Here is a 288358-nt window from a genome sequence, read left to right on the forward strand (position 1 = left end):
CCTTTCTCTGTTCCCCTCTTTCTGTCCCCCTCTCTGTCCCCTTCTCTCTTTATTCCGCTCTCTCTGCCCCCTCTCAGTAACACTTTCTCAGTTCCCCTCTCTGTCCCTTCCCTTTTCCCCTCTCTCTGTCCATCTTTTCTCTCACCTCTCTCTCTCTTCCCCTCTCTCTGTCCCTCTCTCTGTACCCCTCTCTAAGTTCCCCTCTCTATGTCCCCTCTCTTTGTCCACCTGTGTCTGTCCCCCTCTCTTTATCCCCCTCTCTCTGTCCCCAAACTCTCTGTTCCCCTCTCTCTGCTATCCACACTTTGTCCCCCATTCTCTCTTTCCCCACCTCTCTTTTCCTTCCCTCTGTCCCCACGTCTCTCTTTCCCCCTAAGCCTGTCCTCCTCTCTCTGTCACCCCATTCTCTGTCCCCCTCTCTGTTCCCCTCTCTTTGTCCCCCCTCTGTACCCCTCTCTAAGTTCCCCTCTCTCTGTCCCCTTTCTTTGTCCACCTGTGTCTGTCCCCCCCATTATCCCTTCTCTCTGTCCCCAAACTCTCTGTTCCCCTCTCTCTGTCCCCTCTCTTTGTCCCCCTCTCCCTGACCCCCTCTCTCTGTCACCCTCTCTCTGACCCCCACTGTCTATCCCCTCTCAGTGTCCCCTCTCTCTCTGTCCACCCTTCTCGGTCCCCAATCTCTATGGCCCCCTCTCTCTGTTCCCCTCTCTCTGTCCCCCTCTCTGTTCCCCTCTTTATGTCACCCACTCTTGCCCCCACTCTCTCTTTCCCCACCTCTCTGTCCCCCCCTCTGTCCCCACGTCTCTCTCTCCGCCAAAGTCTGCCTTGCTCTCTCTGTCCACCCTCCCTGTCCCCTATCTTCTGTCCCCCTGGCTTTGTCCCCCTCTCTGTACCCCCTCTCTCTGTCCCCCTCTCTCTGTCCCTCCTCTCTCTCTGTCCCCCTCTCTCCATCTCCGTATCTCTGTTCCGCTCTCTCTGCCCCACTCTCTCTGTCCGCCCTCTCTCTGTCCCCTTCTCTCTGTTCCCCTCACTCTATCCCCGTATCTCTGTCCCGCTCTCTCTGCTTCCCTCTCTCTGCCCCCCTCTCTTTGTACCCCCTCTCTCTGTCCCCCTCTCCATGTCCCCCTCTCTCTGAACTCCCTCTCTCTGACCTTATCTCTCTGTCCCCCTCCCTCTGTCCCCGCTTTCTCTATCCCCCTCTCTCTAACCCCCTCTCTGTCCCCTTCTCTCTGTTCCCTTCACTCTATTCCCGTATCTCTGTCCCGCTCTCTCTGCTCCCCTCTCTCTGTCCCCCTCTCTCTGTACCCTCTCTCTCTGTCCTCCTCTCTCTGACACCCTCTCTCTGACCCCTCTCTCTCTCTACCCCCTCTCTCTGTCCCCCTCTCCATGTCCCCGCTTTCTCTGTCCCCCTCTCTCTGACACCCCTCTCTCTCTCCCCCTCTCTCTCTCCCACTCTCTCTGTCCCCTTCTCTCTGTTCCCTTCTCTCTGTTCCCTTCTCGCTGTTCCCTTCTCACTGTACCCCTCTCTCCGCCCCCTCTCTGTTCCCCTCTCTCTGTCCCTCTCTCTCTGTCCCTTCTCTCCCTGTTCCCCTCTCTATGACCCCCCCGTGCCCCCCTCTTTCCTCTCTCTTTATCCCCCTCTCTGTACCCCTCTCTAAGTTCCCCTCTCTCTGTCCCCTCTCTTTGTCCCCCTCTCTCCGTCCATCCTCTCTCTGTCCCACTCTCTCTGTCACCCCTATCTCCATCCCCCTCTCTCTGTCCCCATTTCTCTGTCCCCCTTCTGTCTGTCCCCCTCTCTCTGACCCTCCTCTCTCTGTCCCCCTATCTCTCTGTTCCCCTCTCTCTGTTCCCCTCTCTCTTTCACCCATACTCTTGTCCCCCACTCAATCTGACCACTCACTCTGTCCCACCCTCACTCTGTCCACCCTCCCTGTCCCCCTGTCTTCTGTCCCCCTCTCTCTGTCCCTCCTCTATCTCTGTCCCCCTCTCTCTATCTCCGTATCTCTGTCCCGCACTCACTGTTCTCCTCTCTCTGTCTCCTCCTCTCTGTTCCCCTCTCTCTGTCCCCCTCTCTTTGTCCCCTTCTCAATGTCCCCCTCTCTCTGTTCCCCTCTCTCTGACCCCCCACTCTCTGTTCCCCCCTCTCTGTCCCCATCTCTCTCTGTCCCTCCGTTCTCTGTCCCCACGTTGTCTGGCCCCTCTCTCTGTCCCCCGCTCTCTGTCCCCCTCTCTCTGTCCCCCTCTCTCTGTTCCTCACTCTCTGTTCCCGTAACTCTATCCCCCTCTCCACGTCGGCCATCTCTCTGTCCCCTTCTCTCCGTTCCCCTCACTTTATCCCCCTCTCTCTATCTCCTTCTCTCTATCCCCACTCTCTGTCCCCGTCTCTCTGTCCCCCTCTCTCTGTCCCGCTCTCTCTGTCCCCCAGTCTCTGTTCCTCCTCCCTCTGCCCCCTCCCTCTATCTGCCTCTCTCTGTCCCCCTCTCTCTGTCCCCCCTCTCTTTGTCCCCCACTCTCTCTGTCCCCCCTACTGTCCCCACGTCTCTGTCCCCCTAAGTCTCTTGTCATGTCTCTGTCACCCCCCTCTCTGTCCCCCCCTCTCTGCCCCTCTCAATGACCCACCCTCGCTCTGTCCACCATCCCTGTCCTCCTATCTTCTGTCCATCCTCGCTCTGTCCCGCCGTCTGTCCTCCCTCTCTCTCTGTCCCCCTCTCTGTACCCCCTCTCTCTGTCCCCCACTCTCTGTCCCTCCTCTCTCTCTGTCCCCCTCTCTCCATCTCCGTATCTCTGTTCCGCTCTCTCTGCCCCACTCTCTCTGTCCGCCCTCTCTCTGTCCCCTTCTCTCTGTTCCCCTCACTCTATCCCCGTATCTCTGTCCCGCTCTCTCTGCTTCCCTCTCTCTGTCCCCCCCTCTCTTTGTACCCCCTCTCTCTGTCCCCCTCTCCATGTCCCCCTCTCTCTGTCCTCCCTCTCTCTGACCTTATCTCTCTGTCCCCCTCCCTCTGTCCCCGCTTTCTCTATCCCCCTCTCTCTAACCCCCTCTCTTTGTTCCCTTCTCTCTGTTCCCCTCACTCTATTCCCGTATCTCTGTCCCGCTCTCTCTGCTGCCCTCTCTCTGTCCCCCTCTCTCTGTACCACTTCTCTCTGTCCCCCTCTCTCTGACCCCCTCTCTCTGACCCCCCTCTCTCTCTACCCCCTCTCTCTGTCCCCCTCTCCGTGTCCCCCTCTCTCTCCCCCCCTCTCTCTGACTTTATCTCTCTGTCCCCGCTTCCTCTGTCCCCGCTTTCTCTGTCCCACACTCTCTGACCCCCCTCTCTCTCCCCCCCTCTCTCTCCCCCTCTCTCTCTCCCACTCTCTCTGTCCCCTCTCTCTGTCCCCTTCGCTCTGTTCCCTTCTTTCCGTTCCCTTCTCGCTGTTCCCTTCTCACTGTACCCCTCTCTCCGCCCCCCTCTTTCCCTCTCTCTTTATCCCCCTCTCTGTACCCCTCTCTAAGTACCCCTCTCTCTGTCCCCTCTCTTTGTCCCCCTCTCTCCGTCCATCCTCTCTCTGTCCCACTCTCTCTGTCACCCCTATCTCCATCCCCTTCTCTCTGTCCCCATTTCTCCGTCCCCCTTCTGTCTGTCCCCCTCTCTCTGACCCTCCTCTCTCTGTCCCCCTATCTCTCTGTTCCCCTCTCTCTGTTCCCCTCTCTCTTTTACCCATACTCTGTCCCCCACTCAATCTGACCACTCACTCTGTCCCACCCTCACTCTGTCCACCCTCCCTGTCCCCCTGTCTTCTGTCCCCCTCTCTCTGTCCCTCCTCTATCTCTGTCCCCCTCTCTCTATCTCCGTATCTCTGTCCCGCACTCACTGTTCTCCTCTCTATGTCTCCTTATCTCTGTTCCCCTCTCTCTGTCCCACTCTCTTTGTCCCCCTCTCAATGTCCCCCTCTCTCTGTTCCCCTCTCTCTGACCCCCCACTCTCTGTTCCCCCCTCTCTGTCCCCATCTCTCTCTGTCCCTCCGTTCTCTATCCCCACGTTCTCTGGCCCCTCTCTCTGTAACCGCTCTCTGTCCCCTTCTCTGTTCCTCACTCTCTGTTCCCGTAACTCTATCCCCCTCTCCACGTCGGCCCTCTCTCTGTCCCCTTCTCTCCGTTCCCCTCACTTTATCCCCCTCTCTCTATCCCCAATCTCTGTCCCCGTCTCTCTGTCCCCCTCTCTCTGTCCCGCTCTCTCTGTCCCCCGTCTCTGTTCCTCCTCCCTCTGCCCCCTCCCTCTATCTGCCTCTCTCTGTCCCCCTCTCTCTGTCCCCTCTCTCTTTGTCCCCCACTCTCTCTGTCCCCCCCACTGTCCCCACGTCTCTGTCCCCCTAAGTCTCTTGTCATGTCTCTGTCACCCCCCTCTCTGTCCCCCCCTCTCTGCCCCTCTCAATGACCCACCCTCGCTCTGTCCACCATCCCTGTCCTCCTATCTTCTGTCCATCCTCGCTCTGTCCCCCCGTCTGTCCGCCCTCTCTCTCTGTCCCCCTCTCTGTACCCCCTCTCTCTGTCCCCCTCTCTCTGTCCCTCCTCTCTCTCTGTCCCCCTCTCTCCATCTCCGTATCTCTGTTCCGCTCTCTCTGCCCCACTCTCTCTGTCCGCCCTCTCTCTGTCCCCTTCTCTCTGTTCCCCTCACTCTATCCCCGTATCTCTGTCCCGCTCTCTCTGCTTCCCTCTCTCTGTCCCCCCTCTCTTTGACCCCTCTCTCTTTCCTCCCTCTCTCTGACCTTATCTCTCTGTCCCCCTCCCTCTGTCCCCGCTTTCTCTATCCCCCTCTCTCTAACCCCCTCTCTCTGTCCCCTTCTCTCTGTTCCCCTCACTCTATTCCCGTATCTCTGTCCCGCTCTCTCTGCTCCCCTCTCTCTGTCCCCCTCTCTCTGTACCCCCTCTCTCTGTCCCCCTTTCTCTGACACCCTCTCTCTGACCCCCCTCTCTCTCTACCCCCTCTCCATGTCCCCCTCTCTCTCTCCCCCTCTCTCTGACCTTATCTCTCTGTCCCCGCTTCCTCTGTCCCCGCTTTCTCTGTCCCCCTCTCTCTGACCCCCCTCTCTCTCTCCCCCTCTCTCTCTCCCCCTCTCTCTGTCCCCTCTCTCTGTCCCCTTCTCTCTGTTCCCTTCTCTCTGTTCCCTTCTCGCTGTTCCCTTCTCACTGTACCCCTCTCTCCGCCCCCTCTCTGTTCCCGTCTCTCTGTCCCTCTCTCTCTGTCCCTTCTCTCCCTGTTCCCCTCTCTCTGACCCCCCCGTGCCCCCCTCTTTCCCTCTCTCTTTATCCCCCTCTCTGTACCCCTCTCTAAGTACCCCTCTCTCTGTCCCACTCTCTCTGTCACTCCTATCTCCATCCCCTTCTCTCTGTCCCCATTTCTCCGTCCCCCTTCTGTCTGTCCCCCTCTCTCTGACCCTCCTCTCTCTGTCCCCCTATCTCTCTGTTCCCCTCTCTCTGTTCCCCTCTCTCTTTTACCCATACTCTGTCCCCCACTCAATCTGACCACTCACTCTGTCCCACCCTCACTCTGTCCACCCTCCCTGTCCCCCTGTCTTCTGTCCCCCTCTCTCTGTCCCTCCTCTATCTCTGTCCCCCTCTCTCTATCTCCGTATCTCTGTCCCGCACTCACTGTTCTCCTCTCTCTGTCTCCTTCTCTCTGTTCCCCTCTCTCTGTCCCCCTCTCTTTGTCCCTCTCTCAATGTCCCCCTCTCTCTGTTCCCCTCTCTCTGACCCCCCACTCTCTGTTCCCCCCTCTCTGTCCCCATCTCTCTCTGTCTCTCCATTCTCTGTCCCCACGTTCTCTGGCCCCTCTCTCTGTCCCCCGCTCTCTGTCCCCCTCTCTCTGTCCCCCTCTCTCTGTTCCTCGCTCTCTGTTCCCGTAACTCTATCCCCCTCTCCACGTCGGCCCTCTCTCTGTCCCCTTCTCTCCGTTCCCCTCACTTTATCCCCCTCTCTCTATCCCCTTCTCTCTATCCCCACTCTCTGTCCCCGTCTCTCTGTCCCCCTCCCTCTATCTGCCTTTCTCTGTCCCCCTCTCTCTGTCCCCCCTCTCTTTGTCCCCCACTATCTCTGTCCCCCCCACTGTCCCCACGTCTCTGTCCCCCTAAGTCTCTTGTCATGTCTCTGTCACCCCCCTCTCTGTCCCCCCTCTCTGCCCCTATCAATGACCCACCCTGGCTCTGTCCACCATCCCTGTCCTCCTATCTTCTGTCCAGCCTCGCTTTGTCCCCCCGTCTGTCCGCCCTCTCTCTCTGTCCCCCTCTCTTTGTCCCCCTCCCTCTGCCCCCTCCCTCTGCCCCATCCCTCTGTCTGCCCCCTCTCTGTTTCCCTCACTCTATCCCCTTCTCTTTGTCCCCCTCTCTATGTCTCCTTCTCTCTCTCCCCTTCTCTCTATCCCCTTCTGTCTTCTCCCTTCTCTCTGTTCCCTCTCTCTCTGTCCCCCTCTCTCTGTCCCCCTCTCTCTGCCCCCTTCTCACTGTCACCTTCTCTCTGTTCCCTTCTCTCGTTCCCCTCTCTCTGTCCCCCTCTCTCTGTTCCCCTCTCTCTGTCCCCCTCTCTCTGCCTCCCTCGTTGTCCCCCCTCTCTTTCTTCCCCTCTCTCTGTCCCTCTCTCTGTAACCCTCTTTTTTCCCCCCGTCCATGTCCCCCTCTCTTTATCCCTTCTCTCTATTCCCAAACTCTCTGTTCCCCTCTCTCTGCCTCCTCCCTTTGTCTCTCTCGCTCTGTCCATCCTCTCTCTGTCCCCCGCTCCCTGTCCCCTTCTCTCTGTTCCCATCTCTCTGTTCCCTTCTCGCTGTTCCCCTCACTCTGTCCCCTCTCTCTATTCCCCTCTCTCTGTCCTCCTCTCTCTCCCCCTCTCGTTATTCCGCCCTCTCTGTCCCCGTCTCAGTAACACTTTCTCAGTTCTCCTCTCTGTCCCCTCTCTTTGTACCCCTCTCTCTGTCCATCCTTTCTCTGTCTCCCCTCTCTGTGTTCGCCTCTCTCTGTCCCCCTCTCTCTGTCCATCCTTTCTCTGTCTCCCCTCTCTGTGTTCGCCTCTCTCTGTCCCCTCCTCTTTGTCCATTCTTTCTCTGTTCCACTCACTCTACCCCCCCTCTGTCCCCTCTCTCTCTGTCTCCCTCTCTGTCCCCCTCTCAAAGTTCCCCTCTCTCTGTCCCTTCTCTTTGTCCCTCTGTGTTTGTCCCCCCTCATTATCTCTTCTCTCTGTCCTCACACTCTGTTCCCCTCTCTCTGTCCCGCCTCTCTCTCTGTCCCCCTCACTCTGTCCGCCCTCTGTCTGTCCCCTTCTCTCTGTTCCCCTCACTTTATCACCGTATCTCTGCCCCGCTCTCTCTGTTCACCTCTTTTTGTGCCCCCCTCTCTGTCACCCTCTCTCTGTTCCCCTCTCGCTGCCCCCTCTCTCTGTCCCCTTCTCTCTGTCACCTTCTCTCTGTCACCTTCTCTCTGTTCCCTTCTCTCTGCCCATCTCATAGCTCCCCTTTCTTTATTCCCCTCTCTCTGTCCCTCTCTCTGTAACCCTCTCTCAGTTTCCCTCTCTCTGTCCCCTCATTTTGTCACCTTCTCTCTGTACTCCCCTCTTTATCCCTTCTCTCTGTCCCCATACTCTCTGTTCCCCTCTCTCTGTCTCCTCTCTTTATCTCTCTCGCTCTGTCCATCCTCTCTCTGTTCCCTTCTCTCTGTTCCATTCTCTCTGTCCCCCTCTCTGTCTGTCCCCCTCTCTGTCCCCAGGTCCCTGTCCCCCTAAGTCTGTTCTCCTCTCTCTGTCACCCCCCTCTCTGTCCCACCCTCGCTCTGTCCACCCTCCTGGTCCCCTTATCTTCTGTCCACCCTCGCTCTGTCCCCCTCTCTCTGTCCCCCTCTCTCTGACCCTCCTCTCTCTGTCCCCCTCCCTCTCTCAACCACTCTCTGCCCGCCCTCTCTCTGTCCCACTCCCTCTGCCCCCCCTGCTCTCTGTACCCATCTCTCTGACCCCCCTCTCTGTCCCAATCCCTCTGTCCCCCTCTCTCTGTCAACCTCTCTCTGCCCCCTCTCTCTGTCCCCCCTCACTCCGGCCCCCCTCACTCTGTCCCCCCTCACTCTGTCCCCCCTCTCCACGTCCACACTCTCTCTGTCTCCCTTTCTCTGCTCCCCTCTGTCTGTCCCCTTCTCTCCGTTCCCCTCACTCTATCCCCTACTCACTGTCCCCATCTCTCTATCCCCTTCTCTCGGTTCCCTTCCCTCTGCTCCCTTCTGTCTGTTCCCTTCTCTCTGTTCCCTTCTCTCTGTCCCCGTCTCTATCTACCCCTCTCTCTGTCCCGCTCTCTCTCTCTGTTCCCCTCTCTCTCTGTCTCCCCTCTATCTGTCTCCCCTCTCTTTGTCTCCCCTCTCTCTGTCGCCCTCTCTCTGTCGCCCTCTCTCTGACCCTCTTTCTGTCCCCCTCTCTGTCCCCTTCTCTCTTTATTCCGCTCTCTCTGCCCCCTCTCAGTAACATTTTCTCAGTTCCCCTCTCTGTCCCTTCCCTTTTCCCCCTCTCTCTGTCCATCCTTTCTCTGTCCCCTCTCTCTCTCTCTTCCCCTCTCTCTATCCCCCTCACTGTACCCCTCTCTAAGTTCACCTCTCTCTGTCCCCTCTCTTTGTCCACCTGTGTCTGTCCCCCTCTCTTTATCCCCCTCTCTCTGTCCCCAAACTCTCTGTTCCCCTCTCTCTGCTATCCACACTTTGTCCCCCATTCTCTCTTTCCCCACCTCTCTTTTCCTTCCCTCTGTCTCCACGTCTCTCTTTCCCCCTAAGTCTGTCCTCCTCTCTCTGTCACCCCCTTCTCTGTCCCCCTCTCTGTTCCCCTCTCTTTGTCCCCCTCTCTGTACCCCTCTCTAAGTTCCCCTCTCTCTGTCCCCTTTCTTTGTCCACCTGTGTCTGTCCCCCCCCCCCATTATCCCTACTCTCTGTCCCCAAACTCTCTGTTCCCCTCTCTCTGTCCCCTCTCTTTGTCCCACTCTCTCTGACCCCCTCTCTCTGTCACCCTCTCTCTGACCCCCACTGTCTATCCCCTCTCAGTGTCCCTACTCTCTCTGTCCCCCTTTCTCGGTCCCCCCTCTCTCTGGCCCCCTCTCTCTGTTCCCCTCTGTCTGTCCCCCTCTCTGTTCCCCTCTTTCTGTCACCCACTCTTGCTTCCACTCTCTCTTTCCCCACCTCTCTGCCCCCTCCCCTCTGCTCCCACGTCTCTCTCTCTCCGCCAAAGTCTGCCTTGCTCTCTCTGGCACTCCCCTCTCTGTCCCCCCTCCCTCTGCCCACTCACTCTGTCCCACCCTCTCTCTGTCCAACCTACCTGTCCCCCTGTCTTCTGTCCCCCTGGCTCTGCCGCCCTCTCTGTACCCCCTCTCTCTGTCCCCCTCTCTCTGTCCCTCCTCTCTCTCTGTCCCTCTCTCTCCATCTCCGTATCTCTGTTCCGCTCTCTCTGTCCCACTCTCTTTGTCCGCCCTCTCTCTGTCCCCTTCTCTCTGTTCCCCTCACTCTATCCCCGTATCTCTGTCCCACTCTCTCTGCTCCCCTCTCTCTGTCCCCCCTCTCTTTGTACCCCCTCTCTCTGTCCCCCTCTCCATGTCCCCCTCTCTCTGTCCTCCCTCTCTCTGACCTTATCTCTCTGTCCCCCTCCCTCGGTCCCCGCTTTCTCTATCCCCCTCTCTCTGACACCCTCTCTCTGTCCCCTTCTCTCTGTTCCCCTCACTCTATTCCCGTATCTCTGTCCCGCTCTCTGCTCCCCTCTCTCTGTACCCCCTCTCTCTGTCCCCCTCTCCATGTCCCCCTCTCCATGTCCCCCTCTCTCTGTCCCCCTCTCTCTGCCCCACTCTCTCTGAACCCTCTCTCTCTACGCCCCTCTCTGTCCCCCTCTCCATGTCCCCCTCTCTCTGTCCCCCTCTCTCTGACACCCTCTCTCTGTCCCCTTCTCTCTGTTCCCCTCCCTCTATTCCCGTATCTCTGTCCCGCTCTCTGCTCCCCTCTCTCTGTACCCCCTCTCTCTGTCCCCCTCTCCATGTCCCCCTCTCCATGTCCCCCTCTCTCTGTCCCCCTCTCTCTGCCCCCCTCTCTCTGACCCCTCTCTCTCTACCCCCCTCTCTGTCCCCCTCTCCATGTCCCCCTCTCTCTGTCCCCCTCTCTCTGACCTTATCTCTCTGTCCCCGCTTCCTCTGTCCCGGCTTTCTCTCTCCCCCTCTCTCTCTCCCCCTCTCTCTGTCCCCTCTCTCTGTCCCCTTCTCTCTGTTCCCTTCTCTCTGTTCCCTTCTCACTGTTCCCTTCTCACTGTACCCCTCTCTCTGCCCCCTCTCTGTTCCCCTCTCTCTGTCCCTCTTTCTCTGTCCCTTCTCTCCCTGTTCCCCTCTCTCTGACCCCCCTCTGCCCCCCCTCTTTCACTCTCTCTTTATCCCCCTCTCTAAGTTCCCCTCTCTCTGTAACCTCACTTTGACCCCCTCTCTGTCCATCATCTCTCTGTCCCCCTCTCTCTGTCACCCCTCTCTCCATCCCCTTCTCTCTGTCCCCATTTCTCTGTCCCCTTCTGTCTGTCCCCCTCTCTCTGACCCCCCTCTCTCTGTCCCCCTATCTCTCTGTTCCCCTCTCTCTGTTCCCCTCTCTCTGTCACCCATACTCTGTCCCCCACTCAATCTGACCACTCACTCTGTCCCACCCTCGCTCTGTCCACACTTTCTGTCCCCCTGTCTTCTGTCCCCCTCTCTCTGTCCCTCCTCTATCTCTGTCCCCCTCTCTCTATCTCCGTATCTCTGTCCCGCACTCACTGTTCACCTCTCTCTGTCTCCTTCTCTCTGTTCCCCTCTCTCTGTCCCCCTCTCTTTTTATTCCCCTCTCAATGTCCCCCTCTCTCTGTTCCCCTCTCTCTGACCCCCCACTCTCTGTCCCCCCCCCTCTCTGTCCCCCTCTCTCTGTCCCTCACTCTCTGTTTCCGTAACTCTATCCCCCTCTCCATGTCGGCCCTCTCTCTGTCCCCTTCTCTTCCTTCCCCTCACTCTATCCCCCTCTCTCTATCCCCTTCTCTCTACCCCCACTCTCTGTCCCCGTCACTCTGTTCCCCTCTCTCTGTCCCCCTCTCTCTGTCCCCCAGTCTCTGTTCCTCCTCCCTCTGCCCCCTCCCTCTATCTGCCTCTCTCTGTCCCCCTCTCTCTGTCCCCCCTCTCTTTGTCCCCCACTCTCTCTGTCCCCCCCCACTGTCCCCACGTCTCTGTCCCCCTAAGTCTCTTGTCATGTCTCTGTCACCCCCCTCTCTGTCCACCATCCCGGTCCTCCTTTCTTCTGTCCATCCTCGCTCTGTCCCCCCGTCTGTCCGCCCTCTCTCTGTCCCCCTCTCTTTGCCCCCCTCCCTCTTTCCCCCAATCTCTGACCCCCTCTCTCTGAACCCCTCCCTCTGCCCCCTCCCTCTGCCCCATCCCTCTGTCTTCCCCCTCTCTGTTTCCCTCACTCTATCCCCCTCTCTTTGTCCCCCTCTCTATGTCCCCTTCTCTCTCTCCCCTTTTCTCTATCCCCTTCTGTCTGCTCCCTTCTCTCTGTTCCCTCTCTCTCTGTTCCCCTCTCTCTGTCCCCCTCTCTCTGCCCCCTTCTCACTGTCACCTTCTCTCTGTTCCCTTCTCTCGTTCCCCTCTCTCTGTCCCCCTCTCTCTGTTCCCCTCTCTCTGTCCTCCTCTCTCTGCCTCCCTCGTTGTCCCCCCTCTCTTTATTCCCCTCTCTCTGTCCCTCTCTCTGTAACCCTCTTTTTGTCCCCCGTCCATGTCCCCCTCTCTTTATCCCTTCTCTCTATTGCCAAACTCTCTGTTCCCCTCTGTCTGCCTCCTCCCTTTGTCTCTCTCGCTCTGTCCATCCTCTCTCTGTTCCCATCTCTCTGTTCCCTTCTCGCTGTTCCCCTCACTCTGTCCCCTCTCTCTATCCCCCTCTCTCTGTCCTCCTTTTTGTCCCCCTCTCGTTATTCCGCTCTCTCTGTCCCCGTCTCAGTAACACTTTCTTAGTTCTCCTCTCTGTCCCCTCTCTTTGTCCATTCTTTCTCTGTTCCACTCACTCTACCCCTCTCTGTCCCCTCTCTCTTTCTCCCTCTCTGTACCCCTCTCAAAGTTCCCCTCTCTCTGTCCCCTCTCTTTGTCCCTCTGTGTTTGTCCCCCCCCATTATCTCTTCTCTCTGTCCTCACACTCTGTTCCCCTCTCTCTGTCCCCCTCTCTCTCTGTCCTCCCTCTCTCAGTCCCCTCTCTTTGTCCCCCTTTCTCTGCCCCCTCTCTCTGTCCCCCCTCTCTGTGTCCCCCCTCTCTCTGTCCCCCTTTCTCGGGCCCCTTCTCTCTGTTCCCTTCTCTCTGTTCCCTTCTCGCTGTTCCCCACTCTGTTCCCCTCTCTCTGTCACCTCTCTCTGTCCCCCTTTCTCTGTTCCCCTCACTCTGTTCCCCTCTCTGTTCCCCTCTCTCTGTCACCCACTCTTTCCCCCACTCTCTTTGTCCCCACCTCTCTGTCCTCCCCTCTGTCCTCACTTCTCTCTGTCCGCCTAAGTCTGCATTCCTCTCTCTGTCACGCCCCTCTCTGTCCCCCCTCCCTCTGCCAACTCACTCTGTCCCACCATCGCTCTGACCCACCCTCCGTGTCCCCCTGTCTTCTGTCCCCCTCACTCTCTCCCCCATCTCTCTGTCCCACTCTCGACGTCCCCGACTCTCTCTCTCCACCTTTCTCTGTCCCCTTCTCTCTGTTCCCCTCATTCTATACCCTTCTCTCTATCCCCTTCTCTCTGCTCACTTCTCACTGTTCCCCTCACTCTGTCCCCGCTTTCTCTGCCCCCTCTCTCTGTATCCCTCTATCTCTTTCCCCCTCTCTCTACCCACCTCCCTCTGTTCCTGTCTCTCTGACCAACTGTCTCTGTCCCACTCTCTCTGTCCCCCACCTCTCTGTCCCCCCTCTGTCCTCACGTCTCTCAGTCCCCCTAAGTCTGTCTTTCTCTCTCTGTCACCCCCTCTCGGTGACCCCCTCTCTGCCCCCCTCTCTGTTCCACCCTCGTACTGTCCACCCACCCTGTCCCCCAGCCTTCTGTCCCCCCTGGCTCTGTACACCCTATCTATCAGCCCTCTCTCTGTTCCCCTCTCTCTGTCACCAATACTCTGTCCCCCACTCAATCTGACCACTCACTCTGTCCCACCCTCGCTCTGTCCACCCTCCCTGTCCCCCTGTCTTCTGTCCCCCTCTCTCTGTCCCTCCTCTATCTCTGTCCCCCTCTCTCTATCTCCGTATCTCTGTCCCGCACTCACTGTTCACCTCTCTCTGTCTCCTTCTCTCTGTTCCCCTCTCTCTGTCCCCCTCTCTTTTTATCCCTCTCTCAATGTCCTCCTCTCTCTTTCCCTTGTTACCCTGTTCCCCTCTGTCTGTGCCCCCACCCCCTCTTTCCTTATCCCCCTCTCTCTGTCTCCCTCTCTGTGCCCCTCTCTCTGTCCCCTCTCTTTGCCCCCTGTGTCTGCCCCCCTCTCTTTATCCTTTCTCTGTCCCCAAACTCTCTGTTCCCCTCTCTCTGTCCCCTTTCTCAGTCCCCCTCTCTCTGTCCATCCTCTCTCTGCCCCTCTCTCTGTCCCCCCTCTCTCTGTCCCTCTCTCTCTGTCCCTTGTCTCCCTGTTCCCCTCTCTCTGACCCCCTTTCCCCTCTCTCTTTATCCACCTCTCTCTGTCCCCTTCTCTCTGTCCCCTTCACTCTGTTCCCTTCTCCCTGATCCCCTCTCTCTGTCCCACCTCTCTCTCTGTCTCCCCCCCCCTCTCTGTCCTTCTCTCTCTACCCCTTCTCTTTGTACCCTTCTCTCTGTCCCCCTCTCTCTCTCTGTCCCCCCTCTCTCTGTCCACCCTCTCTCAGTCCTCCCTCTCTCTCTTCCCGGTCTCTCTGTCACCGTCTCTAGTCCCTCCTCTCTCTGTCCCCACGTCTCTGTCCACCTAAGTCTGTTCTCGTCCCTCTGTCACACCCCTCTCTGTCCCCCCCGCCTCTCTGCCCCTCTCTCTGTCCCACCCTCGCTCTGTCCACACTCCGGTACCCCTATATTCTGTCCACCCTCTCTCTGTCCCCCCTGTCTGTCTGCCCTCTCTTTGTCCCCCTCTCTCTGTCCCCTCCCTCTGTCGCCCACTCTCTGAACCCCCTTCACTCTGACCCCCTCCCTCTGTCCCCCTCTCTCTGTCCCCCTCACTCTGTCACCCCTCACTCTGTCCCCCCTCTCCACGTCCACACTCTCTGTCCCCCTTTCTCTGTCCCCCTCTTTCTGTCACCCCACCTCTCTGTTCCCCCCCCCTGTCCACACGTCTCTGTCCCGCTAAGTCTGTTCTCATCCCTCTGTCACACCCCTCTCTGTCACCCCTCTCTCTGTCCCACACTCGCTCTGTCCACTCAACCGGTACCCCTATCTTCTGTCCCCCTCTCTCTGTCCGCCATCTCTCTGACCCCCTCTCTCTGTTTCCCTCACTCCATCCCCGTTTCTCTGTCCCGCTCTCTCTGTTCCCTTCTCTGTGTTCCCCTCTCTTGTCCCCCTCTCTCTGTCCCCCCTCTCTCTTTCCCCTTCTCTCTGTCCCCCCTCTCTCTGTCCCCCCTCTCCCTGTCCACCTTCTCTCACTTCCCAGTCTCTCTGTCACCATCTCTCTCTCCCCCTCTCTCTGCCCCCCTTCTCTACGTCCCCCTCCCTCCGTCATAATTTCTCTGTCCCCTACCTCAGTCCCCCTCCCTCTGTCTCCCTCCCTCTGTCCCCCTCATTCTGTCCACCCTCTCTCTGTCCCACTCTCCACGTCCCCTTTCTCTCGCTCTCCCCCCTCTCTGTTTCCCTCTGCCTGTCTCCTTCTCACTGTTCTCCCCATTCTATTCCATTCTCTTGGTCCCCAAATCTCTATCCCCTTCTCTCTATCCCCTTCTCTCTGTACCCTTCTCTCTGTTCCCCTTCTCTCTATCCACTTCTCTCTGTCCACTTCTCTCTGTACCCTTCTCTCCGTCCCCTTCTCTCTATCCCCTTCTCTTTGAACCCTTCTCTCTGCTCACTTCTCTCTGCTCCCCTCTCTTTGTCCCTGCTTTCTCTGCCCCCGTCTCTCTGTCCCCCTCTCTCTGTCCCCCTCTCTCTGACCCCCTCTCTCTGTGCCCCTCTCTCTGTGCCCCTCCCTCTGTCTCCTTCTCTCTGTTTCCTTCTCTCTGTTCCCCTCTTTCTGTTCCCCTCTCTCTGCCCCTTCTCTTTGTACCCTTCTCTCTGTCCCCCTCTCTCTCTCTGTCCCCCCGCTCTCTGTCCACCCTTTCTCTGTCCACCCTCTCTCTGTCCTCCCTCTTTCTTCCCGGTCTCTCTGTCACCGTCTCTCAGTCCCTCCTCTCTCTGTCCCCCTTCTCTGTGTCCCCATCCCTCAGTACCACTTTCTTAGTCCCCCTCTCTGTCCCCCCCTCTCTATCCCCATCTCTCTGTCCCCCTCCTATCTATTCCCCCTCTCTCCCCCCCCTGTTTCCCTCTGTCTGTCCCCTTCTCTCTGTCCCCCTCTTATCTATTCCCCCTCTCTCTCCCCACCCCCGTTTCCCTCTCTCTGTCCCCTTCTCTCTGTCCCCCTCTTATCTATTCCCCCTCTCTCTCTCCCCCCCCCCCTGTTTCCCTCTCTCTGTCCCCTCTCTCTGTCCCCCCCCTCTCTCTGTCCACCCTCTCTCTGTCCACCATCTCTCTGTCCTCCCTTTCTCTTCCCGGTCTCTCTGTCCCCCCCTCTCAGTCCCACTCTCTCTGTCCCACTCCTATCTATTCCCCCTCTCTCTCCCCCCCTCTGTTTCCCTCTGTCCGTCCCCTTCTCTCTGTTCCCCTCTATCTGCCCTCCACTTTCTGTCTCCCACTCTCTGTCTCCCTCCCTCTGTCCACCTCATTCTGCCTGTCTCCTTCTCACTGTTCTCCCCATTCTATTCCCTTCTCTTGGTCCCCAAATCTCTATCCCCTTCTCTCTATCCCCTTCTGTACCCTTCTCTCTGTCCCACTCTCCAAGTCCCCCTTCTCTCGCTCTCCCCCTCACTCTGTTTCCCTCTGCCTGTCCCCATCTCTCTGTCCCCTTCTCTCTATCCCCTTCTCTCTGTACCCTTCTCTCTCTTCCCCTTCTCTCTATCTGCTTCTCACTGTCCCCTTCTCACTGTCCCCTTCTCTCGGTACCCTTCTCTCTGTCCCCTTCTGTCTATCCACTTCTCTCTGCTCACTTCTCTCTGTTCCCCTCTCTCTGTCCCCTTCTCTCTGCTCTCTTCTCTCTGACCGCCTCTATCTGACCTGCTCTCTCTGACCCGCTGTCTCTGACCCACCTCTCTGTCCCCCCTCCCTCTGACAACCTTTCTCTGTCCGCCTCTCTCTGTCACCCTCACTCTGTCCCATATCTCTCTGTCAGCACTCTCTATGTTCCCTCTCTCTCTCTCCGCCTCTCTCTGTCCCCCTCCCTCTGTCCCCCTCATTCTGTCCACCCTCTCTCTGACCCACTCTCCACGTCCCCCTTCTCTCGCTCTCCCCTCAATCTGTTTCCCTCTGCCTGTCCCCTTCTCTCTGTTCCCCTCATTCTATCCCCTTCTCTCTGTCCCCTTCCCTCTGTCCCCTTCTCTCTATCCCCTTCTCTCTGTACCCTTCTCTCTGTTCCCCTTCTCTCTATCCCCTTCTCTCTGTTCCCCTTCCCTCTATCCTCTTCTCTCTGTCCCCTTCTCTCTGTTCCACTCTCTCTGTCCCCACTTTCTCTGACCCCCTCTCTCTGACAACCTCTCTCTCTGTCCCCCTCCCTCTGTCCCTTGTTACCCTGTTCCCCTCTCTCTGTGCCCCCATCCCCTCTTTCTTTATCCTCCTCTCTCTCTGTCTCCCTCTCTGTGCCCCTCTCCCTGTCCCCTCTCTTTGCCCCCTGTGTCTGCCCCCATCTCTTTATCCTTTCTCTCTGTCCCCAAACTCTCTGTTCCCTCTCTCTGTCCCCTCTCTTAGTCCCCCTCTCTGTCCATCCTCTCTCTGCCCCTCTCTCTGTCCCCCCTCTCTCTGTCCCCTCTCTCTCTGTTCCCCTTCTCTCTGTCCACCTCTCTCTGTCCCCTTCTCTCTGAACCCTTCTCCCTGTCCCCTTCTCTCTGCTCACTTCTCTCAGTTCCCCTCTCTCTGTCCCGCTATCTCTGTCCCCCTCTCTCTGTCCCCCTCTCTGTCCTCCTCACTCACTCCCCCATCTCTCTGTCCCACTCTCTCCCCCTCTTTCTTTATCCCCCTCTCTCTGTCTCCCTCTCTGTGCCCCTCTCTCTGTCCCCTCTCTTTGCCCCCTGTGTCTGCCCTCCTCTCTTTATCCTTTCTCTGTCCCCAAACTCTCTGTTGCCCTCTCCCTGTCCCCTTTCTTAGTCCCCCTCTCTCTGTCCACCCTCTCTCTGCCCCTCTCTCTGACCCCCTCTCTCTGTTCCCCTCTCTCTGTCCCTCTCTCTCTGTCCCTTGTCTCCCTGTTCCCCTCTCTCTGACCCCCTTTCCCCTCTCTCTTTATCCACCTCTCTCTGTCCCCTTCTCTCTGTCCCCTTCACTCTGTTCCCTTCTCCCTGATCCCCTCTCTCTGTCCCACCTCTCTCTCTCTGTCTCCCCTCTCTCTCTGTCCTTCTCTCTCTACCCCTTCTCTTTGTACCCTTCTCTCTGTCCCCCCCTCTCTCTCTGTTCCCCCTCTCTCTGTCCACCCTCTCTCTGTCCTCCCTCTCTCTCTTCCCGGTCTCTCTGTCACCGTCTCTCAGTCCCTCCTCTCTCTGTCCCCCTTCTCTGTGTCCCCATCCCTCAGTCCCACTTTCTTAGTCCCCCTCTCTGTCCCCCCCTCTCTGTCCCCCTCCTATCTATTCCCCCTCTCTCTCCCCCCCTCTGTTTCCCTCTGTCCGTCCCCTTCTCTCTGTTCCCCTCTATCTGCCCTCCACTTTCTGTCCCCCACTCTCTGTCTCCCTCCCTCTGTCCACCTCATTCTGCCTGTCTCCTTCTCACTGTTCTCCCATTCTATTCCCTTCTCTTGGTCCCCAAATCTCTATCCCCTTCTCTCTATCCCCTTCTCTCTGTACCCTTCTCTCTGTCCCACTCTCCAAGTCCCCCTTCTCTCGCTCTCCCCCTCACTCTGTTTCCCTCTGCCTGTCCCCTTCTCTCTGTTCCCCTCCTTCAATCCCCTTCTCTCTGTCCCCATCTCTCTGTCCCCTTCTCTCTATCCCCTTCTCTCTGTACCCTTCTCTCTCTTCCCCTTCTCTCTATCCCCTTCTCACTGTCCCCTTCTCACTGTCCCCTTCTCTCGGTACCCTTCTCTCTGTCCCCTTCTGTCTATCCACTTCTCTCTGCTCACTTCTCTCTGTTCCCCTCTCTCTGTCCCCTTCTCTCTGCTCACTTCTCTCTCACCGCCTCTCTCTGACCCCCTCTCTCTGACCCGCTGTCTCTGACCCACCTCTCTGTCCCCCCTCTCTCTGACAACCTTTCTCTGTCCCCCTCTCTCTGTACTCTGCTTTTCATCATTTCACTAACTGCATGTAGATGTATCTATGCTCTGCAAATGTTCACGCCTGTTTTAAGAAGCAAGATAAACAGTTCCTGGTTCCTGCTTTTGTTATCACACAGACCAAGTTTGTAAATGCTGGGAACATGCACTGGTCGAGACTGTTTGCTCTCCCACATCCGTTTTCTCCCCAGCAGGTGGTAAGACGATGGTCTGAATCGCTTTCTTCTTTTCTCTGTCACTCCGGGATGATGTGAGCTGTGACATCTGTTCTCTGAGCTGGCGGTAACGTGATAAAACTTATGCACATCAGGTGCAACGTGCCTGAGCGACGGGACTCGCTGCAGTAACATCCCATGTTGATTCAGACAGCAGAGCCCTCGCTATGACTTCGAGAAGGACAAAGACACAGATGACTGGAAGAGATTCTCTCTTTCCCTGCAGTTCTTCACATTTCTAACTGTCTCAGATGGCGTTATTTGCACAAGGTTCCCTAAAGATTATTAAGTACTGTGCATGCGCGATCTCTCTTTTGTGCAGCTTTCCAGAATTTCCATAACTCCGACTACCTCTAACCCCCTCCCGCGCTCCACAACCCCGTGTTTGATAGTGGGCTGAAAAGCGTGTTCATGTTTCTCTCCCACAACACTAATTGCCAATTGAAGATGAGTTCGTCCAGCTGCTAATGATGGGAGCCCGCTCGCAAAGGAAGTGGCTCGCACAGCCTCCAGGGAACCGGAAGTCAGAATGGCAAGGAGCTGCTATTAAAACTCAGTGCGGCCTTCCCTCCGAAACAACAGAAAAACCCTATTTTTTAAACAAGGAAACTCACCTGATTTATGGATCATGCTTCTGTTGCGGTTCTGGCTTGTTGGTCTTGGGTGTGATATCGCCTCGGGTGGGTGATGTGCGTGTGAGAAGTCACACTTGAGCACTGGAGTTTTGCATATGGTTCTATTTTTGACGCAGAATGTATAATTTTGATGAGCTCGGGTTCAGAACAAGGCACCGAAGCTTAAAGACACACAACAGCAACTTCTTGGAGGTCGTTACCAGACTGAGAAATGGATTCCCTAACTTCAAATGATGCTGATCCTGTTAATGTGGATTTTGCCGAGTGCACGTCCTGTGCAGAGTAACCTGAAAGCCTTAATCTGTCCAAAATTTTGTTTTACTTATGCTGTGATCTGCAAGTCCTTGATTAGTATGATCTGCCTTTACCAATCGCAGACAAAAATTTTCACTGTACTGAGGTTCATGTGATCATCAATCAGTCAAATAAAGTCAATCAATCGACCGCCACAGACATTTCCTTATTGTTTGGGGGCTGCATAGCCTCACTTTGTACTGTGACATATTTTGTGATTCTGAGTGAAATCACAGTTAAACCAACAGAATATGGCAAGTTAATCACAGGTTATATTGACACAGCCGGGACACATCTGTGCCACAGTGTGTCACACAATAATAGTGAAGACCTTTTGAAATCATTCTCTGAGGAACAAGCCACACGCCAGACGAAAAGCTGAAGACTGTGTGAGACTGCTGTGGTCAGCGCTAACAGAGCGGCCCAGTGGGGCGTATTGGGCTCATAACCATGAAATTAATGGATTGAAAACATCCTTTACTCGTTTGAATTCCATGTTTCAGTGTGTGTACTGCCCCTCCAGTGTTTCTCTATAATTGATCTCCATTCTACGCATTACCTGTTGTTTCACTTTCCGCTTCCTTTCATTCAATGTATCAGAAATGAATATTTCATACCGATACACACGGGAAATTTACACAAATGAGGAAACACACTTGTGAAGTTCTGGAACATCTTTTCCTGTTCTCTGTCGGTGTGCTCTGATCTGATTCGCAAAATCTCTTGCCAGAGCTGGGAATAAAGTGATGAAGGTGAGACACATCAGTTGTCGAGTGCTCTATGCGCATGACGCCCTGCAGTTATTCCCCACGCCGTTTCATACAGCAGTGTTGTTCCTGTGAAATGAAAAGCTGTGACTTACAATTGGATCAATTTGTTGGAGACAGAATTGCGATACAGGCACAGCTCCGCATTATTAGGACATACTTCACCAACTATGAATAACCACAGGGATATACAAGCGTCAGAGAGTCGCTGTGGACTCGATGGGCTGACCAGCTTCTATCGACGCGTGAGTGACGCCACGCATTGATGCTGTCCCTCTTCCTGTCTCTGGGACAGAGTGGCTGATGGTGAAACAAAGTCTCATTGTTAACCCTATCTTCTGCGGTAAACTGACTGCAGACCCGCAGCTCAGGGCCGTGGGGATGGCTCTCAGTAAGTGAGACTTTCACTCGGATTGCCTTTATCTAGGAATGTTGGGGCTCAGATGTTCACTGCTGCCCGATTGCAGCAAAGAAGCCGATGTTAGTGTTCCAAAAGCCTTTCTGCAGGATTGCTGTGTGAAGATGGATTTTGAACAGCAAACAGGCTGCACAAAAATGCCCTCACATGACTTTACCTGGGGGTGGAGAGTCCGGAGTACATTTGTGTCTTACCCACCAGCTCAACAACTTTAACGTTGGCTCAGATAAATGATATTTGCAGGAAGCTCCCAATCAAACTTGCTGATTCGCAGCACTTGACGGAACTGGCCGTGCCGATGACAGCGAGCTTTAGAGTGTAACCACACTTGCCTCTCCTCACACTGCTTGCCGGTGGAGGGAAATAGCTGAATACTCTGCCGATGGAGACAACTTAGTCCAAGCAGAAGGGATAAACAGTACTGTTCTGTGAACAAGGAGACAAAATGACAAGGCAATATTCTGAAAACACTTTGATGCTTAAAAATCTGAGAACAAATTGGGATGTAGTTGGACCTGAACGAATCTCAACTGGTTTGGTGTGGCAATGTAAGAGTGTCGAGGCCATGATCTTCGCTGAGCAGCTTGTGTTAATACTGGCATGGGAGAATGTCTTACTTCAAGTTGCCATCGAACCTTGGTTGTTTGACTTCACTTTTGCTCGGTCGTCCTATCAACTGTCTGATAAAAAGATGTAAATCATTAAGTTGCACCCTTTGAAATAACTTTGAGTTTTGGGGTCAGAAGTGTCATTGTAGTGGGCATGGCACAGTACCACATTTGGTGGAAGTCAAACAAGTGTTAGAGGATTTACACCCACAGAATCCCACTCTGAGTAAATCCAACATCTGGATATTCGCATAGTTCTGGGTGTGAAACTTTAGGAAGTGGGGACGTGAAATGATTGAAAACAGCGCTGAACAGGTTGATGAGAATGGTGTGGTATACGAGGAATATCAATAATAAAGGTCATTTGGAAAGTAGGGGCAGGACTCCTTGGAGAGCAGAAGGCCAAAAGCTGGCCTTGTTCAACCTTTCCAAGACATGAGTAGGTTAGACAGAGGGAATAAGGAAGGGGGAATGCTCCCTACGCTTGAAAGGATCGAGAACGATTCGGCAGATATTAAAGATATTAGTAAAAGAAGAAAATGTACATGAGGTGAAATGTTTTCACATCGGGAGTGGTTAGGGTCTGACATTGACAAAGACGCAGTTTCAATCGAGTTCTTGAAAAACTATTTCAATGTTCATGTTGAAAGCAAAAATGTGTAGAGTAACAGGGAGAAGGCAAGAGAATGATACGAAAAGAGAAGCACATTTACCTCTGTAGAAAGCCAGCACAGTTGAGGTGTTTTGTGACACATTTGTGATTCTGACTGGAATCACGGTTCGACCAACAGGATGTAGGGAGTTAAACAACGGTGATATTGGCAAAGCATGACACAACAGAAGGTTATCCAGCACGTACATAGCACAGGGAGGATGGCACTGTCTGAAAATCCTGCAGGATGTCCTGCGGATCAGACACAGGAAACTTCACTTTTCGAACCGAATCAGCCCGATGAAGGGGAGCCAAGGAGCCGGAGGCGCCTGCTTCAGAACTCAATTACTAAAGAAGCTTAGGCTCGAGTCCCCCCACTGAAATTTCTGTGGCTGTGGCGTGTTGAAATAAAAAGAAGGACTGGGAGTTTGCTTTATGGAGACGGGGCACAGTGTGCATCTTGTCATGATCGTGTTCGCTTCCCACACGGTAAATCGCGGGCTCAAGCTGCTTTACGTTCCTCGCAAGTTGAGGTATTAACAAATTGGGTACGATTCCTGGAGAGTTAACTGTGGTGTGGGAGAGTCCAGATTGTCTCAAAGTGTCTGTGCTGTCATGGTAGTCCTCGCTTCCAGCAGGAAAAACCGAAAGCAGCTCTACTGCTGCTTTATGTTCCGGGCAAGTTGAGCTTGTACTGGAACCGAATGCAGACTGTTATTTCATCGCTGTTGTGAAACAAAGTCCTGCGGTGACTCGACTCGCACTAATTTGGTTTTCTGGCGAATGGAAAAATCGTTCCGATGAATTTCGGTGTCATATGTTATTGACTTTCTCCCATTTCCTTCATTTCCGTCCTGGAAGGGACAATCGAGACTGTGATCGAATCGAGACTGTGAGTGGTGAAATTCACTTTTAATGGCCCATTCTTATTGGGTTCTTTCTTTCTCTCTTTACAGCATTGTCTGGGAAATGGTGGGGCACTAAGTCTGCAGTATGTTTGAAAGAGTAGTTTGGAATTGCCCAGTTGTTAGTTGCGAGATTACTTTATGACTCATGCCCTCGGACTGTATCACATTTAGCATTCATGCATCTCTGTGTCTGAAAATGCATGAGGTATGCCAATTTTGTTTGGGTTCCGTGTTAAATGCTTTCTGTTTTGCGATTCGCTCAATACATTTCGATTTAACGGGGTTTCTGAGGTAACTTCCCGCAGCAAAAATCCTCAGCTGAGGATCTGGGAAAATTTCACAGAGTATGGTCAGTCGGAGCTAAAGTAAGGAAGTCGTTCGTTTCTACAGTGTTTCACAATACTACCTTTCCCGTGAGCAGTCGAACAGACTAAATGATTGTGCCACAGACTGCGATGGCAAACTCCGCTAAAAAGTAATCCTTTAAAGCCGGTGGAAGCAACACGACGTTATTGGGGTACACCGTGGAAAAAATACATCGGTGGACCTCGTCCATGCTCACCCCATAGCCAAAATTAAACAAGTCCCGTTCCCCAGCATTTGGCCCCAATCCCTCTAAACGCATCCTATCAGAAACTCACCCGATTACCTTTGCAATTTTCTGAGTGTAATAGCCTCCTCCACTTCCTCTGGTAGATCATTCCAAACACGCACAACCTTCTTTGTGAGAAATGTGCATGTTTGGAATGATCTTTGTCACTATCAGCCCACTCACCTTAAAGCTATGCTGTCGAGTTTTCAACTCACACCAACTTGGGTAAAACACGTAAATACTCAGTTTACCACCCTTCCAAAAGGTCATGTCGCAGCTGTTACGCTGCAGGGAAAGTCGTCCCAGCCTATTCCACCTCGCCCTACGGTACAAACATTGACGACATCTTTGTCTATATTTTGTCATCGATTTAAAGTGTCTTTTTTTTACGTTTTCAAGATGTCAATTGCGCTGGACAACAACGAGATATTGGAAACAGAAAGGTGAAACGTAGAACGGATTCAACTTTCAGTGCTGGACGCCACTGAGCCGCCGCACAGGCGGCAGCGGCTGGTTTCTGTAGTGTAGTGGTCATCACGTTCGCCTCACACGCGAAACGTCCCCAGTTCGAAACTGGGCAGAAACTGCTTTGTTCTTCAACTGCAGCCTTTGACATGGACAAGAGCTGAGCTTTCTTGAATGCTTTCCCATCTGCAAACCTGCCTTAGAATTTGCTTGAACAAATCTGCTCTCGTAGTGAAATGCAATTAATTACAGTGCAAAGCGTTGTTAAGTTTTTCTCCAACATGGTTCTGATCATGTGCCATTCTGTTGGAGAGTGTAGTTACCGCCTTCTGATCCTTCCACGAAGAGCAGTGCCGCATTTGCCTTCCTTGCGCAGGCGGCTCGGTTCAAAGACAGGAAAGAAGCTGATGCTCTGGTGTCACAGCGCACCACGAATTCCTGAACTTGTCTGTCTGTCAAATGTACCCCAAGGTCGTCTCAGAAAGACCTCATTTGGAAGCTGTCAATCGTTATTCGAATTCCGAGAATTGGCACCAGATATCCTGAATCATGTTTTGGAGCAATTCGCACGTTAGTGGCTCATTCAATCAGCAACAGCAATGAAAGAAATTACACTCTCAGAGGAACCTTTCGACTTGCGCATTCATAGAGTCGCTAGTATTAAGGTCCGCCCCGAGACCTAAGTCATGTTGGAACTGAAACGGAGGAATCGACAGAGAGGCGACAGAATGACATCGCATCCATTTGGTTTTCTTTAAATCACTGACGAGCAGGAAAATGTCAACGGGGAGGGCGAGTGGAGAAGTGAGGCAGTTGCAGCTCTGGTGAAATTCCTTCATTGTGATACACTCAGCAGCCAGAGACGTGAAGGTGACTCAGGCGTGAGAGCTCTTCACATCGAGAACAAAAAGCACTCAAGGGCAGTTAGCACCTCTTCTGGAGTGGGGGGGGGGGGGGGGGGGATTTGCGTGAGGTAATTACCTTGTGACTTATGTTACTATGTTCAGAAACTGGCTTTTATATTGAGGTGAACAGAAACTGCATTTCTAAAAAGCACCATGGAATTTAGCAAAATTTATTGAGTCGCTTCTCGTCGATTCCCACACAGGTTTCCAACTCAGTTTTTTATCCATGTGGCTCATGTGCAGGAGTGAACATCTCAGCAGCAAATTGCACGGTTAAGGTAAAAGGCAAGGAAAGTGGCATCTCGAACTGGCTCCGAGGTCAGAGCATCCTCACAATGTGATCTGTCGTTCTCGGATTGTAATGCTACCTTCGGTTTTAGGGTGGAGAACATTCTTTGGGACTCTTATTCTGAAAAAAAAACAGACACAGTGACTGAAACTATGCTGCACGGTATGATGTGGAACACGGCCTGCTCAGGTTTGTGCATTTTCCCTGCAGTCCAGTGTGTTTCGTGTTCCGTGTAAACGTGAAAGGTGTCCTGTTTCGAGCAATGTGTGAAATCATTTAGCAAAGCAAGAATGGAAATTCCAGTAATGTCAAGCAGCTCATGGTTATTTGACCAAATCATAAGCGAACCCATATTCTCACGCACTCACAGATACATTTGTAGCTGAAAAGAGTCAGAGAAGATAGACTCAGCTTACCATTGATTTTTGTCTGGATTGATGGGCTATCAATATCTGTTGCGAAATTGACATTGCAGACGGACACATCCCAGCCGCTGTGCGATTCGGAGAGGGTTCATGGAACTCTTTTCATGTGACTTTGCATCTGTCGTTATGCACGAGCACAATTGGAAATGCAAGAAAATGGGGCGTGAGGCCGTCTGGTAGTGTGGCCGTGTGGTCTAAAGTCTGGATTTAAGTTCCCGTCTCGAAAGGGGCGTGGGTTCGAATCCCACCAATAACGTCCCTGCGGGTCAACTTCAACGCTGCAGCGTGTTAAAATGCTGTTTCGGTCCTCACTGCATTGATGCTGAAAACAAAATAAAAATGGGTTTGCTTCCCGGGGAATTAGCTGTGGTGCGGTATAGTGCTAAATATTTCAAAGTGTCTCTGCTGTCATGATCGTGTTCGCCTCCCGCGCGGAAAATCGCAAGCAGCTCTGCTGTTCCAGGCAAGTTTATAATTTACTGGAACGGAATGGAGACTGTTATTTCATCACTGTTGTGAAACAAAGTCCTGCGGTGACTCCACTCGTCGTTATTTGGTTTTCTGGCTAATGGGAAAATCGTTCCAATGAATTTCGATGTGATATGTTTCCGTCGTGGAGACATCGGAAGGGAAAGGTAATCCAATCGAGACTGTGATTGGTGAAATTCAGTTTTTGTGGCCCATTCTTATTATCTTCTTTCTTTCTCTCTTTTCAGCATTGTCTGGGAAGTGGTGGTGCACTAAGGGTGCAGTATGTTTGAAAGAGTCGTTTGGAATTGCCCTGTTGTTAGTTGTGAGATTACTTTATGACTCATGCCCTCGAACTGTATCACATTTAGCATTCATGCATCTCTGCATCTGAAAATGCATTAGGTTTGTCAGTTTTGTTTGTGTTCCGTGTTAAATGCTTTCTATTTTGTGATTCGCTCAATACATTAAGAGGTAACAGGGTTTCTGAGGTAACTTCAAGCAGCAATAATCTGGGAAAATTTCACGGATTATGGTCAGTCGGAGCAAATTTAAGAAAGTCGTTCGTTTCTGCAGTATTTCACAAAACTACCTTTCCCGTGAGCAGTCGAACAGACTAAATGATTGTGCCACAAACTGCGATGGTAAGTTCCGCTAAAAAGTAATCCCTGAAAACCGGTGTAAGCAACACAACGTAATTGGGGTACACCGCGTCGAAACAGATACTTTGGGGTATCTCGTCTATGCTCACCACATAGCCAAAATTAAACAAGTCCCGTTCCCCAGCATTTGGCCCCAATCCCTCTAAACGCATCCTATCCAGAAACTCACCCGATTACCTTTGCAATTTTCAGAGTGTAATAGCCTCCTCCACTTCCTCTGGTAGATCATTCCAAACACGCACAACCTTCTTTGTGGGAAATGTGCCTCAGGCCCTTTGTCACTTTCAGCCCACTCACCTTAAAGCTATGCTGTCGAGTTTTCAACTCACCCCAACTTGTGTAAATCACGTAAATACTCAGTTTACAACCCTTCCATAAGATCATGTCGCAGCCGTTTACGCTGCAGGGAAAGTCGTCCCAGCCTATTCCACCTCGCCATACGGTCCAAACATTTGACATCTTTGTCTATGTTTTGTCATCAATTTCACGTGTCTTTTTTTTAAGTTTTCAACGTGAAACGTAGAATGGCTTCAATTTTCAGTGCTGGATGCCACTGCGCCGCCGCACAGGCGGCAGCGGCTGGTTTCTGTAGTGTAGTGGTCATCACGTTCGCCTCACACGCAGAAGGTCCCCAGTTCGAAACTGGGCAGAAACTGCTTTGTTCTTCAACTGCAGCCTTTTACATGGACAAGAGCTGAGCTTTTTTGCTTGCTTTCCCATCTGCAAACCTGCCTTAGAATTTGCTTGAACAAATCTGCTCTCATAGTGAAATGCAATGCAATTCCATTTAATGACTGTGCAAAGCATTGTAAATTTTTTCTGCAACCTGGTTCTGATCATATGCCATTCCGTTTGAGAGTGTCTTTACCGCCTTCTGATCCTTCCACGAAGAGCAGTGCCGCATTTGCATTCCTTGCGCAGGCGGCTCGGTTCAAAGACAGGGAAGAAGCAGATGCTCTGGTGTCACAGCGCACCACGGATTCCTGAACTTGTCTGTCTGTCAAATGTACCCCAAAGTCGTCTCTGAAAGACCTCATTTGGAAGCTGTCTGTCGTTATTCAACGCGCGAGAATTGGCACCAGATGTCCTGACTCATGTTTTGGAGCAATTCGCACGTTAGTGGCTCATTCAATCAGCAACAGCAATGAAAGAAATTACACTCTCAGAGGAACCTCTGGACCTGTGCTTTCATAGCGTGGCTCATATTAAAGTGCGCCCCGTGATCTAAGCCATGTTGGAACTGAAACGGAGGAATCGACAGAGAGGCTACAGAATGACATCGCATCCATTTGGTTTTCTTTAAATCACTGACGAGCAGGAAAATGTAAACGGGGAGGGCGAGTGGGGAAGTGAGGCAGTTGCAGCTCTAGTGAAATTCCTTCTTTGTGGTTCACTCATCAGCCAGAGACGTGAAGGTGACTCAGGCGTGAGAGCTCTTCACATCGAGAACAAAAAGCACTCAAGTGCAGTTAGCACCTCTTTGACATCTTCATGTGTGGGGGTTAAGTAATCACCTTTTGACTTCTGTTAATATACTCGGAAACTGCCTTTTAGATTGAGGTGAACAGAAACTGCATCTCTAATAAGCACCATGGAATTTAGTAAACTTTCTGACTCACTTTCCATTGATTCCCACACTGGTTTCCACCTAAACTGGCAGCCGTCAGGCTCATGTCCAGGTGGAGACATCTCTGCAGCAAGTTGCACGGTTAAGGTTTAAGGCAAGGCAAGTGTCAACTCGAACTGGCACCGAGGTTTGAGCATCATCACAATGTCATCTGTCCTTCTCGGATTGTACTGCTACCTCCACTTTTCCATTCGATAACATTCCTTGGGACGTTTAATCTGCAAAACAGACGTCGTAACCATAAGTATGCTGCTCGGTCTGATGTGCAATAAGGCCTGCTCAGCTTTGTCCATTTTCCCTGTAGTCCGGTGTGTTTCATGTTCCGTTCAAACGTGAAAGTTGTTCTGTTTCGAGCAATGTGCGAAATCATTTACCAAAGCAAGAATCGAAATTGCAGTAATGTCACACAGCTCTTGGTTTTTTTGTTGAATCAGAATCGAATTTCCATTCTCTCATACAGACATTACATTTACGGCTCAAACAAGTCTCAGAAGGTAGGATCAGCTTCCCATTGGTTTTTATGTGAATGAAGGGTTATAATTATCTGCTGCAAATTTGATATTGTAGCTGGGCAGATCCCAGCAGTAGTGCGAGCAGAGCAGGGATCGTGGAACTCTTTCCCTGTGACTTTGATTCTGTTGTTTTGCAGGCACGCCATTGAAAGTGTAAGAAAATGTGCGACTCTGGTGGCTGGTCTTCTGGCCGCGTGGTCGAAGGTGCTGTGTTATACATAAATCTCTAATGAGGTTTGTGTTCGAATCCCACTCTTTGTGTGCGTTGCCGGTTTTACTGCAGCGTGTTAATGTTCAGTGTTTAAATTCCAACACGACTAGCTTACTTTGCTTATTGGAAATGTATCTCTGATTTGGGGGAATGCACCCTCTCCAATGTGCCAGTGTCCATGCTGTAGTGATCACATTCGCCTCCCACACGAAAAGCCCGGGCCTCAAGCGGTTCCACTGCTGCATCATGTTCCGGCCAAGTTGTGTTGTTCTCTGTCTCCACTGAAAACGAACGGAGATTGGGATTTCATCGCTGGTGTGAAACCTAACCCTGCAGTGACTTTACTTCTCATTATTTGGTGTTCTAGTGAATGGAAAAATCATTCCAGTTAATTGCAATGTTATATGGTCTTAAATTTCTCTCATTTCCTTCACATCGGTCCTGGAGACGTGGGCAGCAGGCACTGCCACATTGTTGATCGGATGAGCAAACTAATCTTATCGAGACTGTGTTTGGGAATCTTCACTTTTCATGGCTCATTCATGTTCGGTTCTTTGTTTTCCCTCATTTCAGAGTTTTTCGGGAGGTGGCGGTACACTAAATTTCCAATATATGTTGGAAACACAGTTTGAAATTATTCTGCTGAAGGATCTGGGAGCCGTTTATGACTGATTGCCCTCGGACTGTCCCGAGAACAGCATTCATGCTTCGAAATCTCTGGAAATGCATTTTAAACAAACTCCCACTTAGCTGCTTTTGTCCCCTATCCCACTAAACCCTTCCTATCCAGAAACCCATCCGGTTGCCTTTGAAATCTTCTGAGTGTACTAGTATCCTCCACTTCCTCTGGTAGCTGATTCCATACACGCACAACCTTCTGCGTAGGAAAGGTGCCTCAAATCCCTTTTATATTTTACCCGTCCCACCTCAAAACTATGCTCTCCAGTTTTCAACTCGCCCCATATTGCGGAAAACAAAAAACCTTAAATATTCTGTTGACAAACCTTCCTTAAGGTCATGCTCGACGATGAAGGGAAAGTTGTCCCAACATGTTCAGACTCGTCCTGCATTCCAAAATGTGCACCCTGGACAGCATCCTTGCCTATATTTTGTGAGCAATTTCACGTGAATTTCTTAATTTTTTAATGATGCCAATTACGCTGGGGAATGACCAGCTCCTGGAAACAGAAAGGTGAGACGTTGAACGGCTATACATTTTAGTGCTGGCCGACGCTGGACACCAGCTGCTCGCGGAGATGCTTCCTGTAGTGCAGTGGCTGTTGGAGTCACCTCACTTCAAAACTCCCCACTTCAAAATCCGGCACGAATAGCCTCATTCCCGGTGGCAGCCTTTCAGACTGACGTGAGCAGAGCTTTCTAACTTGCTGTTCACATCAGCAAACCTGGCTTTGAATTTTCTCGCTCATACATGCTCGAGTGGTGAAAAGGAATGCAATCCCGTTTCATTACTGTGTGAAACATTGTTCCGGTTTTCTCCAACCTGGTTCTGAATATGCACAGAAGTGTACCGCACTGATTCTGTTTCAGAGTGGAGTGACTGTGCTCTGATCCTTCCACTAAAAGCAATACCACATTTGTTTTTCTTGGGCAGGCGGTCTGGTTCAAAGGCAAGGAGCAAAGGTTCCCAGCAAAAATCCTCAACTGAGGACCTGGGCATGTTTCATGGGGAATGGTCAGTGGGGGCAAGATTATGGAAGTCCTCGGTTCTGCAGTGTTTCTAAACCCTAAATTCAAGTGCGATTGGATTTTAGTATTCTGAGGCATAATTTAAATAGATTGGTAAAATAGGAATTGTTTACAAATATCAACCAACTCAGGTTTGTTTCACAGCCAAACGTTACATCTTTCCAATTTTCCAGTACACGCTGAGACTGCTAGCTGGTCATCACAGGCATTTGTCAGCTCTTAGTTCTGAACAGCATTCACTCTCATTTAAAGGTGGAGGGCACGCCTTCAACTTCATAACAATGTCCTTATCACAAAATCCTGCAGCTTCTAATCTTGGGGACAGGGGTTGGATTGCCGCCGTTACCACATTAAATGTAAAGATTTTCACACAGGAAGCGCCGTTCATGAGGGGGGAGTTTCTGTAAGCTGTGTCCCAGGGCTGTGCAGGGAGCTGCAGCGATCACTTTTTGTTGACAGAGGGGGTCTGGAGAGAAAATTGTGTTTGTCCCTATCTTACAGAATCATCAATGGGTTGGGTTGCAATTCAATCTTGCCATGGATTTTCCGGTTTAAATGGAGGTAGGGTGGTATTCCCATAGTCTGATCTGGAACAACCAAAGCTCCATCCCTGGATGGTCTCAAATCACCAGCCTTTATCTTACAGCCCGCTGCTGACCATTTGAGCCACACAGCCTGTCACCAACCAGGCGTGCCGATTTCCTTAAAGCAAGAATGTTAGCGGGGATCTGAAGGGCAGTGGAACAGCTGGAGCTCTCACTGTTTTCAGAGTCTGTCACCAATTTTCCTGCTTTCATTACCGAGAGTGTCAGAGAGCTTGAGTGGTCTGCAAACACCCAGAGGGAAAGGAACCATCACAAACTGGAAAATACCCAGGCCCATCGATGTGACTGCCTGAGCTATTTCACTATGACTCTGGTACGGGGATAATTCAAGACCATGGCTTGACAGAAACTGGAGATTAAATGGCGGCACGGTGGCACAGTGGCACAGTGTTAGCACTGCTGCTTCACAGCGCCAGAGACCCGCGTTCCATTCCCGCCTCAGGCGACTGACTGTGTGGAGTTTGCACGTTCTCCCCGTGTCTGCGTGGGTTTCCTCCGGGTGCTCCGGATTCCTCCCACCATCCAAAGATGTGCAGGGTCAGGTGAATTGGCCATGCTAAATTTCCCGTAGTGTTAGGTAAGTGGGTTTCGCTTCAGCGGGTCGGTGTGGACTTGTTGGGCCGAAGGGCCTGTTTCCACACTGTAATCTAATCTAAATACAGCGGTTTAGGCTGCTCAGTCCAACTGTATACCATTAAGATACAGTGGGTACTGAATTCCTTCCATATAACCACTTCATCAAATCCTCCCTGTCAATCTATCCAAAATCTTAATTTTTGTATCTCATCGTCCATTTCACCAGCTAATGTGAACATCTTGTTTTCATCTTCCTTATCTACACCAATTATAAGCCAATAAGCTCTGTCGCATCTCTCTTCAACTCCAGTTGCTCCATCGCATCATAAATCACTCCTGAAACGTTCTGGTAAATGAATGAGCCCATCCCCTCTCTGGACCCTCCCATCCTTCACATTGTGTTATCATCTCTGTTTTGAATATACTGATCAACCTCTGACCAGAAGGAGGGATAATGTGAGTTTCTGAAATTATAGAGAGGGTGCTAGAGGAACCTAATAGGATTGGCACCTTTTGGGAGAGAGAAATAATGTTCATGCTTAGAGACAATTTCTTACTTTATTTTGATTATTCTTTTCTCTCTGCCCTAATAGTGATGGATTTTGGACGTTTCTTTCTCTGTGGATTGCAAAGAAGGATATACACACAAAAACATCAAACAAAGGGAATTATTTGTCTGTCTGATTTCTCACCTGGTTGACACTGCCTTTATTAAAGTTCTTTGAATATTTGAAGCAGATTCACAGACAGGCAACACCAAACAAATATTTCATCAAAATCTGACGTGATCAATCGATTCATCAGAAACTGAAAATAATTGGCGTTTGAGTGTTCCATCCTCAGTCATTTCCAATCATTGTATATAATTTCTCCATCATATCCTCTCTGACGATCTGTACCAAAGTCTTAAGTGATTGTTGGTGTGTCCCTTACCTGGGGGGAGGTGTGTTCCAGGAAAAGGAAGTTGGGAGCTGACTGGATGAACTGGGGTTGTGGAGGAGATGAGGTTTGAGTGACAGACCCTGGGAGTATTTGAACCTAGCTCAGTCAGCCATTACCCTCAAGCCATGCGGGCTGACCGGGGGAGTATCTATCTGTTACTGTTTCTGTCGGCCTGTGACAGAGTGTGGGCTGGGGGTCACTTTTTCCCTTTTTGCCTTTTCTATCTCTATCTCTCGCGCTCTCTTTCTCTTCTCTCTCCCCTTTCTCTCCCTCTCTCGTTTCCTCTCTCTCACTCTCATTCTCTTGCTCTCTCTTCTCCACCTCTATTCTCTCCCTCCCCCTCTTCTCCCCCTCTCTCCTAACCCTCTCTCTCCTCCCCCCTCTCTCCTCCTCCCTCTCTCTCCTTCCCCTCTCTCTTCTCTCTCCCATCTATCTTCTCTCACCTATCTCTCTTCTGTCTCCCCTCTTTCTCTTCTCTCTCTCTCCCCCGCTCTCTCTTCATCTCTCTCTCCCTCTCTCGTTAGGGTGGCACGGTGGCTCAGTGGTTACCACTGCTGCCTCACAGTGCCAGGGACCCGGTTCGAATCCTCTCCCAGGTGACTACCTGTGTGGAGTGTGTACATTCTCCCCAGTATCTGCGTGGGTTTCATCACACAGTCCAAAGGTGTGCTGGTCAGGGTGGATTGGTCATGGTGGAGTTACCCATAGTGTTAGGTGAACTTGTCAGATGGAGAAAGATCATGTCAGATAACTCTTCTACCCACGTTCTCACTCCCTCTCTTTCCGTCTTCCCCTGCATCCTCTCACTCGCCCCACTCCTAACCCAACCCTTTTTTCCTTTCCGCTGTCTCCTCCCTCGCATTCCCATATATCCTCACAAGCTTTCCTCCCTCTCTCTTATCGCATCCTCTCCAAATCCCTCTCCTCACTCTCGTCACCCCCCTCTCACTCCTACACCCCTCTCTCTTCCTCCCTTCTCTCCTCCCCCTCTCCTCACCTCCTCCTGCTTCGCTGCTCCCCTTCCCCACTCCACTCCAAACCCTCTCCACCGGCTCTCCTCCCCTCTCCTCCGCATCTCTCTCCTCTGTCTCCTCCTCCTCCTCCCCCCCACTCTCTCCTTCCCCAAATCTCCCTAGTCTCTGCCCCATCCCCTCCCCTCCTTCCCCTTACTGCCACCTCTCAACACTCTCCAGTCACCCATCTCCTCCCCCCCTCTCTCGTCCCCCACCTTCACCCCTCCCTTCCCCACTCCTCGCCACTCTCCTTCCGCCCTCTCTCCATCCACGGTCTCTCCTTCCACCCTCTCTGTTCATCATTCTCTCCTCTCCCCTCTCCCCTCTCCACTCTCTCCTCACAACTCTCACCTCTCCCCGTTACAATCGCCTCTCTCCCCTCTCCCCTCTCCCCTCGACACTCTCCCTTCACCACTCTCTCCCCTCCACTCTCCCCTACCCTGCCTCCTTACCCCTCTCTCATTCGCTCTCTGTCCTCTCCCCACTAACCTCTCCATTCTCTCCTGTCCCCTTTCCTCTCCCCTCTCTCCTCTCCAGTCTACCCTCTCTCCTTTCCCTCTCCCTTCTCCACTCTCTCCTCACCACTCTCTTCCCTCCCCTCTCCCCCTCATCTCTCCTCAAGCCTCTGTCCTCTCTCCTCTCTCCCCTCTTCCCCTCTCATCTCCCCTCTCCCCTCGACACTCTCTCTTCACCACTCTCTCCCCTCCACTCTCCCCTAACCTACCTCCTTACCCCTCTCTCATCTGCTCTCTCTCCTCTCCCCACTAATCTCTCCATTCTCTCGTGTCCCCTTTCCTCTCCCCCTCTCTTCTCCAGTCTACCCTCTCTCCTCTCCCCCTCCCTTCTCCACTCTCTCCTCACCACTCCCTTCCCACCCCTCTCCCCCTCATCTCAGTTCACGCCTCTGTCCTCTCCCCTCTCTCCTCTCTCCCCTCTTCCCCTCTCATCTCCCCTCTCTCCACTCCCTTCTCCCCTTCCCCTCTCCTCGCTCCTATCTCCTCTCTGCTCTCCACTCTCGCACTCTCCGCTATCCTCTCCCCTCTCCCCTCTCTTCTCTCTCCTGTACCCACTCCCCTCCCTCCTCAACTCTCTCACCTCTCCCCCTCCCCTCTCCCCTCCGTCCTCTCCTCTCTCCCCTCTCCCCACACTCCTCACCACTCTCTTCTTTCCACTTTCCTCTCTCTGCTCTCGCCTCTCACCTCTCCTCGCCCCTCTTCCCCTCCCCTCTCTCCTCTCCCACTCACCTCTCTCCTCTACCCGCTCCCCCTCTCCTTCTCCACTCTGCCCTCTCACCCCTCTCTCCTCTCCCCTTTATTCTCGCCTTTCATTCCTCACCACGCTCTCGTGTCCCCTCTCCACTCTGTTTTCTGCTGTTTCTTCTCCCATATCCGCCTCTGCTCTCCCCTCTCTCCTCACCCCCTCCCCTCTCCACTCTCACCTCTCTCCTCTCCCCTCTCGCCTCTCCTCTCACCCCTCACCACTCTCTCCCCTACCATTTCCCCTCTCCTCTCTCCTCACCCTTCTCCTCTCTCCTCACCCCCTCTCCTCTCCCCTCTCTCCTATCCATTCTCCCCCTCTCCTCTCTCCACTCTGCCCTCCCTTCTTCCCCCTCCCCCTCTCCTCCCTCCTCTCACCTCTCCCCCTCCGCTCTCTCGTCTCTCCCGCTCTCTGCTCACTTCTCCCCTCGCTCCTCTCTGCTCTCTGCTGTCCCTTCTCTCCTCACCACCCTCTCCTCTCCCCGCTCCCCCTCTCCTCTCTCCGGTCTCTTCTCCCCTCTCCTCTCTCTCCTGTCCCCGTTCTCCTCTCGGCCCTCCCCCTCCCCTCTCCCCACTCGCCCTCCTCTCTCCTCTCTTCTCTCTCTTCTCCCCTTTCCCCTCTAACCTCTCCCCCTCATCCTCCCCGCAATCCTCACCACTCTCTCCTCACCCTTCTCCCCTCTCTGCTCTCTCTCCTCTCCTCTCCATTCTCCCCTCTTTCCTTATCCCCACTTCCCTCCCCCACTCACCTCTCTCCTCTCTCGTCTCCCCTCTACCCTCTCCCCTCTCCCCCTCCTCTCTCCTCTCTCCTCTCCCCTCACCCCTCTCCCCTCTCTCCCCTCCCCTTTCCACCTCTACTCTCACTCCTCACCATGCTCTCCTCTCCTCTATCCGCTCTCTGCTCTCTGCTCCTACCTCTCTTTACTCCCCTTGCCTCTCTGCACTCTCCTCTCCTCCCCCCTCCTCATCCCCTCCCCACTCACCCCTCTGCACTTCCCTCTCTCCTCTTCCCTCTCCCCTCTACCCTCTATCCTCTACACTCACTGCTCACCATCTTCTGCTCTCCACCTCCCCCACCCCTCTCTCCTCATCTCCTCTCCCGTCCCCACTCTCCTCTGTCCTCTCTTCTCTCCCCCTCTTCTCTCCACTCTACCCCCTCCACACACTCCTTAACACTCTGTCCTATCCCCTCTCCCCTCTCTGCTCTCTGCTCTCCTCACCAGTCTCTTCTCTCACCTCTCCCCCTCCCTTCTCTCCTCTCTCCTCTCCCCCTCCCCTCTCTCCTCTCTCCTCTCCCCTCTCTCCTCTGTCCTCGCTCCTCTCTCCTCTGCCCCTCTCCAATCTCATCTCACACCCTCTCCCCACACTCCTCACCACTCTCTCCTTTCCACTCTACTCTCTCCGCTCTCCTCTCCCCTCTCCTCTCCACTCTCCACTCTCACCCGCTCCTCTGTCCTCTCTCCTCTCTCCTTTCCCCTCACCCCTCTCCCCTCTCTCCTTTCCCCTCACCCCTCTCTCCTCTCCCCTCTCTCCCCTTCCCTTTCCATTCTCCTCTCACTCCTCACCATGCTTGCCTCTCCCCCTCACCTCTCCGCTCTTGCCTCTTTTCTCTCCACTCGCCTCTCTCCTCTCTCCTCTCCCCTCTCCCCTCTCTCCTCATTCTCTCCTCACTCTCCTCTCTCCTCTCTCCTTTCCCCTCACCCCTCTCTCCTCTCTCCTTTCCCCTCACCCCTCTCCCCTCTCTCCCCTTCCCCTTCCCGTTCCATTCTCCTCTCACTCCTCACCATGCTTGCCTCTCCCCCTCTCCTCTCTGCTCTTGCCTCTTTCCTCTCCACTCGCCTCTCTCCTCTCTCCTCTCCCCTCTCCCTTCTCCCTTCTCTCCTCATCCCCTCCTCACTCTCCTCTCTCCTCTCCCCTCTTCCTCTCCCCTCTGCCCTCTCCTCTCTCTCCTCTTTCCTTATCTCCTCTCCTCTCTCCCCTCTCCTTGCTCTTCTCTCCTCTCCACTCTCCCCGCTCCTCTCTCTCCTCTCCCCTCTACTCTCTCCCATTACTCCTCACCACACTCTCCTCTCCCCTCTCCCCTCTCTGCTCTCTACTCTCTCATCACCACTCTCTCCTCTCCCCACCCCTCTCCTCTCTACTCTCTCCTCTCACCGCTCTCCTCCCCACTCTTCCCCTCTCCTCTCTCCTCTCCCCATCCCCTCTACCTTCTCTCTTCTACCCTCTACACTCTCTCCTCACTCCTCACTCGTCACCACTCTCTCCTCTCCCCTCTCCCTACTCTGCTCTCTGCTATCCCCTCTCTCCTCACTACTCTCTCCCCTCCCATCTCCCCAACACTCTCTCCTCTCTACTCTCCACTCTCCCCTCTCTCCTCATCCCCTCTACCCTCCCCACTCTACTTTCACCTCTCTCCTCTCCCCTCTCCACACTCTCCTCTCCCCTCGCCCCTCTCCTCTCACTCCTCACAACTCCCCCCTCCCCTTTCCCCTCTGCTCTCTCCTCACTTCCCCTCCTCTCCCCTCTCTTCTCTTCGCTCTCCCCTCTCCACTCTCATCTGCCCTCTCCCCTCTCCCCTCTCCCATCTCTCCTCTCCCCTCTCTACTTCCTCCTCTCCCCTCTCAACTTCCACTCCCCTGCCCCCTCTCTCCTCATCCCCTCTTGCCTCTCTCCATCTCCTCTCCCCTCTCTCCTCAATGCACTCTCCTCATCCCCTCTGCCCACTCCCCTCTAACGACTCTCCTCTCACCTCTCCCCTTCTCATCTCTCCTCTCTCCTCGTTCCTCTCACCTCTCCCCTCTCCCCTCTTTTCTCTCCCCTCTCCTTATTCCCTCGCCCCTCTCCCCTCTCCTCTCTGCTCTCTGCTCCCTCCTCTCCCCTCACCACTCCCCTCTCCCCACTCCCCTCTCCACTCTCTACTCTCTCCCTCTCACCTCTTTCCTCTCACCTCTCCCCTCTCTCCTCTTTTCGCTCCCCTCTCTCCTTATCTCCTCTCTCCTCTTCCCCGCCCCTCTCTCCTCACCACTTTCTCCTCATTCCCTCTCCACACTCCCCACTCCCCTCATTTCTATCTCCTCTCCAATCTCTCCTCACCCCTCTCCCCTCTGTCCTCTCTCCTCTCCCCTCTCCCCTCTCTCCTCTCTTCTTTCACCTCTGCACTCTTCCCTCTCTGTTCTCCCCACTCCACTCTCAGCTCCCCCTTTCCTCTCCCCTCCCCAATCTCTCCTCACCCCTGTGCCCTCTTCTCTCTCCCCCTCTCATCTCTCCTCTCACCTCTCCCACTCCCCTCTCCTCTCATCTCTCCACTCCCTTCTCTCCTCTCCCCTCTCTCCTCTACCCTCTCTTCTCACTCCTCACCACTCTCTCGTCTCTCCTCTCCCCTCTCTGCTCTCTGCTCTCTCCCCTCTCCTCTCCTCTCTCACTTCTCCCCTCTTGCCTCTCCCATCTCACCCTACCCACTCACCTCGCCCCACTCCTCTTACTCCTCACTACTCTCTCCGCTCCCCTGTCCCCTCGCCCCTCTCTCCTCTCACCTCTCCTTCTCTCCTCTCCCCCTCCTCTCTCTGCTTTTACTCTCTCCATTCTACCCTCTCCTCGCTCTTCTCTCCTCTCTGCTCTCCACTTTCCCCTCCCCTCTCTCGTCTCCCATCTCCCCCCTCCCCTCTCACTTCTTTCCTCTCCCTTCACCCCTCTCTCCTCATCTTCACTCCCTTCTCCACCCTCTCTCCTCTCTCCTCTCCTCTCACTTCTCACCAGTCTCTCCTCTCCCCTTTCCCCTCTCCCCTCTTTTCTCTCCCCGTCCCCTCTCTCCTTATCCCCTCTCCCCTCTCCTCTCTCCTCTCTGCTCTCTCCTCTCTCCTCTCACCTCACCGCTCTCTCTTCACCACTCTCTCCTCATCCCCTGTCCTCACGCCCCTCTCACCTCCCTGCTCTACCATCGCCCCTCTCCCCTCTTCCCCTCTTTCCTCTCCTCTCTCCCCCTCTTCTCATCCCCTCTCTCCTTTCCTCTCTCTCCCTCTCCTCTCCTTTCCACTCTCCCCGCTCCCCTCTCTCCTCTACCCCCCTCACTCCTGACCACTCTCTGCTCTCGCCCTCCCCTCATCCCCTCTCCTCTCCCATGTCTCCTCACTCCTCTCTCCGCTCCCCACTCCCCTCCCCCCTCCCTCCTCTCCCCCTCCTAACTCACGTCTCTCCTCTCCCCTCTCTCCTTTCCTCTGCCCTCTCCCCTCTTCCCTTTCACCACTTCCCAGTCCTCTAACTCCTCACCACTCTCTCCTCTCCCCCTCCCCTCACCCCCTCTCCTCTCCCGTGTCCCATCTCTCCTCTATCCGCTGCCCACTCCCCTTCCCCGTCCCCTTCTTCCTCTCCCCTCTCCCAACTCCCCTCTCTCCTCACTCCTCTCCCCTCTCCTCTCTCTTCTCACCTCTCCCCTCACCCCCTCTCCTCTCCCGTGTCCCCTCCCTCCTCTCTCCTCTCTCTGCTCCCCAGTCCCCTCTCCCCCTCCCCTCCCTCCTCTCCCCTCTTCCATTTCACCTCTCCCCTCTCACTTCTCTCCTCTCTGTTCTCCCCTCTCTCCTCATCTCCTCTCCCCTTTCCCCGCTCCCCTCTTTTCTCTCCCCATCCCCTCTCTCATTTTCCACTCTCCCCTCTCCCCTCTCTCCTCTCCCCTCTCTCCTCTACCCTCTCCTCTCACTCCTCACCACTCTCTCGTCTCTCCTCTCCCCTCTCTGCTCTCTGCTCTCTCCCTTCTCCTCTCCTCTCTCACCACTCCCCTCTCTCCTCTCCCATCTCACCCTACTCACTCACCTCGGCCCACTCCTCTCACTCCTCACTACTCACTCCGCTCCCCTGTCCCCTCGTCCCCTCTCCTCTCAACTCTCCCTCTCTCCTCTCCCCCTCCTATCGCTGCTTATACTCTCTCCCTTCTACCCGCTCCTCTCTCTTCTCTCCTGTCTGCTCTCCCCTCTCCCCTCTCTCCTCTCCCATCTCCCCTCTCCCCTCTCACTTGTTTCCTCTCCCTTCACCCCTCTCTCCTCATCTCCTCTCCCCTCTCCACCCTCTCTCCTCTCTCCTCTCCTCTCACTCCTCACCAGTCTTTCCTCTCCCCTTTCCCCTCTCCCTTATTTTCTCTCCCCGTCCCCTCTCTCCTTATCCCCTCTCCCCTCTCCCCTCTCCTCTCTGCTCTCCTCTCTCCTCTCATCTCACCGTTCTCTCTTCACCACTCTCTCCTCGTCCTCTGTCCTCACGCCCCTCTCACCTCCTTCCTCTACCCTCTACCCTCTCTCCTCATCCCCTCTCCCCTGTCCTCTCTCTCCCACTCCTCTCTCCTTTCCCCTCTCCCCGCTCCCCTCTCTCCTCTACCCCCCTCTCACTCCTCACCACTCTCTCCTCTCGCCCTCCCCTCACCCCCTCTCCTCTCCCGTGTCTCCTCTCTCCTCTCTCCGCTCCCCACTCCCCTCTCCCTCCCTCCTCTCCCCTCTCCCAACTCACCTCTCTCCTCTGCCCTCTCTCCTCTGCCCTCTCTCCTCTCCCCTCTCCCCTCTCCCCCTCTCTCCGCTCTCCTCTCTCCTTTCCCCTCTCCCTCTCCCTCTCTCCTCTACTCTCCCCTTTCACTCCTCACCCTCTCTCCTCTCCCGTGTCTCCTCTCTCCTCTCTCTGCTCCCCACTCCCCTTTCCACTACGCCTCCCTCCTCTCCCCTCTCTCACCTCTCTCATCTATCCTTTCCCCTCTCCCCTCTACCCTCTCTCCACTCCTCTCTCTCCTCTCCCCTTCACCCGCGCCTCTCACTCCTCACAACTCCGCCCTCCCTGCTCCTGTCTGCTCTGTCCTCACTCCCCCTCCTCTCACCCTCGTCTCTTCGCTTTCCCCTCTCCCCGCTCATTTCCCCTCTGCCCCCTCCTCTCCCCTCTCCGCACTCTCCTCTCGCCTCTCCCCTCACTCCTCACCACTCCTTCCTCTCCCCATCTGCGCTCTGCTCTCGTCTCTATCCTCACAACTGTCTTCTCGCTCCTCTCCCCTCTCCCCGCTACTCTCACTCATAACCACTCACTCCTCTCCCCTCTCCACGGTCTCCCTCCCCTCTCCCCACTCTCCTCTCTCCTCTCCCCTCTCCCATCACACTTTGCCCCACTCCTCTCACTCCTCTCTCCTCCCTTCTCTCCCCTCTTCGCTTTTTCCTCTCTCCCCTCTCCTCTCTCCTCTCTCCTCTCCCCTCTCGCCACTCTCCTCTCCCCTCTCCCCTCTCCCCTCTTTCCTCTCTCCCCTCTCCTCTTTCCTCTCACCTCTCCCCTTCCCCGCTCTCCTCTCTCCTTCCCCTCTCCACTCCCCCGTCTCCCCTCCCTCCTCTACTCTCTGCTCTCACTCCTTACCAATCTCTCCTTTCCCATTTCCCCTCTCCCCTCTCGCCGCTATCCTCTCCCCTCAACCCCTCCCCTCTCTCCCCTCTCCAATATGCCCTTTCTCCTTTCCCCTTCCCTCTCCCCTCACCCCTCTCTCCTCCCCCTCTCCCCTCTCTCCTCTCTCTTCTCTCAGCTGCGCACTGCACTCGCCCGTCTCTTCTCTCCCTCTCTCCTCTCTCCTCTCCCTTCTCAACTCGTTCTCTCCCCTCTCCCCTCTCCCTTCATCCCCCTCCCCTCGACCCATCTCCTCTCCCCTCTCTCCTCACCACTCTCTCCTAATCCCCTCTCCCAATTCACTTCTCTCCACTCTCCTCTCCCCTCTCCCCACTTTCATCTCCCCTCTCCCCCTCTACTCTCTGCTCTCGCCTCTCTACTCTCCCCTCTCCTCTCCCCTCTCCACTCACCCCCTCTCCTCTCCCATCTCCCCCTCCCCCTCACTTCGCCCCACTCCTCACACTCCTCACCACACTCCCCTCTCTCCTCGCACCTCTCCCCCTCTCCACTCCCCTCCCTTCTCTCCTTATCCCCTGCCCCCTCTCCCACTCTCCTCACTCCTCTCTGCTCTCTCCTCTCCCCTCTACCCTCTCCGCTCTCCCGTCTCCTGCCTCCTCTCTCCTCCCTCCTCACCCCTCTCCTGCTCCCCTCTCACCTGTCCCCTCTCCCCTCTTTCCGCTCCCTTATCCCCTTCTCTTCATATCCTCTCCCTTCTCCTCTCTCCTCTCTCGTCTCCTCTCATTCCTCACCACTCTCTCCTCTCCCCTCTTTTCTCTCTCCTCTCTCCTTATCCCCTCTCCCCTCTCTCCCGCTCCTCTCTGCTCTCTGCTCTCTTCAGTCTCCTCTCCCCTCTCGCATATCCCCACTCCCCTCTCACCCTGTACTCTCTCATCTCCCCTCTCCCCTCTCCGCTCTTTCCTCACCACTCTCCTCATCCCCTCTCCCCAATCCCCTCTCTTCTCTCACCTCCCTCCTCTCCCCTTTCCCCTCTCCCCTCTCCCACTCTCCCCTCTCCCCTCTTTTCTCTTCTCTCTCCCCTCTCTCCCCTCTCCGCTGCGCACTCTACTCGCCCATCTCTCCTCTCCCCTCTCAACTGCCCCTCCCCTCTCTCTTCATCCACTTTCCCCGTCTCCTCTCTGCTCTCTGCTCTCCTCTCTCCTCTCCCGTCTCCGCTCTCATCTCTCTCCTTACTACTCTCTCCGCATCCCCTCTCCCCACCCCACTGTCTCCTCTCTCCTCCCCTCTCCCCTATTTCTTCTTCCCTCTCCAATCTCTCCTCATCCTCTCTGCCCTCTCATCTGTCCCCTGCTGCTCTCTCCTCTCCTCTCCTCTCAAATCTCCCCCTCTCTCCTCTCTCCTCATCCCCTCTACCCTCTCTCCCACACCCCTCTCTCCTCTCACTCTCCCCTCCCCTCTCCCCTCATCCCCTCTCCCCTCTCCCCATCTTCTCTCCCCTCTCTCCTCCCCAGTTTCTCCTCATCCCCTCTCCCCACTCCCCTCTCTCCTCATCCCCATTCCCTTCTCCTCTCTCCGCACCCGACTCCCCTCTCTTGTCTCTCCTCTCCCCTCTCAACTGCCTCCTCTCCCCTCTCCCCACTCCCCTCTCTCCTCTCTCCTCTCCCCCTCACATCTCCTCTTTCTCCTCTCTGCGTCTCCTCTCCCCTCTCCCATCTTTCCTCTCCCCTTCCCTTCTCTCCTCATTCCCATTTCTCCTCTCCTCTCTCCCCCTCTCCTCTCTCCTCTCGCCTCGCCCCCTCCCCTCTCTCCTCTCTCCTTTCCCCTCTCCCCATTCCCTCTCCCCTCTCTCTTCTACCCTCCCCTCTCCCTCCTCATCATTCTCTCCTCTCCCCTCTCTGCTTTCTGCTCTCTCCTCTCTCCTTTCCTCTCTCTTCTCTCCCCTCTCGCCTCTCCCCTATTCCCGCTCCCCTCTCCCCCCTCCCTCCTCTTCTCTCTCACATCTCCTCTCTCTCCTCTCCCCTCTCCCCTCTTCCCTCTGCCAACTCCCCGCTCTCCTCTCCCCTCTCCACCTCCCCTCTCTCCCCTCCCCTCACCCATGTCTCCCTTTCCTACCCAACTCCTTCTACCCTCTCCTCCCATCTCTCCTCCCGCTCTCGCCCCCGTTACCAGCTCTCTCCTACACCCTCTCTCCTACAGCCCTCTCTCCACTCCTACTTTCCTCTGCACTGTCTCTTTCCCCCAATCCCCTTATCCCCACCTCCTCCCCACCTTCACCCTCTCTTCTCTCCCTCTCTCCCCTACCCTCCCCCTCCCCACTCTCCCTCCCCTCTCTCCGTCCCCTCTTCCCTCCCCTCTCTCCATCCCCTCTCTCCTCCCAATCTCTCCCTCCCTCCCCCTCTCGCCTTCCCTCCCCATTCTCCTCCTCCCTCTCTCCTCCCCTCTCCTCCATGTCGTCCCCTTCTCTTCCCCGTCTCCTCTCCCTTCTCCCCTCCTCTCATTCATTCCTCCCCCTCTTCTCCCTCCTCTCTCTGCACCCACCCTCTCATTCCCCTCTATCATCCCCCTCCCTCATTCACCCCTCTCCGTCCCACCTCCTTCTCCTCTCTCCTCCTACTCTCTCCTCTCCTTCTCTCCTCTCATTCCACCTCCCCACCTCCCTGCTCCTCCTTCTCCCGCCTTCTCTTCCCCTTCTCTCTTCTCCCCCTCTCTTCTCCACTTCTCTCCCGCCCTCCCCTCCCCTATTTCACACCTCTCTTCTCCTCCCTTCTCCTCACCCTCTCCTCCCCCTCTCTCCTCGCCCCCTCTCCTCCCCCTCCACAATCCCTCCTCCCATTCACTCCTCCCTAACTCCTCAACCACTCCCTCCTCCCCCTTTCTCCTCGCTCCCACTCCTCCCCCCCTCCACCCCTCCTCCCATTCACTCCTCCCCTAACTCCTCACCCACCCTCTCCTCCCATCTCTCATCCCACCTCCTCCCTTTCTCTTCTCTCCTTCCACCTCCCGACCTCTGCTCTCTTCCCTCTCGCGCCTTATCTTTCACCATCTCCCTCCCCCCCTTCCCCAACCTTTCCTCCCTCTCTTCTCCACCCCCTTCTCCCCTCATTCCTACCCCCTCTGTTTTCCCCTCGTATTTCCGATCTTTCCCTCTCCTCTCTCCCTCCAATCACCTTTTTTCCTCATCCTCTCTCCTCCCCTCTCCTTCTCCACCCTCCTTCCCCTTCCTCATCCCCTTCCCCTTCTTCCCACTCCTTCTTCCCACCTTCCCCTCTCCTTTCCCCCTCTTTCTCCCCTCTACTTTCCCGCTCTCCTTCCCAATCTCCTTCAATTACCTCCTCCTCCCTTCTCCACTTCGCTCCCTCCTCATATCCTCTTATCCCCCCTCTCCATCTCCCCGCTCCTCCCCATTCTCCACCCCCCCCGCTTCCTGACTTCTTCACCCTCTTTCCCACCCCACCTCCCGCCGTCCTTCCTCTACTTCCACCACCTCTCTTTCCCCCTCCTTAGACCCTCTTCTTCCCCCACCTTTGCCCTGTCCTTCCTCCCCCACTTTGTCACCCTCTTCCACCCCTCCTCCCCATCTCTTCCCACCTTCTCCTCCTCTCACACTGCTCCCACTCTCCTTCCCCCTCCTTCCATACCCTTCATTGCCCCTGTTTGCTCACCCCTCGCTCCCCTGCCCCTCCTCCCTTATTCCTGCCCCCTTCCCCTCCCCTATTCTGCCCCCTCCCCCTTACCCCACCCTTTCCTCCTTGCTCTACATCTCACTCCTCCTTCACTTTCCCCTCCTTCCCACCCCACCTTCCCACCTTTCGCCCTCCTTCCCACCCCTCCTTCAGCACCCCTCTTTCCCAACCTCCCACCGTCCTTCCCCCACCCCTCCTTCCCCCTCTCCTTCCCCCTCTCCTTGCCCCATCCGCTCCAAACCTTCTCCTTTCCCCTCCTTATCCCCACTCCTTCCCCCACCTCCTCTGTTCTTCCGCCTTCTCCTTCCACCCCTCTTCTTCCTTCCCAAGTCATCTACTACCTGCCGCATTCTCCTTCCCTCTCTCCTTCCCCCTCCCCTTCCCCCTTGCTCCTTACCCCTCTCTCCTTCCCCCCTCTACTTCCCCTCTCTCATTCTCCATCCCTCCTTCCCCCTCCTCCTCCCTCTCTCCTCACCCCCTTCGCCTTCTACCTACCCCTGTTGGTCCCCTTTCCTTCCCACTCTCCTTCCTGCGCCCTCCTCCCCACCACTATCTCCTTCCCTCTCCCCATTCCCTATCCTCGCTACGCTCTCCTCCCACCCCTTCTCCCCACTACGTCCTCCCTCCTCTCTCCTCCCTCCTCCCTCCTCTCTCCTCCCTTCTCCCCACACCTTTCTCATCCTCATCCCCCTCCACTTCCCTCTCTCCTTCCCCCACCCCCATCTCCTACCACCTCTCCATCCCCCCACTCTCCTCCCCTGCCTTCCCCACCTCTCCTTCTCCCCCATTTCCCCCTCTCCTTACAGACCCTCTCCTTCCCCTTTCCCTTTCTTCCCCTCTTTCCATCACACCCCTTACATGCCCGTGTCTCCATGCAACCCTCTCCTTCCCCGTTCCCCTCGCCTTCCCCCTCCTTTTGCCCCTCATTCCCTCCCTGTCCTTGTCAACCGTTGTCCTTTTCCCATCTAATCCCCTCCTCCCTCCTCTGTCCTCCCTCCTCTCTCACCCTACTTTCCCTCCAATTCCCCCTCCTTCCCCTCCCCTTGCCCCCTCTCCTTATCCCCTCTCCTGTGCCCTCTTTGTACTTTCAGGGTTACATTGTATTTTAATCGAAAACTACATGCATTCATGTAGACCTCTGAGCTCAAAAACTGCATGAATTTATGTACAACCCCTTTGTCTCACTTTTTAGATTAGAATCGATCTAAACGCCATGGCATAGGCAGAGAACATAGGGGGCCAACACCTTCAACATACTGTGTAGCTATCACCATTGTTAATAGCTAACCCGAGAATGCGACTTAAAAAAAAAGGGTTTGTGATTTATCCATGAAAGAAGTGAAACTATCACTGTATTCTAACAGATGATAGACTTAACAATCAATTTTTCAATGTATAATTTCAGTTACATCACACTGTAAATTTTTGCTACAAATTCTGTGTTAGGATTGAGCCCTCGACTATCACCTGATGAAGGAGCGTCGCTCCAAAAGCTAGTGTTCTTCCAATTAAACCTGTTGCACCATAACTTGGTGTTGTGTGACTTTTAATCTTGTACACCCCAGTCGAACACTGGCACCTCCAAATCTGGACATAAGGGAGGCGATCACATTGAACGATGAGGCAAAGTGGTCAAAAACAGCAGAAGATTGGGAAAGCTTTAAAGGTCAAAAGAAAGCCACAAAAAGAGCGATAAAGAACCGTAAGAAAGAACAGGAGAGAAAAGATGCATCACAGAATTTAAAGACAGATAGAAGAAGTTTCTATGAAAACTTTAAATGAAAAAGAATGGCTAAGGTAAATCTTGGTCCTTCAGAGGATGAGAAGGTGCATTTAGTTATGGGATGTGATGAAATGGCTGAGGCACTGAACGGGTATTTTGTATCGGTCTTCACAGTGGAGGGCACTAATAACATGCCAGTGATTGACAAAGAGATGGAGTCGGTGAGGACCTGGAAACAAACATTATTACGGAACGCTAGTGTTGGGCAAGCTCATGGAGCGAAAAAAAGTCAAGTCTCCTGGTCCTGGTGTAATGCATCCCAGGGTGCTAAAAGAGACAGCGGGGAAAAGAACAGGTGCACTGACAGTAATTTTCCAAATTTTCTGGACTATGGGGAAATTCCAGCAGATTGGAATACAGTAAATGTGGCGCCACTGTTTAAAAAGGAAGGTAGACTAGAGATGGGGAATTATAGATCAGTTAGTGTAACATCTGTCGTGGGGAAAATGCTTCAGTCTCTTACCAAGGAAGAAAGAGAAAGGCATTGCTGGATTCCCAAGTGAATACCTTCCCACACATGGAATAGTTGAATGACTTCTCCTCCATGTGAACAGACTAATGTTAAATAAAGACCATTTAATTTAAGGCCTTTACAGATCTTAAAGATTTTTTTCCCACAGTTAGGGGAAAGGTCTCTTGTCAGTGTAAAGCCACTGGTGTGACATGAAGCTGGATGACAAAATGAATCTCTTCCCACACATTGAGAAGGTGAACGATCTCTCCCCGGAATGTCTGTGTCGAGGAGTCTCCAGCTGGTCTGGGAATTTGCAATTCTTCTCCCCATCCAGACATTTCCATGGTGCTGAGCTCCTCACATATCTCCAAGTTGCATTCTGTGGTGAATCCTTTCCCATAAACACAACATATTTATGGCTTCTCTGTCTGTGAATTGTTTTAGATTGTTAACTGGATAATGTTAAATAATTTCTGCAGTCAGTTCACTGGAACATTCACACTTTTATGTGTGTGTGTGCGTGTGTGTGTGTGTCTGTCTGTGTTGGTGCTTGACCACACACAATGTTGTTGGAAACCTTTGCGCACTGACATACCAGATAAACATGTTCCCTTTATGTCCAAATGAATTTAGTGACTCTGTTGGATCTTTATATTATGTTTGATTTGTCTCCATACAGTGTAAATTCTCAGATCAAACAAATCCAATTTCAGAAAGACATCCTTTTTCTATTCCACACCGCCTCCCAAACAAATGATCCAAACATCTCGAAAGATGCAAAAAGGACAATCAAATATAAAAAGGAACCTGAGACATTGTGTATCCTGAGGTGCAAACCTATTGCAGAATGTACCTCGCCAACTGGTGGAGAGCACAGCCCCCTACACAGAATGATATTACACAAGAGATGATAGCCATTGCTGCTCCTGGACATCAATGGTGACGAAAGGCAATGGTGAAGGTTGGTGAGAATCAAAGTGCTGTTGTGTCCCAGATGTTGACAAGCTCAGATTACTTACAGTGTGGACACAGGCCCTTCGGCCCAACAAGTCCACACCGACCCATCGAAGCACAACCCACTCAGACACATTCCCCTACACCCAACACTATGGGCAATTTAGCTTGGCCAATTCACCGATCCTGCACATTTTTAGATTGTGGGAGGAAACTGGAGCACCCAGAGGAAACACACGCAGACACGGGGAGAATGTGCAAACTCCACACAGAGAGAGTCACCTGAGGCGGGAATTGAATGTGGGTCTCTGGCGCTGTGAGGTAGCAGTGCTAACCACTGTGCCACCGTGCCGCTTCTTGCATTGTTGAAGCAGCATTCAACCAGGCAGGTGAGAGGATTCTGTATCACACCTGACTTACATCTTGTAAGGTGGGGAGTCAGGAAGTGAGTTGAGCACTGCAAGACTTTTTGCCTCTGCCCTGATCCTGCACCAACAGTTGTATGGTCAGTCCTGTTCAGTTTCTCATCAATATTACACCCCGGAGTGCGGCTCATGGAGGATTCAACAATGATATTGCTGTTGAATGTCAACAAGGGATACTCAGATTTTCTCTTGTTGAAGATGGACTTTGCCAGGCACGGATGTGATACAGGTGTTACTTGCCACTTGTGCAGATTTTAGATGCTGTCCAGGTCTTGCTACCTGTGAGTATGTGATTTTTGAGAACATTTTTAGCTTAGGTTGAGGTTCAGGTTGTAAGATTGTTCTTAATTTGAACAAGCCTACCAGCTCAGAAAGCAAACTTATAACCTGAACATATGGATATGCGCTACATCAGTATTTAAGCAGTAGAAAATGATGCTGAATGTTGTCCAATCGTCAACCAACACCCCGACTTCTGAAGGGAAAGTGATTGGCAAAGCAGCTGAAGATGGTTGGGCCAAAGACTCGACCCTGAGGAACTCCCCTCTAACTAAGAAGGCCTGGATTCTCAAGCCCCCACCTGCTTCACAAGTGGGACATGACACGTCTGAACAGGTTGGTTAAAAATGTCACCTGCAGAAAAATCCAGAGATTCAGGTAGACTGCTGTTTGTTTCAAAGATCACCTGAGGGCGAAGCTGTTATAAAGCTACCGCCGAGGACACTGCAGCACCCGGGTAATGGGTTCTGAAGAAGGTGCACACAGTAGTGGAATGGTTCACTCTGTATCTGCGTCCACATCTCCTGCAAGACCCTGCTGACCTCCTCCAGAACTGTCTGATTGACTCTCAGATTTTCAGCATCTGCATGAGTCACCCTTAGGACCCGCCCGGCACTGTGACGTAATGGATAGTCTGCGCATGCGTCCACATCCCCGGCCAAGATAGCGGCTATTCACCTCGGAACTGTGATACATTTAACTGCAAGTTACTTTTCAAGGTGCTCGCTTCTCGCTGAAATGGTTTATAAACGCTCTCCAGCTCCTGCAGCCTTACCGAGTGGAAAAGCGCGTCTCTCCCCAATTCCTTCGGAGATAAAGTCGGTACTGCCAATGTGATGCCCTCGCCTGTCGCGTGTATAGTGGGCTTTGAGTACCGCGGGGCATGTTGGGTAGCTACACCCGCCATTGAATTCAGTGATTAGAGAACATTGATTCTGTTCATAAATAACTTTTTTTTCTCTGTATTACAACCTTTTGTTTTTAAAATAATCTTTGGAAGAACAAAATTGGCGGTTAGAAAAAATATCTTAAAGTGGGATGCATTCTATCAAATCTCTCAATTGTCTCTACAACATAACCTTGTCATGAAAGTACGGGATCTCTCAAAGCATTTTGTAAATTCCCGTCCTGAGTTGATGGTGGTGGATTTTGGAAACTCCTTTAACAGGTGGACGTTTAGCACTCAAACCAAGAAATATATTTGTTTATTCTGAATGTGTCTCAACATGTGTCTTTTGTCATGTCATTTTGCAGAGAAATGGAAGTAATGAAAACTGAAGTTTTTCTCTGATTCCAGTTCTGTGCTATCTTCTCAGCTACAAGGTCCAGCCTAAGCGTTTACATTGAAGGACAATGAAATTGGTTCAGTGGTGAATATTATCGAGCATTCAACTATAATTCAATACTGAATTTGCTTTGCTGTGGTTCATTGGTCAGGCCGTGGTGTGATCCCTTTACTGGGGATCAGAATCCATGTCCATCCAATGCTCTGTTTCATCCCTGTCCTGCATGACAACCTCTTTCCCATTGTCCAACATGTGTCACCTTTAATAATGTGGATTTTAACCAGATGTGATAGTTTATTGTTATTCCTTCCAGTCATGTTCAAATGAGGGTTTCATCACATCATGTCCCTAAGCTATGTGTTGTTAATTTATTCCACTCGTATATGTGGCCTCCCTCACAAACATCACTCAGACTTCCCTATGATCCTGCTTGCTTTTATTCTTCATGCTCCTTCTTACACACTGTATTCCCTTCCCTGTTCTTACCACCCCATCTCCCTTTCCCTGTCCTGACCAATCCACCTCCCCCACAATCCCTTTCATTTCTCTTTCATCCCTGAGAGGCGCAAGTCTTTTCACGGTCGAGATCCTTCTTTGGTACATAATTTTTAAAGAGTTACATGGAACAATGCAGCACAGGAACGGGCCAACGAAGTTGTGTTGAACATGCCGCCCAAAAACCTTTTGTACAGTCAACCTGAAACCAAACTGTGTTAGCCTGACAGCAAGTTGGGAACATGCTGGACTGTATTATAAAGGATACGACAATAAATGATAACTGGACGCTTAGGAACAATGGGAAAAATATGGTTTTGTAGAAGCACAATATTTTCAAAACTGTTGTATTAAAATTTTGGTATGAGCATAAGTGGCAGAATTGATAGGGGTGTGGGAGGCTGTTGGTGGTCGGGGATATTTAAAATTCCAGAAGCATTTTGACAAGTTTCAACAGGCGCTAAAGTATAGCGAGGGAGAGAAAAGAGCCCCTGAAACGTCACTGAGGCCGTTTATGTGGAATCACAGTTGATGGGGGAGATCTGGAAAAAGAAGTGTTAGGATTTACTGTGGGGAATCAGGAGAAAACAGCACAAGGAGCGCACTGTCAGCCCAAAGCCGCACCCACCCCCTTCACATGGCCACCTTCTGCCCCAAGTGTAACAGAGTCTGTGGAAGGGCACATTGGTCTGTACAGACACCAACAGACTCCCCATGAGCACGGGAGATAGTCAGCCTCGTCTGTGACCCATCACCAATGCGATGATGAGAGAGGAAAGTTGAATTCCCTCACTGTTATCCCAATGCCTTTGTTACAAATTCAAATAATGCCCTGTTAATCCAGTGTCTCACAATGTAATGCTGTAAAGGAGCCTTAATGCCCCACCTTCTTGTTCACCCTGTGACCATGTCTCCCTGCATGTGATTAGATAGAATTCACAAGTCACACGTGCATATACCTTATTGCAAATACTTCTTTCATCCAAATTTAGAAACAGTAATTTACTTTTTATCACAATTTCCGGTTACAAACATATTTGCTGATGTGCAATTTTAATTAAACTCACTTCCTTCCTGTTTCTTTCTGTTTCTCCTCAGCCACGTCCCGATGTTTCAATATTTTAACCTTTCCCCATAGAATTGGGATTTCCTTTCAGCTGAGCTCTGTACTCCTCATGTGTGTCAGTTTAAAGCACTCTGCATAATCCTGGTCATATGATTGACCAGGGCACTGGTTCCACCACTGTACCATCCCAATAAAATAGCTGACTTCTCCCTGAGAACTGGTAGCAGTTCCCACTGCATCAGACCCACTTCTTCTGACACCATTGTTTGATTCTGTAAACCTGCTGCACTCTGGTTATATCAATCAGTATCTCTCCTCTGTCAACGCCTCTCACTCCTGCAGCTGGTCTGAGATTCTGAGCCAACAGAATTCTCCACTCCAGAGAGACGCAGCAGCACAGGCCAGGGATGGAGACTGGGATTTTCCACGTCTCTGTTGGACTCAGTGCTACTCGACATGAGTCATCCTCACTGTCTCAGTCTAATTTCCCATTCAGTCTGTTTCTCTGTCTCCTGTAGGTAATCAGGATACTCCGGACTTAGCCGAATTCCTAATTCTCGTCCATTACCACATTGAAGACAATTGGTCAGCCAGAGAGAGATGGAGAGTGAGATCTGGAGCCTTCAGTAAATCCTGCAGCCGGGAAGATCACTCACAGTAAACAGCACAGGGAGGAGTTAGTGGCCTTCTCTATTCAGACCCGGAAGACAGGACATAGATACAGAGCTTGGCAAGGAAGCTACATTCTAGGCTTCATTCCCACCATCTTGTGAGAGTCCTGCTCTCACCTCTGCTGTACTGGTACTCACTGAGTCAGCACAGAGATCCCAGGCATCAATCCTGCCCCATGCTATATTAGTGATCTCTGTAATATCCTCCAGTCCCAATAATCTTCTCTCTGTGTGCATTAGAGGAGATTCCAAACAATGCTCTCTCTGGTTTTCCAATCCCTAACACCCTAATCCCTACATTTTTCCAGTAGAAAGTAAACTACTTCATCCCTGTAAACCCTGACAGTGCTGCTTACCCCTGTAAACTCCTCCTACCAACACCACCCTCCATGTCAATGTATTTTTCTTTAACCTCTTCGTCTTTCCCTATCTGTGCAAACTTCTCCAGCTCCTACAATCCTTCCTTAGCTGTGAAAAAATGTAATCTCCTTATCCTTCTCCAATTCTTCGAACTTAATCGATGTAAACTTCACCCTCAATCCCGCCACCCCCCACCCCCACCAACCCTTCCGACAATGGAACCTCTTTCAGTTTGAGCAATCGTCCCCATCTGTGTAACTGTCTCCAACCCAGCAACCTGGCATTGTCCATTGTTTTCCTATCTCCGTCGCCTCCAGAGCCTAGAAGTCCACTTACATCTTTAAACGTCTTCAGTCAGTACAATCTTCCATATCTCTGTTAGTATATAAAATGCTCTTCTCCCTGAAACGCCCTGAAACTCCCAGACAACTATAGACCAGTGAGCCTGACGTCAGTGGTGGGCACGTTGTTGGAGGGAATTCTGAGGGACAGGATGTGCATGTATTTGGAAAGGCGAGGACTGATTCGGGATAGTCAACATGGCTTTGTGCGTGGGAAATCATGTCTCACAAACTTGATTGAGTTTTTTGAGAAAGTAACAAAGAGGATTGATGAGGGCAGAGCAGTAGATGTGATCTATATGGACTTCAGTAAGGCGTTCGACAAGGTTCCCCGTGGTAGATTAATGAGCAAGGTTAGATCTCATGGAATACAGGGAGAACTAGTTACTGGATACAGAACTTGCTCAAAGGTAGAAGACAGAGGATGGTGGTGGAGGGTTGTTTTTCAGACTGGTTGCCTGTGACCAGTGGGGTGCTCCAAGGATCGGTGCTGGGTCCTCTACGTTTTGTCATTTTCATAAATGATTTGGATGCAAGCATCAGAAGTACAGTTAGTAAATTTGTAGATGACATCAAAATTGGAGGCGTAGTGGACGGCGACGAAGGTTACCTCAGATTACAATAGAATCTTGACCAGATGGGCCAATGGGCTGAGAAGTGGCAGATGAGTTTAATTCAGATAAACGCGAGGTGCTGCATTTTGGGAAAACAAATCTTAGCAGGAATCATACACTTCATGGTAAGGTCCTAGGCAGAGTTACTGAACAAAGAGACCTTAGGGTGCAGGTTCATTGCACCTTGAAAGTGGAGTCGCAGGTAGATAGGATAGGGAAGAAGGCGTTTGGTATGCATTTGTTTATTGGTCAGAGTATTGAGTACAGAAGATGGGAGGTCATGTTGTGTACAGGACATTGGTTAGACCAATGTTGGAATATTGCATGCAATTCTGGTCTCCTTCCTATCGGAAAAATGTTGTGAAACTTGGGAGTATTCAGAAAAGATTTACAAGGATGTTTCCAGGGTTGGAGTATTTGAGCTATAGGGAGAGGCTGAACAGGATGGGGCTGTATTCCGTGGAGCGTCGGAGGCTGAGGTGTGTACAAAATTATGAGGGGCATGGACAGGGTAAATAGATAATCTTTTCCCTGGAGTCGGGAAGTCCAGAACTAGAAGGTATGGATTTAGGGTGAGAGGGGAAAGATATAAAAAAGACCTAAGGGGCAACTTTTTCACGCAGAGGGTGGTACGTGTATGGAGTAAGTTGCCAGAGGAAGTGGTGGAGGCTGGTACAATTGCAACATTGAAGAGGCATTTGAATGGATAAATGAATTGGAGGCGTTTGGAGGGATATGGGCCAGGTGCTGGCAGGTCGGACGAGATTGGGTTGGGGTATCTGTTCATCATGGACGGGTTGGACCGAAGGGTCTGTTTCCAGTCTGTACATCTCTATGACTCTATCTCTATGACCCTCTGTCTGTGCCTATCAGTCTTCCTGCCGCTAACCTATATCCATCCCTATCCTTCTCTCCAGAATCTAACCCAGCTCCCTCTCTCTCTGTAAATTCTTCCAATCCCCAAACCTCTTTGTCCCACTGACGTTCTTGAGCAGATGTCTCTGTTTAACTCGAACATCCTCGAGCCCCTGTAAACCTCCCTATCCCTGTAACTTCTCTCCATCTGTTCAACTCTCCACTACTGAGGAATGACTCCCTGCATTCGCCATAAATGAGATGGAATGACAGTGCACAGATATGATTGACCTGTCATTCCTGAGATATGGCTGCAGAATGGCCTTCAGTATTCATGGAAGTGAATACTGAAGGGTTTTGTGGGATTGAGGCAGGCTAGCCAAAAGCCAACAAGTTGTGAAGAAAGGATGAGGTGAACGCAGTAACGAGACATTCATGTGGAAGTGAAGATCAAAATTTGGAGTCTTATTTGAGTGGAGCTGAGAATAAGCAAGGAGCAGCAGCTCTTAGCAGGAAGTCTTTTATAAGAACCAGACAGTGATGGTAATGTCATTATGGTTACAGTCAGGATACTGAATGTACTTGTAGCAAGGGCAGTACAGTAACTGTGTGTGACAGTGGTCTCCATCCCGACTGGATAACTAATGAGTATCAGAGCCGGGATGGAATCCTGGATTGTATACGAAATGTTTTTCTATAACATCACATCAAGGAGCCATCAACAAAATTGTCTTTTATAGATCAAATGCTGTGTAATAATAAATATCGAGTAATCCCATTATATAGGTATTTTGTGAGCTGAGCCCCATAATGTTATGCAGGACATACTGAGTTTGAGTTCCGACCATGAGATGGAGGAGCGGAATTAGGCCATTTGGCCCATTGTGTATGCTCTGTCCTTCAGTCAGATCATGGCTGATCTGATGATCCTCTACTCTATTTACCTGCCTTTTCCACAAAACCCTTGTTTCCCTGATTCATTAAACTCTGACCAAGTCTGTTGTAAATATTCTTAATGACCGAACCTCGACAGCCCCCTGCAGTCAGGAATTCCCACAAAGTCACTCCCTCTGAATGAATACATTCCTCCTCATCTCCATCTTAAATGGGTGAGCCCTTGTTGGGATTTTATGCTCTTTGGTTACAGATTCTCACACCATTGAAACAAAAGGAAGTGACAGAGATCATTATTGCAGATGACATGAAAATTGGTGGAGTCGGGATTAATAATCAAGGTGATCCAAGGTTGCAGGAGGTTACAGATCAGTTGGAAAGATGTGCAGAGAAATGACAAATAGAGTTTAAGCTGGACAAGTCTGAGGTCATGTCAAATTCAAGAAGAAAGTTAGCATCCTGAGGGACATTGATGTACGGAAGGATCTTGGTGCAAGTCAGTAACTCCCTGAAAATGGCAACACAAGTGTTTTAGATGGGAAAGAAAGGAAATGGAACACTGGCCTTCTTCGGTCACAACATTGGATACAGTGGTTTGCATCTGATGTTGTAATTTTATAAAATGTTAGTTTGGTCACATTTGGAGTACTGTGTGCAGTTCTCATCTCCACACAATAGGAGGAATGGGGAGGCTTTGGAGAGGGTGCAAAAGGGGTTTATCAGCACGTTGCCTGTGTTAGGTTTTTGAAGGGAGTGTTCGGTGTAAGAGGAAATTTAACAAAGCTAGATTGTTTTGTGAGAGTATCAGAGGTTGACAGGCGACCAGGCGCAGGAAATTAACATTAGGACAGGGACAGATCATGTGGTTCGTCGGAAAGTCTTTTCCAGTGTGTAAGTTTCAAATAGCAGAGCACATAGATTTAAGGTGAGAAAGAGAAAGTTTAAACGAGATGTGTGATGCATGTTTTTCTAACGTAGAGAGTGGAAATTACTGAGGGAGGTCGGACAAGCAGAAATATGGGCAAAGCATTGAAGTGGCATTTAGACAGAAATATGAACAGGCAGAGAATAGAGGGATATGGGCCATGTGCAGGTAGATGGGACTAATTTAGAATAGCATCCTGGACAGCGCAGCCATGGTGGGCCGAAGGGCCTATTACTGTGCTGTACTGTTCTGTTTTCTAACTTCCTAGCATCTAAACTGTCAAAGCCTCCCAGAATCTTGAATGTTTCATTCAACTTCGCTCTCATGTTTTCTGAACGTCAATGGGTTCAGCCTCAGTCTACTTCATCTCTTCCCATTAGAAAATCCCTCCATTTTCAGGATCAGCCGAGTGACCCTTCTCTGGCCTGCCTCCAATGTGACAATGTCGTTCCTTAGGGCTCACAGACTGCTCATAATATTCTAGGTGTGGTCTGATTGTACCTTACCCTAGATCTCCCTTTTTTAGACGCCATTTCCTTTGTAATAAATACCAGCATTTGATTTGTCTCCTCTATTACCTGATGATCCTGTAAGCTACATTTTTCAGATTGATAAGCAAGAACTCCCACAACCCTTTCTGCTGTCAGTCGGAAACCAAATAGTGTTAGCCTGACAGTAAGTCAGAAACATGCTGAAATGTGTGAGAAAGGATATGTCAATAAACAATAACTGGACCCTTAGAAACACATTTTCCGACAAGAGAATTTGTTATTGAGCCTCATCTCCACACAATAGGAGGAATGGGGAGGCTTTGGAGAGGGTGCAAAAGGGGTTTATCAGCTCGTTGCCTGTGTTAGGTTTTTGAATGGAGTGTTAGGTGTAAGAGGAAATTTAACAAAGTTAGATTGTTTTGTGAGAGTATCAGAGGTTGACAGGCGACCAGGTGCAGGAAATTAACATTAGGACAGGGACAGATCATGTGGTTCGTCGGAAAGTCTTTTCCAGTGTGTAAATTTCAAATAGCAGAGCACATAGATTTAAGGTGAGAAAGATTTTATTTGTTGGTGTGGAAAATAATGGCAGAGTAGATAAGGGTGTCGGAGATGTGTGTTGGTACGGAGGTTATGGATTAATTGTATTTTCAGATGCCTTTGCACAAGTTTCAAGAAGGGCTAATGAGTAACCTGGTAGAGAATAGGACCCGTTAAAGCTCAATGAAGTCACCTATGTATGGAACCAGAGGAGATGGGTGAGGTATTAGCCAAAATAGTGTTGTCATAACTTACTGTGGAGAAAGACACAGAAGCTCAGGAACTTGGGGAAATAAATAGTGATGTCCTGGCAAGAATGCTCAACAGAGAAGAGAAAGCGCTGGAATCTTAAAACAAATAAAGGCCGATCAATCCTCAGTAGCTCATTAGATCGATCCTAGAACATTGTGGGAAGCTAGGGAAGCGATGGCAGTGTCCCTAACATAGATAATTACATTATCAACAGACACGGTGAGGTGTCGGAAGACTAGAAGGCGGCTAACGCTGTTCCATCACTTCACGCGGCAGGGAAAAGCCAGGAAGTGACAGCCCAGTGATGGGTAAGTTGTTGGAGGTGCTTCTGAGAGAAAGGAGTTAAGTATATTCGGAAGGGCAAGGGCTGACTAGGGATAGTCTGCATAGCTTTGTGAGTGGAAAGTGGTTCACAAACCGGATTGACTCTGAAACAAGTGGAGACAGTGAGGTCTGCAGATGCTGGAGATTAGACTTGACAGCGTATTGCTGGAAAAGAACAGCAGATCAGGCAGCATCCGAGGAGCAGGAAAATCGACATTTCAGGCCAGAGCCCTTCATCAGGAATGAGGAGGTTGCCAAGAGATAGATGAAGGCACAGCAGTCAATGTTGTCCACATGGACTTCAGCAAAGCATTTGATAAGGTTCTAAGGGATGTAGAACATCTAGTCAAGAGGAAGAAGGAAGCTGACTTAAGGTTGGGGAAGCAAGAATCAAATAGAACTCTAGAGGGTTACATGGGGCAGCACGGTGTCGCCGTGGTTAACACTGCTGCCTCATAGCACCTGGGACCTGATTTTAATTCCAGCCCCCGGTGACTGTATGTGGAGTTTGCATGTTCTCCCATCGTCTGCGTGTGTTTCCTCCCGGTGCTCCACTATCCACTGACACCCCAAAGATGTGCACATTAGGTGACTCAGACATGCTAAATTACCCAGAGTGTTCAAGGATGTGTAGGTTTGGCACTTGAGTCAGTGAATATGTAGAGTAATATGGTGGGGAATGGGTCTGGTTATGATATTCTTTGGAGGGTTGGTATGGAGGTGTTGGGCCAAATGGCCTGTTTCCACACTGTAGGGATTCTCTGAAGGTACCAGGAAGAAACTGAAGAATGGACTTAGGACACCTCGAAGGGGGCATGAAAAAGCTTTGTTGGGAAGGATTAAGGAAAACTGTAAGGCATTCTCCACTTACATGTGGACCAAGAGCATGGCCAGAGTGAGGGTAGGGCTGATTTGGGTTAGTGGAGGGAACTTGTGTCTGGAATCACAGGAGGTAGGGGAGGTGGTTAATAAATACTATGCCTCAGTATTTACGACTGAGATGGACATTGTCATTTGTGAGGACAGCATGAAAAGGGCTGATACATCTTTACAGGTTGATGTTAAGAAGGAGGATGTGCTGAGAATTTTGTAAAACATAAGAATAGATAAATCTGCTGCACCCGAAGCGATATGTCCAAAGTTACTACAGGAAGTGAGGGAAGAGATTGCTGCGCCTTTGGCGATGACCTTTGCACCCTCACTGTCCACTGGAGTCATACCAGATGATTGGAGGCAGGAAAATGTTATTTACTTGTTCAGGAAAGGGAATAGGGAGAATCTTTGGAATTACAGACCTGTCAGTCTTATGTCTATGGTGTGCAGATTATTGAGGAGGACTCTGAGAGACATGATTTATGATTCATTAAAGATAGTCTGCCTGACTTTGTAAGGGGCAGGTCATTCCTTACAAATCTTATTGAATCCTTCGAGAACGTGACACAACACGTTTATGGCTCATTCAGAAATTACGGAGGCATGGGATACAAGGAAACCTGTCTGTCTGGATACAGAATTCGTGCCTCACAGAAGACAGAAGCTGATGAAGGATGGAAAGCATTCATCCTGGAGCTCGGTGACCAGTGGTGTTTTGCAGGGGTTAGTTCCGGGAACTCTGCTGTTTGTGATTTTTATAAATGAATTGGATGTGTGAGTGGAAGAGTGGGTTAGTAAGTTTGCCATTGTCACGAATGTTGGTGGAGTGGTGGATAGTGTGGAGGGCTGTTGTAGGTTGCAACAGGACATTGACAGGATGCAGAGCTGGGCTGAGAAGTGGCATATGGAGTTCAACCTGGAAGAGTGTGAATTGATTCATTTCGGAAAGTCGAACTTAATTTTCTATTACAGGGTTAAAGGCGGTAGACTTGGCAATGTGGAGGGATAGAGGGATCTTGGGTTCCATGCCCATAGATCCCTCAAAGTTGCCACCCAAGCTGATAGAGTTGTTAAGAAGGAATCTGTTGTGTTGACTTTCATCAGCTGGGGGATTGAGTTTTAAAGCCGTGAGGTTATGCTGCAGCTCTATAGAGCCCTGGTTAGACCCTATTTGGAATATTGTGTTCAGTTCAGGTTCCCTCATTACAGGAAGGATGTGGAAGCTTTAGAGAGGGTAAAGAGGAGATTTACCAGGATGCTGCCTGGACTGAAGAGCATGTCTTATGAAGAAATGTTGAGGGAGCTAAGGCTTTTCTCATTGGTATGAAGAAGGGAGAGGGGTCACATGGTCGAGGTGAACAAGATAGTGTGAGGCATAGACAGTGAATAGTGCGAGATTTCTTTTTTGCATGGCATAAATGGCTATTATGAGGGGGAATAATTTAAAGTGATTGGAGGATGGTTAAGGGGAGATCTCAGAGGTAGGTTTTTTACACAGAGAGTGACGGGTGGGTGGAATGCACTGCCAGCAGTGGTAGTAAAATTAGATACATTAGGTACTTATAGTAGACTCTTGGATAGGCACATGGATGATAGTAAAATGAAGGGTACGTAGTTAGTTTGATCTTATAGTCGCATAAAAGGTTAGCATGACATCATAGCCGAAGGGTCTTGTGCTGTACTGTTCTGACTTCTATCTTCCATGTGGTAAACTGGATAATAAGCTCAGATCAATGCAAAAGGATATGGCATTCAGGAGGAGCTAGTCAACTGGATACAAAATTGGCTTGATGGTAAGAGACAGCGGGTGATGGGAGACATGTTGTTTTTCTAACTGGATGCATGTTTGGATAAATGGTTTGGAAGGGAATATTGGTTTCCTGATAAGTACGTTTTTTGAGTGACACTGAAATTGGTGGTAAAGTGGACAGTGAATAAGGTTATCTGTGATACAACAGGATGGACACCACTGCTGCGAAATTGAGCTGGAGAATAGCAGATGAAATTAATTAGATAAAGGTGAAGTGTTCCATTTTGGTGAAACAAAACCGGGTGGGACTTGTACAGTTAACGTTCGGGCCCTGAAAATATTGTCAATCAGAGACCCGGGGATGCAGGTACACAGTTCTTTGAAAGTGGTGTCACAGGTAGACAGGCTGGTGAAGCAGGAGTTTGGGATGGTTACCTTCATTGGGCAGAGCATTGAGAGTAGGAGTTGGGATGTCAGGTTTGGCTGTACAAGACATTGGTGAGATCACCATAAAAGAATTATTGATCAATCGGATGAACTCATCTGGTTCGCTTACCTGCTTTAGGGAAGGATATCTGACATTCTAACCTAGTCTGGCCGACATGTGACTCCAGACCAACAGCAATATGGCTGAGTCTGAGCTATCCTCTGGGCGATTATCTGTGGGGACAAAGAATGCTGTTCCAATCAGTGACACCCACATCCCATGAATGAATAAATAAAAATACATATGTCCCTCCCTACCTCTGCATCAGCTCCAGCTGCAGCAATTCGTCCTGGCTTTGTTACACAGTTCAGGCCCTGACCACTCTCTGTAACACTCTCACCACCTCCAGCACCTTCAGCTGCCCTTGTTCCTATCGTGTCAATAAACCCTGACAATGATTCCCCTTCCCACTGCCCTCCTCCTGCTCGCAGACCCTTTGCAATCCCCTTAAAACGTACTCGTAAAACACACTCTCACTTCAGGTTTTTAAGAACGTTCGGTGATCTTCTAAGCCTGATAACTAATTTGATCCATTTTGTCCTAAGTGAGGGCGGGGTGGGAAATTATTTCTGAGGTTTTGTCTGTTTGAACGGAATATCCTTTTGTTGAGTGATTTAAACTGTTCCTTCAAATGTTTTCCATGTTCATTTACAGGCATATGTTTCAGTCTGTTTAGCCTGTTTACCGTTGTCAGTTCTCCTCTCAAACTCATGTAATCGGTGATTTTTCTTTCTAGTTGTGGCTTGTCCTTTCTGTGATTCACTTGAAAACTCTCTATTTCTTTAAACTGCACTTAATCACAATTTCCCAGAGGATCTCTCCAGGTGACATTACTCATTCACTAAGTTTCATCGCACAATGGTCAATCAGAGATAGTTACATTCCCAGCCAGCTGCACAATGTGTTATTAAAAGAAACTGAAAACATTCTCTGAACTCCTCTTCCAATATTACTCTTGGGTCAGTGTGACAATCCCAGATTATGCGAATATTGAAAAATCCCAAAATTATCACAATGTCTTTGTTAAAAATTCCAACGAATTCCTGCTTAATGCAGTGGTGAGCAATGAAATGCTGTTCGGTGATCTAAAACTGTTCTGCTGCTTGTGTCCTTGGCAAGTAGTAGCCAGAAGTTACATTCAGACTGACTCTACTTCATGACCTGAGGCCAAATACATCCTCTGTGATACCTTTGTTATCCATTATTGTTAGCGTTGCCCATTTTGCCTGAATTTCTGAACGATTGAAAATTTATGTTATACCTTTTGTTCGCTCTGTAACCAGGTCTCCCTGGTGCCTAAAGCTCTTCCATCTGTGTCACAAATCCATCTACCTTATTGCAGAGACTTTGTCCATTCAAAACAAAACATGATTTACTCTTTCCCACAATCTCCTATCACAAACCGATTTGCTGATGTACAGTTTTACTTAAACTCTATCCCTTCCTGTTCCTTTATGCTTGTCTTTCAGCCACATCCCCATGCTGTTCCGATGCATCACCTTTTCCCTTTGGATTTGGAAAGCTCCTTTCACCTGAACCCAGTCCCTGCATCCTCTCTGTAAGTCGAAACTCCTGTCCATAAACCTACCGACATGTGTGGCCAGGACACTGGTCCCAGCACAGTTCCATTGGGGCCCAGTGCAATGGGATTGTTTTTATTCACTCGGGGGATGTGGGTGTTTTTGGCTGCCCAGCCCTAGCTGCCCTTGAACTGCATAGCTTGCTCGGTCATTTCAGAGGGTAATTAAGAGGCACACACTTCGCTGTGGTTATGTCGTGCAGACCACGTGAGAATGGCAGATGTCCTTCTCGAAAGGACAGGTGTTTGGATTTTTTGTACATCAGCAGTGGTTTCATATTATTTATGGATTATTAATTATTATGTTTAAAATTATTGATTTCAAATTCCACCATTTCAGATGGTGGGATTCAAACCAGCCTCCCTGAATATTAGCTGAGGGCTTGAATCTATGCTCTACCAATAATATCACTTGGCCATCACTTCACCTGCTTGTCCCCGAGCACTGGTACCAGTGCATCATGAAACAGAACCCCTTCTTCCCACACAATTGTTTGAGCCTGATACCTTCCAGCACTCTGGTGATATCACTCAGTATCTCTCCATGTGGTATACCTCATTGTGAGAGTCTAATTGCTGCCTGTGTCAGTGCCTCTCACTCTTGCAGCTACACAGATTCTGAGCCAACAGAATTCTCCACTCCAGCGAGATAAGGCATCACAGGCCAGGGATGGAAACTGGGATATTCCAAATTTCTGTGGGACTCAGTGCCATTCGAAGTGTGTAGCCCTCACTGCATCAGTTTAATTTCCCATTCTGTCTATTTCTCTGTCTTCTGTAGGTTCTCAGGAAGTTCCTGACTCAGTATACTTCCCAGCTTCTGGGTCTCTTGTCCATCACCTCATTGAAGATGGTTGATCAGCCAGTGAGAAAAAAGGGAGGGAGATCTGAAGCCTTCAATAAATCCTGCAGTGAGGTAAGATCTCTCACAGTGCACAGAGCCGAGAGCAATGAGAGGGATCCAAACATCGGCTAACAAGACATGACATAGAACCAATGCTGGTGGGGGAGTACAGTACAGACACACCCCAGTCTCAATCATCACCCCTACTGTTAGTTTTGTTGTACTAAGACAGCATCAGGAATGTCACAGTTATCAATCCAGGCCTGTGCTGTCTTAGTGAGCATCAGCAGCACAGTGGGGAAAGCAGGCCTCCCATGAGAGTGTGGGAATGCTGCCTCGGATCTCCAACACTATATCTATGGCATGTCTCGTGGTCCGATGTCTTCAATAATTTGTAACTCATATAACCATTCCTGTCCCTGTGACCTCCTCCATTCGCGATAGTCCCTCCACATGTTTGAAATCTACTGCATTCCAGACTACCATCCCTATCTCTGTAACTTGCTTCAGTCTCTGCAACATGCCTCATTTCAGTAGTCCCCTCCTCCAATGACAGAACCAAACAGAACTGAATCAGAACCTTTGGTTTGATCCAACTAGTCCATGCTGTCCAGTTTCCCTGAAAGAGTTGCTTTTGCCTGCATTTGACCTATATCCCTTCAAACCTTCTCCTCTCCATTTTCGTGCCCAAGTTTATTTCACGTGTTTTAATGTACTTTTCTCTGCAATTTCCCCGGCAGTTCGTTCAATATGTACACCATATTCTGTGTGGGAAATGTTCTCCTCCCGTCCCTTTTAAGTCTTTCCTATCCACCTCACATTTATGCCCTTTACTTGTGGACTCCCCTACCCTGGGGGAAAGATCTTGGCAATTTACCTTTTGTATACCTCATGGTTTTATAAACCTTTGTCAGATCACCCCTCAGCCACCTACACCCAAAGGAAATATGAAGGATAATGATACAAATATCTCTGCTGTGGTAACTGCCACTACTTTGCCACAATGTGCTGGGATACACCTGTTCAGGACCTGGGTTTTTATCTACCTTTTGTGTTTTAAGACCTCTAGTACCAGCTCGTCTGTAATGGGAAACTCTTTACAAGACATCACTGTTTCTTTTCCTTTATTTCCTGGTCTTTATCTACAATATGCTTTGACATGAAATATTCGTTTTGGATCTGACCCATCTCCTGTGGTTTCACACAGGAGGGGCCCTATTGTCTCTGTTTTGTACTTGTATGCTGTAGGATCTCTTTGGACTCTCCTTAACCTTTTCTGAGAATCTATCTCTTTTCCCGTGGTTTCACTTTGCAGCTTATCCTGCCTCTCCTTGTAAGTCTAACCCTCCAGGATCAGTAACATCTTGATCATTCTTTGCTCCATTTACAGTTTCGGAACATGTTTCCTAAAGCAGGAGGATCAGAATAATACGCAGTACTCCAACTGGGGACCCATCAATGTCTTGCAGAGCCGTATCATGATGTACCAGCTCAGGTACTCAATGCTCTGACCCATGAGGGCAAGTGTGCCAAATGCCGCATTCCCCACCTTATCCCACTGTGATGCCACTTCCAAGAAACAGTGTAACTGAACCCCTTGGTCTCTCTCTGTTTGACAACACTGCCCAGGGCCCTACCATGAACTGTGTTAGTCCTCCCTGGTTTGTCTTAACAAAGTTCAACACCTTAATTAAACACCATCTTTTATTCCTTGTCCCGCTGTCCCTGTTATTCAAGAGCCCCTTTGATAACTGTATTCCCTGCCCATTATAACACAGATATTATTATCCACAAACCTACTAACAATGACTCCGATATTCTGTCTGTCTTCTTGGTCACCTCATCAACAAATTCAATTCATTTGTGAGACACGACTTTGTATGCACGAAGCTGTCCTGACTATCCGTAATCAATCCTTACTTTCTGAAATGCATTTAACTGCTGTCCCGTGGAATCACTTCCAACAACATTTGCACCACTGACACCAAGCTAATTGGTCTTTAGGTCACTGCCTTTCCATTGTAGCCTTTCCTAAATACTGGCACAACATTAGCCACCCTCCAGACTCCCAGCTTATCACCTGTGGCTGTCAGTGATAGAAATATCTCTGTGAGGAATTCCTTAATTTCGTCCCTAACTTCTTCCAATATCCAGGGGAAAACTTGATTAGTTCCCAGATATTGTCTTGTTTTTATGGATTTTAAATCCTCCAGCACCTCCTGCTCTGTAATGCGGACTCTTTTGAAGATATCACTGTTTATTCCACTGACTTCCCTAGCCTTTGTCCTCAGTAAGTTGTAGTGTGAATTTTTTATTTAAGATGTCACCCATCTCCTGTGATTCCACACATTGATGGCGCCATTAATCTTTAAAGGGCCACATTTTGTCCCGAGTTAATTTTTTTTTATGAATATTCTTGTGGAACATCTATGGATTTTCCTCAACCATGTTTGCCAAAGCTTTCTTGGGTCCCCTTTGGGCTCTCCTGATTTGCCTCTTAAGTGTTACTACACCCGCAATGTTCTTCAAGAGATTCACTTAATCCAGATGTCTATACAATGACGTGCCCACTTTTTTCTTAACCATAACCTCAATATTCCCAGTCATCCAGTGTTTCCTACTTGTGATCAGCATTGTCCTTCACACTAACAGGACAATGTGCCCTGAACTCTCATTTTCTCTATTTTGAAAGCTTCCCACATGTCTGAGGTCCCTTTACATAGCCTCCAAATATCAACTTTTAAAATCTCTTGACGAATACCTTCTGAATTGGGGTAAGGCCAATTTTGACCTTTATCTTGTGGACCAGGCCTACCAATTATCCATAGCTATTTTCAAACTAATATAATTGTGGTCACTTTTCCAAAATGCTCCCCAACTATCACCTCAAGCACTTTTCCCTACCTTGCTTCTCAAAGGGACGTCAGGTTTCACCTCTTTCTCCAGTTGGGTCATTTACATACTGACTGAGCCAGTTTTCTTGATCATACTGAACAAATCCCTCTCATCCAAGCTCAGTACATTTTGTCAGTCTCAGTCTCGGTTTAGTAAGTTAAAATCCCTGACCGTTACAGCCCTATCATTCTTACAAGTATCTGAGATGTCCGGAAAAATTTGCTCCTCAATTTCCTGCTGACTTTATGGGGGCCTGTAGTACAGTTATATCAAACTGATGACCCATTCTTATTTCTCAGTTCCACACGTATATCTTCACTGGGCGATCGCCAGGAATATCTTCTCTAAGTCCTGCAGTTATGTTTTCACAAATCTAAACCTCCACTACCCCACCTCAATTGCCTCTCCTTTTATCCTTCCTGTAGAATCTGTACACTGGAACATTGAGCTGCCAGTCCTGTCCCTCCCTCAGCTGTGATACTGTAATACCTATGGTATTCCAGTCCCATGTTCCCATGCATGCGTTGGGTTCATATGCTTTCCCTGTCAGGCCTTTTCCATGCAGCTTAGTTCATCAGTTTCCCATCATTGCCTGCTATGCTGGTGCCTGCCTGGTCGATTGAAATGACTGTCTTGAAATTCTGTCCCAGCGTCAACCTTCAGACTGTTGCCTGAGACCATCGCCCTCACTGTGAACAACACCCTCACCTTTTATGTCATCTGCAAAACTGATGATACCTTCTGCTTTCACATTCGAGTTATTAATGTACATAATAAACAGCAATGGTCCCTGCACAGATCCCTATGGTGCACCCACTGGTGAAAGGCTTCTCATCACAAAAACAATCCTCCAATTTTAGATCCAATTTTCCAACTTGCCTCCGATCCCATGGGCTCTTCCCTTTTGAACCAGCCTTCCATGTGGGACCTTGTCAAAGGCCTTAATGAACTCCATGGAACCCACATAATCTGCATGGCCCTTATCAATATTTTCAGACACCATTTCAAAAAGCTCATCTGAATTCATCGGACAGAATCTTCCTCGACCAAATTCGTGATGACTTTCCCTAATCGATTCCTGCCTTTCCAAATGTTGATACATCTTGTCCCTCAGAATTTTTCCCAATTATTTCCCTCCCCCTGCAGTCAGACTATCTGCTCTGTAATTGGACAGGCATATGGACGTACATGGAATAGTGTAGGTGGGATGGGCTTCAAATTAGTATGACAGCGCGGCGCAACATCGACGGCCGAAGGGCCTGTACTGCGTTGTAATGTTCTGTGTTCTATGTAATTACCTGGCCTATCCCTGCTGCCCTTGTTGAACAAAGGAACCACATTCCCTATCTTCCAGTCATTCGGCACTTCACCTGTGGTCAGCAGAGTATTACATATATCTGCCTGGAGCCCAGCAACCTCCTCCCGTGCCTCCCAAAGCAGCCTGGGATATATTTCATTGGACACTGAGGATTTCCCCACCTTTACACCAGCGAAAGCATTTAATACCTTCTCCTTATTGATCTTAACATGTTCGAGAACCTCACCATCCCGACTGAAATGCCCGGGAACAATGTCTTTCTCCTGTGTGAATACAGGTGGGAAGTATTCATTGAAGACCTCACCTACTTCCTCTGGCTCCATGCACAGATTGTCCCTTTGGTTTCTAACAGGCCCCACCCTTTCCCCAGTAATCCTCTTACTCTCACTGTACTGGTAAAATACCTTGTGGCTTTTCCTTAACATTATTCAAGGATATTTTGTGACCATTGTTTGTCCCTCATTTTTCAGGACCCCCTTGCACTCTCTATACTTGTGAATGGCTTCACCTGTTTTTATTACACTGTATTCTCTTTAAAAAACTGACGATACCACTTGATCAGTATTCGCTGGATTTGCTGCCTTTGCCATTCCATCCTCATGAACACACCGGCCCTGAATTTTCACTGTATCACTTTAAAATACTCCCATTTTGCAAATATAGACCCAAACGCAGATGGTTCTTCCCAGCCCATGTTTGTCACATCCTGTCCAATGGTCTTGATACTGATAGGAGAGTCAGATGTGAGGGGGACTGACAGGAGACTTTGTGGCTGCAGAAGAGACCCCAGGATGGTGTGCTGCCTCCTGTGTGCCAAGGGCAAGGATGTCTCTGAACAATTGCAGAACATTCGGAACGGAGAGGGTGAACAGCCAGAGACCATTGTGCACATTTGTACGATTGTCCAAGATTGACAATGGGATGGGGTCCTGTGAAATTAGTACAGGGATTTCAGTAAGAATTTAAAAAGCAGGACCTCAAGGCTAGTCATATCTGGATTACTCCCAGTGCCACGTGCCAGTGAGGATAGACATAGGAAGTTAGGCCGGATGGATGTGTGGCTGAGCAGCTGGTGGAGGGGGCAGGGTTTCCGGTTCTTGGATCATTGGGATCTCCTCTGGGGTCGAGGTGACCTGCAAAAGAAGGGTGGGTTGGACTTGATCCAGAAGGGCACCAGTAACCCTGGGGCGAGATTTGCTAGTGTTACCCTGGAAGGATCTAAACTAGTTTGGCAGGGATTTGGGACTCTGAATAAGAAAGGGGCCGTTGACCATTCAGGGGAAGATACATCAGCCACCAACACCAAGTTTCATATTCAGGATATCCAGGGGTACAGTAAAGGAACAGATAAGATTTCTGGTTTAACGAGCATTTATTTCAACACATGAGACCTGACTGGTAAGGCAGATGAGCTCAGAGCATGGAATGGCTCTGTGGACTGGGATATTATAGCCATAACAGAAACATGGCTGAGAGAAGGGTATGACTAGCTGCTCAGTGTTCCAGGATACAGAAGCTACAGGCGGGATAGAAGGACAAGTAAGTGAAGAGGGTGTGCTGTCCTTTTGATAAGGGAGGACATAACAACAGAAGATACTCTTCGAGAGGATACTCTTAAGGGGTTATCAAATGAGGCCACATGTTTGGAAGTTATCAACAAAAAGGGGATGGTCAAACTGTTGGGACTGTGTTGTGACCCTCAAACAGCCAGCGGGTATTGGAGGAGCAGATGTGTTGAGAGATGGGCGATAACAGTAGGAATAATAGAGTATTATTGTTTGGAGATTTTAATTTTCCCTGGATTGACTGGGCCACCCAGAGAGTAAAAGGCGCGTACGGAGTAAAATTTGACACATATGCCCAAGAGCATTTCCTAAATGAAGATCTAGACGGCCTAACTCTACTCAGGCGGGTGCAACACTGGACCTCCCCTCCGAAAATGAGGTCAGGCAAGTGACTAAAGTCTCAGTCGGACAGCACTTTGGGTCCAGTGACCACAACTGTCTGAGAATTCACGTAGGTATGTAAAAACATCGAACAGGTCCACAGATTAAGATGCTAAACTGGAGCAGGGCCAGTTTTCGTGCCATTAGGCAGGATCTAGCAGAGGTCGTTTGGGTGAAGCTAAAAATCACACAGCACCTGTTTATACTCCAACTAGATTTGGAAGCGCTATTGATCATTCCAAAAGATGAAATACTTCATCTAAATTTGTTTAATATTACATTCCATGACACTGCTATCCTGTTGCTATAAATTCTGTGCCTTATGACTGTGCTCCACAACCACCGATGAAGAAGCAACGCTCTGAAATCTAGCGCTTCCAAACAAACCTGCTGGACGTGGTGTTGTGTGACTTTTAATTTTGCGCACCCCAGTCCAACATCTGCATCTCCAAATCATGAATACCATCGATTGGGTGAGCCTGTTTGAATAAAAAGGAACGACTGGCAAATGGGAGGCTTTGAATAGTGTGATCTCAAGAGTCCAGAGTCTCTGTTAGGGTGAAGGGAAAAGCTGGCAGTTTCAGGGATCCCTGGCTGATGAGGGATATTGAGGCTCTACTCGGGAAAAAGAAGATGCAATACATTGGCTTTAAGGTTTCTGTATCTACCGCTTCCAGTCCTAAAGATACGATCAATCTTTGGAGACCCCACAATTCTCTCAGGTCCCTGTCGCACTCCCGATCTGTAGTACTCACTCCAATGCCGGTGGCTCTCCCGATCCAGTTTCGACAAGACCCACCGTCTGTGTAACATCCTCCTGTCATTAGCACACACTCTGTCAATGTAATCTCCTCTAGTCTCTCCATCCATCTACTTTTCTCCATAACCTTCTCCAGCTCTGACATCCCAATCTGTGTAAACGTCACCCTCCCCGACAATCCTTCCCTTGACCAAACTGTAGGAGCTTACTCATGTTCCCTTTTTTCTGTGAAACTGTCCCCAACCAAAATTGCTGTCCTTATCTCTCAGAAAATCTGTCAGACTCCACACCCTCCAATGCAAAAAAAAACTCCAGAACCTTAGCCTTCCCATGTCTATAAAAATCTTTGGTCTGACTACTCTGCATATGTCTGTTTGTTCTTTCAATTTGTACGACCCACTTTATCTCTGTGATCTGCTCCGAAAGCATTCCTTGTCTGTGTAAACCACTCCATCCTCACGATATCCTTATGCCTGTAAACTGCTCCATCACTCCCAACCTCCCCATCTCCATGAACATCTGTAGGCCCTACAGCTCTCTGCATTTTTGTAACCTGCTGTGACTCTACGTTCCTCCTTCCTGGTGAAACCACGTCCAATCCCCAGAACCCTCTGAGCCTGCATCATCTGCACCTGATCAGACCATTGCTGTCTCTGTTACCTCTGACATTCCTAGCAACCCTCCCTATTTGTGTCTCTTCCTCCAGATCTTATCCTCTCTAGCTTTCTGAAACATCTGCGTGCCATTGTACCCAGCCCTATATAGAACACAGAACATAGAACAGTAGAGCACATGACAGGCCCTTTGGCCCTCAACGATGTGCCGACCTTTTATCCTACTCTGTGATCAAACTATAATCTACAGACCCTACATTTTACTATCATCCATGTGCCTATCAAAGAGATAAGTAAATATCCCTAAAATAACTGACTCTACTACCATCACTGCAGTGCATTGCATGCACCCACCACTCTCTGTGTAAAGAACCTACTCTGACAACGCCCCTGAACCTTCCTCCAATCACCTTTAAATTATGATCCCTTCTGATAACCATCTTCACAATGGGGTAATTCTCCGGCTATCCACTCTATCTCAGACTCTCATCATCCCGTGCACCTCTACCAAGTGACTTATCATCCTCAATGAGAAAAACCCTAGCTCCCTCAGCCTTTCTTCATAAGGCCTGCCCTCCAGTCCAGGCAGCATCCTGATAAATCTCCTCTGCACTCTCTCTGAAGCTTCCACATCTTTACGATAATAAGGCAACCAGAACTGAACATGATATTCCAAGTGTGGTCTAACCAGGGATCTATACAGCTACAGCATAACTTCGTGACTCTTAAACTCAATCTCCCTGCTAATGAAAGCCAACACACATACACCTTCTCAAAACCCCAATCAACTTGGTTGGCAACTTTGAGGGATCCATGGATTGAATCCCAAGATCCCGCTGTTCCTCGACACTCACCAAGAATCCTGCTTTTAACCTTGTCAAGGTTTTCTGTGAAGTCCTTCCAATCTTAAACCCTCCCAATTTTGGTAACTTCCTCCAGTGCCTACAACACTCCAGAGCTGTGAAATCTCTTCACGTCCCTACAATTCTCCTTAGCTCTGTAACCTCCTTTATTAGCATCAACACTCAAAATTCCTGAAGCCTCCTTTTACCACTGCAATATTCCTGATATCTGCATTACCCTCCTGTCCTGGTATCCCTCCCTGTCCACATAACCTCCACCATCCTCCAGTGCCCTTCTGGGTAACTTTGCAGAGGAAGGAAGAGTTGTAGAGTCCAGGCCATGTTACGGAGGTAGGAAGGGCTGCCGAACCTGGTGGTACAATCTTGTTGACCTAAGTTTGGAGATTTTTATCAGAATGGCTGAACACAGCTTCAGGTTCCCAGGCTGGGAGATGTGAGTTCAGTTGTGAATCTATTTGCCCATTCTGTCTGTGTGCCTGACACTGACCTGGTGCTGCTCATGTGCCCTCCAGATCTGCATGACTGACCAGAGCTTATCTCAACAAAGCCTTCGATTGGAATGATTCTTTTCCATTATATTTCAGCGGCAGTTTCACGAGACTCAAGAATTGGAGAGTTTTGATTTTGAGAGAATGAAACCTTTATCATTGCAAAATGGGAAGACTTCAAAAATTAGATAACGAGAGTTCAGAGACAGTAAACAATATTCCTGTTAGGGTGAAGGAAAGGCTTATAGTTCCAGGAAATGTTGGATTACTAGAGAAATTGATGTTTTGGTTAGGAAAAAGAAGGAAGCATATGTCAAGTACATATAGGAGAAATCCAGTGAATCCTTAGAGTATAAAGGCAGTAAGAGTATACTTAAGAGCGAAAAGCAGACAGGGGATAGCGTTGGCAAATAGGGTTAAGGAGAATCCAAAGGGATTTTTTGCATACACATAAATGACAAAAGGGTAGAAACTTTATCCGTTCTAAACAAAAGCATAATTTAAGCTTTCCCACAATTTCCTGTCACAACCCTATTCACTGATGTACAGTTTCAGTTAATCACTGTCCCATTCTGTTCCTTTCTGCTTGTCTTCAGCCACATCCTCATGGTGTTCCGATACGTCACCTTTTCTATTGGGATTTGGAAAGCTCCTTTCACCTGAACCCTGTTCATGCATCCTCTCTGTCAGTTTTAAGCCCTGTCCATAAACCTACGGACATGATAGGACGGGACACTGCTCCCAGCATGGTTCCAGTGGATTATTTTTTTTAAGTCAGGTATGGGCTGTGGGTGTCTCTGGCTGACCAGCCTTTCTTGCCCAGTCCTTGCTGCCCTTGAGCTGAGTAGCTTGCTCGGCCATTTCAGAGGGTCATTGAGAGGCAGACACCTTGCTGTGGGTACGTCGTGCAGACCACGTAAAGATTGGCAGATGTCCTTCTCGAAAGTACAAGTATTTGGATGTTTTGTACATCAGCAATGGTTTCATACTTATTTGTGGATTCTTCATTACTATTTATAAATTGTTGGTTTCTAATTTCTCCATTTCTGATGGTGGGATTCAAACCTGCCTCCCCTGAGCATTAGATGAGGCATGGGATACATTCGCTAGCAATAATACCACTAGGCAATCACTTCGCCTAATCACTGGTTGCTCATCCCTGAACATTGGTACCAGTGCATCATGAAGGTAAACCCGTTCTTCCGACCCAATTGTATGACCCTGACATCTTTCAGCACTCTGGCGGTATCACTCAGTATCTCTCCATGTGTTATCCCTCACCGTGTGAGTCTAATTCCTGCCTTTGTCAGTCTCTCTCTCTCTATTTTTTTTCTCTCTTTTTTTTTCTCTCTCTCTTTTGTCTCTATCTCTCTCTCACACACACACACTTTCAGCTATTCCAGATTCCGACCTAACAGAATTCTCCACCCCGGTGAGACAAGGCAGCAAGGAACAGGAATGGAGACTGGGATTTTCCAGATCTCTGATACTCAGGAACATTCTCCATCTGTAACCCTCACTGCATCAGTCTAATTTCTCATTCTGTCTATCTCTCTGTCTCCTGTAGGTACTCAGGAAGTTCCTGACTCAATAGACTTCCCAGCTGCTGGGTGTCTCATCCATCACTAAATTGAAGATGATTGGTCAGCCAGAGAGACAAAGAGCAGGGAGATCTGGAGCCTTCTATAAATCCTGCAGCGAAGTAAGACCATTCGCAGTGCACAAAGCAGAGAGCAATAAGAGGGCTCCAAACATCGGCTAACAAGACATGACATAGTGTTGGAGGGGGTGCAGAGTACAGACTTACTACCAAGTACTGAGACTCACTACTCTGCAACACTGTATCTATGGCATGTCTTGTGGGCCAGTTTATTCAGTAATTTGTAATTGCTATAATAAGTCTTATCTCTGTAACCTCCTCTCTTCCTTATAGTCCCTCCATATAATTGAAATTTACTGCTTTCCAGACTGCATCCCGATGTCTGTAACTTGCTTCAATGTCTGCAACATGCATGATCTCAGTAGTCTCCTCCTCCAATAATTTGAGACAGTCATGCAGCACAGAAATGCTTCCTTTGATCCAACTAGTCTTTGCTGACCAGAGTCCCTGAACGTTTCCTGCATTGACCTAAATCCCTTCAAACCTTCTCCCTTCCATATACTTGCCCAAATGGTTTTTACATGTTGTCATTGTGCTTTTCTTTTACCATTCCTCCTGGAAGCTCATTCCATACCTGCATCATCCTCTTCGTGAAATATATTCAACTCCAATTCCTTTTATGTCTTTCCTCTCTCCCCTCATATTTATGCCCTCTAGAACATAGAACATGATAGTGCAGTAATGGCCCTTCTGCCCTCGATAATGCGCCAACCTGTGGAACCAATCTGAAGCCCATCTAACCAACACGATTCCAATTCTGTCCAATGACCATTTAAATACCCTTAAAGTTGGCGAGTCCACTGCTGTCGCAGGCAGCGCGTTCCACGCCCCTACCACTCTGAGTGAAGAAACTACCTCTGGCATTTGTCCTATATCTATCACCCATCAATTTAAAACTATCTCCCCTCGTGTTAGGCATCGCCATCCGAAGGAAAAGTTCTCACTGTCCAACCCATCTAACCCTCTGATTATCTTATTCGTCTCAGTAGTAGGCCTGAAAACATCTTCTCTTGAACAAAAACAGCTTCAAGTTCCTCAGACATTTTCGTAAGACACTCCCTCCATACCAGATGACATCCTAGTAAATCTTCTCTGAATCCTTTGCAAAGCTTGCATATCTTTGCTGTAATGTGGTGACCTAAACTGTACCCAACGCTCCAAATGATGTAGCACCAGAGTTTTGTCCAGCTGCAGCATGATCTCATGGTTCCGAAATTAAATTCTTCTACCAGTAAAAGCTCATACACTGAATGCGTTCTTAACAACCCTATCAGCCTGGGTGGCAACTTTCAACGATATATGTACATGTACACAGAGATCTCTATGTTCATCTACACTACCAAGAATCTTACCACTAGACTAGTACTCTGTGTTCTTGTTACTCCTTCCAAAATGAATGACTTCACACTTTTCCACATTAAAATACATTTGTGAACTATAGGTCCAGCTCTGCAGCTGATCTATGCCTCTCTGTAACCGATAGCATCCTTCGTCACTCTCCACAACTTTACCGACCTTAGTGACATCCGCAAATTTACTAACCCATTATTCAATGCCCTTATCCAGGTCATTTGTATAAATGACAAGCAACACTAGACCCAAAACTGATTCTGGCGTAACCAACTAGTAACTGAACTCCAGGATGAGTATTTCCCATGAAACACTATTTTGTCTTCTTTCCGCGAGCTAATGTCTGATCCAAAGTGCAATCCCATGCCTCCGTATTGTTTGCAATAGCCTACCGTGGGGAACCGTAACACACGCCTTACTGTAATCCATATACACCACGCCAACTGGTTTACCCTCATCCACCCTCTTAAAGAACTCAATAAGGTTTTTGAGGCACGGCCTGCTCTTCACAAGGCCGTGTTGACTATCCCTAATCAACTTATTCGTCTCCAGATGATTATAAATCCTATCCCTTACAAGCCTTTCCAACGCTTTACCCAGAATTGAACTAAGGCTCACAGCTCTCGAATGAGCAGGGTTTTCTCTACTCCCCTCCTTGGACAAGGGGACAACATTTGCTATCCTCCAGCCTTCTAGTACTATCTCTAGACAATGATGGCATAATGATCAAAGCCAAAGGCTCGGCAATCTCCTTCCTGGCTTCCTAGAGAATCCGAGGATAAATCCCATCCGCCCCAGACGACTTACCTATTTTCACACTTTGCAGAATTGCGAACACATCCTCATTCTGCAGTTCAATCCCATTTTGTTATGGACTCCACTGCTCTGGTGTAAAGACGTGGGTTAATCAACTTACCTGTATCCCTCATGGCTTTATAAGCCTTTGTAAGGTCATCCCTCAGCCACCGACGCCCAATGGAAATACGAAGGACAATGATATAAATATTTCTGCTCGTGTCCCTGCCACTACTTTGCCACAATGTTCTGGGATACACTTGTTCAGGACCTGGGGGTTTCTTAATCTTTGTGTTTGAAGACCTCCAGCACCACCTCTTCTGTAATAGGGACTCTTTACAAGCCATCACTGTTTCTTTCGATTTGTGTACTAGTCTTTGTCTATAATATGTTCTGACATGAAATATTCATTTAGGCTCTCGCACATCTCCTGTGGTTCCACACTTGCATGGCCTCGCTGATCTTTGAGGAGCCCTAGTGACTGTCGAGTTGTTTTTTTTTTGTCCTTGTGTGCTGTGGAAAATTCTTTGCATTCTCCTTAACATTGCCTGCCAAATCTATCTTATCCCCCCATGTTGTTTTCCAGCTTAACCACCCTCCCCATTTCTGTCAAACCCTCCAGTATCAGTGACATCTTCGTCAATCTTTGCTCCATTGACAGTTTCAGGAAGTGCTTCCTAAATCAGAATGATCAGAATTCTATGCAGTATTCCAAATGTGTGTTGATTATCCCTAATAAATCCTTGCCTTTGCAAATGCATGTAACTGCTGTCCAGCAGAATCGCTTCCAACAACATATGCATCACTGACGTCAAGCTTATTGGTGTTGATGTCCCTGGCTTTCCCTCGCAGCCATTCCTAAACACTGGCACAACATTAGCCATCCTCCAGGCTTCCAACTCATCCCTGCTGGTTATCAGTGATAGGAAAATCTCTTTATGGGACCCCACAATTTCTTCCTGAGCTTCCCACAATATCCTGGGATATCCCTGATTATTTCCCAGGGCTTTGTATACCTTTTATTCATTTTAAAACCACCAGTACCTCCCGTTCTGTTACGTGGAGTCTTTTGAAGACATTATTGTTTATTTTCCTCAGTTGCCCAGTCTTTCTCCACAATAAGTTGAAACGTGAAATTTTCGTTTCGGATCTCAGCCATCTCCTCTGGTTCCACACTTGGATGACCCCATTGATCTTTAAGGAATCATATTCCGTCCGTATTTAATTATCTGTTGTTAATATACTTGCATTTTCCTCAGCCTGATCTGCCAGAGCTTTCTGTGGTCCCCTTTTTTGGTTCCTGATTTCCCACATAAGTGTCCTATTCCACCCATAATATTCTTGCAGGGATTCCGTTAATCCAGCTGGCTACATGTGACATGTGCCTCCTTTTTCTTGACCAGAACCTCAATACCTCCAGTCATCCAGTGTTTCCTACTTGTGTCAGCATTATCCTTCACCATAACAGGAATATGCTGACCCTGAACTCTCATTTTATTTCTCCTTTGAAAGCTTCGCATCTGTCTGACGTCCCTTTACTTGCAAATAACCTCCACAATCAATTGTTAAAAGCTCTTGACTCATACCTTCTGGATTCAGGCAAGGCCAGTTTTGATCATTAACTTGTGGACCAGCCATGTTCTTTTCCATCGCTATTTTCAAACTGATAGAATTGTGGTGTCTTTGCCAAAGAGTTTTCCCACGAACACCCCCTGTCCCTTTCCCTCCCTTGTTTCCCAAGGGGAAGTCAGGTTTTACCCCTTCCTGTTGTCCGACCATTTACATTCTGACTGGGACAGTTTTCTTGAACATGCCTAACAAATCCCTCCCACTCACGTTCTACATAGTCTGGCAGTCCCAGTGTAGGTTTAGAAAGTTAATATCTCTGAACATTACAACCCCATCCTTCTTTCAGATATCTGCGATCTCCCAACATATTTGCTGCTCCATTTCCCGTTGACTGTTGAGGGCCTGTAATGCAACCATATCAAAGTGATGACCATTCTCAATTATTATTTCCACCATTACAGTATCATTGGGTGATCCCCAGGAATATCCTCTCAAAGTGCTGCAGTGATGTATCACTGATCAAAAACTCCACTCCCCCTCCTGTCTCACCTCCTGTGTTCTCCATCCTTTAGAATCTGTACCTTGGAACATTGAGCTGTCAGTCCTGTCCCTCCCTCAGCTGTGTTTCTGTCATACCTGTGGTGTCTCGGTCCCATGTTCTTGCCCATCTGCCTTACCTTTTAGGCCTGTTACGTTGAAATAAAGTAGTTTAATTGATCAGTTTTCCCTCATTGCCTGCTGTGCTAGTGTCTGCTTTGCTGATTGAAATTACTCTCTTGAAATTCTGTCACAGCCTCAACTTTCAGACTGTAGCTTGAGACCATCCCTCCTCTTTCATATCATTTGCAAACCTACTAATGATACTTTCTGCTTTCACATCCAAGTGATTAATGCCCATAAGGAACAGAAATGGCTCCTGCACAGATCCCTGTGGTACACCCGCTGGGCAAAAGCTTTCAATCGCAAAAACAACCCTCCAACAATTTGGATCCAATTTGCCAACTTGCCTTTGATGCCATGGGTTATTCCCTTTTGGGCCAGCCTTCCATGTGGGACCTTGTCAATGCTCTTACTGAACTCCATGGAACCCACATCATCTGCACTGGCCTCATCAGTATCTTCAATCGTAATTTCAAAGAAAACTCAGCTGAGTTCATCAGCCATTATCTTCCTCTACCAAATCCATGCTGACTAACACTAATCGATCCCTGCCTTTCCAGTTATTGATCCATCCTTCCCCTCAGAATTGTTCCCAATTCCCCCCCCCCCCCCACGCTCTGTATCTGCTCTGTAATTACCTGGCCTATCCCTGCTGTCCTTCCTGAACAAAGGAACCACATTAGCTATCCTCCAGGCTTTCGGCACTTCACCTGTGGCCAGCAAAGTATTAAATATATCCAGCAGGGCCCCAGAAATCTCCTCCCTTACCTCCCATAGCAGCCTGGGGTGCATTTCATTGGGCACTGGGGAGTTCTTCACGTTTTATGCCTGTGAAAACATTTAATTTCACCTCCGTATTGATCTTACCATGTTCTCGAACATTATCCTCCCAACTGAAATCCCCGGCTACAATGCCTTTCTCCTGTGTGAATACAGATGGGAAGTATTCATTGAAATCCTCACCTACTTCCTCTGGCTCCATGCACAGATTATCCCTTTGGTTTCTAACAGGCCTCACCCTTTCCTCAGTTGCCCTCTTATTCTAACTATACTGATAAAGTACATTGTGACTTTTCCTTAATAGTATCTGACAAGCATATTTCATGGCCATTGTGTGTCCCCCGTTTCTATGGATCCCCTTGCACTGTCTATCTTTGTGAATTGCTTCACCTGAGTTTATTGTACTGTATTTTCTTTATCAAACTCACGATATTACTTGATCAGCATTTGCTGGACTTGCTGTCTTTACTATTCCCACGTCAGGAACTCACTGGCCTTGAACTCTCACTGTATCACTTTAACATACTCCCACTTTCCAAATATAAACCCAAGTACAGATAGTCCTCCCAGTATACACGAATTCAACGGGGACAACACTAATATCAAAGGACAAGCCAAACAGAGAACAGCCAGGGAATTCCTAGAGGCATAGCACTCATCCACAGATTCAATCAATAAGCATCGATCTGGACCCAATATACCGGCCACTGCAACTGACAGCTGGAACTGACAACCGGAAGCGGCATATTCAAACCACTACAATTGCCAGAGGAAAGATCACAGAAGCGCTTCCGGAGGCTCTCAAGCACTGAGGATGTCACCTAGATAGGGGACGAAACGTCTGTAACACAAATTCCCAGCTCATTCATATATCCATCCAAATGCCTCTTAAATGTTGCAATTGTACCAATCTCCACCACTTCCTCTGGCAGTTCATTCCATACACGTACCACCCTATGTGTGAAAACGTTGCCCCTTAGGTCTCTTTTATATCTTTCCCCTCTCACCCTAAACCCATACTTTCTAGTTCTGGACTTCCCGACCCTAGGGAAAATACTTTGTCTGTTTATTCTGTCCTTGCCCTTCATAATTTTGTAAACCTATATAAGGTCACCCCTCAGCCTCCGACACTCCAGGGAAACCAGCCCAAGTCTTTTCAATCTCTCCCTTTAGCTCAAATCCTCAAACCCTGGCAACATCCCTGTAAATCTTTTCTGAACTCTTTCAGGTTTCACAACATATTTCTGATAGGAAGGAAACCAGAATTGAATTCAATATTCCAAAAGCCTATCCAATGTCCTGTACAGCCACAACATGACCTCCCAACACCTGTACTCAGTACTCTGACCAATAAAAGAAAGCATACCAAATGCATTCTTCATTATCCTATCTACCTGTGGCTCCACTTTCAAGGAGCTATGAACCTGCACTCCAAAGTCTCTTTGTTCAGCAACACTCCCTCGGGCCTTACCAGGACGTGATCAGGTGTACCCTGGAACTCTGTCAGAAGCTAGGGACGTGATTGCTGTGCTCCGTCCTGAAATATTTGTATCAGCGATAGTCACAGGTGAGATACAGAAGACTGGAGGTTGGCTAACGTGGTGCCACTATTTAAGCAAGATGGTAAGGAAAAGCCAAGGACCTACAGACCGGTTCGCCTGACGTCAGTGGTGGGCACGTTAAAGGAGGGAATCATGAGGGACAGGATTTGCATGTATTTGGAAAAGGGGTTTCGAATTCGGGTTAATCAGCATTGCTTTGTAAGTGGGAAATCCTGTCTCAAGAAATTGATTGCAGTTTTTGAAGAAGTACCAAAAAGGATTGATGAGGGCAGAGCTGTCGATGTGAGCGATATGAACTTCAATACGGTGTTTGAAAAGTTTCCACATGGGAGATTGGTGCGCAAGGTTAAATCTCATGAAATACAGGGAAAACCAGTCATTTGGATACAGAATTGGCTCAAGTATAGAAGACAAAGGGTGGTGGTGGTGATGGGTTGTTTTTCAGACTGGAGGCATGTGACCAGTGGAGTGCCACAAGGATCGGTGCTGGATCCACTACTTTTGTTATTTATATAAATGATATGGATGTGAAAATAGGATGTGTAGTTAGTAAGATTGCAGATGACGCCAAAATTGGAGGTATTGTGGATAGCGAAGAATGTTACCTCAGATTACAACGGGATTTGGATCAGATGGGTCAATGGGCTGTGGTGTGGCAAATGGAGTTTAATTTAGATAAATGTGAGGTGATGTATTTTGGGAAAGCAACTCTCAGCAGGACTTACGTGCTTAATGGTATGTTCCTGGGGAGTGTTGCTCAACAAAGAAATTTTGGAATGCAGGTTCATAACTCCTTGAAAGTGGAGTTGCAGGTAGATAGGAGGGTGAAGGAATGTGTTTGGTATGCTTGTGTTTACTGATCAGATCATTGAGTAGAGGAGTTGGGAGGTCATGTTTTGGCTGTACAAGACATTGGATAAGCCACTTGTGGAATATTGCATGCAGTTCCTGTCTCCTTCTGATCGGAAGGATGTTGTGTAAATTGAAAGGTTTCAGAAAAGATTTACAGGGATGTTGCCAAGATTGGAGGATTTGAGCTACATGTCGAGTTGAATGGGCTGGGGCTATTTGAGGCTGAGGGGAGACCATATAGAGGTTTATAAGAGAGGTATGGATAGGTTTAACAGACACGGTCTTTTCCCTGAGATTGTGGAGTCCAGAACCGGACAGCCTAGGTTCAGGGTGAGAAGGGAAAGATATGAAAGGAACTGAAGGGACAACTTTTACAGGCAGAGGGTTATCTGTGTACGGAATGAATTGCTTGAGGAAGTGATAGAGGCTGGTACAATTACTGCATTTAAAAGGCATCTGGATGGGTATACTAACAGGAAGGATTGAGAGGGATTTGGGCCAAGTGCTAGCAAATAAGACGAGATTATGATAGGATGTGTGGGTGGCGTGGATGAGTTGGACCGAATGCTCTGTTTCTGTGCTGTACATCTTCTATGACTGTAAATGTTTTCCACTGTCCATTTACACCCACACACATCACTGTTTCCCCTGTTAACCTTGTTCAATTCTCCTCTCAAACACATGTAAATGGATTTGGTTGTGATTGTCAGGTGTGCTTTATGGTCAATTTAAAAATCCATCATCTCGCTGAATTCCACTACACTACAATTTCCCAGAGGATATCGCATTGTGATGATACTCCTTCACTCAACAGCCTCACACAACGGTCGATCTGAGATAGTCATGTCCCTGGCCATTTGCACAATATGTTATTCAAAGAAACACTGACAAAAACATTCCAATGATTGAAGTCTCCCACAATTATCACAGTGTCTTTGCATTTCATTGGAATTCATTGGAATGTGTAACAGTGTTGAGCAATGCAATGCTGTCAGGCATCCTAAAAAACATTCTCCTGCTTGTGTTTTTGACACGTGTTGCCCAGAATTTGCATTCAGCCTGATTCAGCTGCATAATCTGAGACCAAATGCTTTCTCTGCAATGCCTTTGTTACCCATTACTGTCAGGGTTACACATCCTGCACTCTCATTCTGCCTGAGACCTCGAAAGGATTTGCAGAATTGAATATTTATATTCCACCTTTTGTTTCTCCAAATATTTTGGTGACCAAATCTTATTTATCTCTGTAACACAAGTCCATCTACCTTACTGAAGATACTTTGTCCATTCCAAAGAAAGAACATTGTTATTGATTTTTTTCCCAGAATTTCCTGTCACAGCCTAATTCACTGATGTCCAGTTTTAGTTAAACTCTGCCCTATCCTGTTCCTTTCTGGTTGTCTTCAGCCACATTCCATGCTGTACCGATGCTTCACCCCTTTTCTATTTGGATTTGGAAAGCTCCTTCCACCTGAACCCTGTCCCTGCATCCTTTATGTCAGTTTAAGGCCATGTCCATAAACCTATCGACATGATTGGCTCGGACACTGCTCCCAGCAGCGTTATTTTTAATTCACTCGTGGGATGTTGCTCTCTATGGCTGGCCAGCGTGTATTTCCCACCCCGAGCTGCCCTTGAGCTAAGTGGCTGGCTGGATCACTTCATGGGACAGTTGAGAGTCAACCTCCTTGCTCTGTGTCTGGAGTCACATGTAGGCCAGACCTGCTGTCGATAACAGATTTCCTTCCTTCAATGATATTAAGAAGTTAGATCGTTATAGCTGACACCGGCATTAAATTCTGAATGAGCAGTCTGGTGAGAATAACACGAGGCCATCACCTCTCCCACTCGTAGCTCAACCGTCGCTGAGTACTGATCCTACTGCATCATGAATCAAAAACCTTTCACCATGCCCCATTGCTTGATCCTGAAATCATTCTTGCACCCTGGTGATATCACTCAGTATATCTTCATGTGGTATCCCTCGCTGTGTGGTCTAATTGCTGCCTCTGTCAATGTCTCTCACTCTTGCAGCTACTCCAGATCCTGAGCCAACAGAATTCTCCACTCCAGAGAGACGCAGCAGCACATGCCAGGGGTTGAAACTGGGATTTTCCAGATCTCTGTGGCACTCAGTACCATTCTCCCTGTGTAACCCTCACTGCATCAGTTTAGTTTCCCATTCTGTCTATTTCTCTGTCTCCTGTAGGTACTCAGGAAGTTCCTGACTCAATAGACTTCCCAACTGCTGGGTGTCTCATCAATCACCGTATTGAAGATGGTTGGTCAGCCAGAGAGACACAGGGCAGGGAGATCTGTAATCCTCAATAAATCCTGCAGTGAGGTAAGATCATTCACAGGAAACTGAGCAGAGAGCATTTAAATAGCTCGAAACGTCGGCCCTCAAGACAAGACGTAGATACAGTGCTGAATGGTGAACACAGAGCATAATGCTCCCGGGTTCAATCCCCACCCTTTGAGAGGATTACTTTCAGCTCTGCTGTACTGAGTCTGCCTGAGACAGCATCAGGTGTGTCACAGTTATCAATCCAGAACTATACTGTCTTAGTGAGCATCAGTACAATGGAGGGGAAAGCAGGCCGAACACGGGAAGTTCCTATTGAAGCCTAGGATCTTTTTGTTCTCTACACTCCAACATTCTCTGTTGTCGCATCATAGATTCATACAGCAAGGAAATAGACTCTTCAGTCCAACTCCACTGAGCTAATGCCTTGAATGCTTCTAACTCTGAGAACAGTTCCTATCTCTGTAACCTCACCCCCTCCCTATAATCCCTCTGCAAATTTAAAATGTACTTCAATGCTGACTATCTCCCGGTGACTGTAAAATGCTCCAGACTGGATGACATGCCAAATCTCAGGAATCTCCTCCTCCCGTCATTACAATAATCTCTCTTTCTGTCATCTTGCACAATACCTCCAGCCTACCCTGTCTCTGTAACATCCTCCAGCCTCGACCATTTGTGTACTCTCCTCCAGCTCCTAGAGCACATGATATCACTGTAACCTTCAATCCCTATAACATTCCTGCCTCCCATCCTAAACCACTACAGGACCTCTAATCATCCACCATCCTTACAAACCTCCCTATCTCTTTCAAATCCTCCATTCCATACAGCCTTTCCTGCCTGTGTAACCTGCTCCTATCCCGGGGGCCCTCCCTGTGTACAGTTTCCTGAAGCCACAATAACCCTCCCAATGTCTGCAATCTCCTCTATCGCTGTGACCTTCTCCCATCACGACACTGCTCCATAACTCTACCCCTGCCGTCACTACCAGCCTTCGTATCTCTGTAACCACATGTGGTCACTAAAGCTACATCCATGTACATGAAACATCCTCTTTGTTGACGTATCCAAGCCGAGTCCCTACAGCTCTCACTTTCTGTAACCTCCTTCAGTCTGAAGAACCATCCAGTGTCTACACCCCTCTATATTACTAACTTTATCCAATCGCAAAAACCATCACCACAAACCTTACTATCGCAGTAAATTCTTCCAGTTACTCCCTATCTCTGTACACCATCCTTTCCCTACTACTCATTCCCGATGAAGGGCTCCGGCTCAAAATGTTCCTGATCCTCGGATGCTGGAAAAGCACAGTGGGTCAGGCAGCAACACACTCTTGATTCTGATTTCCTATATTTCTGTGTAGCATTCCCTGGCTCTGTATCACTGTCAGTCCCCACTGTCCCCACTAACTGTGTAAACTGCACTATTCCTGAAAAAGGGCTCATGCCCGAAACGTCGATTCTCCTGCTCCTTCGATGCTGCCTGACCAGCTGCGCTTTTCCAGCAACACATTTTCAGCTCTGATCTCCAGCATCTGCAGTCCTCACTTTCTCCTAAACTACACTATCACCAATCACTGGAATTTTCTCAGACCGTGAAATACTCCCCAACTGTCCAATCTTTTCGAGCCTCTCCAGCCCTCCAAATCTGATTCCTCCTGCAGCCCGATAACCCCGCCTATCTTCGTAACTTCCGTTAGCCGCTGGAACACTCCCTATCTCTGGTACATCATATCCTATAGCATCCCTCCGTTTGTGTGTTCCTCCAATCACTATGGCGGCGCCTGCCTCTGTGACATTAGCCCACACAATGAATCCACTTCCAACACTGAAACCTTCACTGTCTCTGTTACCTTCTCATTCTCCTACAGACCTCCCTCTCAGTATGAACTTCTGACATTCATCAGTCCACACTGTCTCTGCAATCTACATCAGCCTCCAGAGCCCTCCTTACATCTGTCACCTGCTCCAGTAGCTATATCACTATCCATCTGTCAGGCCTACTTTGTAAGTGCTCCAACAGCTATATCACTCCCCATCTGTCAGGCAAACTCTGTAACTGCTCCAGCAGCTATATCACTCCCCATCTGTCAGACCTGCAGTGTAACTGCTCCAGCGGTTATATCATTCCCCATCTCTCAGGGCTACTCTGTAGCTGCTCCTGCAGCTTTATCACTCCCCATTCTGTCAACCCTACTCTATATCTGCTCCAGCTGCTATATTACTCCCCATCCGTCAAGCCTACCCAGTATCTTCTCCAGCAGCTATGTCACTCCCCCTCTGTCAGTTTTACTATGTAACTGCTCCGGCTGTTATATCGCTAGCCATCTGTCAGGCTCACTCTGTAACTGCTCCAGCAGCTCTATCACTCCATATCTGCCAAGGCTACTCTGTAACTGCTTCACTCCCCGTCTGCTCAACTTTGCAACTGCACCAGTGATATTACACCCCCTCTAGCAAGCCTACTCTGTAAGTACTCCAGCAGCTATACCACTCCCCATCTGTCAGACCTGCTCTGCAACTGCTCCGATAGATCCTGTAAGAAGACCAAAGAATCTGCGATGTATCAGTAAATTTGCCTCATTTTCTAAATTGTCATGAGTTCAATTGCAAACTTCTCCACCTTTTCTCATCAATATCCCTCCATTTTGAGGGACAGTCTGTTGAAACTTATCTGGGCTGCCTCCAATGCAAGAACATATCCATCTAGATAGGGAACCAAACCTGTTTACAGTATTTTCATTGTGAGCTGATTAGAACCCTCTCTAGTTATTACAAGCCTTCCCTATTGTTATTCTCCATTCCCTTTGGAGTCAATCCCAGCATTCCATTTGCCCTTTTATATGACCTGCTGATCCTGTATACCACCTTCCTGAGATTTATACCCAAGAATTCCCAAGTTACTTTGTGATGTAGCTTTTTGCAGTCTATCTGAAACCAAGAGGTGGTGGTATTAATCAGGAAAGTGTTGGAATGTATGGTAAGCGATATGGCAGAAGTGATAACTGCACAATTCGAAAGCAGATGAATAAGCACGTCTCGTAAACCCATCTCGATGGCACGGAGGCAACGCGATGGCTCAGTAGTTAGCACTGCTGCCTCACAGCAACAGGAATCAGGCTTCGATTCCAGCCTCGGGCGATTGGCAGTCTGGAGATCTTCCTGTGTCTGTGTTGGTTTCCTCGAGGTATTCCTGTTTCCTCCCACAGTCCAAGGATGTGCAGGTTAAGTGAGGTGGCCATGGGACATTGTCCACACTGTCGGGTTTCTGTGATCAGATATAGCTGTACGCTACTTGGACCATCGAGTTTATTCCACTATTCGATGATGGTGGAATTGTTTCTCTTACCTAGTCCTTGTAACCCTTCATCCCCTTACTCATTAAGAACCTATCTGTCAGGCGAAAGTGAGGGCTGCAGATGCTGGAGGTTAGAGTTCAGAGTGTGGTGCTGGAAAAGGACAGCATGTCAGGCAGCATCCGAGGAGCAGGAGAATCAATGTTTCGGGCAAAAGCCCTTCATCAGTCCTTTCCTGATGAAGGGCTTTTGCCAGAAATGTCGATTCTCCTGCTCCTCGGATTCTGCCTGACCTGCTGTCCTTTTCCAGCACCACACCCCTGAAAAGAACCTATCTCCCTCTGAGTTAAAGCACTGATTTACTTCGCATCCACAGCCCCCCGTTGGCAGCGAGCTCCCCAGATTATCACTCTCTGGCTGAATAAATTGCTCCACATCTCCATTCTGAAGGGGTGTCCCTTCACTCTGAAGCTGTCTCTTTGGGCCCGAGTCTCTCCGAATCATGGGAAACATTTTCCTCATGCCCACTCTCTCCAGTTCCCTCAGTATTCTGTACGTTTGAATCAGATTCTGCCACCGCTGCCTAAACGTCATCGAGTGCAGACACAGAATCTCCAACTGCTCCTCATGTGACAAGCATTTCATCTCTGGGATGTTTCAGAGAAATCTGTTTCCCGTACCCCCTCACATCCTTTGTCCAGACTGTTAATGTGTAGCATGTACATTGTGATCCCAACGCTGTCCCCTGTGGCACTCCACTTGTCACTGGCTGACTCCTTTATATCTGCTCTCTGTTTTCTGACAGTGCCAAGCATGTTGCTCTGAAAGCGAGATGTCATTTCATAAACATTGCTGGTTTTGTTTTCCTGTCTGGCTGTAGACAGCAGAGTAGATAAAGCCGAGGAATGGTTTATTGGGATTTTCAGAAACCTTTAAACAAGGTCCCACTGAAGAGGTGGATAAGCAAAATTGGCACATGTGGGATTGGAGGGAACGTAATGGCATGGATTGAGAATTCTTTAACAGACAGAAAACTAAGTGGAAGAAAATGGATTAGTGCTTGACATCCAACAAATCTCAAATGGATTTGATGTATTTGATGGTCGGACAAAATCTAATGTTTCACATTTGTTGGTGACACAAAATTTTCTGTGAATGTGGGTTGTATGGAGAAAATAAAGAGAACATGAACAGTCTGTGAATTTCCCTTTTTTAAAGTTCAGTGATGGGATGTGGTCGTCACTCGCTCGGCCATCATTACCTTCCCATCAGTAATTCCCTGGAGAGGGTGGGGTGAGCAGCCTTCCTGATGCATTGCAGTCCTTTGGGTGTAGGGACAGACACAGTGCTGGGAGGATGGAGCGTGGCTTGGAGAGCACCTTGGAAATGCTGGTGTTCCCGTGCACTTGGAATTGCTGTCCTTCCAGAGTATAGTAGTTCCGGGTTTGTGAAGGGCTGCTGAAAGAGCCTTCCTGAGTGACTTCAGTGCTGCTTGTTGATTTTTCTACAAATACCTTCCTTCATTCATTCATTCACGTACATGTGCATTGTTGGCTGAGTCAACATTTTTTAAAAATTGATTTGGAGTTGTCCCTGAGAAGGTGGTAGCGAGCTGCCTTCTTGAGTGACGGCACCAGCCGTTGGAACTGTTGTTGTCTGTGTATCCTCCAGCAGGCGCTCCAACACTCCTCATGTCTGTAACATATCCCACATGTGCCACTGTAACTGCGTACAGACAATGCAGTTCTCCCTTTATAGGTGACATACTCCTCTATGTACAACTCTTATAGTTCCTCACAATATCTCACCTCCTCCATTCCCGTCTGCGCTGTTGATCTTGCAAATTGTTTTTATTCCTGTTTAAACTTCTGATCAGCATTCAACTCTTCCTTTTTAAATTTGTAACCTCTCAGTATCTGTATACCTCCATATCACTGTTACAAATTATAGCTCCTAAAATCTCTATGAATTACAGCGGCTTGATGTGTTTAATTCACACTTTTCACCCTCCTTATCCATTTCACCTCGTCCATCTCCTACAATCCCACCATTTCAGAATGTTCCCATTCTCTGCACCACCTCATGGCCTGAAGGTCCTTGAAGACCACCCGTGCTCCAATGATCTATATTCCCCCCCCCCCCCACCCCAGTTATTGCAAGTCTTCTAACTCTGTGACATCCAACAGTGTCCAGTACCTTACTACACTTCCTGGCTGACAATTTGCATTCATTGAAGTCTTTCTATCTCTGTAAGCAGCTCACAAAAAGCCCTTTAGACTCGACAAAGCTCCGTCACCAACAAACCACCATCTCTCTATTTCCTTTGACTTATTCAGTGCCTGCAACTCTCGCTGTGTCTTCCAGTAACCTGATTTAGGCACTGCAGATCTGCCTACCTGTCCAGATAGCCTGTTCCATCCCCGACAGCTCGCTCAATCACTGTAACACCTTCTGCCGCCTCTAATTCTCCTCTTTTTCACTATTTACCAGGCTCAGCGGCGATCCTGTGAGGGAGCAGTGCGGAATGGGGTATTATAAATCTCAGCTCAGGCCTGAGGATTACAATTACTTGGGAGTCACAAAGGGAGAGAATCTGAGAGCGAGCAGCACAGAGCGGGAGAATCAGCAGCGAGGATCGAGGCCGACTGGGACTTGGAGTTGGAGAAACAGCAGAGCAGGAGGCACAGACACAGTGCTGGGAGGATGGAGCGTGGCTTGGAGGGCACTTTGGAAATGCTGATGTTCCCGTGCACCTGGAATTGCTGTCCTTCCAAGGAATAGTGGGTTGGTCAAATGGAAAACGTTTTCTGTTACATTGGGAGAAGTCATAGCCCTTGCTGGTGTTCGAGACGATCACCGGGTCATGCAGCTCAGTTAATGACTGGAGATTCTGTGAGACATCTATAATGCTGAGAGTTAGGTGGATAACACATACAGGGAGGAGATCACACTGCTGTCATAACGGCCTGTAAGAAGGAAGGGAATGGGTGATCAGTCAAGAGATACAGTCAGGGAATAGAGGATTACCCTGGGGGGGAGGGGAGGGGAGGCTCCCTCCCCATTAAGTTTCCCAGTTTGGAAGCTGATGAAGATGCGGGCTGCTCAGGGGAGTGCAGTCAGAGCCGTATCTGTGGCACCACAAGCAGCCTGACTGGACAGAGGGGAGGGAGAAGGAAGGAGGGGCGATAGTCACAGAGGAGTCAGGAAATTGAAGAAGGTGTCAGTGTTTCTGTGACTGTCAATGTAATTCCAGGATCGTGGTATCAAGAATGTCACTGTGTCCATCAAGTCTGCTCCACCATTCACATTTGACTGATCGGTTTTTCAAGCCCGTTTTCCTTCTTTCCCCCTTTGATCTCATGGCAATCAAGAACTTTTCTATCTTTGTTTTAAATCTGCTCAATGACTTTGCATCCATAGCCTTCTGTGACAAAGAGTTCCACAGATTCCCCACTCTCTGGGTGAAGATGCTTCCCTTTATCTCCGATCTAAAAGGTTTTCCCTTTCCTCGAAGGCTGTGCCCTTGGTTACTCGTATCTCCTGTCAATGGAAACATCTTCCCAACGTCCACTCTATCCAAGCCATTCAGTATTCTGTAAGTTTCAATCAGATCTCCCCTTGTCCTTCTAAACTCCATCATGTATAGTCCCAGAGCACTTAAACATTCCTCATCTGTTACGCCTTTCATTCCTGGGATTTTTCTTGTGAACTTCCTCTGGACCTGCTCCAGGTCCAATGTATCCTTCCTGATGTGTGGAGCCCAAAGTATAACACATTCAGAAATGATATAAAGGAAAGCAAAGGATGAAGTGTAGAAGTATTGGTTCAGTATAGTGTTAGTTAATGAGTCTGAGAGAAAGTGGATGCCTCCAAGTTCAGAATGAATTTAGCTGGAGCTTTAGAACAAAAACTATAAGGTTACGCTGTGAGGGGCCGTCTTTGGGCTACCAACTAGTGAAAAGGGTACAGAGATGGAAAATGATAATGTTAAGAAACTTGCATTATCCAGATACAGACTGGGATACTGACCGTGTCTGGGCAGCGACGGATTGCATGGAGGAGAGCTTACTGCAGGAGTATGTGTCCACCCCAAGGGACCATGTACTGTTGAACCTTGGAAAAAAGATGGGGAAAGTGGATCCAGTATCAGGTGGGAACATTTTCAGGCACGATGATTATTTTATTGTAATGCTCAGGATGATGACAGAGAATACTATGCATTAACTAAGTTTGAGAAAAATCAATCGACTGAGAGCTGCCTTCAGTGGGGCAAGAATGAATCTGGGACGGTATGACCGGAACGCCAAGTTGGTCAGAAAAAGAAAAATTGAACAATGGGCTCCCTTCAATGGTTTGGGACCAGTGTAGGAATAGTTCCTCACACAGGAAAGACAGGGTAAACAAACCCAATGCTGCCTCGGTGACAGTGGAGCAAAAGGTTGAGATGAAGAAGAACAATTGAATAGCTATTAGATAGAGAACAGAATTGTGAACCAGGAGAAATGCTGAAGGTTTAGGGTAGAGATGGTAGAGCGGTTGGATTTATGAGAAAACAGAGAGACAACATAAAGTTGTCACACCTCTAAGGGAGCGTGCGAAAAGGTGGAGTAAGGATGATTCAACACTTGAAAGAGGATTTATACTGAGAAGAAGGGGAATGGCAGGGTGTGAGCTGAAGCCTTCATCTCTGTCAGGCCATGGTGACAGAGGAGGAAACACTGTCACTAGAAAGGTACAACATTGATGAGGAATATCTTTGTGGCACAGGGAACAAACATGTTTCGCTGTTTTTCCCTCAATGTATGTGACATTAAATCACTCATTCATTCATTCATGGAATAAAAGGGACTGTATCAATTTGGATACAAAATTGACTGATTGGTAGGAAATCGAGAGGAATGGTCACTAGATTTTTAATTCAGACTGGAGAAAGATTTTCAGTGAAGTTCAGCAGGATTGGTTTTGGGGACCTCATTGATTTTCATATGTATGAACGATGTACTACTGATGTGCAGGGCCCCATCAAAAGTTTACAGTTCACACAGCACTTAAATAAATTGTAAACTGTGAGGAAAACATTATAGAACTCAAAAACTTACATTGCCAACTTCTTAGAAAGGGCAGAGAAGTGATTGATGAAGTTTGACACATTGAATCATAAGACAATGCAAATTTCCAGCAAGAGCATTAAAATATAATATAAAATAGGCAGGAATACAGGAGCAGAGTATGTGCAAAGAATCATTGAAGTTTGTAGGACATTAAACATAGACAAGGCATGCAGTGTTCCTGTCTTTATAAATATTGATAGTGCAAGGGTAAGGAAGTGATGTTGAACTTGAATCAAATACATTCGACGTCAACTGGAGTATTGCATATGATCTGACGGATATGAACACATTAGAAAGGATGACGAACTGATCTGAAAGCATATTTCCAGGGATGAGTAAGATCAATTATGAAGTCAGACTGAAAATTTTGCATCTGTTCTCACTGAAGTGAAGGTGGCTAAGAGGAGATCGGATGCACTTTTTCAAACTGATAGGCAGACTGAATAGATTAGTTTGGATAAAACTTTACCCATTCACAAAAGGACGGAAAAACGAGAGGGCACAGATTTCAGGTTATGTACAGCAGGAGAAATATGATAGGAGTAAGAACCTTTTCACTTGGCGAGTACTTAGGTTACACTTGGATATGTTGTAAATGGATATTCAATGGAAATGTTCAAGAGGGGATTGGATGATTATTGCGATAAAATAAATCTGTAACAGTATGGGGGAAAGCAGGAGATCACTACTCTGTAATGGACTCAGATGAAGAGCTGGTGCAAACATCATCGGTCAAATTACATCCTTCTGTGCCTTAAGACTTCTGTATGGATTAAAGCGATGTCTCAAGAGTTCTCCAACTCTAATAATACTGTGTCTCCATAACCTCATTGATCCTGTGCGATCCATTCTTACCTCTGAAACATCCATCAGTCGAAGCATCCCTCCTTATCTCTGTAACTCATACAGGCAATTTTATAAATCTTCTTTCTCTACAATGCCTTCTAAACACTCCCTCTCTATGTAATAATTCTCCAGGCCTGACAGCTTTCCCTTTGTCCGTAATTACTCCGATACATAGAAAGCTCCAAATCTTTACAATCTCCTCCAGCTCACACAATCATCAGTCTATCAATGTCACTAACTCCCTCCCGCCCTGACAAATCTCATGATCACCATAACCTCCTCCAGCCATTACATTGTTCATTATGCAGTGCACCTTTCGCAGTCCCTTACAACTCTGCCCATCTCTTAAACTTCCTCATGTCCCTACAATGTTCCCTAGTGTCTGACGTGCTCCAATGTGTGATCTGCTGTGTAAAATCCTCTCGTCTCTTCAGCACTCCCGATTCTGTAACCACCTTCTGTCCCTACACAGGTCCCTATTTCTACAGTGTCCACATTCTTAATCCCACCCTATCTGTGGAAATACCTCCAGCTCTCCTTATTTCTGAAATCTCCACCAGATCAAAACAACACTCTATGTATCTCAGACCTTCATTAGCCCCTTCAAATATCACTGTCTCTGAAATTCCTCCCGCTACTGCAATGCTCTCTATGAAATCTTCCAAGAAAAGTCACATTCTTTTCAGGAGAACCTCATCTTATGAATCTCCTGCAGTGCCAAGACAAGGTTTTCTTTTGTCTTCTGCAAGCTCTCTATCTCAAACCCTTCACCTATAACGTCCTTATTATTTCTAATCTCACTCAAAAACTTGATCGGCCTGTATGTCTGTGACTTCTCCAGGAGAAGGAACGGCTTTTCCGGAGTAGGGGGAGATTTTGTGTTTGAAGGATTTCATAAATGTATGACTGTTTGTAGAATGTAGAGGATTTACAGAGATGGGAAGGGTGACAGAACATGAGGGGTGTCAAAGAGACTGATATTTGTAGGCTCAGAGAAAATAATCTGTGGTTTGCCTGTTTGGCTATAATTTGAAGAGTAAAATGTTATTAAATTGCAAATGTATGGGCCTATTATTGAGTTTGGGATCTGCCTGTTCTAACTGTGGGACTCCATACCGAAATGGGTGCAAGCAGCTGACTCCGCAAAGGCTGGGTATAGTCTGTAATCTTCCAAATCATATTTGGGAGATCAGTTCCAGGATAGGTGAGAGCAGCTGACAATATTCAGGCAAGGCAGGAAGCATGGGATTTTCCTCATCTGATTGTGGGACTCATTTCCATAATGAATGCGATTAGCTATAAATACCTAACGCACTGGGCTGGTCCAGTTCTGAATGTACTTACCTATTCTGTATCCATATCTGCATGTGATTCCGAATTTACATTGTTCCAGCAAAAGTGACTGCTGAAAGACGGCAATTCCCAGGTAGGAATACTTGACCAGGGTGTACTCAACAGAGCCTCAGATAAGATTAAGTTCTTACTTCCTGAAATGTTACAATTGAAAAGTATTTTATTTCATCTGTTTCTTGTTTCATCTGGTGTGAATTCAGTCTGCATCATTGAGCCATATCTCTATGGTAGGACAGATCAGTTCACCTGTCATAGTGTGGGCTCTATCTGTAGGCCTTTTGTGCTTTAACCACATCTCACAACACAACCTAGCCCTCCTACCATCTCCCATCTCCGTTGGATTCTTTTTCTGATACAGACAGGTGGTATCATTTTCATCAGGTTTCGTGGAGACATTCTCTTTGCAAGTTTACTGTCGACAAAATATTGATCAGGCTGGTCCAGCTCACTTTTCACTTCAACTAAAACCTAAAACTATCTTTGTCCTTGTAATATTCTTCAGCCCCTGGAACAATCCATATCTCTGTAATATCCAGCTGTCTTCGCACACCTTCCTATCTCTGTAAACTTTCCCCAAATTTACATTCATCATGGTTTCTGGTACTTGCTGTCATCCCCAAATGATTACTCTCGACATTGTCCGCACTGATTAAAAAGAAGGTGCCACCCGCTTCATCCTTTAAAAAAAACAATCATTGTTATGGTACCACAGAGACTGTAGGACTTCAGGTTCAGATCTAGGCACATTTTTAAAATTTTCCGGAGTATCTGCCTCGACTCCGCTTCCATGCATCACTCCCAGATCCCTGCCTTACTCTGGGTGAAATAACAACTTCCCTCACTACTTCTCTAATATTTCCACCAATTACATTAAATATTTGCTGCTGGTAACTGGGCTCTCCAATAAGAACAAGACAGTCTCCCTCTCAATCCAGGCCCTTGACAATATGTGCAGGTTAATCAAATCTCCTCTCAGCAGCCTCCACTTCAACCTTTCCTCATAACTGCATTGTCACTTTCCCAGGATAACAAATCTCTTCTGTACACCTCCAAGAGTGAAAAATGCTCGAAACGTCAATTCTCCTGGCACTCTGATGCTACCTGACCTGCTGTGCTTTTCCCACACCACACTCTTTGACTCTAATTTCCAGCATCTGCAATCCTCACATTCTTCCTGTACACTCTCCATTCTAATTCCATCCTTCCATGTGATGTAGTGACCAGAACTGCATGCAGCACACAGGCTGTGACTGAACTAATTATTTATACAGTTCTTGTATACGCTTCCTGCTCTTGCATTCTGCACTTGAACTGAGACAGGAAATGGTGTCATTTGCTGCCTAATCTAGATTATTGACCAGCCCAGCTACCTTCAGTGTAAAAGCAAATTACTGTGGATGCTGGAATCTGAAGCGAAAAGGGAAAATGCTGGAAAATCTCTACAGGTCAAGCAGCATCGGTAAGGAGAGAAAAGAGCTGACATTTCGAGTCTAACTGACCCTTTGTCAAAGCAAAAACAAGGGAGAAATAGGGAGTTATTTATACTAGGATCTGTCCACACTGACAGTATACTCATTTATTGTGTATTCTTTCTATTGATTGCTGTCCCTAAATGACTTGCACTTCTCCAGGTTGCTTGGTACATTCAACTGGACCTCCTAGCTTCCATTTTTAAGCAGACTGCTATGTGTTCGTTCATCAAATCAAGTAAGTCACATCAACTGTACGATTCTCTGCATGAAAACCAAACAGCCAGATTAATTGCATACAGCTTTCCCTGCAGAAATTCAGGCTGACAGCCCTGGATTCCTTTGGTATTTTCTAAGGGTCCATTCTTTCTGCCTCCCTATTCCGATCTGTAAGTATTCAGTCAGCCCATTGCTTCATAATAAACTAAGCTACAATACACTTTGCCTCTATTCAGTGAGGAACCGAAAATGATGAACAATGTGAAAGCATGGCAGGGGATTTTTCTCCCCAGCTTCTTTTAAGGATGTGAATCTCCTTTATAGGTCCTCTTTATGTTTATAACTTACAAAATTTTGCACAACAAAATCTGCACAAGACAAGGGCCTGAATCTTTTGACTTGGCCAATCTCATTTCTGTAAGTTTCATGGAGGGTTTGTCTCCCCAAGTCTAAGTGAATGTTCTCATAATAACAACATCCTCAATCTGCCTCATTAACTACCTGCCCTGCCTCTATGTCCATTCTTTCACCTGATACGAGCCCAATGATTACTTTTCGCTTTGTTATAGGTATAAAAACTGCCCACTGCCCAGATGTCCCAGAATGCACCGGATTCCCTGTTATAGATGCCATTTTAAAAAAGTCATTACACTCTTGGATTGACAATTAGAAACTGCCCCGGACATGACATCAGGGCAGGGTGTGGGTTGGGGGTGATTGGGAAAGGTAGTAAACTGAGGGCCCCACTTTGTGGCTGAGCCCCTGAGGTTCTGGTGGATGGCATGGTGCAGGACAGGGATATTATCTTCCTCCAGGATAAATAGACAGTCTTTTCCCTGGGGTCGGGGAGTCCAAAACTAGAAAAAAGAGGTTTAGGGTGAGAGGGGAAAGATATAAAATAGACCTAAGGGGCAACTTTTTCACGCCCAGGGTGGTGCGTGTATGGAATGAGCTGCCAGAGGATGTGGTGGAGGCTGGTACAATTGCAACATTAAAGAGGCATTTGGATGGGTATATGAATAGGAAGGGTTTGGAGGGATAGTGACCGGGTGCTGGCAGGTGGGACTGGATTGGGTTGGGATATCTGGTCGGCATGGACTGGTTGGACCGAAGGGTCTGTTTCCATGCTGAAAATCTCTATGACTCTATGACTGGCAGGGGAAGCCATGAAACCATACCTGCTTGCTTGTCTGAGATTGACCCGTGGGCCAGTGAGGTGCCAGCCTTCTGGGTGAATGCCCAACAGTGTAGGATGGATGTCAGTGACCAGGGTAAGTGCCACCATCTGCAGTTTGTGACCTTACCACCCCCCGTGTGTGTGTTTGTGTGTGTGTCTCTCTCTCTCTGTTACTGCACCCACCTCCCACCAAGATTCATGTTCTCCCACTCTCACTGAATGCAGCACCTCCTCTCGGTCTCTCTCTAACCTCTTCTCTGTCCCGCTCGCCAACACTGCCTGGTGTCTGTGCTGCCTACTCACTCACTCAGGACACCTCCCCACCTTTCCCTCAGCTTTTCCAGCACTAACAGCTGTACCAACCCTTCCATCTCCCTAATACCTCTTGATAATTCTCTCATTCCAGAAGGAACTATCCCACAATAGGGCAGAAAGAGCCAAGAGAGGTATGAGACAGCCCAACATTCAGCTCCTCACTCCCTCACAGGAGAAGTGTCCTGACCCTAACAACCACGACACGCTGACTGACCGTGTCCAAGCTCCCGGACTGGGATCTGAGACTCCCCCTGACTCACTGCGCTGGGCACTGTGACTGACTGTTGACAATTATATTCAGCTTTCTGAGTTTGTGTCAGTGCTAAACACCAAGACAATACAGCAGACGGGTGAGCCTGGTAGATTTGGCTGAGGGGAAACACTGTTGAGGGCAGGGTAAGGCAAGGCAATAATTCTGTGAGCATTCACGTCAGCTCAAAGTGAGTGTGTACAAACACGGTATGAGCAGTACAGAGGGACAGCCCATGAGCTGGGTGGGTGTCCCTGAGCATATGGTCCTTGCAGCAGCATTGAGTGTGTACAAACACGGAGTGAGCAGCCCAGCGGGATAGGGCATGAGCTGGGTGTGTGTCCCTGAGCACAGTGTCCTTGCAGCAGCATTGTAATGAGAGTTGTCAGTGCACCCTGAGCTGCAGCATTGAAGTACAGAAGCGTATTGTTAGTGAGTTGGAGATGTGCTGGAATGGCATGGTGAGGCTGGCATGTGACAGATACCAGCATTGGTGGGTGTGGAGTACATGCAGCTTCTGTTCATGCGGCACCCCCCGATAAGTTGGTGTCCAGGCTAGAAGTCTGCAGAAACGAGCGGTGAGATGGAGTCACCAGGTACAAGCTTTGACATTCATGTCAAATTCTCCATATTGAGTTTCCCCCACAGTGGGGGAGGATATGAAGCTGCAAGTTGATGAGTTGGGAGGGAGGGATCCACAATAATGTGGCTATCGATCATCAGTAATCATTCAGTGAGCATCTCGCCTCTTCCGCACTCAAATATTGACTTAAAGAACAGTCCAGTTCAGGAACAGGCCCTTCAGCCCAGCAAGCCCGCACTGACACATGATGCCTTTCTAAAGTTAAAATAAAAGTTTTTGCTCCAATACCCTCTATGTCATTCTATTCCCTACTTACTCATACTTGTGCCAAGATCCCTCTTAAACCTTGCTATATTGGCTTCTTCCCCTCTATCAATGCATTTCAGCCACTTTCACATTCTGTCCAAAAGCAAAAAAAAACTTACCTATCACATCTCCTGAACTTTCTCCCTTTAACCTAAAACCTACAATCCTGAGTAATTGATATTTCTACTCTGGGGGGAAAAAGCCTCTAACTGTCCTTCTATCTATGCCTCTGATAATTTTGTAAATATCTATCAGGTAGCCCCATAGCCAATTATGCCGAGGTGGAAACAAACCATGTGTGTTCAATTTCCCTTTCTGGCTAATACCCTGCAAACCAGACAACATCCTGGTAAAACTTTTCCATACCCTCACCAACACTTCAACTTCATGTGGCAACCAGTACTGTACCCAATATTATAAATGTACCTCGAACTAAGTTTCTCTACAGTTGCAATATGACCTGCTAATTTTCATACTGCATGCTCCGATGCCTGTCTGCAAGTTTGCCGTCAGTCGTCTTGATCACCCTATCCACCCGTGTTACCACTTTCAGGGAACTGTGGAGCTGTACACCAAGATCCCTTCGGATGTTGATGCAATCAGTAGTTTTTCCATCCACTTTATTCTTCTCTGCTGCACTAGACCTTCTAAAACGCATCACGTCGCAATTGTCCAGATAAAGTTGCATCTGTGTTTTCTCTACCCAAGTCTGCAGGGGACCTGTATCCTGCTATATTCTCTGGCAATCATCCTCAAAATCTGCAACTCCGCCAATCTATTTACAGATCTCCAGTCACAAAAACACTGTTCCACCACTACTCTGTCTTCAATGACCAAGCAGTTCTCTATCCAACTTACTAACTGACCGCTGATCCCCTTTCACTTCATCTTCTATATGAGCCTGCATAAGGAACCATATCAAAGGCCTTGCTAAGGTCCAAACGGCCAACATCCAGCCCCATGCCCTCATCAATCAATTTTGTCACTTTCTCAAAATAATCAATCAAATTTGCGAGACAGGATATTCCCCACACAACTGTGTTGCCTGTTGCTAGTAAATCCAGATTAGACTTCTGTTGGAGCTGCAATCATTCAGACAAGTGATTATTTCATCATATTCCTCACATGAACCTTGGAGAGTAGATTAGATTCCTTACAGTATGGAAACAGGCTCTTCGGCCTAACCAGTCCAATTAACCGTCCGAAGAGTAAGCCACCCACATCCATTTCCTTCTGACTAAAACACTTAACAATTTAGTATGGCCAATTCCCCTGGCCTGCACATCTTTGGACTGAGGGAGGAAACCCATGCAGACACGGGGTGAATGTGCAAACTCCACACTGTTAGTCACCCAAGGCCGGAATCGAACCCAGGACCTTGGCACTGTAAGGTAGCAGTGCTAAAAGCTACCATGCCCCTCGCGATAGGGGAGGTATGTTGGGCTGTGATGGTTACTGTACAGTGGGAGGTATATCAGGCCGTGATGGATACTGTGCAGTGGGAGGTATGTCAGGCCGTGATGGTAACTGTACAGTGGGGGGTATGTCCGGGTGTAATGGTTGCTGTACAGTGGGAGGTATGTCCGGTCTTTGCTAGTTACTGTACAGTGGGAGGTATGTCGGGCTGTGATAGTTACTGTACAGTGGGGGGGTTGTGTCGGGCTGTGATGGTTACTGTACAGTGGGAGGTATGTCGGCCAGTGATGGTTACTGTACAGTGGGAGGTATGTCGGGCCGTGATGGTTACTGTACAGAGGGAGGTATGTCGGGCCGTGATGTTTACTGTACAATGGGAGGTATGTCGGGCCGTGATGGTTACTGTACAGTGGGAGGTATGTCGGGCCGTGATGGTTACTGTGCAGTGGGAGGTATGTCGGGCCGTGAGGGTTACTGTACAGTGGGAGGTATGTCGGGCCGTGAGGGTTACTGTACAGTGGGAGGTATGTCGGGCCGTGATGGTTACTGTACAGAGGGAGGTATGTCGGGCCGTGATGGTTAATGTACAGTGGGAGGTATGTCAGGCCGTGATGGTTACTGTACAGTGGAGGAATGTCGGGCCGTGATGGTTAATGTACCGTGGGGGGTATGTCCGGGTGCGATGGTTGCTGTACAGTGGGAGGTATGTCCGGTCTGTGCTGGTTACTGTACAGTGGGAGGTATGTCGGGCCGTGATGGTTACTGTGCAGTGGGAGGTATGTCGGGCCGTGATAGTTACTGTACAATGGGAGGTATGTCGGGCCGTGATGGTTACTGTACAGTGGGAGGAATGTCGGGCCGTGATAGTTACTGTACAATGGGAGGTATGTCGGGCCGTGATGGTTACTGTACAGTGGGAGGAATGTCGGGCCGTGATGGTTACTGTACAGAGGGAGGTATGTCGGGCCGTGATGGTTACTGTACAGTGGGAGCTATGTCTGGCTGTGAGGTTGCAGACTGCATGAGCTGTACAAACTATGATTCTGCTGCTGCCGATGTCCCTCTGCACCTCATGGCTGCATCATCATTGGTTATTTGATTTGTATAAATTCTGTCCCATTCAGTACTCAAGGGGCTACTTATCATGGTGATGAGGGTCTGCAAAATGTGAAGGTAGCCCTTGCTCCCCATTGTGGAGTGACCATTCTTTCTGATATATGAAATGGAGAGGTGTACCTGCAGCAGGCAGATCGATAACGGTGTGTTCAATTATATGTTCAGCTTTTATTATTTCCACCATAACCTGCCACCGAGCAGTCTAACAGCCACAGGATCCAGCATCAATGCTGAGCACTATCATTAGACTAGATTCCCTACACAATGGGAACTGGCCCTTCGGCCCAACCAGTCCACACCGTCCCTCCGAAGAGCAACACGGACTCCTCTGACTAATGCACTGAACACTATGGGCAGTATATCATGTCCACTTCACCCGAGCTGCACATCTTTGGACTGTGGGAGGAAACCCAAGCAAGCACAGGGAGAATGTGCAAATTCCCAACCGGCAGTTGCCCGCGGCTGGAATCGAACCTGGGACCCTGGTGCTATAAGGCAGCAGTGCTAACCACTGATCCACCATGCCACCCTATATTGACTGTATACCAAGGAACTGTCCCCCTCTGCCTGGCTGCGTCCTGTCAGTGGGACAGAACCTAACAGAGAGGGTGTTGATGTTGCCTGGGTCATAGTCCTTTTCACAGAATCCTGCTTTACAGACAATATCTGACTGTTGCTTGATTATTCCAAGGGAAATATATACCAAGTCACTTTCACATTTTCTGTAATGAAGAGTTAATATCACTTTATTTCTTACATATTTTAAAATAAACCAAGCATCATTATTTTTCAGTTGAAAACAATTGACGTGAACAATAATTGAATTACCAGAGCGCACACCTAACTATTACACAATTCAGTACCTTTAGTAAACAGCTGATTGATGTTCAGATCAGTGAACACACCATCTTGCAGGCAGCAAAGATGTTGAAAAAGACTGAGAAAAAGCCTGAATTCAGACACAGTGTTACTGGCCCTCACCACGACCTCCAAAACACTGGCCATCTCCAAACTCTGTCCAGAGAGCTTCCAAACTGGAGCTGGTAAGTTTCTCACACAATAGACTGGTTAGAGACATACCTGAACAGCAGAGAGATGTGTGTGGGGCAGATTTGTCAATGGACTAGCACATGGCGCTGGTCCAGACGCAGTTTTAATATTTATAACAACGACCTGTAAACAGCCATGTCCTGCAAGTATATCACTTCTTGTATGCCACCCAAACTCTGTAATTCTGCAACTTGGACCCGATCCTGAATGAAGGTGTTATGAAGGTATGGACTCCTGCAGCACATGGCATCTTACATTGAATCCCTCACAAACCATATTCAGTGTATGTTAGCTCCACAATGTCAGTATCCAAACCGAATTGTGCAGCTCCATTGATGGCCAGCGTGATCCCAGCCCGACAACCTTGTGTGTGAATTGAGCTGGAAATCTCTGTGTAAATGTTTGCAGCATTGTTCTAACCGTTAACAGCCATTAAGTACTGTCTCTTTACCGAAGGTCCGATATCCTTTCATAATACCAACTTTTAGATTGTCCAATAAGCACAAAAGTCACCCATTTATTCAGTACACTGTTATAATAACAATATGATGAAACCCATAGTAAGTAGCATAGAAATGATGAGTCTCATTGCCACACCCAAGACCAAATTGTTATTAAGTACAAGGACTTTGAAAATACACAATTACTTTCCCTTTTATTAATATTGTTAACTAATAGTCGACTCTCCTGCTCCTGAGATGCTGCCTGAACGTCCCAGTTTTTTTTTTCAAAACCACACTTTTTGACTCTGATCTCCAGTATCTGAAGTCCTCACTTTCTCCCTGCTAATGTTCATCATAATCATTTTAGTGGCAACAATGTCACTGTGTGTTTAAGCATGTTCCAGTCAGATATGAGTACGTTTTCAGTTGCTTCTGTCAATCTCAGAGCTTAGTAATGTGGAATGAGAATGCCAGTGTCTGTGGTGTTCGGTATGTAGGCCATGCCTCTGAGAGACTGACAGATTGTTTCAAACATCATATCCCTTCAGCTGTTCACAACAAGCAAGGTACTGCCTGGACCAAGCAGCCTGAGCTCACAAAACCCAAAACCGTGTCCAGCATTGAACAGGTCTAGACAATACTTTTATGTTAAATTATTCATGAAATGTGATTTGGATGGCATTTATTGATCGATAGGGAACTTGAAACAGTGACACTGAAGGAACGGCAATATACTGCCCAATCAGGATGGTAGATGGCTTGGAATAGAACGCGAACATGGTGGGGGTCCCGTGTATCTGCTTCCCTTGTCCTTCTCGATGGTCGGGGGTTCAGAAGTACGTTGTAAACAGCTTTGGTAAATTTCCACAGAGCACCCTGTAGATGGCAGGTATTGCTGCTACTGATCGTCAGTGGATGAGGGGTGAAGCTGCACTCACACAGGCAAATGGAAGTATTTAATCACACACACATTCAACATGTGTCTTCGCAATAGGGCACAGGCTTTCGGAAATTTTGAGGTGAGTTATTCCTGCAGAATTTCTAGCCCCTGACATATTCTTGTAGCTAATGAATTTATATGCGTCAAAAAGTGGCGCTGGAAAATAAAACAGGTCAGGCAGCATCTGAGGTACTGGAGAAGTCAATGTTTTAGAATAAGCCCTTCACAGGAATGGGTAATGAAATCATATGATCAGTCCAGTTCAGGTTAACGGTAATCCCCGCGATATTGCTTGGTTTGTGTTCAGTTATGGTGGTGGCATTGACCGTTAGAGGATGTAGTTCAATATTCCATTGTTAGAAGTAATCGTTGTCTGGCACATGTGTAATGGACATGGTATTGTCACTGTTAAGCACACACCTGCATATTTCCAGGTTCTGTTACATTTGGACAAGGATATCTTCAGTATCTGAGTAAATCATGAATGGTGTTGAATACTGTCCAAGCATTGGCAAACATCCCCACTTGTGATTTTATAGTCATTTATGAAGCAGCTGAAAATTATTGAGCTTAGGGCAGAGAGCACTCTTATAGCTCACTGATGCTGTCCCTCTCTCTGAGCGAGGAAGTTGGCTTCTAGTTCCACCTGCTCCAGAGGTGTTTACCAACATATCTGAATGGAATAATATTACAATATCTACCACACAGATATGCGTGAGGATTTGGTTAGCTCAATCAGCTGGATGGCTGGTTTATAATGCAGATTAACGCCAACAGTGTGAGTTCAATTCCTGGGGTGAGTAATGGGCTGTCCTACTCAATCTCTCCCTTACTTGAGGTATGATGACTGTCCAGTTAAACTGCCGCCAGTTGTCTCTATCATCCTGCACGAGTATGGTGCCCTACCTTTACATTTCTGATCTTCAGGCTGACCTAGAAACCCCGCCCCTGGGGAACTGCGGTGAAGCTGAGGTGGCTGCTCTCCACCAACCCCAGCCACCTTCCTTTGTACCAGGTATAACTTCTGCCAGTGCAGACGATTCCTATTTGCTCCAGGTTTGCCGTTAATCCTGGATACGACATTTGGTCAAATGCAGTTATGATCATGTAAAAAGTGCAGTAACTGTCACCTTACCTCTAGAATTCAGCTGTGTTCTTTTGTTGTACATTATTAAACCAAGGCTTCAATGAGCCCAAGGGATGAGAGCCCAAACTGAACTTTAGCGAGCAGGTTAGTACTGCGGAAGTACTGCTTGATCCCACTGTAGATGACATCTGCCATCCCTTTATTAATGACAGGGATTAGAGCAATGTGGTAGTCACTGATTGTCTGATGTTTTGTCTGTGTGTGTACAGAACACACCCGGATAGTTTCCCACATTGTCAGGTAGGTCCTAATGCTGTATCCCAGCAGGAACAGCCTGAATGGAATGTTATCAGGGCCCACAGCCTTTGTATTCTCCAATCCCTCCAGCTGTTTGTAAGTCCCACACACAGTGAATCGGGTTAGCTGAAGACTGCCATCTGGAGGAGACTAAAATAGATCATCCCATCGATATTTCTGTCTGAACATTGCTGTGAATGTTTCAGCCTTAGACTTCTATTGTTGTGCCAAGCCTTTCCATCATTCAGGAACGTGGTATTGGTGGATTCTTCTCCTCCAGTGAGTTGTGTGATTGTCCACCACCACTCACCCGGATTGCAGAGATTAGGTCTGATTCATTGGTTAGATCTGTGTTTCATTTGCTATTTATACCATGTGGTAAGTAAATGGCCCAGTTTAGTAACTTCATCATTCTGAGGTGTATTTGGTGCTACTACAGGCAGGCCCTCCTGTATTCTCCATTTAACAAGGGTGTATCCCTGGCTTGATGGTCAGGATAAAGTGGAGCACATGCCAGGCAGTGATAGTGAAAATTATACTGGAGTACAATTCTGCTGCTGTTGTTAATGCCCTGAACCACCTCACACAGGCCAGCTCAAAATTCCAAAATCTATTGGAAATCTGCCCTGTTTAGCACAGTGATTGTATCACAAATGCACACGGGGTCTTCACGATGTAAAAGTGGACCTTTGTCTCCAGAAATACTGTGTGTGGTCGTCATCGTTCCCAATACGGTCATCAAACAATGTTTCTGCAGCCGGTAGGTTGGCAAGAATGAAGTCAAGGATGTTTCTCCCTGTCAGTCGTTCCCCCCGACCCGATGCAGAAGCAGTGAAGCAGTTATGTCCTTTTGGATCCGACCACCTCGATCAGCAGTGCTGCTGCTGAGACCCTCTTTGTGTTGGTTTTGAAATGGCCCACCCAGTATACATTCTCCAGCTCTGTCACACTCTCAGTGCTTCCTCCAAGTGTTGCTCAATGTAGAAGAAACTCAGCAGGAGGTTTCCGTGTCACTGTTTGCTCTGACACCGTGAGGCTGAGGGAGGGAAGTCAGCAGGAGGTTTCTATGTCAATGTTTGATCTGACACCATGAGGCTGAGGGAGGGGAGTCAGCAGGAGGTTTCCGTGTCAGTGTTTGATATGACACCGTGAGGCTGAGGGAGGGGAGTCAGCAGGAGGTTTCCGTGTCAGTGTTTGATATGACACCGTGAGGCTGAGGGAGGGGAGTCAGCAGGAGGTTTCTGTGTCAGGCTTTGATATGAACACATGAGGTTTTGTCATGTCACATTGTTGCTTGACAGTCTGGAGGACATCTCTGTCAATTCTGGCATAAGCTCCAAGGCATTAGGAAGGAGGAGTTTGCAGGGTCTACAGGGCCTTTTATTTTTATTACAGTCAGCAGAAGGGCCTCTCCTGTGTGGATGACACTGACTCCTTGGCTCTTGTGATTGGACACTCCCAGGTCTCACTCCTTCAAATACTCTCTGTCCCTTGTCTGTCCATTCATCAACCAATCTATCCCTGTAAATATCTGCAGAACCTTCCTCCTCCCTATCTCTTTAAACTCCTCCAAACTCTATACCCCTCCCTATCTCTGAAACGTCTTCCAAACCCTACACCCCTCACTCTCTCATTAAGCACCTCTAAACCCTACATTCCTCCCTATCTCTCTAACCTCCTCCATCATCGATATATCACCCTTTATCTATGAGTTACTTCAGCCCCTACAACCCTACATATCTGTCTAAGCTGCTCTCCCATATACCCTGTCGCTGTAACTTTGTCCAGCCACTCCCCGCTCCCGACCTTTGTAAACATCATTCAACCATTAGACTCTCATGATCTTCGTAACCTCCTCCAACATTTCAATACCGCCCCATAATTCTGGCATTCTCTCGTACCTCTACCTTTTCTTATGGATATAACCTCCAAAAACACATTTCGTTTGGTGAGGGAAAGGGATAGGTACATGCCACAGGGCAAGAGTTATCAATGGGGAAGGGCAATTGTAACGCAATTAAGCAGAACTTATGATGCATAGAACAGGGTAGCAAAATGCAGGGGATGGGGATAATCGAAATGTGAAGCTGGTTTAAAGAACAGATATCGCGTGTCCTTAAATAGCATGCCCCTATCAGGCAGGGAGGATGTGATAATGTAAGGGAACCGTGGTTTACTGCAGAAATTACATCTATTGTTAAGAAGAAGAATGAGGCTTATGTGACGATGAGATGATGGAGAGTTACAGATTAGTTAGGAAGGATTGAAAGAGAGAGTTAAGAAGTGCAAAGAGAGGACTTGAGTCATTTATAGCAGGTCGAATAAAGGAGAATCCTAAAGCTTTGTGTAGGTACGTTAGGAAGAAAAGGATAACTAGGGTAGGATAGAACCAGTCAAAGACAGAAGTGGGGAGTTGAGTGTGGATTCTGTGGCGATCGGACAGGTGTTAAACGAACATTTCTCATTGGTTCACACTCAGGGAATGTAGAATATTATAGACAAGAATGAGATGCGAGATATTTGACGAGAAAGGATCGAGGTTGGTAAGGAAGATGTGTTATCAATTCGAGAAGGAGTGGAAGTGAAAATGTCCCTGTGTCGGATGGAATTTATTCGAGCTTCCTCTGGGGCGCTAGGAAGGAGTTGTTGGAGCCTTTGGCTTTGATATTTGAGTCTTCATTGTCTGCAGGTTTAGTACCAGAGGACTGGAGGATTGCAAATGTTTGCCCATGTTCAAGAAGGGCAGTACAGATGACCAAGGCAATTACAGACCAGTGAACGTTATGTGTGTGTAGGAAATGTTTTGGACAGGACTATAAGAGATAGGATTTATAATCATCTAACAAACAACAATTTGATTGCAAATAGTCAACATGGTCATGTCTCTCAAACCACATTGAGGTTTTTGAGAAGGTGACCAAGCATGTGGAAAAGGGTAAGGCAATTGACGTGGTGTACATGGACCTCAGTAAAGCATTTGATAAGGTTCGACATGGTAGAATGTTGGAGAAAATGCAGACGCGTGGGATTGAGGGTGATTTAGCAGTTTGGATTAGAAACTGGCTTTCTGTAAAAGGCAGCGAGTGGTGGTCAGCATGGAGTCCGGTAACTATGGTGAGCCACAAGGATCTATTTTGGGACCACTACTGTTTGTCATTTTTACAAATGACTTAGATGCAGGCATAGGTGGATGGGTTAGTAAGGCTACAGATGACACTAAAATCGGAGGAGTAGTGAACAGTGTGGAAATATTTTGCGGGTTGAAGGGGCACTTGGACAAACTGCAGAATTGGGCTGAGAGGTGGCAAATGGAGTTTCAATGCAGCTAACTATGAGGTGATTCCCTTGGGGAGGAATACCAGGAAGGCAGAATACTTGGTCAAGGAAAGATTCTTGGTAATGTGGATGTGCAGATGGATCTTGGTTTCCATGTAAATATATCCCTGAAAGTAGCTACCTAGGTTGTTTGTACTATTAAGAAGTCATACGGTGTGTTAGGTTGTATTGGTAGAGATATTGAGATCTAGAGCCGTAATGTCATGCTGCAACTATGCAAAATGCTAGTGCGGTCACACTTGGAATATTGTGTGCAGTTCTATTCGCCCCATTACAGGAAGGGAATGGAAGCATTGGAAAAGGTGCAGTGGAGATTTACCAGGATGTTTCCTGGTCTGGAGGGAGGGTCTTATAAGGAAAGTCTGAGAAACTTGGGTCTGTTCCCATTGGAGAGAAGAAGGCTAAGAGGGGATTTGATAGAGGCATACAATGTAATCAGAAGTTTAGATAGGGTAGACAGTTAAAGCCTTTTTCTTCAGATGATGACATCAGCTTGTACGAAGCGGCATAGCTACAAATTGAGGGGTGACAGGTTTAAGACTGATGTCAGAGACAGGTTTGTTACTCAGAGAGTGGTAAGAGCGTGGAATGTCTTGCTTGCCAAAGTACTTAACTCAGCCACGTTAGGGGGAATTATACAATCCTTGGATAAGCACATGGATGATGATGGGACAGTGTCAGGGGATTGGCTTAGGTTAGTTCACAGGTCAGTGCAACATCGAAGGCAAAAGGGCATGTTCTGCGCTGTATTGTTCTGTGATCTATAAACCCTTACATCTTCCCCACTTCAGTAACTATATGCAGTCACTACAGCCCTCTTCATCTCTGTACCTCCTCCACCCACTTCATTCTTCTCTATCTACGTAAATTCCTCCAGCCGCTCTACTCCTCCTCACCTCTGTGAACTTCATTCATCATTGATGGTCTTCCTGACCTCTGTCTCCTCCTCCAGCCTCTCCACACCTCTCTATATCGCTGACATCCTCCAACATCTAAACCTATTCTTATCTGCATAACCTCCACCAACACATACATCTTCCAGCCCTCCAACCCTACTAATCTCTGTAATCTCCTGCAGTATCTTCAGGGCCTTTCTATCACTGTGGCTTCCTTCATCACATATATCCTTCCATATCTCTGGATCCACTCTAACAATTACATACTACCCTCTCGCTACAAACTTCACAAGCTCCTCCATTCCTCCCTGCCTTTGGAAACATTTACAGCCCCTACAGCCTTCTCTAATTTTGTAAAGTCTTCCAGCACATACTCCCGTCCGTATCTCGATAATCTCTCTGTTCTATTGCAGCTTCCGCCCATCTGTAACACCCTCCTGAACCTATACCTCCATATCACTGTAACTTTATCTAACGTGAAGCTCCTCCATATCTCTGTAAACTTTTCACTGTATTCATTGACATGCATCCACAATCTTTGAGATGGCGAATACTAAATATTCTGAGACCCATGGAGGGATATAATTTCACATCATCATAGTCCCAGATAAGTTGCGCCTTATCCTGAGATCTTGTCATCATGTTTTGCTTTCCCAGACGCACAGAAATAATTTGTCAGTATTGGCCCGATAAAGCTCTTTCCACTCAGAAGCTTTTGCTCCTCAAACAAATCACTTCTCCATTTCCTGAGACTCATAAATATCGATTAACTCTATTCACAAATGCAGCAAGGGACACTCAGATGCAAAACAGTGAAACATTTGTGTATTATTCATTGATAGGTATCAGACATTGCTGGGTGGGCCATCATTTATTGCCCATACACTTTTGTTTTGGACAAGGTGGTTGTGTGCTGCCCATGCAGCAGGGTCACCCACAATAATGTTAGGGAATGAATGGCAGGATATTCATAAAGTGACACCCGCAAGACTGATATATATTTCCCAGTCAAGATGGTCATTGACTTTATGTGCAACTTGCAGGGTTAGTATTTCCGTCGATCTATTGCCCTTGCTACTTCAGATGATCAAGGCTTGAAAGGTGCTGTCGAATGGACTTTGATAAACGTCTGCAATGTACCTTATAGCTGGAACAGACTGCCTCCATTGAGGGTTGATAGTGGAAATAGTGAATGTTGTGGATGTTGTGGCAATCGAGCTGGACTACACATGTACCCTTTCGTATACAGGGCCAGCACAGCTGTTCTAGATATGGTCTTAGCTACTTTTTGGCAATACGACTTCAATTTATCACAATCAGTGACTCCATGTAATTTAATTGAACAATTATCTGCTGAAATGAGTTTGTAATTGGCTGCATGGTCGCCGTGCCATTGCCCCGTGGAACACAATACGATCAGGACAGGATGTGGTTGTTGAGCGCTTTGCGCCAATTCCATAATTTAAGGAGATTATAACTGATTTGTTACATAACTCCTTTTACCTGCTTTTGGCCCAAATCGGTCACGACCCTTCCTTCGCAAAAGAGTTTCTATCTCAGGTATTCAGGTGCAAACAATACCAACCAAAACAGGGAACAAGATGGATGTTGAATGGAGAACCTGAAACGTGTCAACTCAGTGTTGACTACAGAAGGCTGTAGAGGGACAATTTGAATGATGGGGTAATGTCCTTGCCCCATTGCCTTTACTTCTGTTGTGAATAATTTCTTTAGCTTTTCAAAGTAAGAAATAGATTGTGTTTGGCATGCGTCAAGCAGGTTGCACAGTAAAAGTGGGAAATTGGGTGGAGGTAATAATGCTCATTTGAAGGGCCAGTGAGGACACTATGGGCCTCCTTCACTCGAACAAAACTATAATTATGAATGTAATCGGATGGATTAAGTATTCATGAAAAGACAGGAAACAGAGTGAAGAATTTACAATTATTTATTGTGTGGAAATGTGTGCCGTGAGGAAGATGTAAATATTTATGAAAATTGAACGGGCCTCCACATGGGCAAGGTCATTGCAAATGACATATGATGCATAAGCGTGAAGTTATCCACTTCATTGGAGAAATTAATAAACATTATATTTCATAAATTGTGAAACGTTGAAAAGTACAAATATTAATAAAACCCAAAGTGTCCTTGTATATATGCTGCTCAGTTCAGTTACAGAATACTGATTACATTCCTGCTTCTAAATCATTTCTGGCTATTTGTGTACCATTTATAAATTCAGTTGTATTCCGAACTGTGTCTCACTCCAATGGGAGACAAGTTGTTGTTCTCACAAACACAGGAATAGTAGCAGACTGGATAACATAAGGCATAGGGACAGTAATATTTCCAGCAGCTCTCCGAGTATGTTCTGCCTTTCAGTTCAATGATGTTTGTTCTGATAGTACTCAACTCCACTTTCCTGCACTTTCCCCGTCACCCTTGATTCACTGACTAAATAAAAATATATCTCTGAGCCTTGAAGATATTTTCAAAATCTTCTGTAATTGTTTCCCTCACTGATGTGAGACTTGGTCGTCTTTACTTCCGTTGTTTATTTCTAGCGCAGTTTGTTGAAATGTAATTAGATGCCGACCTCTCCATCGCACCTCCACTCTGTTCAAAAGCTCAAAATAAATAAAGCTCAGAGCCTGTTATTTTCTCCCTTTCCTTTCATATTAATTTAAGATACAGCTCACAGATCTGGGGATTTGTCCAGTTTTTACTCTGGCAAAACTTCCAGTTCTTCCTTCCGGTCGCTATCAATCTGTTAAAGTGTCACACAGTCACCCTCCATGAATCCCGGAACTCCTTCGCCCAAGTGAAGACGGATATGAAATACGTGTTTCACGTATTTTCTGGCTGTGTGCACAGGCTGCCTCCTTGATCCCTCCTATTCCCCGTTCTTTCCCTTGTTATCCTCTTCCCCCGATATGTGGATTGAATATCTTGAGCTTCTTACTAATCTTACCCGCTAATGTTTTCTCACACCTCCTTTATTCTCTTCTACTGACTTCTTTAACTTCAGCGCTGCAGTTTCTACATTCTTAGAGGGATTCCATTGATCTGCTCACTTTATAACTGCTTTAAGCTACTCTTTACTTTGTTATTCAGCTCTGAATATTTGTAGACGTCGGAGTGTCTCTGGGCTTGTTTTCATAAAGTTGATCTTAGATTGTAACATATTGGGCCCATACTCTCACCAATTCCATTTTGAGCATGGACACTCCTCCCTACTCCACGCTATTCGACGACAGCGTTACCCAAAAGTAAATGTCCCCAGACTACTTTGGCCAGATCCTATTTTCTAATAAACTCTGTCTCCCCAATCCAAAAACGTTATATTTTGAAAACGTTTTTTGCCTTTTCCTTTAGGAACTTAAAATATATGATATTATGGTCATTGGTCCTAAGCTTCTCTCCCAATCCTGCCTCGAACATATGACTGGCTTCATTCTCCACAATAAGGCCCAGCAATGCACTATCCCTTGTTGCATCTTCTACATGTTGATATGAGAAGCTCTCAGCAATAAATTTCAACATATTTGTCCCCTCTTAAAAGCACATGAGTAGCCCAATAAACGTTGGATATTGAAAAGCATAAATAGAATTACCCTCTATTGTTTTATACACGACAGTGATTGGTTACACAATAGCTCCTGTACTTTTTTCTAACTGGGCGTCTTAATATGACCCTACCAATGTATCTGTCATCTTCGTATTCCAGTCTCTTTCCACGAAGCCTCAATTTGAAGGCCCTTCCACAACATCATCCCTCTTTACTGCAGTAATTGACTCCTTAATTAATAAAACCAAATCATGTCCAGCCTATAGTTCCTGGATTACAGAATATTAAGTTGTCAATCCTGATCTCCTTCAACCATATCTCTGATGGCAAAAAAAATCACTCCATCCAAAACACACCTGCCTATCTCTGTACGCTCCTACAGACCCTACACACCTCCCAATTTCTGTATCCCAGTCAAGACCCTACACATTTCCCAATCTCTGTATCATCCTCCAGCCCCTACAACTCTCCCTACCTCTGGAATCTCGTCCAGCCACAACAACGCTCCCTATCGCTGTAATCTCCTCCAGTCACTACACACCTCCCTATCTCTGTAACATTTCTACCCCTCCACCCCAACTCATCTCCAGCATCTTCACCTCTTCCTGTAACTGAGGATTCCTCCAGCACGTACGTTGCTCCACAGGACTGGAATCCACTCTCGAAATTATATACCTCCCTATCACTATAAACACCTCAAGCTCCTCCAGTCCTCCCTATTGTTGTAAACTCTTCCAGCACGTACAGCCTTCTCTAACATCCAGCCCGTAAACCCATCACTATCCAGGCAATATTTGTGTCCTGTTACAGCTTCCCTGTATCTGTAACATTCTCCTGCACCTTTACCTCCCTATTTCTGTAACCTCCTCTAACCCTGAGTTCCTCCATATCTCTGTGAACTTTACACTCTTTTCATTCACAATGCATCCACAATTTCTAAGATAGTAAACACTAAACACTCTAATACCCTTTGACTGAAATGATTTCACATCCTCTCAGACCCAAATAAATTGCCTGTTATCCAGAGACTCTGTTATCGTGTTTTGGACTCCATGACCCACGGAAATAATTTTTCAGCATCTGCCCAATCAAACCCTTACAATTCAAAATCTTTTATATTTCAATCAAATCACGAAACAATTTTCCTGAAACTCAAGAATATAGACGAAATTTATTCCGAAAGTGAAACCCAGATTGCAACCTGTGAAACCTAAGTGTATTATTCAGTCACAGGTATCAGCCATTGCTGGCTGTGCCATCATTTATTACACATAGACTGTTGTTCTGGACAAGGTGGCGGTGCGCTGGCACCCACAATAATGTGAGGGAAAGAAAGCCAGGGTAATCATCAAGTGAAACCCATGGAATGGAGATGTATTTCCGTGTCAGGACAGTCATTGACTTTATGTGTAACTTGCAGGGGGTGGTGTTTCCATGGATTTGTTGCCCTTGATATTGCAGATGGTCATGGATTGGAAGGTGCTGTCGAATGAACTGTGGTAAATATCTACGATGTATCTTGTTGGATACACTGCTTCCATTGACAGTTCATGGTGGAGGCAGTAAATGTTGTGGATTTGGTGGCAAACAAGGTGGACAGCAAATGCACCCTTCCTTATACATGGACAGCATAACATATCCAGGTATGTTCCTAGATTTCTTTAGCAATACAAATTCATTATGTTACAATCAGTGACTCCATATAATTTAATTAAACATTTATCTGTTGAAATGAATTTGTAATTGGCTGCATGCTCACCATGCCATTGCAACATGGAACGCAAGACGGTAGGAATAGGATGAGGTTGTTGAACCCTTTGCGCCTGTTCCACAATTTAAGGATATTTGTTACGTAACTCCGTTTACCTGCCTTTGGCCCAAATCTGACACATACTTCCCTTTGCAAAAAGGTTTCTTTCTCAGGTATTAAGGTGTAAACAAATAATTAAACAATACCAACCAAAACAGGGAATAAGATGGCTGTCGGGTGGATAACTGAAACGTGTCAACTGAATCTTGACTATAGAAGGCTGCTGAGGGTCAATTTGAATGCCGAGGTTGTGTACTTCATTCATTGCCTTTTTTTCGGTTTAGAATATTTACTCAGATGAGATTGTTCTCCAACAAAGACAGTTAGATTGTTTTTCACAGAATGGAATAAAATAAGTAGATTGTGTTCAGGATGAGTCAGGGAGGATACAGAGGAAAGGCAGGATATTGGGTGGAGGTAATGATGTGCATTTGAAGAGCCTGTGAATGCACACTGGGCTTCCTGCTCCCCAACAATTCTAGCATTACAAATCCACTCGATGTATTAGTTATTATTGAAAAGACAGTAAACAGAGTGTAGGACTCAGACGTAATTCTTTTGTGGGAATGTGTGCAGTGAGGAAGATGTAAAGATTTATGAAGATTGAACCGGCGTCCACATGGGCAAGATCCGTGCAAATATCATCATGTGGAAACAGAAAGTTATCTAATTTTTTTGGATAAATTGATGTGCAGTATAATTCTTAAATCTTAAAACGTTGGAAAGTACAGTTTTAAATAAAATGTAAGTGTCCTTGTCTATAAGTTGCCGACGTCTAACATACAGGTGCAGCAAACTACTTGGACTGTCAGTGGAATGGGAACCTTTATTGTCCGAGGATTTCAGCACAGGAGGAGTGACGTCTTGCTTCAGTTGAGTAGGAGCTTGGCCAGATTGTACATGAAGGACTATTTGCAATGTTGATTCCTTATCTCAGGAAATATATTACTGCCACAGAGAGATGGCAAGCAAGGTTCAATTGACTTCTTCTAAGGAACATTCTATCAAAGAGGGCCATGACAAACTAGATCTGTGTTCCCTAGTGTTTCAAAGAATAAGACTACACTTCATTGGAATTTATAAAATACTAATTGGATTCCTGATTCAGACATATTTCTGGCTATCGGTGTAGCATTTATAAATTCCTTGAATTAGTCGGTTGCATTCTGAACTGTGTCTCAAAGAGAGGTTGTTGTTCCTGCGAACACAGGGACAGTAGCAGACTGGATACCATAAGGCATAGCAACAACAGTAGGCCCAGCAGCTCACCGAGTATGCTCTGCCTTTCTGTTCAATGATCTTTGTTCTGATAATCCTCAACTCCATTTTCCTCGTAATCTTTGATTCATTGATTGATTAAAAATATGTCTCTCACCCTTGAAGATACTTAATGATCCAGGCTCAATAGCTTTCAGAACCTTCTACAATTGTTTCCCTCTCACTGATATGAGACTTGGTGGTTTTAATTTTCTCGTTTGTTTCTAGCACACCTTGTTGAACCTACATTTGATTGCATCCTGCTCCATTGCAAATCCTCTGTGGTAAAAGCACAGTAAGAAAAGAGGGTCAGAACCTGTATTTTTTTCATTCTTTTCCCATATCATTTAAGATACAGCTCATCCAGATCTGGGGACGTGTCCACTCTTTTTATTCTGCGACTCTCCCCGATTCCAATAAGTCACTCTCTAAACTGAAGACTGATATGAAGGAGATATTTAACATATTCTCTGCATCCATGCACAGGCTGCCTCCTTTATCCCTAATATCCCCATTCTTTCCCAAGTTATCCTCTTCCCCTGGTATAGCGATAGAACACCCGCTGATGTTTTATCACACCCCATTTTTGCTTTTCTACTATTTCCTTAAGTTCAGTGTTGCACTTTTTACTTTCTTATAGGGATTCCATTGTTATGCTCACTTTATAGCTGCTTTAACCTTCTCTTTACTTTATTATTCTACTCTCAATATCTGCAGATGTTCAAGGTCCTGTTGTCTCATTTTCCTTCATTGGATCTTAGAGTGTAAAATATTGGGCCGATACTCTCATCAAATCCACTTTGAGCATGAACACCGCTCCCCACTCCACGCTGTTCGACTACAGTTTTACCCAGAATTAGAATTCCACCATTTAAAAGGCATGTGGATGCATATATGATTAGGAAGGGTTTGGAGGGATATGGGCCAGGTGCTTGCTAATGGGACTAGATTATGTTGGGTCCAGAAATAAACCATCCCTTGTTGCATTTTCCACATGCTGATACAAGAAGCTATCAGCAATAAATTTCAACATATTTGTCCCCTCTTAAAAGCACGTGACTGCCCCAATAAATGTTGCATATTGAAAAGCTTAAGTAGAATTAACCTCTTATTGTTTTTATACACTACAGCGATTGGTTACACATTGGCTCATGTATTTTCTTCTAACTGGCCCTAGCAATTATCTGTCACCTTTTTATTCTAATTGCTATCCTCGAAGCCTCAGTTGAAGGCCCGTCCAAGATATTGTCCCTATTTACAGCATTAACTGATTCCTTAATTAATAAAACAACAGCATCTCCTGCCTATAGTTCCTATGCTACAGAATATAGAGTTGCCAATCCTGACCTCCTTCATCCACATCTCTACTGGCAGAACATGACACAATTTCACGTGTCTATCTATTCCCTGACCACATCTGTCTGACATGTAATAATCCTCGCACCAAGGCAAAGGACATCCAACCTGGAATATAACACCAGGAACAGTCTGTACCTCATCTGTACTTCATCATTTCTTGTTTTTAAATTGATGCATCAAATGCCACTTTCCTGATCTGAGCGATCACCTCCACATACCATGATTTTCTGGTGATTAATTTCCCACTCAGTGTGCAGGGGGACAGCCCTCAGTAATGGGCATCGTTTATTAAGTCTCTCCGCAAGTGCATGTGCTCCCAACGATGCTGCTGGAGTGTGCAGGGTACCGGCTTGTGCTGACCCATTGTGAACAATAATCACTCTCCTTCTGGTAGTTCAAACCTGCCTCTCATCATGTGGGGTTTCTCACAGAAAATATTGGTGTCTTCCTATATTTTCCATTCCATGATCCTCAGGATATTGGGAATCGCACTTGCTCAGGAAGAAAGCACCATAGGTAGTCCTGAAATGGAAGCAGTCAGTAAGTCGGTTGAACAGGCCATTATGGAGTGGACAAGCTCAGATGAAGCATAGACTGTTTCACCCAGGATGTGGATTCTCATCAATTGGTAAATGTGGGAGGGAGAGAGGTGTGTGGGTATAAACCTCTCTGGAAACGGAGCTGGGAGAAAAGAAAAACAAACAGTGGCATTTCACAGCTGCCCTCGGAGAAACCTCACTCTCAGAACTACTACAGCTGGGGATTAGCACTTAATACATAGATCATACTCCGTTTTATTTTAGTAAATCTACAATAGTGAATAAGGTGAGGGTTTCTTTTTAATATGTCTTACAGTCTCTTGATTAAATTTTAAAGTATAAAACGTAGATATTAAGTTATTCTGGAGTTGTGTTTTGTAGACCAGTAAGACTGTGCCTTTTCCTGGGTCTGTAAAATGTTAAGGTGCAGAGATGGTCATTCGTAGAGTGTTGTGCCCTTCCTGTCAGATGTGTGCGATGTGTTTCAATGATCCTGATGATTATGTCGGCAGGAAGCGGGGTTGCAAATCCCATTGGATCGCATGGATCGGTTGGAGAAGGCAGTTAAAGGCAGTTAGGAATTGACAGTGAGCATAATAGGTGGCAGTCTCAGGATGGTATGATGCAGTCAGGTGGATGGGTTACCTCCACGAAAAGTAGGAGTGGTAGGCAGGTAATGCAGCAGGCTCCCGTGGCTGTTTCCATCTCAAACAAGTATACAGATTTTGAAAATTTAGGGGGTAATAGACTCTCAAGTGATTGTCGCACTGACAGCCAAGTTCCTGGTACTGAGACTGGCGCCAATGTAATGAGAGGTGTATCAGGTTCCAGATGATCAATAATGATAGGGGATTCTCTGGTATAGGGCACAGACTGCCGTTTGTGCAGCTGGCAGTGAGACATCAGAATGGGGTGGTGCCTCCCTGGTGCCAGTGTCAAGGATGTCTCCGAGTGGGAGGAGAATCTTCTCAAAGAGGAGAATAACAAGTGGGATGTCGTTTACGTTTGTACCAATGACATAGGAAGAGAAAGGATGAGGTCCTGATGAGAATATGGCAAATAAGCCTGGAGGTTTAATATGTAGGTTCTCAAGGATAGTAATAAGTGGATTAGTCCTGGTTCCAGATGCTAGTGACAGTAGGAATAGCAGGATGGAGGAGATGAAGGAGTGGCTATGGACCTGGTGGAGGGGAGAAGAATTCACGTTTTTGAATCGTTGGAATCTCTTGTGGGATAGAATCGACCTGCCTAAGAAGGATGAATTGTACCTGCATTGGAAGGGAAGATTTGCGAGTGCTACTTAGTAGGAACTGAATCAGTGAGGGAATGGGAGTAAACGCAAATAAATAGTGAGAAAACAGGTAAGTCTGAGCTTGATACAGTTCAGACGTCAGCCTGTCAAGGTAGGCAAGAGCAAGTCTCAGAATGAGGTCGGACCGCGCAGGGAAGGCAGATGAGCACAGTGTATGGTTTTGAACATGGGACTTGGATATTATAACAATTACAGAGTCATTAGTAAGGGATGATAGGACCAGCAACTTAATGTTCCTGGTTTGAGATGCTATAGCAAGGATAGAAAGGGGGCAACATCAGAGGGTGCAACGTTTTTGATGAGGGATAACATTACAGCTGGGCTTCAGGAGGACGCTCCTGGTGCTATGTCCAGGCAAGTTATTTGGGTGGTACTGAGAAATAAGAAAGGGATGGTCACCTCCGCCCAATAGTCAGCGGAGAATTGAGAAGTATTTTTACTGTTATCTGTTGAATGCAATGATTGTAATGATAAGAGGTTTTAACTTTACCAACATAGCCTCTGAGGGCTGTAGTGTTAAGGGCTTGGATGGAAAGGTATTTGTTCAGCGTGTACCAGAACATTTTGTGATTTAGTTTCTAGGATGTACCTACTAGAGAAGGAACAAAACTTGACCTTTTTTTCCTTTATTCATTCCCACAGGATGAGGGTGTCACTGGCTGGGCCCAGAGGGCAGTGAACAGTCAACCACATTGCTGTGGGTCTGGAGTTACATGTAGCCCAGACTAGGTAAGGATGGCAGATTCCTTATCTAAAGGTCATTATTGAACCAGATGGTGTTTTCTAACCAACAATTGACAATGGATTCATTGTCGTCATTAAATTCTTAATTCCAGATTTTTGTTAAATTCAAATTCCCCTATCTGCTGTGATGGTATTAAAACCCAGATCCCACGATGGTTATCTGGGTCTCTGGATTAACTGTCTAGTGATAATATCACTAAAACATTACCACCTCTTCTCTTAGGAAATGAGGCAGGGTGACTGACTGAGGTATCAGTGGGACAACACAACAGCACCAAAGATCCCACAGTATTGTGGCTCAGTGGTTGGCACTGCTGCCTCAACACCAGGCACCTGGGTTTGATCCCAGCCTCAGGTGACTGTCTGTATAGAGTTTGCACATTCTCCCCAGGTATTTCCTCCAGGTGCTCCGGTTACTTCCCACAGTCCAAAGATGTGAAGAATTGGTGCTTTAGCCATGGTAAATTGTCCATAGGGTCCAGACGCAGTACATGAGGTGTTTACATGTGCAGGAAAATCTCTGCCTGATTTGAAGAGATCCTTTGGGGCATTGAACAGAGGTGATAGATGAGGTGTGGACCCAGTCTTACATCTCCTGTGGTAGCAAGGGAGGGCGCTGGGTGTGGAGGGTGGGTTTAAGGGATGGTGTGGACCTAACAAGGGAGTCGAAGATGGAATGGTCAATGCGGAATGCAGATAGGGGTGGGGAGGGAAATATATCCCTGGTGCTGGGGTCTGACTGTAGGAGCGGAATGGCAGTGGTTAATGCACTGTATCTGGAGATTAATGTAGTGGAAGGTCAGTACTGGGGATTTATATGCTTATTGTGGTTGAAGGGGTGGGGTTCAAGGGAGGATGTTCAGGATGTGGAGGACATGCATTGGAGGGCATTGTTGATCACGTGGGAAGGAACATGGGATCACCGAAAGGGGAAGCCTTTTTGGGATGTTCTGGAGTGGAATTGCTCCTTCTAAGTCAGATATGGAAGAAGTGGAGGAATTGAGTCCAGGACTATCCTCGAGAGTAATCAAGAGTTAAAAAAGGGAACATGAAATAACTCCATGAAATGGTTTAAGGAGAATCCAAAGATTATGCAAATACATCACAGATAAAAGAACAACCAGGCAGAGAATAGGACCCCTTAAAATCAACAAGGCCGTCTATGGAACCACATAAGCTGGGAGAGATATTATGCACGTATTTCATGTCTTTTTTTGACTGGAGAATGAAATGGAAGCTAGAGTGTTTGGAGAAATAAGTAGTGTTAACTTGATAAGTGTCCATATTACAGGGAAGGTGGTACTGGATGTCTTAAATCGCATCTAGGTGGATAAATGAGTGGGACCTGATCAGATGTATTTCAGAACTTTGTGGAAAGCTAGTGAGGTGATTGGTGGACCCCTCCTGAGATGTTTGTATCATCGATAGTCACAGGTGAAGTACTGGAAGACAGCTGCAATGATTTTAAAAAGGTGGTAAGGAAAGACCGGGGAACAAGAGAACAGTGAGCCTTTTCATAGACTTTCCTAGAGAACCGTTTCCTAGAGTTATAGGATTCACATTTGTTTGGAAAGGTACGGCATGATTAGGGATAGTCAACTTGGCTTTGTGCGTGGGAAATTGTGTCTCACTAACTTGATTGAATCTTTTGAAGAAGTAACAAAGACGTTTGAAGGGAGTCTGTGGACGTTAACATGGAACGCAGGGAAAAACTAGCTATTTGGATACAAATTGGCTTGAAGGCAGGACACAGACTGCGGTGATCGGGGGTTGCTTTGTGAACTGGAAGCCTGTAAACAGCAGTGTGCCGCAAGAATCAGTGCTCGTCTTTTTATATAAATGATTTGGATGTGAATATGAGGTATGGTGAGAAGGTTTACAGAAGACACCAAAATTGGCGGTATAGTAGACAGTGTAGAAGTTTACTTCAGTGTAGAACGGGATCTTGATCAGATGGGCCGATGGACTAAGGAATGGCAGACAGTACATAACTGTGAAGTGCTGCATTTTGGAAAAGCAAATTAGGGCAGGACTTATAACGTAATGGGAAGGTCCTGGAGAGCGTGGCTGAACAAAGAAACCTTGGAGTGCAGGTTCACAGTTCCCTGGAAGTAGAGTCACAGGTAGGCAGGGTATTGAAGGTACACTTTCCACTATTGAACAATGCATGAATACAGAAGTTGTGATGTCCTATTGTGGCTATATAGGACATTGATTAAAGCTCTTCTGGAATTCTGTTTTCCGTTCCAGGAATGATGTTGTGAAACTTGAAACGTTGATATTGTGAAACTTCAAATAAGTTTTGCAAGGGCTTTGCCAGGGTTGAATGGTCTGAGCTATTGGGAAAGCCTAAATAGGCTGGGATTATTTTCCCTGGAGTGTTACAGACAGAGAGGTGATCTGTCAAGATTTATAAAATCGTGATGGCCATGAATAAAGTGAACAGTCATTGCAATTTTCCCATGTTCGGTGGGTCCAAAGCTAGAGGGCACAGCTTAAGGTGAGAGGGAAAAGATTAAAAGGGACCTTGGGGCAACTTCTTCACTTCGAGGGTGGTGCTTGTATGGAATGAGCAACCTGAGGAAGGGATGAAGACTAGTACAATTACAACATTGAAAAGACATCTGATTGGGTACATGAATAAGAAGAACTTTGAGGGATATAGGCCAGCTCCTGGCAAATGGGAATCCAGGATGCAAGAGTTCGACCGTAGAGTTTGTTTCTGTGTTGTACATCTCTATGATTCTAATAAATTAAAACTACGATTGGTTTCTATTTTATGGAGATGTAGCACAATTTCAGATAATTCACCTTGGAGCTGAGAAGGTTAAGCAGTAATTTCGACCAGGAGCAGCTAGTTTTCAGGGATATTTAATTTACAGACAGACCGAGAGAAATTATAAACTTTGTCACAATTTTTAGTAACTACTTTCATTGGCAAATAATGCAGGGTGAAAATGTGAAGAATGTTTTACTCTGTAAGTTCTGAGCATCTGGAACAGTTGGAATGGCAGGTGGATGCTGATTCTGCAGTTATTCTCAAACAGATTTGGAACAACTTTTTAAAGGAAGATTTTGAGAGCTGTGGACAAATGAGAGGGGTTTGGGACAGATTTGCAACATCTACAGAGGGAGAGAGTACAGCCCACAATCGGCTGATTAGACCCAGCTCCTGTGCTCTGTTTTACTACCCCATTCACTGTGAATGATGAAACTCATCCCAGGGCAGAGAGAGGGAGGATCCCACCACTCACCTCACAATGGGGCCTGGCTGATTGATGGCAGCAGCAGACCAAGAGGAGTGTGGTGCACCAGCCAATGGGAGAGAAAATCGGGGTGGGGCCAGCAGGATGACACGTGACCATGAGCTGTTGACTCCAGGTTCGCACCAATAGGAGGAGACCTGATGTGGTTCTGCGGCCAATGAGACCTAAAAAGGGGCGTGGCCAGTAAGGTGACACCTGACCATGTGCTGTGGCACAGTGTCACTGTGAGGCGGGGTGGGGGGAGGTGTGGTCAGTGAGTGTGAAGGGAGTGGGAAAGACAGCAGAGACTGGGAGAGAAATTGAGTTAGTGTGGACTGGGAGCGTTTATAAACACAGTTTAGGCTGCTAGACCTGAATTAGAAGCTCCCAGTGAAGTAAAATCAATAGAACTGTGGATGATGTAAATCAGAAACAACAACCAGAAGGTGTTGGACAAGTTCAGCAGGTCTGGCAGCATCTGTGAAGAGTTTTCAGAGTTACCATTTCGAACCCAGTGACCCTTCCTCAGTGCTGATAGTCGTAAAATGCTAGTTTATATGCTGAAGAAACGGTGGGGTGAGGATGTAAGGAGTAAAGGATAAGTAGGGATAGAGTGAGAAGAAGAGTTGGATAAAGGCCTGGAGAACAATGTTGTTGGGAGGGTGAATTGCTGTTAATGGAGACTTGATGGCTAACCATAGGTAATGTGTAATGGCAGGCTATGTGATAACAAGGCCTGGTGTATGGGATAGAGCACTAGGACATGAAGGATTTCAGGCTCTAAAATTATTGAACTTGGTATTGAGTCCGGAGTGCTGCAACCTTTCCAAATGGAAAACGAAATGTTGTTCTACCAACTGATGCTGATCTTTGCTGGAACACTGCAGTAAGCGTGAAGCAGATGTTGGCCTGCGAACAGCGTGGGGTGTTTAAGTGGCTGGGAACTGGAATCTCGGGGTCTCTGTTTACATGCAGAACATCGATCATCAGCCGTGATTTCTGCCAACTCCGAGATGCCACCATCAGACATATTCTGCTCCCCTCGCTTGTCCACCTTCTGCAGGGGCTGTGCCTTCTCGGTCGCCCTGGCCCACTCCTCCTACCCTCTCAATAACCCCCTCCCCCACCCCAGCACCTTTCCCCTCCACATCTCAGCACCTCCTCTATCAAATCCCACTACGACACACCAGCATCTTGTTTCTCAACATCGCCTCCCCAATCCAGCACATTCCCTCTCAACACCCCCCTCCCTTACACAGCACCCTTATTCTCAATATCACCCTCCCCACCACAGCACATTCCCTCTCAACATCCCCCTCCCTTCACAAGCACCTTCCCTCTCAACATTCCCCTCTCCCACCAAGTATCCTCCCTCTCCACAAACCCCTCACACAACCCAGCACCTTAGCCCTCAACATACCCCACCCCCTCCCCAGCAACCTCCCTCTCATCATCCCCCTACCCACTGCAGCACCGTTCCTCTCAACATCCCCTCCCCCTCCCTGCTCCTTCTCTCTCAAAATTCCCTCCCCACCGTAGCATTTTCCCTCTCAACATCCCCCTCCCCACACCTTCCCTCTCAACATCTCACTACCCACCCAAACACCTTCCCTCTCAACATCACCCTCTCTATCCCCGCGCCTTCCCTCTCAAAATCCCCATCCCCAACCCAGCACCTTTTCTCGAAATCCAACGCCCCCACCTCTGCACCTTCCCTCTCAGCATCACCCCCCAACCATAGCACATTCCCTCTCAGCATTACCCGCCCCACCCCAACACCTTTTCTCTCAAGATTCCCCTGCCCACCCCGGTGCCTTCCCGCTCAAGTACCCACTCCCCACCCCAGCACCTTCCCTCTCAACATCCCTGTGCCAATCCAGCACCATTCTTCTCAAAATCACCCTCCCCACCCCAGAATCTTTCCCTCAACATCCACCATCCCACCCAGCACCTTCCCTCAACATCACCCTCCCCTTCCCAGCACCTTCTCTCTCAACATCCCCTTCCCCTCCCCAACACCTTCTTTCTCAACATCCGCCTCCCCTCCCCAACACCTTCTCTCTCAACATCCGCCTCCCCACCACCGCGCCTTCCTTCTCAACAATCCACTCCCCACCCTAGCACCCTCCCTATCAAAAACCTCTCCCCACCCATGCTCTTTCCCTCTCAACATTCCCGTCCCCACCCCAGCACCTCATCTCTTAACATTCCTCTCCCCACTCCAGTACCATTCCCTCAAAATCTCCCTCCCCCCACACAAGCATCTTCCCTCTCAACATCCCCCTCCCCCAACCCAGCACCTTCCCTCGAAAATTTCCCCTCCCCACCCCAGCACCTACCCTCTCAACATCTCCCTCCCCCACCCCAGCAACTTCCCAGACAACATCTCCCTCCCCCACTCGCACCTTCCCTCTCAACATCCCGCTCCCCACTCCAGCACCTTCCCCTTATCAACATACCCCTCCACCTCCCCAGCACCTTCACTCTCAACAATCCCCTCCCCCACCACAGCACCTACCCTCTCGACAACACCCTCCCCACCCGAACACCTCTCTCAACAGACCCTTCCCAACCCAGCGCCTTCCCTCTCAACAACCCACTCCCCATTCCAGCACGTTCCCAATCAACATCTTCCTCCCCGACCCCTGCACCTTCCTTCTCAAAATTCCCCTCCCCACCCCAGCACCATTCCTCTCAACATCCCCTTCCCCACCCCAGCATCTTCCCTCTCAACATCCCCCTCCCCACCCCAGCCCCTTCACACTCAACATTTCCTTCCCCCACCCCTGCACCTTATCTCTCAACATTCCCGTCCCCACACCAGCACCTCCTCTTTCAACATTCCACTCCCCACCTCAGAACCTTCCCACTTAACAGCCACCTTTCCACCTCAGCATCTTCCCTATCAAAAGCCCCCTCCCCATCCCTGAACCTTCCCTCTCAACATCCCCTACGCACCCCAGCACCTTCCCTCTCAACATCCCCCTACCCACCCCAGCACCTTCCCTCTCAACATCCCCCTCCCCACCTCAGCACTTTCTCTCTGAACACACCTCTCCCCACCCCAGCACCTTTTCTCTCAACAACCCCTCCCCACCCAGCACCTTCCCAATCAACATCTCCCTACCCCACCCGTGCACCTTCCCTCTCAACATTCCCGTCACCACCCCAGCACCACCTCTCTCAACATTCCCCTCCCACACTAGCACATTCCCTCTCAACATCACCCCTCCCCACACCAGCACCTTCCCACACAACATCCCCCCACCCCACCCCACCACCTTCCCTCTCAACGTCTCCCTCCCTCACCCCAGTACCTTCATTCTCAACGTCTCCCTCCCTCACTCCACCACCTTCCCTCTCAACCTCTCCCTCCCTCACCCCAGCATATTCCCGCTCAACATCCCCATCCCCACATCAGCACCTTCCCTATCAACATCCCCCTCCCCACCCAGCACCTTCCCTCTCAACATCCCCCTACCCACACCAGCACCTTCCCTCTCAAGAACCCCACCCCCAGCACCTTCCCTCTCAACATTCTCCTCCTCAACCCAGCACCTTCTTTCTCAACATCCCTCTCCCCACCCCTGCACCTTTCCCCTCAACACCTCCCTCCCCACCCCAACACCTTATCTGTCAACATCCCCCTCTCCCACCCCAGCACCTTCTCTCCAAAAATTCCCCTCCTCCACACAACATCTTCCCTCTCTACAACCCCCTCCCCACCCCAACATCTTACCCTTAACGTCCCCCTCCCAAACCCTGCACCTTCCGTCTCAACATTCCCCTCCCAACTCCGGCACCTTCTCTCCCAAAATCCCCGTCCCCCACACCAGCACCGTCTCTCCCAACATCCCCCTCCCCCACCTCAGCACCTTCGATCTAACATGCCCCTCCCCACTTCAGCACCCCTCAATATCCCCAACACCCACCCCAGCACCTTCCCTCTCAACATCCCCCTTTCCTGCACCGCGCCTTCCCTCTCAAATCCCCCTCCCCACCCCACCACCTTTCCTCTCAACAACTCGCTCTCCACCCCAGTACCTTCCCTCTCTTCAACACTCTCCCCACCCCAGCACCTTCCCTCTCAACATTCCCCTTCCCACCCCAGCACCTTCCTCTCAACATCCGCTCCCCAGCCCACCGACTTTTCCCTCAAAAAATTCCTCCCCAGCCCAGCACCTTACCATTAAAGTCCTCCTCCCCAACCCAGCACCTTCCCCCCACATCACTCTTCCCCACCCCAGCATCTTCCTTATCAACTACGCCTTCTCCCACCTCATAACCTTCTCTCTCAACTTCCCACTCCCCACCCCAGCCACTTCCCTCATCATCACTCGGGGTTGGATAGGACTAGCAGTTTCATGTTCCAGGGTATAGATGCTATGGCTAGGATAGAAAGGGAGCAACAGAGCTGGGGAAGTGGCGTTTTTAATTAGGGATAACCTTACAGATGGGCTTCCGGAGGATATTCCTAGGAGTACATCCAGGCAAGTTACTTGGGTTGAACGAGAAATAAGAAAGGGGTGATCACCCTACTGGGATTGTATTATAGACCACTAGTCAGTAGGGAATTGAGATGCAACTTTCTCAGTTATCTGTAAGAATAATATAGATGCAATGATAAAGAGTTTTAACTTGACCAACATAGCCTTCGAGTGCTGTCGTGTTTACGGGTTGAATGGAAAGGTATTTTTTCAGTGTGTATGAGAAAACGTTTGATTGAGTTTGTCGGATGTTCCTTCTAAAGAAGAAACAAACTTTGGCCTGATTTCTTTATTTATTCACAGGGTGAGGGTATCACTGGCTTGGCCAGCATTTATTGCTGCGTTTACCCAGAGGACAATTAAGATCAACCACCTTTCTATAGGTCTGGAGTCACATGTAGGCCAGACCAGGTAAGCATGGCAGATTCTTTCCCTAAAGGACATGCGTGAACCAAATGGGTTTATCCAAAAATTGACAATGGATTCATTGTGGTCACTTCATTCTTAATTCCAGATTTATTGTTGAATACAAGTTCCCCCGTCTGCCGTGGTGGAATTCAAATCCAGGTCCCCAGAATGTTATCTGGGTCTCTGGATTAACTGTCTACAAATAATATCACTTGGCATTCTCCACCTCTTCTGTTGGGAAATGAGGCAGGGTGAGTGACTTCGGTGTCAGTGGGGCAGCACGTAAGCACCAAAGATCCCACCGTATTGTGATTCAGTGGTTAGCACTGCTGCCTCAGCACCAGCGACCTGGGTGTCATCTCAGCCTCAGGTGACTGTCTGTGTGGAGTTTGCATATTCTCTCCGTGTCTGTGAGGGATTCCCCGGGTGTCCTAGTTAGCTCCCATAGTCCAAAGTTGTGTAGGTTAGTTGGATTAACTATGTTAAATTTACCATATTATCGACATGCAGTAGATGAGGTGTTGGGATGTGCAGGAAAAATTCTGCCTGATGTGAAAAATATCCTTTTGGGGTCTCAAAGTGCAGTCAGAGGGAGTTGTAGCCGCACGTTTTACATCTCCCGTGGCAGCAAGGGAGGGTCAATGGTGTGGAGGGTATGTTAGTGGGAGGGTGTGGACCAAACAAGGGAGTAGCAGGGGGAATGGTCTCTGCGGAATGCAGATAGGGCTGGGGAGGGAAATATGTGGTGGTGTCTGACATTAGGTAGCAGAAATAACAGACGTTAATGCACTGTCTCTGGAGATTAGTGGGGTGGAGGATGAAGACTGTGGGGTTATATTCTTATTGTGGTTCAAGGGAGGGGATAAAGGCGGAGGTGTGGGAAGTGGAGGGTGTGCGATGCAGGGCATTGTTGATTAGATAGGAGGGAAATTGCGATCCATGTAGTAGGAGGCCTTTTTGGGTTGGCCTGGAGTTGAATTGTTCCTCCTGGGAGCAGATATGGCAGAAGGGAGTAAAGGATCACGTTTTTAAAGTGGTATCCTCGAGGGAAATAGGGAGAGCAAAAAGGGGCGTGAAAGATCTTCAGGAAATTGTTTACGTCGAATCCAAAGAGATCAAACAAATATATCACAGATAAAATATTAACTAGACCAGCGAATAGGATCCTGTCTATATCACCACGGGGGTGGGAAAGATAGGTGAGTATTTCACGGCATTTTTTAAATGGAGATGGGTATGGAAGCGTGAGAGTTTGGAGAAATAAACAGTGATAACTTAAAAAGTGTCCATGTTACAGAGGATCTGGTACGAGATGTCTTAAGTCTCATCAAAGTGAATAAAGCCCTGGTACCTGATCAGGTGTATCCACGAAATTTCTGGAAAGCTATGGAAGTGATTGTTGGGCTCCTCTCTAAGATATTTGCATCATTGATAGCAACAAGTGAGGTGCAATTATTTTTAAAAAGGTGGTAAAGAGAGGCCATGGAACTAGAGAAACGTGAGCCTGAAGTCAGTGGCAGGCAAATTATTGGAAGGGATTTTGAGGGACGGGATATACATGTATTTGGAAAGACAAGGAATGATTAGGGAGAGTCAATGTGGCTTTGTGCGTGCACCATCGTGTCTCACTAACTTGTTTGAGTTTGTTTTAAGTGACAAAGAAGATTGATGAAGGCAGATTGTGGATGTTGTCTATATAGATATTGAACAAGTTTCCACAAAGCAGACTGATTAGCAAGGTAAGATAATATGGAATCTCGGGAGAAATAGCCATTTGGCACAAAATTGGCTTGCAGGTATGAGACAGAGGGGGATGATGGACGTTTGCTTTGTGGACTGGAGGTCTGTGAGCAGCAGTGTGCTGCAAGGATGGATATTGAGTCCTTATGTAAATGACTTGGATGTGTATATATGACGTATGGTCAGTAGGTTTACAGAAGACACCAATATTGGAGGTGTAGTGGACAGTGAAGAACGTCAGTTCAGAATACAACAGGATCTTAATCAGATGGGCCAATGGAGCGAGGAATGGCTGCTGTAGATAACTGTGAACTGTTGGATTTTGGAAAGGCAAATCAGGCCAGATCATGCCAAGTGATATACACAGACTCAGTGCGCAGGCAAAGGTCTGGCAATGGGAGTACACTTGTGTTATCCATCTTTGGAGGATCAAGTGTAAAAAGGGCTATTTTTAAATGGTGAAAACGTTGCATCATTCTGTTGTGCAGAGGGAGCTCGGTATCATTGTGCAGGGATCACAAAACGTTGATTTGCAGATAATTAAGAAGGCGAATTGAATATTATCCTTCATTGCTTAAGGGATGCACTTCGTAAACAGGAGGTTATGTTGTAGCTTGATATTGTGCTGGTGAGGCCACACCTGGTGTCCGTTCTACAGATTTGGGCCTAATTACTTGAGAAATAACATGCTGGCACCGTCTTGGGTGCAGCAGAGTTTCACTATGTTGATTTTAGATTTGAGAGCATTGAATAATGAGGAGAGATTAAGTAGACTGGGACTATACTCATTGGAATTTAGAAGAATGGCTTATGAAAACATAAAAGTATGAAGGGAATAGATAAGATAGAAGCAGGGAGGTTGTTTCCATTGTTGGGTGAAACTAGAACTAAGGGGAATAGCCGCTAAATGAGGGGGAGCAGATTTAGGACTGAGTTGAGAAGGAACATCTTCACCTGAATCTTGGAATTCCCTGCTGAGTGAAGTCGTTGAGTCTTCTTCGCTGAATGTTTTTAAGGCAAAAGTAGATTTTGGAACAGTAAATGAATTATGGGTAATGGTGAGAGGGCGAGTACGTGGCGCTGAGTCTATGAAAAGATCCACACTGATCTTATTAAATGGTGGAGTCAGATGGCGTACTCCTGCTCCTAGTCCTTGTGTTCTTATGGATTAATTATAATAATTCGTATTGTTTTTATTTAAAGTGCTAGTTGAGTTGAGTTTGGGGAGCAATTCCCAGTGTGTGGCTGAGTGTATTTTACCAAACTCCCCACATTAATTGGTGTTCTAGCCCACACAGTTAGAGATAAGTTGGCTTTCCACCCACATTTACCGCACACCATTCCCACACCACCTCCCAGCTCGCCAGACATCTAGGAAGTAAATAGCATCCCGGGAACAAGTGCCATCTTTGAAAGCCCACAGTACACCGAAACAAGCACAGTCCGTGTGGAGCTATCCTGCACACCTCCTGATATTGAGCCTATACGTAGCTGGCAGGGGGACATTACTGCCCTCCTCAAACCCATATTGTGGGCAGGGACATGGAGCTCCTCCTGGGTGAGGAGAGTCACAGGTAGGACTTCCACTTTCCTCAGGACCAGGAGTGGTGGCTATGACACCAGATCATGCCTGCCTGCCTGCTCTAAGGTTGCCCCCTCCAGGTTAGAGCAGACTTAGCCATCGGGCCGAATGGACCGCATTGACGGGAGATCAATGTCTTTCTCCACTTCGTCAGCGCAAGGGGAGACCCAGGGAGAATCTCATCATTCCATTGAGAATGACAAACAAGAGGCAGCGAGATTGTATTAACTTCAAGAAAGGCCTCAGGGAACATCTCACTGAATGTATCATTTATCACACCACAGCCCACGGTGCTCAGATTGCTCAGGAACAGTTTGGGTAGACATTACAAACAGCAAGGTGAAACATATCAAAGGCAAAACTGCAGGGCAAATTTTGCACACGATATAAACAGGGAATTAGTTATGCAATAAATTTCTGGCAGAACTCAGCGAGTCTTGTAGCATCCGTAAGTAGAAAGCAGAGTTATCACGTAAATTCTGGGGACTCGTCATCAGAACAGTTTTTGTTTCAGGTCTCCAGCATCCGCAGCTCTTAGTTTTATTTTAGCTTGGCAAGTATTGTGCATACTGCAATACTAATGGATGAATTGATCTGGGAAAGAGGGGAAGAGGTGAGGGCTGAAGTGCAGGAGATGGGTCAGTTACAGCGGAACGCCCTGACCATCAGAGTTTGGGAGGGGGTGAATCCTCGGCTGAAGGTAAAGTAGGGCATATTGGAGGTCGCCACTGGAATTCAGCAACATCTGAACAGATGTGAATGTTCCAGAGAAAGTGAGAGAATGCAGTAGCTCTGAGCAGATCACTGAGAGGGCATGGTGGCTCAGTGGTCAGCACTGCTGGCTCACAGCACCAAAGACTCGGGTTCAATCCCACCCTTTGGTGACGGTGTGCGATTTGTAGATTGTCCCTGTGTCAGCGTGGGTTTCCTCCTACAGATTGGCTTTCCTCTCACAGTCCAATAATGCGCAGTTTCTGTGCAGTAGCCTTGCTAAATTGCTCTGCAGTATCCAGGGATGTGTAGGTTAAGTGAGTTAGCTGTGGGAAATGTCGAGTAACCGGGGTAATGTATGGGTGTGCCTGGTGGTATACTATTTGGAGGGTCAGTTTGGACATGATGGACTGAGGAGCCTGTTTCCACACTGTATGACTTCAATAATTTCTATTAACATATATGTTTGGGCGGCACGGTGGCACAGTGGTTAGCACTGCTGCCTCACAGCGCCAGAGACCCGGGTTCAATTCCTGACTCAGGCGACTGACTGTGTGAAGTTTACACGTTCTCCCCGTGTCTGCGTGGGTTTCCTCCGGGTGCTCCGGTTTTCTCCCACTGTCCAAAGATGTGCAGGTCAGGTGAATTGGCCATGCTAAATTGCCCGTAGTGTTAGATAAGGGGTAAATGTAGGGGTATGGGTGGGTTGCGCTTCGGCGGACGGTGTGGACTTGTTGGGCCGAAGGGCCTGTTTCCACACTGTAAGAAATCTAATCTAATCTAATCTAATGTTTGTCAACCCTTCCCAGATTCCTACCTATAAATGCTGCCTTGATTTGACTTACTGAATGCTGCACCTTCTGTTTGTCTAAAAGAAACTCCGTCTGCCACACCTTAGGCCGTTCGCCCATCTGATCAGGATCCAGTTGTAATCTGACTTAACCACCTTCATTGACCACTACACCTCTCAGAGTGGAACATTCTCATGTGGAGAAATGTCTGTGCCCCCTCTACAATGAGGGAATGATTTGCCTTTATCAGTATTTTGGTGTTTGTCTTCAAACTCACTTACCATTCCTATTAAACTCACCTACAAATCATTTCTGTGAATGGCAAAGTCCATTGGATCCTTGTGCACACTGCGGGGCACAGGCCTCCAGTCCAAAAAACAATCTTCCACCACCATCTCTGTCTCCTACCTCAGAGCCAATTGCCCTCAGCTCTCCCTGGATTCTGTGATGTAACTTTGCTAACCAGTTTGTCGAATGCCTTACTGAACTCCATGTAGCCAACCTCCACTGCTGTCTCTTCATCAGTCTTCGTTATCACATCTTCAAAAGACTTGTTCATGTTAAAGAGACACGATTTCCCATGCATAAAGCCATGTCGAATATCTCCAATCAGTCTTTGCTCTTCCACCTACAATGACCAGTTCGCAGGGATTTATCTACCTTTACGCATTTTAAGAATTCCAGCACTTCCACTTTTGTAATATGGACACGTTTCAAGATGTCACTGTTTATTCCCCAAATTCTCTAACTTCCATATTCTTCCTCAGGGTAAATACCGAATTATTCATTTAGTAACTCACCCATCTCCTATGGTTCCACAAATAGGTGGCTTTGCTGACCTTTAAACAGACCTGCTCTCTCCCGAGTTACTCATTTGACCTTCACGTATTTGCGGAATCTATTTGCTGAAGATATTTCATGTCCCCATGTTGCCCTTTTGATTTTCATCTTGTGTATAATCTTTCTGCCATTGTACTCCTCGAAGGATTTACTCGATCCCTGCTGTCTACACCTATCGTATGTTTCCTTCTCTTCCTTGACCATCGCCTCAATTTCGCTAGCCATCTAGCATTCTCTACACCTACCAGTCTTACCCTGCTCATGAATAGGAACATACTGTCGCTAGGCTCTCTAATTTCACTTGTGAATGTCTCCCACTTTCTTGCCATGAGCCGTGGAATCCTATTTCACTCTAACAGGCCTGAAAGGCTGAATGGTATCTTTCTATCTCTCTAACAGGCACAGTGGGGGCAGAATTGCTTCGTCCCGTTCCTGAGCAGCAGTCTCGATGGTCTGAATGATGTCTCATATTCATGAAAAAAAAAACGAAGGTGCAAGTTAAACCACTTGCAGCACTACACAAAGTCAATGGGCAATAAATATTGTACCCTAGGTTAAGGTCTCTGGGAACCTGCCCACCCATCATCTTATGCAGCTGGTATGTTATTTTATTCCTATCTCCTTTTATAAACAACATGGAACATATATAACCCTACAGTGTCGTGGCAATACGTACATATACAAGGAGGAAAGATTAAAAAGATTCGAAGATTGATGGTCTATCCCTCAGAAACTCTCTTCGGTTCCGCCAGACTGAGTAAATATTCCCTTTTATTGTGATAGGAAAAGTGGTGTAAGGAAACGGTTAACTGAGCCTGTTTATTCAGTGACTGAGATTAATGTCAGTCTCCATGGATTGTAATTATCCCAGTGGAGGGTTTCCAGCTTGTAATGATAAATGGGCTCCGTTCAATGTGTTATCCCATAGTATGAGTGGAAGCATCATCGACAGCACTAACAGGGATCAGCAGCTCCAGAATGGGGGAAGAAAGATCAGGATCTGGGAGAATTAGACAAAATGTTCCAACAGTGGATTAGAATCTGAGAACAATGGACTGGAAAGTTCAAATATGGACAGGGGTTTATCCTAGCATGTTTGGTATCTTTCTACATATTATGGTCGATTGCCATTACCACATAAGATCATGCGGGTACTTTACATTATTCGATATTTTTATTATCCAATCCTGGCTATCATTGGTGCTCCTGGTAAGTCTCATGTTCAATCATTAAATCTATAAATCGGGTTTGAATGTAACACTGTTCTTTTCATGACTCTACTCCACTTGTTGCTGTTATTATTCTTGCTGAGACTCTCAAAACAGATATTCTAACTGCATCATGGAGCTTGTTTCTTCACTCACTCCCTCTTTGCTTCTCGCAGTGTCCCTCATAGACTTCCGTGTTGACTTACTTAATTTCAGCTGTGAACCTTGATTCATGATACTACTACCGTTTTTACATAAGTTTTCAGAGCAGGGCGGTGGCCATCTTCTGTTCTAGTTAGAAACTCAATTTCCTTCCTCCGACTCCATCTCATCCCTGACCAATATCGAAGTGTGAAGCAGACAAGTGTCAACTATAATGTTTCTTTTGGCCATGACCTGATCTCTGACACCAGACCCTGACCATTCCTATTTTCAACTACTAACACCTTCAGAATGTACTTCATTGGTTCATCCCATCTGCCCTTAGAAGGTTGAGCAATGAAATACAGTCTTAATGAAGCCAATGATCTGCTGCTGACTCTCCCAGCTTTCAACCTTCAGAAGCAAATCGGAGTCAATACTCCATAGCTTGTATATGAACTCACACCAAAATCCCATACAACCTGTCATTCATGTGCAATTTGATCTATATTGTTATCGGGTCCTGCAATGCAGTTACTTTAATATTCTCAAGCATTTCCACATATCTGTCCATGAACGTTCCTCCGTCTCTGACTACCCATGATTCCAATGTCAACCAGTTGTTCATATTGAAACTGAGTTTTTCCATGTGTATTCTCTCTCAGACAATGATTTTCACATCCACCACCACCTCAGACCCTAACACGCATGCGTACATAAAACCCTTGGCCCTTGAGCTGCAGCATGGAGATGCAGGGACATTAATTTGTGGCAGTCCCACTTACTGTCACTTGCAGTATGGGCTGCAAATCTTCCCATGTTTGGCAGACGTCCAGTGCAAGTGGAGCAGCAATATACTGACAAAGGTTTGCAATACTTCCCATGCTAGGGAGATAGTCCAGCCTACTGAGCAATACATTGGCATAGTCTGCACAGTTCTCCATGCTGGGCTGTTACCTTGTCCCAGTTTATGATGTCTGGGCTGATTCTGTGCGGGAGGTTCAGCATTCGATGTCACAGACATTTTCGACTCATCCAGCAATGATTTATTCATGTTCTTATTCGTGTGATTGAACGCACCAAGGACTAACTCATCCACTTGGACACACTCCTCTGTCCTGTCTTTCCCTCCATGTTTCCACATCATGTTCTCAGTTTATGAATTGCCTGTTTCTATCTTTCATGTGAATCTCCCTCTGTATCTTGCCCTGGCCTTTGTTTTTGCCTGGCTAGTGTATAGTGTGCTGGCATTGTGAAATGCAGAAACGATTAAATGCTGTGTGTCAGGCTGTTATTTACTTCCTGGTGTGTCCCATGTGGTGCTTCATGTTTGACCAGAGGTTTCCAGCAGCTTTGAGACACTTCTTTGAAACTTGGTCTGCGCCTGTCCACTGAACGCCTGTGTTTGTCCCTTTCAGCTAAAGGTGCGATCATTAATTCGAGGAAGCCCCTCGAATATCATTGTGAAGGGCCAGGTCTCTAAATTGTAGCTGAGGGGCTTCTGACTGACTCCTCTTATTGAAAAGTTCGTGACGTTGCTGGGGATGGTTTGCTGGAGGTTGTGCTGTGAGCTGCCCCAGACATTCAGGGAGACCTGAGGATTTGGTGACCCAACTCTGGGTGGAGCATGCGGACTGTAGTTACAACATCTGGGTTTGTAAGATAAACAACGAATGGAGCACAGGCTGCAGGGAGGGGAAGCTCTGAAACCACGGATTGGTGTGTCTGGGGAGGGGGATCAGTCATATCTGTGAATTAGCCTGCACAACCATACAGTCTCACTCTCCCTTTTACACACACTGATGCACACTCTCCCTATCTGCTCCACACACACACACTCAAACTCCCCCTCTCTCATATGTACACTCTGTGTGTCACACGCACGCACATGCACACATCCTCTCTCTCCCTCCCACACTCACGCACACACTTTACCTCACATACACACTATCTATTTCTCTCTCCCCTTGACACAGGCACCCGCCCTCTCTCACATGCACACACACATATGTAAATCTGTGGAGTGAATTTGTATATGCACATTTGTGCATATACAAATTCTACAAACATTCTATTTCGTTCAACAAACATGCAATTTGTAGACAGTCAGTCAATGTCTATTTTATAACTTACTATGTTGGAAATGAACCCAGTATGACTCCAGGTGAAGACACAGACAGACTCCAAACAATGCCTCACCCCTAAAATACATTTCTGACCACAGGGCTCACTTCCTTTACATTGATGATACCTGAAGGTCTCTCGAAGCAGTGACTTGAAAGAAATTCTGCGATTTGCATATTAATCAATCAAAACCTACACCTCCATTCTAACTGATTAAAGATTTAGGAGCCATCTTGCATGTGTTCAATTCATGTGCATGAGCTGTACAACCTTTTGATCTTTTCCTTCTAAATGCTGTCGAAGATCTTCCTCTCAGACTAACACCTGATGAAGGTGCAGCGCTCCGGCGTCTTGTGTTTTCCAATAAACCTTTTGGACTATAACAGGGTGTCGTGTGATTTTTGACCTTGTCCAACCCAGTCCAGAATCAACATCTCCATTTCATGGCTTTTATTTGTTAGCCAATGCTCTCTCCTAGCAATTTTCTTTCCTAACTCCACGTGAACTTGTCTCGCATATTAATCTTTTTGTGATACATTACGCAATGCTGTCTGGAAGTCCAGTTATAATACATATATAGGATCCCCTTTATCCACCTGGTTTGTCACTTTTGTAAAGAAGATGTTAGTCAAATCACTCAAACATGATTTATCCCTCATAAAACCATATTAACTGTAATGGATTGTGGCTGGACTTTGAAATCCTCCCGTTACTAATTCCTTCATAACAGATTCTAAAAATTTGTCTTCAATACCAGCAGTTTGATCAATACTTTCCATTCTCTAGTGTGGTTGGTTATTCTAATTTCTTTCTTTTCTGTAAACTGTACATTCCCTTTCAACTCCTGTTTAACAGGAACAAGGCAGTAAAAGATCTGCTTCAATTGCGTTGGAAGAGGCATGAGTGGCTGATTGGACACATTCTGTTCCTGCTTTACACACATGATGGGCTGAATGCCCTCCTGGTGTTCCAACATTACAGTCTTGATGGGCTGAATGTCCTCCTGCTGTTCCTACATTATAGTCTCGATGGGCTAAATGTCCTCCTGGTGTTCCTACATTATAGTCTCGATGGGCTGATTATCCACCTGGTGCTCCAACATGATGGTTTCTATGGCGTGCATGTCCAACTCCTGTTCCTGAACAAGCCGCTCAAGATCTCAATGTCCTCCTCCTGTTGTTCAATGAAGGTTTGGGAAGTTATGGAATCACCCTGCTGTTATGTCGCATTTCGAGGGCTGAATTGTGCAGGCAGTGCCCGCACTGGGTAATTGAGTTGTTAGTAGTGCAGCCTCACAGCACCAACGATCCAGGTTCAATTCCAGCCTCAGTTGATTGCCCATGTGCAGTTTGCGCATTGTCCAAATGTCAGCGTGGGTTTTCTCTAGGGTACTTACGTTTCCTCCCACAGTCCCAAGATGTGCAGGTTAGATGCAGTGGCCATGCTAAATTACCCATCACGTCCTGCGATGTGCAGGCTATGCTCATCAGTCATACAGGTTACAGCGATTGGGTGGGTTGGGGGGGAGGGGGAAGGTGGTGGTGTGGTTGGATGGGATGATCTTCGAAGGATCAGTGTGGAGTCGATGGGTCAAATGACCTGTTTCCACACTGTAGCGATTCTATGATTACCACCTTAATTGCAGAAATCAATTGAGCGAATAATCTCTGAGTTAATCCCAATATCCTTTCCTCAGTGAGGAGATTAAATCTGTGCTCACTACACCAGATGTGATCCCATTAAAATCGTGTACAGCAGCAGCAACACTTTACCAACCTGCTGTAAGTTTCCCATCCAGTTAGAGCAGTCTCAGCTCTCCGGGGGAACACACAGCAATGCTGAAAAATCATTGTCCTTCTCTACTCTACAGCATAACCGTGGCCGGCACGGTGGGACAGTGGTTAGCACTGCTGACACAGCGCCTGAGACCCGGGTTCAATTCCCGCCTCAGGCGACTGTCTGTGTGGAGTTTGCACGTTCTCCTCGTGTCTGCGTGGGTTTCAGTCCAAAGATGTGCAGGTAAGGTGAATTGGCCATGCTAAATTGCCCGTAGTGTTAGGTAAGGGGTAAATGTAATGGCATGGGTGGCTTGCGCTTCCGAGGGTTGGTGTGGACTTGTTGGGCCGAAGGGCCTGTTTCCACACTGTAATGTAATCTAATAGATAACGGGAGATCTGTTGATAATGTCACAATGACACTTGAGAAGAACTGGTAAGGTGTGGTGAGATAATATCAATGTTAAGACATGCCTCGCCAAACATCTCGCCTGAGTCTACCGTTAATCTCCCCAGAGCCCACAATACTCAGATTCCGTAGAATCTGGTAAAGTGGTGGTTAGAGACAGCAAGGAGAAGAAAACATTGAAAGGAGCTATATTTCAAAGTGAAAGCTGTATGTTATTACTGCATTAATAAAGGACAGCCTCAAATTACATCTGAACAGTATTAACCCAAGTGCATATTAATGAGATGGATTATTTGAATGGATTCGGTTGAGCACCCAGCTAGAAATCAGCTGATTTTGGAATTGATGTTGTATGACCAGGAGAGCTAATTGAAAACGTTGGTGTTTAGGAGCTTTATGGAATTGTGATCTTAAAAATATATATAATTTTACACGACATCTGAATACAAAGCATTTTTTTTTCTTAAATTACGTATGTATTTCTGAGTCATGTAAGACATGAACGTTTGGGGATAAGTTGGCTTCAGTGAATTTGAAAATTACATGAAAATGACTTAATGAAAGACAGGCGATGTCTGTTACTTATAGAAACACTGTAAAGCGTACAATATGCATATGTCCCTCCAAGGTGTAAATAGCAAAAGGGAATGGAGACTCAACCAAGGGGGCAATCTGTGTGTGAAGCTGGAGAACATTGGTAGATTATGACATGAGAGATTCACATCCGACTTACTTGGAAGAAGAAGGAGGCAGGTAATAATTTCAAGAAGACTGGACTTGGAAGCTCTTGAGCTGGTTGATATAAGATTCGAGCAGGGATTGATGGTTTTGGCAGGTATAAAATTCGAGACGTCCCCAGGCCTGGATGAGTTGTATCACAGGCTGCAGTGGGAGACAAGGGATGAAACGCTCTGACTCAAATGTTTCAGTAGATTCTGGTCAAAAGAGAAGGACCATTCGACTGGTGGGGATGGGGGTGGGCGGAGCGGGAGGGGGCAACCTTTACAGGAAGTCTGGTGGAGATAGACAAGGCAATACTAGAGCATTGAGTATCAGATCAGTGTCATGGAAACTATTTTTTAAAATACGGAAGGAGAGAATTGATCTTAATTTAGAAAGGCATTGTTTGATCAGGGATAGTCAGCATGCAGTCTTCAGAGGGAAGTCATGCTGAAGATGTTTTATTGATTTATTTCGAAGAGGACATTTATATTGTTTCGCAGTCAGGCCTTTGACAATGCCCCACGGGGGAAAACTGATAAAGAAAGGACCATCTCATGATATCAAGGGTAACTTGGTAAGTGACATTCATATTGTCTTCGTGGCAGGAGACAGAGTGTGGTGGGAGAAGTCTGTTTGTGTGTCTGCAGACCAGTGTTCCCTGGTGTACTACAGGGATCAGTGCTGTGTTCCTTATTACTTGCGGTATTTATAAATGATATAGGCATGAGTACGGAGTGCGGTGGTGGGAGAGTGAAAACATAAGTATGTGTTTGAAATAAGATTGGCTGGGTGGGTTGCAGTGAGGAGGATTGGTTTATGTTAGAGGAAGGTGTGGATGGAATGGTCAGATGGGCAGATCAATATGAGGTGATGCACTTTGGAAGAAGGAACCAGACAGGGGATGACTCAATGAATGGCAGCACACTTGGAAGCTCAGAGGGTGCTTCTCCACACATCCCTGAATGGGGCTGGACAGGAAAATAGGTTAGGTAAATATATTAGTTAAGAAATCACAAGCGACTGTCGGCATAGCCATTATTCATAGGGACACAGATTGTAAAAGCTATACAGGGGACTTTGGTTAGGCTAAGATGGAATACTATGTGCAGTCCTGAGAGCCACATTACAGGAAGGATGTGATTGCATTGTGGGTGGTGCAAAGGAGATTCACCAGGATCTTCCCTGCGATGGAGAATATCAGCTATGGAGAGAGGCTGAATAAATTTGGCTTGCTTAGTTTTCTACACAAAAGGTTGAGGGGAATATGATTCAGTAGGATAAGATTCCGTGCGGCATGGACAAGGTGGATCGACATCAGCTGTTCGTTTTAGTCAGAGGGTCAATAACAGGGGAACAAACTTTTAAAGTGAAGTGTTTCAGGTTCAGGGAGGATTTAAAAATTGTTTTTCACCCAGAGGGTGTTGGGGTCAGGAATAAACTTCCTGAGAGGGAAATTCCGATGGTAACCTCACAACCATTAAAATGTAATTGAGCCAGCTCTTGAAGTATCATAACAGTTACGCTACGGATTTCATGTAAGAAAGTAGGGCGAATGTAGTTGGTGCTCCTCTTCTGACAGTACGGAGTCTATGCTTCTGTGATTGTTTGATTGTGATCATAGAAAGCAGTTAGGAAGATAAATAGCGTGTTGACCTTCATTTCAGTGGGATTTGAGTAAAGGAGAAAGCATGTCTTACTGCAGCTGTACAGGGCGTTGATGAGACCCCATCTTGAACATTGTGCAGTATTGTGTGTAGTTTTGGTCTCCTTATCAAATAAAGGACAAACCTGACATCGAGGGAGAGCAATGAAGGACGACCAGATGATCTCTGGAATGACAGACTTGCTGTGGAACCAGAGTTTGGGGGTGACGGGGCCTGTATTTCATGAGGTTTAGGAAAATGATCTTAGTGAAATATATAAAACTCCGATAGGGCGAGACAGTATGGAAGGAGGGATGTCTAAATCAAGGGGCCACAGTATTAGGTACAGACAGGCCACTGCGCATTAAGATGAGAATAAATCTCTGTACTCAAAGACTGGCGAACCTCAGAATTCTTGACAACACGAGACTGTGGAAGAGAAGGCACTGAATATAAATAAGGATTTCAAGACACAAAAGGAATGAGAACAGCGCAGGAATATGGTGTGGAATTGGAGGATCAGCGATTAATCCAAGTAGTTCTCTGTTAACAGGGAGACTGTGTTCTTGTGGAACACCGTCTTATAGAAAATGGTGCAATATAAATAATGGGCCCTGTGGGAAATAGAGGGTAAGGGCAAACCCCCAATAATATCAGTAAAAGTGAATTTAAAAAAAAGCCTGTCACAAATGAGAGCACAGTCCATTTAAATCTTCAACTCTTATATTTTAATCACATAGTGCTGTAAATGTAGCACTTTAACACTACAGTTACTGACTACAGCACTCTAACTTTCACCAAGCTCTTCACAAGAAAGCACGCGACATGACTGACAGGTGATGCCGACACGGAATTCCAGTTCTCCCCAAGATTCTCCCCTGGTTTGAAATAAAGTTCCTTCTAAGTATAGACTACAATTCCCAGTTTGAGGCTCAGTTTCAAGGCTTGCAGAGTGGATTACATTCCTGTTTTAGCTGAACACACTCAGGGTGCATTTTGCAGACAGAGGATCCTGAGGCTGGGATTTTCTGTTCAGCGGATGCCCAGCCAGGAATCACATCACAGTGAACAGGAGCTCGCTATATAAAGAAAGGGGCGCCATTCACGAATTGTGTTGCAGCAAAATCATGCTTAATAAACACGCATTATTGGAAAACTACCTGTATATTGAATGGAGGAGCAAAATTGATGGACCAAAGCGATTACTGCAGTTCCTATTTTATATGTTCGGATGTTTGAACATACCAACGAATATGAACACACTGTGGGGAAAACTGCATTGGGGAGATTTTCTCCATGAGCGAGAATGGGGAATGCTCAATGGATTGTGTGACCTCCTTTCCTGCTGTTTCTGTGCAGTCTGTGGGACAGCTCTGTAAATGTTGTCACAAGCTCTCAGATGTTAGGAAGAAGGCCTCTGCAGGATCAACAGGACTGTGTTTCCATTCCCTTTTCCAATACCGAGTCTAGTGCCGACTGTTCTGTCCGGGTTATCCTTTAATATCTCGGAGCGGTTTGTTACAATTGAGTGTCTTGCTCGGCCGTTTTAGAGACTATTGAAGAGTTTGTCACATGTCTGTGTGTCTGGAGTCACTTTTAGGCCATACCAGGAAAGCACACATGACTTACTTCCTGAAAGTATATTGGGGAAGGAATTTGGTGTTTACAATCGGTACTGGTTTCAAGATCACTGTTACTCACACCAGATGTTAGATCTCGATATTTTATTAAATGTTTTTAACTTCCACCAGTTGACATAGCATTAGCCTGATCTGCGTTAATAATCCAGTGACATTTTCACAACAGCACCATCTCCACATGGGGATCTATCAGATACCACACTGGCCTGATTATTTCGGCGCTACTTGACAGCTCTGTCAAAAAGAATTCCCACCAATTTGATTATCGTGATGGTACTCAGGGGGTGGTAATTGGAAAGATTGTAATTATTCTTCTCTTAGGGGACTGGACATAGCTGAGTAATTTTCCACATTGCTAGAAAGATGCCAGAGTTGGAGCTGGAATGCAACAGCTTCCCTAGGGACTCATCTTGTTGTGCAGCACAAGTCTTCAATTCTATTACAGGAATGGTGTCAGGGCCCGTTGCCTTTGTCGTATCTACTGTGTTCAGCTGTTTCTTCATGTCACGTGCAGCGAATAGCATCGGTTGAATACTGGCATCTGTGATTCTGTGGGAGTCATGGTGAGGGTGAGGTGGATCACCCACTCAACACGTCTGGCTGAGGATAGTACTGATACTGCATCCTTGTCTTTTGCACTGATGTACAGGGCAGTTCTGTTCTGTAGTATGGGGATATTTGTGGAGTTGTCTCCTCCAGTGAGTTGTTTAATAGCCCATCAACACTTATGTCTGGATGATGCAGGTCGGGAGAGCTTAGATCCGATCTGCTTGTCAGGGGATCATTGCATCCTCTACATTAGATGTTAGTTCTGCTATTTAGAATGTAACCAGCCAAGTGCGGTAGTTTCAATGGGTTGTCATCAGGTTGATGTACACATGGTTCTGACTCTGACATGTTCACCCACACTCGTCACTGAACCATAGATCGGCTTGATGGTTATGGTAGATTGAGGGATTATCCCAGTGAAAAAGCTACAGATTATGTTTGATTACAATTCTGCTGCTGCTGACGTCTAGAGCACCACATGAATGCCCAGTTTGAGCTGTAATATCTGGAATTCAATTATACTGACTGTCCTCCAGTTCACACCAATTCTCATTCACTAATCTGCCTTGTACTCAGTGACCTATCCTGTTTTCTGATTTAGTAAGGCTTCCATTTTCATATTATCATTCTTTAGGGTCTCTCGCTAGTGTCGCACCTCCAATTTGTTACATTACACAAACAATTTAACATATTCATCTGAATATTTTCCATTCCCATAATACCATCATCTGTGTTTGATGTGAATGTGTTTCCCTCTGGTTTTGTCCCTGACCATGAGGAAGAGTGCTGTTGTGTCAGTGATGCCAGCCTTATATAGTTTCAGAGCCAATGGATTTGTGCACGTGCTGTGATAGTTTAATTCCGGGTGCATGGTGCTCCATGTTGGACAGAGCTTTTAGAAATCTTTGACACACGTCTGTGGAACCTAATCAAAAGCATAAATTGCTGAAGAAACTGAGCAGGTGTGGCAGCATTTTCTGGAATGAAAGTAGAGTTGATTTTTTATGAACAGTGACCCTTCTACAAAGCTCCCGCAGTTTCTGCAACAATATTTGTACCTTTGTTTCCAGTGCCCATAGTTATTTGTTTAATTGAAAATTTGTGCTGTGTCTATTCAATTCTGGAGAAAGTCAACAGGTGTGGCCACATCGATAGAGCCAGCGCAACAGAGTTAGCATTTCAGGTCCAGTGTGACACTTCTTCAGAACTGAAAAGAATTTTAAAATTGTTTTTTTAAAACCTTGACAGAGGTGGGGTGTGTGTGACTGGTGAAAAGAGGATGTGGTGAAGATAAATGGGCTTTTAAAAGTGGTGAACGAGAGGATGATGTGAAACGGCTTTAAATTAAGATGTGATGGATAAAAGCGAATTTCTCTATTAGGTTCAAAATAAGGAAGACACAACCAGCAAGGTCATGGGAAGACCAGGAGGGAGAACGCATGAAAAATGGCGAACAGCCATAATGGGTTCAGGCTGTGAAGTTATAAAATTGTATATTAACTCCTATAGGCTGTAACGTACAAAAGTGTAAAGTGGGGTGTTAATCAAGCTTGGGTTGTGCTTCATTTGAACATTGCAGTAGCCCAGGACTGAAATGTAAGTATGAGATCAAGGAAGGTTCTTGAAATGAAAAACAACGAGAGAGTTAGAGTTATTCCTACAGACAGAGTGGAAGTGTTCCTCAGTGCAGTCTGTGTTCGGTTCCCCATCGTGCAAAGGAGACTGCATTGTGAGCAGCAATGACAGGAGACCGATTGAAAGAGTACAAGTGAAATGCTGCTTCACCTGGGAGGTGTGATTTCGGCCTTGGACAGTGAGGAGCGAAGAGATGAATTGGCAAGTTTTCAGCTTTTCATTTGCATGGGAAGGTGCTATGGGGGAGTGGGGAAATATTTGGGGTGATGGATGGTTCCCGTGTAAAATGCTGACAGTGGAGGCGAGGGGAGGATGTGTTTGATGGTGCTGTCCTGTTGGAGGTGGTGAAACTGGCGGAAGTTGATCACGTGAATGTGGATTATATTGCGGTGGGAAGTGAGGACACGGTGAGGTCTATCATTGCTCTGGGAAGAAGGGACTGGGAGAAGCACGGGAGATGGAACAGTGACAGCTGAAGGCCCGGTCCACTGGAGTTAGGGGATTTCTGATTTGAGGGAAAAGGCGGTCACGTCAGCGGCAGATCATTGGAATGAGGTATCATCAACCAGAAACAACAGAGATGGAGAAACTGGGAGAATGGAGTCAGCCTCCGCTGATCATGTGATAATCCAAATGCAGAAGTTCCTCCTGAATAATTGTAAAGAACCAGACATTTAAATTGAAGATTTCTGTCTCACATCTGGTCTGAAGCGGGATTTGGAAATTGACCCAGAGGAATGTCAGTGGGTGTTCAAAAAGAGGGACTCGATAAGCTGATGAACTAAAAGCTGTGAAGGATACTATTCAATCATAAATTGATGAGCATTAGTGTAGGGCCTGATTTCGGAAGTTTATTTCAGATACCATAAACAGATGCTAGGCATGAATTTCAGCTGTGCTTCCAGAATTACCCCCAGAAACGCCGGCCATTGCTGCTCTATCCTCTTCCCTTCTCATCACTTCTTCCTGATTCCAGGTTCCCGCTCTCCAATTAGAGAACACATTCTCGCACATTATATGAAAAGGGGAGAAAATACATGATGTAGTAAATTGGCAATAAACATAAAAGCAAGCATCCCGAGCTTTTCCGTGTTTATGAAACAAAATGTTCAAGATGAGTGTGTGACCTTTGGGAGAAAGAAAGTGAGGAATGTATATTGAGGACATTTGGAGGGTGTGGATTGGGAACTGGCAACTGGGAACAGGCAGGTAATTTACACCAGTATTTTACATCATTCCTCACAAGGATAAGTGCTGTAAATATTGCAATGATATAAAGAAAATGATAATAGGAGGGAAGTTATTGAACTGTCTCTAACAAAAAGAAGAAGGTTTTTAACAAACAGATAAGGCTAAGGGTAGCCAGGTCAGCAGTAATTCACAGCTGATTTTAAAGGCAGCACTTACAGAGTGACTGGTGGCACCGTGCGAAATATTCCACGACTGTCTGGATTACAGGGGTGTTCCAGTGAAACTGGAGACCCTACAATGTGACGCCTGTCTTCAAGGAAGGAATGAGACAGAAAGCTGGAACCATTTAGCCTAACCATTATTGCTGGGAATCTGCGAATCTGTTCGTACAGGAAAAATTGCAGGGCATTTAGAAAAGCTTCACACAGAGTCAGCATGGTTCTGTGAAAGGGAAACTATATTTTGTCTGTAAAATCATGCAAAGTTTTTCTGGAGATCCCTGAGAATGTAACAACCGGACGTGATGAAAGGGGGACTCGTAGACATGAAGCTTTCCAGAGATTTTCCACGAGGTATCACAAAATGAAGGTTCGTACACAAGACAGAATCTCATGGTATAGTGGATACTATATTAGCATAGGATGAAGGTTGGTTAACACATAGAAGTCGTTGAGTCAGGATTAATCGATCTTTATGTCAAAGATGTGTCCACTGGATTGCCACAATTATCGGTCCAATGGCTTCAGTTATTGACAGTCTATCCTAATAGCCTGGTGGAGAGAGCTTAGTGCAATATACATCCGAGTTTGGGGATGACACTGAGAACCAAAAGGCAGGCTGTTATTTAATGAAGAGGACTCCCAAATTAAAGAGTAGTACAAAGGGATTGCAGTGTTCCTATGTATGAACCATAAAGTCAGCATGCTGATGCAGCAAGGAACTAGTTTTGTTCATTAGGTAGTTTCCTGGGATGAAAGGGTTCAATTATTGAGTACATCAAAAATGGTGAGGCGTTTATTCATTGTAGTTTAAATGAATGAGGGTGATATTACTGAAACGTACAAGATACAGAGGGCGCTTAACAAGGTAGATGTTGAGAATATGGTTTCACACCTGGGCAGAGTCTAGAACTCGGGGACATAGATACAGAACAAGGGATGTTGATTTCAAACTGGGATGTAATTAACTGCCTTCTCTCAGAAGGTAGTGATCATCCAGAATTTGCTAACGCAGAGAGTTGTGGAGGCTGGCACACTGAATGTATTTACAGACGGGATGGATTGGTTTTTGACATATCACCGAGTTGAGGGATACAAGGGATTAGCAGGAAAGTGGAGTTGAGCCATGCAGTAGATCAGCCATGCTGTTATTGAATGACAGTTGGCTCGAGGGCCCGAATGGCCTACTCCTGTTCCCATTTCTTACGTTCTTATATTATGCTTTTGGAAAATAACTGGTTATTTTCCTGGAAGTCGGGTTGTACAGTGTTGCATTCAAGGAGAGCAGAGGATTTGTTTGAGTTAACTCTGTGTGAGGTAAGGGGGTAGTATTTGCAGCGAATCTGGGTCTGTAAAATGACACATATCTGGAGCAGAAGAAGGTTTTTAACAAACAGATTAGAGTGAGGGGAAGCCTTGAAAGCGGGATTGCGGGGTGGGGGCTTACTTCCTGTCCAGTCTGGATTTTCCAAGCATATTTCCGAAACTACACCTAACTATCAGAGTGACCTCGATCTGCTCCTGTGTAGCAGGTCCGAAGGGCTGAATGGAACTTCAGAAGGCAGTGCTGAGGAACAAGAGGGTGCCATTCGGTCTTTTGACACTACTCCACCAGTAAATAAGGTCGTGGATCATCTCATTGTGGTCCCAGGTGCACTTTTCTCTCCATGCACCATTATCCCTGATTCACCTGTCTATGGACAATCAGACAAAACCAGCCTCGATACAATATAAAGATCTGGCAATCCCAAACATCTGGGAAACAGAATTTACACTTGAATGAAATCCCACTTTGTGAATTTCTCTTCACTCCGGTTATGGGGGGGTATCACATTTCCTTTTCTAGTCGCAATCCTCCACTGATCATGACAAATTATAAATGTAACCAGGTTGGTGATATGGCTAATGATAAAGGTCTCAGACTAGGTCAGGTTCAGTGATAGAACAAGTCAGGCAGATTCCTTTAGTCAACCACAAGTAACTAATAGAAATAATAGAGGAGCGTGGTGGATCTGTGGTTAGCACTGCTACCTCACATCCCGAAGGAGCTGGGTTCAATTCCAACCTTGGGCGTCCCTCTATGTGGAGTTTGAACATTCTCCCCGTGTCTGTGTGGGTTTCATCCCAATGCTCCAGTTTCCTCCAACATTCAAAGATGTGCAGCTTGGAGTGGATTGGCCATGGCAGATTGGGTGGGATGCTGCTCGATGGGTCGGTGTGGATTTGATGGGCAGAATGTCCTGTTTCCACACTGTCGAGGTTCTATAACAATGGCAACAAGTTTGGACCACAAAAACACCTGATCCACTCTGCTGAAGGTATTGTACGTTTGAATTAGATCATCTCTCTTTCTATGAGTAACCTGTTAAAGTCTCCATAATATAAGGCCTTCATCCCTGGAATATATGAAGCGAAACATCTCTGAATTGCTTCCAATGTAATTATATCCATTCTCATGTAAGTAGACAAGAAGTAACCTCACACCTCAGGTGATTTTTTTAGTTTTGTTTTCTCAGAGTGCTGTGAGTTTTTGGAACTGTCTTCCCCGCAGAGCATGACAGACAGAGATATTGAACATTTTTTGGCGCAGACAGCAAGATTCACAAGTAACAATGTAGTCAAGGATTGTCGGGGAATGGCCAGGAATAGAACATAGAACATAGAAAAGGACAGAGCAGAACAGGCCCTTTGGTCCACGATGTTGTGCCAAGATTTCATCCTAATGTCAAATATAGTAACTTAACCGACGCACCCCTAAACTCAATGCTATCCATGTGCATGTCCAGCAGTCGCTTAAATGTCCCCAATGACTCTGCTTCCACCACCACAACTGGCAAAGCGTTCCATGCATTTATAACTGTCTGCGTAAAGAATCTACCTCTGACGTTTCCTTTATACTGGTTCTGTTCGGCGAGCTGGGAATTTGTGATGCAGACGTTTCCTCCCATGTCTAGGTGACATCCTCAGTGCTTGGGAGCCTCCTGTGAAGCGCTTCTGTGATGATTCCTCCGCCATTTATACTGATTTGTATCTGCCGCTTCCAGTTGTCAATTCCAGCTGGCCGCTGCAGTGGCCGGTATATTGGGTCCAGGTCGATGTGTTTGTTGATAACCGAGCACCTGAACTACAAATCTTCTCACAAACTTTGTTTCCTTTATACCTTCCTCCTAATATCTTCAAACTATGACTTTTCGTACCAGTCAATCCTGCCCCAGGGAAAAGTCTCTGGCTATTGACACTATCTATTCCTCTCATTATGTTGTACACCTCGATCAGGTCTCCTCTCTTCCTCCTTCCCTCCAGATAGAAAAGTCCGAGCTTATTCAAACTTTCTTCATACAGCAAGCCCCCCAGTCCAGGCAATATCCTGGTGAACCTTCTTTGCACCCTCTTCAAAGCCTCTGTATCTTTCCTTTAGTAGGGCGACCAGAACTGAATGCAACATTCCAAGCGTGGTCTCACGAGAGACTTGTAGAGGTGCAGCAAAACCTCGCGGCTTTTCAACTCCATCCCCCGTTAATAAAAGACAAAACAACATATGCTTTCTTAGCAATCTTATCCACTTGGGTGGCAACTTTGAGGGATCTATGTACTTTCACACCCAAATCACTCTGTTCCTCCACAATGCCAAAAACCCAGTCTTTAATCCTATATTCAGCATTACAGCTCGACCTTCCAAAATGCATCACTTCGCATTTATCCAGGTTGAACTCCATCTGCCATTTCTCAGCCCAGCTCTCCATCCTGTCTATTTCACGCTGCAGCCTGTAGTAGCCCTCTATACTATCGACAACACCTCCAACCTTTACGTCATCTGCAAATTCACTAATCTACCCCTCAACCTCCTCATTCAAGTCATTTATAAAAACTACAAAGAGCAGAGGCCCAAGAACAGAGCCCTGCACAACCCCACTTAACACTGACCTCCAGGCAGAATACTTTTCATCTACAACCAGTCTCTGCCTTCTGTCAGCCAGCCAATTATGAATCCAGATAACCAAATCTCCCTGTATCCCATACTTTCTGGCTTTATGAATGAGCCTACCATGGGGAACCCTATCCAATGCCTTACTGAAGTCCATATACACCACACCTACTGCTCGACCTGTCTTGACACCTCTGCAAGAAACCTATTTTGTAAGGCATGACCTGCTGCTCACAAAGCCATGCTGACTACCTTTAATCACACTATGCTTTGCCAAATAGTCATAAATTAAATCCCTCAGAATTCTTTCCAAAACTTTGCTTACCACAGTCGAAAGACTGACTGATCTGTAATTGCCAGGGATTTCCCTATTCCCCTTCTTGAAAAAAGGATCAACATTTGCCTCCTTCCAATCCTCCGTTACGACTCCTGTGGAGAATGGGAAGTCATATTTTTCTCGCCAGCGACTCAACAACCCCATTCCTCGCTTCCCGGAGAAGGCGAGGATAAATCTGCTCTGGCCCTGTAGACTTATCAATCTTAATGTTTTTCAAAATTTCTGGCACATCAACTTCATCAATCTTGATCTGGTCAAGACTGTATCCCAGCTCCTCGAAGTTTTCATTTACAACAAGTTCCATTTCCTTGGTGAAAACCGAGCGAAAAACTTATTTAGGGCTTCCCCTATCTGTCCAGACACCAGGCAAAGGTTCCCTACGCTATCCCTGATCGGCCCCGCCTTCTCCCTTATCATTCTCTTACTCCTCACTCATGAGTAAAATGCCTTTGGGTTCTCCCTAATCCTTCTTGCCAAGCCTTTTTCGTGCCCCCTCCTGGCTCTCCTCAGTCCAATTCTGAGCTCCTTTCTAGCAAGCCTGTAATCTTCTAAAGCTATGCTAGACCCTTGCTGCTTTTTTCCTTTTCATGAAAAGTTCCTCTGTTCTCATCATCCAAGGTTCCTTAATCTTACCCATTCTTACCTGTCTCAGAGGAACAAATGTATACATCATTCGCAACAACTGCACCTTAAATATTCACCACATGTCTGTTGTGCTCTTTCTGTTCAACAATTTCTCCCAGTCCGTACTTCCCAACTCCTGTATGACAGCGTCATAATTTCCTTTTTCTCAATTAAATATCTTCCCTCGGTAACTGCTCGTTTCACTCTCCAAGGCTACGCTAAATGTGAGGCGGTTGTGATCACTCTCACCAAAGTGTTCTCCCACTGCGAGATCGGAACCCTGTCCTGGATTGTTGCAGACCACCAAATCCAGTATGGCCCCTCCCCTCGTTGGTCTGTCTACATGCTGAGTAAGGAAACCCTCATGGACACACCTGACAAAAACGGATCCATCCAAACCATCTATACTTAGGAGGTCCCTCCTCTTTTTCCAAACGCCTTGTTCTTTCTAAATGTTCTAAACCCTGGAACATCAAGCAACCATCCCTGCCCCAGTGAAACCCACGTCTCTGTTATGGCCACAACATCGCAGCCTGAAGTACTGATCCATGCTCTAAGTTCGTCACCCTTATTTCGGACACTCCTTGCATTAAAGCAGACAAACTTTAACCGATCCCTTTGTTTCATCGCGTGAGAAACCTTCCTGATAGATTCGATATATCCTGTCCCTGTCTCGTCTGAAACTGACCCCCTCTCAGACATATGGCTCTGATCCCCACCCCACTCCCTGCCGAACTAGATTAAATCCTCCCGAATCACACGAGCAAATCTCCCACCCAGGCCATTTGTGCCCCTCCAGTTCGGGTGCAACCCGTCCTTCAAGTTCAGGTTTCACCATCCCCAGAAGGTATCCCAATGGTCAAGGTACCTGAAGCCCTTCCTCCTGCATCAGCCTCACAGCCACGTGTAAAGCTGCATTCGCTGACTGTTCCTCATCTCACTATCTCGTGGTACCGTTAGCAAACCTGAGACCACTACTCAATTTGTCCTGTTCTTCAGTTTCCAACCTTACACTTTGTAGTCACATTTCAAATCATCAATCCCTTTCCTCACCCACTTAAAACCATCCCAGAATTCCTTCGCTCTTCCCTCGCACCTCTCGGCAAATGGAGGTCCCGACCCTTTCCAGAATTGCATCGCACCTCCCTCGCACCTCTTGGCAAATGGTGCAGTGTGGGGGAATGTGCAGCATGGGGAAAGGCTGACATTGGTACAAAATCACACTGCTCCAGAACATTCTGCAAACTGAAATGATAATCCATTAAACACTTTACAAAGCTAACAATGGTAGAACAAAGTTCCAAAGGACCATGCAGCTGCTCTGCCATTAGAGAGAGACCACTCGTGGTGGTTTATCCTGACAGTCACCACATCTCGGGTGATGGGGTGAGGTTGAGAGAGCGTCCCCTTCATGGTAACCTCTGACAGTGTGGGGAACCGAACATGCGCTGTTGGCCTCCCTCTGCACGACAATCCAGCTGTACAGCCAACTGAGTGAGAGATGGTGTAACTGTTACAGACAGAAACAGGCACACGCAAAGGAAAGAAAATTTCATAACAAGGAAAAATGTAAAATTCAGATAACGGTCAAGATAATGGCTGAGGATAAAAGCGTTCTCTGCTATAAGTTGTATTTTATCATGAGACAAATGTTTAGAAGCTGGCTTTGGCTAAATCCAATAAGGTGAAACAAGTGAAATAACCAGAATGACTAATTGTAATTTGCTATCAACAACCATAAATAAGTGTATATTTTTATTGGTTTGTATAAAACGTGCTTACCATTACATAGAAGTACAAAGCTGAAGGAATATATTGCTCACAGATTACGTTCCCATGGGAAATGGTCTCGAACAGGCGCTTGAAGAAAACCGGGGTAAAAGTGCCCAAGTGTCATCTGGATCAGCCACGATCTTATTAAATGCTGGAGCATGTTTGAAGGGCTGAATGATCTCGTGATGGATTTTAATTGAATGTGATTCAAAAACCGTACATCTCTACTCCTTCCCATTATTTGTAACTTACTGGGGCACTGACATTTTCCTGAAAATGGGAATTATTTGGAACATTTTCTGGAACATTTTATAATCGGCATTCTCCACAACATTCTATCACCATATGTGAGTTGTTGAAAGGGCGAGAGAGAGCGAGAGAGAGACAGGGAAGGTTTTGGTATGCCGCAGTTAGACTGGTGGAGCATGAGCTTTGTTTGGGGGTAGGTGCTATCACAGATATACAGTGACGGTGAGGGAGCAGAGTGATACAGTGACCCTAATCCTGATAGAGGGGGGAAGGTTATTGATGCTTATCCTGTATTGCTGGACATTTCGTCAGATCACAGATACCGCACTGAGTTGTGTGATGAGCTCAGACCATGCTCGGTGGGTCTGGTGGTATCGCCCACTCTGGGAAGAGAATGGTCTTCCTCTGTACGAGCTCATCCACCAGGACCTCTGTGCCCCGGGCGACAAACCGTGGTGTAATTGCCCCTTATCTGCAATGCTCAGGGTAAAATGTGCTGGGCAGCTCCACACTGAGAAAGTTCAACCGTGTGCCCATTGGCCTTTTCAAGAAGGTACAAGTGTCAGGGATCACAGAATATCCAGGAGTATCAGGGCCTTGATAAGTACTTCCAGCCACGATGGGTGGGAGAATCGCACTGGTATTGAATGAGGGAAATCATGGCGTGGGGTAGGTCGTTATCGAGGCGAGTTAGATAAGATAGCACCAGGAAACTAGCTCGTCTTTGTACAGACAATCCCTCTGTCACAGTCAATGAAAATGGCACTGAGACAAATTATTCTTAGTTTCAGCCCAGTGAGTGGAATACTCTGCTGACCTCACTCGCAGTTACAAAGCTGCTGAAAAAATGCTCAGATAATATTTTCCAGCATTTGAAAAGACACCAGCATCCCCTTTATCCATCATTCCTGGGAATACTGGCTCATGTTGCGGGATGCTGTTGATACATCTTCATTTCCGCATTCTGAAACCTGTGATCTTACATGAAACTTTTCCTGCATCTCCCTTTCTCTTTTGTCCCAAAATCCTTTTTTTTGTTGCTACTGAAACTGATTCCCCAGCCATCTCTCTCTGGCAGGGATAATGCAATAGTGGATATGGACTATGGAATAAGGACTCTCTATCAGAGTGATAATGTAACTGGACGGGTACTTCAGATGCACAGGTTATGACTCCAAAGGCACTGTTTAAAATCCTAACACAGCCGATAACAGAGCTTAAACTCGAATAACACAATTTGGAATGAAACCTAATTTCAGTCATGCAAAACAGAAACTATCAGGATTTATTTTTATTTTTCACTGATAGCCATTGGTAAAGAAGCTGAACACTATTGCCCAGTCTGGACTAAGTGTGTCTACAGACTCACAACAATGTGTTTGGCTCCATACTGTCTTGCCAAATTACCTCACAGACAAGGGCAATTAGTGATCAGCAACAAATGCTGCCCTTGCCATTGATGCTGACATCCCGTGAAACAACAGCATTACAGGTGAAATAAATCAAGAAACTGTGGATGCATTCGACCTGAAATAAAATTCTACAGCGTCTGAAACTGTTGGAGAATCTCAAAAGGTATGGCAGCCTCTATGAGGAGAAACACAGATAACGTTTCCAGTCCAGTGACCCTGCTTCACAACGGAAAGCAGCTGGAAAATAATATTATTTATAACAAATAACAAAGAACAAAGAAAATTTACAGCCCAGGAATAGACCCTTCGCCCTCCAAGTCTGAGCCGATTCAAATGTACTGTCTAAACCTGTCGGTCAATTCCTAAGCATCTGCATCCCTCTGCTCCCCACCTACTCAAGCATCTGTCCAGACACATCTAAAATGAATCTACCATGCTTGCCTCTACCACCTCTGCTAGCAACACGTTCCAAACGCCCACCACCCTCTGTGTGAAGTACTTGCCGCGTGTGCCCCGTTAAACTTTCCACCTCTCACCTTAAAAGCGCGACCTCTCGTTATTGAATCCTTCACGCTGTGAAAAAGCCTGTCTCTATCCATCCTGCCTATACTCTTAATGATTTTGTGAACCTCAATCTCCTTTTTTTCCAATGAAAATAATCCTAACTTACTCAACCTCTCTTCATAGCTAACACCTTCCATACCAGGCAACATCCTCGTAAACCTGCTCTGCAACCTTTCCAAAGCCTCCACATCCTTCTGGTAATGTGGCGACCAGAACTGCACACAATATTCTAAATGCGGCCGAACCAATGTCTTGAACAATTTAACATGACTTGCCATGTCTTATACTCAATACCACATTGAATGAAGGTACGCATACTATATTCGTTCTTGACCACTCTATCCACCTGTGCAACAACCTTCAGGGTACAATGGACCTGCACTCCCAGATCTCTCTGCCCATCAAGTTTTCCCAAGGCTCTTCCGTTCATTCTATGATTTGCTCTGGAATTACTCTTGCTTAAATGCATCACCTCACATTTGTCTGGACTGAACTCCATCTGCCAATTTTCCGCCCAACTCTCCAGTATATCTATATCCTTCTGTATTCTTTGACAGTCCCTTATGCTTTCTGCTACTCCACCAATCTTCGTGGCATCTCCAAACTTGTTGATCATACCAACAGTGTCCTCTTCCAGATCATTTATATATATTAAAAACAACAGTACTTGCCCCACCCACCCCCTCCCACCCCCAAATGGACCCAATCCTGGTATAAGGAATGATTGAGTTGGAGGGAATTTTGGGGGCAAGGTTTGAAATGAATGGATGGAGGAATGGCCAGAAAGAGAGAGAAAAAATGAAAAGCGAGGAAAGGCATTGCTGATGATGAATTAAAGGGAAAGTAAAATGGCAAGTAATTCTTACATTTCCCTTTTCCCATATTCCTGAATATCACGTCGATTTAGGTATATTCCAGTTTAAAGTGAGTTATGTTCCTACTGACTCTCTTCTGTGAGTGTTATGATCAACTCCATCAGCAACACTGGTGCTGCCCTTATAGTTGCTGAGATACAGAAAAACGCAACGTTCCATTGTCAATTGCTTCTTTGGAGAGAGGAACTGTTACTGTGGGACTGTGCAGAGATACAACTGCTTTTTCAGCCAGGAAGAGAATCTGAGGAAGTGAAGATATTTTCAGCACTGAATGGGTGCACCATGGGTGTGGGGAATTGCCTTAGTCCTGTCCTTTGAAAGTCAGTGGAGATTCTGTGGATGCTTGTCTCAGGTATGTGTTGTCAGCTGCTGGGTTCCTTCAGGGAGACCCGAGGGTCTGGTGACCCCACTCTGGACATTGCATTTACCGAGTGTCTGGGTCCACGGTAAACAAATGGAGCTGAGACTACACAGAAGAGAAGCTCTGTCAACAGGGAGGAGCAAGGAAATACACTATCCTCCCTGGGATTTCCAGGAACATTTTTCTAAGTTGGACGCATTCCAAGTGTAAAGTGTGAAACCAGTTTGTTTGAAATAAGATATGCTCACTGCCCTGTGTCCCCTCCTCCAGTATAATCTGCAGCCTCACACCAGGGGCAGGACTGTGCTGACGCTCACCATGAAGAGAACTGGATTGATTCTGGAACTTTCCAGGCAGGAGTGTGTGACTTATCCATCATTCCTGGAGTGCAATCCTCCGATGAATCACTAGCTGACAGAAGCCATTTGCCCACTGAGAGGGATATATTGGTTCTGTCTCCACAGAAGAAGGTACATAAACAAACTTGGAAGCAGAGTGGCTACTGTAAAAGGTGAACGACAGAAAATTGGAATTAATAAAACATATTTCTTTGAAAATCTCATTGAACTGAAGGTTTGTCAGGTGATGCATCTGATGGCCTACTTGCAAGAGTATTGAGGATGTGGCAACAGACATAGTAAAAGTATTATTGATTATTCTTCAAAGCTGCTTGGATTCTGGAAAGGATCCTACAGAATGGTAAACAACTTTTGTGAAACGAAATATTTAAAACAGGACGGAGAGGGCAAACAGAAAACTGGATAGTGGGTAACTTAATGTCGGTTGTGAGGAAACAAAATCATTGTAACCTTTCTTAAGGAACGTGACCACTTAACATTTGGAGAATAATGATATGATTTGGTAGAGTCGGCCTAGATTCAGGAAAGGGAAATTATCTTTGATAAACATGTTGGGGTTTGTGGAGATTGTCCGCTATGACATCAAGAATTGAGAACCCATGGGAGTGAAGTATTTAAACTTTCAGCAAACGTTGGGCATGAATGAGTTAGGGTGATTGGGGAATGTTAGTGTCCATGGGTAGGTAGGGGTTCAATATATACCATGGATTAAAAATGGAGATACGAGAAGATTAGTGTTTTTTCTCTGGACTATAGGCTGGCTGAGTATCAGATAGATCACTGTTTGGACAGTAGCTGCTCATAAGTTATAAAAATAATTCGAGGAGAAAGTGAGGTCTGCAGATGCTGGAGATCAGAGCTGAAAATGTGTTGCTGGTAAAGCACAGCAGGTCAGTCAGCATCCAAGGAACAGGAGAATCGACGTTTCCGGCATAAGCCCTTCTTCAGGAAATCCTTCTTTCTGAAGAAGGGCTTATGCCCGAAACGTCGATTCTCCTGTTCCTTGGATGCTGACTGACCTGCTGTGCTTTACCATAAAAATAATTCAGATGGGAACAACAAATATCATCATTCACATTTATATTTATTAAATGGTGAGAGATTGGGAAATGCTATTGTTTAAAAAGACCTGGCTGTCCTTGGTCATAAGACACAAACAGAACTCTTACGGGGCAGAATGCAAATGATATGTGGTTTCTCATGCAAAATGATTGAAAAACCAGAGTTACTATATCGTTCCCAATGGTAGTGTTTTGTTGACAGAGTATTTGGTGAATTGTGTTCAGCTTTGGACTGCTTTATAAATAACGATCTCTTTGTCACTGAGACAGTGCAAATGGGTTTCACCAAACTAAACCCTGGCATGATGGTACCATGAGGAGAGAGTGCAGTAACTACAGGTTTAATCCGCAGCTCGATGAGAGAATAAGAAATTGAAACTTGAAGGTTATGCACGGACACTCATCGTGTATCAAATAGCTGAATAGGGTGAGAGTTCCCTACTTTTTAATGGATGTTTGATTCCCGATAGTTTACGTGCCTCTACAGAGTTCCCATGTCGATTGACAGAGCGGTACAGGCTCTGAATGAACTCTGAACACTTTCATGCACAGTTACTGTGTGACACTGCGTTGAATGTCACTTTGTACACAATCCTGCCAGCAGTCACAATAAGTTTATTCTGAAACAGTAAGCCATTCTGCACCAGCTTCTGACCGCCATGGACACCAATGGTCTGCTTTCTTGGAGATGGAAGACAAATTGGAGAATGGCTAAAAAAGTTGCCTTCAGTCTGACTGCCAGAAAACCATGATAAAGTAACCCTGATGTACTATGCGTAATTAAGCCATGCGGATCAATTTGGAGCAATCCATCTGTTCAGGCCCTGCTCCATTTGTTTGTAATGTTAGAGCATCTCTGACATCTTCTTGTTCCCCTGTTAGTGACTTGAGAAGCTGAATGACCTCTTCCTGTTCCTTTTTAACGACTCCGGGTGTGAAATGGTCTCTTTCTGATCCCGTGTAAGTGGGGTGTGGGAGTGAGCAGACTCCTTAACTTTCTGTGTAATTGGCATGTGGGGCTGAATGGGCTATCATACGTCTTGTCCAATAGTATGATGGGTTGAATGACTTCCCCTATTTTTGTGAACCCAAACTGAGGTGCTGAATGAGCTCCTCCTTTTACTGAGGAAATATACAGTGTTGTTACATGAATGTTATACATACTTTAACAGCACGATATTGAAAGGTGTCCAGGTCTTGTTGCACATGGACACAGACTGCTTCAAGAGCTGAAGGGGACGACTTGTTCGGAACATTATGTAAACTTCAGTGAATACCCCTACTTCTGCTCAGTTTGGACTCAATGGACTGAATAACCTCCTTCCACACTGTAGGGATTCTATGATGATACATTGGATGATACATTGGGCTGAGGGAGCTACTCTGAGGATCTCTTGCAGTGATCTCCTACAGCTCTACATGCTGGGAGGGTAAATGTTCCTTGTTAACAGATCAATGCACTGGGGTGGTGTACACAGCTGGGAAGGTAACTGTTCCTGGTTTACAGATCAATGCACTGGGGTTGTGTACACAGTCCTACATGCTGTGAGTGTAAGTGCTCCTGGTTTACAGTTGAATGCATTGGGGGGTGAACACAGATCTACATACTGTGAGGGTAACTGCTCCAGGTTTACAGATCACTTCACCGCTGTGCACTCCACAGCTCCCCATACGAAACAGATACCTTGTCAACGATTATAGAGCAAAACACTGGGATGGTCTGCATTTCAACCCATGCTGGACAGAACATTTCATCCAGGTTTCTGAATCAATGCACTGGTGTGGTATGTACTACTCCCCGTGTTGGACTGATAGCTCGTGTATTAGTGACAGCTGCACAGTATTCCATCCTGGACAGTTAGCTGAGTTGTACTGAGCCTGGTCTGCACGGTGCTCCATGCTGAACAGATAACTCATCTGGTCTTATACGTGTCTGGACGGGTTCTCTGAGATGATTGTGTAACCGATATAATTCCAGAATGAGCTGTTACTCCTCAAAGCTCAGTGCATTCCGCTTTCAAACCCCGTATTTCTGCAACATGTTGTCCATTACATAATTATCCAATTAAAACATCATTTCTGTCCTTTTTGCTATGGACCCGGGCAGACTCCCCTCACAATACATGACGAAGGTAGCCTTGACCTGAACATATTCTTATTTTAAAGGTAATTGTGAGGTGCTGTGGTTCAAACGTAATTCGCTTGGTCAAAATATTCGACATTAAGCAAAACAGAATTTATTCAAACACTGCAGACAAAATACATCAAAAACAACGGGAAAAAAATCAAATTACTGCGGATGCTGGAACCTGAAAGCAAAAGAAAAAATGCTGGAAAATCTCAGTAGGTCTGGCAGCATCTGTAAGGAGAGAAAAGAGCTGACGTTTCAAGGCTAACTGACCCTTTTTCAAAGCTGCCTTTGACAAATCAGGGGGATCTATAATAATTTAATTTATTGGAAAACTTAACAGATTAATAGGTCATTTAATTACTAACCAGTAACTACTCTAATATGGTAACATCCGAGAAACACACACTTGTCAATAAACAAATTCAGGAAACAGATTGTCTCACACGCTGTTCTTCAAACCAGGAAGAAAGAACTTCAAAAGACAATTCGGAGAGAAATCTCAAAGAGAGAGTGTAGCAGCCGGGAGAGATTTCCTGCCTTCCAACCCTGCTGAGACCCCAGCAATAACTGGCGAAGGATAAAACCAAGAATCCTGGTTCTGGGAGATCTTGTCCGTCACTCCACAGGACAAGACCGTGGCTGCAAGGACCACAAGGAATGGACTGTATCTATACCGTCTATGGCACTGTAGGAGTCTATCAAAATGCCTAACTCTACCTAAGCTGTGAAATGCTGGTCAGAAAAATGTCGAAGTTAAACATAAATAAATAAAGCCAAAGTTTGCAACAGGCCTGGTGATCAGACACAGATGGCCTCGGGAGCCCAGCACTTCCCACCCTGCCAAAACACAGCAGAATTATCAAGTTATTGAAAAGAAATCATCATCTCTCTCCCTCTCCTCTAACGTTATAATTGGAGATGTATAATTCACCCAATAGTCAGCGATGACAACATCCCACCCAGACCAAGTAGTAGTGTGATAGGTCAGGGTTGTTGTGAAAGGGGTTAACCAGAGCTGTTTGTACAGTGACTGTGATTGTTGTCAGTCTCCATGGAGCCTAATTGTGTCACTGGAGGGTTTCCCCTTCTCTTAAAAAGGGGCTTTCTTCAATCTGTTATCCCATAGTGTCAGCGGCAGCATCATCCTCAAGACGATTGGAATCAGCAGCGACAGAGAGAGGGAGAGGAACAGAATCTTAGAATAATAGACTGGAATGTTTCAACAAAGGATCAGAATTTGAGAACATTAGACTGGAATGTTCCAACAATGGATCAGAATTTGAGAACAGTAGACTGGAAGTTTCCAATAATGGATCAGAATTTGAGAACATTCGACTGGAATGTTCCAACAATGCATCAGAATTTGATAACATTACTCTGGAATGTTCCAACACTGGATCAGAATTTGAGAAAAATAGACTGGGATTTTCCAACAATGGATCAGAATTTGAGAATATTAGACTGGAATGTTCCAGGAATGGATCAGAATTTGATAACATTAGACTGGAATGTTCCAACAATGGATCAGAATTTGAGAACATTGGACTGGAATGTTCCAACAATGGATCAGAGTCAGAATGCATCAGACTGGAATGTTCCAACAAAGGACAGGAGTTTATCCGATGGCCTTTACTATCTTTTACGGGATTGGGCACGGTTAGAGTTGCGGATAGAAGCCGTAATTATTCAAGCTGGTTACTATTCCATCCTCGCTATTATTGGTGTTCCTGATAAGGCTATCTCTGTCGATTTTATAAACGATGTTTAAGGTTATTTCTTATTCGTTTTTATATTTAACAAATGCACAATTTGTTATCTTCAGTTTCAATCACAAACTCCACTTCATTTCCATCAATTTCAGACTCCTCACTCATAAACCTCGAAGAAGGAACAACATTGTTCTGACCATTGAATCTTCCATTTACGCTCAACTGGTTCTCTATGTTCTCTCTGCCATCAAACCTGCCCACACCCAGCTCTGTAATTTCCCCAGTATCCACCTCTGCCACAGTGTGGTTGTTGATTTAGCTGCCATCTGCACCTTTGGTAACTTTAGATTTTATCGTTCCAGTTCTCTTCTGACATCTCTTCCATTTGCAAATATTATGAACACATACTTGCTCTTGCTTCTCCAGCTATTTCATAACAGGGACCCCATATCCGAGTAATAATGGCACACATGGGACCTTAAAGGCATTATTTCAAATTCTAAAACAGCCGATGAAAGAACTTAAATTCGAATGACAAAAATTGGAATGAAACCTCATTTTACTAATGGAACCATAAACTATCAGGAATTCTTTCATTATTTCACTGATAGACTTTGGTAAAGAAACTAAGTGTGGCATCAGACCCACGACCGCATGGTTGGCTCCATATTGTCTTGACAAATGACCTTACAGTCAAGGGTATTTAGTGATGGACAACAAATGCTGCCCTTGCCAGTGATGCTGACATCCCGGTAAACAGTAACATTAAAGGTGAAATAAACCAAGGAACTGTGGATGATGGAGATCTGAAATAAAATTCTCCAACGTCTGAAGATGTTGGGGAATCTCAGCAAGTTTGGCAGCGTCTGTCAGAAGGAAACGAGATAAAGTTTCAAATCTACTGACTCTACATCAACACTGAAAACAACCGAGAAATAATATTATTTATATCAGGGATAGCTGGATGAGTGACGGGGAGGTTAATTGAATGGATGGAGAAATGTCCAGCAAGAGAGAGAAAAGAAAGAAAGAGAGAGAGACAGAGAAAGAAATGAAAAGCAAACAAAGGAACAGCTCATGATGAAGTAGAATGAAAATAAAAATGGACCTTCTTCTAACATAACCCCTTTCCCCATATTCCTCACCATCACTTCAATCTAGATATGCCAGTTTAAAGTGAGTTATATTCCCTCTATCACTCTTCTATAAGTGTGGTGATCAACTCCAGCGGCAATACTGGTGCTGCCCTTATAGTTGCTGAGATACAGAGAAACGTAATGTTATATTGTCAACTTCTTCTTTGGAGAGAAGAACTGTTACTGTGCGGCTTTTTCAGCCAAGAAGAGAAACACTTTCAATATGGAATGGATGTACTGTGTGTGTGGGAATTTGACTTGCGCCTGTCATTAAACAGTAAAGGCAGGCTCTGTGGATGCTTTGCTCGGGTGTGTATTATCAGCTGCTGCATGTATTCAGAGAGATCAAGGGTCTGGTGACCCCACTCTGGACACTGCATTTATAGAGTGTTTGAGTCCATGGGAAACCAATGGAGCCGAGACTACACAGAAGGGAAGCCCTGTACAGGGGGAAGGCTGGGCATATATTATCCTCCCTGGGATTTCCAGGAATATTTTTCTAAGCTGAAACAATTACAAACATACAATGTGAACCTTTCAAAAATGAGGTGGTCACTAAGCTGTTTTCCCTCCATCACTATAACGTCTAGCCTCACACGAGGGACAGAACTGTGCTGACACCCACCATGAAGTGAACTGGATCTGTTCTGGAACTTTCCATGCAGGAGTTGTTAACATAGTCATCATTCCGGAAGTACAGTCCTCCGAAATATTCACTGGCTGTCAGAAGCCATTTGCCAGGTGAGAGGAAGACATTGAGTGTATGTCCCTGAGGAAGGTACAGAAGCACACTCCCAGATATACAAGCGAACAGAGGGACTGGCGAAAATGAGGAACTGCACGAAACTAGAATTAATGAAAAGTATGTTTTTGAAAATCTAATCGAATTGAAGGGTGGTGAGATGCTGCTTCTGCTGAGCTACATCCCAGAATATCGAGAAGGTGTCAATAGAGCTAACGAAAGAATTACTGATAATTCTTCAAAGCTGGTTACATACGAGAAAGGATCCTGCAGACTGGAAAGCAGCTATTGTAAACCTAAACGTTTAAAACACGACGGAGAGGGTAAACAAAAAAATCTAAATAACTTGATGTCAGCTGAGAAAAAATCATTGCGACCTTTTATAAAAATATCTCAACTAGACACTTGGAAAATAATGATTTGATAGATATGGCCTAGATTCAGTAAAGAGAAATTATCTTTGCTAAACCTACTGGAATTTGTGGACTCTGTCAGTTGTGTCATTGACAATTGAGAACCAGCCGCAGTGGCGTAATTGAATTTTCAGACGAAGTTTGACATTGTTGAATGCAGGTGAGTGGAGAATGTTAGAGTCCATGGGTAGGTAAAGGTGGAATATACACCATATGTATTAAAAATTGGATAATGGACAAAATGAGCAGAGTAGTGATTTTTTTTTTTCTGTGGGCGGAAGCCTTGTCTGGTATCAGAAGGATCAGCTCTTCTGCAATAAGGTATAAAAATGATTCAGATCTGAACAACGAAAACCATCATTCACATTTACATTTATTAAATGGTGAGAGGTTGGGAAGGGCTGTTGTTGGAAAAGGACCTGGATATCCTTGGTTATAAGTCACGAACAGAATTCGTATGGGGAAGGAAATAATTCTTACTGTTAAGGATATGTGGTTCATCATGGAAAATTATTAAAGTACCAGAGCAAATATATCTTACTCAATGGTAACGTTTTGTTGAGCCAGTATTTAGCCAGTATTGTGTACAAAGAGTTGCTTTATAAATAATGATCTCCATGTTACCGAGACAGTGCAAAGGAGTTTCATCAGACTGAACCCTCGCATGATGTTTCCATAAGAAGCAAGTGCAGTAACTATGTGTTTAATCTGCAGCGCTGTGAGAGAATAAGAAGTTGAAACTTGATGGTTACTCATTATGTCTCAAGCAGTCATTGATAAGATGAGAAATTCCATACTTTCCACAGGATGCTCGATTCCTGATAGTTTGCGTACCTGTGCAGAGACCTCATTTCGTTTGACAGTAAGGTACAGGCTCTGAATGAACTCTGAACAGTTTCTTGCACACTTACTGTGTGACCCTATACTCAATGTTAGATTGTACACAATCCTGTCAGAAGCTATAATACCTTCATTCTGAAACAGTTAGCCATGAACAGGCTCCTTGATGTCATCCTCAGTTAAAAACTGCCTTGATATCAGGATCAGTCGCTCTTAGCTAAGCCCTTGTATGACAGACAATGGTTTCTTCAAACAGAGAGTAGTGAATGTCAGGAATTCTCTATTCCATAGAGTCAGGGGAGCTAGAACATTGAAAGATCTCTGAATGGTCTTCCCTGTTTCTGTGCACCAGGTTATAGCAGTAAGTGGCCTCCAACTGTTCCTGTCTAGCAGGTTGGAGGGGTGGAATGGAACATTGGCACATCGCACCCAGGAGCAAGATTAGTGGTTCGAAACTATAAAACCTCTCCACCAGGCGCTATGTTTGTGGATGATCAGGTTGTGGTCTCAGACCCGTTTTCCTGTCTGTATCCCATTATCCATGACCCAATCACTGTCAATAATTTAATGAACTTTAGCAACTTGCATCACTTTCTCTGACAGTTCATTCCATTCACACACTACAGACTGCATGAACATTTTGTCCCTTTAATGTCTTTCTCCTCTCACCTTAAGTCTTTGTCTGATAGTTTTAGACTCACCGATCCTGGGAAAAAGACCTTGGATATTCAGCTTATCCATGTCCCTCATGATTTTATATACCTCTATAATGTTACGTCTCAGCCTCCGATGCTCCAGAGCAATCAATCCCCAGTCTGTTCAGCCTCTCCCTGTAGCTCAATTCCGCCATGCCCGGCAATAACCTTGTAAATCATTTCTGCACCCTCTCAAGTTTAGCAACATCCTTTTATATCAATGAGAACCAAATTAGACACAATATTCTAAATGTCACCTCACTAACATCCTGCCCGGTTGCTATATGACCTCTCAGCTTGCATACTCAACGTACTGAAAAATAAAGACAAACACACCAAACTGTTTCTTCACCACCGTGTCTACAGGCGACTCCACTTTTAAGGAACAATGATCCTGCACTCTTTTGTTCAACAACACTCCCCAGGACCCTACCATTAATTGTATATGTCCTGCAGTATTTTTATTTTCCAAAATGCAGCGCTTCACGTTTATCTAAATTTAATTCCATCTTTCACTCCTTGGCCCATTGCCCCATCTGATCAAGGTTCCATTGTACCCCAAGGTAAATCTTGCTGGCCACTGCACCTCCAATCTTGATGTCATTTGTAAACCTAATAAACAGGCAAATATTCACATCCAATTCATTTATATTAATGACAAAGGCAGTGGACTCATCACCTTGTGTTACACCACTGGTCACAGGGTTCCAGTCTGAAAAACAGTCTTCTATCAACCTCTGCCTCCTACCTTCACTTTAATTTTGCAGTGTATTGGCTAGCTTACCTTGGATCCATTTATGACCTCAACTTAAAAATTTGTCTGTCATGCGGAATCCTGTCGAATGCATTGCTGAACGTTGTATGGACAGCGTTTACCACACTACCTTCATGAAACTTGTTTGTCACCTCTCCAGAAAACGCAATTAATTTTGTTAGAAATGACTTCCCATGCACAAAACCATGTAGACTATACCTAATCAGTAGTTGCATCTGCAATTGCATGTAAATGCTTTCCCTCACAATCCTATTTACATCAGGCTCATCGATCTATCCTTCAGGGCACTATTCACTTCCCTCGTCCCATCCTTCCACTGCTCACTGCAAACGCTAATGTAACCAGATTGGTGGTTTGACCAACAAGATAGGTCGCAGACTGGGTCAGGGTTAGGAACAAATTAGGCAGGATTCTTTAATCAGCCAAAATTGACAAATTTATCACCCAAACAAAGTTACTCAAATTACGTTGGAAAGCTACATGACAAACAGTTTGGATATTACAAAGCTGAGCAACAATATTTCTCTTTCTAAACATACTGACACATGCACACGTTTGATGACCAACAGAACAACAACATCTCAGTACAGCGTTAATTTAGAAGAACTGTGCCCAAATATTAATTGAATTCATTATGAAAGGGAACATTAGTGATTGTTCCAAATATCATTCAGCTTATGGAGCTATTCTGTTCTTACATGCTACTGGTAATGGGATGACTTCCTGGAATAGGTGATTTTGCTGAATTCCCTTCACTTCAGGCAGTGGGGCGATTCCAGTGATTGCTCAACAGGAATCCTCCATGATTGGCAAAGATGATTCAGGAGTTTTCAGCTCACACACATTGCTGGGAAGAGGAACACGGAGAGGGAGGGAGCCACAGGCTGTTCCTTCTCAGGAAGAATACATTTCCTGCCTCTTTGATTTGAATCTCACAATAACATCATCCAGCCCCAAACTGGACCAAATGAGGTCTCTTCGGACAGTGTTTGAACTGTACGACCCATTGCATTCCCTTCTCCATGTAGGTAGATAATTGCTGCTGTCGTATGCAGAGCCAATACGTTCGTAACAAATAGCTCCATTAGATTTGAAGATGTGTTTACATGTTCCGGTATACTTTTAAAATACACTTTTTTAATTTCTTCATAATATCTGTTTTTAAATTAATACATCTTCGTCTTAAATTACTTCTCCAGTCTATTCTCGCATACAAGATGAAATATTCATCAGGTTTTCACCAGCTTAAAATCTTATATGGTCAAGAAGAACATTTCTCATTCTCAGGCCTAAACATCTAATCGTACATAACATAATGCCTTCAACCCAAGAATGAGTAAAGAGAAACATCTTTGAAAAGTTTCAAAACACTTTGTTTTTCACTTCAGTGGAATTACAACCACACACAGTACATCAGATGTCGTCTCAGCAACGGCCTGTACAGATGCAGTAAAACATCCTTAAGATCAGACCCAATACTCTTTACAAGAAAAAAGTATCATTGCATTTATTTTCCAAATCACCTGCTGCATCTACAAACTAACATGATGTGATTTACGTACCAGGACACAGGAATCCCTTTGTACCACCGAGTTCTGCATTCTGCCTCCAGTTACATAGTTTATGGTGTTATATGGGGTGTAGGTTTGCTCGCTGATCTGGAGTTTTGTTATCCAGACGGTTCATTACCTGGCTAGGTAACATCATCAGTGGCGACCTCCAAGTGAAGCGAAGCTGTTGTCTCCTGCTTTCTATTTATATGTTTGTCCTGGATGGGGTTCCTGGAGTTTATGGTGATGTCATTTCCGGTTCGTTTTCTGAGGGGTTGATAGATGGTATCTAGATCTATGTGCTTGTTTATGGCGTTGTGGTTGGAGTGCCAGGCCTCTAGGAATTCTCTGGCATGTCTTTGCTTAGCCTGTCCCAGGATAGATGTGTTGTCTCAGTCGAAATCGTGTTTTTTTTTCTCCGTGTGTAGGGCTATGAGGGAGAGAGGGTCGTGGTCTTTTTGGGGCTGGCTAGTGTTCGTGTTTCTTGGTAGCTACCTTTCTTCCTGTTTGACCTACGTAGTGTTTGTGGCAGTCCTTGCATGGAATTTTGTAGACGACGTTGGTTTTATCCATGGGGTGTACTGGGTCTTTTAAGTTTGTTAGTTTTTGTTTGAGAGTGTTGGTGGGTTTATGCTTCCTCCAAAACTCAAACTTCCCGTCACTGACGTTGTGCATTTTTTTTTTGCTGAAGGTTTGCTCACGACCCTCCCCTGTCTGTATCCCATTGCAGACATCGTGTCACCACTTGACATCTTATGAATGACTATTCTGGTGTCTGAGCAAATTGAGCTCCAGTCCATTCAGCCCCTTCATCCAAACCAATAATGTAGGTTGCAGTCTGTTGGTGACCCCACACTGATCCCTGAGGAATTCCACTAGTAACAGCTTTTCAACCTGAAAATAAATAAAAATCACTATTCTGTATTTCCTGGTAGCTAACCAGAGCTCTCGTGTTCCTGTGTAGCTGCCCAAAAAGTTGCATAGCCTCCTGCTATGCTGTGCAACTGATTTTCGATTTGTTTCTGATCTCAGTGAACCTCCTTCCGACCATTTGTTTCCAGATGATCAGGTATAGTTCGTAATGTCAAAGATCCTGATCCCTGAGAGTTTAAAAATGAGCACAGAATATAGACTAAGATATGGGGGCTCTCTACCCGGTCGGAAATGTGGTCGGAAATGTGGTCTTACAGATGCAGCAATAGAACCTTTCTGCAATATCAGTTCAATATCAATTTTCACCAGACAGACACTGAGGACGAGGGGATATTTCCTATTAGACTGATTAACATGTGTCCCCTTAACAACGCAACCAATAATCTTAATCATTAATTTCATCTTTGGCTGTTGGTGCTGTGTTGAAAAATTGTCGCAGTTACTACACATTAAAGTAAACTATTGTCTTTGAGAGGTGACCTTATACATGTTTATAAAGTCACGAGGGGCATGGAAAGGATAAATAAGCAAGGTCTTTTTCCTTGGGCAAGGGAGTCCAGAACTCAAGGACACATGTTTAAGGTAAGAAGGGAACGAAATCAAAGTGACCTAAGGGGTAACTTGTTCACACAGAGTATGATGTATTGAATGAGCTGCCAGAGTATGTGATGGAGTCTGGTGTGATTATAATATTTAACGTCATTCAGATAGGTATATGGAAAGGAATGATTCAGAGGGATATGGGTGAAATGCTGGCAAATGAGCCTAAATTACTGTAGGACATCTGGTTGGCACGGATGAGTTGGACCACAGAGTCTGTTTACCTGATGTATATCTCTATTACACTATGATTGAATCCTTTATTCTATTCTTGTGTATCTCCTTAGAGGGGCAGAATGGGCTCCTCCTGCCTCATTGCAGTGGTATGGACTGGCTGAGTGGGGTCTTCCTCTCCCTCTGTAATAGACACAAGGGGTGCAGTGAGAGAACAACTTATGAGATAGAAGCTCCAGCCGGCTGCTCAGTTTACAAAAATTATGGCTGGTATGTTTGCGGCTGAAAACTCTTTTCCTGTCTATTCCCAATAAACACTGACTCCCCAGTCCAACAAAGGTCAGTCAAGGCCAGCATTGAATATCTTCAAAGGCACAGTCTTCACTGTTCCCTGGGCATGAGAATACCACAGATAGCACAACTCTAAGGCGATAAGCGCATCCTTATCTCAGTCTTCAGTGGGGAAATCCTCTAAATTTAAAAGTGTATGAACTTCACAGCAAGTCACCTTCTCTTTTTTTTAGACATTAAGGCACAACGAATAGGAAGGAAATGGGCCATTCAGCCCCTCAAACCTAGCCCACCTTGCCATTGACTCTGTTAAGTAAAGTATTTATTAAACTCAGTCTCACTGCTCTTTTGGGCAGACATTTCAGATAGCGTAAACCATAGAGCATACGAAATTGGTGCAGAACTGGAGTGTTTGGTCCATCGAGTCTGATCAACTGTTCAATCATGGCTGACGTGTTTAGCAACAAAGTTCACCCGCCTTGTCATGGTAATGCTTGATCCCCTTATCAATCAAATCATATCTATCTCTGCCTTAAACACAGAACTGTGCCTGTGTCTCTGTATGTCTGTGTGTGTGTTTCTGATTATTGGCGGGATACAGAGGATAGTGGAGGAGGGTTGTCTTTTGGACTGCAGGCTTGTGACCAGCGGCGCTCCACAGGGATTGGTGCTGGATCCACTTTTCTTTGTCATTTATATCAATAATTTAGATGTAAATAATAGAAGGCATGGCAAGCACGTTTATGGAAGACATCAAGATTAGTTATATCGTGGAAGGTGAAAAAAGTCACATAAAATTATAAAGATATCATAATTAATTGCATCAATGAATCATAGAGTTGTACAGCACACCGTTTGGTCCAACTCATTTGTGCCAAACAGATGTCGTAAATTAACTTTGTTTCATTTTCCAGCATTCTTTCCATATCCCGCTAAACCCTTCTAATTCATGTCCCTATCCAGATACCTTTTAAATGTTGTAATTGTACCAGCCTCCACCACTTCCGCAAGCAGCTCATTGCATACATGCACCACCCTCTGTCCATCTCACCTTAAATCTATGTTCTTTAGTTGTGTACTTCCCAACCCTGGGATAAAGAACCTGTCTATTCACACTATTCATGGACTTCATGATTTTATAAACCACTACAATGTGCAAATGTGCCTCAAATCAACACGAACGGCTGTGTTTTCAGTCATCCAGGGCCTAAATTTTGAAATTCAATACTGACACCTCTTCCTTCTCCATCAAGTCACAATTCTAAAACCATTTTAATCAACTTGTTCAACCGTTTAATTAAACAGCTCTGTGGGATTTGAATTTAGACTTTCAGGCTCAGAGGTAGGGACACTGCAACCACTTGGCAAAAATCCATAAAGCTGCAACATTATTCTTCTGTGCGTTTGTTCATCAGACTGTTTTGAAATACTGTAACATACCTCCGTGACAGGCATGACTTGTATCTGGTTCAGAGTCATGGGCGTTACCCACTACACAAGACTTAAACAATGCCCAGATTTTGGGTCACATTTCAAATGTCAGCTTTCAGCTCGGTGTGGATTCATCATTTTTTTTTACTGAATTTCACTTTTAAAAGAATTACATTGCTTCACAGATGAAAGGTATTCACCTCAAATATAGATGTTAAGTTTATGTGCTCTGCCTTTGTGATAAACGATGAAGATCTTTAATTGTTTGGCTATGATTTACACCTCAAGTGGCTATTATCTGACATCTGCAATATGAGTGAAAGCCATCCTGCAGACACACTCTGCACTTTGAAGGATCTGGAGTAGATATTTATCACTGAACACCAGAGATGAAGAAAGAGCATACTTTCTGGATCAAAAACATGAATCACTCTTTCCCGCCTGTAAAGTGTGTCTGCTCTCTTCTTAAAACCACAAACTGATTCAAGGCAGCGGACCACTTTCCAGCTTTTCTTCCCCAGTACTATCACTCACTGGGCTGAGGAATGGCGGATGGAGTTTAGTTTCGATATATACAAGGTATCAGAATTTGGTAAAACAAACAACGAGAGGACATATACAATTCAATGTCAGGCCATTGGTAGTGTTCTAAAAAAAAAAAGAGATCTCGGGGTTCTGGTATATTTCTTTAAAGTTTGCACCATAAGTAGTCAGGGTGGTTATGAAGGTGTTTGACTTGCTGGCTTTCATTGCTCAGACCTTTGAGTACAGGAGGTGGGACATTATCTTCAGATTGTGCTAGACATTCGTGAGGTCTCTCCTGAAGTACTGTGTGCAGTTCTGGTCCCCCAGGCACATTGAGGATATTACTAAACTGGAGAGGTTCAGAAAAGATTTACCAGGCTTTGTTGGGAATGGAGTGTTTAAGTTATAAGAACAGGCTCGATAGACGGGGACCTTTTCCGCTGCAGCGTAGAAGGTTGAGACATTATCAACCTTACAGAGATTTGTAAAACAATGAGGGGTATAGATAATGTTGACTGGCAGGTGCCCTTTCTTTAGGGTAGTTGGTTTCAAGACTGGAGGCAATTTTAAGATGACAGGAGAAAGTTTTACAGCAGACATAGTGTCATAGAGCTGTCCAGCATGGAAACAGACCCTTTTATCCAACTCGTCCCTACTGACCAGATGTCCTTAATTAATGTAGTTCCATTTGCTAGCATTTGGCCCATATCCGCTAAACACTTCGTATTCATGTGCCCATGCAGATGCCTTTTAAATGTTATAATTGCACCAGCCTCCATAATTTCGTCTGGCAGTTCAGAACATGCACAGTACCCTCTAATTGAAACTGTTGCCCCTTAGATCCGTTTTAGGTCTTTCTCTTCTCACCTTCAACCTATTCCCTCCAGCTTTGGAACGTGCTAGCTTGGGGGAAAGACCTTGGCTATCCACGCTATCCATTCCACTTATGACTTTGGAACCTCTAAGATCACCTCGCAACGTCTGATGCTCCAGGGAAAATAACCCCGGCCTAGTCAGCCTCTCCATAAATCTCAGAACCCGCAACCCTGGCAGTGCCTTTGTAAATGTTTTCTGAATCCTTTCAGGTTTCACCATCCTTCCTCTATAATCGAAACCGTAATTGCACGAAGTATTCAAAAGTGGCCTAACCAATGTTCTGTACAGCCGCAATATGACCTCCCAATCTTATATTAAATGCACTGACCAACAGCGGCAAGCATATCAAACACCTTCTTCACTATCCTATATACCTGCGACTCCATTTGCAAACTTCTATGAACCTGCACTCCAAGGTCTCTTTGTTTAGCAACACTCCCCAGGAACTTATTTTTAAATGTGTAAGCCAAGCCTTGATTTTCCTTTGCAAAATGTAGTACTTCACATTTATCGAAATTAAAGTCCATTTGCCACTCCTCAGCCCATTGGTCCATCTGATCAAGTTCCCGTTATACTCTGAGGTAACCTTTTTCTCTGTCCCCTGCATCTCCAACTTTGGTGTCATCTATAAATGTAGTAATCATGCCTCCTATGTTCATATCCAAATCATTTATATAAATGACAAATAGCAGTGCACTCGGCACCAAACTTTGTGGCACTCCACTGGTCACATGCCTCCTGTATGAAAAGCAAACCATCAGCACCACCCTCTGCCTTATACCTGTTAGCCAGTTCTGTATCCAAGTGGCTACTTCTCCTTGTATTCCATGAGCTCTAACCTTGCTAACCAGTCTACCATGATGTACTTACTGAAATCCATATAGATCATGTGCACTGTTCTGCCCTCGTCAATCCTTTTCATTACTTCTTCAAGAAAAAATGATCGAGTTTGTATGACATGATTTCCCATGTACAAAGCCAAGTTGACTATCCCTAATTGGTCCTTGTCGTTCCAAATACATTACATCTTGTCCCTCAGGATTCTCTCCAATAACGTGCCCACCACCGATGTCAGGATCATTGGTCTAAAGTTCTCTGGCTTTTCCTTCCCAGTTTGTTTAATGATTACACCACGTTAGTCAGCCTCATGTCTTCCAGCACCTCACCTTTGGCTATTGATGATAAGAACTGGAAATGTGTTGCTGGAAAAGCGCAGCAGGTCAGGCAGCATCCAGGGAACAGGAGAATCGACGTTTCGGGCATAAGCCCTTCTTCAGGAAAGGGATTATGCCCGAAACGTCGATTTTCCTGTTCCCTGGATGCTGCCTGACCTGCTGCGCTTTTCCAGCAACACATTTCCAGCTCTGATCTCCAGCATCTGCAGACCTCACTTTCTCCTATTGATGATAAGAACATGCCATTAAGATTCCCAGCGCTCACTTCCCGAGCTTCCCACAGAGTTCTCATATATACCTGATCAGGACCCATGAAGTGCGTTGTTATTACTCATCATTTCGTTTGTGTTTGGATGAACGTCCTAAGAAGTGATGGACGTGGGTAAAGTTACAACGTTTAAAAGACAGTTGATGAAGTACAAGTATAAGGGAAGGTTTGGGAAAATATGGTCCAAGCGCATGCAGGTGGGACTGGTTTAATTTGACATTATCATCAGCATGGACTGTATGAGCCGATAGGTCTGTTTCCAAACACCCAGCGAAACTCTATGACACCATGTCTGTTTGTATGTCCAAGCATGTATCTGCATATTTCTTTCTGCACTTGCCTACTTTTGTGTGTCTATATGTGTCTCTGTGTGCCCCCTGTGTGTATCTATCTCTCTGTGCATGTTATGTATCTGTTTCTGTGTGTATGTCTGCGTCTGTCGATGTGTCTGTGTGAGTGTGTGTCAGTGGTACTGTAAGGTGCTGCCGTCACGCTGTCCCTCGTAAACTGAATCCCCGATCATTCTCACTCTCCACTCCCACCTTTACAGTGGTGTGGGGAGGCCAGCAGAGACTGACAGCAACAGAAAGCTCAGCTGGCATGGCAGCATCTGTGGACAGAAGTGAAAGCTAACGTTTCAGGTAGAGTGGCCCTTCCTCAGTGTTCGTGTCAGGGGGATATTACATCACTTTAAGCACAACAGAGACTGTCAGTCTCGCCCCACACTGATACACACAGGTACACACAAACACTAATACAGAGTCATAGAGACACTCACTAATACTCGGAAACTAATACAGACATGGGGTGTCTTTCGGTAATTCACTAGTTCCATGTTTTTTTTGTCAATATTTCACTTACTCTGTCTGGTGTGTGTCAGTATTTAAGTCTGTCCTCAGGGAGTGTGTGAATATTGCACGTGCTCACAATAGTGTGTGAGTCGGTATTTCTGTGTGGCGTGTGACTGTAGGACAATTTCAATGTTTGCAGATACCAAACCTGGAAGAATTATAAAGTTTGTGATAGACTGTGTGGAACTCCAACAGGACAATCGCACGTTGGTGTAGTTTTCAGGTGTATGGCAGATGAGGTTCAATTCAGAGCAGTGTGAGGTGATGCACTTCGGTAGGAAGAACATTGAAATACAATATATAACAGGCTGTGCTGTTATAAAAGGAGTGTAGGAACAGAAGACCCTGGGTGTATATGAGCACAGATTATTGAAGATGTCAGGACAAGTGGGGAGAGCAGTAAATATCACAGATTAGTTTCAGTATCTGAGCTGTTTACAGGGGAGGTGTAGGAGGGAGTCTCGGTGCTCCCTTCCTGGGAGGTGGTGGTGACGATGTGATGTGAGCCCACCCTCCTGCCCACCGATACCGTGGGGATTCCATTTGTACCAGCTCGACACAAAAGGGAAATGGCATCAGGGCCACAGCTTCTAAGTTGTGCCGGGGGAAAACGGAGCTGCCAGTGGGTTTAAAGTGAGAATTTCCCTTCACTGAACATTGCCCCTTACTCGGTTGGTGGGATGTGGATGTTTCAGAATCTCCACACGAGGCGTCCAGGTCCTCTCCCAAACGTACCAGAGTCCTCCCCACATGGCGGGGGGAGGGGGCGAGGGAACGGATATCGGGCACTCCACCGCCCGGCTTGGCCCTTTCTGTCCTACTCCAGGCTGTTTCTCCTGGAATGGGAGGAAGGGAGTGAGGGTAGGAGCGGGTGGCCTTGCTCTTAGTGCTGGTGCAGGTGGGGAGGGTGGACATGGTGAGGTGTCCGGAGGGAGTCAGTCCACGGTGATGTGTCCATGCAATGCTGTTAGTGTAAGGTGTGCAGTGGAGGGGGAGAGAGAGAGATGGGGGTGGGGGGGGGGGGGGGGGACAGAGAAGGCGATGCAGTGAGAGTGGTGGAGCATGAGCCTTGTTCAGGAGTTGGTGCTATAACAGATATACAGTGACTGTGAGGGAACAGAGAGAATACAGTGATCCTTATACTGACAGAATGTGGAAGGATTTTGATGCTTGTCCTGTATTGCTGGACATTTCTTCAGGCTGCAGATACCGCATTGAGGTGCATGATGAGCTCAGACCATGTTCAGTGTGTCTGGCGGTGTGGCCCCCTCTGGGAAGAATATGGTCCTCCTCTGTACTAGCCCACCAACCAGGATGTCCTTGCCCCATCGACAAATCATCGTATATTTGCCCCTTATCTGCCATACTTGGGGTAAACTGTGCAGGACAGCTCTGAATTGAGAAAGCGGAACCATGTGCCCATTGGCCTTTTAAAGATGGCACCAGTGCCAGGGATCTTGTATTATCCAGGGATATCCGGGCGATGGTGAGTACCTCCAGCCATGATGGGTGGGAGAATCTGGATGGCATTGAATGAGAGGGATACCATGGGGTGGGTGGGTAGTTAACAAGGTGAGTTAAGTAAGATAGTACCAAGAAATTAGCACGACCTCTTGCAGACAATCCCCCTGTCACACTCAAGAAAAATGTCACTGAGACAAGTTATTGTTAGATTCAGCCCGATGAATCGAAGTCTGTACTGACCCTTCTCCAAGTTACAAAGCTGCAGAACAAATGCTCATCCAATACTTTCCATCATCTGACCTCACACCAATATCCCCGTTCACCCATCATTCCTGGAAACACTGGCTTATGTTGCAGGATACTGTTGAAAAGTTTACATTTCAACATTCCGGAACATGGGAACACATCCATCCATGGCAATGTCTCTCACTTTCGCCCTCTCTGTCTATACCCCAAACTCCTCCCATTTGTTGATATTTAAACTGATTCCCAGGCGATCGCTCTCTGGCAGTCATGTTCACACCCACAGTACCCCTTATAATGACACAGTGCAGATATGGAGCTGTAAATGGACGGGAACTGCACATTCTGTCACTCTCAGCATGGCCTGCAAGTTTCTCCACGCTGGACAGTGATCTAACACAGTGTTACTGAGCAATGTACTGGAGTGGTGGACACAGTTCCACATCCTGGTCACATGTCTTAGCTGGGTTTATAGATCAATGCACTGCCGTGGTCTGCATACCTTTCCACTCTGAGTAGATTGTGGCTTTCATTGTACAGTACATCAGGCAGGTCTGCACAGTGCTCCGTGCTGAAAACATTTCTGATCTGGGTTTATAGATCAATGCACTGCAATGGTCTGCCCAGTGTTCCAAGCTCGAACGATTGCAGGGTTGTGTTCAGCAGTACACGTGCCTGGTCTGCACAGTGCTTCATGCTGAACAGATATCTCCTTCGGATTTATGGTGTCACGGCTGGTTGTTTGAGGTGAATTGAGAATGTGATATAACTAATCACTCCAGTCGATATGGCAATGACTTTATTTTTGTTCTCATTCTTGTGATTGGATCCTCCAAATGCTGATTCCTCCAGCCAGTCCCATTCTTCAGTCTACTTGCATATTTCGGCAATTTGCCCCATGTGTAATTGCCTAGTTATATCTTGATTAACTGTCCTGTCTATTGTCCTGATCTTTGACGTTGCTCACCCTGGAGCATTGGGATTCACCACAATAAACCTCAGTGAGGTCACTCCTCAGACTCAACGCTCAAGGGACCATAGCCCCAGCCCATTCGCACTCACCGTATAGCTCAATATCACTCGCCAGCACAACATCAGCAACATGCTTGTAAATCTTTACTGCACCCTTTCAAGTTTAACAACATCTTTTCTATAGCATGGAGAACAAAATTCAAGGCAGTATTACAAAAGTGGCTGAACCTAGAGAGTAGGCGAAAGTGAGTACTGCAGATGCTGGAGATTAGAGTCGAGAGTGTGGTCTGGAAAAGCACAGCGGGTTAGGCAGCATCCGATGAGTAGGAAAGGCAATGTTTCAGGCAAAACTCCGATTCCTGCTAATGGGCTTTTGCTCAAAACATCGATTTTCCTGCTCCTCGGATGCTGTGTGATCTAGCCGGCTTTTACAGTACCATACGCTGAACCCAGTGTATATCTCAGATGACCCTCTTCTTCAAAAAACGCAATTTCCCCTCCCACTTGATCGACGATGCCCTGCAGCCGATCTTATCCAATTCCCACACCTCTGCCTTCGAATCCCACACCTCCTAATGCAACAGGAAAATAACATCCCTGTTCCTCACCTTCCACACCACCAAACCTCCAGATACAATATATTTTCCTCTCCCATTTGCGCCATATACAAACAGATCCCACCACCAGAGATATATTTCCCTCCCCACCCCTATCTTCATTCAATAAAGACCGTTCCCTCCGTGATACCTCATCAGGTCAACATCCCCCACGAAAACACTCTCCCATCGCAACTCCTTCCCCTGCCACTGCAGGAATCGCAAAACCTGCGTCCTTACCTCCCCCTCCCTCACCACCGCCCAAGGCTCCAAAGGATCCTTCCATATCCATCAGAGTTTTAATTGCGCTTCCAGACACACCATCTACTGCATCCGTTGCTCCCGATGTTGTCTTCTCCCCATTGGGGAGACAGGGCGCTAACATGCGGCACACTTCAGAGAACATCTCCTGGACACCCGCACCAACCAATCCCACTGCCCCATGGCCAAACATTTCAGCACACCCTCCCACTCCGCCAAGGTCCTGGGCCTCCTCCACCACCACCCCCTAACACTGGATGCCTAGAGGGAGAAAGCCTTATCTTCCACCTTGGGACCCTGCAATCACACGGGATCAATGTGGATTTCACTAGTTTCCTCATTTTCCTTTCCCACACATTAACCTTCCAACTCAGCATAGCCTCCATGACCTGTCCTACCTGCCCATCTTCATTCCCACCTTTCTGCTCCACGATCGTCTCCGACATATCACCTCCACCCACAACTTCAGCTACCTATCACATTCTCAGCTACTTTTCCTCATTCCTATCCCATTTCCATTTATCTCTCAGCACCTTAGGGCTACAAGCCTCATTCCTGATGAAGGGCTGACACATGAAATGTGGTTTCTTCTGCTCTTCGGATGCTGCCTGAAGGGCTGTGCTTTTCCAGCACCACATTCTCGACTCTGACCTCCAACATCTGCAATCCTCACTTTCTCCCTTGAGTTGGTGTATTCAAAATTTTCCCCACCAGACGTTTTATGCAGCCGGTCAGTTATTTCATCGCAGTCTCCTTTTATAAACAGAATGGAACTTATACAGCCTTGCACAGCTCTGGAAATTCTCCCAGATACAAGGAAATCGTAAAAAGAAAAATTGAAAGATGGTCGGTTCGTCAGTAACCCTCATCCATTCCATCCAGACTGAGTAAATATTCCCTTTTATTATGATTTGAAATGTGATGTAAGGAAGGGGTTAACTGAACCTGTTTGTTCAGTGACTGTGATTAATGTCAGTCTCTATGTATTGTAATTATTCCAGTGGAGAGTTTCCATCTTTTACTGATAAATGGGCTCGGTCAACATGTTATTCCACACTATGAGCGGGGGGAATCAAAGACAACACTAACAGGGATCAGTGGTTCCAGAGAGACTGGGAAGAATCTGAGAACTTTAGACTGGAATGTTCCAACAATGGACAGGGGTTTATCCGATTCTGTTTGGTATCTTTCTACATATTATGATCGGTTGTCGTTATCATGGCGGATCTATTATGCTCTTCGCATTATTCAATATATTTATTGTCCTCTCCTGTCTATCGTTGCTGTCCCTGGTATGTCTCACTGTCCAGATATTTTTTTCTGTGAACCATTTATGACTGCATTTCTGTTCTTTCATATAGTATAGAATTCTTGCCACCAATAGTATTCCTGGTGATACTTTGACTCCAATTCAATTCCTGTCTCCCTCCATGTTTCTGACAGGATTATTCATGGGTCACTATGTTGACCTACTCAGTTGCAGATGTGAACCATTGTCTCACTGCCCTTGTTATTTAAATATTGGGACCTTGGAGGTCATTGTCGTCTATTATGTTTGCAAACTCGACTTCCTTCCTGGGATTCCATTCTATCCCTGGCCAATATATTTTATTTTCATTCATTTGTGGGACTTGTGTGTTACTGGCTGGCCAGCATTGATAGCCCATCTCTATTTGCCCTTGAGAAGGTGACAGTGAGCTGACTTCTTGAATCGCTGCAGTCTACCTGCTGTGGGTTGACCCACAATGCCAATAAGGAGGGAATACCAGGATTTTGACCCAACGACTGTGAAGGATAATCAGTATATTTCCAAATCAGGGTGGTGAGTGGCTTGGTATGGGGGGACGGTGGGAGGTGAAACATGCAGGTGTTGTTTGAAACAGGCGAGTCTCAACATTGATGATCCCTTTGCCCTGACCATTATTAACTTTAAATATTCACTGCTCCATAATATACTTCACTGTCTTAACCCATCTGCTGTTTGAACCTTGAGCTGTGAAATACAGACTTAATTATGACAACAGTCTGCTGCTGACACTGTCGGGTTGAAACCTGCAGAAACAAAGGTGATTCGAAATCATATCAAAATACCATCCGTCTGACATTCCTGTGCACGCTGATATCTATCGCTGTTGTGTTCAGCAATGCCTGTATTTTAATATTCTTAAGCACTTTATCTCAGCTGTCCATGAAACTTCCCTCAGTCTCTTTGTGTCGATTATCCAAATCTCCAGTTGTTCATAGTTGACCTGTTTTCCTTCAAGTCCATTTTCTCTCAAGCAATGATTTTCACATTCAACCACCCCAAATGCACACACACACACACACACACACACACACACACACACACACACACACACACACACACACACACACACACACACACACACACACACACACACACACACACACACACACACACACACACACACACACACACACCTTATACTGGTCCAATGGAGGTAGAAACCTTCCCCTCCTGTGTGTAATTGATTTGTGTATCGTTCCCATCTGATAGTAAAGGTTAGCTATACCCCTCTTGTTGGGTAGATAATCCAATTTACTGAGCAATGCACTAACATGGCCTGCACATCTCTCCATGTTGGTCTGTCATCTTGCCCCAGGTTGTGCTGCTTGAAATGTTCTGTGAAGCCGATTTAGAATTTGATGCAACAACTATTTCAGCTGATCAGAAAATAACTTTATTTAATGTTCTCATTCTTGTAACTTTGCTCTCTAAGGGTTCAATCCTACAGTTAGTCCCACTACCCAGTCTTTTTCTACATATTTCCACAACATGATCTCAGTTAATTAACTGTCTGTTTCTGTTTTTAATGTGAATCTCTCTGTCCCTCTGTAACTTTCCCTGGTCTTGGTTTTTGGCTTGCTAATGTATCACGTGCTGGCATTGTTAAGCTCAGAAACAGTGAAATGGTGTGTGTCAGGCTACTGTCCACTTCCCGGTGCGTCCCATGTGGTGTTCCATGGACGGGGGAGGGTGGTGTGTGTAAGGCTGCAGTCCACTTCCCGATGTGTTCCATGTGGTGTTCCATGGACTGGGGACGGCGGTGTGTCTCAGGCTGTTGTTCACTTCCTGGTGTGATCCATGTGGTGTTCCATGTTGGATAGGGGGATGTGTGTCGGTCTGCTGTTCACTTCCCGGTGTCTGTCATGTGCTGCTCCATGTTGGATAGGGGTTTCAGCAGCTTTGACTCACATCTTTTAAACTTCATCTGTGCCTGGCAACTGAACGTCTGACTTCTGTGTTTGTGCCTTTGAGCTGATCGTGTGGTCAGTAACACAAGGAAGCCCTTGTGTTAAAATGGTATAACGGCTGCAGAAAGGCAGTTCGAGGATGATCTGCCTTTGGAGGTAGTATGGGCTGAAGTCAGAAATAGGAAAGGTGCAGTCACGTTGTTGGGTGTTTGCTATCGCCCCCCCCCCCCCCCCCCCCCCCCCCCCCCGCCAATAGCAGCAGAGATGTGGAGAAACAGATTGGGAAACAGATTTTTGAAAGATGCAGAAGCCACAAAGTAGTAGTCATGGGCGATTTCAACTTCCCAAATATTGATTGGAAGCTCTTTAGATCAAGTAGATTGGATGGGGCGGTGTTTGTGCAGTGTGTCCAGGAAGCTTTTCTAACTCAGTATGTAGATTGTCCGACCAGAGGGGAGGCCATATTGGATTTGGTACTCGGTAATGAACCGGGACAAGTGATGGGCTTGTTAGTGGGTGAATATTTTGGTGATGGTGACCACAATTCTGTGACTTTCACCTTGGTTATGGAGAGAGATAGGTGCGTGCAACAGGGTAGGTTTTACAATTGGGGGAAGGGTAATTACGATGCTGTAAGACAGGATCTGAGGAGCATAAGTTGGGAGCATAGGCTGTCAAGGAAGGAGGTCGTGGAAATGTGGAACTTTTTCAAGGAACAGATACGACGTGTCCTTGATATGTATGTACCTGTCAGGCAGGAAAGAAATGGTCGCGTGAGGGAACCTTGGTTGACGAGGGAGGTTGAATGTCTTGGAAAGAGGAAAAAGGAGGCTTACAAAAGGTTGAGGAAACAGGGTTCAGATAGAGCAGTGGAGGGATACAGGATAGCCAGAAGGGACCTGAAGAAAGGGATTAGGAGAGCTAAGGGAGGGCATGAAAAATCTTTGGCGGATAGGATCAAGGATAACCCAAAGGCATTTTATGCGTATGTGAGAAACATGAGAATGACGAGAACGAGGGTAGGTCCGATCAAGGACAGTAGTGGGAGACTGTGTATTGAGTCGGAAGAGATAGGAGAGGTCTTGAATGAGTACTTTTCTTTAGTATTTACGAACGAGAGGGACCGTATTGTTGAAGAGGAGAATGTGAAACGGACTGGTAAGCTAGAGGAGATACTTGTTAGGAAGGAAGATGTGTTGGACATTTTGAACAACTTGAGGATAGACAAGTCCCCCGGGCCTGATGGGATATATACTAGGATTATGTGGGAAGCAAGAGAGGAAATTGAAGTACCGTTGGCAATGATCTTTTCGTCTTCACTGTCAACGGGGGTGGTACCAGGGGCCTGGAGAGTGGCGAATGTTGTGCCCCTGTTCAAAAAAGGGAATAGGGATAACCCCAGGAATTGCAGGCCAGTTAGTCTTACTTCGATGGTAGACAAAATAATGGAAAGGGTACTGAGGGATAGGATTTATGAGTATCTGGAAAGACACTGCTTGATTAGGGACAGCCAGCACGGATTTGTGAAGGGTAGGTCTTGCCTTACAAGTCTTATTGAATTCTTTGTGGAGGTGACCAAGCATGTGGATGAGGGTAGAGCAGTGGATGTAGCATACATGGATTTTAGTAAGGCATTTGATAATGTTCCCCATGGTAGGCTTATGCGGAAAGTCAGGAGGCATGGGATAGAGGGAAATTTGGCCAATTGGATAGAAAACTGGCTAACCGGTCGAAGTCAGAGAGTGGTGGTAGATGGTAAATATTCAGCCTGGAGTCTAGTTACAAGTGGAGTTCCACAGGGATCAGTTCTGGGTCCTCTGCTGTTTGTAATTTTTATTAATAACTTGGATGAGGGAGTCGAAGGGTGGGTCAGTAAATTTGCAGATGATACGAAGATTGATGGAATTGTGGATAGTGAGAAGGGCTGTTGTCGACTGCAAAGGGACTTAGATATGATGCAGAGCTGGGCTGAGGATTGGCAGATGGAGTTCAACCCTGCCAAGTGTGAGGTTGTCCATTTTGGAAAGACAAATAAGAATGCGGAATACAGGTTAACGGTAGGGTTCTTAGTGAGGTGGAGGAACAGAGGGATCTTGGGGTCTATGTTCATAGATCTTTGAAAGTTGCCACTCAGGTGGATAGAGCTTGTAAGAAGGCCTATGGTGTATTAGCGTTCATTAGCAGAGGGATTGAATTCAAGAGTCGTGAAGTGATGTTGCAACTGTACAGGACTTTGGTTAGGCCACATTTGGAGTACTGTGTGCAGTTCTGGTCGCCTCACTTTAGGAGAGATGTGGAAGCGTTGGAGAGGGTGCAGAGAAGATTTACCAGGATGTTGCCTGGAATGGAGAATAGGTCGTACGAGGATAGGTTGAGAGTGCTAGGCCTTTTCTCGTTGGAACGGTGAAGGATGAGGGGTGACTTGATAGAGGTTTATAAGATATTCAGAGGAATAGATAGAGTAGGCAGTCAGAAACTTTTTCCCCGGGTACAACAGAGTGTTACAAGGGGACATAAATTTAAGGTGAAGAGTGGAAGGTATAGGGGAGATGTCAGGGGTAGGTTCTTTACCCAGAGAGTGGTGGGGGCATGGAATACGCTGCCTGTGGGAGTGGCAGAGTCAGAATCTTTGGTGACCTTTAAGACGCAATTGGATAGGTACATGGATGGGTGCTTAAGCTAGGACAAATGTTCGACACAACATCGTAGGCCGAAGGGCCTGTTCTGTCCTGTATTGTTCTATGTTCTATGTTCTATGTTAAGGCCCTGTAAAGGAATAGGTACCTAACATATCTGACAATGCTGTCACTTTAAATAGAGGTTATTTTCTCTTTTTCTTTAAAGAGAGATCTTAATGGCTGAACTACCTACTGCAAACGGCTGAAGTAAATCACATAGGAGGCGTTTAGGTTCTTGTTTTAATAAGTAATGATAATAATGGTCAGAACGCACAGACCAGACTTTCCAGTTTTTCGGAGCTGTAACTATCAGCAGGTGCCTGGTGTGGGAGCAGGGTTTCATGCTTCAGCGAATGATCCCGAGCTGCTGATCTCTCTGAGATCTGTCCTGATGCTGTTTCCTCCTGGATTGGAGAACTGCATGCATGACTGACTGGCCTTGGATGTGTTTTTTTGCCAAGGGATGAGATTATGGGATGATCGTACATTGGAACAGTTCATTAGTGGAAGGTACTATGACTATTATTCCGTTAAGATTTCCAGTAGTGAAGTTAGTCTACATTTCTCTTCTTTTGCTTGTATTTTTTATGAGAGTCTTTAAATAAATTGTGTTTTGCTTTAAGTTGAGTGGTTTGAACTTCTGCATCACATCTGGAACTCCCATTTCACATCCACCTTTACTGTAAGACAATGTTGGCGGCCAGACTGCATCTTAAAGCATTTTAAGGCAGTCTGCTCTGGTCCATTGCAAAGAGGGGACTCTTGTCCGTTTCGAAACAGATATCTCCAAATTGGGTTCAGGTTCAGAATTCCTACAGTGTCGAAACAGACCATTTGGCCCAACAAGTCCACACCTTTCCACGAAGACCCGTTCCCCAACCCTATTATTCCATACTTACCCCTGATTAATGCACCTAACCTGCACACCCCTGAACAGTCTGGACAATTTAACATGGCCCATTCACCTAAATTGCACATCTTTCGGCTGTGGGAGGAAAACTTGGCATCCAGAGGAAACCCAGACAGGGACCGGGAGAATGTGCACAGGGAGATTGTTGGGCTCAAACACGGCGTTTGGTAGTTGTTAGTGTCTTTTGTTCCGAGTGTAGAATTCGGTTTTTTTGAACAGTGCTTTGTGTAGTAATGGTTCTTTCTGTTTATAAGAATTCTCTGGATGTGGAAGAAGTGAAGTTGGAGATTTTACAAAAGGTGAGCAAGGCAAAGTTTTTAGAATTGGCAGACAAGCTGGATTATGGGTTTGTGTTTGTCTGTGAGAAAAGGAGATGATTAGAGCTATAGCTTGGCACTTAAATTCACCATCAGAATCTTTGCGAAAGGCTGGGATTCAATGGCAGATGATGCAGCTTGAACACAAAAAGGAATTAAAACAATTTGAAATATGATTTCAAGTAGAATTAAAAGAAATGGAGAAGAAGAAGAAAGACAGAAAAAGAAAGAAGAAGAACAGGAAGGGAGAGAGTTTCAACTTCAAAAGTAACTAATTTGAGAGGAAAGTCGATTTTGCAGGGTGGAGATTAAGGTGACAGTAAGCTGAATGAGGACGATAGTGAGGATGAGAAACATTATGGTAGCCAAAGACCTGATGGGGATCTGTTTAAATACATCCAGGCATTGTCTAAATTTAATGAGAAGGATGGGGAAGCGTTTTTAATTTCATTTGAGAAAGTGGCTAAACGTATGCACTGGAATTGGTTGATCCTAATAAAGCTGGTAGGTATAAGGAGTGAGGCATTTACATCCCTGTCGGAAGAGGTATCTGGCAAGCATGAGGAGGTGAAGAAAGCCATCTGAAGTGCACGTGAATTGGGCCAGAAGCCGACAGACAGCATTTTAGGAATCTAAAATAGCATCCCTGGTTAAATGAAAGAATCAAACAAAGTAATTTTGAGTGGTGGATAAGAGTATTAAAAACAAAGCAACCTATGACACTCTTAAAAAATATTCTTACCGGTATGTACTGAGAGCAACTGGGCCCCTGGGAATGTCACGGAGCAGACCATCAGGGAGATGGAGCAAAACCTCTCATGTCTGAACTAGTCTGAGTGAACTCCCCAGTACACAGTATTACTAAGCCCTGTAATCTCTCTCCATTTCAGTAACATATTCCCTTCCATTCTTCCTGTAAATAAAATGGCAGGTTACATCATGTTATATTCCACTTGCCTCTCTTAATAATTTAATGTCTTGCTTATCACAGAGTCATCACCAAACGTAGTTGCAGTACATCTGTTCCATCCTCCTGATTATTGATACAGATTGTGAAAAGTTGAGGACCCAGCACTGGTCACTGTGTGACTCCACTGGTGACGTTCTGTCAAACTGATTTAGACTGATTTATCCGGAATGCGTGCTTCCTGTTTGAAAACCAGTATTCCCTCATTCCTGTGTAACATATTCAAAGAGCTAAGTAAGAACAAGGAACATCAGTCAGTAATTCAGCCGCTCCAGCCTGCTCCACCACTGAATACAATCATGGCCGATCTCATCGCGGCCTCTGTTCCACTTTCCTGCCACCTCTCCATCCTGAAACTCTGGTCTGTTGTTGTAGATTGCTGCACATGAAAAAATATCCACTCCACATCTACATTGTCAATTTATTTTAGCATTTTACAGACCTCAATATGATCTCCTTTCATGATTATAAACTTGAGATTATAGACCTGAACTGCTCAATCTCTCTTCATAAGACAAACCCCTCATCTCTGGAATCAATCTAATGAACCTCTTCCGAATTAACTCCAATGCAAAAGCATCCTTCCACAAGTCAGGGCACACAAAATGAACTCCAGTTGCAGCCTCAATAATGTCTTGAATAGCTACAGCAACAGTCCCTAACTTTCTACTCTCTCCTTTTGAAAATAAAAACTGAACCTACGCTTGCCTTTCCCATTACTTGCTGCAGTTGCATGCAGGTTTGCTGTGAAATGCACGTGAACACATAGCCCCTCTCTATCTGAGCACTTTGAAGTTTCTCTCCATTTAGATAATAATTTGCCTTTCTATTTCGGCGGCCAAATTGAATAATCTCATAGTTATCCAGTTTAATTTTCTTTGCCAAATGTTATCCCATTCACCCAAACTATCCAGATTCACTTTTAAACCTCTTACATCTTCATTCCGAAGTAATTTCCCACCAATGGTAGTGTCATCTGAAAAATTTGTTAGAGTATTTTCTATCCTGTCAACCGAGTAATAATATCGATGAAAACAAGTTAAGGTATGAGAACTGAAATCTGTGGAACCCCACAAGGTACATTTGCCAGAAGAAAATGACATATCTATTCCATCTGATTGCATTTAGTTGGTTCAACAATCCTCCATCCAAGCTAATAAATTACTCCTAAACCAATGTTGCCTGACCTTACCACTTACTCTTTTGAGAAGCAACATATCTAATGCCTTCTGGAAGACCAGATATATTCCATCTCCAGGATACCCACGATCCACCTTGTTCGTAACATCTTTAAATGACTCAAGCAAACAATTCAAACACTATTTAGCTTTCGTAAAACCATGTTGACTATGACGGATTGTGGTATGACTTTGCAAATGTCCTGAACAATGGACCATTACAATTAGCCTTAAATTACAATAGTTTATTGTTACACTTTAGTCCGTAATGTATACCATTATTATAAGTTCTTCCCGTTCGAAAAATTTTACGTTTTCTTTGAATTCCTGTTTAATGGGCACACGTGCTCCAATTGCTGCTTAAGAGGGATGTGTGGCTGAATGGACTCATCATCCTGCTGGTGTACAAAATCGATGGCCTGACATCTTTCTGGTGTTCCCATGTTGTCATCTCCAAGGCCAGAATGACCTCCTCCTGTTGATGTGTTAGTGGGTTGGGGGATTATGGAATCTTCCTGTTGCTGTGTTACAGCTCGAGAGGCTGATGGGCCTTCTCATAATCCACCATTATAGACTGGAGACACTGAACGGTCTCCTCATGCATCCCTGAGATGGAACGAGGGAGTGATTGGCCTTCTTATGTTCCCTTACAACAGACACGTGTCCCTTACCGCCTCCTTTCTCATGAAAAAAAGGCTCAGATAGTTTATATCCTTATCCAATTCACTTGCAATAGGCTCAGTGGGACTGAATGGCCTCCTGTTATCCCAGCATAACAATCTCCAGTCCCTGTGTGGTCTCTTCCAGATCCTGAGTAACAGACTTGACGGGGCTGAATGGACTGATCCTGTTGCTGTGTAATAGGATACTGCTCCGTTATGGCCTAATCTGGGTCCAGGGTTATAGGCTCGAGGGGCTGATTGGCCTTGTCTTTTAATTGTATATCAGGACCCAGGGGCTGAACAGACTGGTCCTGTTCTGGTGTAACAGTGTTGAAGGCCTGATTATCCTTCTGTTGTTCCTGTGTAACAAGCTGGAGAATGACATGGATTTCTCCATTATGTGTGTAATTGGTTTCTGTGGCTGACTCCTTCTGGTCATCTTCGTTGAAATAAGATCATCTTTCATTCTGGTAAAGTCCAATGTGTATTGGATCAAGCTGACCGTCCTTTCCTTACAAGCGAACTTCTTCATTACACGAATCAGTTGAGGGAACCGTCTCTGAGCTGCTTCCAATGTAACAATATCCTTACTTCATTGAGGAGTTTAAATCTGTACACACTACTCCAGATGTGATCTCACTATGATCCTGTACAGCAGTAGCAACGCTTCATCAGCCTGCTGTAAAGTTCCCACCGAGGTTATAGCAGGCTCAGCTGTCGCAGGGATATGCAGGGCAAAAGTGAGGACTGCAGATACTGGAAACCAGAGTTTAGATTGATGGGCTTTTACCCGAAACGTCGATTTTCCTGCTCTCCGGATGCTGCCTGACCTGCTGTGCTTTTCAAGCACCACTTTGATGTAAACGCAGGGAATACACAGCATTGTTGAAAGATCATTGTCCTTCTCTACTCCATCAACACAACTGGAGATCTGGAGAAAATCTCACAATAAAACTTGAGAAGAGCATAAGAGATGTGGCGAGATGGTTTCTACCATTAATCTCCCAGAACCCACTTCACTGAGATTTCACTGAATCATATAAGGTGGAGCTCAGAAACAGTAAGGAAGAGCAAACATTGATGGGAGTTATATATCAAAGTGAAACTGCAAGACATATGTTGGGCGTGTTATAAAACAGGAAATGGATATATACTTTTCTGTGTACTGCAGTAATAATGTACTGTTTAAATTATATCTAAGCTGTGCTAACACAATGAAATGCTAATGCTGGGAAAAATGGATTTCATGAGCACGTGTGAGATGGCTTGCATTAACATTATTTTGAGCACCGGTAATTTAGGAATTGGTGTTGGATGATCAGAAGAGCTAATTGAAAACTTTGCTGTAAACGACCTTTTGGGAACAGTGACCGTAACTTTTTATTTGAGATTCGATTCCACACAGTGTGGAAGCAGGCCCTTCAGACCAGCAAGTCCACATCAACCCTCCAAAGAGTACTCCACCCAGACCGGTTTCCCTCTGATTAATGCACCTACCGCTATGAGCAGTTTAATAAAGCCAATTCACCTGGCCTGCACATCATTGGACTGTGGGAGGAAACTAGAGCACTCGGAGGAAATCCACGCAGACGCGGGAGAATGTACAAACTCCACACAGACAGTCGCATGAGGCTGGAATAAAACAGGGGTCCCTGTTAATGTGAGGGCGGCAGTGCTAGACAATGAGCCACGGTGCTGCCTCTATTGGTTTTCCTTTATGCTGTTTGAGTACACGACAGTTTTTGTTTTACTTGAAGTAACGGTTATGAATCTGAGTCATGCAAGCCATGAAGATGTGAGGAGAAAGTGGGGACTGCAGATGTTGGAGATCAGAGACGAAGAATGTTGTGCTGGAGTAGCACAGCCGGTCAGCCAGCATATTAGTAGCATGAGAATCGACGTTTTGGGCAGAAACCCTTCATCAGGAATGAGGCTTGTGGTCCAAGGGAGCTGAGAGATAAATGGAAGGGGGGTGTGATGGGGGACATTGCCAGGAATGTGACAGGGAGATGAAGGAGGGGTTGAAAGTGATAGGTGATGAAGGGAGACAGAACACTTCATCTACTGCATCCATTCAACCCCATGTGATCTCCTCAACATCGACGAGACAGGACATCAACTTGTGGATCGTTTCAGAGACACACTCTGGTACAGTCACACTGACCAACTTCACCACCCTGTGGCTGGCCACGTTAACTCCCCCTACCAAACCACCAAGGATATGCAGGTCCTGGGCATCCTCCATCACCAAACCCTAACCACCTGATGCATGGAGGAAGTCCGCCTCATTGTCCGCCATGGGACCCTGCAACCATAGGGGAACAATATGGAATTTCGCCATTTCCCCCATTCCCTCATATCCCAGCCCAATCTTCCAACTCAGCACCGCCCTCTTGAATGTTCCTGTATGTACATCTTCCTTTCCAACTATCCACTCGACCCTCCTCTCCGACCTACCTGATGCATGGAGGAAGTCCGCCTCATTGTCCGCCATGGGACCCTCCAACCATAGGGGAACAATATGGAATTTCGCCATTTCCCCCATTCCCTCATATCCCAGTCCAATCTTCCAACTCAGCACCGCCCTCTTGAATGTTCCTGTATGTACATCTTCCTTTCCAACTATCCACTCGACCCTCCTCTCCGACCTACCACTTTCACAATCTCTCCACCCCCCCCCCCCCCCCCCACACACATTTACCTATTAGATCAAAGGAAGCAGCTTAGAAAAATGCCAAGTATTGTAGTAAGCCAGTGGATTCAGAGTAATGTCGGACCCAGCAAAGGAGGACAAAGAAACAGAGAAAAAAATCAAAAAGAGAAAAAACATACCAACAAAACAACAACATAAATACTGCTAAAAAGCTTCTGTAAATGTATGTAACAACAAGGTCAAATCTACCAGTTTAAGTACGGATGAAAATGGAGAGTGTTGAACTACAGACCAGGTAACTTGTCATTTGCAGTCGTGTGTCTGTTGGACTCGATTACAAAGAACATGCTACTAGATATATAAAAGCTAATAGCAAAATTGGGGAGTACGATAATGCATCGCTGAAAGGAAAACCATATGTGGCAAACATTTTTTTTGGAATGGGTTGAAAATGGATCTTTTAGACATCAGCAATGAGGAACCAATGGATAACGTATAGATGGATTTTTTTTTTCAGAACTCACACACTAATCTCATAAGAAAAGTTAAAGCAAAAGGCATTGGGAAGAACATATGCAAATGGGAAAGTAAAAATTAGGTTTACATTCATGTGAATGTAATTGGAATATAGAAGATGTCATCCACCCCTTGCACAGCGTGTTGCTGAGACAAAACTGAGAGTATTGTGTACTGTTGTGGAGTTCCCATCTAAGAAATACGATACTGAGTACAGAGAAACTGTAAAAGGCATATTCCAGATTAATCCCTAGGATGGCAAGATTGTCTGATTGGGAAACTCAGCCTGTGATTTCGAATTTCAAATAATGAGAGGTGATCGTGGTGAATCTTAGAAACTTAGAAACATAGAGGGGACGGAATAACAGAGGGACATGGCGAAGTGCACGCAGTCGCAATTAGGGAGAATCCCATGATATTCTTCACGGTCAACAAGTCGAACAGAATAATCAGTGAACAGTTAGTGTCTATCAGAAACCAAGGGGGCAATCTGTGTGTGAAGCTCGAGAACGTTGAAAGATTGTGACATGAGGCTTCACATCTATTTTACTTGGCAGAAGAAGGATGCAGGGACAGAATTCGAGAAGATGGATGGGGAAGCTCTTGAGTAGATTGATGTAAAATGCTAGCAGGAATTTGAGGATTTGGCTGGTAGAAAATTGGACTGATTGCCAGGTCTAAATGAGTTGTATCACAGGCTGCTGTTGGAAACAAGGGAGAAAAGACCCTGACTGAAAATTTTAATTAGAGTATGACCATAGGCGAGGTGCCAGCGTTCTGGAAAACAGCTAATGTGATTTCACTTCGCAGTAAGGGTGGGAGAGATAGACCAGGGAACTATAGACAAGCGAGGATTAGAACACTGTTAGGGAAACAACTGGAGAAAATAGGGAAGGAGAAAATTGAACTCCAATCAGAATGGCAAGGTTTGATCGGGGATAATCATCATGACTTTATCAGAGGGACATCAAAACTAACGAATTTGAATTAGTTTGAGGAGGTCGGTTATTTAGTTTTGCAGCAAGGACATTGACAAATCTCCACATGGGAAAATGAAGATTAAAGTAAAATCTCAAGGAATCAAGGATAACTTAACAAGTTACAATGAAAATTGTCTTGTGGCAGGAGACAGAGGGTGGTGGGAGAAGGCTGTATGAGTCACTGAAGACCAGTGACCCTAGTGTACGACAGACATCAGTGCTGCGTCCCTTATTATTTGAAGTTTTCATGAATGGTACAGATGTGAATGGAGGGGGGTGGGTGGAGGGGGTGGGGGTTGAGATAAGTAAGTTTGTGTTTGCCTGGTTGGTTGGCATTGAGGACGAAGGACTTATGTTACATAAAGATACAGATGGATTGATCAGATGAGCAGATCAATTGCAGTTGGAATGTAACCCTGATAAGTATGAGGTGATGCACTTTGGAAGAAGGAAGCAGACAGGGGAGTACTCAATTAATGACAGCGCACTTGGAAGCTCAGAGATTGCTTCTCCATTCATCCATGAATGTGACTGGACAGGCTAATAGGTTAGTTAAGAAGTAGACATTGGGTGTAGCATTTATTAATAGGGTCGTAGATTATAAGAGCTGTACAGGCCTTTGGTTAGGCCAATATGGAGTACGTGTGTAATTCTGGGAGTCACATTACAGGGAGGACGTGATTGTACTGGAGAGGATGCAGAGGAGATTCACCAGGATGTTCCCTGGAATGCACATATCAGCTATGGAGAGAGGCTGGATAAGCTCGAGTTGTTTCCTTTGGAGCAGAGGACACTGAGGGGGACGTGATTCAGGATAAGATTATGAGGAGCATGGAGAGAGGAGATGGATAGCAGCTGTTCCTTTTTGCCAGAGAGTCAAGAACAAGAGAGCACACTTTTAAAGTGAAGGGTTTGAGGTTTAGAGAGGATTTAACGGTAGTTTTTTTTTCATCCAGAGGATGTTGGGGTCTGGGATGTACTGCCTGAGAGGGGAATTATCACAGGTAACCTCACAATGGTTAAAAAGCACTTGAACGAGCAATTGGAAGTGTCATAACATTCCAGGCTATGGGCCTGGTGTATGAAAGTGGGACTAATACAGATTGTGCTGTATTTCTGTTGGCACAGATTCTATGCTCCTGTGAGTGTGTGGTGTGGAAGGTCAATCATTGAGCAGCTTAAGGCAGGAATTGATGGGTTTCTGAAGAGTCTCTTCACAAGGGTTATAAGAGTGAACTGTAATAGCTTGTCAAATTATTTCAATGTGAGAAATATGAGAAAACACGTGCAGCTTCCTTACAGTTTGAGTCCAGAGAATAGAGAATGGGGAACAGAGAAATGGCAGAACTATGAAGCCACTACTTCCATTCTGTCTTCACGGAAATTTCTACCAATACTAGGAAAACCGAGTCTGCTGTGGAAAAAAATTATAGAGTACATGGAACATAGAACATGGTTTTCGGGAAATTATTGGGAAAGTAAGTAATAGTCATAAACAACACTAAAATAGGTTTATGAAATGGGAATTATGTTTGAGAAACAGACTGAGAGACAAATCAAAGAGAAGCAATGGAAGTAAAACATTTGGATTCTTAGAAACATTTTCATAAAGAACCAAGACCAGTTTGCAAACTTAAATCTGAGTGGATTGGGTCGAATGTATGCACATGTTTCTAGAATGGGACAGCTGGCAGGAAACAGTGAATTGAAATAAACAGACTCGCCAAGCAACAGCCGGACATTGTCTGTAAGGTATGATTCTGTGAGTATGACTATGTTCCAGACACCCCACCACCTTCCCCGGATATCTCCTATCTCACCAACAGGACAGACGCAGCAGACGTGGCGGCACAATGAGATATAGTTGGAAGGAAATTGCTCTGGGAGTCCTCAACAGTGACTCTGTATCCCATGAAGTCTCATAGCGTTAGTTTACACATGGGAAAGGAAACCTCCTGCTGATTACTATGAATCAGCCTCTCTCAACTGATCAATCAGTACTCCTTCATGCTGAACAACACTTGGAGGAAGCACTGATGGTGGCAAGGACGAAGATGTACTCTAGGTGAAGGATTTCAATGTCCACCACCAAGGGTAGCTCAGCGGCAGCATTACTGATCGAGTCGCTCTGGTACCAAAGGATATAACAGCTAGACTGGGTCTGCGGCAGATAGTGAAGGAAACAACAAGTGAGAAAACAAACATACCTGACCTCATCCTTACTAATCTGCCAGTTGCAGAAGTATCTGTCCATGACAGTATCCATAAGAGTAACCACAGCATAGTCATTGTGGAGACAAAGTCACATCTGCACATTGAGAATACCCTCCACAATTTTGGGTGGTACAAATACGGTGCTAAATAGGACAGACGTCGAACAGATCTAGCAGCTCAAGTCTGGGTGTACATAAGGTGCTATGGGTCATCAACAGCAGCAGAATTGTACACCTGCACAACCTCATGGCCTGGCGTATCCCCCTCGCAACAATTACCATCAAGCCAGAGGATCAGCCTTGGTTCAATGAAGTGTGCAGGATGGCAGGTGCAGCACTGGGAATATCTGCAAATGAGGTGTAAGCCTGGTGAAGCCACCAAACAGGACTACTTGTGCACCAAACAGCATAAACAGTAAGTGATAGACAGAGCAAAGCGATCCCACAGCAACAGATCAGATCAAAGCTCTGCAATCCTTCCACATCTAGTAGAGAAACGGTGGGGAAAATTAAACAATTCACTGGAGGAACAGATTCTTCAAATATCCCCATCCTTAACGATGGAAAATCCCAGCACTTCAGTGCATAAGATAAGGATGATGCATTCACAACAATCTTCAGTCAGAAATGCTGAGTGGTATGATCCATCTCAGCCTCCTCTAGTGGTCCACAGCAATTCACTTACCAGCCATCAACCAATTCGATTCAGTCCACGTGATATCCAGAAACGGTTGGAGACCCTGGATACGCCAAACGGGACACATGCTGACATCAGTCTGGCAATAGTACTGATAACATGTGCTCCAGAACTTGTCACTGCCCGAGCCAAGCTGTTCCAATAAAGTTACAACGACAATTCCCCGTTTACATGGAAAATTCCCAAGTATCTCCGATACATAAAAAGCAGAACACATGGAATCCAGCCAATTACCACCCCATCAGTCTACTGTCGATCATCCGTAAAGTGATGAACGGTGTCAGTGCTTTCAAGAAGCACCTGTTCAGCAACAACCTGCACAGTGACGCTCAGGCTGGGCTGCCCCAGGGTCACTCAGCTCCTGATCTCATTACCTTGGTTCAAACATGGACAAAAGAGCTGAATTGCAGAGGTGGGGTAAGAATGACAGCCCTTTAAAACAGGGCTGCCTTCGACCAAGTGTGGCATCAAGGGGTGTTAGCAAAACGGGAATCAATGTGTATCCAGGGTAAACTCCCCGCTGATTAGAATCATACCTGACACGTAGAAAGATGGTCATGGTTGATAAAGATCAGTCAACTCAGCTCCAGGACAAGTCTGTAGGTGTCCCTCGGGCAGTGGCCTCGGCCCAAACATCTTCAGGGCTGCTCCATCAATGATTTTCCCTCGATGTAAAGGTCAGAAGTGGGAATGTTCACCAATGATTGCACAATGTTCAGCAACATTTGTGGCTCCTCAGAGACAGAAGAGTCCAAATGCGACAAGATCTGGACAGTATCCAGGCTGACAAGTGACAAGTAATATTCACGCAACACAAACGCCAGACAGTGAACACCACCACTAAAATACAATCCAACCACTGTCCCTTGACATTCAATGGTGGTACCACCACTATCAATCCCCCAGTATCAAAATCCTGTGGGTAATCATTGCTCAGAAACTCACTGGACTTGCCACTTAAACACAAAAGCAGGTCAGAAACTAGGAACTCTGCGGCGAATAACTCGCCTCCTCACTTCCAAATGTCTGTCTATTATCTACAATGCATAAGTCAGAAGTGTGAACGAATACTCCCTGGATGAGTGCATCCCCAACAACACTCAAGAAGCGTGATACCATCCAGGACAAAGCAGCCAGTTTGACTGTCACTTCATCCACAATGTTGCACAATCAACGCTCAGAATCAGCAGTGTGCACAATCGACAAGCTGCACTGAAAAGATACACCAAAGATTCTCAGACACCATTTTCTCAACTCACGACTGCAGCGGTTCAACAAGGCAGCTCAGCAGCACCTTCTCAATGGCAACTAGGGGCTGGCAATAAGTGCTGGTGACACCCAGACCCAAACAAATATATGTTGAAGAAAAACCCACTTTTTTAACAGAAGATGGTTGCTGAGGTATCGCAGGGAGCGGTGCTTGGGCCCCAGCTGTTCACAATACCAATTAAACATTCGGTTGAGGAAGTTAAATAAAATATATCCCAACCTGCTGACAGCGCTAAAGGATTGGGATTGTAAATGGGTGAGGAGATTGTAAAAAGTCTCCAATGTGACTGACACAATGGGGTGAATGGGGCACATATGTGGCAGATGGAGAGCAAACTGAGTAGAGGTGAAGCTGTGTCCTTTGGTGGGAACAATAGTTTGGCAGCCTACCAATTGCAAAGGGATTAGTTGAAACATATTGATCTACAAAGGGAATTGTGCTCCCTTTTGTTGTTTCCTTCTGTACAGTCCTCTGAGGCCCATGAAGATCAGTGAGTTCTGAATCCAGAAGGCAATACTGGGATTGGCATTGGCACACTGACCAGTATACACAGACCCACCACGTGGGTAGCTGTAACATTGAAAAACATCTGGTCTCCCTGTACATCAGTCACTGAAAATAATATTGCAGGAAAATAAAGCAGGTCAGAAGATAAATAGTGTGTTGACCTTCATTTCAAGGGGATTTGAGTCCAGGAGTACAGGGCCTTGGTGAGATCCAATCTCGAACATGGTGCAATATAGTGTGCACTTTTGATCTCCTTACCTAATAAAAGACAACCCTGACATTGAGGGAGAGCAGCGAAGGATGACCAGACTGATCACTGGAATGCCAGGCTTGTTGTGGGAGCAGAGTTTGGAGACTGGGTCTGTATTCCATGGGGTTTTGGAAAATATGTGGAAATCTCAGTGAAATATCTAAAACTCTAACAGGGTGAGACAGATGGGAAGCACAATGATAATTCCCCTGGCTGGGACTTCTAAAACAAGTTGCCCCAGTATTAGGTACTGGCAGGTTACATTGCATTGTGATGAGAATAAATGTCTGCAATCAGAGACTGGGGTACATGGGGAATTCTCTCCCACATAAGGCTGTGGAAGCAAAGGCATTGAAAACAAAATGAGGATTTCTAGCACTAAAAGAATGAAAAGGGCAGGAGAATGCTGTGGAGACACCGGATCATCCATCATTATAATGGATGTGTTAGAAAGCTCTATGGACCGAAGAAACTACAGCAGTTCCTATTTTATATTTTTCCAGTGGTTCATCGCATTAAGTGGTGGGTACATTGTGTGGGATAAGTGCATTGAGGAGATTTTCTCCATGAACAAGAATGTGGGAGGGCTCAATGTGTTGTATGACTACTCCTTTCCCGATGTTTCAGTGCAGTCTGTAGGAAAGCTCTGCAAATATTATCACAAGCTCTCAGATGTTAGGAAGGAGGTCTCTGCAGGGTCAACAGAACTGTGTTTCCCGTTGCTTTTCCTGTACCGAGGCTGTGGCTGGGTGTTCTGATCGGTTATATCCTTTAAGACCTCAGTGCAGTTTGATACAATTGAATGCCTTGCTTGGCTATTTCAGAGGCCATTGAAGATTTATTACATGTCTGTGCGTCTGAAGTTACTTTTTAGGCCAGACCAGGAAAGCGCGGGGGATTTACTTCCTGAAAGTCCATTGAGGAAGGCAATAGATGTTTACAATCGCCATTGACTTCAAGGTCACTATTACAAACAGCAGATTTTACATCTCGGTATTTTATTAATTGTTTTTAACTTCCACCAACTGCCATTGCAGTAGCCTGGTCTGGATTAGTACTCCAGTGACATTTCCACAACAGCACCATCTCCACATGGGGATCTATTCGGAAACCACGCTGAGCAGGTTAGTTCTTTGCTGCTTGACAGCTCTGTCAAAAAGAACTCCCACCAATTTGACTGTCGTCATGGGACTGAGAGGGTGGTAATTGGTGAGATTGTAATTATTCGCTTCTTAGTGGACAGGACAGAGCTGAGTAATTTTCCACATTGCGAGGGAGATGTCAGATTTGAAACTGGAATGAAACAGTTTCCCCAGCGCACAGCTTGTTGTGCACCACAAGTCTTCAGCCCTATTACAGAAATGATGTCGGTGCCCATTGCCTTTGTCGTATTTACTGTGTTCAGCTGTTTCTTCATGTCACATGCAGCCAATCGAATTGGTTGAAGTCTGGCATCGGTGATTCTGTGGGGATCATGAGAAGGGGTGTGGTGGGTCATAGATTCAACGCTTCTGGCTGAGGATGGTGGAGATACTCCACATTTCTCTTTTAAAACTATGTAGAAGACTGTTCTGTTATATAAGATGCCAATATTTGGCGAATACTCCTTCCAGTGAATTGCTTAATCATCCATTACTATTTATGACTCAATGTGGCAGGGCTACAGGGCTTTGATGTGATCTATTGGTGTGAGGGTCATTTGGCCCTCTTGATCACATGTTAGTTCTGCTCTTTAGAATGTAACCAGTCAAGTGTGGTTGTTTTAATGGGTATCATCAGTTTCAGGTGCACATGGTTCCGACCCTGTCATATTCACCCACACTGTCACTGAAGCATATATCGGCTTCATGGGAATGGCAAACTGAGGGGTTAACTCGGGCATTAATTACAGATTGTGGTTGTATGTAATTCAGCTTCTTCTGCTGCTATAGTCTGCAGCACCACATGAATGTCCTGTTTTTAGCTTCAAAATCTGCAATGCAATTCTGTTGCTGGCTCCAAATTCACACCGAGACCCATTCATCCATCAGCCCTGTACCCAGTGACCTACTCTGGTTTCTGATGCGGTACCACTTCCATTTTAATGTTCTCATTCTACTGAGGGTCTTTCCATGGCGTTGCAGCTCCAATTCGTCACACCCCTCAAGAACCTTTAAACCAATTCATCTGAATCTTTTTTTCTTTCCAGTTGTGCAACCTCTGTTCTTGAAGTGAATGTGATTCCCTCTGTTTCTCTCCCTGAACATATCTGAGAGCTCTGTAGTGTCAGTGATGCCAGCCTTATGTAGTTTCAGAGCCAATGCATTTGTGCAGCTTGCGTTATCATTAATTTCCCGCTGTGTGACACTCTGTGTGGGACAGGGCGTTTGAGCAGCTTTGATACACGCCTGTGGAACTTATTCACAAACATAAATTGCTGAAGAAACTAAACAGGCCTGGCAGCAACTCTGGAGTCAATGCAGAATTTTTTTTTTTACGTTCAGTGACCCGTCGAAGTTTCTAGTTTCTTCACCAACTTTTGTTTTTGTGTCAGATTTCCATTATCCATAGTTCTTCTTTTATTGAAAATTTGAAGTGCCGATTCGTTTCTAGAGAAACTCAGCAAGTCTGGCAGCATCTGCGAAGTCAGAGAAACAGAGTTAACCTTACCAGTCAAGGATGCCATTTCTTTACAACTATAAGGATTTGAAACGAACTTTTCCATCCCCTGCAGAGGTGAATGTTGAGGTGACGGAAATCAAAGCATGTGGAGATGCAGGGCAAAAGGTAAGTGTGCTTTTAATGACGGTGCAAGAGAAATCGATATAAAATAGTTGTAAATTAATGTGCGAATGGGAGAAATGGGTTCCCTCTATTGAGGGCAATAAAAACAAGACACGGTCACAGGTAGACTTGAAGGAAGAATGTATGCAATTTTTTTAACAGTCAAAATAGGGTTGAGTTGTGAAGTTATGGAATTGAATATTAACACCTATAGGCTTTAACGCACCAAAATGTAAAGTGAGGTGTTACTCGATCTTCGGTTGTCCTTCCTTCGAACATTGCAGCAGCCCAGAACGAGAAGTTAAGATGCCCGCAAAGTAGATTATTGGAATGGGAAGCCATGAGAAGGTCAAGGTTATTCCTACAGGCAGAGTGAGAATGTTCCTCAGTGCAATCTCTGTTTAGTCTTCCCAATGTAAGGGAGACACCATTGTGAGCAGCAATGACAGGAGACGGGATTTAAAGAGTACAAGAGAAATGCTGCTTCATCTGGAAGGTATATGTTGGGTTGCTCAGGAATGAGGAATGTGTCAGCTATCTTTCCAAATATTTGGAGAAATAGACTGCATCATTGGGACTCCAGCAGCAACAGATTTAGTCGTGCTTTTTTTGACAGTGCTTTTTTCTGTCTGTTTCGTCACAAGCTGTTCCTCACATCTTAACAACCGGGTATAGATAAAAGGCTGTTTGTCACATATGCTCCTGTCTGTTTCGAACTAAGTTGCTTTGTTTCAAACGTACTTGCAAGTCTGCTCGTTGCAATAGTGTTTGTAAATTAAACTCTTGTAATGCTGTGGATTAAACACAGAACTCTGTGCCTTCCTTGTTTTTTTTATACTCTATACAACTTTTGACAAACCCAAAGATCCACTAAGCCTTCTTAACAATAATTTCAACTTGCCTGGCCACCTGTAATTTCCTGTCTTCTGCATCCCTCTCTCTTTATACAGGGGTTATATTTGCCAGTCCTCTTGGACCCTCTCTGACTCCAGTGATTCCTGAAAAATTCCTGAAATATCATCAACAGGGCCTCTGAAACCACCTCTGCTAGCTCCTTAGAAGAATGAGGTGCGGTCCATCATGCCTGGGTAATTTATCCATCTTCAGAGCTTTCAGCTTCCCCAGCACCTTCTCCTTAGTGGTGGTCACTACCATTACCTCTGCCCCCTGACTCTCTTGAAGTTCTGGTAGGCTGCTGGTGTCTTTCACTTTGACGACTGATGAAAAGTATCTATTCAACTCCTCTGTTATTTCTTTCTTTCGCACAAACTATCACAGCCTCATTTTCTAGCAGTCTAATGTTTGCTCTTCCCTCCCTCCCTTCACTGTTACATATCTAAAAACCTCTTGCACTCTTCTGTTATATCATTCACAAGCTTACCATCCTATTTCATCTTCGCCTCCTCATTGCTTTTAGTAGTTATCCTCTACTGGTGATTAAAGGTCTGTCTATCCTTCGGATTCTCAATAATCTTCACTACATTGTATGCTTTCTCTTTTGGTTTGATGCTGTCTCTGATTTCTCCTATCACTCACGGCTGCCTTGCCCATTCCCGTGTGCGTTTATTCTTCTTTGGGATGAATTTCTGATGTGTCTCCGAATAATCCCCAGAAACTGTTGCCATTGATACCATAGCCTTCCCTGCCGGCTCCCGTTCCAATTAACTCTGGCCAGCTCCTCCCTCAATACTTTGCAGTTACGTTATTCAATTAAATCACATCATAATAAGAAAAGTTAATACAAAAGGAAAAACAACACAGAGAAATCAGCAGATGGATGATTGAAGACAGCGGAGAAGACAGAGACTGCGTGGTCTTGAGATTATGTTAATGTAATGTTCAATAAGTGGAACAGAATATTTTTATAGAAGTGGAATTAGGTAGTAAGTTGTTAAAAAGGGGCTTGAATTTTATGAACAGTTATTGCTTAAGATTTAAGAAAATAAATTGTTAATTTTCTTTAAATAATGGAATTTAGAAATCTCTGTCACTCATATTTTGACAGATTACGAGGTGAGGCGAGGAGTTTTAGGTGTTTGGTTTAATTAACAGATTGTTCGACTCCTCATCGTAAATGTCCATCCACACTAACCCTGTTTCCCTGCATTTGGTGCATGCCCTTCTCCTCCTTCCCTGTCCAAATATTCATTTAAATTCCCTTTAATTGTTGATAATGTACTCACCTCAACGACTTCCGCTGTTAGCTCGTTCTATATGCGTACCACCCTCTGTGTAAAAAAAACAACTTGGCCCTAAGGTTCTCTTTTAGTCCTTCCCCTCGAGTCCTCGATTCTCCAACCCTTGGAAAAAGAATGAGTGCATTCACCCTACCCATGCCTCTTATGATCTGATACACTTCTCTAAGACCTCGCTCAGTCTCCTCTGCTCACAAGAAAATATCCTAGCTCGTCCAAACTCTCCATATAACTAAGACCATTGATTCCTGGCAACATCCTTGCAAATTCTTTCTGCACTCTTTCCAGTTTAACAGCATCCTTCCGATAACAAGGTGATCAAAACTGAACAAAATTCTGCAAGTACGGCCTCGCCAAAGACTTGTACAACTAGAACATGCCTTCCCAATTTCTATATGCAAAGCCCTGACTGATGAAGGCCAGCGTGCCAAAAGCCTTCTGTCTACTGTCTACCTGTGACTCCACTTTCAGAGAACCATGCATCTTCTGTTCCGCTTCACTCCTTGAGGCCCTAATATTCACCATGATTTGATGTTCCAAAATTCAAGATCTCACACATACCTATATTAAACTCCAATTGCAATTTCTCAGCCCATCAAGGGCTGATCAAGGTCCTACTGCAATTTCTAATAACCTTCCTCACTGTCCACGATATCAACTATTTTAGTGTCATTTGCAAACTTACTAATCGTGCCTTATACACCCTCATCCAAATCATCGATATAGATAACAAACAGCAATAAGACCAGCACTGAGCCCTGAGGCACTCTACTCGTTACAGGCCTCCAGTCCAACAAGCATCTTTCCGCTATTACACTCTGCTTGCTACCATCAAGCCGTTTGTGTATACAATTTGCCAGCTCGTCCTGGATTCCATGCGATGTAACTTCCAAAGCAGCTGACCATGTTGAACCTTACCACAGGCCTCACTAAAATCTGGATCAATTACGTCTACCACCCTGCCCTCGTCAACCTTCCTGGTCACGTTTTGAAGGAATGTTAACAAATTTGCAAGGCATGATCTCCCACTCTCAACGCCATGCTGAGTACTCCTAATCAACCCTGATGAAGGGCCTCTGCCCGAAACATCGATTCTCCTGCTCCTCGGATGCTGTCTGACCTGCTGTGCTTTCCCAGCAACACACTCTCGTTTTAATCAAACCCAACTAAGTTACGAGGGCAGAAAATGATGTTGTAAGATTATTGAAGTACCTAAGTAAAGCCAGTTATCCGTAGTTGTAGAGCCCTGATGACAAAATATTTGTTTCTCTGTGCACAGGTTTGATCTCCTTCGTAAGGAATAGCGCCCTGACCATAGTCACAGGTGATGTTACCATGAGGAGAGAGTGAAGAAACTGAGTGTTTAGTCAGTAGAGCAGTGAGAGACGAAGGGATGTTTGCGTTGAAACTTGAGGGTTAGCGATGATCACTTATTTCCAAGAGAGACATTAATAGGGTGATGCATTCCAAATTTCACGCAGGATTGATTGATATGATTAATTGTCACGTGTACCTCAGTACAGTGAAAAGGTTGGTTTGTGATCGGTATAGGCAGATTGTAGTAAGCAAAGGCGTACAGATCAGAGCGTGAAAATAAGAAGATAGAGTAATGCATCCAGATTACACTGCGCAAGACGTGCACGAGACTAGATCAACATAAGCAAGATCAGCATAAGTTGATGTTAGACAGTCCATTCATCATTCTAATTGGACATTCCGAATAATTCATATGCCTCAATAAGCTCTCCGCACATTAATGTGAAGATGGTGTGACCGTGTACTGAACATTATGTTGTTCACAATCCCCGACAGCAGCCACAACACTTTCCTCTGACACAGTCAGCCGTTCTCACCAGCTTCTGCCCTTTATAGAGAACTCCAGGCTGCCTTCTCGGAAATGGAAGGTGCCTCCTTGAGATTTCATACATAACATTTGCCTTCCCCTCAATGCTAGAATACCACGTTAAAGCCCCACGTGTGTACCAAGAGCAATGGAGGCACAGGAACACCATGGTGCAGTCTGTCTTACAGTCTCTGCTCCATTTGCTTGTCAAGTTGGAATATCAACTACCTCCTTCTGTCTCTGTGTAAGTGACTCGAGAGGCTAAATTGACTCCTTCTATTTCTGTGTATGTGTCCTAAATTAGTGAATGGCATCTTCCTCGTCTGATTGCACAAGTTGAAGAGCCTGATTGGGTTAACCCCGGTTCCTGTCGAACAGCTCGATGTGTTGACGGGTATGATGATGCTGTAACTTGTTATTTTCTCCTGATTTATTTTAAGAGACAAATTGAACAATAGAAACCAAGCTGGCTAGTTACGACACGAAAGTAAACAGCTTTGGAAATGTTGGGTTTATTTTAATGCAGCCTGAATGAGTGTGACCAGCTCTCACAGATTAGAATTTCTAAGTTTTGTTTTCTCAGTAATATCAGAGACTATTGGGGTCTGAACGGAGTTGGAAGCTCCAGTGAATGTCTTGTGGCTGCTAATCTCTCTGAATGTTTCTGGATTTTTAAAAAAAAATTCTCCTGGAGAATGTATGTTTGAATTTGCGTCTGAAATTACCTTTTTGCCATTTGGTTGTGTTAACTATATCTTACTATATCAGTACACTTAGTTAGTAAAATGTACTTTATCTATTATTCTGTTAAGTTTTACAATCGTCTTAAGTTATCCTAAGTTCCTCTTTCATTGACTGTATTTTAATGACAGTGTTTAAATAAACTGTGTTGTGCTTAACAGTGAGTAGTTTAACCAATCACATTGCATCTGAACCAGTTATGCTACATTTGCGTTTAGAGTAACAAAACTGTTGGATTTAAGCTCGCACCTTAAAATATTTTGAAGGGGCTCTGGTCCATAATACTGGATTCCTTGTCTTCCTGTGTAATTGGCAGCAGAGTCTGAATGGGCCATTCCTCTTCTTGTTCGGTAGTTTCAATGGGTTGAATGGCTTCTGGGTGAGGTATGGCGGCTGTATTCACAGTGAATCTAGGTCTATAACATGACCAACAAATGGAACACAAGTTGCAAAGAAGTGGAGCTCAGTAAATGGAAAGGAGGGGCAACTTTCATACTCAGTCTGCATTTTTCCAATTACGTTTCCCAAACTACCCCAAACCTGTGTGACAGACTTGAGGGGCTGAATTATCTCCTCTGTTTCTGTGCACAAGGTTATAGCAGTAAGTAGCCTCCAACTGTTCCTGTCTAGCAGGTATGAGGTGCTGAATGGAACACAGAAATATGGGACTGAGGAACAGGTGTGGGTCATTAGACATTTTGAACCTTCTCCAACAGGCACTAAGATTGTGGCTGATCAGGTTGGGGTCTCAGCCCCACTTTCCTATCTGTATCCCATTATCCGTGACTCACTTGTCTGTCAACATTTAACTAACTCAGCTTTCAATCAATGCAAACATAGAGGCACGATAAACTTCCAGTGAAGAGAATTCCCTCTCCAAACGTCCTTTCAGAATTCCTCCTCATCCCTCGTATAGAATCGGAGAGTCGTGCAGCATGGAAATCGACTCGTTAGTCCAATCTATGCACTCGGACCAGAGAACCAAATCTGATCTAGTCCGATTTGCCAGCATTTGGTCAATATTCCTCCTCTTTCAGATACATTTAAAATGTGCGCTTGTAACCGCCTTCACCACTTCCTCTGACAGCACTTTCTGTACACACACCACTCTCTGTGTGAAACATTTTCCCCTCAGGTCCCCTCTAAATCATTCCCTCTTGCCTTCAACCTTTGTCATTTTGGTTTGGACTCCCCTATCCTGGGAAATAGACCGTGGATATTCAGAATATCCATGCCCCTGATGATTTTGTAAACCTCTACAATGTCACCCGCCAGCCAGTGACACTCCAAGGGGAAACATCTCAATTTATTCAGCCTCTCCCTAAAGCTGAAATCTTCCAGTCCTGGAACATCCCTGTCAACCTTTTCTGCTGCCAACTCAATTGTATACAGTACTCTTAAAGTGGCGTCACCAACATACTGCACAGATGCAACATGCCACCCCAACTCCTATACTCAGTACTCTGACTGCCAAATGGGTTCTGCACCACAATCTCTACTTGCGACTCCACTTTCGTGGAACTATGCCCCCACAGCCCTAGGTCCCTTTGTTCCACAACACTCCCCAGGACTTACTATCAAGCATATAATTCCTGCCCTGATTTGTCTTCCCAAAATTCAAAACCTCATATTTATCTAAATTAAACTTCATCTGTCCCTTTGACCCGTGTAATTGTGGTCTTGTTGTACTTTGACATAATTCACTGCACCACCGTCATCTGTAAACTTATTAACAATGCCTCCGATATTCATATCCAAATGTTTTAAGTGTCGCAATTCAGTGAACGCAATACTGATTCTCGCAGCACACTGCTGGTCTCAAGCTTCCAGTCCGAAAAACAACCCTCGCCCTTCAAGCCAATTTTGAATCCAACCGACCAGCTTCCGCTGTATCCCATGTGACCGAACCTTACTCATCTGTCTACAATCGGAATGTTATGAACACCTTGCTGAAGTCCATCAAACGTCTGTCAAACTGTCTTCAACAATCTTCTTTGTCACCTCTTCATAAAACTCAATCAAATTAATGACCCATGATTGCCCATGCAAAAAGTCATGTTGCCTACTTCTGATCAGCCCTTGCTTGCCCAAATGTACTTAAATCCTATCGCTTAGAATTCCTTCCAACAATTTAAGCATGACAGAAGTCAGGCTCACCTGTTAAGAGCTCCCCAACTTTTTGGGTCACTGATTCCTTTTCAAATCCTACTCCTCGACGGCTCACAACAAATGTTAAATGTAACCAGGTTGATGATCTAGGTCTCAGACTGGGTCAGGGTAAGTTTCAGGAACAAGTCAGGCTGGTTCTTTTTAATCTGCTAAAACAAGATGTTTATTAAATGATGAATGGCAAACAATTTGGATATTTCAAATATATAATCGATGTTTCTCTTTCTAAAAACACTGACACGCACGCATACACGATACATAAAATCTCTGCGATTTTAAGTTGAAAGAACTTTGTCCAGATATTAGTGCAATTCATGACAAAACGAAAAGTTGAGAAAATGTCCAAAATGTTATTCTTCTTCTCAGGTGATTCTGCTCACACAAAGTATTTGTGATGTGATTTTATTGTGGGCGGCACGGTGGCACAGTCGTTCGCACTGCTGCCTCACGGTGCCAGAAACCTGCGTTAAATTCCCGCCTCAGGCGACTGACTGTGTGGAGTTTGCACATTCTCCCCGTGTCTGCGTAGGTTTCCTCCGGGTGTTCCGGTTTCCTTCCACAGTCCAAAGATGTGCAGGTCAGGTGAATTGGCCACGCTAAATTGCCCGTCGTGTTAGGTAAGGGGTAAATGTAGAGGTATGGGTGGGTTGCGCTTTGGCGGGTCGATGTGGACTTGTTGGGCCGAAGGGCCTGTTTCCACACTGTAATGCAATCTAATCTTGACTGAATTCCCTTTTTTTAGGCAGTCAGGAGATTCCAACAATTTCTGGTCAGGAGTCCTGCATGAAGGTGGCTCAGTGGTTAGCACTGCTGCCTCACAATGCCTGGGACTGGGTTCTGTTCCAGCCTTGGGTGACTGTCTGTGTGAATTGCACTTTGCACATTCTCCCCATGGCTGCGTGGGATTGTAAAGGGTGCTCCAGGTTCCTCTGGCAGTCCAAAGATATGTCGGTTATGTGGATTGGTCATGTTAAGTTATCCATAGTGTTCAGGGATTTCTAGTTTAGCTGCATTTGTCAGGGGTATATATAGGGTGGGAGAATGGGTCTGGGGAGGCCAAAGACCTTGTTTTCACACTGTGGGGATTTTATATAAAAAAAGAGTGGCAAAGACGACAGAGATTTTCTTTTTTTCTAACACTGCTCTGATGAGCATCAATGAGTGCGAGAGAGTTCAACAGGCCGTTCCTCCTTCGTTAGATTACATTTTCTCCCTCTCTGAGTTGAATCACACAGTAATGTCATTCTCTCCCAAACTGGACCATGTGAGGTCTCCTTGCACATTGTCCAAACTATAACTCCATCACATTCTCTGTTCCATGTAGGTGCAGCATTTCTACTGTCAGACACAGAATCATACCCTTAGCTGAAAATGGGCCGAGTTGATTTGGAGATGTGTTCATATGTCACTGCATGATTGAAAAAGAAAATGTTTAATGTATTCACAATACCTGAGTTAAAATGAATGCATCTTAATATTAACACAAACATAAATTGCTGGAAAAGTTTAGCAGATCTGACAGCATCCAGATGTCTTTTAAATGTTGTAGTTATATCAATCTCCATCACTTCCTCTGATAGCCCATTCCATAATGCTCTACACCCTGCATGAAAAGGTGCCCCTGAGGCCTCTTCAAAATCTTTGCCGTCTCACTTTTCTAGTTTTAGACGCCCCTACCTTGGGGGAAAAAAAACCCTGACTGCTCACCCTATCCATGACCGTTAAGATTTTATAAACCTCCACTGCTGCGAAATGTGACTCCAGTCAACACGAATGGCTGTACTTTCAGTCACCCTGGGCCAAAATTCGGAAATTCAATACTGACACCTCTTCCTTCTCCATCAATTTGATTAAACCCACCATGAAACACCTTTGTGGGATTTGAAATGAGAACCTTGTGCCCAGAGATAGAGCAATAGGCCCAAAGCTGCAATACCTCCACAACAGGTAGGACTTGAATCCAGAGCGTCTGTTCTAGAGTTATAGAGAATATCACACATGTTCAGCAATTGGAATCAAATCCAGAATTCTGGCTCAGAGGCAGGGGCATTATACACGATGCAAAATTTAATCCATGCCCAGAAGTTGGGTTACATTTTAACTACCAGCTTGCAGTCGGTGTGGATTTATTAAAATCTGTTTAATATTGCTGTACTACACAAAAAAAACATTTCATTGTTAAACAAATGCAAGATATTTGTCGCAACTGTAACATGCTGAGTGCATCTGGTGTGCCATCAAGATAAGCCATATACATTAGATTTAGATTACATTACAGTGTGGAAGCAGGCCCTTCAGCCCAACAAGTCCACACCGAACCACAACCCAACCATACCCCTAATCTAACACTGCGGGCAAGTTAGCATGGCCAACTCACCGGACCTGCACATCTTTGGACTGTGGGAAGAAACCAGAGCACCTGGAGGAAACCCACACAGACACGGGGCGAAAGTACAAACTCTGCACAGACAGTCGCCTGAGGCGGGAATTGAACCCGGGTCTCTGGTGCTGTGAGCCAGCAGTGCCAACCACTGTGCCACCGTGCCGCCCACAACATCTTTAATTGCTTGGCTTTGATTTCTATTTTAAATCGCTATTATCTGTAGTCTGCAATATTAAGGACATAAATCATGCAGACACAGTCTGCACAATGATGGGTCTCGAATAGATATTTATTACTGAACACCAGAGACCAAGAAAGACTATAATTTCTGGTCCCCAAAAAACGATCACTATTACCCACCTCTAACGTGTGACTACCCTCTTCCTAAAACCATGAAATGATACCAGGCCGCTGATTACTGTTCAGTCTGTCCTCCCCACTGACTGTGTCTGCAATCTGTCCCTCCTCCCCCAACCGCACAAGGCAAACCAAGCTCAGGGTCTTTGTGAAAATCAAGGCCGAAGTGTGCAGGCTTCCTGGAGAGGGGAAGAGAATTGTAAAATTAAACGGGGAAGGTGAGAAGGTGGTAATATCACACACTGGGCTGAGGAGTGGCAGATGGAGTTTAGTTTGAATTAATGCGAGGTGTTGGATTTGGTAAATCAAACAAGAACAGGATTTATACAATTAAAAGTAGGGCCTTTGGCGGTGTCGTAGAACAGAGACCTTTACCGTCAGGTATAATTATTTAAAATTTGCATCTCATATAAATAGTGTGGTTAAGAAGGTGTATAGCAGTCTTGTCTTCATTGGTCAAACTTTTGAGTATCGGAATTCGGACGTCATGTCGAGGTCGTATAGGACATTGGTGAGACCTCTTCTGGAATACTGTGTCCAATCTGGTCATCCTGCCCGCTCATTCCATAGGTGCACCATCCTCTAGGTGAAAAAGATGCCCCTTATGTCACTGTTAAATTTTTCACCTCTTACCTTAAACCTATGTCCTCTAGTTTTGGATTTCCAGTACCCTTTGAAAACACCTTGACTCTTCACTTTGATATTATTGACCTTGATATTATTAAGCTGGAGAGGGTTCAGAAGAGATTAACCTGGATGTTGCTGGGAATGGAGGGAGTGAGCTATAAGACGAGGCTGGATAGGCTGGGACGTTTTTTCATTGGAGAGTATGAGATTAAGGGGTAAGTTTACAGAAGTTTATAAAATCATGAGGGGGTTCAGATAAGCTGAAGGGCTTTTCCCTCGAGTTGGGGATTCAAAACTGAGTGACATTTTAAGATGCAAGGAAAAAAGATTTACAAAAGTGATGAGAGGTAATTATTTTAAACAAAAGCTGGCTTGGGAGTGGAATGAACTTCCAGAGAAAGTGATGAAAGCAGTGACAGTTACAACGTTTAAGGGACATTTAGATCAGTACATGGATAAGACATCAGTTTGGATGGTGCTGTGAGCAGCTGCCCTCTCCCTCCCCCTCTCTTAATGAATCCCTGTTGGTTTTCACCCTCTGCTAATGCCTGTGCAGTGGGGTGGGGAGGCCAGCAGAGGATAGTATTGCATCACTTGAAACACCACAGTGACTGCTGGACCTGCCCCTCACGGAGATAGACAGATACACACACAGCAATTGTTAGGACACGGCGTGAAGCTCATCTGGTAATTTAACCTAAACACCAAGAAAAGCTCGATTTGCATCATAAAGTGTTAAAATCTGAGTGACAGAGAACTCCCAAATTCCACTGTTTAAATAAAAACATCAATTTATTTTTTAATTCTGAAAGTGAACATTTTACATCAACTATTCACAACTCTGGGCCCCCCAAACCCTTAACCGTCTATTCCCACTCCAACTCTATAGCAATATACTATTTCAATAAGACACTTATTAAAATTACATCAACTTAATTTCAAAACCACACAGCAGCTGCTCTTTTCGGTGTTTATGTTCAGCTGTGGATGTCCCTGGGTTATCTTCTTTCTTTTTACTGTGAATATGTGTCATATGAAAAGGTACCTTTGATAGAGATTGTTTTCCAATTTCTTGGATCTGTGTTGATGGCATTTACTCTGTTTGAAAATTTCAAAATGCCTGCATTCTTAATATCCCCAACATCGGCTCATTTATCGAAAACCAATAAATTCAAACTTGATTTGGGTTGAGTATCCTGGGGCATAATTTAAACCGATTGGTAAAATTCCAATTGTTGTCCAAAGAGCAACCAACTCAGGGATCAATTTCACAGCCAAATGTGCCATATTTTTAGTTGTCCTTGACACTCTGTGTCTACCATCCTCTCATATACACAGGAGCTTGGAAGCTCTCAGTTCAGAATGTATTCACTCTCTCTTAAAGGTACAGTACACACTTTCAACTTCATAACATTAATACCATGATGTCAATGAAGATAAGCAGAGCACATCCGAATTTCTCTTGCCCCATGGTTTGTCAATGTTTCATTCACTGTGCCTGGTGGGTGTCAGGATTTTTGTTGGTCTGTTGACAGTATGTCATTATTTGATTCCCTCCGTGGGAATATATCAGTATTTCAATTGCTCGCACTCGTGAGCATGGCAGGATTTCAGTTGTTTCTTGGGGTCTGTGATGCTATGACAATTTCAATGATTGTAAATGGCACAGAAACTGGAAGAACTCTGAAGGTTATGGAGGACAGAATGGAACTCTACCAGGACAATCACTCATTGGTGTAGTTTTCACGCAGATGGGGATCAATGCAGAGCAGTGTGAGGTGATGCACTTTGGTAGGTAGGACAATGAATGACAACATAAGACAGGCTTCACCTTTATAAAGGGGTTGCAGGAGCAGAGAACGTTGCGTGTATATGAGCACAGATTGTTGAAGATGTCAGGACAAGTGAGGAGAGCTGTAACTATCACAGATTAGTTTCAGTATCTGAGCTGTTTACAGGGGAAGGTGTAGGAGGGAGTCTCCATGCTCCCTTCCTGGGGGAGGTGGTGGTGATGATATGTTGTAAGCCCAGCCTCCTGCCCACCGAGACCGTGGGGATTCCATTTGTACCAGCTCGACACTAAAGGGAGATGGCATCAGGGCCACGGCTTCTAAGTTGTGCCGGGGGGAAACGGAACTGCCAGTGGGTTTAAAGTGAGAATTGCCCTTCACTGAACATTGCTCCTTACTCAGTCGGTGGGACGTGGATGTTTCAGAATCTCCACACGAGGCATCCCAGTGCTCTCCGACTTGTACCAGAGTCCTTCCCACGTGGCGGAGGGAGGGGGTGTGAGGGAATGGATATCCGGCACTCCACCACTCGGCTTGGCCCTTTCTGTCCTATTCCAGGCTGTTTCTCCTGGAATGGGAGAAAGGGGGGTGGGTGGGATTTGGTGGTCCTGCTGTTAGTGTCGGTGTATGTGGGTGTCGGGGGACACTTGGTGAGGTGTCCAGAGGGAGTCAGTCCACAGTGTTGTATCCAGGCAGTGTTATTGGTGTGCGAGGTAAAGTGGAGGGAGAGAGGGAGAGAGAGTGAGAGCGAGGGGGAAGAGAGAGGGATAAGGGTGAGAGAGAGAGGGGGAAGGGAGAGAAAGAGAGACAGGGACAGAGAGAAGGTGCTGCATGCAGTAGTGAGAGTGGTGGAGCATGAGCCTTGTTCGGGGGTCTGTGCTATAACAGATATTCCGTGAATGTGAGGGAGCAGAGAGAATACAGCGACCCTTACCCTGACAGAACGGGGAAGGTTATTGATGCTTGTCCTGTGTTGCTGGGCATTTCTACAGACCGCAGATACTGCACTGAGCTGAGTGGGGAGGTCGACCATGCTCGGTGGGTCTGGTGGTGTGCCCCCCTCTGGAAGAGAATGATCCCCCTCTGTACCAGGACCTCCGTGCCCCTGTCAACAAACCGTGGTGTAATTACCTCTTATCCCCCATGCTCGGGGTAAACTGTGCAGGGCAGTTCCCAACTAAGAAAGCTCAACTGTATGCCCATTTGCTTTATAAAGATGGTACCTGTGTCAGGGATCACGGAATATCCAGGTATAACCAGGCGATGGTGTAAACCTCCAGCCATGATGGGTGGGAGAATCGGGCTGGTATTGAATGAGAGGGACACCATGGGGTGGGATGGGTAGTTAATGAGCTCGATAAGATAGCACGAGGAAACTAGCTCCGCCTCGTGCAGAGAATCCCTCTGTCACACTCAATGAAAATGTCACTGAGAGAAATTATTGTTAGAAACTGCCCAATGAGTCATTGATTGTGTTGAAACCAATTCCAGTTAAAAGGATGCAGAACAAATGCTCATCTGACTTCACACCAATATCCCTTTTTCCCATCTATCCTGGGAAGGTTGGCTCATGTTACAGGATGTTATTGAAGTGTCTACATTTCAGCATTCTGAAAGCTGGGAACACATTTTTCTATGACACTGTCTGTCAGTCTCCCCCTCTCTGTCTATACCCCAAACCCCTCCCATGTGGTGGTATTTAAACGGATTCCCCGCCATCTCTCTCTGGCGGTGATGATCACACCCACAGCACCCCCTTGTCATGGCACAATGGAGATATGGAGCTGTAAATGGATGGGAGGTTCACATCTTTGCACTTCCAGCCCGGGCTGTAAGTTTCCCCACGCTGGGCAGGGATCTAACATAGTGTAACTGAGCAATGCACTGGAGTGGGGTACACAGCTCTATATGCTGGGGGCGGGGGGGGGGGGGGGGTAACTGCTCCAGGTTTACAGATCAATGCATTGGGGTGGGTAACACAGTCCTACATTCTGGGAGGGTAACTGCTCCTGGTTTACAGATCAGTACTCTGGCGTGGAGTACACAGTCCGACATGCTGGGAGGGTAACTGCTCCTGGTTTACAGATCAATGCACTGGAGTGGTGTACACAGTCCTACATGCTGGGGGGTGTAACTGCTCCTGGTTTACAAATCAATGCACTGGGGTGGTGTATACAGACCTACATGCTGGGAGGGTAACTGCTCCTGGTTTACAGATCAATGCACTGGGGTGGTGTACACAGACCTACATGCTGGGAGGGTAACTGCTCCTGGGTTACAGATCAATGCACTGGGGTAGTGTACACAGTCGTAAATGCTGGGAGGGTAACTGTTCCTGGTTTACAGATCAATGTACTGGGATAGTGTACACAGTCCTACATGTTGGGAGGGTTACTGCCCCGGGTTTACAGATTAATTCACGGGTGATCACTGCACAGTTTGCTGTGCTGGTCAGACTATCTGGTTGAGGTTTATAGATACTGCAATGATGTGGTTTGTTTACCTCCTTATGCTGGATGGATATTTGTTTCAGGTTTACACGTTAGTGCATTGCTGTGGTCTGCACAGCTCCCCTATCTGGACAGATATCTAATCCGAGGTTATAGATCAATGCACTTCTGTGGTCTGCACTTCTCCGGGTGCTGGACAGATATCTTGTCCGTGTTTATAGATCAATGCACGGCTGTGGTTTGCACAGCTCACCGCGCTGAAAGATATATGGTCTGGGTTTATCGATCAATGCCCTGATCTGATCTGTGCAGTGTTCCACTCTGGACAGATTGTTGGATTGTATTGACCAGTGTAATGGATGAATCTGGACAAATTGCTGGGTTGTACTGAGCAGGATACTGGCCTGGTCTGCAGTGTTTCACGGTGAACAGATATCTGGGCTGATTCTGTGAGGTGGATTGAGAATGTGGCGTATGTAACCGTTTCAGCTGATCTGGCACTGCCTTTAGTTCCCACTCCTGCGATTGGATCCTCCGTCTCTCACCCCATTAATGTTACAGTGTTCCCAGGCACAGTACATCATGTTGGTGTGGTGGGTAGGGGGGAAGGGTGACGGACAGGTCAAGGAGTTCACCGGAACGTTCTGTCCCCAACATTCTACAACTGCCATCCCCCGGAACGTTCTATCCCTGATATTCTATAACTGCCATTCCCTGGAACGTTCCGTCCCCAACATTCTATAACTGAAATTCCCCGCAACGTTCCATCCCTGACATTCTATAACTGCCATTCCCCGGAACGATCTGTCCCCAACATTCTATAACGGACATTCCCCGGAACGTTATGTCCCCAACATTCTATAACTGCCATTCCCCGAAACGTTCTGTCCCCGACATTCTATAACTGACATTCCCCGGAACGTTCTGTCCCTGACATTGTTTGTCAACGGCCGGACGTCAGTGAATTGAACAAATGATAAGATCCCGAGGGAAGAGATCCCGTTCCAGGGAGAAGGAGACACTGTTCCGAAGGCCCCTCAGGCAGTTAAAGGGGTGAATATGTTTTCCCTGCGTTTACGTTTCTCCATGACACAGGATCGACCACAATTTAGACCAAAATACAGAAATTCCCAAACTCCGTTTGTCTTCAGGAAACTGGGAGAGAATCCTTTAGGACAGCAACATTCCCACCCTCCGTATTAGGAACTGGGAAGAAGTGACCTGTGTCTGCTCTCGAGTGATCGAGTATGTGGGAATGTTGTAAAAACAATGACTGCAGATGCTGGAAACCAGATTCTGGATTAGTGGTGCTGGAAGAGCACAGTAATTCAGACAGCATCCGAGGACAGGCAAAATCGACGTTTCGGGCAAAAGCCCTTCATCAGGAATAAAGGCAGAGAGCCTGAAGCATGGAGAGATAAGCTAGCGGAGGGTGGGGGTGGGGAGAGAGTAGCATAGAGTACAATAGGTAGGTGGGGATGGAGATGAAGGTGATAGGTCAGGGAAGAGAGGGTGGAGTGGATAGGTGGAAAAGGAGCTGGGCAGGTCGGACAAGTCCGGACAGGTCGAGTTACTGGAGGTTAGAAACTAGGATGAGGTGGGGGAAGGGGAAATGAGGAAACTGTTGAAATCCACATTGATGCCCTGGGGTTGAAGTGTTCCGAGGCGGAAGATGAGGCGTTCTTCCTCCAGGCGTCTGGTGGTGAGGGAGCGGCGGTCGAGGAGGCCCAGCACTTCCATATCCTCGGCAGAGTGGGAGGGGGAGTTGAAATGTTGAGCCACTGGGCGATTTGGTTGATTTATGCGGGTGTCTCTGAGATGTTCCCTAAAGCGCTCTGCTAGGAGGCGTCCAGTCTCCCCAATGTAGAGGAGACCGCATCGGGAGCAACGGATACAATAGATGATATTAGTGGATGTGCAGGTAAAACTTTGATGGATGTGGAAGGCTCCTTTAGGGCCTTGGATGGAGGTGAGGGAGGAGGTGTGGGCATAGGTTTTACAGTTCCTGCGGTGGCAGGGGAAAGTGCCAGGATGGGAGGGTGGGTCGTAGGGGGGCGTGGACCTGACCAGGTAGTCACGGAGGGAACGGACTTTGCGGAAGGCGGAGAGGGGTGGGGAGGGAAATATATCCCGGTGGTGGGGTCTGTTTGGAGGTGGCGGAAATGTCGGCGGATGATTTGGTTTATGCGAAGATTGGTAGGGTGCAGGTTTTACCTGCACATCCACTAATATCATCTATTGTATCCGTTGCTCCCGATGCGGTCTCATCTACATTGGGGAGACTGGACGCCTCCTAGCAGAGCGCTTTAGGGAACATCTCAGAGACACCCGCATAAATCAACCAAATCGCCCAGTGGCTCGACATTTCAACTCCCCCTCCCACTCTGCCGAGGGTATGGAGGTGCTGGGCCTCCTCCACCGCCGCTCCCTCACCACCAGACGCCTGGAGGAAGAACGCCTCATCTTCCGCCTCGGAACACTTCAACCCCAGGGCATCAATGTGGATTTCAACAGTTTCCTCATTTCCCCTTCCCCCACCTCATCCTAGTTTCTAACCTCCAGTAACTCGACCTGTCCGGACTTGTCCGACCTGCCCAGCTCCTTTTCCACCTATCCACTCCACCCTCTCTTCCCTGACCTATCACCTTCATCTCCTTCCCCTCCTACCTATTGTACTCTATGCTACTCTCTCCCCAACCCCCACCCTCCTCTAGCTTATCTCTCCATGCTTCAGGCTCTCTGCCTTTATTCCTGATGAAGGGCTTTTGCCCGAAACGTCGATTTTGCCTGTCCTCGGATGCTGCCTGAATTGCTGTGCTCTTCCAGCACCACTAATCCAGTATGTGGGAATGTTTTAGAAACCATCTATCCTTATGGATGTGTCTCTATGTGTTTGGGGAGGGAGGGTTTCTTGTGGTTTATGTCACATTTTTGTCAGTAATTCAGACCTTTTCATTTGTTATTCCAGCTTCAATTATTTTAATAAATCCCTGAATACAGGGGCACATTTGAAAATTTCACTGGGTCCCCGATCATATAGGTCCCTTTGCCTCCAGGCTGATGGATAATGGGTTTGTTTTCCTTCCTCACAGTTAACGTAGTGACTATCTACGTCCTGCTTTATAAAGATTGTGGATTGTCTCCATGTGTCAGACGTTACCTGGGGGCCATGGCAGCGGCGGATCTCCTGGTCATTATCCTCGACCTGATCCTGAGACACATTCCCATTGTTTATTGGGAACAGTTTTACTTCCTGGTGGACTCCGTCCCTGTGTGTAATATCCACGCCATCCTGCTTTATGCAGCCACTGACTGCTCTGTCTGGTTCACCGTCACTTTCACCTTTGATCGGTTAGTGGCCATTTGTTGCCAGAAGCTGAAAAGTAAATATTGCAGTGAGAAAACGGCGGCTGTGGTACTGGGAGCAGTGACTGTGCTGAGCTGTTTAAAGAACATTTTCTGGTATTTTATGCTCAAGGCTCGGTATTGGTTGGGGAACGACCCCTGGTTTTGTGATGTAACAAACGCTGTTCTTTACTCCAGTGTCTGGGTCACAATCGAGTCCCTCCACCACATTCTAACCCCGTGTGTCCCATTTCTCCTGATTCTGCTGCTCAATGTTCTCACCGTCAGACACATTTTAGTGACCAGCAGAGCCCGAAGGAGACTCCGCGCTCACACCAATGGGGACGCTCAGTCTGACACAGAAATGAGAAACCGAAAAAAATCCATCATTTTACTGTTTGTGATTTCGGCCAATTTCATCCCGTTATGGTCAACGTTCATGCTGTATTCTCTATGGAACCGGATCATGTATGTTGGGTTTCGATCTTTGAATCTGCATGGCTTTGTGCAGGAATTGGGCTTCATGCTGCAGCTCCTCAGTTGCTGCACAAACACTGCGATTTATGCCGTGACCCAGACTAAGTTCAGGCAGCAGCTGAAGAATGTGCTAAAATATCCCTTCACTCAAATCCATCCATCCATCAAATTCTCTCATTAATCAATCCATCCGGGATTTTCTCATTTCAGTTCAGTGTTTCAGCGATGGAGCAGCCTGTCGCTATGGTAACAGACTGAGGGTAACGCTGGTTTGTCCATCCTTATCCCACAGGGGGGGTTGTAGGGAAACATTTCAAAGTTTCTCACAACTCAGGGACCAGTGAGAAAAGGCACTGACTGTGCCCATCACATCCATTTGTAAACAACAAAAATGTTGATTAAAGTGTGCTGATCAGCAGAGTGACCGATGTTGTTGTGTGTCTTTGTGTTGGAGAAGCTGAGCTGGAGAGAGACAGGCTCAGCCCCAAGTCCTGGTCCTCAGGGAAGGGGAGGGCATCGCGCTCTGAGCTCAGGAGCTGGGTTTAACTCCCTCTGTCCTTACTTTCACCTCTGGGTCTCCCACTCCAACTTGACTCTCAGCATAATTCACCTTGCTCACTTTTTCCCTCTCCCTCCATATATCCCTCCAACTCTCACACTGCACTGCTATTTCTCTCTCATTTTCCCATTTACGCACTCACTTCCATTGTCGTTGCCTTCCCCAATCTCATTCACTCTCTCTCCATTTTGCGATCATAATCTCCCAATGTTACTGTCTTCCTCGAATCCTTCGGTGCTGCGGGAACAGAAGGGGGTTCTCGATCTTCAGACTGATGTTAGGGAACAGAGATTGGGACGGCATATCAGGCCATTGCCAGGGCAACAGTATGCAGCTTGGGCCAAACGCCATTGCTCGGGGACATAGTGCGTGTGAGAACATGAGCTGTTACTCGGGGGTAATAGGTGGAGTGGCACGGTAGGCTGTGGCTAAGACTGATGCAACAGGATATCACAAACAGAACACATTGCGTGGGACATACCGTCTGTTACTAAGGGAACAGAATGGGGATGGGGTTAAAGGCCATTTAGAGGGTAAGAACTGGGTCGGTGTTCACAGGCAGGAGCTCAGTTTAAAGTGTGTGAGGGGTGTGATGGTGAGAGGCGACGTGGGCGTGTGAGTGTGATGCTGGGGGAGTGTGCGAGGGATTGAGCCTGATGGTAGGGCAATGTGTGATGGGAGAGAGATTGTGGGGAAGTGAGAGTGACAATGGCGGCGTGTGCAGGGAAGTGAACTGGACAATGGGAGTGTGTGGGAGAGTGAGCGTGACGTTGGGGCAGTGCACGGGGTCTGAGAGTCAGGATGGGGCTGTGTGTGGGGGAGTGAGCGATACAGTGGGGGAGTGTGTGCTTGAGGAAGTCTGATGTTGAGGCTGTGTGCAGGATGAGTGAGCATGACAGTGGGTTATGTGTGGTGGAGTGTGTGTGAAGGTGTGCGACTATGCAGGGGAGTGAACATGACGGTAGGGGAGGTTGTGGGGGTGAGCGTGACAGTGGGGGTTGTGTGGGGCAGTGTGTGTGAGGGTGGTGGAGTGTGTGGGGGTAAGCGTGACGGTGGGGGTAATGTGTGTGAGTGTGGGGCAGTGTATGGGGTGAGCGTGATGGTGAGGGTAGTGTGTGGGGCAGTGTGTGTAAGGATGGTGGAGTGTGTGGGTGTGAGCGTGATGGTGGGAGTGGTGTGGAGCAGTGTGTGTGTGTGAGGGTGGTGGAGTGTGTGGTGTTGAGCGTGACGGTGAGGGTGGTGTCGGGCAGTGTGTCTGACGGTGGTGGAATGTGATGGGGTGAGCGTGACGGTAGTTGTGGAGTGGGGCAGTGTGTGTGATGGTTGTGGATTTTGCGTGGGTGAGTATGATGGTGAGGGTGGTGTGGGCCAGTGTGTGTGAGGGTGGTGGAGTGTGTGGGCGTGAGTATGACTATGAGGGTGGTGTGTGGCTGTGTGCGTGATGGTGGTGAATTGTGTGCGGGTGAGCCTGACGGTGTGGGTGGTGTGAGGCAGTGAATGTGAGGGTGGTGGAGTGTGTGGGGGTGAGAGTGACGGTGGGGGTGGTGTGGGGCAGTGTGTGTGAGTGTGGTGGAGAGTGTGGGGAGAGCGTGACGGTGGGAGTGGTGTGGGGAAGTGTGTGTGACGGTGGTGGAGTGTGTGGGGGTGAGCGTGACGTTGAGGGTGGTGTGGGCCAGCGTGTCTGACGGTGGTGGAGTGTGTGGGGGTGAGCGTGACGGTGGGAATGGTGTGGGGCAGTGAGTGTGATGGTGGTTGAGTGTGTGGGGGTGAGCGTGACGGTGAGGTTGGTGTGGGGCAGTGTATGTGATGGTGGTGGTGTGTGGGTGTGAGCGTGACGGTGAGGTTGGTGTGGGGCAGTGTATGTGATGGTGGTGGTGTGTGTGGTGTTGGGCGTGAAGGTGGGGGTTGTGTGGGGCAGTATGTGCGATGGTGGTGGAGTGCGGGTGTAAGCGCGATGATGGGGGTCATTTGGGGCAGTGTGTGTGATGGCGGTGGATTGTGTCCGAGTGAGAGTGACGTTGGAAGTTGTGAGGGGCATTGTGTGACGTAGGGAGTGTGAGGGGGGTCAGAGTGTTGGTGACGGAGTGGCTGTGAGGGGGTCAGGGTGACGGTGATAGAGTGAGTGCGGGAGGGCCAGGGTGACCGTGATGGAGTGAGTGTGAGGGGGTGAGGGAGACAGTGATGGAGTGAGTGTGTGGCGGACAGTGAGACGGTGATGGAGTGAGTGTAAAGGGTCAGTGTGATGGTGATGGAGTGAGTGTAAGGGGGTCAGGGAGACCGTGACGGAGTGAGGGTGTGAGGGCCAGGGTGACGGTGGACGGAATGAGTGTGAATGGGTCAGGTTGACGGTGATGGAGTGAGTGTGAAGGGGTCAGGTTGATGGTGAATGAGTGAGTGTGAGGGGGTCAGGGTGACGGTGATGGAGTGAGTGTGAATGGGTCAGGTTGACGGTGATGGAGTGAGTGTGAAGGGGTCAGGTTGATGGTGAATGAGTGAGTGCGAGGGGGTCAGGGTGACGGTGATGGAGTGAGTGTGAATGTGTAAGCGTGAAGTTGATGGAGTGAGTGTGAAGGGGTCATGGTGACGGTGAAGGGATGATTGTGAGAGGTTAAGGATGATGATGATGGAGTGAGTGTGAGGGGATCAGCATGAGAGTGAAGGAGTGAGTGTGAGGGGTCAGGGTGATTGTGATGGAGTGAGTGTGAGGGAATCAGGATGATGATGATGGGGTGAGTTTAATGGGGTCAGGTTGGCGTTGATGGAGTGAGTGTGAGGGCGTCAGGGTGATGGTGATGGAGTGATGGTGATGGAGTGCGTGTGAGGGAGTCTGGGAGTCAGTGATAGAGTGAGTGTGAGGCGGCCAGGGTGAGATTGATGGAGTGAGTGTGAGGGGGTCAGGATGACGGAGATGGAGTGAATGTGATGTGGTCAGGGAGACAGTGATGGAGCGAGTGTGAGACGATCAGTATGATGGTGATGGAGTGTGCGTGATTGAGTCAGGGTGAGGGTGATGGAGTGAGTGTGAGGTAGTCAGTGTGTCGGTGATGGAGTGAGTGTGAGGGTGTCAGTGTGACGTTGATGGAGTGAGTTTAATGGGGTCAGTGTGACAGAGATGGAATGAGCGTGAGGGGGTCAGGGTGACGGTGAAGGAGTGACGGTGAGGGGGTCAGGATGACGGTGATTGAGTAAGTGTGAGGTGGTCAAAGTGATGGAGAGGAAGTGAATGTGTCGGGTTCAGTGTGACGGTGATGGAGTGAGAGTGAGGGGGCCAGTGTGACGTTAATGGAGTGAGTGTGAGTGGGTCAGGATGACGATTATGGAGTGAGTGTGAGTGGGTCAGTTTGACGAAGATGGAGTGAGTGTGAACGGGTCAGAATGATGGTGACAGAGTGAGTTTAATGGGGTCAGGTTGAGTTGATGGAGTGAGTGTGAGGGGAACAGGGTGACGGTGACGGAGTGAGTGAGAATGGATCAGGGTGATGGTGACGGAGTGAGTGTGAATGGGTCAGGGTAACGGTGATGGAGTGAGTGTGAGGGGGTCAGTGTGATGTCGACGGAGTGAGTTTAATGGAGTCAGTGTGACGGAGATGGAGTGTGTGTGACGAGGTCATAGTGACGGTGATGGAGTGAGTGTGAGGGGGGTCAGGGTGACAGTGATGGCGTGAGTGTGAGGGGATCAGTGTGATGGTGATGGAGTGAGTGTAAGGAGGTCAGGGTGACTGTGATGGAATGATTGTGAGGGGGACAGGGTGGTGGGGATGGATTGAGTCTGGGGGGGGTAAGTGTGACGGTGATGGAGTGAGTGTGAGGGGCACATGGTGATGGTGATGGAGCGAGTGTGAGGGGGTCAGGGTGACGGTGATGGACTGCGAATGAGAGGGTCAGGGTGACGGTGATGGAGTGAGTGTGATTGAGTCAGGGTGAGGGTGATGGAATGAGTGTAAGAGGATCAAACTGATGGAGAAGGAGTGAGTGTGAGAGGGTCAGGGTGACGGTGCTGGAGCGAGTATAATTGAGTCAAGGTTACGGTGAAGGAGTGAGTGTGAGGTGTCAGGATGATGGTGATGAAGTGAGTGTGAGGGGGACAGTGTGACGGTGATGGAGAGAGTGTGAGGGCGTCAGGATGATGGTGATGAAGTGAGTGTGAGGGGGCCAGTGTGACAGTGAAGTAGTGAGTGTGAGGGGGTCATAGTGACGGAGTAGGATTGAGTGTGTCGGCGTCAGGGTGACAGTGACGGAGTGAGTGTGAGCGGGTCAGGGTGATGGAGATGAAGTGAGTGTGACGAGGTCAGTGTAACGCAGATGGCGTGAGTGTGAGGGGGTCAGGGTGACCTTGATGGAGTGAGTGTGAGGATGTCAGGTAGATGGTGATGGAGTAAGTGTGAGGGGCTCATTTTGACGGTGATGGAGTGAGTGTGAGGGCTTCAGTTTGACGGTGATGGAGTGAGTGTGAGTGGGTCAGTTTGATGGTGATGGAGTGAGTGTGAAGGGGGTCAGGTTTACGGTGATGGAGTGAGTGTGAGCGGGTCAGAAGTATGGTGACAGAGTGAGTTTAATAGGGTCAGGTTGACGTTGATGGAGTGAGTCTGAGGGGATCAGGGTGACAGTAACGGAGTGAGTGAGAATGGGTGAGGGTGACGGTGATGGAGTGAGTGTGAGGGGGTCAGTGTGGCTGTGATCGCTTGAGTGTAAAGGGGCAGGGTGACAGTGGTGGAGTGTGAGGGGGTCCGGGTGACTCTGATGGAGTGAGTATGACGGGTTCAGGATGATGGTGATGAAGTGATTGTGAGGGGGTAAGGGTGACGGTGAGGGAGTGAGTGTGAGGGGGTCAGTGTGATGTCGAAGGAGTGAGAATAATGGAGTCAGTGTGACGGAGATGGAGTGAGTGTGAGGGGGTCATGGTGACGGTGATGGAGGGAGTGTGGGTGCGTCAGGGCGATGGTGGTGGAGTGAGTGTGAGGGGGTCAGTGTTAAGTTGATGGAATGAGTGGGAGAGAGTCAGGATGACGATGGTGCCGTGTGTGTGACGAGGTCATGGTGACAGTATGGATAGGGTGAGTGTGAGGCGTCAGGGTGAGGGTGATGGAGTGAGTGTGAGGGGGTCAATGTGATCCAGATGGAGTGAGTGTGAGGGGGTCAGACTGACAGTGATGGAGAGAGAGTGCGGGGGTCAGTTTGACGCTGATGGAGTGAGTGTGAGGGGGTCAGGATGACGGTGATGGGGTGAGTGTAAGGGGTCAGATTGAGGGTGATTGAGTGAGTGTGAGGGGGTCAATGTGATCCAGATGGAGTGAGTGAGGGGGGTTCAGTTTGATGGTGATGGAGTGAGTGTGAGTGAGTCAGGGTGACAGTGATGGAGTGAGTGTGAGGGGGTTAGTGTGATGTCGAAGGAGTGAGTTTAATGGAGTCAGTGTGACGGAGATGGAGTGAGTGTGAGTGGGTCATGGTGACGGTGATGGCGGGAGTGTGGGTGGGTCAGGGCGATGGTGATGGAGTGAGTGTGAGAGGGTCAGTGTTAAGTTGATGGAATGAGTGAGAGAGAGTCAGGATGACGATGGTGCCGTGTGTGTGACGAGGTCATGGTGACAGTATGGATAGGGTGAGTGTGAGGCGTCAGGGTGAGGGTGATGGAGTGAGTGTGAGGGGGTCAATGTGATCCAGATGGAGTGAGTGTGAGGGGGTCAGACTGACGGTGATGGAGTGAGTGTGGGGGGTTCAGTTTGACGGTGATGGAGTGAGTGTGAGGGGGTCAGGATGACGGTGTTGGGGTGAGTGTAAGGGGTCAGATTGAGGGTGATTGAGTGAGTGTGAGGGGGTCAATGTGATCCAGATGGAGTGAGTGTGAGGGGGTCAGACTGACGGTGATGGAGTGAGTGTGGGGGGTTCAGTTTGACGGTGATGGAGTGAGTGTGAGTGAGTCAGGATGATGGTGATGGAGTCAAGGTGAGGGTGATGGAGTGAGTTTAATGGAGTCAGTGTGACGGTGATGGAGTCAGTGTGACGGGGTCAGGGTGACGGTGATAGAATGAGCGTGTGGGTGTCAGGGTGATGGTGATGGAGTGAGTGTAAGGGGGTCAGGGTGACATTGATGGAGTGAGTGGGAGAGGGTCAGGATGACGATGGTGCAGTGAGTGTGACGAGGTCATGGTGATTGTGATGGAGTGAGTGTGAGGTGGTCAGTGTGATGGTGATGGAGTGAGTGTGGGGGATCTGTGTGATGGTGATGGAGTGAGTGTGTGGGAGTCAGTGTGACGGTTATGGAGTGAGTGTGAGGAGGCCAGGGTGACTGTGATGGAATGATTGTGAGGGGGACAGGGTGGTGGGGATGGAATGAGTCTGGGGGGATGAGTGTAACGGTTAATGAGTGAGTGTGAGGGGCTCATGCTGATGGTAATGGAGTGAGTGTGAGGGGGTAGGGTGACGGAGATGGAGTGAGTGTGAGGGGATCAGTGTGATGGAGATGGAGTGAGTGGGAGGGGATTACGTGACGGTGAAGGTGAGTGTGAGGTGTCATAGTGACGGTGATGAAGTGAGTGTGACGGGGTCAGTGTGACGCAGATGGGGTGAGTGTGAGGGGGTCAGGGTGACGATGATGGAGTGAGTGTGAGGACATCAGAGTGATGGTGATGGAGTGAGTGTGCGGGGGTCAGGGTGACTTTGATGGAGTGAGTGCGAGGATGTCAGGGTGATGGTGATGGAGTCAGTGTGAGGAGGTCAGTGTGACGGAGATGGAGTAAGTGTGAGAGAGTCAGAACGATGTTGATGAGGTGAGTGTGAGAGGGTTAGTTTGACGGGGATGGAGTGAATGTGAGGTTGTCAGTATGACAGTGAGATAGTGCATATGAAGGGGTCAGTATGAGGATAATGGAGTGAGTGTGAGGGGATCACTGTGACGCTGAAGGAGTGAGTTTAATGGAGTCAGTGTGATGGAGATGGAGTGAGCGTGAGTGGGTCAGGGTGAGGGTGATTGAGTGAGTGTGGGGGAGTCAGGGAAAGGATAATGGTGTGAGTGTGAGGGGTTCAGTGAGATTGAGATAGAGTAAGTGTGAGAGGGTCAGGGTGACCGTGATGATGTGAGTGTGAGGGGATAAGTGTGACGGTAATGGACTGAGTGTGAGGGGATCAGGATGAAGGTTATGAAATGACTGTGAGGGGGTCACTGTGAGGGTGATGGAGTGAGTGTGAGGGAGTCAGGGAGACGGTGATGAAGTGAGTGTGAGGTGGTCAGGATGATGGTGATGAAGTGATTGTGAGGGGGTAAGGGTGACGGTGAGGGAGTGAGTGCAGGGGGTCAGGGTGACGGTGATGGAGTGAGTGTGAGGGGGTCACGGTGACGGTGATGGAGTGAGTGTGAGAGGATCAGGATGACGATGGTACAGTGAGTGTGATGAGGTCATGGTGACGGTGATGTATTGAGTGTGAGGGGATCAGTGTGATAGTGATGGAGTGAGTGTGAGGGGATCAGTGTGATCCTGATGGAGTGAGTGTGAGGGGGTCAGGGAGATGGTGATGCAGTGAGTGTGAGGTTGTCAGGGTGGTGGTGATGGAGTGAGTGTGAGGGGGTCACGGTGACAGTGATGGAGCGAGTGTTACGGGGTCAGTGTGACGGAGATGGTGTGAGTGTGAGGGTGTCAGGATGACGGTGATGCAGTGAGTGTGAGCGAGTCAGGGTGACGGTGATGGAGTGAGTGTGAGGGAGTCAGGGTGAGAGTGATGGAGTGAGTTTAATGGAGTCAGTGTGACGGTAATGGAATGAATGTGACGGGGTCAGGGTGACGGTGATGGAGTGAGTGTGAGGGTGTCAAAGTGACGGAGAAGGAGTGAGTGTGTCGGGGTCAGGGTGACAGTGATGGAATGAGCTTGTGGGTGTCAGGGTGATGGTGGTGGAGTGAGTGTGTGGCGGTAAGCGTGAAGGTGATGGAGTGAGTGTGAGGGGGTCAGGTTGACGGTGATGGAGCGAGTATAAGGTGGTCAGGGTGACATTGATGGAGTGAGTGGGAGAGGGTCAGGATGACGATGGTGCAGTGAGTGTGATGAAGTCATGGTGACGGTGATGGAGTGAGTGTGTCGGGGTCAGTGTGACGGTGATGGTGTGAGTGTGAGGGGATCAGTGTGACGGTGATGGAGTGAGTGTGAGATTGTCAGTGTGACGGTGATGGTGTGAGTGTGTGGGAGTCAGTGTGACGGTGATGGAGTGAGTGTGAGGGGGCCAGAGTGACTGTGATGGAATGATTGTGAGGGGGACAGGGCGGTGGGGATGGAATGAGTCTGGGGGGATGAGTGTGACGGTGAATGAGTGGGTGTGAGGGGCTCATGGTGACGGTGTTCGAGCGAGTGTGAGGGCATCAGAGTGTCGGTGCTAGAGCGAGTATGATTGAGTCAGGGTTATGGTGATGGAGTAAGTGTGAGAGGGTCAGGATGACGATGGTGCAGTGAGTGTGACGAGGTCATGGTGACGGTGATGGATTGAGTGTGAGGTGTTCAGTGTGATGGTGATGGATTGAGTGTGAGGGGGTCAGGGTGCTGGTGATGGAGTGAGTGTGAGGGGGTCATGGTGACAGTGATGGAGCGAGTGTGAGGGGGTCAGTGTGACGGAGATGGTGTGAGTGGGAAGGTGTCAAAATGACGGTGATGCAGTGAGTGTGAGGGGGTCAGGGTGAGGGTGATGGAGTGAGTTTAATGGAGTCAGTGTGACGGTGATGGAGTGAGTCTGAGGGTGTCAAAGTGACGGAGAAGGAGTGAGTGTGTCGGGGTCAGGGTGACAGTGATGGAATGAGCGTTTTGGTGTCAGGGTGATGGTGATGGAGTGAGTGTGAGGTGGCCAGGGTGACTGTGATGGAATGATTGTGAGGGGGACAGTGTGGTGGGGATGGAATGAGTCTGGGGGGATGAGTGTGACCGTGAATGAGTGAGTGTGAGGGGCCCATGGTGATGGTGTTGGAGCGAGTGTTAGGAGGTCAGGGTGACGGTAATGGAGTGAGTGTGAGGGGATTAAGTGACAGTGAAGAAGTGAGTGTGAGGGGTCATGGTGACGGTGATGGAGTGAGTGTGAGGGGGTCAAAGTGACGGAGAAGGAGTGAGTGTGTCGGGGCCAGGGTGACAGTGATGGAATGAATGTGAGCGGGTCAGGGTGACGGTGATGAAGTGATTGTGATGGGTCAGTGTGACGCAGATGGCGTGAGTGTGTGGGGGTCAGGGTGACGATGATGGAGTGAGTGTGAGGACATCAGGGTGACGGTGATGGAGTGAGTGTGCGGGAGTCAGGGTGACTTTGATGGAGTGAGTGTGAGGATGTCAGGGTGGTGGTGATGGAGTCAGTGTGAGGCGGTAAGGGCGACAGTGATGGAGTGTGTGAGGGGGTCAGTTTGACGGTGATGGAGCGAGTGTGAGGTTGTCAGGCTGACGATGATGGAGTGAGTGTGAGGACGTCAGGGTGACGGTGATGGAGTGAGTGTGAGGGGTAAAGGTGACGGTGATGAAGAGAGAGTGAGGTGGTCAGTTTGACGGTGATGGAGTGAGTGTGAGGGTGTCAGTGTGACGCTGACGGAGTGAGTTTAAAGGGCTCAGTGTGACGGTGATGGAGTGAGTGTGAGGGTGTCAGGGTGACCATAATGGAGTGAGTTTGAGGGTGTCTGGGTGAAGGTAATGGAGTCAGTGTGAGGAGGTCAGTGTGACGGAGATGGAGTGAGTGTGAGAGAGTCAGAATGACGTTGATGAGGTGAGTGTGAGAGGGTTAGCTTGACGGGGATGGAGTGAGTGTGAGGGGGTCAGTTTGATGGTGATGGAGTGAGTGTGAGGTTGTCAGTATGACAGTGATATAGTGCTTATGAGGGGGTCAGTGTGAGGATGATGGAGAGAATGTGAGGTGGTCAGTGTGACGCTGACGGAGTGAGTTTAATGGAGTCAGTGTGACAGAGATGGAGTGAGCGTGAGTGGATCAGGGTGAGGGTGATGGAGTGAGTGTGAGGCAGTCAGGGAAAGGATAATGGTGTGAGTGTAAGAGGTTCTTTGAGATTGAGATAGAGCATGTGTGAGAGGGTCAGGGTGACCGTGATGGAGTGATTGTGAGGGGGTCAAACTGATGGAGGAGGAGTGAGTGTGAGCGGGTTAGGGTGACGGTGCTGGAGTGAGTATGATTGAGTCAGGGTTATGGAGTGAGTGTGAGAGGGTCAGGATGACGATGATGCAGTGAGTGTGACGAGGTGAAGGTGATGGTGACGAATTGAGTGTGAGGTGGTCAGTGTGATGGTGATGGAGTGAGTGTGAGGGGATCAGTGTGATGGTGATGGAGTGAGTGTGAGGTTGTCAGGGTGCTGGTGATGGAGTGAGGGTGAGGGGGTCACGGTGACAGTGATGGAGCGAGTGTGAGCGGGTCAGTGTGACGGAGATGGTGTGAGTGTGAGGGTGTCAGGATGACGGTGATGCAGTGAGTGTGAGGGAGTCAGGGTGACGGTGATGGAGTGAGTGAGGGGGTCAGGGTGACGGAGATAGAGTGAGTATGAAGGGGTCAGGTTGACGGTGCTGGAGCGAATGTGATTGAGTCAGGGTGAGGGTGATGGAGTGAGTGTAAGGGGGTCAAACTGATGGAGAAGGAGTGAGTGTGAACGGGTCAGGGTGACGGTGCTGGAGCGCGTATAATTGACTCAGGGTTACGGTGATGGAGAGAGTGAGAGATTGTCAGGTTGACGGTGATGAAGTGAGTGTGAGGGGGTAAGGGAGACGGAGATGGAGTGAGTGTGAGGGGTTCAGTTTGATGATGATGGAGTGAGTGTGAGGGGGTCAGGATGATGGTGATGGAGTGAGTGTCAGGGGGCCACTGTGTGACGGTGATGGAGTGAGTGTGAGGGGGTCAGATTGATGGCAATGGAATGAGTGTGAGGGGGTCATTGTGACGGTGCTGCAGTGAGTGTCAGGGCGTCACTGTGATGCTGATGGAGTGAGTGTGAGGGGGTCAGGGTGACAGTGATGGAGGGAGTGTGAGGGTGTCAGTGTGACGCTGATGGAGTGAGTTTCATGGGGTCAGTGTGAAGGAGATTGGATGAGTGTGAGGGGGTCAGGGTGAGGGTGATGGAGTGAGTGTGTGTGGGTCAGTATGATCGTGATGGAGTAAGTGTGAGTGGGTCAATGTGACAGTGATATAGTGCATATGAGGGGGTCAGTGTGAGGGTGATGGAGTGAGTGTGAGAGGGTCAGGATGACGATGATGCAGTGAGTGTGACGAGGTCATGGTGATGGTGATGGATTGAGTGTGAGGGGGTCAGTGTGATGGTGATGGAGTGAGTGTGAGGTTGTCAGTGTGCTGGTGATGGAGTGATTGTGAGGGGGTCACGGTGACAGTGATGGAGGGAGTGTGAGGGGGTCAGTGTGACGGAGATGGTGTGAGTGTGAGGGAGTCAGGATGTCGGTGATGCAGAGAGTGTGAGGTGGTCAGTGTAATGGTAATGGCGTGAGTGTGAGGGGATCTGTGTGATGGTGATGGAGTGAGTGTGGGGGGTCAGGGAGATGGTGATGGAGTGAGTGTGAGTTTGTCAGGGTGCTGGTGATGGAGTGAGTATGAGGGGGTCAGGGTGACGGTGCTGGAGCGAGTGTGATTGAGTCAGGGTGAGGGTGATGGAGTGAGTGTGAGGGGGTCAAACTGATGGAGAACGAGTGAGTGTGAGCGGGTCAGGGTGACGGTGCTGGAGCATGTTTGATTGAGTCAGGGTTACGGTGATGGAGAGAGTGTGAGTTAGTCAGGATGATGGTGATGAAGTGAATGTGAGGGGCTCAGTTTGACGGCGATGGAGTGAGTGTGAGGGGGTCAGGCTGACGGTGATGGAGTAAGTGTGAGGTTGTCAGGCTGACGATCATGTAGTGAGTGTGAGGACGTCAGGGTGACGGAGCTGGAGTGAACGTGAGGGGGTCAGGGTGACAGTGACGGAGTGTTATTAATGGGGTCAGTTTGATGATGATGGAGTGAGTGTGAGGGGGTCAGGATGATGGTGATGGAGTGAGTGTCGGGGGCCACAGTGTGACGGTGATGGAGTGAGTGTGAGGGGGTCAGAATGACGGCGATGGAATGAGTGTGAGGGGATCAGTGTGACGGTGATGGAGTGAGTGTGAGGGGGTCAGTGTGACGCTAACGGAGTGTTTTTAATGTGGTCAATGTGACGAAGGTGGAGTGAGTGTGATGGGGTCAGGGTGAAGGTGAAGGAGTGAGTGTGAGGGGGTCAATGTGACAGTGATATAGTGCATATGAGGGGGTCAGTGTGAGGGTGATGGAGTGAGTGTGAGACGGTCAGTGTGACGCTGACGGAGTGAGTTTAATGGAGCCAGTGTGACGAAGATGGAGTGAGTGTGATGGGGTCAGGGTGAAGGTGAAGGAGTGAGTGTGAGTGGGTCAGGGTGACGGTGATGGACTGAGTGTGAGGTGGTCAGGGTGACGGTGATGGAGTGAGTGTGGGGACGTCAGGGTGACGGAGATGGAGTGAACGTGAGGGGGTCAGGGTGACAGTGACGGAGTGTTATTAATGGGGTCAGTTTGATGATGATAGAGTGAGTGTGAGGGGGTCAGGATGATGGTGATGGAGTGAGTGTCGGGGGCCACAGTGTGACGGTGATGGAGTGAGTGTGAGGGGATCAGTGTGACGGTGATGGAGTGAGTGTGAGGGGGTCAGTGTGACGGTGATGGAGTGAGTGTGAGGGGGTCAGTGTGACGCTAACGGAGTGTTTTTAATGGGGTCAGTGTGACGAAGATGGAGTGAGTGTAATGGGGTCAGGGTGAAGGTGAAGGAGTGAGTGTGAGGGGGTCAATGTGACAGTGATATAGTGCATATGAGGGGGTCAGTGTGAGGGTGATGGAGTGAGTGTGAGACGGTCAGTGTGACGCTGACGGAGTGAGTTTAATGGAGCCAGTGTGACGAAGATGGAGTGAGTGTGATGGGGTCAGGGTGAAGGTGAAAGAGTGAGTGTGAGGTGGTCAGGGTGACGGTGATGGAGTGAGTGTGAGGTGGTCAGGGTGATGGTGATGGAGTGAGTGTTTGGGGGTCACGGGGACGGTGTTGAGTGTGTGGGGATCAGGGTGACGTGATGTAATGAGTGTGAGCGGGTCAAGGTGACGCTGATGGAGTGAGTGTGAGGGGGTCAGTGTGACGGTGATGGAGTTAGTATGAGGGGGTCTGGGTGACGGTGATGGAGTGAGTATGAGGGGGTCGGTTTGACGGTGATGGAGTGAGTATGAGCGGGTCGGTTTAACGTGATGGAGTGAGTGTGAGGGCGTCAGTGTGACGCTGATGGAGGGGGTATAATGGGGTTAGTGTGACGGAGACAGAGTGAGTGTGAGGGGGTCAGTGTGACTGTGATCGTGTGATTGTGAGGTGGTCAGTGTGATGGAGAGTGAGTGAGTGTGAGAGGGTCCGGATGATGGTGACGGTGTGAGTGTGAGTGGGTCAGGGTGATGGTGATGGAGTGAGTGTGAGGGAGTCAGGGAAAGGATAATGGTGTGAGTGTGAGGGGTTCAGTGAGATTGAGATAATGTGTGAGAGGGTCAGGGTGACTGTGATGATGTGAGTGTGAGGGGATAAGTGTGACGGTAATGGAGTGAGTGTGAATGAATCAGGGTGAAGGTTATGAAGTGAGTGCGAGGGGGTCAATGTCATGGTGATGGAGTGAGTGTGAGGGAGTCAAGTAGATGGTGATGGAGTGAGTATGAGGTGGTGAGGATGATGGTGATGTAGTGAGTGTGAGGGGGTAAGCGTGACAGTGATGGAGTGAGTGTGAGCGGGTCAGAATGGCAGTGCTGGAGTGAGTGTGAGGGGTGTGAGGGGTCAGGGTGACGGTGATGGAATAAGAGTGACGGGGTCATAGTAAGGATGATGGAGTGAGTGTGAGGGGGTCAGTGTGACGCTGACGGACTGTTTTTAATGGGGTCAGTGTGAAGGAGATTGAATGAGTGTGTGGAGGTCAGGGTGAGGGTGAAGGAGTGAGTGTGTGTGGGTCAGTATGATCGTGAAGGAGTGGGTGTGAGGGGGTCAGTGTGACGCTGACGGACTGTTTTTAATGGGGTCAGTGTGAAGGATATTGAATGAGTGTGCGGAGGTCAGTGTGAGGGTGATGGAGTGAGTGTGAGACGGTCAGTGTGACACTGACGGAGTGAGTTTAATGGAGCCAGTGTGACGAAGATGGGTGAGTGTGAGGGGGTCAGGGTGAATTCGAAGGAGTGAGTGTGAGGGGGTCAGGGTGACGGTGATGGAGTGAGTGTGTGGGGGTCAGGGGGACAGTGTTGAGTGAGTGTATGGGGTTCAGGGTGACGTGATGGAATGAGTGTGAGCGGGTCAGGGTGACGGTGGAGGAGTGAGTGTGAGGGGGTCAGTGTGACGCAGATGGCGTGAGGGTAAGGGGGTGAGGGTGACGATGATGGAGTGAGTGTGAGGGGGTATGGGTGATGGTGATGGAGTGAGTGTGAGGGGTTCTGGGTGACGGTGATGGAGTGAGTGTGAGAGGGTCTGGGTAACGGTGATGGAGTGTGTGTGAGGTGGTCGGTTTGACTGTGATGGAGTGATTGTGAGGGTGTCAGTGTGACGCTGATGGAGGGAGTATAATGGGGTTAGTGTGACGGAGACAGAGTGAGTGTGAGTGGGTCAGTGCGACTGTGATCGTGTGAGTGTGAGGGGGTCAGTGTGATGGAGATGCAGTGAGTGTGAGAGGGTCCGGATGATGGTGACGGTGTGAGTGTGAATGGGTCAGGGTGAGGGTGATGGAGTAAGTGTGAGGAAGTCAGGGAAAGGATAATGGTATGAGTGTGAGGTGATCAGTGAGATTGACATAGAGTAAGTGTGAGAGAGTCAGGGTGACCGTGATGATGTGAGTCTGAGGGGATAACTGTGACGGTAATGGAGTGAGTGTGAAGGAATGAGGGTGAAGGTTATGAAGTGAGTGCGAGGGGGTCAATGTCACGGTGATGGAGTGATTGTGAGTGAGTCAGGTAGACTGTGATGGAGTGAGTATAAGGTGGTCAGGATGATGATGATGAAGTGAGTGTGAGGGGGTAAGGGTGACGGTGATGGAGTGTGAGGGGGTCAGGATGACGGTGATGGAGTGAGTGTGGGGATCAGGATGACGGTGATGGAGTGAGTGTGAGGGTGTCAGGGTGAGATGATGGAGTGTATGTGAGTGGATGAGTGTGACATTGATGGAGTGTGGATGAGGGAATCAGTGTGATGGTTTTGGAGTGAGTGTGTGTGGGAGACAGAGTGAGGGTGACGAAGTGAGTGTGATGTGGTCAGAGTGACGACGATGGAGTGAGTGTGAGTCTGTCAGGGTGACGGTGACGGAGTGAGTGTGAGGGGGTCAGGGTGATGGTGATGGAGTGAGAGTGAGGGGGTCAGAGGGACGGTTAAGGAGTGAGTGTGAGGGGGTCAAGGTGATGGTGAAGGAGTGTTTGTGAGGGGTTGAGGATGATGGAGTGAGTGTGAGGGAGGCAGGGTAACGGTGATGGAGTGAGTAGGAGGTGATCAGGGTGAGGATGATGGAGTGAGTGTGAGGGGGTCAGGATGAGGATGATAGAGTGAGGGTGAGGGGGTCGGGTGTCGGTGATGGAGTGATTAAGAAGCAGTATGGGCGACAGTGATGGAGTGAGTGTTAGGGGGTCAGTGTGATGGTGAAGGAGTGTTTGTGAGTGGGTCAGGATGACACTGAGGGAGTGAGTGTGAGAAGGTCAGGGTGACACTGATGGAGTGAATGTGAGCGAGTCAGGGTGATGGAGATGGAGTGAGTGTGAGCGGGTCAAGGTGAGGGTGAACAATTGAGTGTGAGGAGGTCAGGATGATCGTGATGAAGTAACTGTGAGGGGGTCAAGTTGACGGTGATAGCGTGTGTGTGAGGGGGTTATGGTGACGTTGATGGTGTGAGTGTGACGGGGTCAGGGTGACGGTGAAGGAGTGAGTGTGAGGGCGGTCAGGGTGACGGTGAAGAAGTGAGTGTGAGGAGTCAGGGTGACGGTGATGGTGTGAGTGTGAGGTGCTCTGGGTGACAGTGATGGAGTGAGTGTGAGGGGATGAGTGTGATGTTGATGGATTGATGGTGTTGGAGTGTGTGTGGGGGGTTCAGGGTGATGGTGATGGAGTGGGTGTGAGGTGGTCAGAGTGATGGTAAAGGAGTGAGTGTGGGGGGTCAGGGTGACGTTGATGGAGCGAGCGTGAGCTGTTCAGGGTGACGGTGAAGGAATGAGTGAGAGGGGTCAGGGTAATGGTGATGTATTGAGTGTGAGGGGATCAAAGTGACGGTGATGGAGTGAGTGTGAGGGGGTCAGGGAGACGGTGATGGAGTGAGTGTGAGTGGTCAGTGTGATGGTGATGGAGAGAGTGTGAGGGGCTCAGGTTGACAGTGATGGCGTGAGTGCGAGGGGGTCATGGTGACGTTGATGGAGCGAGTGTGAGGTGATCAGTGTGACGGTGCAGGAGTGAGTATGAGGGGCCAGGGTGATGTTGATGGGTTGAGTGTGAGGCAGTCAAGGAGACAGTGATGGAGTGAGTGTGTGGGTGTCATGGTGATGGTGATGGAGCGAGTGTGAGGGAGTCAGTTTGACGGCGATGGAGTGAGTGAAGGGGTCAGGGTGATGGTGATGGAGTGAGTGTGAGGCGGTCGGGGTGACGGTAATGGAGTGAGAGTGAGGTGGCAGAGTGACGGTGAAGGAGTGAGTGTGAGGGGGTCAGGGTAATGGTGAAGGAGTGTTTGTGAGGAGGTGAGGATTATGGAGTGAGTGTGAGGGAGGGAGGCTGAGAATGATAGAGTGAGGGTCAGGGGGTTGGTTGACGGTGATGGAGTGATTATGAGGCAGTCTGGGTTATAGTAATGGAGTGAGTGTGAGGGGTTCAGTGTGATGGTGAAGGAGTGTTTTTGAGAAGGTCAGGGTGACACTGATGGAGTGAATGTGAGGGGGTCAAGGTGAGGGTGAAGGAATGAGTGTGAGGGGGTCAATGCGAGAGTGATCGTGATGGAGTGAGTGTGAGTGAGTCACGTTGACGGTGATGGCGTAGGTGTGAGGGGATCATGGTGACGTTGATGGTGTGTGTGTGAGGGGGTCAGGGTGACGGTGATGGTGTGAGTGTGACTCGCTCTGGGTGACAGTGATGGAGCGAGTGTGAGGGGATGATTGTGATGTTGATGGCGTGAGGGTGAGAGGATCAGTGTGATGGTGTTAGAGTGTGTGTGTGCGGTTCAGGGTGACAGTGAGGGAGGGAGTATGAGGGGGTCAGGGTGACGGTGATGGAGTGAGTGTGAGGGGGCAGGGTGACGTTGATGGAGTGAGTGTGAGCTGTTCAGGGTGACGGTGAAGGAGTCAGTGTGACGGGGACAGCGGAATGGCAATGGATTGAGTGTGAGTGGATCAAGGTGACGGTGATGGAGTGAGTGTGAGGGTGTCAGGGAGACAGTGATGGAGTGAGTGTGTGGGGGAAGTGAGATGGCGATGGAGTGAGTGTGAGTGGTCAGAGTGATGGTTATGGAGTAAGTGTGAGGGGGTCAGGATGACGGTAGTGGAGCGAGTGTGAGGTGTTCAGGGTGACGGTGAAGAAGTGAGTATGAGGTGGTCAGGGTGATGGTGATGGCGTGAGTGTGAGGGGGTCATGGTGATGGTGATGGAGCGAGTGTGAGGTGTTCAGGGTGACGGTGCAGGAGTGAGTATGAGGGGGTCAGGGTGATGGTGATGGATTGAGTGTGAGGGAGTCAGAGTGACGGTGAAGGATGAGTGTGAGGTGGGATTGTCAGTATGACGGTGATGGAGTGAGTGTGTGGGAGTCAGGGTAATGGTGAATGAGTGACGGTGATGGAGTGAGTGTGAGGAGGTCAGGGTGTCAGTGATGGAAAGAGTGTGAGGAGATCAGGGCCGTGGGGATGGAGTGAGTGTGGGCAAATGAGTGTGACGGTGATGGAGTGAGTGTGAGGGGGTCAGGTTGACGGCGATGGAGTGAGTGTGAGGCAGTCTGGGTGACAGGGATGGAGTGAGTGTGAGGGGATGAGTGTGACAGAGATGGTGTGGGTGTGAGGTTGTCAGGTATGGTGATGGAGTGAGTGCGAGGGGGTCAGGGTGACAGTGATGGAGAGAGTGTGAGGGGATCAGTGTGATGGAGATGTCGTGAGTGTGAGGGTGTCAGGGTGACGATGATGGAGTGAGTGTGAGAGGATCAGTGTGATGGTGATGGAGTGAGTGTGAGAGGATCAGTGTGACGGAGATGGTGTGAGTGTGAGGGTGTCAGGGTGACAGTGATGGAGTGAGTGTGAGTGGATCAGTGTGATGGTGATGGAGTGAGTGTGAGGGGATCAGTTTGATGGTGATGGATTGAGTGTGAGGGGCTCAGGGTGATGGTGATAGATTGAGTGTGAGGGGGTCAAAGTGATGGAGAAGAAGTGAGTGTGTCGGGATCAGGGTGACGGTGATGGAATGAGTGTGAGCGGGTCAGGGTGACGATGATGGAGTGAGTGTAAGGGGGTCAGTTTGACGGTGATGGAGTGAGTGTTAGAGGGTCTGGGTGATGATGATGGAGTGGGTGTGAGGGGGTCAGTTTGACAGTGATGGAGTGAGTGTGAGGGTGTCAGTGTGACGCTGATGGAGTGAGTTTAAACGGGTCAGTGAGACGGTGATGGAGTGAGTGTGAGGGGGTCAGGTTGACGGCGATGGAGTGAGTGTGAGGCAGTCTGGATGACAGGGATGGAGTGAGTGTGAGGGGATGAGTGTGACGGAGATGGTGTGGGTGTGGGGTTGTCAGGGATGGTGATGGAGTGAGTGCGAGGGGATCAGGGTGACAGTGATGGAGAGAGTGTGAGGGGATCAGTGTGATGGAGATGGCGTGAGTGTGAGGGTGTCAGGGTGACAGTGATGGAGTGAGTGTGAGGGGATCAGTGTGATGGTGATGGATTGAGTGTGAGGGGCTCAGGGTGATGGTGATAGATTGAGTGTGAGGGGTCAAAGTGATGGAGAAGAAGTGAGTGTGTCGGGGTCAGGGTGACGGTGATGGAATGAGTGTGAGCGGGTCAGGGTGACGATGATGGAGTGGGTGTGAGGGGGTCAGTTTGACGGTGATGGAGTGAGTGTGAGAGGGTCTGGGTGATGATGATGGAGTGGGTGTGAGGGGGTCAGTGTGACGCTGATGGAGTGAGTTTAATCGGGTCAGTGAGACGGTGATGGAGTGAGTGTGACAGAGTCAATGTGACGGAGATGGAGTGATTGTGAGAATGTCAGGGTCACGGTGATAGAGTGAGTGTGAGGGGTTCAGGGTGACAGTGAGGAGGTGAGTGTGAGGGGGTAAGGGTGAGGGTGAAGGGGTGAGTGTGAGGGGGTCAGAGTGATGGAGTGAGTGTGAGGAGGTCAGGGTGACGGGGATGGAGTGGGTCTGAGGGGGTCAGGGTGACGGAGATGCCGTGGGTGTGAGGGGTTCAGGGTGAGGATGATGGGATCACACTGTGGGATTCCCTTACGCAATCTGGGACACTGGGACTCTCGCCCACACACTCTGGGTACACACTCTGGGATTCCGTCACATACTCTGGGACACTCTGGAATTCTTTCACACACTCTAGGAATCCCTAACACACTCTGGGAAACTCTGGGACTACCTTACTTAATCTGGGACACTGGGACCCTCGCACACACACACTCTGTGATTCCCTTATGCAATCTGGGACTCTGGGAATCACACTCTCTCACACACACTCTGGGACACTGGAATCCTCTCCCACGCACTCTGGGATTCCCTTACACACTCTGGAACCCTCTCCCACACACTCTGGGACACTCCGGGATTCTCTCACACACTCTAGGGCACTCTGATTCCCTTACACACTGTGGGACTCGCAAACACACTCTGGGACACTCTCAGACACTCCGGGATTCCCTTCCATACCCTGGGACACTGGGACCCTCTCCCACACACTCTGTGTACACACTCTGGGATTCCCTACCACACTCTGGGACACCTTGGGACGCTCTCTCGCGTGGCCGCGCACCCCTGAGATGCCCTGTCGCGTGCGCGCGCCCACCCACCCGGTGACACACTCTCTCACGTGTGAAACTGTGCCACCCACCACCAGAGATGCTCTCACGCGCAACCCCCCACCCCCACCCCGGGTCGCTTTCTCACGCACACACATTCTGTGATTCTATCTTACACTTGGGGATTCCCTCACACCCCATGGGACACTCTCATAAAATCTGGGACTCCCTGGGACCCTCCCTGTCACAGTCTGGGGACTCCCTCACACACTCTGAGGATTCCCTTAGGCACTCTGGGATTGGTGGCAACAGGTTTGGGGGCAAAGGGGTTGGACGCGGTTGGGGGGAACGGCGTTGCACAGGGTGGGGTGACGGGGTTGTGGGGATGGTGTAGCACGGAGTGGGGGGGAAACGGTGTCTGTCAGGGTGGGGGGAATGGCGATGCACAGGGTTGGGGACGGTGTTGCACGGGGTTGGGGGAGTAACGGTGTTGCACGGGTTGGGGGAACGGTGTCGGTCGGGGTAGGGGGAACGGCGTTGCACGGGGTTGGGGGAACGAGGTTGGGGCGAACGCGTTGCACGGGGCTGGGGAAACGGTGTCGCATGGTGTTTGGGGGACGGCATTGAACGGGGCTGGCGGGCTACAACGTCCCATTTGGTTGGGGGGAACAGCGTCCCACGGGGTTGGGGGGAACAGCGTTCCACGGGGTTGGGGGGAACAGCGTCCCACGGGGTTGGGGGGAACAGCGTCCCACGGGGTTGGGTTGGAACAGCATCCCACGGGGTTGGGGGGAACAGTGTCCCACGGGGTTGGGGGGAACAGTGTCCCACGGGGTTGGGGGGAACAGTGTCCCACGAGGTTGGGGGGGGTAACAGCGTTGCACGGGGTTGGGGGAACTGCATTGCACGGGGTTGGGGGACGGGGTTGGGAGGGAATGGCGTTGCATGGGGTTGGGGGGAACGACGTTGCACGGGGTGGCGGGACCGGCGTTGCACAGGGTTGGGGGGTAACGGCGTTGCACGGGGTTGGGGGGTTAACGGCGTTGCACGGGGTTGGGGGAGGAACGTCGTTGCACGGAGTTGGGGAGGAACGGCGTTGCACGGGGTTGGGGGAACGGCGTTTCACGGGGTTGGAGGGACGGGGTTGGGAGGAACAGCATTGCCCGGGGTTGGGGGGAAAACGATGTTGCACGGGGTTGGGGGAACAGCGTTGCACGGGGTTGGGGGGCAACAGCGTTGCACGGGGTTTGGGGGGACGGGTTTGTGGGGAATGGCATTGCACGTGGTGGGGGGGCAGTTTCGGACGGGGTTGATGGGAGCGGGTTTGGACGGTGTTGTGGGTTGGTGAGGGGACGGGAGCCCGCTGTAAATAGAGGTACATTCCCCCCAGCGCCTCGGACCCCCCTGTAAACTTTGACACATTTTCCCTCCCACCCCCCTCGGAACCCCCTGTAGACACTGACACATTCCCCCTGCCCACCCCCCTCGGAGCCCCCTGTAAACACTGACACATTCCCCCCACCCACTTATCTGAGCCCCTTGTAAATACTGACACATTCCTCCCACACCCTCTCGGAGCCCCCTGTAAACATTGACACATTGCCCCCACCCCTGGTTGGAGACTGTTGTAAACACTGACACATTACCCCTTCCCACCCCCCTCGGAGCTCCCTTTAAATACTGACATATTCCCCCTGCCCACCCCCTCGGAGCCCCTTGTAAACCATGACACATCCACCCCCCACCCCTCTCGGAGCCCCCTGTAAACACTGATACATTCCCCCTTCCCACCCCCCTCGGAGCCCCCTCTAAATACTGACACATTCCCCTGCCCCCCCCCCTCGGAGCCCCCTGTAAACACTGACACATTCCCCCCACCCCTCTCGGAGCCCCCTGTAGACACTGACACATTCCCTCCACACCTCTCTGAGCCCCCTATAAACACTGAATCATTCCCCCCAACCCCCTCGTAACCCCCTGTAAACACTGACACATTCACCCCCACCCCTCTCTGAACCCCCTGTAAACACTGAAACATTCCCCCCACCCCTCTCGGAGCCCCCTGTAAACACTGACGCATTCCTCTGGTGTATTAATCCATTCCTGAAAGTTTGTAGAAACATCCCCACAACCACACTAAATCAGCTTCTCTCAAGCTCTCACTCACAATGAAAGCTATAGTCCCCTCTACAAATGTGTGAAATGAACAATCCAAATGATACCCTTCCATTTCCTACATCAAAGCAGTGACTACTCTTCAAGCTGACAATCTGGGCCTCCGGTGAATCTCTCTGTTCCAGGAATTAACTGAGTAAATATTTAAAAAATATCCGTTCTGACCTGACATACAACTTTTCAGGGACTCCCCCGAGGGAAAATGTGGATATTGGGTATCTCTTGGATTGTCCCAACTGATGGAAGGGTTTCTCATCGAGATCCTTTGATTCTGAGTCCAGAAGCCGGGATGTGTGGAAGCACAGGACTGTGTGAGCTACTGTATACCACATCTGACTGTGTCAGTCACAAAAACAAATCTCTTGGATTGAGTCCTGTCATGGCCAGTGAGGGTCAGTAATGGACGTCTGATTCCCTGTTTGGGAGAAAATCTTCCTGTTTGGAAAATCATCATTTTAAATTGAATATCCCCAGGTATCAGAACTGCCTTCAGAGTCAGCGATGAACAACGGACCCTAATTTACACCCAGACATCAATGAGACCCAGAAAGAGTCTTTCTGTTTCAATAGCGCAATCACAGTGCCACAGTCAAGCAAAGAGGGGATTGTTTCTCCCAAAAACACTTCAACCACACGGACACAACGATACCATTTAGCCCCAGGGGTCTGACCACAGCTTAATAACATTCTTTGTTCTGCTTAAAAGTTACATCAAATGTAAAACATTAACTCTGCTTCTCTCTCTCTACATTAGCTGCCCGTCTGTTTCAAATTTCCAGCAGCCACAGCATTTGTGTTCATCTTAGTAACATCATCGTTAACTTTTCAGAACTCACCCAGTTTCTGCAACATCTTTTGATCCACGTAGTATCGCAAACATTGCAAATTATTCTCTGGAATGTAGTCAGTGATTCCGTTCTTGAGGTGGAAATGATCACAGATTCCCAAGTGTTTGAGTGAAGTCATTTCTCCTTATCTCAGTCACTCAGGCTGCTCTCCAGTCCTGAGACTGTGACCCATTGTAGATTCCTATCAGCAGAGACAGCTGCCAACATCAACCTTGCCAATCTCTTTGGTAATAATATCCAGTTCAATGAAAACACTTCTTATTCACATGCAGTACTCACCCACTTAGTCCCACTTTGTAAACAACCTCCAGTCCCAGGAATGAGTCAGTGCCCTACTGTTACAAACACTCTGATGGCAGCGTGTGCTTCCTTCAGGGGAGAAAACAAATGTGCACCCATTTGTGTCCATCTGCCTGCCTGAGGTCCCACTAAGCGTATTAATGAAAATCACATTGGAAAACCAAACGCCTTTCCAGGTGTTTAAATCACTTCGTGCAGAATTTACAGACAAAGGAAATCTGCGTTATCGAGAGCAAAATCTTATTAGTGATAGTCTGTTGCACACAGCAACTTGATCCTCTCACAAACACAAGCCATTGTTTTATGTTGAAATTGAAATATTAAGCCAAAAAGGTCATGCAAACAATCTGCTGCTTATCACTTTAATAAATGAACTTGCTGATAAGATAATGCTCAGAGTATTATAAAGTTGAAGGTGAGAGAGAGACAGACAGAGAGAACGCGCTTCGAACTGAGAGCTTACAACTACCTGTGTACTTTATATGACTGGCCAGCAATCCCAGTGTGTACTGGGAAAGCAAAGAAATGTAACATTTGGCTGTGAAATATAGACCTGAATTGGTTGCTGTTTTGACAATAATTAAAATTTAACCTATCAATTTAAATTATAGCCCAAGATTCCAAAACCCAATCGAGTTTGAATTTATTGTTTTGCCAGCTTCCAGCCAATGAGATGATCTAATGGGGGCAATTAAAATGCAGAATTTTAAAAACAGGTCCGAGAGTAACTGCTGTCTGGGAGAGTTAACATCTTGCTCGCCAATAAATTAGGAAAGTCTCTCAATCAAAGGGTACCTTTTCATATGAAACATACTCAGAGGAAAACAAGACAACGACGACCCAGGGAGATCCCCCGCAAGAAGCAGAAAGACACAAAAGACACGAGTCACTGTGTGGGTTTGAAATTAAATTGATGTAATTTTAATAAGTGTCTTATTGAAATAACGTATAGTTATAGAGCTGGAGGCAGATAATAAGCAGTGAAGAGAAAGGGAGAGCTTAGATTTATGAATAGTTGTTTAATATTCACATTTCGAGTTAAAAATAAATTGATGCTATTTTCTTCAAATAGTGGAATTTGGGAGTTTTCTGTCACTCGGACTCTAACAGATTACGTGGGCAGGTGAACTTTTCTGGGTGTTTGGTTTAATTAACAGAGGGGTTCATCGTCATGTTGTAACAAGAGAAACACAACAAAGAACAGGACAGCACAGGAACGGGCCCTTCAGCCCATAATGTTGTGCTGAATGTGACACCAAATTAAACTCATCCTTTCTGCCTATCTTTGTTCCATATCCTTGCATATTCACATGCTTACCCAAAAACACCTTAAACACGCCCCTCATATCTGCCTCCTCCAGCGTCCATGGCAGCATGTTCCAGATTCCGACCTCTCTCTGTGGAAAACATATTACCCCTCACATCTCCTTTGAGCTCTCCCCCTCTCACCTTAAATGCACATTCTCTAGTAAAGATATTTCAACTCTGGGTAAAACATTTTTACCGTCAACCCTATGCATCTCATGACGCTGCGCTGACTGTCCCTAATTAGGTCATTCTTTACCAAATGCGCATAAATCCTATCCATAAGAATTTTATCTAAAGCTGCCCAACCACTGAGGTGAGACTCACCAGGCTATAATTTCCTGGATTGAAGAGAGGAAAACCATAAGCTACTCACGAGTCCTCTGCGACCTTTCCAGTGGCTAGTGAGGATTCAAAAATCATGGCCAAGACCCCAAAAATCTCCTGTCAAGCCTTTCTCAAATAACCTGGGGTAGCAACCATCACGTCCTCGGGATTAATCCACTTTAATGCTCTTCAAGAAATCTAACGCTCCTTTCTCGACCTCACAAATGCCCGAGCAGATTAGCATGCTCCACACAAATCTCATGATCCTCTATATCCTTTTCCTGGGTGAATGCCGATGCAAGGTGATTATTTAGGATCTCGTCCACTTCCACTGAATTCAAGCACAAGTTCCTTCCTTTAGTCTTGACTGGCCGGGCCTCTTTCCTAGTTATGTGGAAGCTGTGGAAAGGGTACAGAGGAGATTAACTGGGATATGGCCTGGTATGAAAGGAAGGTCTTACAAGGAAAGGCTGAGGGAATGGAGGCTGTTTTAGTTGGAGAGAAGAAGGTCGAGAGGTGACTTAATTGCCGACAACAGTAGTTGAATCGCCGACGCAAAGGGCATTTAAATGGGCATTGGACATATATATGGATAATACTGGAAGGGTGTAGGTTAGATAGGCATCAGATTTCTTTCACAGGTAGGTGCAACAGTGAGGGCCAAAAGGCCTGTACTGTGCTGTAATGATCCATTTTCTTATCCTCTTGTGGGTAATTAACTCCAGAACGATTTGGGATTCACTTTAATCCTACTTGCGAAGGGCATGGTCCCTCCTTGCTCTGCTCATTCCCTGTTCAGGTTCCATCCAGCTTTTGTTTTTTTTACATTCCTCTCATGCCATGTCCAATTCTAGCTTCCCAAACCTTGCATAGGCTTGTTTTTTTCCCCTTTTGACTAAATTCCCAGACTCCCTTGTTATCCAAGGGGCCCTTACATTGCCAGCCTTATTCCTCCTCCTTACTGGAACATGCTGGTCGTGAACTCCGATCAGCAAGTCTTTAACTAACTCCCAAGTGCCCAATGTGGCATTGTCTGATGACAGCTCATCCCAATTAACACTGCCTAGCTCCTTCCTAATACTGACATCATTTGCAATCCCACAATTTAGAAACATCCCATTTATTCGTAGCTGCCTTAAAAAAAAATCTAAAGTTGTGATCACTGTTTCCAAAATGATCTCCCACTGAAAGGTCAGTCACCTGGCCAGGCTCATTCAGCAATATAAGGTCCACTATGGCCCCTCTCCCTCCCTTATATTACTATTTCAAGAAACCCTCTTGGATACACTTAACAAACTCTGCACCATCTCAGCCTCTTGCTCTAAAGTAATGCCAGCAAATGGTGGGGAAGTTAAAGTAACGTTGAGAACTCTGTGGTTATTGCGTCTTTCCATAATCTGCCGAGATATTTGTACCTCGAGGTATCGTTGGCAGATGGAGGGTCCTATAGTATAATCCCATCAACTGCATCCTTCTTATCCACGTTGCCTCAGTGGGCGAGCCCCTTCAGTATGTCCTGAGTGCAGATGTAACATTCACCCAAATGGTAATGCAACTCCTCCACCTCTTTTACCCTCCTCTCCATCTCATCTGAAACAATGAAACCCTGGAATATTGAGCAGCCAGTCCTGTCCTTCTCCCAACCAAATCTCTGGAATGGCCACAATATCGGATCTGAGCTTAACTACCTTAGCTATGTTGTGTCTTGTGTTGAAATTAACACAATCAACCCATTCGTACTGTGGTGTTCATTTCTCTGTATTTCCTTTCTGATTGACCCGTTTACATCTTCCGACCTTCCTTACCCCCCACGTGCTGCCCTGCTGCTGTGATTCCCAGGACCTTGCCATTCGAGGTTAAACCCTTCCCTTGTAGCAGGAGCAAGCCTCCCTGTGAAGATATCAGTTCCCCTATAGTTCAGGTCACACTTGCTCCAGAAGAGGTCCAATTGTTTCAAGATCCTGAAACTCTCCCCCTGTACCAGCTCTTCAAACATGCATTAATCTCTGCTATCTTTCAATTCCTTGTCTCACAAGCACATGGGACTGGTGGTAACGCAGTGATTACTACACTCAAGGTCCTGCTTTTCAGTCGTTCCTGTGCTTACTCCTCAGGATCTCATCCCTCTTTCTACCCGTGTCGGTGGTAGCAATGTGCACCATGACCTCTGGCCTCCCAATCTCCCAATTCAGAATTTCATGCAAATGCTCAGAGATGTCCTTGACCCAGGTACCAGGGGTACAGCACCCCATCCTGGAGTCTCGGACACAGCCACAGTAACACCTGTCTATTCCCCCAGCTAGTGGCTCTCTTTCCATTTTCGCTCCCTTGGATTTTGCCCGACCGTGTTCTACAGCAGAGTCAGTTATAGAGTCATAGAGTCCTGCAGCACAGAGAGAGGCCAAAAGGGCCAGACTGATCCCTGGCAACCATAATGTCCATCCATGGTCACCCGATTTCCCTGCCCATGCCCCATATCCTTCTAATCCTTTGCTATCCATATATTTGTCCAAATGCTTTTTAAATGTTGTTAATGTACCTGCCTCAGTCACTTCCACTGAGAGCTCATTCCGTATGCGTATCAGCATCTGTGTAAAAATGTTGCTGCGAACGTTCCCTTTTATTCTTTCTCCTCCAACCTTAAACTGATGCCCTCTAGTCCTCGATTCTTCAACTCTGGGAAAAAGACTGAATGCATTCACCCTATCCATGCCTCTCATGATCATATACATTTCTATAAGATCTCCCTTATGTCTCCTGTGTTCTGAAGAAAAATGTCCCAGCTTGTCCAACTTCTTCCGATTACTCAGGCCATTAAGTTGTGGTGCTATAGACCTGGCTACCGCTATGCTACTCCCCTGAGAAGCTATCCCCAACAATACACCAGCTCTCTCTCCTTAAATATCCCGCATCCAACCTCATCTTTGTCCCCTGTACGACCGTCGGTGTCCTGCTGTTGCTCCAACCCAATCGCGCGGGCACCCACCCACCTGATGGAACCTGGATGCTTGGATAGGACAAGATCATGGGTGTATTTAAATGCAATGAATGGAATTCTGAAATTACATTTGGACTGAACGTATTGTAGAGCAGCGTGAAATTGAGGTGGATGATGTACGTGACTTGCTGTAAGGATACTGACAGTAGAATCTGAGGTGATCATGAGTATATGGAGGTAGAATGTGGGTGACAAGCTGGGACTGTATTGGAGTAGTCATGGTGAGAGGGAACAAATGCTGGATGGAGGGTTTCAGCAGCTGACGGCCTGACACTGAGGTGAGCCATCGGAAACTGAGCAAGTGACCATCATCTAATAGGACAGAGAAACTGATCCATCAGCCTGAAACTAACTGACCCCGTGGCTGTCAACGAATCCAATACAAGTGAATGCAAACATCGCTCAGAGCCTGTTTCTGTAACATTCAACACAACCAGGAAATTGAAAGTCAATAATTAGCTGAAAACAAGGCCACTGCTCTGTTAGAGTCAAAATCATTCAATGTTCAGTCACTGAATATTCTAACCTGCAGAAAGGAATTTCCAAGAACCACAGGAGAAGGAGAAAACAAGCTTGGCAGAGACAGAATGAAGCCACCGCCTGCATCACAACAGCTCAGAACAAAGAGGCTTAATTCTCAACCAACTGACAAGCAATTCAGATACATTTAGAGTTACAGATTGAGTTCAGAATTATTCAGGAAACAGACTTACCAGACACACTGGTCCCTGGTGTGTGCCAGAAATCCATGAAATAGCTTAGTCATGTGCTGTTTTCTCGTTGAGAAATGATTCTTTGTTTTCGCTAAGAAGAGCAGATGTGTAGTTCACTGATCACTAGATTTACAGACAAAGGAAACCTGATCAAGGAAACCCAGGTCAATTGCACTGTTAGTGACACTCCATCACTCACAACAACAACAGCCTGTTACACAGAGATCAGAACAGATTCTAGTTTAACAGAGACATTCTCACAATGAACATCTTCTGCTTTAATAAAAATGTTACCTGTTTGAAGAAAAAGAACATATCTCCAATACAGCGAGACTTTTAAACTGCCCGATGTAACTGCGGAGTTTTTAACCAATTTAGTGATCACTGTTTCTATGTATTTTGAAGCTATTTTGAGCAGGGTATGTATCGTGGGTCGGTGTGGACTTGCTGGACCAGGCGCTGTTTCCACACTGGATGGATTCTATTCAATACAATTGTCAACCTGTCCCACAGAAGGATGGGTTATGCCCGAGGGGACTCTGTACCGGGCAGGAGTTGTGTCCCACAGCAGGATGGGTAAGGCCCCAGGGGAGTCTGTACCGCGAGGGGCTGTGTCCCACAGTAGGATGGGTAAGGCCCGAGGGGACTCTATACTGTGCAGAAGTTGTGTCCCACAGCAGGATGAGTAAGGCCAGAGGGGACTCTGTACTGGGGAGTGGCTGTGTCCCACAGCAGGATGGCTAAGGCCTGAGGTGAGTTGTACTATGGAGGAGCTGTGTCCCAAGCAGGATGTGTAAGGTCCGAGGGCAGATTGCACCAGGGAGGGATTGTGCCCCACAGCAGGATGGTTAAGGCCAGTCGAGAGTCTGTACCGGGGAGGGGTTGTGCCTCATAGCAGGAAGGGTGAGGTCCGAGGATACTCTGTACCGGGGAGAGGTTGTGCCTCAAAGCAGGAAGGGTGAGGTCTGACGGTATTGTGTACCGAGGAGGGTATGCGACCCAAAGCAGGACAGGTAAGGGTAGATTGTACCGGGGAGGGGTTGTGTCCCACAGCCAGATGGTTAAGTCCCGAGGGGAGAGTGTACGTCGGAGGGGATGTGTCCCACAGGAGGATGAGTAAGCCCCAAGGGGAGTCTCTACCAGGGAGGGGTTGTGTCTCACAGCAGGCTGGGTAAGACCCGAGGGTAGTCTGCATAAGTGAGGGGTTATGTCCCACAGCAGGATGGGGAAGGCCTGAGGAGAGTCTGTTCCTGGGAGGGGTTGTGTCCCATTGCAGGATGGGGAAGGCTCGAGGGGAGTCTGTATCGGGGATGGGTCGTGTCCCACTGCAAGTTGGTTGAGGCCAGAGGGTAATCTGTACCGGGGAGCGTATGCACCCAAAGTAGGATGGGTTAGGCTCAAGAATAGACTGAACCGAGATGGAGGTCGGTCCCACAGCAAGATGGGTAAGGCCTGAGGACAGTTTGTACTGAGGATGGAATGTGTTCCACAGCAGGATAGGTAAGGCCAGAGGGAAAACTGTACCCAAGTGGGGTTGTGTCCAACAGCCGGGTGGGCAAGGCTCAAGATTAGACTTTACCAGGGAGGAGCTCATTCCCAAAGCAGGATGGGTAAAGCCTAAGGGGAGTCTGTATCAGGGAGGTGTTGTGTCCCACAGCAGAATGGGTAAGGCCCGAAGGGAGTCTGTACTAGGGAGGAGTTCAGTCCCACAGCAGGATGGGTAAGGCCAGAGGGCCATCTGTACCGGTGAGAGATTGTGTCCCATTTCAGGATGGTTAAGGCCTAAAGGGTAGTCTGCATCGGGGAGGGGTTGTGTACCACAGAAGGACGGGTATGTCCCAAGAGGAGTCTGTACCGGGAGGTGTTGTGTCCCACTTCAGGATGGGTAAGGCCCGAAAGATTCAGTACTGGAGCGGTATTGTTTCCCACAGCAGCATAGGTAAGACCGAGGGGAACCTGTACCGGGGAGGGGTTGTGTCCCACAGCAGGATGTGTAATGTCCGAGGGGAGTCTATGTTGGGGAGGGGTTGTGTCCCACAGCAGAGTGGGCGAGGCCTGAGGAGTGACCGAGAGCAAAGATTTACTTAGGGAGCTGAGGGGCAACATTTTCCACAGAGGACGGTTCACACACGGAATGGACTGCCAGTGGGGCATGGGAGAAACAAGAACAATTACAACATGGGAAAGACATTTTGGGCAGGAACATGGAGGAGCAGGTTTGAAGGGCCATGGGCCAAACGCAGGGAAATGCAACTCATTCAGTTCAGGAAATCTGGTCAGCATTGATGACTTCGGCCAGAGAGTCATGCAGCACAGAAACAGACCCTAAGTCTTGCGTTCTTGGGGGAGTGGACTCTCGTGACAAGGCATGTTGTCGAGACTGAAGTAAGTTAGAGAGAAATGGATGGTCGTCTGGACTGGAGCAGGTTCAAACGTATGAAGTGATTGGTGAGAGGGGAGGAAAGTACAGAGACAGGAACTGTTTTTAGCATTAGAATGATAGAAGACACTGATCCACAAGACAAGCCATAGATACAGTGTGGGAGAGGGAACACAGAACAGAACATTCCTAGACAGCATTCCCACCCTCTCGTGGGAGGCCTGCTTCCCCTCTTTTGTATTGATGCTCACTAAGACAGCACAGGCTTGGATTGATAACTGTGACACTCCCGATGTTGTCTTAGTACAAGAAAACTTGCAGTAAAGGCGGTGACTGAACCTGGGGTGTGTCTGTACTGTGCTCCCCCTCCAGCACTATACCTATGTCATGCCCTGTTAGCAATGAGAGAGCTCCACACATCAGCTCTCTGCTCTGTGCACTGAGAGTGATCTTACCTCACTGCAGGATTTATTGAAGGCTCCAGATCTCCCTGCCCTTTTTCTCTCTGGCTCACAAACCATCTTCAATGAGTGATGGATGAGACACCCAGCAGCTGGGAAGTCTATTAGGTCAGGACCTTCCTGAGTACCTACATACAAATAGACAGAATGGGAAATTAGACTGATGCAGTGAGGTCTACACATGTCAAATGGCACTGAGTCCCAAAGAAATCTGAAACATCCCAGTCTCCATCGTCTATCTGAAGTGGAGAATTCTGTTTGCTCAGGATCCGGAGTAGCTGCAAGAGGGGGAGGCACTGACAGAAGCAGCATTAGACACACACAGTGAGGGATACCACATGGAGAGAGACTGAGTGATATCACCAGAGTTCAGGATCAAAACATTGTGCAGGAAGAAAGGGTTTGATTCATGTTGCACTGGGATGCTCAACCTGTGAGCAGGCGAAGTGATGGCCTAGTGGCATTATGTGAGACAATTTATCCAGAAACTCAGCAAATGTGCTCTGGACACAGGTTCAAATCCCACCATTGCAAATAATTGAATGTGAATTAAATGCTTCAAAAAAGATGTAATTAAAAAACCTGTAAGTGAGTATTAAACAATTGCTGATGTTAAGAAAAATCCACCGAGTGCATTCATGTCTTTAGTGAAGTAATCTCAGGTGGGTCTTTCCTCCGATTGTCCTAGACCCCGATATCCCTGCCCTCCTGCACATTGACCTTCTCAAGATGGCGGCTCTGAGGCCCGCGCACCCTCTTCCCTCAAACAAATGGCGGCTGTGACCCTGGGCCGCTTTTCCGACAGAGACCACCATCTCCTTATCCGCCCCTCTCTCTGCCAATATTTCTGCCCCCCACCGTCCCCCTCTGCCCATGCTCTATGCCCCCGCTCTCTCTGTCCCCCTCTCTCTGTCCCGCTCTCTCTGTCCCTGCTCTGTGTCCCCCGCGCTCTCTGTCACCCTTTCTCTGTTCCCCTCTCCGTGTCGTCCGCGCTCTCCCCCTCTCACTGTCCCCCTCTCTGTTCCCCTCTCTCTCTGTCGCCCTCTCTCTATCCCCGTCTCTGTCCACCTGTCGCTGTCCCCCCTCTCTCTGTCCCCTTCTCTCAGTCCCATACCTCTGTCTGCCGCTAACTGTCGCCCTCTCTCTGTCCCCCCTCCCTGCCCTCTCTCTGTCGCCGCGCTCTCTGCCCCCTCTCTCTGTCCTCCTCTCTCTGCACCCTCTCTCTGTCCCACTCTCTCTCTCTGTCCCCCACACTCTGTCCCTATCTCTGCCACTCTCGCTCTGTACCCCTCGCTCTGTGCCCCTCGCTGTGTCCCCCGCTCTCTGTCGCCCCTGTCTCTGCCTCTTTCTCTCCCCCCTCTCTCTCCCCCTCTCTCTGTCCCGTTCTCTCTGTCAGCCTCTCACTGCACCTCTCTCTCTTCCCACCTATCTCTGAACCAATCTTTGTCCCCCTCTCTCTGTACTCTTCTTTTTCTCTCCCTCACTCTCTCTCCCCCTCTCTCTGACTGCCTCTCTCTGTCCCCGCTCTCTAAACCCCCACGCTCCCTCCCCGCTCTTGCCATCCCCTCGCTCCCCCTCCTTTCTTTCGCCCTCCACTCTCTCTCCCTCCCCTCTCTCTCGCCTTCACATGACTCGCCCTCCCCTCTCTCGTCCTCCCCTCTCTCGGCCTCCCCTCTCTCGCCCTCCTCTCTCTCCCGCCTTCCCTCTCTCGCTGGGTCTCCCCTCTCTCGCCCTCCCCTCTTTTTTGCCCTCCACTCTCTCACTCCATCTCCTCTCCAGCCCTCTCCACTCTCTCCCTCCCCTCTCGCCCTCCACTCTCTCGCCCTCCCTTCTCTCTTCCACCCCACTCTCGCCCTCCCTTCTCTCTCCCTCCCCGCTCTCTCGCCCTCCCTGCTCTTGCCCTCCCCTTTCTCTCCCTCCCATCTCTCCACCTCCATTCTCACGCCCTCCCCGCTCTCGCCATCCAGTCTCTCTCCCTCCCCTTTCGCCCGCCCATCTCCCTACCACCCCTCTGTCTCCCACCCATCTCTCGCCCTCCCCTCTCTCGGCCTCCCCTCTCTCTCCCTCCACTCTCCCGCCATCCCCTCTCTCTCCCTCCCTTCGCTCGCCCTCCAATCTCTCGCCCTCACTGCTCTTGCCATCTCCTCTCTCTCCGACCTCTCTCTCCGACCTCTCTCTCGCTATCCCCTCTCTCTCCCTCCCCTCTCTCCCTCCCCTCTTTCTCGCCTTCCCCTCACTCGCCCTCTGCTCTCCCGCCCTCCCCTCTCTCGCCAACCACTCTCGCTCCCTCCCCTCTCTCGCGCTCCCCCCTCTCTCTCCTTTCACTCTGCCCCTCCCCTCCCTCTCCCTCCCTTCTCTCTCGCCCTCCCCTCTATCGCCCTACCCTCTCTCTCGCCCTCCCCTCTCTCACTATCTCCTGTCTCGCCCTCCCCTCTCTCACACTCTCCCCATCTCTCGGCCTTCCCTCTCTCGCCCTCCCCTCTATTGCCCTCCCTTCTCTTCCACCCCCTCTCTCCCTCCACTCTCCCGCCCTCCCCTCTTTCGCCCTCACCACTCTCGCACTCCCTTCTCACTCGCACCCCTCTCTCGACCTTCCCCATCACCCTCTCCCCTCTCTCGCCCTCCCCTCTCCCTCGCCCTCCCCTGTCCCTCGCCCACCCATTTCTCGCTGGCACCCCCTCTATCGCCCTCCAAGCTCTCACCCTCACCGCTCTTTCCAACTCCTCTTTCTCCCTCTTTTCCCTCACCCTCCCACCTCTCGCCCTTCCCTCTCTCTCGCCCTCCCCTCTCTCTCCCTCCCCTCTCTCTCGCATTCCCCTCACACGCCCTCCACTCTCTTGCCCTCTCCTCTCTCGCCATTCCCTCTCTTTCCCTCTCATCTCTTCGCACTCCCCTCTCTCCCTATCCTCTCTCTCGCCCTCCCGTCTCTCACCCTCCCCTCTCTCTCGCCCTCCCCCTCTCTCGCCCTCCCCCCTCTCACCCTCCACTCTCTCGCAAACCCCTCTCTCCCTCCTCTCTCCAGACCTCCTCTCTCCAGGCATCCCCTCTCTCGCCCTTCCACTCTCGTCCTCCGTTCTCACTCCCTCCCCTCTCTCGACCTTCCCCCTCTCCCTCTCCCCTCACCCGCCTTCACCTATCTCGTTCTCCCCCTCTCTTGCCCTCCCCACTTTCTTCCTCCCTCTCGCTCGTCCACCCCTCTCGCCCTTCCCTCTCTCGCTCCATCTCTCTCGTCTTCCACTCTCTTGCCTTCCCCTCTCTCTCCCTCCTCTCTCTCTCCCTGCCCCCTCTCCGCCTACGTTCTCCCTCCCCTCTCTCATCCGCTGCTCTCTCGCCCTCCCCTGTATCGCCCTCCGGGTCTCTCGCCCTCTCCCCTCTCTGCCTCCCCTCTCTCTCGCCCTCCCTTCTCTCGCCCTCCACTCTCTCACCCACCCCGCTCATGCCATCCCCTCTCTCTCCCTCGCCTCCCTCGCCCTCACGCTCTCTCCCACCCCTTCTCTCTCGCCATCCCCTCTCTCGCCGTCCCCTCTCTCGCCTTCCCCTCACTCGCCGTCCACTCTCTCGCCCTCCCCTCTCTTGCCATCCCCTCTCTCTCCCTCTCCTCTCTCTCGCCCTCCCCTCTCTCGCCCTGCCCCTCTCTCACCCTCCTGTCTCTCGTAAACCCCTCTCTCCCTCCCCTCTCCCACCCGCCCCTCTCCCTTGCCCTCCCCTCACTCTCCCTCCCCTCTCTCTCGCCCTCCACTCAATTGCCTTCCTCTCTCTCTCCATCCCCTCTCTCTTGCCCTCCCCTCTCTCGCCATCCCCTCTCTCGCCTTCTCCAGACTCGCCCTTCGCTCTCTCGCCATCCCCTTTCTTGCCATCCCCTCTGTCTTCCTCTCATCTCTCTCGCCCGCCCCTCTCTCTCCCTCTCCTCTCTCTCGCCCTCCCCTCTCTCGCCCTCCCATCTCTCTCGCCCTCCCCTCTCTCAACCTCCCTTGTTTCGCCCTCCCCTCTCTTAGGTTCTCCCCATCTCTTGCCCTTCCCTCTCTTGCCCTCCCCCTCTCTTGCCCTCCCCACTTTATTCCTGCCTCTCGCTCGTCCACCCCTCTCTCGCCCTCGCCTCTCTCGCCTTCCCCTCTCTCGCCCTCCCCACTCTTGCCATCCCCTGTCTCTACCTCCCATCTCTCACCCTCCACTCTCTCGCTCCTTTCTCTCTCGCCTTCCACACTCTCGCCTTCCTCTCTCTCCCCTTTCCTTTCTCACCCTCCCTTCTCTTGCTCTCCACCTCTCTCACCCTCCCCTCTCTCGCTCTCCCCTCCCTCGCCCTCCTCTCTATCTCCCTCCTCTCTCACCCTCCTCTCTCTCTCCCTCCTCACTCTCTCCCTGCCCCCTCTCTGCCTCTTTTCTTCCTGCCCTTCCTCATCCGCCGCTCTCTCGCCCTCCCCTCTCTCGCCCTCCCGGTCTCTCACCCTCACCCCTTTCTCGCCCTCCCGTCTCTCGCCACTCTCTCTCTCTCTCCCTTCCCCTCACTCTCCATCCCCTAACTCTCTCCCTCCCCTCTCTCAACATCCCTCTCTCTTGCCCTCCCCTCTCACTCGCCCCCTCTCTCCCTCTTATCACTCACCATCCCTCTCTCTTTCCCTCCCCTCTCACTCGCCCTCCCTTCTCTCACTCCCTCCCCTCTATCTCCCTTCTTCTAACTTTCCCTCTCCTCTCTCTCGCCCTCCCCTCTGTCGCCCTCCCCTCTCTCGCCACCCTCTCTCTCGCACTTCCCTTTTCTCTCCATCCCCTCTCTCCCTCCCTTTCTCTCTCCCTCCCCTATCTCTCGCCCTCCTCTCTCTTTCGCCTTCCCACTCTCTCACTCCCCTCTCTCTCGCCCTCCTCCTCTCTCCCTCCCCTCTCTTTCACCCTCCCTTCTCCCCTACCCCTCTCTCGCCCTCCCCTCTCTCCCCTCCCCTCTCTCGCCCTCCCCTCTCACACACTCCCCATCTCTCTCTCTCTCCCTCCTCTCTCCCCCTCCCCCTCCCCTCTCTCTCCCTCCCCTCCCGCCCTCACCGTCTCTCTCCATCCCCCGCTCTCGCCCTCCCCCTCTCTCGCCCTCCCCCTCTCTCGACACCCTCTCTCTCTCCCTCACACTCACTCTCAATCCCCTCACTCTCTGCCTTCCCTCTTTCACCCTGCTTCTCTCTTTCCCTCTCCTCTCTCTCCCTCTCTCCCTTCTCTCTCACGGCCTCCCTCTCTCCTTCCCTCCCGTCTCTCTCGCCGACCCCTGTCCAACCTTCGCCGTCTCTCGCCCTCACCACTCTCTCGCCCTCCCCCTCACTCTCGCTCGGCTCTCTCTCGCCCTCCTCTCTCTCTCCCATCCTCCCTCTCTCCCTCCCCCTCACTCTCCATCACCTCACTCTCTCCCTGCACTCTCTCGCCCTCCCTCTCTCTCTCTCCGTCTCCTCTCTCTCCTTCCCCTCTCTCTCCTTCCCCTCTCTCACCCTCCTCTCTCTCACCCTCCTCTCTCTCCCTCCTCTCTCTTCCTTCCCTCTCTTGCCCTCCACTCTCCCGCCCTCCTATCTCTCTCGCCCTCCCCTGTCTCGCTGGCTCCCCCTCTCTCGCCCAGCCCTCTTTATTGCCCTTCCCTCACTCACTCCCCTCCTCTCTCGCCTACAGCTCTCTCGCCCCCCGCCCTCCCTTCTCTTGCCCTCCTCTCACGACCTCCCTTCTCTCTCGCCCTTCCCTCTCTCTCGCCCTCCCCCTCTCTCCTTCCCCTCTCTCTCCTTCCCCTCTCTCATGCTCCCCTCTCTCGCCCTCCCCTCTCTCACCTCCCCTCTCTCGCCCTCCCCTCTCTCTCGCCCTCTCCTCTCTCTCGCCCTCCCCTCTCTCTCACCCTACCCCCTCGCCCTCCTGTCTCTTCCCTCCCCTCTCTCACCTCCCCTCTTCGCCCTCCTCTCTCACTCCATCCTCCCTCTCGCCCTCCCCTTCTCTCTCTCGTCTCTGTCCCTCCCCCTCTGCCCCACCATCTCCCTCACTCCACTCTCTCATCCTCCCCTCTCTCACCACCCTCTCTCTCCCTCCCCCTCACTCTCAATTCCCTCACTCTCTGCCTCACCTCTCTTACCTTGCTTCTCTCTTTCCCTCTCCTGTCTCTCGCAATCCTCTCTCTCTCTCCCTCCTCTCTCTTGGCCTCCCTCTCTCCTTCCCTCCCCTCTATCGCCCTCGCCGCCTCTCGCCCTCACCACTTTCTCTCCCTACCCTCTCTTGTCACCGTCTCACTCGCCCTCCCCCTCACACTCCATCCACTCACTCTATCCCTCCCCTCTCTCGCCCACCCTCTCTCTCGCTCCACTCTCTCTCGCCCTCCTCTCTCTCCCAAACTCACTCTATCCCTCCCCTCTCTCGCCCTCCTCTCTCACCTTCCCCTCTCTCGCCACCCTCTCTCTCTCTCCCTCCCCCGCACACTCAATCCTTTCACTCTCTCCCTCCCCACTCTCTCGCCCTCTCCTCTCTTCCCCTCCACTGTCCCGCCCTCCTAACACTCTCGCCCTCCCCTATCCCGCTGGCTCCCCCTCTCTCTCCTCCCCTCTTTCTTGCCCTCCCCTCACTCACTCCCTCTCCTCTCTCACCCACTGCTCTCTCGCACCCCCTCGCCCTCCCTTCTCTCGCCCTCTCCTCTCTCGCCGCATTCTCTCACCATCCCCTCTCTCTCCCTCCCCCTCTCGCCCTCCCCTCTCTCTCCCTCCCCTCTCTCTCCCTCCACTCATTTGCCCTCCACTGTCCCACCCTCCTAACTCTCTCGACCTCCCCATCTCGCTGGCTCCCCCTCTCTCGCCCTACCCTCTTTCTTGCCCTCCCCTCAATCACTCCCTCTAATCTCTCACCCACTCATCTCTCGCACCCCCGCCCTCCCTTTTCTCGCCCTCCGCTCTCTCAAACTCCCTTCTCTCTCTCGTCCTCCCACTCTCTCCCCCTTCCCTCTCCCGCCCTCCCGTCTCTCTCCCTCCCCTCTCTCAACTCCCCTCTCTCGCCCTCCTCTCTCTCTCCGTCCTATGGAGGAGAATGGGCTAGTGTAGGTTAAGTGGGCTTGGACCGGCGCAACATCGAGGGCCGAAGGGCCTATACTGCGCTGTATTCTTCTATGTTCTATGTTCTGTGTCCCTCCTCCCTCTCGCCCTTCCCTCTCTCTTGCCATCCCCTCTCTTGTCCTCTCCTCTCTTGCCCTCCACTGTCCCGCCCTGCTAACTCTCTCACCATCCCCTATCTCGCTGGCTCCCCCTCTCTCGCCCTCCCCTCTTTATTGCCCTCCCGGATCTCTCCCTCCCCTCTCTCACCTCCTCTCTCACCTCCTCTCTCACCTCCTCTCACTCTCTCCTCTCTCACCCTCCACTCTCTCACCCTCCCCTCTCTCTCGCCCTCACCTCTCTCGCCTCCCTCTCTCGCCCTCCCCTCACTCTCCCTCCCCTCTCTCTCGCCCTCCACTCAATTGGTGGGCGGCACGGTGGCACAGTGATTAGCACTGCTGCCTCACAGCGCCTGAGACCCGGGTTCAATTCCTGCCTCAGGCGACTGACTGTGTGGAGTTTGCACATTCTCCCCGTGTCTGCGTGGGTTTCCTCCGGGTGCTCCGGTTTCCTCCCACAGTCCAAAAGATGTGCAGGGTCAGGTGAATTGGCCATGCTAAATTGCCCGTAGTGTTAGGTAAGGGGTAAATGTAGGGGTATGGGTGGGTTTCGCTTCGGCGGGTCGGTGTGGACTTGTTGGGCCGAAGGGCCTGTTTCCACACTGTAATGTAATGTAATCTAATCTAATCAATTGCCTTCCTCTCTCTCTCCATCCCCTCTCTCTCGCCCTCCCCTCTCTCGCCCTCCCCTCTCTCGCCCTCCCCTCTCTCGCCATCCCCTGTCTCCCTCCACTCTCTCGCACTGCCCTCTCTCTTCCTTCTCTCTCTCTCGCCCTCACGTCTCTTGCCCTCCAGTCTCTCTCCCTCCCCTCTTTCTCTCCCTCACCTCTTTCTCTCCCTCCCCTCTTTCTCACCCTCCCCTCTCTCGCCTCCCCTCTCCCGCCCTCCTCTCTCTCCCTCCTACCTCTCGCCCTTCCCTCTGTCTCGCCCTCCCCTCTCTCACGCCCTCCCATCTCTCTCCCTCCCCTCTCATGCTCCCCTCTCTCGCCCTCCTCTCTCTCCCTCCTCCCTCTCGCCCTCCCCTCTCTCGCGCCCTCCCCTCTCTCTCGCCTCCCCTCTCTCACGCCCTCCCCTCTCTCTCACGCCCCCTCTTTCTCTCCTCTCTCTCCCTCCCTTCTCTCTCCCTCCACTCTCTCTCACCCTCCCCTCGCCCTCCTCCCTCTTTCCATCCTCCCTCTCGCCCTTCCCTCTCTCTCTCCTCTCTCTCCCTCCCCTCTGCCTCTCCCCTCTCTCTCCCTCCCCTCTCTTATCCATCCCTCTCTCGCCACCCTCTCTCTCCCACCCCCTCACTCTCAATCCCCTCACTCTCTGCCTCCTCTCTCACCCTGCTTCTGTCTTTCCATCCCCTCTCTCTGGCCCTCCTCTCTCTCCTTCCTCTCTCTCGACACCCTCTCTCTCTCCCTCCCCCGCACTCTCAATCCTCTCGCTCTCTGCCTCCCCTCTCTCACCCTCCTCTCTCTCTCAATCCCCTCTCTCGCCCTACCCTCTCTTGCCGTCCACTGTCCTGCCCTCCTAACTCTCTCGCTTTCCCGTCTCTTGCTGTCTCCCCCTCTCTCGCCCTCCCCTATTTATTGCCCTCCCCTCACTCACTCCCTCTCCTCTCTCACCCACTCTTCTCTCGCCCATCCCTCACTCACCCTCCCATCTCTCTCGCCACCCCCTCTCGCCCTCCCCTCTCTCTCGCCCTCACCTCTCGTGCGCACCCCTCTCTCGCCATCCTCTCTCTAGACCTCCCCTCTCTCGCCCCTCCCCTCTCTCTCTCCCGAACCTCTCTCTCGCCTTGCTCTCCCTCACCCTCCCATCTCTCTCACCCTCCACTCTCTCCTTCCCCTATCTCGCCACCCACTCTCTATCCCTCGCCTGCACTCTCAATCCTCTCACTCTCTGTCTCCCCTCCCTCACACTCCCCTCACTCTCTCCCTCCCCTGTCTCGCCCTCCCCTCTCTTGCCCTCCACTGTCCCGCCCTCCTAACTCTCTCGCCTTCCTCTCTCGCTGGCTCTCCCCTCTCTCTCCCTCCCCTCTTTCTTGTCCTCCCCGCCCTCTCCTCTCACCAACTACTCTCTCGCCTTTCCCTCACTCGCCCTCATATCTCTCAACCTCCCTTCTCTCTCACCCTCCCCTCTCTCTCGCCCACCCCTCTCTTGCCCACCCCTCTCTTGGCCACCCCTCTCTTGCCCACCCCTCTCTCGCCCACCCCTCTCTCGCCCACCGCTCTCTTGCTCTCCCCTCTCTCATCCACCCCTCTCGCACCCTCCCCTGTCGTGAGCACCCTTCGCTCGCCATCCTCTCTCTCACCCTCTCATCGCTCGCCCCTCCCTTCTCTCTCGCCTTAACCTCTCTCGTCCTCCTGTCCCTCACCCTCCCCTCTCTCACCCTCCCCTCTCTTGCTCTCCTCTCTCTCGAACTATCTGGTCTCTCACCCTTCCCTCTCTCGCCATCCTCTCTCTTGCCCTCCCCTCTCTCTCGTTCTCCTCTATCTCTCGCCCTCACCTCTCTCGCCCTACCATCCCCCACCCTCCCCTTTCTCTCGCCGTTTCCTCTCTCGCCCTCCCCTCTCCCTCCCCGTCCCCTCTCTCGCTCTCCCCTCTGTCACCCTCCCCTCAGTCTCTCCCTCCCCCTCCCTCGCCCTCCCCTCTCTCGAACTTCCGTCTCTCTCCCTCCCCCTCGCTCCCTTCCCCTCTCTCGCATTCCCCTCTCTTTCCCTCCCCGTCTCTTGGCCCTACCCCTCTCGTGCCCTCCCCTCTCTCCTCAACTTATCTCTCTCTCACCCCCTCTCTCTTCATCCCCTCACTCTCTCCCTCCCTTCTCTGTCGCCCTCCCCTTTCTCACCCTCCCCACTCTCGCCCTCCCCTCTCTCTTTCCCTCCCCACTCTCGCCAACCCGTCTCTGTCTCTCCCCTCTCTCACCTCCCCTATCTCACCCTCCCTTCTCTCACGCCCTTCCCTCTCTCTCCCTCTTCTCTCTCCCTCCCCCTCTCTCCCTTCCCATCTCTCACATTCCCCTCTCTTTCCCTCCCCGCCTCTTGGCCCTCCCCCCTCTCGTGACCTCCCCTCTCTCCTCAGCATATCTCTCTCAACCCCTCTCTCTTCATCCCCTGACTCTCTCCCTCCCCTCTCTCACGCCCTCCCCTTCTCGCCCTCCCCACTCTCGCCCTCCCTCTATCTTTCCCTCCCCGATCTCGCCATCCCGTCACTGTCACCTCCCCTCTCTCACCTCCCCTCTCTCGCCCTCCTCTCTCTCTCTTCGTCCTCCCTCTCGCCCTCCCCTCTCTCTCACCCTCCCCTCTCTCTCCCCCTCCCCTCTCTCTTTCCCTCCCCTCTCTCATGCTCCCCTTCTCTCGTCCTCCCGTCTCTCGCCACCCTCTCTCTCGCTCCGTCTCCCACTCAGTCCCCTCACTCTCTGCCTCCCCTCTCTGACCCTCTTTCTCTCTTTCACTCCCCTCTCTCTCGCCGACCGCGCTCTCGCCCTCCCCGCCTCTCACCCTATCCCCTCTCTCTCTCCCCTCTCTCGCCACCCTCTCTCTCGCCCTCCACCACTCTCCATCCACTCACTCTCTCCCTCCCCTCTCTCACCCTCCCATTCTCTCTCCCTCCCGTCTCTCTCTCGCCTCCTTCTCTCTTTCCTTCCCCTCTCTCTCGCCGTCCGTGCTCTCGCCCTCACCGCCTCCCGCCCTCCCCCTCTCTCTCCCTCCCCTCTCTCTCACCCTCCTCTCTCTCTCCCACCCTCTCTCTCACTCCCCAACACTCTCCATCACCTCACTCTCCCCATCCACTCTCTCACCCTCCCTCTCTCTCTCTCACCCTCCACTCTCTCCTTCCCCGCTCTCACCACCCTCTCTCTCTCCCGCACTCTCAATCCTCTCACTCTCTGCCTCCCCTCTCTCACCCTCCCCTCTCTCGCCCTCCCCTCTCTCCCTGACTCCCCTTCTCTTGCCCTCCCCTCTTTCTTGCCTTCCCCTCACTCCCTCCCTCTCCTCTCTCACCCACTGCTCTCTCGCCCTTCCCCTCTCCCTCGTCAACCCCTCTCTCGTTCTCCCCTCTCTCACCCTTCTCTCTCTCTTCCCTCCCTCTCTCTCGCCCAACCCTCTCTCGCCAGCCTCTCTCTCTCCCTCCCCCTCTCTCCCTTCCACGCTCTCGCACTCCCCTCTCTTTCCATCCCAGTCTCTTGGCCCTCCCCCTCTCATGCGCTCCCCTCTCTCCTCAACCTATCTCTCTCTCTCACCCCTCTTCTTCACCTCACGCTTGCCCTCCCCTCTCTGTCACCCTCCCCTCTCTCGCCCTCCCCTCTCTCTTTCCCTCCCCGCGCTCTCGTTCCCGTCTCGCTCCCTCCCCTCTCTCTCTTCACCTCTCTCACACTCCACTCTCTCTCCCTCCTCCCTCTCGCCTGCCCCTTTCTGTCGCCCTCCCCCTCTCACGCCCTCCCCTCTCTCTTCTCCTTTCTCTCCATCTCCCTTCCCCTCCACTCTCTCTCCCTCCCCTTCTCATGCTCCCCTCTCTCGCCCTCCCCTCTCTCGCCATCCCCTCTCTCGCCACCCTCTCTCCCTCCCCCTCACTCTCAATCCCCTCACTCTCTGCCTCCCCTCTCTCACACTCCTACTCTCTTTCCCTCCCACCTCTTTCGCACTCCTCTCTCTCTCCCTCCCCTCTCTCGCCCTCCCTCCCTCCTTCCCTCCCCTCTCTCGCTGACCCCTCTCTCGCCCTCCCCGCCTCTCGCCCTCACCCCCTCTCTCCCTACCCTCTCTCTCCCTACCCTCTCTCGCCATCCCCACTCTCTCCCTCCCCTCTCACGCCCTCCCCTCTCACCCATCTCTCTCTCCGACCCCTCACTTCCCCTCCCCTCTCTCTCCCTCCCCTATCTCTCTCCCTCCCCACTCTCTGCCCTCGACTCTCTCGCCATCTCCTCTCTCTCACCCGCCCCTCTCTCGCCCTCCCCTCACTCGCGCTCCCTGTCTCACACCCTCCCCTCTCTGCCTGCCTCCTCTCCCTCTCCCTCCCCCTCTCGCCCTTCCCCTCTCTCGCACTCCCCCCTCTTTCCATCCCCGGCTCTCGACCCTCCAGTCTCTCCCCAACCTATCTCTCTCTCTTCCCTCTCTCTTCATCCGCTCACTCTCACCCTCCCCTCTCTCGCCTTCCCTCTCTCTTCCTCTCATCTCTGTCGCCCTTCCCTGTTTCACCATCCCTCTCTCTCTTGCTCCCCTCTCTCTCCCTCTCCTCTCTCTCTCCCCCTCTCCTCTCTCGCCATACCCGTCTCTCGCCCTCCCCCGCTCTCTCCCTCCCCTCTCACAACTCTCTCTCTCTCCCTCCCTTTCTCACTCCATCTCCTCACACTCTCCCTCCCCTCTCTCGCTCTCCCTCTCTATCTCACTCCCCTCTTTCTCGCCCTCCTTTCTCTCCTTCCTCTCTCTATCGCCCTCCCTCTTTTGCCCTCCCTCTCTCTCTCTCCCTCCTCTCTCTCTCGCCCGCCCCTCTCTCGCCCTCCCATCTCTCTAGCTCTCCCCTCTCTCACGCCCTCCCCTGTCTCACTCCCCCTCATCTCTTGCCCACCGCGCTCCCGTCCTTCCCGACTCGCCCTCCCCTCTTGCTCGCCCGCCCCTCTCTCGCCCTCCCCTCTCTCGTCCACCCCTCTCTCGTCCGCGCCTCTCTCGCGCTCCCATCTCTCTAGCCCTCCCGCCTCTCTAGTTGTCCCCAGTTTCACTCCCTCTGATCTCTCCCACCGCTCTCTCGCCCTTCACTCACTCGCCATTCCCTCTCGCTCGACCTCCCCTCTCTCGCCCTCTCTTCTCTCGCCTGCCCCTCTCTCAAACTCACATTTCTAGCCCAACACTCTCTCACCCACCCCTCTCTCACCCTCCCCTCTCTCTCGCCCGCCCCTCTGTCTCGCCCGCCCCTCTGGCACAGCCTCCCTTCACTCACGCCCTCCCCTCTCTCACACACATCTCTCTCGTCCTCCCATCTCTTGCTTCTCCCCTCTCTCTTGCCCTACCCTCCCTCGTCCTCCTCTCCCTCGCACTTCCCTCTCTCGCCCTCCCCTCCCTTGCCATCCTCTCTCTCTCTCGCTCCCTTCTCTCTCTCCCTCCCCTCTCACGCACTCCCCTCTCTCACCCTCCCACTTTCTCCCCACCGTCTCTCTCTCCCTCCCCTCTCTCTCTCGCCCTTCACTCTCTCGCCCTCTCTCTCTGTCACTCCCCTCTCTCTCCCTTCCCTCTATCTCACCCTCCCCTCTCTCGCCCTCCCCTCTCTCACCCTCCCCCTCTCTCCCCACACTCTCTCTCCCTCTCCTCTCTCTCCCTCTCCTCTCTCTCCCTCCCCTCTCTCTATCCCGCACCCCTCCCATGCCCACCCCTCTCTCTCTTTCTCCTCTCTCTCCCCTCCCCTCCCATCCCACGCTCTCCCCTCTCTCTCCCTCCCGTCTCTCGCTCTCCCCTCTCTTTCTCCCTCCCCTCTCGCCCTCCCGTGCCTCACTCCCTCTCCTCTCTCTCCCGCCGCTCTCTCGCTCTTCCTTCACACGCGCTATCCCCTCTCTCGCCCTACCCCCACTCTCGCCCTCCCCTCACTCGCCCTCCCCTCTCTCTCGGCCTCTCCTCTCTCGCCCTCCTCTCTCTCGACCTCCCAAAACTCGCCCTCCCTTCTCTCTCCCTCCCCCCTCTCGCCCTCCCCTCTCTCTCACCCTCACCTCACTCGCCATCCACACTGTCTCCCTCCCCTCTCTCGTCCTCCCGTCTCTCACCCTCACGTCACTCGCCCTTCACTCTCTCTCTCACCCTCACCTCACTCGCCCTCCACTCTCTCTCTCTTCCTCTCCTCTCTCTCCCTCTCCTCTCTCTCTCCCTCTCCTCTCTCTCTCTCCCTCCCCTCTCTCTCGCCCTCTCCTCTCTCGCCCTCCCCTCTCTCGCCCTCCCCTCTCTCTCGCCCTCCCCTCTCTCTCGCCCTCCCCTCACTCTCTCACCCTCCCCTCACTCTCTCGCCCTCCTCTCACTCTCTCGCCTCCCCTCTCTCGCCCTCCCCTCTCTCGCCCTCCCCTCACTCTCTCCCGCCCCCTGTCTCGCCCTCCTCTCTCTCGTCCTTCCCCTCTCTTGCCCTCCCCCTCTCACCCTCCTCTCTCTCGCACTCGCCTCTCTCGCCCTCCCCTCTCTTTTCCTCCCCTCTCTCGCCCTCCCCTCTCTCTCTCCCTCCCCTCTCTCTCGCCCTCACCTCTCTCTCTCTGCCCTCTCTCTTTCTCTCTCTGTCTCTCTCTCCTCCCCGATCTCTCTTGCCCTCTTTCTTCGCCACCCCCAAGCCTTGCCCCTTTTCTCGCTCTTGCTGTCTCTCTCTCTCTGTCTCTCTGTCTTGCCCTCTTTCTTCGGCCCCCTCTAAGACTTGCCCTCATTCTCACACTTGCTGTCTCTCTCGGTCTCTTTCTATCTATTGTCCCCTCCCTCGCTCCTCTCTCAGTTTCACGCATTCTCTCGCCCCTCTCATTATCTCATCCAGTCTCTCTCTCTCCCTCACCCACACTCTCTCTTTCTCTTGCCCCCTTCTCTCTCTCCCCACTCCTCTCTCTCCACCTTCTCTCACTCTCAGTCCCCCTCCCTCAGTGTCTCTCTCTTTCCTCCTCCCTCTGTTTCTCTCTGACTGAATCTCTTTCCCTCCTGTCCATACCTCCCTCCCCCTCCGGCACACTCTGTCTCCTTGATTCTTCCCTCTCCCTCTGACGCAGAGATTGGGGGGTTGGTGGTGGAGTGGCTGCGTGTGGGATGGTGGAAGTGGGATGTGGGAGGAGGGGAAAATGGGATAGAAATGGAATTGCGGGAGGGTGACAGAGACAGCAAGAGAGTGAGTCTGAGGGGGAGGGGGAGAGGAAATAGTTGAGGCAGGTGTAGAAACTGGGGTTGGGGTGTGAGAGAGAGGGGACGAGGGAGAGTGAAAGGGAGAGATGGTGGAAGAGAGAGATGGAGAGAAATGGGGAGAAAGAATAGGGGAGAGGAAATGGGGACGCCAGTTTGGATTGGGGGGACAGAGAGAGTTAAACCCAGCTCCTGAGCTCAGGGCGCGGTGCCCTCTCCTTCCCTGAGGACCAGGCCTTGGGGCTGAGTCTGTCTCTCTCCAGCTCAGCTTCTCCAACACAAAGACACACAACAACATCGGTCACTCTGCTGCTCGGCACGCTTTAATGAATATTTTTATTGTTTACAAATGGCAGTGATGGATACAGTCAGTGGGATAGTGTCTTTTCTCACCGGCCCCTGAGTTGTGAGAAACATTGAAATGTTTCCCTGTAACCCCTCCTGTGGGATAAGGATGGACAAACCAGCGCTACCCTCAGTCTGTTACCATAGCGACAGGTGTCTCCATCGCTGAAACACTGAACTGAAATGAGAAAATCCCAGATGGTGTGATTAATGAGGGAATTTGATGAATGGATGGATTTGGGTGAAGGGATATTTCAGCACATTCTTCAGCTGCTGCCTGAACTTAGTTTGGGTCACGGCATAAATCGCGGTGGTTGTGCAGCAACTGAGGAGCTGCAGCATGAAACCCAATTCCCGCACAAAGACATGGAGAAACACAGACCGATGCCCAATCATCCACATCCGGTACCATATAGAATACAACATTAACGTTGACCATAACAGGATGAAATTGGCCGAGATCACAAACAGTAAAATGATGGATTTTTTTCGGTTTCTCATTTCAATGTCGGACTGAGCGTCCCCATTGATGTGAGAGCGGAGTCTCCTGCGGGCTCTGCTGGTCACTAAAATGTGTCTGACGGTGAGAACATTGAGCAGCAGAATCAGGAGAAATGGGACACACGGGGTTAGAATGTGGTGGAGGGACTCGATTGTGACCCAGACAATAGAGAATCGAACAGCGTCTGTTATATCACAAAACCAGGGGGCGTTCACCAGCCAATACCGAGCCGTGAGCATACAATACCAGGAAATGGTCTTTAAACAGCTCAGCCCAGTCACTGCTGCCAGACCCACAGCCGCCGTTTTCTCACTGCAATATTTACTTTTCAGCTTCTGGCAACAAATGGCCACAAACCGATCAAAAGTGAAAGTGACGGTGAACCAGACAGAGCAGTCAGCGGCTGCATAAAGCAGGACGGCGTGGATATTACACACGGGGATGGAGACTCTCAGGAAATAAAACTGTTCCCGCTAAACAATGGGAATGTGTCTCAGGATCAGGTCGAGGATAATGACCAGGAGATCCGCCGCTGCCATGGCCCCCAGGTAACGTCTGATACATGGAGAAAATCCACAATCTTTATAAAGCAGGACGTAGATGGTCACTACGTTAACTGTGAGGAAGGAAAATAAACCAATTATCCATCAGCCTGGAGGCAAAGGGACCCGTTTGATCGGGGACCCAGTGAGATTTTCAAATGTGTCCCTGTAATCAGAGATTTATTAAAATAATTGGAGCTGGAATAACAAATGGGAAGTTTGGAATTACTGTCAAAAATGTGACATAAACCACAAGAAGCCCTCCTTCCCCAAACACACAGAGACACATCCATAAGGACAGATGGTTTCTAGAACATTACCACACACTCGATCACTCGAGAGCAGACACAGGTCACTCCTTCCCAGTTCCTAATACGGAGGGTGGAAACGTTGCCGTCCTGAAGGATTCTCTCCCAGTTTCCTGAAGACAAACGGAGTTTGGGAATTTCTGTATTTTGGTCTAAATTGTGGTCAATCCTGTTTCGTGGAGAAATGTAAACGCAGGGAAAACGTATTCAACCCTTTAACTGCCTGAGGGGCCTTCGGAACAGTGTCTCCTTCTCCCTGGAACGGGATCTCTTCCCTCGGGATCTTATCGTTTGTTCAATTCACTGACGTCCGGCCGTTCACAAACAATGTCAGCGACAGAACGTTCCGGGGAATGTCAGTTATGGAATGTCAGGGACAGAACGTTCCGGGGAATGTCAGTTATAGAATGTTGGGGAAAGAACATTCCGGGGAACCCCTTGGCCTGTCCATCACCTTCCCCCCTATCCACCACACCAACCTCAACACACTGTAACATTAATGCCGTGAGAGACGGAGGGTCCAATCACAGGGTTGGGAACGGAAGGCATTTCCAGATGAGCTGAAATGGTTTGATATACCACATTCTCAATCCACCTCACAGAATCTGCCCAGACACCATCAACCCCGAGGAGATATCTGTTCCCTGTGGAACACTGTGCAGACCAGGCCAGTGTACTGTTTAGTACAACCCAGCAATCTGTCTACATACATCCATTACACTGGTCAATACAACCCAGCGATCTGTCCAGAGTGGAACACAGCACAGATCAGATCAGGGCATTGAACTCTGAACCCAGACCATATATCTGTCCAGCGCGGTGAGCTGTGCAGACCACAGCAGTGCATTACTCTATAAACACGGAATAGATATCTGTCCAGCACCGGGATCTGTGGAGACGACAGCAGGGCACCAATGTGTGAACCTGATGCAAATATCCATCCAGCATAAGGAGCGACACAAACCACATCAGTGCATTATCTATAAACCTCAACCGTACAGTCTGACCAGCACAGCGACCTGTGCAGACATCACCTGTGAATTAATCTGTAAACCAGGAGCAGTTACCCTCCCAGCATGTAGGACTGTGTACACCACCCCAGTGCATTGATCTGTAAACCACGAGCAGTACCCTCCCAGCATGTTGAGCTGTGTACACCTCCCCAGTGCATTGATCTGTAAACCAGGAGTAGTTACCTTCCCAGCATGTAGGACTGTGTACCCCACCCCCAGTGCATTGATCTGTAAACAAGGAGCAGTTACCCTCCCAGCATGTACGACTGTGTACCCCATCCCAGTGGATTGATCTGTCAACCAGGAGCAGTTATCCTCTCTGTATAAAAGACTGTGTACACAACCCAGCGCATTGATCTGTAACCCAGGAGCAGTTACCCCCCACCAGCATGTTGAGCTGTGTATACCATCCCAGTGCATTGCTCAATAACATTGTGTTAGATCACTGCCCAGTGTGGAGAATCTTGCAGCCCATGCTGTAAGTGGGAGGACGTACAGGTCCCACCCATTTACAGATCCATATCTACATTGTGCCATGACAAAGGGGTGCTGTGGGTGTGAAACTCAGTGCCCGAGAGAGATGGCGGGGGAATCAGTTTAAATATCACCACATAGATGGGTTTGGAGTATAGACAGAAAGGGGGAGTCTGAGAGACAGTGACATGGAAGGATGTGTTCCCAGGTTTCAGAATGCTGAAATGTAGACACTTCGATAGCATCCTGTAACATGAGCCAGTCTTCCCAGGAAAGATCGAAAAAAGGGATATTGTTGTGAGGCCAGATGAGCATTTGTTCTGCATTTTTGTAACTAGATTTAGTTTCAACAGAATCTATGACTCATTGGGCAGATGCGAACAATAATTTATCTTTGTTTGATTTTCCTTGAGTGTGACAGAGGGATCGTCCGCACGAGGCTAAGCTAGTTTCCTGGTGCTATCGTATCGAACTCACCTCATTAACTACCCATCCCACCCCATGGTGTCCCGCTCATTCAATCCCAGCCCGATTCTCCCACCCATCATGGCTGGAGGTATTACCCATCGTCCGGATGCCCATGGATATTCCGTGATCCCTGGCACTGGCGCCATCTTTAAAAGGTCAATGGGCACACGGTGGACCTTTCTCAGTTAGGATCTGCCCTGCACAGTTTACCCCGAGCATGGCAGATGAGTGGTAATTACACCCTCCCTCTCTCTCTCTCACCATGTCGACATGGGGAACGGAGGTCCTGGTGGATGGGCTAGTATAGAGGGTGACCATTCTCTTCCCAGACGGGGCCACACCACCAGACCCACCGAGCATGGTCTGAGCTCACCACCCAGCTCAGTGCAGTTTCTGGGGTCGGAGGAAATGCCCAGCAATAGAGGACAAGTATCAATAACCTTCCCCACTCTGTCAGGATAAGGGTCACCGTGTACTCTCCAATCCCACACATTCACTGTATATCTATTATAGCACCGGCCGCCGAAATAGGCTCATGATCCATCACTCTAACTGCTGCATGCAGCACCTTCTCTCTCTCTCTATCTCTTTCTCTCTACACCCCCCTCTCTTCCTCCACTTCACCCCACCCCACACTAATAACACTGTATGGATGCAACACTGTGGACTGACTCGCTCCGGACACCTCACCATTTCTCCCCCCAACCCCCACCTGCACCAGCACTAACAGGAGGATCACCCACTCCCACCCTCCCTCCCTCTGTTTCTCCCATTCTAGAAGAAACAGACTGCAAAAGGACAGAAATGGCCAAGCTGGTTGCTGGAGTGCCCGATATCCATTTCCTCTCACTCCCTCCCCCCGCCATGTGGGGAGGACCCTGGTAGGAGCTGGAGAGGACCGGGACACCTCGTGTGGAGATTCTGAAACATCCATGTCCCACCGACTGAGTAAGGAGCAATGTTCAGTGAAGGGCAAATCTCACTTTAAACACACTGGAAGCTCCGTTTCCCCCCGGGATAACCTAGAAGCCATGGCTCTGATACCATCTCCCTTTTGTGTCCAGCTGGTACAAATGGAATCCCCACGGTCTCGGTTGGCAGGAGGGTGGGCTCACAACACATTGTCACCACCACCTCCCAGGAAGGGAGCACTGAGGCTTCCTCCTACACCTCCTCCTGTAAACAGGTAAGATGCTGAAACTAATCTGTGATAGTTACTGCTCTCCCCAACTGTCCTGATATCTTCAACAATCTGTGCTCATATACAGCCAGGGCTCTCTGCTCGAAATGTCATGTTGAGGTTGTACTTAACATTGGTGAGACCTCTTCTGGAATACTGTGTCCAGCTCTAACTGATCTAAATGTCATTTAACTGGTGTAACTGACCCTACTTTCACCACTTCTTCTGGAAGTTCATTCCACACACAAGCCAGATTCTGTCCAAAGTAATTACCCCACTCTCAAGATTTTGTAAATCTTTTTCCTCACACCTTAAAATATTCCTCAGTTTTGAATCCCCAACTCTCTGGAAAAGACATCGGCCCTTCAGCTTATCTATACCCCTCATGATTTTATAAACTTCTGTAAAGTTACCCCTTAATCTCATACTCTCCAGTGAAAAATGTCCCAGCCGACCCAGCCTCTCCTTATCGCTCAATCCCTCCATTCCCAGGAACATCAGGTTAATCTCTTCTGAACCCTCTCCAGCTTAATAATATCAAGGTCAATAATATCAAAGTGAATAGACAAGGTATTTTCTAAGGGTCAGGGAGTCCAAAACTAGAGGACGAAGTTTTAAGGTGAGAGTGGAAAAATTTAAAAGCAACATAAGGGGCAGCTTTTTTCACCCAGAGGGTGGTGTGCCTATGGAATGAGCGGGCAGAATGACCAGACTGGACACAGATGCCAGAAGAAGTCTCACCAATGTCCTGTACAACCACAACATGACGTCCCAATTTCGATACTCAAAGTTCTGACCAATGAAGACAAATGTGTTAAACACGTTCTTAACCACACTATTTGCATGAGGTGCAAATATTAAATACTTTTACCTGACGGCCTAGGTCTCTGTCCTACAATACCACCCTAATTTTGATTGTTTTGGTCCTGCTCTTGTTTGATTTACCAAATTCAATGCCTCAAATTAATCCAAACTAAACTCCATCTGCCACCCCTCAGCCCAGTGTGTGATATTACCACCTCCTCACCCTTCCCCTTCAATTTTAAAATGCCCATCCCCTCTCGAGAAGGCCTGCACACTCCTGTTTTTTTTCACAAAGACCTTGAGCTTGGTTTGCCTTGTGCAGTTAGGGGAAGGATGGATAGATTGCAGACACTGTCAGTGGGGAGGAGAGGCTGGACAGTAATCACTGGCCTGGTATCATTTCATGGTTCTAGGAAGAGGGCAGTCGCACGTGAGTGTTGGTTAATAATGATCGGTGTACTGAGGACAGAAATTATGGTCTTTCTCCTTCTCTGGTGTTCAGTAATAAATACCTATTCAAGACCCTTGATTGTGCAGAGTGTGTCTGCAGGATTTCTTTCCCTAATATTGCAGACTATGGATAATAGCGATTAAAGATGTTTAGAGTTAGTTTTGATGGCACAGTACTTACACTCAATATCCTACAGTTGAGACAAATATTTTGCATTTGTTTAACAATACAAAGTGTTTTGTGTAGTTCAGAAATGATAACTGATTATAATAAATCCACACCGAGCTGAAAGCTGACACTTAAGATATGACCCAAAATCTGGGTATGGTAGTGTAGTGGGTAATATCCCTGCCTCTGAGCCAGAGGTCTGCATTTGATTCCAATTCCTGAACTTGTGTAGCAGTGTTCCTAGCTCTGGACTAGAAGTTCTGAATTCAAGTCCTGTCTGTTGCACAGGTATGCCACAGCATGTCAGAATATGCTGATGAGCAAACACTCAGGATAATAATTTTACAGCTTTACAAATATTGCCGAGTGTGCTACTGTCCCTATCTCCAGGCACAAATGTCTAGGTGTAAATCTCACAGAAGTGTCTCATGATATATCTGAACAAACTGATTAAAATGGATTTAGAATTGTGATGTGATGGAGAAGGAAGAGGTGTCAGTATTTAATTTTAGAATTTAGGCCCGGGATAATTGAAAGCACAGCTACTCGTGATTAGAGCTGCATTTCGCTGGAGTAAAGGTTTATAAAATCAGAATGGTCATGGATAGGGTGAGTAGTCAGGGTTTTTCACCAGGTTAGGGGCGTCCAAAACTAGAGGGCATTGGTTGAAAGTGAGAGGGGAAAGGTTTTGATGAAGCCTAAAGGGCACCATTTCACACAGAGGGTGGTGTGCATATGAAATGAGCTGCCAGAGGAAGTGGTGGAGGTTGGTACAACTACAGCATGTAAAAGGTGCTGACAGGCCTGCCGAGCTTTTCCAGCTATTTCTGTATTTGTTAAAAAATGCATTCATTTTAACAAAGGTATTCTGAATAAATTGAACATTTTATTTTTTAATGACGCAGTGCCATGTAAACATATTTCAAATCGGCCGAGATCATTTTCTGCTATGAGTATGGCTCTGTGCCTGACAACAATGATGAACCTACATGGAACAGGGAATGTGATGGAGACATAGTTTGGACAATGTACAAGGAGACCTCACATGATCCAGTTTGTGAGAGGATGACATTACTGTGTGATTCAACTCAGAGAGGGAGAAAATGTAATCTGCCCGAGAAAGAACGGCAACTTGCACTCTCACTCCTTCATTTTTTCCTCATCACAGCAATGTGTGCGAGCTAAAACAAAATCGTTCTAAATCACCGTTACCATTCTTATTTTTATAGAATCCATGCAGTGTAGAAACAGGCCCTTCGGCCCAACCCAACGTTCCAAAGAGTAACCTTCCCAGACCCGTTCCCCAACATTGACCCCTGACTAATGCATCTAACCTAGAAATCCCTGAACACTATGGATAATTTAGCATGACCAATCCACCTAACCTACACAGTTTGAGCTGTGAGAAGGAAACTGGAGCACCCAGTAGAAGCTCATGCAGACAGGGGAATAATGGGCAAACTCCACACAGACCGTCGCCCGAGGCTGGCATCGAACCTCAGTCCCTGGTGCTGCGAGGCAGAAGTGCTAACCAATGAGCCACTGTGCCACCATTTGGGAGATCCCTGACCCGAATTCACTGGAACGCCTCGCTGCCGAATACAAAGGGAGTTCGGCCAAATCCAACTGTTCCAGGATGAAATCCCATTGCTAGCACCTGTGTGAGTAGAATATCTTCAGAAGCAGAATCACATTTTGGACGATCTCTCAATTTGTCCTGTGTCATGAGTTACACTAATATCTGGACAAAGTTTTTTCAAGTTAAATTTGCAGAGATTTTGTTTATCTGTGTGTGTCAGTAATTTTAGAAAGGGAAGTATTGATTATGTATTTGCAATATCCAGAGAGTTTGCCATTCCTCTTTCCATCATAGTTTGAGTAACATTGCTCTGGACCATAAACGTGTTATTTTAGCAGATTAAAGAAACTAGCCTGACTTGTTCCTAAAACTGACCCTGACCCAGTCTGAGACCGATATCATCTGCCATATCACCAACCTGGTTACATTTAACATTTATTGTCAGCAGTGGAGGAGTGGGACTAGGAAAGGAAACTGACCCAAAAAGCCGGGAAACTATAGACCGGTGAGCCTGATGTCAGTGGTGGGTAAGTTGTTGGAGGGGATTCTGAGGGATAGCATTTACATACATTTGGGAAGGCAAGGGCTGATCACGGTAGACAAAGTGTCTTTCTGCATGGGAAATCATGTCTCATTAACTTGGTTAAGTTTTTGAAGAGGTGACAACGAAGATTGATGAAGGCAGTTTGGTAGACATTATCTACGTGGACTTCAGTGTTCATTTAAAGAATAAAGAGCAAAGAAAATGTACAGCCCAGGAACAGGCCCTTCGCCCTCCAAGCCTGAGCCGATCCAAATGTACTGTCTAAATCTGTCGCCCAATTCCTAAGCATCTGTATCCCTCTGCTCCCCACCGACTCATGCATCGGTCCAGACGCATCTTAAATGAATCTGCCATGCCTGCCCCTACCATCTCTGCTGGCAACGCGTTCCAAACGCCCACCACCCTCTGTGTGAAGTACTTACCGCGTGTATCCCCCTTAAACATTCCACCTCTCACTTTGAAAGCACGACCTCTCGTTATTGAATCATTCAACCTGGGAAAAAGCTTGTCTCTATCCATCCTGTCTAAACCATTCATGATTTTGCACACCTCAATCAGGTCCCCCCTCAATCTCTTTTTTTCTAGTGAAAATAAACCTAACCTACTCAGCCTCTCTTCATAGATAGTATTTCATTCCGACTGGTAGACAGATTAGTAAGTTTCAGTCACATGGGATACAGGAGAAGCGAGTGACAATCGGCTTGAAAGAAGAGAGGCATTTTTCAAACTGGAGGCTTGTGAGCAGCAGTGTGCTGTAAGAATCAGTACTGAGTTCACTGCATTTCATCATTTATCTAAAGGAGTTAGATGTGAATATTGGGCCATTGTTAGTAAGTTTACAGATGACATCAGAAAGGTGGTGATGTAGATTATCTCGGAGTACAACGAGACCACAATTAGATGAGACAAAGGGTCAAGGAGTGACAGATGAATTTTAATTTAGATAAATATGAGGATTTGCATTTTGTGAACGCAAATCAGGGCAGAAATTATACACTTCGTGGCAAGGTCCTGTGGCGTGTTGTGAAACAAAGGGACCTAGGGCTGTAGGTACATTGTTCCTTGAAAGTGGAGTCGCAGGTAGACAGTGTGGTGCAGAACACATTTGGCACATTTGCCTTAATCAGTCAGAGCATTGAGTATAGGAGTTGTGGTGGCATTTTGCATCTGTACAGGATGATGATGAGGCCATTTTAAGAATACTACGTACAACTCGGTTTTCTGCAGAAATAACTTGCACAGATGTCCCAGGACTGGAGGTTTGAGCTTTAGGGAGAGGTTGATTTGGTTGAGGTGTTTCCCCCTGGGGTGTCTGAGGTTGAGGGGTGACATTATAGTGGTATATAAAACCATCAGGGGCATTGATATTCTGAACAGCTACGCTCTGCTCCCCATGATTGGGGAGTCCAGAACAAAAGGGCAGAGGCTGAAGGCGAGGGGGATTGATTTAGAAGGGACTTGAAGGTAAATGTTTCACACAGAGAGTGGTGTGTGTACGGAAAGTGCTGTCAGAGGAAGTGGTGAAGGGAGTTACAATCACACATTTAAAAAGTATCTGAAAGAGGAGGGATATTGGCCAAATGCTGGCAAATGGGACGAGATCAGATTTGATATCTGATCGGAGTGAACAGATTGGACTAACCGGTCTGTTTCCGTTCTGCATGACTCTCTGATTCTATAAGAAGGATGACGAAAAATTCCGAAAGGACCTTTCAAGTCGGAATTCTCTTCACTGGAAGTTTATCGTGTCTCTATGTTCATATTGAATGAAAGCTGCATTAGTTAAATATTTCACAGAGAAGTGAGTCACGGATAATGGGATGCAGACAGGAAAGTGGGGCTGAGACAACAACCTGATCAGCCACAATCTAAGTGCCTGGTGGAGAAGGTTCAAAGTATCTAATGACCCAGTCCTGCTCCTCAGTCCCATGTTCCTGTGTTCCATTCAACCCCTCAAACCTGCGAGACAGGAACAGTTGGAGGCCACTTACTCGAATAACCTGGTAAAGAGAAACAGAGGAGACCATTCAGCCCCTCAAGACTGTCCCACACGCTTTGAGGTAATTTGGGAAATCTAATTGGAAAACCCAGGCTGGGTATGAAAGAGGCCCTTCATCTCTCTTCACAGAGCTTCCCCTCTCTGCAAGTTGTGCTCCATTTGTTGGTCATGTTGTAGACCCAGATTCACTGAGAATACAGCCCCTATACCTCACACAGAGATGGCTCACAAAATGCTCTGGTCTCCATGACTGCGACATTCAATAACAGAACATCCATGAAAATAACACCCACTAACTTTCCAAGAACAGAATGTGAGAACATCAGACACAGGAACAGGTCGTTCACTCCCCAAGCCTGCATTGCCATTCACTAAGATCATGATCTTGGTCTCAAGTCCTTTCTCATACCCAATTCTTCATCGCCCTCAACTCTCTGACAGATCAATATCTATCTACTTGCTCTTCAAATACTTTCAGTCATCTAGCTCCCAGAACACTCTTGAAAAGAGAAATCCTGACATTCAATACTACTTGTTTGAAGAAAACATTTGTTGCTCCGATATATCATGGATTATTGATGTGAACAAAAGAGGTTCGCTCAAGGGTTCAGGTAAAAATGACTGGCACTGATATCAAGGCAGTGGTTGACTTCTGTTGACATCAAGGAGCTTAACAAAACAGGACTTGATGGGAATCAGAGTAAACTCTCCAGTGTTTGGAGTCAAACATGGCACAAAGGAAGATGTTCATCATCTCAATCCTGGGTCAGCTCCGTGGGAGATCCTCATGGTAGCTTCCTCTTCACAAACAGCTTCAGCTGCTTCATCAATGTCTCCCCGCCCCCACCTTCCCCACCATAAGATCAGAATTCGGGATTGTCACTCAAGATTCCACATTGTTCAGAACATTTTGTCCCCCGTCAGCTCCTGAACTGGTCTGTGTCCACGAGCAGCAAGACCCAGACTCCATTGAGGCTTGTGTTGTTAAAGGTTCCGTAACATTCATGAAAAAGCACTGCCTGGCACTGCACATTGCCACAGTAAAATAAGAGTTAATTCAGCACCTCACGCTGGTTTCACAGGAATATGAGGAAGTCATTCAGCCCATTGACAGTATTAGAGTATAACAGGGACAGCCCATTCAGTGCCTCCAGCCTATTACTCAGGAAGAGAAGGAGTCTAGTGGGATGGACCACACCAGAGCCCCTCGAAAATATTTGAAGGCGGTAACCTCGACTCTAATATTTTTTTTATTTCAAAGGAAATGTAACGTGTCTGTTCCAGATACAATGTGACTGGTCAAACACTCGGTGTGAAGCAAAACACCATCTACTTAAACAGCGAAGATAAACTGAAACCAAAGAAAGAGGAATTTAGAATAACGTAATTCTATTGGATAAGTTAACGGAATAATAGATCTAGGAACTATTACTGATGAACTGTTCCAATATAGGAAACTCCCATAAACACAGCCCCTGGCAAAAAGGAAGATTCAGACACAGAATGTCACAAACATTTCTCCAATCCAGGAATTAAAAACAGCACCAAGAGAAAATTCAAAGAGAGTAGCAGCCAGGAGGTAGTCACTGAAGATTCCAACTCTGTGGAGACCACACTAGTTTCTGATGTTACTGAGAAACCAAAACCCAGAGATCCTAATCTGTGAGACGTGGCCACACCCATTCATGCTGCATTAATATAAACCCAAGACCTCCCGAGCTGTTTACTCAGTGGTCTTAACTAGCCAGCTTGGTAACGATCATTCAATCTCTCTCTGTAAAGAAACCAGAACAAAATAACCTCTTAAAGCTGCAGCATTATCACACTTTTCAGTACATCGAGCTGGTAAACAGGAACCAGGAGTAACCCAGTCAGGCCGTTGGCCCTGTCCAATCGGACGAGGAAGAAGCCAGTCAGTCCCGTGAGTCACTTACACAGGAACAGGAGAAGGCCATTCCCCCCTCAACACAGTTACAAAGGGACAGAAAGAGGTAATTGATACTGATTCCTGATGAATGGCTTCTGCCCAAAACATGGATTGTCCTGCTCCTCGGATGCTGCCTGACCTGCTGTGTTTTTCCAGCAATCTATTCTCTACTCCAATCTCCAGCATTGTCAGTCTTCACTGTCTCCTAATAGATGTTCTAACATGATGAACAAGTGGAGCAGAGACTGCACAGATAGACTGCTCCATACTGTTCCTCCTGGCTCTGTCGCTCATGATACACACGTGGGACTTTAACATGGTTTTCTAGTGTTGGGGACGGAAGCCATATGTCTTGTGTGAAGTCTCAAGAAGGCATCTTCCATCTCCGAGAAGTCAGACTGGTGTTCTCTGTGTAGGTTGGAAGTTGATGGGAATGGCTACCTGTTTCAGATGGAAGGTATTGTGGTTGCTGTTGGGGATTGTGAGCAACATGGCGTTCAGTACGGGTTCACATGCCGACTGCACAATAATGTGGGGAGAGCTAATTTAGTCAAATAAACTGTTAGAAAAGCCAGGTTAGACTGATGAATGGACTCTCCACGATCAAATAATGCTGACCGTGTTCAGTTGGTCTTGTTGAATGCTTGTCTTGTGCAATGTATCCTGCATGCCTTAGTCTGTCCAAGCCAATTTCCACCCTGTGATCTGCCTGTCCATGCTTCCTGTGATCTGCCTCCACTGCTCACAAATAAAGTTTCCCTGTACTGAGGTACACGTGTCAATAAATCAAACCAATCAACCCTGGGTAAAGTATGGAATTTCTCATTCTGTCAATGTCTCTTTTGGAAATAAGTGATCGCTGCTACTCCTCGTGTTTCAGTGTCACCATTTCTTCGTCTCTCACAGCTCTACAGATTAAACACTCAGCTTCTTTACTCTATCCTCATGTTGCCATCATCTGTGGCTATGGTAAGGAGATCATTCCTTGCAAAGGAGATCAAATCTGTAGAGAATGCCCCAAATACTCTCTCAGCAAGGTTCTACAACAGCAGGAAGATGGCTTTACTTATGTACTCGAATCATCTTACAATGAAGGACTTACTTACACAGGGTTTGATTCGGAGCAGTCAGCATTGACTTGTGAGTGGGAGATCATGCTTCCCAAATTTGCTGGAGTTCTTTGACGAGGTGACCAAGAAGGTTGATATCTGTATGGATTTCAGTAAGGCCGTGTGATAAGGTTTCACACGGCAGGCTGCTCTGGAAGGTTCCATCACGTGGAATATTGGAGAAACTGGCCAATTGGATACACTGTTGGCTTGATGGTAGGAAGTAGAGGGTTTAGTGGAAAGATCCTTGTCAGACTGGAGGCGCAGTCCATTGCTGTTTGGTATCTATGATTTGGTTGAGAATGTACAAGGCATAATTAGTAAGATTGTAGATGACACTAAAATAACTGGTATCTTGATCAGTGAGGAAGTTTATCAGAAATTGCAACAGAACCTAAATCAGTTGGGGAAGTTGGGCCGAGAAATGGCAAATGCAATTTAATATAGAAGTGTGAGGTCATGCATTTTTGAATCTTAAATCAAGGTAGGAGTTTCATGATGAATGGGAGGGCCTTAAGGGGGTGCAATGGGCAGAGAGACGTTGGCGTTCAGGGAGACGTTTCTCTGAGAGTGGAGTCACAGGTAGACAGGGCAGTGCAGTAGCCTTTTGACAAACTGGCCTTCATCAGGCAAGACATTGTGTATCGAAGTTGGGAATTTATATTGATTTTACACAGCACTTTGGTGAGGCCGCACTTGGAGTTATACTGGTGAATAACAGTATTTGTCACCATGTTATTGGGAGGATGTTATGAAATTAGAAAGAGTGCAGAAGAAATTTACAAAGACGTTGCCAGGACCCAATGGTTTGAGTTATAGGGACAGGTTGGACAAGCTAGGACCTTTTCTTTAGAGTGTAGGAGATTGAGGGTGGGGGGTGGACCTTATAGAGCTGTATAAGATCACGAGGGTATGAATAGGGTTAATGCTCTGAGTCTTTTTCCAAGTTTGAGAGAAATGAGGATGAGAGGGGATCAGTTTAAGGTTAGAGGGGAAGAAATAAAAGGGAACCTGAGGGGCCACTTCGTTACACAGAGGGCTGGTACGTGGATGAGCTGCCAGCAGATGTGGTTGAGGGGGAGAGGAGGCGTACATTAATAACATTTCAAAAGCATTTGGATAAATATGTGGATAGGAAAGGACTGGAAGGATATGGGCCAACTGCAGGGAAATGGGGTTAGCGTGGATGGACATTTACAAGGTGGAGACGAACCCCTCTATTAATTAAAACCAAACACCCAGAAAAGCTCGCCTCACCTCATGATCTGTTAAAATATGAGCGACACAGATCTCCTACATTCCACTATTTAAGCAAAAATTAACAAGTTAGATGCTTAACTTTATTAGTGAACGCCAAACAGCAACTATTCACAAATACAAGCTGCTCTTTTCTTAACTACTTACTATCTGACTCCAACTCTGTAAAAATATGCTGTTCCAACAACTCACATATTAAACATTACAATCTCAAGACCACACAGTCTCCATATTCCCCTCTTCCAGCTGCTGATCTCCATGGGTCATGTTTTTTTTAATGCTAGTAGGTTTGACGTGCACATGTATCTTTGTTAGACAGTGTTTGAGATGGTCAGTTAGCACTCCTGCTCTACAGCAGTTACTCTGCTGTTGAATGGCAATGGCTCTCCCTCTAATGTTCAAAATACTGGGTGTATATACTCCCCATGATACATTTCTCATAGAGTGATTGCTTTCCAGGTGTCCAAGTAAAAATATTCAAATTCCATTGACTACTGGTATCCTGAGCGTTACTTAAACTCTTTGGTTGTATTTAAATTGTTGTGAAAACAAAAATGAAGACCCAGGAATCCATTTCCCAGCTTATGGTGACATGTAGAACAGCCTGAACTTTAGCTGACATCTGTGGCTGTACTTTCTATTCAGCAAAACCCGTTCTGTCTTAAAGTGACCAGACATGCTTTAGGCTTCATAGCATCTCCCCCCTTCAGAAAAGAAAATGAACCATCAGAATGAAAAGATGGCATCATTCCTTTACCTCTAATTCTTAATCCATTATTATGAAATACAAAAGTATTAATCTCAGTTATACCATTCATATTAATTCTGCATACATCTTTAACACTGGAATAAGTCAAAACTTTACCTAAACGTTTTCCATTAAATACGCGTTAACACATTTGCTGTCAAATTTAAAGACCAACAGCATGTACATTTTGTAACTTTAAATTCTTTAACATAAGTCTCCAATGAAATAGTCTCATCGTCGGGTCTTTAAATATTCCAAAAAATGCGAGAGGTTTGTCGTTGTCCACAACCATCTCCAACAATTCGTTTTTCATATAAACATTAAAATATTGTCATGCAGGACGAAACTTAATCATTCTTTTTCAATAATGGAGATTTTGTATTTCTTTTTTTTGGTGGATATTGAGTTTTTTCGACAAGTAGCCAAATGTCCTTTCAATCCATCATCATCTTTCTGTATCAGTACATCTCCAACCTCTATATCCCGAACATCAAACACAATTTTCAAAGATTTCAAAATATTTAGTGTATCTAAACCTGATGCGGTGATTAGTCCTGTTTTTAAATTATCAAATGCCTCCTGGCATTGTTCTGTCCACCACAATTCTGTGTTTTTACTTAGTAAATCCATCAGTGGTGCTAATACGCTGCTGAAGTTTGCAACAAACCTCCGATAGAATCCACGCAGTTCCATCAATCGAAGCCCCTCTTTCTTCGAGGATGGTCGTGGAAATTCCTCAAAGCCCTTCGTCTTTGTGTTCCATGGGGTCAACCTTCCATGGCCAATGTAATGTCCCACGAACGTCTCCTCTGCCTTCGCCAATTCTGTTTTCTTTAAGTTTATTACCAAGTTTGCTTCTTGTAATCGTTGCAACATGGTCTGCCAACTGTAATATGTGAACTTTCAATCACTTGCTAAAGATTACTACATCATTCAGATAACCTGCACAATTTGTTCATCTGGCCACAACTCTGTTCCTGAGTCTTAAATGTGGCTGGAGCATTATTCATTCACATGACATTCTCTAACATTTTTGTCATATCTGGTATCTTTACCAGTTAGTTTAACTGACTCATCATTTTAATTTGAAAGGGGCCACTAAACCTGGTTTTGAAGAGATTTCCTACCATTGGTGGCAATACTAATACGTCATCCCCATGGGAAATCGTCAAAGTTTTTATCTGCTACCTGCTCTATTCTATACTCTGCCCTCTTCAGGTGCTGTTTAGCTAACTCACCTACTCCATCTAATCTCTCCCTCAACTCACATACATAATCCAAGTGTGAGATCTCTAAATTCGGTCCTGTCAATTTATATTTAACTCACTTCAAAGGACCTCTCACTTCATGTACGAATATTAACTCAAAGGAAGTAAACTGAGTAGATTTATGTGAGACATCTCTCATGGCAAACAATTTAATGTGACACCTTTATCCCAATCATTCTGGTAATCCTGACAGTACGCTGTTAACATGGTCTTCAGTCTGATGCTAACTTTTCAATGCTCCCTGGGATTCAGGATGGGACGCACTTGATTTGAAGTGCTGTATATCTAAGCTATCCATGACTTCCGTAAACAGCTGAGCAGTAAAATGAGAACATTGGTCTGATTGAATCTCTCTGCATAACCCACAGCGAGTAAAGAAAGCTTCCAACCCCTCCACCTCCCTTTTTAACTTAACACTCCGTAATGGAATTGCCTCTGGTAATCTGGTAGATACATCCATTATGGTCAGCAAATATTGGTTTCCATTTTTATTTTGGAAAGGGGAACTACACAATTAATCATAAACCACGTGAAAAGTTCTTCGAATGCAAGAATTGCCAACAAAGGTGATGGTTTTATTACTGCCTGTGACTTACCTACCATTTGGCATGTATGACGTGTAAAGCAAAAAGTAACCACGCCCTTATGCATTCCAGGCCACTAGAAATGCCTCTGTACCTTAGCGTGAGCCTTCCGTACACCCAGGTGACTGCCTGCAGTTAGTTCATGTGCTACCCGTAACACTGTGTGCTACCAGTAACACAATCTGGTGCACTTCTGTCCATTTCTCTTCTGCACTAACCTGTCGTGGTCTCCACTTTAATTTTTGGATTCTATCTTTAAATTAATAACGTTCGATAATAATATATACTGATTTATTTTCTCTGTGTGTGCATGTGTGTTTATATACATCTGTTGTAAGTCCATTAGCCTTTCTGCACTAAACACCTCTGCCTGACCATCTGCCTGTTCAGGTTATGTTTCCTGCACCGTGACAAAAATCAGGGTGTCAGTTAACTGCACATCAACTCCTTTGGCTTTTTCTTTCGTTTTTTTTTTCTTCCTGCTGTAACTTATGACAGTGGGATCTTGTTACTACACAGGCTGCAAACATTCCTAGGTATTTTTCTTTTAACTCCCTAGTTCCCTAGTCTTCCTTTGACTTCACCAACACAAGAGGTGCCTCTCCCACCTTGAATCCTGCTAAATCGTTCCCAAGAACAAACTGTATTCCTGGAACTGACACTCTGTCACTCACTCTGACTGTTACTTCCTCAATATTGATTTGGCACTCCAACCTGATGTTACACAAGGGAATGCTTAATTTCTGTCCCCATTCCATAAATTATCACGCTCTTGATTAACATGTCAGAAAGACTGAAAATACTTCCATCTCTTATTAATAGAAGCGGAGAGAAAGTGAGGACTGCAGATGCTGGAGGTCAGAGTTGAACACTGGGGCTGGAAAAGCACAGCAGGTCAGGCAGCAGCTGAGGAGCAGGAGAGTTGACATTTCAGGCACAAGACCTTCATCAGGAAAGTGGGGGGTAAGGGAGTGGGAAAGGGGCTAAGAAATAAATGGGTGAAATAAATAAACAGCTGAGCAGTAAAATGAAGATCTTGGTCTGACTGAATCTCAGTCAGAGGGTTGGGGTGGAGCTGGGTGGGAGGTAGCTTGGAAGACGATAGGTAGATGCAGGTGGGGGGTGATGATGATGTATCAGAGAGGAGGGTGAAGTGGATAGGTGGTAGGACAGCTGGACCCCTCAAACTATACTGCATCAACATCGACTTCACCAATTTCCAAATCCCTCCTCCCCAAACCTTATCCCAGATCCAACCATTGAATTTAGCACCGCCCTCTTGCACTGTCTTAATTGTCAATCTTCCTTCCCACCTATCCAGTCCACCTTCCCCTCCGACATATCACTGTCACTCCCATCTACATCTTCCCATCGCCTTCCCAGTGACCGTCCCACCAGCCCAGTCCTACCCTCCTGTTTAACTTTCAGCCCCGTCACATTCCTGACGACGATTGTCCTGCTCTTCAGATGCTGCCGGATCTGTTGTGCTTTTTGGGCGCCTCACTTCTCAACTATTAGAGACCGAGCAGATCGCGCATCTCACAAAATTATAATTTCTTGTCCTTCACCACCCCACCCCCCGCCCTTTCTGAGTTAAGTTTATCCACAGAGGTGAATTCTTTATAGAGAGCAGGCACTGCCTCCACACCAAGCCCTGCCTAGGCTGCGCACTCTCCTGCATCTCCTCGGCTCTATTTTGGGGTCTCCTTTACCAATTTCACTAATACCACTGGCTTAAACTCTTTTACCACATCTTTTCCCAAAGTGTCTTCCTTGAACGCCCAGCACTGTGTGTCCCAGCTTACTGCAGTGAAAACACCTTTTCCCAATGCCTTTCTTAAACCATCAGCACTGTAATTTTATGTGTTCCACACCGTTATAGTGAGAACACCTGTGGCCTTTCATCACCTTTCAACCCCTTGAACATCTTTTCTCACCTGTGTTAAACTATTGCCAGTGTGTTTTATTCTATGCCTTGTAGTGTAGGATCTCCCGTTCTCCCAATTTCTATCCCTCACCAGATGAAAATCCTCCCAGAAGCTAAATTTAGTCTCATGCACCAATACGTATTTACCTGTCATTTCTGCCGCGCTTCTCACTTCTTGAACTGTCTGTTCATTCAAGTGAATTCTTTCCATCTCTGGAAGTGTGTCTTTAAACTCCTCCAGCAGAATAATCTCCCTTCGAGCCTTACAGGTCTTATCCATTTTTAAGGCTCACAACCATCTATCAAAATGACTGTGTTGAATTATTTTAAACTCAATATAACACTGACCTGGTTCTGTCTCTATATTTCTGAGCCTATGTCTATATGCTTCTAGTACCAGTTCATAAGCACTCAAAATAGCTTGTTTGACATCTGCATAATCTCTTGTCCCTTCAACTGAGAGCACTGCACATACCTCACTAGCTGTGCCCACCAACTTAGTCTGAACTAGCATTATCCGCAACTTCACTTGACACACCATCTGCTGAGTCAATTTTTCAAATGAAATAAAAACGGTTTTTCTCACTGAAATATGGTAATATATTAACATAGTTGTATACATCACTACGTTCTCCCTTCATCTTCATTCTGTTAATTTAACTTTCTTGTCAAGTACTCAACAATTGAATTTCAAATTCTCTCTCCCTTTCTTATTCCTCTCTTTCTCTTTCTCTATCTCTCCTTTCTCTTTCTGTCTCTTTTTTTTAATCTTCTAAGTCCAGTTGCCACATTTGCAATTTATGTTTTTCTAACTCGACTACAGTTGCCTGTTTCTCTGATGCACCAGAATGCTTGACCAACTCCATTACAACTTCAGCTTTCCTTTTGTCCCTGGTTCAAGCCAATTCTAATCAATTTGTTAATTCTAAAATTATGCCCGTTCTCTGTTTTTCTAAACTTTCTTGGCAAATTTGGGAATCTTCAAACTCCAGAACCACTTTAGTAATGTTAAATGTCATTACTTTTAATTTAACTAACCACACGGAAACAAAATTAAACGAATTTTCTCACCTGTTTTATTTGAAGATCTAGGTCTCTAATTGTCAAGTGATGGAATCTGCTGGGACCTTTTTTGAATCCCAAATCTGTTCAAATCTGTCCAAATCCCATACAACAAGCTCTCAAACTGTTATGATGTCGATATCGAACCCCTCTGTTAATTAAAACCACACACCCAGTAAAGCTCACCCCGCCTCGTACTGTGTTAAAACATGAGTCACAGAAAAGTCCCAAAATTCCAGTATTAAAAGAAAAATAACAATTTATAAGTCTGTAAGTTAGCTCGCTGAGCTTGAATGTTTGTTTTCGGATATTTCGTCACCATGACTAAGTAACGTCATCAGTGAGAATCTCTGGTGATGTGCTGGTGGCATGTCCCGCCTCTCTATTTATAGGCCTTGGTTTCTTAAGTTGGGTGATGTCATTTCCGGTTCTGATTTTTTCAAGGCAAGGTAGGTCGGATCTAAATTGATGTGTTTATCAATGTACTTCTGGTTAGAATGCCTTGCCTCTAAGAACTTTCGTGCGTGTCTTTGTTTCGCCTTTCCTAGGATGTGTGTATAATCCCAGTCAAAGTGGTGTCCTTCTTTGTCTGTATGTATAGAAACTAGTGAAAGTGGGTCATGTCTTTCAGTGGCCAGGTGATGTTCAGTATCCTGCTAGCATGACAACAGGACAGCTTGAAATGTCGGAAAATGATTTTATATACACTTTTTAATCAGTGTGTGTTCAGATAAGGAAGATTGTTCATATGTGTACAACACATTCTGAATGAACCAGGGAGACACAGTTAACAAAAAATGATGCAAATTATGTATAACATTTATAAAGCATTAACACATTATTTGGTCCTCATCTGAAGTGATATGTTCCCCTTCTCTCAACGTTCCCCCTTTTCTGGGATTCCTTACTCTTGTCTCTCGTTCTTATCAGGATGTGTGTTATAAATTCTTGTTTCTGGTAGCCCAACTTATTTCAGTTAATCCCCTTTCTGCCAGGAATTCAATATATTGGCCTGCTGGGTTCTTTCCAAAGCCAGTGTCTGTCATATTATTGAAGATATAAAATTCTGGCATCAGGCCCAGCATTTGAGCATATTACTGTTAGACATGCACTGTACAAAGGACCTCAGCACACAGGAATTGTCAAAACATTGAGGGATGTACATCTACTTCTTTTGATAATCTAGTTTTTGCAATTTTCACATCTCCACATCTATATTCGCGCTCTCGTTCTCTCTTTGTATCTAGTTAAGAAATCCACCAATTATTCTTCGTGTCACATCTCTCAAAACTCCTTTTTTTCGGTTTATATCTATTGCTCTGTTCTTGATGTAATGAGATTATAATTAAGCAATGTAATGACAAAGACATGCGGGAGGAGTTGGCCAGAGTTAATTGGAAGGAGAGCAGAGCAGGAAA

The sequence above is a fragment of the Chiloscyllium plagiosum genome, unplaced genomic scaffold (assembly GCF_037043375.1).
Source record: "Chiloscyllium plagiosum isolate Xiang-an unplaced genomic scaffold, Cpla_swu_hap1 HiC_scaffold_29, whole genome shotgun sequence".
In the NCBI taxonomy this organism is placed as follows: Eukaryota; Metazoa; Chordata; class Chondrichthyes; order Orectolobiformes; family Hemiscylliidae; genus Chiloscyllium; species Chiloscyllium plagiosum.